At 40.1% G+C, this 288,358-nt stretch overlaps 4 protein-coding genes and 1 long non-coding RNA gene across 10 annotated transcripts; 3 read left to right on the top strand and 2 right to left on the bottom strand.

The window, feature by feature from the left end:
• Nucleotides 1–1,085: 1,085 nt before the first annotated feature.
• On the bottom strand, nucleotides 1,086–5,441 carry pex10 (peroxisomal biogenesis factor 10). Its single transcript, XM_046398011.1, has 6 exons — nucleotides 4,955–5,441; nucleotides 4,529–4,609; nucleotides 4,013–4,425; nucleotides 3,380–3,546; nucleotides 3,010–3,145; nucleotides 1,086–2,254 (listed from the first exon to the last, which is right to left on the bottom strand). Exons 1-6 carry the CDS (start codon nucleotides 5,064–5,066, stop codon nucleotides 2,186–2,188), a joined length of 978 nt encoding a protein of 325 aa, XP_046253967.1. The 5' UTR covers nucleotides 5,067–5,441; the 3' UTR covers nucleotides 1,086–2,185.
• Nucleotides 5,442–8,998: 3,557 nt separating this feature from the next.
• Nucleotides 8,999–194,656, top strand: plch2a (phospholipase C, eta 2a). Of its 6 annotated transcripts, none has more exons than XM_046397958.1 (23): nucleotides 8,999–9,219; nucleotides 25,160–25,930; nucleotides 141,112–141,258; nucleotides 145,730–145,973; nucleotides 146,215–146,344; nucleotides 152,673–152,843; nucleotides 157,205–157,298; nucleotides 157,962–158,165; nucleotides 160,026–160,146; nucleotides 162,947–163,118; nucleotides 165,562–165,669; nucleotides 169,392–169,547; nucleotides 172,332–172,430; nucleotides 173,012–173,112; nucleotides 173,438–173,526; nucleotides 173,868–174,050; nucleotides 174,281–174,388; nucleotides 175,013–175,137; nucleotides 176,305–176,389; nucleotides 181,838–181,984; nucleotides 182,988–183,067; nucleotides 186,918–187,293; nucleotides 191,838–194,656. In XM_046397958.1, the coding sequence occupies exons 2-23, from the start codon at nucleotides 25,777–25,779 to the stop codon at nucleotides 193,505–193,507; spliced, it is 4,764 nt and encodes a 1,587-aa protein (XP_046253914.1). In that variant the 5' UTR covers nucleotides 8,999–9,219; nucleotides 25,160–25,776; the 3' UTR covers nucleotides 193,508–194,656. The 6 variants fall into 6 exon arrangements, with proteins under 6 accessions (XP_046253914.1, XP_046253915.1, XP_046253917.1 ...); XM_046397959.1 differs by lacking the exon at nucleotides 8,999–9,219 and adding an exon at nucleotides 20,798–20,897; XM_046397962.1 differs by lacking the exons at nucleotides 8,999–9,219; nucleotides 25,160–25,930 and adding exons at nucleotides 128,723–129,207; nucleotides 189,829–189,852 and having other exon boundaries at nucleotides 191,838–191,973.
• On the bottom strand, nucleotides 32,262–35,388 carry LOC124063894 (serine/threonine-protein kinase pim-2-like). Its single transcript, XM_046398002.1, has 8 exons — nucleotides 35,044–35,388; nucleotides 34,479–34,634; nucleotides 33,956–34,050; nucleotides 33,768–33,812; nucleotides 33,423–33,641; nucleotides 32,765–32,945; nucleotides 32,479–32,652; nucleotides 32,262–32,369 (listed from the first exon to the last, which is right to left on the bottom strand). The coding sequence occupies exons 1-8, from the start codon at nucleotides 35,213–35,215 to the stop codon at nucleotides 32,278–32,280; spliced, it is 1,134 nt and encodes a 377-aa protein (XP_046253958.1). The 5' UTR covers nucleotides 35,216–35,388; the 3' UTR covers nucleotides 32,262–32,277.
• Nucleotides 194,657–196,070: 1,414 nt separating the features above from the next.
• si:ch211-251b21.1 (uncharacterized protein LOC571720 homolog) lies at nucleotides 196,071–207,183 on the top strand. Its single transcript, XM_046397987.1, has 10 exons — nucleotides 196,071–196,222; nucleotides 196,434–196,509; nucleotides 199,975–200,006; nucleotides 201,979–202,158; nucleotides 202,780–203,003; nucleotides 203,625–203,722; nucleotides 204,318–204,535; nucleotides 204,687–204,906; nucleotides 205,374–205,624; nucleotides 205,815–207,183. Exons 2-10 carry the CDS (start codon nucleotides 196,446–196,448, stop codon nucleotides 205,911–205,913), a joined length of 1,386 nt encoding a protein of 461 aa, XP_046253943.1. The 5' UTR covers nucleotides 196,071–196,222; nucleotides 196,434–196,445; the 3' UTR covers nucleotides 205,914–207,183.
• Nucleotides 207,184–227,447: 20,264 nt separating this feature from the next.
• Nucleotides 227,448–245,565, top strand: LOC124063926. The gene is made up of 3 exons (XR_006844178.1): nucleotides 227,448–227,819; nucleotides 239,412–239,488; nucleotides 245,317–245,565. It is a non-coding gene; the product is annotated as an uncharacterized LOC124063926 (long non-coding RNA).
• The last annotated feature ends 42,793 nt before the right edge of the window (nucleotides 245,566–288,358 follow it).

Consider the following 288,358-nt stretch of genomic DNA (forward strand, 5'->3'; position numbering starts at 1 on the left):
TGATAAATGCAGCAACACAGTTTGAAAAGAATCACATGTAACATCTTATCAATTTAATTATGAAATTAATTTGAATGGGTGCATTTATACTGTGCAATTATCCAGTTTTTTTTCCCAATTTGCCTCTCATACAAAGTACTCATCTGATTCATTTTTGTTTCGTTTTTGTTTCTTTGCTTACAAACAACTCAGGTATAACTTAGGAGTGTTTTACAGTCTGCATTCTCTATCTGCCCACTAAGTGGAGCTCTTTCTACAGTTGACAACATTCATTGTTCCCCTCTGTTGCCTTCCCACAGACACTGTTAAGAAAAGAGAGACAATGGTCATATGTTCAAATAATGCTCTTTACTTGGTGTAATTAAAGATATTACAGAGCCAAGAGCCAAGCTGTGATGATCAGGAGAGAGAAGAGGAAGAGCAGCAGACATCCATCATTGCAGTGACATAATTGAGCTCAGTGATCAGTACTAGCTAGGCAGCATGTGCTTCTTCTATCAGCCACACTCTCCATGGAGAGGAAAACCTCCATGACAGTGGTGTAAGCGAACTGGTGATGGCAGATGGTGATGCCATGAGAAAACTCTAGAAAGTCATCAACAAGTTTGGTATGCTTATAATGTTTCTGTGTGCTGATGACACATGGCTGACTTTAACAAAGCCTGATCTTTGGCTGCATTCATGTCTGCTCCTCTCAAGGCTAGGCTAGGTTTCAGGAAAGAATGTGGTGATTGTAAAAACACACTTAAAATTTGGTAGACTGTCTAGTCATCCATCCAACGTGGCATCCTGATAGCAGTGGCAGCAGGCTAAGGAAAGCCACCCCCCGTATTTCTCCCTTCAGGGTATTCTTTGTTTGCTCTAGGGTCAAGCCCACTGCTTAAAAGATCAGTTACTCAGTTAAGGTTAGTTAAAGATGTGGTCATGGTAAAAAAAAAAAAAAAAAGACGTGTGGAAGAAGAACTCAGTGGCAATATCATAGTGTCAAAATTAGGGTTGAGTGAGCAGTCAACTGAAACAAGTTTCTGGTATTAATAACATACTTTTTACGGGTATCACCTGATTAAAATATGTCAATATCTGTACTTGTGATGAAGGATCCTCATACCAAATCATCATATGATCCTCAGTCGATCACCAACACTGACAACAAACACAGGTTGAAACATCTCTGCTCACTTCCCATTCTATATAAGACGGCTATTGTGCCTACTGTGAAGCCGTGCTGAGTTTAAAAGCCTATGATCATAGAGCCTGCTACTTTCTTGACATCACCTTAAATCACCAGAGAGCAGCCTCAACAAATATCTATTAAAAGTGCCTGACTCGCAGTCTAGTTCATCCCAAAGGTGTTGGATGGGGTTGAGGTCAGGGCTCTGTGTGGGTCAATGCTATTATCTCTTGCCCAAGCCCTAGAAAACAGCCCCATAAAGAGGTGTGACTGGATACTTTTGTCTATGTAATATAGCTTCATTGCTGGCTAGCAGCCCAGTATATTCACACATCATGTCCAATACATAAACATTTTGCACCCACTGGTTTACATCCAGAGGTAGTACAGTGATGGAATGGCTACCACTGGAAGTGGAGATATCGATATAAACTCAACATCTCTTACCAGAAATCATGACCTGGTTACTCAAGAAAATCAACAGGCTTTGCTGTGTGCAGTTGTATGTAAGAGTTATTTTCTTTCTACCAACTGCACCACATCACCACATGGAAGAATTGGTGCATCTACTTCTGGATGAGGGGCTCATGCTTGTGACAGAACAGGATGTGAACATTGATGCTGTCCTCTTCATCTGAGGTGACTCATTAGTTAGCTGGCCTCTCCACCAACAGTAGATGCACTTAGAAATTGGTCATAGTCAACTATGTACATAAATTAAATTAAAACAGACCAATTTTTCAAAATTACTCATTTAGATCTGTTAAAGTTTTAATTAAATTACAAGTGATATTTACATATTTCAAATAATACAATCCAATACAGAATTCTCAAACAAAAGGCAATCACTCTGAAAAAAGAATTAAAGAAAATAAAGGTTTCTGTTTATTCCTGAAGAACCTGCAGCATATCGGCACAAAGGTCCGTCTGACAGCTGGTAAGCACTGTGTGTTGCATGCAAGCCTGCATGCACCGCTCTTAAAAAGCACCAGCAGTATGTGTCTGTGTGTGGTTCTAGCTGAAGTTCCGCAGGTACACCAGTCTGTGAGGCAGGAACTTCTCCCTGCACAGGGGGCACTCTGCCTGTGAGAACAAAAACAAACACAACAACACTGTGACTAAATGGGCAATGTTCTGCTGTGACTGTAAAGGTCTGGTAGGCTGAAAATGTTTACTGTTTCAAGAGCTATAATCCTGTTTTTTCAGTGTTTTGGAATACTACCTGCTTTCAGATTTGCAAATGAAATTAGTTTAGGAATACGCAACATACAATAGTAAGAAATCAGTCTATTTTTCAGTATTCAGCCATTATAGAATTGAAAACGTGGTTTTCCAGGCTGGTGCTATTTCATCTTTAATTGTGCTTTTGTGAGTTTATCTAACAAGCACACACTACTTTATTCAATGTCAATCCCCTTACCACACCAACAATGAGAAATCTTTTTGGAAATACTTGACTAAATACTAAAAATAAAGCTAAAACACTGAGGTTTGTTTTTTTAATAATGAACATAAAGGATAACGTTTAATGAGGTATCCATTATCGAGAATTATCATTACAGAGACCTTCTTGAGTATTATCCCGCTTATACCACTGTGAACAAATGAACAAACAAAATTATTGTTGCCAAATTAAACTCAAGGTTTTCACCAACAAACGATAATGCAGCCAGTGCATTAATGAACAGAATATGCAGAGAAACAACACTATTAAAGATAAAATGTTAAAACCTCTGCATGGATTGTAATAAAAATTCTTGTGGTGGGAGTGTATTCTAGAATTTATTTATTTATTTATTTTTAGAATTAAAATGAAGTATTTTAATTGAAACTCTGACCTTGGTGTTGCACCACTCTGTGATGCACTCCCAGCAGAAGAGGTGTCCACAGGGAGTGGACGTGGCGTGTCTCCTCTCCTCCAGGCAGAGAATACAGCGGGCGACTCTGGGGCCAGAGCTCTGGGTACGCTGAGGACTGCAGACAAACAAAGAGTTCAGCACTGAACTCAAGCCACGGATTTCATGTAGGTCTTATGCAGGCACAAAAACTCTGTTCACTTCACACTGAAATATTTAAGTGCAAAAGAGAGATTAATTGTTTTAATATGCAATTTCGCCCTGACATTGAGCCCAGATGGAAATAGGGTGTATGTGGACAGCCTACAAATCATCCATAACTGCGTTGTTTTGTTCGCTGCTGGTCCTGCACCTGAGGTTCCGGTAGAGTTTCCACTCCTGCCTGGCTCTCTGTCTCTGTCTGAAGTTGTTGAGCTGCAGGGAAACAGTGATGAGCAGCTGGAGTAGGGACACGGCACCCAGCAGCCTGTAGGTGCTTCTGATGGTCCCATCATTGCTGGTTGGACCCATCACACGCAGCTACATGCACACACACACACACACACACACATCACTTAGCAGTTACATGTGCTCCAAGGCACCAATTGCCTTGTGACAGCAAAGTGGCAAAAACAGTGATTATATGTTCTGTAAATTACAGACAGACAGTTTGAGATCTGTATAGATATAGAGAGAATTTGCAAACAAATATTGGAAGATCACTTGGGAAATGTTGGGATTATTTAAAAATATTAATTGTACTCAAATCAAATGCAGTGTCTTTTTCCAAGATAAAACTGCACATTTTGGAGAGTGGAAATAGAGACAAAAGCCTAATTCAGTTCATGAAAAATGGGAGAGTTGTGTTGATAGCTGCGTAGAATGTATGTCAATGTATGGCTGGCCCTACTATATCTGTCATTATATTTAGATATATTATATAATATTTTTTTCTGTTCCAAATGTGTGATACATCTTAAGTATTTAAAGGAGGGAGATCACCTACATAGCTGATACCAGACGACCTCTTTGACAGGTGATAGAACGAGCCGCTGACGTAGAAAAGAGCTACGTGGAGTCGGTGCAGGAGGGTCAGACCCTGCTGGAGGACAACCACGACGGGCAGGCATGCCTTCCTTCGGGGCTCCGACAACAGTCCCACTGCCCGGTGCACCCATCTCCTCAGCCAAGACTCCAGGCTCCACAGGCCGCTCGCTGTCTGCCGCCGACTGGCGCTACTGCGGCTCTCCTGCCCGCCGTCCAGCTCGTTCTCCAGACACACCAGGACCTTGTCCAGGAGGTAAGGAAAGAAGACATGACAGAGGACAAAGAAGCCTCGTCTGGCCCAAGATGGGATCTGACGTTTACTGGGATCCACCTGGATGATGTTGACATATTCTTCGCCCAGGGTTTGGTAACCTGTGCAGAAGATTGACAAAAATCTCAATATTTAATCATAAAACAACTAGTAGAACATACATAAAGTGGGGTTAGATTTCATGCTGGTTTGGTCATTAACTACCTGAGAATGTTGTTAAGCCATAGTATGCAAGGTCTGACAGCAGCTCGATCTCTCTCCTCCAGGCCAGCCATAATTTGGATCCTACAGAAAGAGAGAGAAAAAAATTCAACAAACTTTTTGAGGTGAATTTGTTCGATATCTGATCAAACAGTTGCTTTCTGTTATCAATACATAAACTTTTCTTAAGTAATTAATGGCTTATATTCCTCTACTCTGCATTACCCCAACAGACAGAACAGCATTTCAGCAGGATTTAGTTTTGTTCAAGTTTGTTCAGGTTCAGGTTCAAGTTTCTCACTGACTAACGTTACATGTAAATGTATGCAGTGCACCTAATTAGCTGCAGAGAAACATGTAAAAATAAAGCAGAATTGTTAAAGAAGACGAACAGTAATTAACCAGTGTGTTTAGTGTGAGCAAACTTACCAGCAAGCGTTTGAAAAGCTTCGTTGGCGTTGTTTCTCAGGAACGTTTGATAGTATTCGTCCTTTTGACTGGACCGAATCAACTGGGCCTGGTTTGCAGGAGCCAGGGGCATTGTAAGCTAAATTAGACTGCCAATTTCAGATGCTACCGTTAACGAACCAAGTGACAGTTCATGGCGAAATGTTTATGTCCACTGGCCGAAAACTCCGGTCTTCACGTCCGTGCAGTAGCAGGTTATCAATCCAATGGAACATTAGCGTGTAGCCTGCAAACTAGCAAACATTCAAGATGCCACTGGACTACTAACAAGCCGTGCTAACATAATTAACTACTATCTTGTGTTTGTGGTGCAATACTCGGTCCATGATTTCTGCATAGTCAAAATATACAATAATATTCCTTATATTAATAATCATAAAAAAAAATCCTCTTCTTCTTCTTCTTCTTCGCTTGGACTACGAACTCTTCTTCTTCCTTTAGTTTAATGGTGGGCTGCAGCCGTTACTAAAAAGATGCATACCGCCACCTCTTGTCCCGGAGTATGTAGCGTGAGCTACTACAATACTACTTTACATAATTAACTATAAATAAATGACAAAAAATATATAAATAAAGTGATAATAAAACAGTAGCATTACAATAACCAAAAACAAATAAACTAACTAAACAATCAAAGAACAAAACCAAAAAACTTTATTCCATGATATTAACTGCCTTCCTAATCCATCTCCATGTTGTTCGCCCTTTCTTTTCTTGCCTCACCAATATTCTGAGACAGTTTTATCCTTTTTTACTGTATGCTTTTGACAGTTCATGAACATATGTTATGCATTCTCTGTAACTTTTCATTCAGAGCACTAATGTGATATACTTTATTAAGTCTTGTGTGGTCAAAACTTAGCCTAATTAAAAGAGTCTCCTCTCTTCTGTTTCTTCTCAACACCCCCTCTGTATTTATAGTTTTCTGTGTGCTATAATATTTTCTACTCTCTCCACTGTTATCCCTGTCTTGTTTGTTCTGCCATTTCTTCATCATTTCTTTCTCAAGCATCACCTTAGCTTCTCCTTTACCAAAAGGTATATCCATGACATCTTTCATCCTGGTTGCTTTTGTGGTTATTTTATCCTGCGTTTTCTTTTATGCAGACATGAGCAGGCACCCATCAGATCTTCATTTCTTCCCCTAGGCTATGCAAAGTGAATAAGTGAAAATCTCTCTCTTGGATTTCTGCCTCTGAATCAACACAGCCACCATCATTTCTGCTGTATGAAATCACAGCTGATCGGATCTTCTTTTTCCTGTGTGAGCCTGTCATTCACTGAGGATGTGTATTCCAGTGCCTGCATTATACACAATTCTAACTAACTAATATTTGCTTCTCAAATAATGGCTTGGACAATGTTGCAAATGTAAAATGATCCAAAGTCTGACTGCAGACTTTGCATTAATTTAGTTTAGTGCGTCCCAGTCTAATCCTCCTGATCAGGCCTTCTCTTTTGTACTTTTCCCCATTGACCTTCCCAAACCAGCTTCTTGTAGGATCTGATACACACTCCTTCCTTTAGTATCTAAATGCAATAACATCTGCCACTGCATCTGAGGTTTGTTCTGCCATGCTTATATCATCAACTCTATTTGATTTTTGGTTGATCCACGGTTTCATTCCTTTGGATGCTTACACGAGCTGGCACCCATAAAAAATGTATGTCAGTTTCTAATAATTAATAAAAAAAAATGAGGAGGAATGTTTGAGACTGGCCATGGTTACGCTTAAGTCTCATCATAGTAGTATTCGCAGTGGTTTGACTTCCTCTGTGCGCTGTATGTTGTGTGTCAATAAAACTGACATCATTCCAAGTGAATATACTAATACATGATCTCTTGTTGTCTTTTTCACTTTATGTTTTAGCTGTGGCACATAAAATGCAGCTTTTGGTTTTCCATTTTAAAGGGTTTTTAGTCCCATCAGTAAATATATGTATATAATGCTCATACCTCTAATACAGTGTAGCGGTCACATAACCCTGCAAGCTGAATTGAATTCTGCTTGTTCCAGTTGCAAGCAATCTATTATTGGTTGAGGCAGTGACTGAGGTGGAACAGTTTAACTGTTGATCTAGTCCTTGACCTCTCCTTTTTGATTTTGTTGCGTTCCTAACACACATTTATGCACACTTTCTCATGCAGAATGTCTTTGCTATCCTCAGCGTCATCCTTTTTCTTACAGACTGGTGGTGGCTCCCTCACTTGTGAATTTAGTCTTTTTCTTCTCCTTTGTTTTCTGGCATCCTGATTTATGCGCAAGTCCTGACAAAAACAAAAAGACACAACACATTTACCTCCCGATAAGACCTGAAAGCTGGGTGTTGAATCGTAAAGTGGTAAATGTCCAGAAAGAAAGACTAGCACAGCACTCCAGTTTTACTATTTAATGTTGCAACATGGATGTTTGGGCAAAAGGCCCTTCTTCAGCATGTATTAAGGTGTTATTAGGTGATCTCAACCAGCACAACAAGTAACCTCGCCAGCAGAGGGAGCCACAACCTTTACAAACACGTCTTACTGGTGTGTGATTCTGAAACATGTAACACCAAAGGAAGACGATCCATCATATGTTCACATCACAGATCTCACCAGACTTGTAATGGGTGAACTGTGTACTCTTAATCACTGTATAACAGTGTACACAAGCAAACAAGCAAAATTACCACTAAGGATCTGAGACAAAAATATAAATGGATCTACTTCGCCAATTAAGTTGAAAGACCTCTCTTAAAAATATCAAAGATGAGCTCAAAATTCACTTTTTAGCAATTTGAGGATCACTTTCCAGTATGTGCAAGTGTCTACTGTCCACCTGTTTGACTGACTGACCGACTATAGGTAGATATGAATGTAAGACCTTGGGAAGAGGTATTCACTATAGGCCTGTGCACTGAAGTGGTTAAGGGCAGAATCACATGGAGCACCAAATATGTGGTTTACCAGTTCAAATGTGCATGTAATTTAGATTATGCTGGGGAAACAAAATGTGTGTTTAAAACCAGAATCTGTGAACACCAGTGCTCTCTTTGTAGCTGGGCCACAGTCTGAGTGAACTACATTACAGGGGCACTTGCTGTGCTGATTGAGGTCACCTATAGTGACAACTTAATGCATAAGAAGGCCGTCTTGCCCTAACATCCATGTGGTAACATTAAGTAGTCTGTTCTTTTGAACAGGAGAATAGCAAGGGAATTCAGTCCAACAATAGCCAGTAGTTGGTTTAAATTACTACATTTCTCAGGTTATGTGGCGAGTCACCGGTGGGTCACTTGTGATGGTACGCTTTGACTCACACCATTTTCAGGAATGGGGCTTTCATTATGAAGCAGGGTGCATTTCATTTTTGTTTTTTTAATAACTAATGGCCAGTATTTGCTAAATGGTGAGTAACATTTAAAAGGCAGTTTTAGTTGGGTCTGTTGTCTCTGTTTGTCTGGGAAATGTCATGAGCTCACTTTTCTTGTGATTTGGCACTATATAAATAAAAAGGGAATTGAACGGGAGCTTTTGGGGCAAAATAAAATTAGTTTATAACTGCTTATATTTAGGATGAACATGATTCCTGCCCAGAAGGCTTTTCCCCTTTTCCTCCCATATGAGCAGTCCTGTATGCTTATACATATTTGTGATAAATTAATACTGGAAAGTATACTGACCTGGACCTACACATAATACTACAGTACAACCAAATACATCTCCTAACATCAGACCACTAAAATAAAACAGCTCTAATTAAGTTACACAAACTGCACATACTGTAATGTTGCAATTGCCACACAGCAGCTACTGCACAAGTTGCTACAAGGCAGGTTCCTGTGTGAGTAAGTGCATTCATTCATTTACTCGTTCAAAGCTCTGGCAGCTCTGTGCTGATGTGCCTGAAAAGTTGCTGAACCAGTTTCTTTGTCTCCTCAGTGCTGCTCCCTGAGCCAGCCCGGTGTACTATAACTACTATGGGGAACATCCCATTGTAAGTCCACTCCGATCCTTTTACGTCGACTTTTCAACACTCAACACACATCAACCCTTGGACGGTCTGTCCCACCATCCTGCATACCAGGAAGTTGGACTTTGCTCTCAGTGAGGGGCGGAGCTGGGTTTTTCCTTTCCCTCCTCCTTGTAACTCAGGAGCTACTTGTTGCAGAAAGTGGATGGTGTGGGAAACACTTCGCTGCTCGGACTTGACGAGAACACGGGCAGATTTTTGGATTTTTGACAGGTAAGACTCGAACTTGAGCAGATGCGTGCACCTTGTGTTCATCTACCTGCAGTTTCACATGTTTGACATCAAACCGGAGCTGAACTGGTTTCAAGGCATCAATCCAGACATGATTTGGAAGGCTGATAACAAATCTAGTGATCACAGGTGCTGTGATTAATAGGTTTATATTGGATCTTTTGTTGTGACAAAAAAGTCTGTACATCCAGAACATGTCCCTAAAGTTGACTCGTATTAAAACAAGAGAAATTTAAACAACTTCCAGCCAGTTCAGGTAAAGGTTTTGCACTGTTGTATCAGTGGAATATACATTAAATGATCAGATGACGGTAGAAGACAGATAACATCGCCATGTATCCATGTGTACATGAAAACACAGTTACCACTTCCAGTACACAACTGATGTGATACTTACTGTATCACTTCAGTGTCACAGGGAAAGCCCATGATGAATGAATGAATGACTGCTGACGTTAATACTATATCAGCTGGTCTATATCTATCTATAACATATCTATCTATAACATATATATATCTAGATAAGATAGGCCTTTATTATTCTTGTACTGGGGAAATTCACACACACACACACACACATACATATACTGTATATATCACAGGTTCTAATTAATGTACGCTGACCTCTGAACTGGGACACCGTCACACCTCTGCAGTTTACAGGAGCTGCTGTAGAGTGTGTGTGGGTGGCAGGTTGTTTGTAAAGGAACATCCTGAAAAGACCCCACAGGCACAAACCAACACACACACATACACACACACACACAGAGAGAGTGAGAGAGGGAGAGAGAGAGGGAGGTGGAAGGAAACAGGGGAACTGAGGTAACACCTGCTGAGAAGACACAGGCAGGAAGTTATGTCAATAATAACTTCAGAGAACATCTGTTTCACCTATAGTGTCAAACACATGTCATGTCTGGGATTTACACTGAGCCACACACACATGCACACACACACTTCTTCCAAACAAAGAGCCTGTGATATCCTGAATGTTGGATGTCTTAGATGCATTCACGGCCCATGGACCTTCAAGAACACCTTTAGAGGTTCAGCTAATGTCTGAGGTGCTTTCAGGGCCTTCTACAGAAATCGAATCATATAATTCTTAACTTTTATTTCTAATTATTAAAATTAAATTTAATTACACAGTAAAGACTAAATCACTATTTCCCTTTCTAAAAAAAATGGAAAAGACAACATTTGTAGGCTACTATCATTTGTGCTGTCTGGAATTACAAAGCAACAGGCCAGTTTATGTTGGTCCAGGTCTGCACAGCTATGTCACGGTACGGAGGATGATCAGCACGAGGTGATGGCCCAGAAAACTTCTATTCAATAGTGTTTGCTACAACTAATTTTATTATTGCCATGGCACAAGAGGGATCGAGCTATAAATACCCTCCAAGAGGCATCAGCTGTGTATTTGCTTCTATCAGCAGTTTACCATACTGATGCAGTCACTGTCTAGTTTGAGAGCTGCAAATGCATTTCCTATTGAGATCAGAGGAATATAGAAATCAGTGTTGGCAAGACAGGAGCTCTTGTTGTATTGTCTCTGTGTTGCCTTGGGCATGTGCACAAGCTAAGACAGCCTAGTGCTCCTCTCTCTCTCTTTCTCGTTAAAAAATTCAGAGGCAATTTTGAGTCATTTTTTTTAAATACCTTAAAATGTTTTACTGACAAATTATGACTCTTGTTGTCTGTTAGGAGCAAAAATAAGATCAGTCTGATGATTATGCAGCGGCGCAACTTTATCAGGAGGAGGTCAGGTTGGATAAATGGAATGATAAAGCATGTGACTGCCACTTCCTGTTTCCTTCCAACAGTAAAATCCTGTCTCAGGGTATGATAAAACTCTGTGTAGTGATTTGGTTCTGAGAGACGTTCAAGTTAATGCATCCTGGACTGTATTTAATGTCTCAGCAGTACCTGAAACAGTCCAGCCCACCAGCACAGGGCCTTGCACTGTGTTCGGACTGATTTCAGTCTGAACGCTCTCTTAATCCAAGCAAACCTTAACCACAGAGCTGGCAGATTGGAAACTGAGAATGAATTTTTTGTAATGGTTGGAGGGCACAGAAAAATGATACCAGTTTGGATGGTACAGTTGCAATAGAGACAGAGCTGTACATCACCAAACAACATCCTGCACAAGTAGTTCACTTCACAGCATGCACTGAGATAGTGTCAGTTACAGATCAGTACAATACAGACTGAAAATTATGAGAAGAGCCCTGCCACACTCTCCATGCAGACAGTTTGAGGTAGTGTAGAGGACAGAGAAGAGGTATTGTACCATATGACTTTTTATGAGGCCATAGGGCAAAACAAACAGCGGTTTGTTTGGTGCTGATAGGACTGTGCATACTCAAAGTGACTGTATGAGCTGTATGGCACATAGTCAGTGACAGACAAAACACTGCAGGTTAAAAAGAAATCTTTCACTCATCTTTATTAAGAAATAGAGCATTTTATATATTTTGAATTTGATTATTTATTCAAGCAGCTTTTTTCACATTTTAATATATTACTTAAGCCACAACAGATAGAATGTGAGTCCATAAACTTTAAAAAGAAACTTGCAGGAAAGGTCTAATAAAGTACTCTACTGAGCTGCATTGTGGGAAGTGTAGGATCCGTGGATTTAGGAAGATGGCCTCTTCTAAATACATAAACATGTGGTCTATGGACCGAGGCAAAACAACCTACAATGTGTATGTTCATGGTAACGGTAATGGATGACCATATCACCAAGTGCAACAATGTGGCTCACTGATGTGTTTTAAACAGTTGGATAAGAAGAACTCTATGACAGAGAAGTAAGACATAGGAGTTGTAGATACACACACAGTACTTGTCAATGGGATACATTTGTTGTCTTTGTTGGGTTTTTCCCAGGTTTGTTGACATGTATCACCACAGTGATAGAAGGGAGCTTTAACAATTCCATTTCAAAGAGGATTTATTGGAAACAGTATTTCAGTATTAGTGCCCTCTGGCTGTGTGAGAGTCCTCGTTCCCTTTCAGTTGTTTTTTTTCAAATTGATTTTATCAAATAAGAATACGTTTCATTTGTTTCTCAGTGGATTAAATTTCAGCTGTTGATTCACAACTGTCTTTTGTAAACATTTTAGGATTATATGTATTGTTTACATGTGCAATACATATGACATATGAAATACTGCTTAACCGTTTTGTTTTTACTTGGTCTTCATTTTAGCTAGTAGCATATTTTGCAATTTCTTTCATTGCTAACTTGTTTATAATTTTAAATGAACTAAAATCTATACACTAAGAGAGATTTGCCTCTGTGTACAACAAATCTAGAGTCAGGTTAGCTTAGCAGTTAGCATTAAGTTTTTTTTTTAAGACTTCAACTGCATCAACATCTCATTCACAGCTCACTAGTTAACATGTTATATTTTATATTATTATTATTATTATTATTCTTGTTACTACTATTACTACTAATAATAACAATAATAATTATGATCTACACACAAACAGAAATGTAAAAATGACAATTTGTGATTTTAGTCATTTAGATGCCATAACGATTTCTTCATGAACGTGTTGCTGACTCTAAATAATGATGTATGAATTAAACAACAATTAAACAACAAAGATAGGTCACTATTTTACACACATCTAGTTTATTTAATCAATACACATTCATCAAGAAATAGCTCCAGGACATCACAAAAACCACAAGCTGTCATTTTTATATTTCTGTTTGTGTACGGCTTAAACAAACGAGATATTAATGTTAATGATTAGTGAGCTTTAGACGTGTTGATACAGAAGATTTTTTTTTTTCTTTTTAAATGTTGAGAGAGCTGGGCTTCCCATTTACTAACTGAGGTATTTCTCAAAATAATGAACTTATCATCTGTGAAATTTTGTGTGTGTTTCTGTGTGTATGTATGCTTGTGTGTGATGTGTGAAAAAAAAAAAAAAAGCCAACAACCTGTAAATACTCTTAATCATTAACATTATGACTTGTTATTCTGCCAGCTCATTGGCAAACAAGTGGCAGCATGTGAGCATGTGTGTCTGTAAGTACTGTGTAGTGACACCACCCAGCAGTCATTACATTAGAAAATCAAGTACGGCTTAAACACTGAGCAGTGGAAACACTAATCAATGTGCTTGAAGTGTGTAATTACCACTGCAGCACATCTATATGAAAGTGACAGCAGGTTCAAACATGAGAAAATGACATTTACATTTTGAGATGTAGAGACCACACTTTATGTTCTGTCTTTGAATATGTCATGCAGGTAATATCACAACCTATGCCCAAAAAATTCCCCCAAAAAACAATATCTCAGTGTAATGTCTGTTCAAGTTTGGAACACACTTCCTGACCTTTTCAGGGCAGCAAATAATTTCCTACTTTTCATCTTGTGCATGTGGTTGCGAGTCACTATGACCTTTTCAGATATGCTGTCCACGTGCCAACTGTTTTGGACTGTCGGGGTGACCATATAGAATGAGCAACTATATCTGACTTGGAAATGAGCTGTGAGATAACTTGCCTTTTGACTATCAAATGTCTGACAGTGGAGTAAAGCTGTGGATCTGAGGAGAAGATTGTTTTTGTTCTTGCCCTTTAGAACCAAAGCAGCTTTGCTGAGCAGTCTGTTAATTCGGACATTGGACTTTACTTTAGTTTCAGTCTGAGGGTTTTTTTTTTATTATCATTAGAAGTATTATTTTACAAAATTTAGTAATTTAGATTGAGTTAGGGGTAATGACGTCCTTTGATATGTCTGTGTGGGTTTTGTTAATGAAATTTTACTTGCTTCCAGCATGCATTTAATGCCCTCTGAGGATTTTGAAGTCACAGCCCTAAGCCTATCCTCTGTTTACAGTTGTTGTGTTACCCTGCCTTTTGAAAAGACATTGACATGCTGGCCCTCTGTATGTTTTTATGATTTGACCCAGCTCTTCTGTTGTTGCTCCTTAACCAGTTTCAGAGACGTAGGCCTGAAATCCAAGATGCTGCAACAAGTCAAGCAACAAAAACAAGTTTCACAAGTTTCACTGGGGAAAAATGATGAAATATTTTTGTCATATATTGATGGGCTGTGTAATAAATGCTGCTTCATACTCATGTACAAATATAGAACTCTAAGGTTATTAAATGCACTCTTCAGTGCTGTGCTGAATATCCTCTATGTTAGATGATGATTTAAAATTTTAAAATCTAAGTCTCTGTCAAATATCAAAAAGACAGCTATCCCTGCTAATCATTGTCTGAGATGAGTCTCACCAAAGTCTGGAATTTAAGGAGGCAATGCTGACAAAAACATGCCCTTACTTTAGGGCGTAAATTTTGCACATGCATACTAAGCCCTAACATGCCCGGAATCAGTTTGCTACAACAGTGTAAGTCTGTCGTTACATGTTCACACTTTGACACACACATTGACGCATTAGGCGGAGACACCTGTAACCTGAGATGTCCAGAGAGTTTGTGAAGTTTGCCCTAAAATATCTGTGCTTGCTGAACAGTAGAAGTATATAAAATCACTGAAGTGACCTGATCTGAAAATGAAAACTGTGCTCCACTTTCTTCTACAAACGAAGTCCAAAATAAGTCACAGCTCTGTGGTTGCCTGCCTAAATATATACACAAAATGTAATGTATGTCTTATTTAGGTATAAAATTATATAAATGTGGCTGCTGCAATTGGGCAAGTTAGGTCCATAACTGACTCCATAACTACAGCAAATTTAGTCTTCACAGTAAGGGATTTGATGTCACAAGGCGGTGTTGTCGCTGACACAGAGAGAGCTGAACCCAGATGCAGAGTCAAAAAAGGGTGGCAGGCCGAGATCCAGAAACAATATTCTTTATTTTAACTAAGAAACTCAAAAAACAGGCACACACATACTGTGGCGAGGATCAACAAAAAGTACAAAAAAAGCTGTGGCTGAACTTGGCAAGATAAGACAAGAGTTTCCTGTCATGAAAAGCATGGAGACAATACAAATCCTGGCATGGAACAAAAGACAATGTAACGCACTGACACAGGTGACTGGGAAGACAAGGACTAAATAGACAAGACAACGAGACACAGGTGAAACATGTTAGGAAGGAGAAAGCAATCAGGATACCCAAAAGCAAAGCTACAAGAAACAAAGACACACAGGGGAAGTGACACTTTCAAAATAAAACAGGACATGACAAAAACCTTGAACATAACACATGGAAATACAAGACACACATGAAACATGACACATGGACTCAAAAACCAAATGACTCAAACCCAACATTTGAGGTGAACAGTGACTGACTTTATCCCTGTTTTATCTCTGTAAACTGGATGAAAATTGGTGGAGAACTGGCCCAGGGCTAGTTTTATCTCGATCCACAGATGTAACATGAAGACTGCTTTCCACAAAAGGGCCTTAAGCTCAGTAAGATAAAGTAATGTTTTGAGCTAAATGCTGATGCTCTGTGGACAGTTTTCACCATCTCATTTTAGTTAACATGTTGTTGTTCTCTAGTTAGCACTAAAGACAAAGTACAGCCAAGGCTCATGGGAATATCATTAGTTTTGTAGGTATTTGGACATAAAATCCCAAATGTTGGACAAATTTCCCCCTTTGGGGAAAAAGGAAAAGGCTTTCTTGGGCTCAGCCTCCAGAGAAACCCATGAAGGCCGACAATAATAATATTCATCCTACTGTAAGATGCTATAAAATGTTATCTTGCTAATCTAAACTAACCACTAACTTGGTGGCCCCTGACAGACTGAAGAGGTGAGTGATAGCAAGGTGGAAGAGGAAAATGGCAACAAAAGCAAAGACTTGTTGCATGTGTTGATGTAGGAGGGAAGGCACACGTTTGGTATGAGCAAAGGGCCCATTCACTAAACCTTTTCACAGATCAGCTCTGTCAAGCTTTGTCACAGCTTACATTGGATTACATTGCGGCATTGGTTCTACCGCGTTGGAGTGTGTAACAGGATTTTAACTTCCACTGTTTTTCTTTGTCTGTCACTTGTTTATTCTGTCTCGTCTCAGTAAGGAAGGAGAAAACCTTCTCGCCCCTTGCTTGGCTTCGTGACAGAGAAACACAAGGTTGGCACACATTCTGAAATATTTATTTTTATTTCTTAGTCAGATGAACTTTACAAGAAGTGCAACGACAGTGTGTGTGTGTGTGGCTTGACTTTCCTGTGATGAACAGACCTATACACTCAGTGACATGCTGCTGGCCAACTGCTTCGCCCTGCCTTGGCAGCCGTGAACATGTGCGCGGTTGATGGGAAAAAACAGTTCTTTATCCTTTTGTGGAAGCTTGTTTTTCAGGAGGGTGTTGGTTTTCAGCCTCTTTCAGCTAAGTCATGGGGGATTTAACAGCATCGAAACCCAGCACCTCACCTGGGATAAAGACCTGAGAGAGAGAGAGAGAGAGAGAGAGAGAGAGAGAGAGAGTGAAAACAATCCAGCCTCTCAGGGAAAGTGTGTTGCTGTTGGTGTTGTTGCTGTGTGTGGGTGTACATTTATTCATGTAACAGACTGAAATAAAAGGTTGCTTTGAGTGTAGGGTATAAGACTGAAAATATTGAGTTTCAGCTACAGATACAGATTAGAACTGAGCATCACAGAAAACAAATGGTTTATACTTGGAAAAAAAGATAAAAAAAACCCAATAATATTGTTGTTTTGTGATATTAGAGAATTCTAAAAAGGAATGGAAGAGCAAACTGAGAAAATGAACAAAGTAAATTTCTTTAACAGTGGTGTAAGTTCAGCAATCACAAAAACACTACAAGATTCATCCATAATGACCTGTGATTATCCATAGCACATTTCATGGTAATCCAACCACTAGTTTTTAATACACTATATAGACAAAAGTATTGGGATGCCCTTTTTCAGTGTTGGGCTTGGCCCTTTACTTCAAGTGAAGGGAAATCGTAATGTTTCAGCATACCAAGACATTTTGTGGCTTTGTGGCAACAGTTTGTTGAAGGACCTTGTCTACTTCAGCATGACTGTGCCCCAGTGCACAAAGCATATCCATAAAGACATGGCTGGATGAGTTTGACGTGGCAGAGCTTGACTGGCCCACACAGAACCCTGAACTCAACCCCATCCAGAACCTTTGGGATGAACTGGAACAGAGATTGTGAGTGTAGGCCTTTTGGTCCAACATCAGTGCCTGACCTCACTATGCTGTACTGCACAAATGGGCAAAAACTCTTGCAGAAAAACCTTCCCAGAAGAGTGGAAGCTGTTATAGCTGCAAAGAAGTATTTAGAATGCAGTGCCATTAAAGTCCCTGTTGGTTTCATGATCAGGAGTCCAAATATTTTTGTCTATATAGTGTATGCAGTAGACTAAAGATTTTTTTTTTTCCTGATCTTGGTTTAAGTAGAATGCTCATATTAAATGGGCAAATACAGTAAGCCATATATGGGGTCACCATTTGAATAAACTTGGGAATAACCAAAGCAGGTTTAATTGAAATCCACCCAAAGGGAGGGATGGATGGATGGATGGATGGATGGATGGATGGATGGATGGGTGGGTGGGTGGGTGGGTGGGAAAGTGTGATGCTGCCTTGCTTTTGCCCTAGCAGAGCATAAATCATTTGTGTGATCTGCAGGGTTGGATGATATGGCTATTAAAATCTATCCTTGTACTATTTTTATTTATCTTTTTATTCTTGTTACTTGTGTTATTATTATTAAGTGACTGAGCATCTTGGGCGGCACAGTGGTGCAGTGGTTAGCACTGTCGCCTCATAGCAAGAGGGTTCCAGGTTCGAATCCCGGTCTGGGCCCTTCTATGTGGAGTTTGCATGTTCTCCCTGTGCCTGCGTGGGTTTTCTCCGGGTTCTCCGGCTTCCTCCCACAATACCAAAAACATGCACATTAGGTTAACTGGCTACTCTAAATTGCCCCTAGGTGTGAGTGTGAGAGTGTGTGGTTGTCTGCCTTTGTGTGTCAGCCCTGTGACTGACTGGCGACCAGTCCAGGGTGAACCCCGCCTCTCGCCCGTAGTCAGCTGGGATAGGCTCCAGCTCCCCCGCGACCCTGACGGATAAGCGGTATAGAAAATGGATGGATGGACTAAGCTTCTTCATTTTCTAAACGGGGTTTAATTAGACCTTCCTGACTAATGGTTCTGTCCTGCACAGTGCTTTGTCACATGACCACCACAATGACCAATAAACAATAAATTGAAGTATTTAGTCACAGTGAGCCATATGGAATACCTATTGGAAGTAGAATAAGCTGTTAGTTTGTTGACTGCAATGCTAAAAATTGTTTGGCATGTGATTAAACCAATGACTATGAAATTACAGAGACAGTTCACTCCAAAATAAAGAAAATGCATACACACATAGGATCACACATTTCTAGAAGAAAAAAAAACAGCTGAAAAACTGAAAAACTCATGCACATTTCCTTGGATGAATTTTCTTTTGAATTTATGTGTACTGAATGGATCCCATTGTGTGTCCATGTGTTGTGTGGAGGGAGCAGTCAGGTGGAGACTGTGGAAGTGACTGTGTTAGCTTGCCTTTGCCTGTTGGCCTGTCATAACCAGCTACAGGAGAAGATAGTATTAGTACACATGCTAAATCATTATATACTACATAGTACCTATGTAGACTATATATTGAAAATGCTCATCCCTATATCTGATCACCTCCTAACTTGAGTGATAATAGTATAAAAATCCATTGTGTGCTTATGTATAAGTCCTCCTCTCACTAACATGAGGAATGTAACTAGCTAGTCACAACAATGCCTAGCAGTAAAAACCACAAGGAGAGCTGAAGCAGGCTGACTCACCTTTTGACAACACTCTTTGGATTATTCAAGCTGCCATTGTGGCCACATGGATTTTCATCCTAAGAGCTGTCTTGTCCTATCACACTTCAGTGACAGCCACTGAGATTGGATTTATGTCACACCTTTTATCTGCAGGCTATACAGCACACATACTGTATGATTGCATGGCTCAACAAGAAAGCTTTCTTTAGTTTTAGTCGGACTTGGTGTTGTGAAACAGAGGTTAAGTGCATGACTGTGCTCGAGCTTGTCTTGAACTAGCTGTACTTAGCAACAAAAGGCGTGTTGACCTACAGTTTAATGTTACTGCCTCCAGGAACTTTTCTGTTCCATTTCACAGTCATTACTCTTCATAATAGCCTTGCTCAACATGTGGGACTACATGTGGGAAGGCACATTATTACATGGTAGAAAGTTTTGATGAGAAAAATGTCGAGTTAATTTTTTGATTCCTTTAATGAGTACGACTTAATTTACTTTACATGAGACTAAAGGCGATACTTACAATATCATTACTACCAATACTAATTGCTAGCATAAATTGTATCAAATAATAGAGAAACTGTTTGTGGAAAACAACATCTTCTGACAAGAAAAGTTACCATTCTGGGTGACTTGAGCACACTTATTGAAGTGTCAGTATTTCCCATCAGCTTTACAGAGCTTTCATATTCGTTGTTATATGTTTCAGCTTGTTGCTTTGGTTTTCTTTTCTGCAGCAAGCAGAGATAAAAAAGCAAACAGCAGACAGAGTCGGTTAACGACTAGCTGGTGAAAATGTTGGCACATTTGGCAGCCAAAAAGACAGATATTTCCCTTTAGGAGTTGGTGGAGTCCAAATAGAGAGCTAAAAAGTGGGTAAATTTTGGATTACATTCCAAATACATGCTAATGTATGTATGCTGCACTCAAACCCCACAGCTATTTGATCATTCACTTCAAATGATCATAAATATTATCATTAATGAATTCAAGGATGTGTTTCCTGTTTTGGTGAGATGTGTGTAGTCTCACCTCCAAATTATTTAAAGTCAACCAACAGAAACAGCAGCTACGTAAAATTGCTCTCATAGACTATGATCACACTGATCAATGTTTATTACTCACGTGGAAGTGTGACAGTGATGGCAGGTCCTTCTGAATGTACCTTTGACAGAAAATGGAAGAACATGTACTTCACATGAAAGTACATTCAGAGATTTTGAACATAGTAAATGTCGGTGATTCTGGCCCTGGAACTGGAAGACCCGAGTGGGTCACTGGGTCACCGAGTGGGCATGCGGTGTGTCACCATCACAGGATAAAAATTAGTATTTTGATGCATATAGGGAGAAAAAGGTGAAGTGCTGTTCATCTGCAGCAGCTTGTTAACTGAAGTGTCATGCTGCTCCCAGTGTTTATGTTCTCCCTCTGTTTGGGTCTGTTTGAAGTACCCACTTTTTGCATCAGATCTAACTATCCTCTGAGGTATTCAATCTTACTGTCTTTGGGTGTGTCATGTCTTGTGTTTAGGTTATGTTATGTCTTTTGATTTTTGAGTCCATGTTTCATGTGTGTCATGTGTTTCCATGTTTTATGTTCAAGGTTTTTGTCATGTCCTGTTTTATTTTGAAAGCGTTACTTCCTTTTGTGTCCTGTTTTCATGTGGCTTTGCTTTTGGTTATCTTGATTGCTTTCTCCCTCCTGATGTGTGTCACCTGTGTCTCATTGTCTTGTCTATTTAGTCCTTGTCTTCCCAGTGCGTGTGTGTGTGTTGTATTGTCTCCATGCTTTCCATGCCAGGAAACGCTTGCCTTGTCTTGCCACAGCTTTTTGTACCTTGTGTTGATCCTCGCCACAGTAAGTGTGTACCTTTTTTTTTTTTTTGAGTTCTTAGTTACAAATAAAGATTATTGTTTTCTGGATCTCGGCCTGCCTGCCCTTTTTGACTGCATTGGGGTTCAGCTCTCTGTGTCAGCCAAGATGCCCATTTTTGACAGGGTGCCTTTCACTTTATGCCCATTTTAAAGTGTTAACATTACATATCCCAAAGGTCGGCTTTGCTGTGACATCATTTATTATTTTTTTTTTAATATTCAGCAGCATAAATCATTTACAGAAGGGCAGGTTGTGACCATATTTCACATTTGGTCAGATACTGAATTGATGACGCTAATCTTGTGTTTCCACCTTGAAACTGTGCTGGTTGTACAGATCCACTATGTGGTGGAGCTTTCTTTCAGTCATTATATATTATATGAGTGTGGACAGACATTGATGTAAACTGCAACTTGACTGGAAGTAACTCTGGCCAGGATTCTAGATTGTTTAGTTTGTCTAGATTTATTCATGCACATTGGGTTTGACTTGGTTTTCTACAGACCAAGTTTAGGATTTCTGAGCCTGGTATTACTTTGTATTGGTTCAAAATCAAATTCTGAGGTTCAAATATCTCTAATTTAATGATTCAATCCCTTGGGATCTTGGTAAAGAATATTATTTATTGTATAATTTTAACTGTGAATACTTGAAAGAACACTGAGAAATAAATAGGCTTTGTTGGTGTGACGACGACAACAACAGCAGCAATGATAACTCTTGATCAATCATATGATCTGGAGAAGTCAGAAATAGAATGAATAGAACAGCCCACTGGTGGATCATAATCTCTTTTGGTATGGTCATAGGCTGCCATGTGTTTTGAATGGTCATGAAAGGATCCTTTTTGATGTGCTGACATCCATAGGAACACCGTATTAACATGCAACGGTAAATAGTCCATTCAATACTCCTAATTTCATCATGTCTAATGATTCTACTTGTGTGATGACCTCATTACAAGCTTGGACAAACAGAGCAATGTGTCCTGAGCAGGAAGTCAGCAGATGTACATGTCAGGACAGGTCAGAGAGAAATGGAAAGACTAGATGCTTATCTTTAACATTTCAACCCTAAAGCTTTAGTTCCTGTTATCTTTTTCTGTCCTTTGATAATTTAAATACCTCCTGCATTCATGAACTAAGTCACCTCCAACATATTAACTATAACATTCATTTATTCTCACTTTGATTGGGTTAACAAACCTGCACACTTTTATTCGTAGTATGATCAGGGGTCACAGTAAGGATCACACATTCATCTCCAATGCTGAGCTCAGCAGGCTGCTTTCCCCTTCAGTACACAACACAAGATTCATCATTAGCTGCTTAATGCTCCACTATGTTAACCAGCTAGTCCCTAATAGTGTGAGATGTTTGGCTTTGAGCAGATAATGTAGCAGTGGGTTTACCAGAGCAGCTACCTGCTATATTTGAAATCAGAGCAAAACAGTAAAGCAGTTCAAAACAAAAGACTCTACAGATCTCTGTAAAACTGGGGTTGTGATGATTTTCTGTTGATGTGTCACTGTTCACATAGTTTACCTACTCACAGCGGTCAGGATCTCCTGTGGTACAGCAACAGCACTTGGACAAACCACGCACAGAACTGCAGTAGCGTAAACTGTAATACCAGAGTCAGGGAGTAATATTATTGTGTAGCATAGCAGTTGCGTTATTTATATTTAAATTTTATGTCAATATTAAGGGAAATATTTGAGCATGCCTGGCATGTAATGACTACCTTACATAATTACTGCCTTGCACCACAGAAAGAGTTGCTCTCTCTGTAACTCTCTTCTTTCTCTGCTTTTCTCTCTTTCATCTGCTGCCTCACAAAATGACAAGTGACAACTTGTGACTAATATGTAACTAATATTGATTAAGGCTATATCACCATTGACACAGTAAGTTAGCTCATTAGTCCCACATGAAAGTCGACATTAAATTCCAGGAGTAATTGTAGGAAATTGTCTACCTTAATACTGAACATAACAACGCAAACGTATCCAGTAAGCGTCACACTTTGTGACAAACAGTCAATGATGTGGTGTTTGCATCGGATGTCCCCACAGTCACATTAGTGACACCAGGTTGCATTAAGCTTTTAAAGTGTCTTAAAACATTTTTTCAACAGTATCAGGGTAGACAACATCCTGTTGCTCATTAAGCCTGAATGAATACACTTATGTATCAGATCTCAGTGACTCTAAAACGTTGAATATGAAGGTTTATTTATATTTTTTTTACTATAGATGTATTAGTTTTCACAAGCAGGAGCAAACAGGTTTGAAAAACTGTTTCAGAATGGGGTGTATTCAAGGAATTAGTCACAAAATTCATCTGAATTTCACATTATCTCATGTCGAAATCCTTGAGCTAGCTGACGCAGTGACTGAAAAAAACACTTCCGACAGCATGTTGGCATTGGAATTACCACTTTCCACCACATTCCATCTATAGCCAAACACACACACACACACACCTATAAGTGTGTTTGATGAACAGGAACGTGCCCAGACCTGCGGCTCAGGCAGTCTGACCGCCAGCCTTTTAAAGACAGTTCTCAACATGTCCTCCAGCCGACCCACCATGTCTAACTAGCCCTGACTGCCTTCCACACGACACACACACATTGTTCAGTCCCTGCTAGTGGATTGCATATACAACATTAAAACTCCCGACTTTAAAAGCTGATTTAAAGGAATCTTGAAACTGAAAGGTAACTGTATTCTTGTCTATTTAATCTTTATGTGTGTGTGTGGGGGGGGGTGGGGTTCTGTGAGTGATGGGTGGTGGAGATGGTTATGCTAGGTAACCAGAAGAGGTTTAAGTAGGAGAGCTGAGGTGAGTATGTCAGCAGATGTCATGTTATCTTGTATGTAGACTCAAATTTTGTCTCAATCCAGACCAAATGAATATTTTAAATTCCTTTCAAAGCTTTGCGTGATTGTTTTCTTCTTTTCTACATTCTAAACCCTTAATTTAATTTGATGCTTCATGACTTCTCTCCATGTTCTATCTGTTCTTTCTTTGTATACAGTCTGTCTCGTGTCAGTTTGCTGCTTGCTTCCAGTTTCATTTTTAAACGGATATTTGAATCACTTAATATGTGCGATTTGTACTGTGATCTAAATATATCAGCATTGTTAATGGAATCTGAGGTCAACTGAAGTTGGAGCGAGCCCAAAGGGCATTTGGATTGACCCACAATAACCCCTGACAGTCTGCAGTCATCAGCTAGAGCTGGTCATATGTATGCATGCATACTGAGAGAGATGTAACAAACTAGGATCAGGGTTTTTTTTATTTTTATTATTATCAAGTTGCCAGTCGAGAACTGTCAGGAAATGAGGGAGCAGTGATGAGGGACGATTGTCGCCTGTTGTCAGCTGGGATAAGCTTCAGCCTCCCTGTGACCCTGTATGGATAAGAGTTATAGAAAATGGATCAATACATAGTTTAGGTCAAACCGCAACCACCACTGCTGAGAGAATTCAGTATTGAGCTGCTTTATGCTGCAGTCTCTCTAACGGCCACCAGATGCTGACACCATACAAACTCTGACTGTATTGATGTCCATTCATGAAGTTCCAGCTTCTGTTATGTAATGGGGCAGGTTAAAGCAGGGCTGGACTACACCCAGATGAAGTAGCTTGAAGTGCACAGGTAAAATAATAAGGGCATGGGATTCAGTTCCCTTCAAGGGTTAGGTGTCTGTTTTGTACTGATTTTAATGCTAACCACAATGTTTATCATTTGCTAACGTACGGCGGCATGGTGTCACCTCATAGCAAGAGGGTTCCAGGCTCAAATCCCGGTCTGGGTCTGCACATTAGGTTAACTGGCTACTCTAAATTGCCCCTAGGTGTGAGTGTGTGGTTGTTTGTCTTTGTGTGTCGGCCCTGTGATTGACTGGTGACCAGTCCATGGTGAACCCTCTCGCCTGTAGTCAGCTGGGATAGGCTCCAGCCCCTGATAAGCGGTATAGAAAATAGATGGATGGATGGATTTACTAAAGTAAAAAAACAAACTCTTAAACTCAGCACAGGTACAAAACAAACAAAAAAACCCCAATAACAATAAGTTGGTATTTGCATTTGTTCATATGAATAAACACAACTGTGTTCCTGTGTTCATGTGTTTGTTGTCATAAGCCATGTGAGGTCTCATGTTTCTCTCATGTGTGTCATGTATCCCCTCCCTCCTCTTTATGTGTATGTCCGTCTGTCTCCTCTGCTGTAGTTGGTTTTAGCAGCTTGGCTTGATTACGATTTGGACCAGGAGGACCTTTTTCGGGTGATGGCTTCTGACAGATGTCCGCCATAATCTGCTCTTCACAGAGGAATGCTCCTTTGGCCCCTGCAGCTTCTCAGCACTAATAAAACATGGAATTTTGAGGATCTTGTCAAGCATCTTTGTCAAGCATCTCTGGAATGTGTCTGGGAAATTTTTTCAAAGACTTCCTTCCGTGATGTCACTTCTGAATATTGGATGTGACTGGAGTTTTTAAATCTGTTGCTTTGCCAATACTTGATTTGGGATTGGTCTGACAGCTTGACAGCTTTAGTTATTCACTGTAATTCACATTTTTACTACTACTGAACTTTTACTACTGAACAATTTGAGAACCCTCTTTGACTTTATTTGCTTCTTCATCCCAGGTTCTCTTCTACCAGTGATTATATGGAATATTCTTGGCAATACAATATTTCTTGAGCTCCACCTTTGTTTACTTTTACTTGGATTTCAGCTTGTAAAAGCACTGACCTTTTGGGGTGTAAAGTCAGCGACGTGATACACCTTGAAAGTCTGATAACACTGTGTGATCACCTGGACCAGTCCTTCATCCATCAGCAGTCATGGATTCTGTGGCAGCCAGAATGGCCATGGTGACTGACTCCCCCAATCCGTCTCTGAGGTCGAAGACCACTGTGACGACAGATGGCGACTCTTTTGTGAGCACTGCCAGCCTTCCATGCAGCCACTTCCTGTCCTCCAATGTCATCAATGTTGGTAAGTGATTTCCTCTGTGACCTGTACAAAGTTTATGCATGGTGCTAAGTGCTTGTTTCATTAAGAGACATTGACATTGTGCTAGGAATGTGTCAGCTCTGCTGTTGTCTCTGGTCTGTCTGGTGCTGTTCAACTGCGCGCATTTTGCTGGTCTGCTGAAAAGGAATCCAGTTTTGCTCTCATTAAGTTATGGTTGGTTGAAGATCCGATTATTTAGTTGATTAACATGAAACAGACTCGCAATGTGACATCAGTGTCTGGAGTCTGATGGTGATGTTACAGAGTGATGAGCTGCAGACTCAAGGTTCAAGGAAGAGGTGATTGTGTTCAAGAATGGTGGACATGTTATTGGATGAGTCATTGCCGCTTCAGGTGTGCATGCAACTGTCTCTGCAGTGCTTAGTCTTTTGTGTTTAACACATGTGATCTATATCACTAACTAATCACTAACAGGATATTTATTCCGTTATAGTGGCAGTTGAACGGACAGTGACATTAGTCACCATTTTTCCTGTCAGATAAACAAACAGGAAGAAGTGTCATAACATATTGGAGTGGAATTGTATACAGTTTATCTGATGCCAGATCAGTTCAAATACTGAATAAAAGCAGCATGAAGGTGAAGCCTGTCTCCCTCATCAGTGTGAGTCATCAGTCAGTGCAACAGTGTATATTTATGTTAGCTGATAATACCAGGTTCTGAAAGCCATATGATTGTAGACTCATTCACCACAATTATTTCTTCCCACGTAAAAGTACTGAGGAATGCAAGTCATATTTTCATTCTGCCATATTGCATGGTTTTCTTTAACAACTGGAGGTTTTGTATATAATGGGAGGAGGGCATGTTTTGATTGCAAATTTTGTCTGAAGCATCTATGATGAAACATGAGAAAGCTAATGAAAAAAATGACTATAATGGGCCTTATTGCATAATTTAAAAACAAAAAGGAGATGCATGCAATATTACATCAGGGGGCTGAGGGGGAGGGAGGTTGCTTAGGATGCTGCACTGCCTCCTGCTGGCCAGACTAAAACACAGAGGAAACATCATTAAACATTAAAGTCTTCTTCTTCTGTGTAGATGCATTATTTTGTTCTGTTCGAGTATGAAAAATATGAAAGAATCAAAGTATAAGCATACAGTATGTGATATATTGAAATAAATGACATTACTCAATATAACTGGCTACTGCAAATGAATTCCACACAATTCGACATTGAAGCCTAATTAAGCAAAAATATATTTTTGTTCAACAGACTTGAGTACTGCATAAATTCTGAAATAATTGCAAAATGGGAAGAGGTGGGAGCACGATCACAATTTTGCAGAGCCAGAGAGAGCTGCTGCAATGCCTTGGATTCATTTTTCTGCATGGCTGAAAAGGATACATATATAAGCAGGGGGTTTCTGCTGCACGAACACAAGAGAAAAGAGACTTAACCTTTATGATTACATATCAGATATGGCACTCTGTAAGTTAAGATTATGTGCACAAATACTGGAGTCAACAGTGCTCCAAAAGGAATTATTAAAATTAGAAAATTTCATGGTAATACATTTTTTTTTTTCATTATTTAGTATTCACTGTTTTCAATAATGTTCTAAAATAGTAAAGTACAAAGACCCAAATTAAAACAAGATTTGTTTCTTTAATTAGGATATTACACCAACGCATTGAAATAAAATATGCAGAACATAAAACAAAAAAAGAAACAAGTTAACTGGGATTTCTGAAGCTTTCTCCTAAACCACAATAACTGCCTGCAAAAAATAAGAAACAAAATAGAAATAAATGAACACAGAAGCACAGAAATAAATTCAGATATCACCCATTCGGGTTTATTTCTTAATGGATACGTTGTGAGTTGAAACAAAGCAGCTTATTTAATCTTGAGCACCTGCTTTTCTTTTCTGCCCCTGAGAGATCAGAGGATCAGTTGATGCAGAAAACTGGCAGAGCTGCTAACAGGGGCTGATACCTTCTTGCATGCTACATAAAGATGAAAGCTTAAAAAGCTGAGCTATTCACAGATGACAATATACTCAAGATACAGACATATTTTTCCCAGCTGGATTCAGTGTGACTCTTCATTATCCATGTTTTCTACTACATTCTACTGACCCGTCACTGTGCTACAGACCTGCATTTATTCCTCCGGCTATGTGCTCTTGCAGTGTGTATGGTGGTGCAGTTTGGTGATTTCCCCCTAATGCTGGGAGAATAATAAGACCTTGCTGCAGGGAGAGATTTGATTGGCCCCGTGAAAGCTCAAAATACATTCACTGTGGAGGTTAGCAGTTGTTGTTGTTGTGATGTGATGTTCCAACAGGAATGTTGTGGTTTGGTCCTAATCATTGTTGCCAAAGATGGATAGGAGAGCACAACTGATCAATAATCAGTCAGTTCTTTGTTTTCTCACAGTGGTTAACACAATTACCTCAAATAGGTATTGATGGGGCCCGATACACACCAGTAAAGCAACAACTGATGGAATTCAGAAGAAATCAAAAGGTCTGGACTGAGGATTGCATGTTAGGCATCATTCTGTCTTATTTGAATTAATAGGTTGAGCTCTAAAATTACTTACCCTTGCATTCATGATTTGAGGTAGAGGTGGCTTTAAGGCTGAAATGATTTTGTGACCAGAAGGTTGAAAAAGACAGCACTGCTATAATTGAAAATCTTCAGAATAAGTAAAGTTGAAAAAAAAAAAAAAATGAACAAACAAACAAAAATAATTGTACTGGACCTCACCTGTTGCTAATTAACCTTCTAATATTTAACATTACCATTACCGTTGTTTAGTGGCAGAAATGACATACTGTGCATTAAACGTAAGCTGATAATTAATGCCCACAAATTATTTTAGTTGTTGTGATGCATGAATTAGAAATATTAGCAATTGTAGCAATCAGCAGATGTGTTTTGGTTTCTAAACACTGGATTGATTTTTTTTTATATATTAATAGACATAAATTGGGTTACTTTATTTATTCCATTTGTCATGATCCTCCTTACGCTCTATTAAAACAGGAGTGATGCTCTGTTGGCATTTGTCTCAGCAATACTGACCTCCCTTAGCTGCTTTTACACAGGTGCCCACATGTCACTGTGTAGTGTGACAAATGAAACACAAGGCCCTTTCACACAGAGCCCGCAACAAACATCCTTCATTACCCTGGTCGCGTTTTGACACTGAACCGAACAACGTGGCCTAATGTGTGGGGCAATGTTTCCCAAAATAAGACATAGCAATCATTTATTGTCACTGTTATATGGCAGTTGATCTCGTCCTCTGCCCAGCGGACGAGGAGCTCCAAGACCTTGTGTTGCCTCCCCAGTTTGCAGACATTGTCAGCTGGTGTTTTTCTGCTGCTAACTGCTTTTTAAATCTCCCAGTGGCGGGTAACACACATAATACGTTATCAACACGTCACATAATTGTCTCATCCTGCCAGCTTGCCAGCTTGCCGGCTTGCTCTTTTACACAGGTGTCAATTGTGTGCAGATACAACCTCTGCTGTCGGTGGTGGAACAACAATGGCCCCTCCATTACGCTTTAATACAGAGGGGCAGAATAGCAGTGCAAAGCTCGCCACACACAGGCCCTGTCAAAGGTGCTAGAAAATTTAGTCTTTGTGAGCATATTTTTTGATAACAAATCGAGACTTATGGACAAAAGATAACCAGAGAGCTTCTGTTAAATATTTTGATAATTAAACTTGAAACTGGCTGTTTGCAATACTGAGTTTCGAGTTCAAGGACTGACAGGGCCAGTGCTTTGGCTCATTGTACATTCCCAGAGGGCTGAGTGGACACTACATGTGGCCCCTGCTTAGCTGGTGACCTATTTTCACAGAGCTGCCAGGGTCAGCTGCTGTGCAAAGAAAAGCCATCCTGTGATTCATCGGGTTCTCTGCTGTTTTTATCACCTTTAATCACCAAGATGTGCACTTGCTGATGCAGGCTGATGTTTTGCATGTTTGACCTTAAAGCCTTTACACATCAGACCCAAACTGGAACTCTGATGTCAAAAACGGAAACAGTTATCTTTCTCTTCTTCTGTATCCTTGCACACCCCTGCTTTTTGAGTTTCTAGGCCATGTCTGGATCCAGAATGACACAGGCTCTGAAATGGTTTACATTTTCCTCACACTAGATGCCTCCCGTGTGACCCAAAGGGCATTTTTATATTTCACAGTTGCAAAATGCAAGTATGCAACCTATACTATCTGGCAGGTTGAGGATACGACAACAGGAGAAGGACCCAAAAGTTGATAGTAGAGGCAGACATGGAATTTGAGATGCAAATAAACTTACAGGCAGACACAGGTAAAACCTGATGGGTAAATTAAACTCAAAATGTTTGAGGAAATCAATTGCCTTAAACCAATTAAATTTATTAACTCAAAGAATTTAAGCATGAGAAATTCTTTAATTTGTGTACCAGTAACTCAAGTATTTATTAAGGTAACATGGATTGATTAAGTTAATAGTACAAATTCCATCAGATCCACTGAATTTTAAACTAATTAAGTATTTCACGCTCATATGTAGCATCTTTTGCAGCTTATTAAAATGTGTTGTAGAGTGCATCCGAATTAAGTAACGCTAATTTAAATGGAGCCTCTTTACACATTTGTAACCACTTAAATTTGACATCAGTTTGTTTTCCACTGCAGCAAATTTGAACATTTTACTCAATTCGTCTGAGGAAACTGATTGGCTAAGTTGAATTAACACAATATAAACACACATGTACAAAACAAATTAAACTGTTTATTTGAATGCCACTCCACAGAATGAAAATCATTTCATTATGAAACATTTAAAAGTTCACAGCCATCAAACAACAGTTTACTCCTTTTCCCTTACTTGTTTTACTTAAACCTATTTCTGGAAAATAAAAAGCCACTTTTACGAGTGATAACTCAAAAACTGAAACTACCAATAAAAGGTTTTTGCCTTTCAAGCCAAACAACAATTTTTAAACACTGCTGACATTAAGCAGCATAACCTGTTGACAATTTCACTCCAGCTAGACTGGGAACTAGTGAGCAAGCCTGTGCTGATCAGATAATCACGACACCAAAGAATCCGAGAAGCAGTGTGTTTTGCAATGGCAAAACCAGCAGATGTATTACTGCTTGCTAACTTTATAAAAGGCTGCTCACCAACAAACTCTGAGCATATAACAAGTTCACGGCACAAGTGAGGCTGGAGAGGCATCAAGTGAGCAGAACAATGTAATCAGGTCTGACATGGTGTGATATCAAATCACACAGTGCAGTTGTCTGACACTGCAAGGGAAAATATAAAGGCAATACTGGTAATGAACATTACTGGCCATATATGACCATGACAGTCAAAGCAAATCAATGTAATGCATTATAAATGTTTTTACCTGAGCCTCATATCCCATCAAAACATCTTCCATCTTCTCACCAAAATGTCTAAACTGAAAATTTTAAGGCACTCAAAACAACTGAGCTATTACAACAACAATTCATTTTTGAGTGAGATTATATTCATGAGTCCAACTTTTTTTCCAAGTTGAACTTGTCTTACTTCTTTATCAAGATTTACTGTTAGGTTTGATAGTGAAACAGGTCAGGAAAAGGAGTAAATTACATCCATCTTGGATTGAAGAGAATGCGTATGAAAATGCTGAAAGTTACTTTTCATGTAGATACCATATTTGTTAAAAAGTTTGCAGTGAGCACCAGCAGAAAAATAGTCACAAATAAGTATTAAAATTTGTAATTATGTAATGATTACTTAAAATCCCTAAACAGCCTTGTTACTGCCCATAAAAAGCCTCTAATCACTTTTCCTTTTCAAGCATGAGTGACTGGGCCCTTGTTGTGGAGGCATCATTAAATGAAAGCTGTGAACAGCTGCTTTCCTTTGCACCAAGTAATTTTCTTTTGCTTGTGTATTTCGACTTGTGCAAGACAGGGATTGGCAGAAAACGGAGAACTCATCCAAGTCATGAGAGAAAGACACCTCAGGATTGAAGGCTGTTCTCAGCAGCGTCTGCATGTATTAGCTTCAGCATTTTGCATGTAATGGTGCAGTGTGGTTGGCCCATGGATTTCCCTGCTATATATGGACATTTTATAGAAGACAGAAATATACTGTACTTCATCAGACTGCTCACTTTCAACGGCTGCAGGGTGGTCTTTAAAGAACACAATGTCAGCTGTCTTATATACCATTGGTATGCAGGGTCTGTGATAGCAATTTGGAAATAGGAAGAAAGTAAGTAAATATGATGCTGTGGGTTTTAAAAAACATTTTAAAAACATTTATTCATCATGCCAACATGAGTGTATTGTTGGTTTATCTGAGCCATGGGTGAAGCTGGAGCTCCTTCAGGGAAGGTCGCAGTACATGGGACGTGTTCAAACACTTCTGTAAGAAATCCTGGCAATCTGGAGGGAAAGAAAGATGAGAAAGTTGGAGCTGACAGCCACAGTGATTCCTCAGAAGGTGAATTGAAATGAACAGCTCTGTGTTTGCATATGAGTGCGTTTTTCTTACCTCTGGACAGCTCATCGCTGATCGGCAGCTCATGTCTGAGGAAACTTGCGGTATCGAATCGGACTGTTCTGTGGAGCAGCTCATATAAGACCACTCCCATCTGCCACACTGTGGTGGGGCCGGGCCTGTAGGCATAATGACTGTACCACTCCGGAGGGACGTGTTGGGGGGTACCTACAATACACACAAGTGATAATAATTGAGGATGAAAAGTGGCTTTCTTTAAACATTAAAGTCACAGGCAGGTAAATTAGTGAGAGGCAGAAGAAAAAGCCAGATGGCTTACCATAGAAGACACGGTAAACTGATTTTTTCTTGAAGAAACAGCTCAGTCCAAAGTCAATGACGCGAACACGCGGCACATCTGAGCTGGTCTCAATCAGGATGTTTTCCGGCTTGATATCCCGATGAAAGATGCGCTTATCCTCCAGTTCTTTTGCTGCATCAACCAACTGTTTAAGTATGATCTGGAAGAGAGGGACACGAATAGAAAAGTGAGGGATCGGAGTGGGGAGACGGACTGTGAGGAGGTTCAACAGTTTGTGTCATGGCTGTGGGGTTTGGGTTAACTTTGGCTTAACTGCTGTGATTCAAAGCTGACAACAACAGCAGGACAAAACTTTTCATCAGCCATATTTCAAACCCACAGACACCCAAAAAATGTTCATCAGAGACGGTCATAATTTTTAATTATGGAATGTTTTCTATAGACATGATGGAAAAGGTGACATGCTTTTAGATAGCAAGACAAATGGGCAGCACAGTCCACTTGTGGCACAGAGAACTATGATGAAAGAGGTGCTAATAAGAAACATAAGGAGAACCTGTGGCAATAGCTATATGTTACAGTATGTTACAGGTAAGTCACAAGTCATTATGTTCCTGTTTGAAACACACACACACACACACACACACACACACACATACCCGCTCGTGCAGCTTACCTTTGCCTTGTCCTCCTGTAAGCGGCCTTTGCTGATCGTGACGTAATTGTGAAGGTCCATACAGGGCATTGGTCTCTCCAGCACCAGGATCAGCTCCTGGTCCAGATCGTACCAGTCCAGGAGGGACACGGGTGCTGATTCCCCCATTAATCCAGTTCTTCCAGCTTGGAGTTTTAACATCACAGCCACCTCAGCTGAGAGTTCTTTCCCATTTCGTCCCTGAAACATTGAAGCAAAAACAGTGTAAGAGAAGGAGAAGCTCCACAGGTTTACAGAAAAACGTGATTCATCAAACACACATTCACTTGGCTGAGTGCAGCGTCCTGTTTGGTGCTGCTCACTTACCTCTTTGCACAACACTTTGTCTTTTGTTATGTGTTTGATGGCAACCTACAAGACACAAATAGCATTTTGGTTAGCACTTCCTGACCAGATTGTGTGTGTGTACATATGAGTGAGTGTGTGTATGAGTGAGTGTGTGTATGAGTGAATGTGTGTAAGTGTATGTTTCACAATGTGTGTATCATACTCACAGGTAAATGATCTTCTTTGCGGTAGCCGGCAAACACACATCCACAGCCTCCTTCACCGAGATGATTCTCCTGCTGGTATTTGGCCTCAAATTCAGCTAAACAGACAAACACGTGTTTTGTTTAAGCGCAGTTGCCAGGAGCATCAATTACACATTAAAAAAGCTCTAAAATCAATCCTTTCTACCCTGATTCTGAAAAAGATGGGCCGCTGTGTGGAACAAAGGAAACTAAATGTGACAACCTGCTCATCCTTTCTGGCATATACTCCACTGAAAACAGTTTGAAAACTATATATTTATGAGCAGTGACTTTTGTACATGCATGTTTATAATGAATTTGATGCCAGGAGCACAGTTCAAACATGCTGGTATAGGGGCTACAAAAGGCTGGGGCAAAAACTCAAAAACACCTGTACATAACATTACACTCTGTTTCCAAATCAGGGCATCAGTGTGACCATTAATGTGACTGTTTTGTGTTGCACATTAACATGAAGTCAAAGCCCGTGTTAATTACTACTTACCTCTTCGGGCATTGATCAAATCCTTCACGGCTGGCCGCCCCTTCCATCTCTTCGTGCAGGGTTCTTCTTCATCAGCGGCAGCCTTCCTCTTTCCAGTCCTCTTGCTCACATCCTCCACTGTTGTACTGCACCTATTGGACTGTGTGCTGCTGCTCTCTTCAAATGACAAGAGAAAAAGAGGACCACCAGGTTAATGACCATCCACTGATGGAGAAAATAAGTCCATCTTTGTCATTCAGTGACTTCCAAAATAACAAACTAATTTTCTCCTCTACCATCTTTTAGTTAAAGAAATATTTCATCATTTCAGGAAATACACATCCCAACGCATGCTTGAGCTGTTGTTAGGTTAGCATAAAGACTCCTGAGGCAAAGGCAAAACAGTTGGCCTGCTCCCTTCCAAACTGAAAATAGCCACATCAAAACCCTCTAAAGCTGAGACATTAAAAATCATTTTTCACTCTGGTCTCATGGTCTTTCTCTGTGAATGTAGGTTTTGTTTTGTTTGTTCAGGTTTGACATTTAACTTATGATGTTGAATACTAACTTCACATGATTCGCTTACCATTGCCAGTGTCCGCAGATGAGGATGCTAATTCCTTCTCAGTCTGGTTGTAGTTAAGTCTTCTCCTCTTTGTCTTTGAAGGTTCATCTCCACCTTCTCTGACTTTTCTCTTCAAGTTTTCCATGAGCGATTCGTTCTTAGTGCCGTTTAAGGGTTTAGACTTGCTAGCCATGATGATATTTCAGAGATTTCAAATCTGATGACGTCAAGTAACAAGTGGATGTTGCTCCAACAAGCGTGTCTGACTTCTGCCAGGGCTCAAAGGCACGTGTTCTGACAAACAGAACCCGGAATGTCCTTTGATGAAAAGAACTGGCTGGTGTTCCAATACGCATGTTAGAATGTAGAGTCCCTTGTATGTGTGATGTCAATGATTTCATCAAGTCACCTTGTTTTTTTGTAAATTATCAGTATTATTATTTTAAGCTTTATTTTTACAGGAAAAAAAACTCCTGAGATTAAAAATCTGTTTTACAAGATTGGCCAAGACAGGCATGAGAGAATTCTGAAACATAAAACTTTCGGTGTGCTTCAGTGTTGTAATCAAGCCCACCTAAACCGAGACCAAGTCCTAACCAAGACCATTGTGTAAGACTTTGTTGAGACCCAGCCAAATCCAGGAACCAAGGCAGGGTGGCACAGAGTCAAGAGCAGGACCAGACCAGTACACGTCCCCCATTGCAGGACAGAGTTAGGATAAAATGTGGAACATGCAAACCACTGGCCCTCCTCAAAGATTCACATTCATGTAAAACCACACGCACAGAAGACAAATGAAGATTTCTTGTGCGTCACCTCTTTTATTGCCAAATAAATAGTGTATGTGCTTATATATAAATGTAAAGAGAAATCATTATCTTGATAATGATCAAATAATGATCCAAAGCCAATGGAGAGAACTTTCATTTTTTTATTTATTTATTTTTGTTTTTTGAGGAAACAAATATAAGGCACTAAGGGGATGAAATCAACTCTTTTTTTCAGTACAAGCATCATGTTTGGGTGACTCTTGTTTGGTCTTCCTCTAGTAACCATCATATATCCTGCTGGTGTGGTCTTGACTGATCTTGATATGAAATGCTGAGTCCTCTTGGGTTGAGACAGAGGCAACAGTAAAAGACGATAAAGACAAGATTACATGCGTCAGTCAGGGTTCACTTCGGAAGCTTAATGCAGTTTGCATTAAGAAAAGCAAGAACAACCTGATCTCGACCATGATAAGGTGGGACAGAACTGAGGGAAACTGTTGTGCAATGATTTCAGTACAAAATAAGACGACGGTAAATATATTTCATGTAAATAGAAAATAAAGTAAATGTTAAGAACAGGCAAGTGTATATAACTAATGTAGTGATTATACTTGACTCTTCCTGTTGCTTTGTATATGAGTTGTAATTTCTGTAATCTAGTAATTCAATAATTCACAGTAATAAACTGCAATTCAGAGAGAATAAAGGAAATTTAAATGGACAGAGCTTATCATGTTGATCACCCAAACATCCAGATGAGCTGTTCAAGCTGTCAAGCTCGGCTTTGGGCCCATCAGTAGCTCATACATTACCAAAAGCAATAGGACATGTCCAAACCATGGAAATCCTAAAGCTGAGGAAATCTGCTTAGAAACATGAAGGGAATGAATACTTGTGAATGAATGTATGTGAACGTGGCTGCAGGTGTTTGACGAGGGCTGGAACAGTTGCTGCGTTTACATGAAGCCCAAACGCTCCACTTTAGTCACAGCTGTAGACTGAGGCTGACACAATTAGAAACCATCTGCTGAGTCCCAGGGAGGATGGAAGGCTGTCAGTCATACTGCTGTGTGTGTGTGTGTGTGTGTGTGTGTGTGTGTGTGTGTGTGTGTGTGTGTGTGTGTGTGTGTGAGTGTGTGTGTGTGTGTGTGTGCGCGCAGTCACACTGGCAGTCTGGCACCATTTCTGTCTTCTTTCATGTCTTCATTATGGTATCAATCAATGAATAAACTCATGCTTAGAAATGTTCTTATTTTACTTCAAAACATGTACAAATTCAACTTGAGAGGAGTAACATAATGTGATGCACTGAGAACATATTCAGCATATTCATAACTCAAAAAAAAGCCTTCATATTTTTAAGCTGCCATGTCTTAAAGATGAAATTGAAAATGTGACCAAGAATTACCTGACAATGTAACCATAATCTAATTACACCTACACATTTTTTTCAAATATAATTTGAGCTGATTACACATTTTGTGTAATCTGATTATATAAAGTCTTCCTACCAATATTTATCAAACTAATGCAGTCACACAAAAACAGGGACCGTGTGACTGTGTTCACTCGGTGGTCACTTTATGATCATTAACCGGAGTGAGATAACACTGTCGGTCATTTGTGATGTCATCAGTGGATGTAGAACATGATGCATGAAAACAGAAGACTTCATTAGCACGGTCGTCTGTTTTAATGCTTGTTGTGCTTCTAATTAACATAGCAAATATGATGGAAGATGTAATTCTTAATGATGCTCTGTATTTTCTGCTTGCTGTTATTTTTGCTGAAAGTGATGTTATGACCAAATGAAAGATATGATACATTTGGATGTAATCTGAGGGCTGTGTCTTCTTCCTCTGTGCCACAGAGCTCTAAAAGAAAATACATCAATGAGCCGCACTGTTGCACACACTGTTAGACACACACTGGATTATCTATTTATTTATTATTTTGATTCAGTCCCACATACATCGTCCCGCTGCCCATAAAAACTACAGCGAGCAGCTGCTTTAGGCAATTATTGAACCTGACATATTTTTGTCAGTATTTTTTAAAAATCTACATCTTCAATAGGAATCAGTGAGCCAGAAATAGAGTAGGGACATCAGTAAGTATTGTGACACATACTTATTGATGATTTATGACTTTTAATTCAATTGCTGTTTTATTCTTCAATGAAGCAGACATGACTTGACTGGGGTCACTGGTCTGAATCATTCAACCGACTGCAGCTCAGTAGTCAATGGTGAGAGCAGTGTGGTTTTAGTTCCAGTTTCAATTTGTATGAATCAACCACAAACACGTTCAAGACTGCAAAAGTAACAAGTGGAGAGAAAGCTCATGCTGTGAACACGCTCTGGTCAGTTCAGCTGCCCAGAGGGGACTTCGGAGAAGACTTTGTGGAGCAGCAGTGTCTTTTCCTGGAGCAGTTTGGAGGGGAAGTTCAGGGCGTATTTTCACCCAGATCAGATACTTATTTACCTGCTGGACGACCACAGAGGACTGGTACCAGTTGTTTTATTTATGTTGGAATGTTGCAATACCGGGCGGCACGATGGTGCAGTGGTTAGCACTGTCGCCTCATAGCAAGAGGGTTCCAGGTTCGAATCCCGGTCTGGGCCCTTCTATGTGGAGTTTGCATGTTCTCCCTGTGCCTGTGTGGGTTTTCTCTGGGTTCTCCGGCTTCCTCCCACAATACCAAAAACATGCACATTAGGTTAATTGGCTACTCTAAATTGCCCCTAGGTGTGAGTGTGAGAGTGTGTGGTTGTTTGTCTTTGTGTGTTGGCCCTGCGATTGACTGGCGACCAGCCCAGGGTGTACCCCGCCTCTCGCCCGTAGTCAGCTGGGATAGGCTCCAACTCCCCCGCGAGCCTGACGGATAAGCGGTATAGAAAATGGATGGATGGATGGATGTTGCAATACCAGCGCCAGGCAGTGAGGTGATTCGTTCATTCTGAGTAGGTTTTTGGTAGATCTATTTTTTACATACCAGGGTGGTGTGTAGTTAAGTGACAAATACATTTATATGATGATTTGGGTCAATACTTTGTTCTGATTAGCTGGAACTGTTATTTTAGTTATTGTAATTATTATTTCTAACATTATTTCTCAAGCCTGTGAGGCAGCTGTTCTTACACAATATCAAGGGTGAAATCCTGATTCAGAAACTGAGTGGGGAGCAGCCCAAGTCATTTGATATCAACATTATTCCACATTTTGAAATGTTAGATACTGGCCTTACAACAATGGGAGTGTGTATCATTAAGATTCAGTCGCTATACTGTAGTAAGGCAGTAAGTAAAGTGTGTTATGTACCGTGAGGAAGGACAGTGCAGCTCCCTCCTTTTTAAACCCACTTTCTCAGCCAGACAATCTGCTTTACTCAGAGCCACTCAATAGTTTTCCACAAAAGACAGATGGAGCCTCATTTAATTCATTGCCTTGGCATCAGACTCTTCGTAATGAAGAGCTAATTTTTTCTTCTATTTCTTCCATTTATCTCTCTGTGTTTCCTCTGTTTAGTAAACGTGAAGAAGTCTAGGGTTAATGAGCTCATTTCCTCTCTGTGTGACCTGTGCTGTGAAGGGGAGAGGGTTTCTAGACACCATTTCACATCTGATTGACTTCCTTACACTGGAATATGGGATTGTGTTCAGATGTGTAGATCTAAACTTACAAGCATAGAAAGGACGATGTATGTTTTTCACAAAGTTAAATTTGGATTTTTTTCAAAACACATTGACTTCTAAGTGCACATAACAGTACAAATGTGAGTTTAAAATGAAATTACTTGTCAGTGTGATGGTTGTCTGCACATGTTTTATAGTGTGGTAATGACGCTTGTCCAGGATGTACACCTCCTCTTTTCCAATGCATGCTGGGATATAGCCTCCTGTCTCCAGTGAGCCTGTATAGAATAAGAATTTAGAGTTTACAGTGCTTCACCATGAATACTCACACCCTTTGCTCAAACTTTGACAGCTCACGGCCACCCTGAAGGCTTCATATGAGGACCTGTGTCATTCTGAAATATTTACAGGGCTGTTTCCCTTGAATTTTTAAACATATTTGTCTAATCCATTTAAAACCTTCCTTCCAACAGAAACTTTAATCAACCAATCAGATTGTTAAAGCAATTCTGTGTAAAGAATTTGGTCTAAACCTGCTCTAATTGGAAAGTGTCATGAGATAACTTTTGTTGTGAATTTGCACTATATAAATAAAATGAAAACTGAATTGTACAGTTATAGTTTATTTATTTAAAAGCTGTGCCTACTCAGTTGGTATACAGTGAAAGGAATGGGGAGGTAGTAAAGGTCCAGCAGCTCATTTTTTGCCCATGGTTTAATTTGACCATATTGGCAGACACTGCCATTTTAAGTGAGCATAACAGGTCTGGAGGATAGACAAATGACTAGATCAAGTGAGTACAGACTGCACTTTGATGTCTAAAATGCTTTCTGAAGTTAATTGACTTAAAGTTATTACGTGAAGCGATTTACACGTGTTAGTCACTTGTGATTGCTGATATTGTGAACGGATATTAATGTAACTTAAAAAAATGAGACCTTGCCTGACTTTTCGCTTGCCTTTAACAGCCTGTGGATGAATTTCTACGTGAAAGATGCCAAAAAAGTGCAACATTACCCAACATTAGCTTAGAAATGGATTCTGCTGACATCAAAAGTATGCCAAGGCACACACACACACACACACACACACACAATTATTGAGTAAAACAGGGATGTTACTGTTGTTGGGAAAATACCACATGATGCGTTCAGTCTCCTTTATGACACGCCACTGTTTTGGCTGATGCACAAGATGCTTTTTCATGTCTGCTGAGTGTGAACATGAGCTACAGGATGCTGGCTATAGCTCACTTAACATCCCTTGTCACACCTTGTCATTAACAAGGATTTACTGAAAATTACCACATAGTAATTTTAATGTTTCCCAAAAATAAACATCCTGGTGTCCTGACAGTATCATAACATTTATCCACCACATGAAGTGAGTTGTTTTTGTGCAGAGGTATGCAAATGTGTGCTCTTTCCGCATATGTTTGTAATGGATCAGTAGTCAACTTGCATGGCTTCATAAAATGTTCCCCCACATGCCCTTATGTATTGGTGTATGTGTGTGAGTGTACATACACTTAAATACACCCCACCCCCGGAGGATGGCTCTCCTTCCACATCAACTCATTTACTTCATTTATGTATCCAAAGCAATTAGCAGCAATAGCACCTCTGGCTTGCTCACTGCCATTTACCAACTGCCACACACCAGGCTAATGAATAATATAGCACTCTGTAATGGTAAAAATATTCTTATGTGTATAACATGGAGCTGGCGGTGGTGAGGAGTGAGCTGATACTGAGACAGTAGGGAGGGTTAATGAATGAATGGTCTCACCTACATGCAACATCAAAGGCTCCGGGGAAATTTTTACCAGATGAGCATGTTACTTTGCGTTTGTGTATTATGTGAGAGTATTAAATGCTGAAATGTGTAAAGCAGTAATTATAAGGATTCGACTGAGATTAAGGCAAGCAAGAGCTATTATTTATTGGATTTAAAGGGGAACTCCAGTGATTTCACACATGAAGATCAGTGCACTCATCAGAGGGAGTTTGGTCAAATATGAGGAAATAACCCTGAAGGTGTCATTAGACTGAGGTACCCTAACTACTGTGATTAATCAGGTAATTTCACCGGTGATGTCAATTTCAAATGAAATGTTACTTATGCTACTAGTTATGTACTGTTACTTATATTATTATAATTATTATAAATTGTTATTATAATAAATAGCATTTTAATGCAAAAAAAAGTGTATGTTTTGAGTAGCAAAAATTATAATGTATACAGAATAATTATTATGAGATATTTTTAATGATTGTTTGGACCCAGAAGTTAACTAAGTTTGGCATTTAAATAGTGGAGCAGTCTTGTTTTATTTCAGCTTTATTGGATGAGCATGGTTAGAATACAGCTGCACGTAGCAGAGCTGCACATCAGGATATCTTGGCCTCTGCTGCTTTGAACTCGTTTTTCAAAATTTGTCTTTGCATTTCATCATCTCTTGTTTCCTGTTATCAACGAATTAAATTCATCCATCCATTTTCTATCCATGTTCTATTTTGTTGTCCTGCACAAAAAAAAACATATAAAGTTGGTGTTTGTAGCAGAAAGGTGTTTTTCAATTAGATTTTGATAGACAAATGTCACTGTGACCTCACAAAGCATGCTTCAGCCATGTCTCAAAAATCCACGCACTAACTATGACAGAACTTACACAGATTGTATAGATCTCCTGTGCTGCTGGGTTGAACATGTGTGATAAGCATCCATGTTTTAGAAGTTCTTCTTCTTTGCTTCTGTGAACATTGACATTTAAAGCATTTTAGTCGACCACAAGTTCACTGGTTGTGATTACACTGAATTTTAAGTGATTGTTGTTTCACCGTGTGATGAATCTCTCTGTCAGTCCCTACATGTATTATGAGTCTAGGCAGACAATTTGACTGGAGTACATACATACAACTAATAATTCTACTCAGAAATAACATCAGAATTCTTTCTTTATATGGTTTATCACACTCCTGTAAATCTTATAATAAATAATTAAACTTTTGCATGTTACACTGCAGATTTATTAGCTTTCACTTACTGTAGCTTTTAATGACTGACAGCCCTGAAGCCATTTAGCTCAGTAAAATATCCCCTCACATTGTACGTGGATGGTTTAATAAAAGACCCATGTCATCCTCGAATATTAGTAAAGTAGTCCCTGTGTATTGGCATTTCAGAATTCTTTTCATCAGAAGGGAAATTTGAATATACCTTTTTCCCATGGGTGACATATGATTAATCATCCTTCTGAGTGAAATGCATAATTTATCCTAGCAAAGCAGTGTGTGCAGTGGACCAGATCAGTGCTCATTTCTGCCTTCAGAATCCTCCTTTACTAACGCTCTGGTGTCAGTTCACCCCGCTCTTTTTTTTTTATTATTTCACCATTTCTACCATTCCTGTCAGCCAGACTTTGATTGTCATGTTATTAAAAAATTTTATGTTAAACCTCGACCCATTTAAGCAGGCTCATTGCAATCTTAAATTGAGTGCAGGATATCAAACAACGGCTCGCCTTGTATTAATGTCACCATCAATGACAAATGGAAGAGGGAGTTAAGTGGATTGACTGAACACACACACACACACACACACACACACGCACACACACACCACTGCAAAATGCAGTGATACAAAGGACATAAATCTCATGTTGGAGAAACTTTATGGGGGCATCACAAGTCTCATAGCAACATATGAATCAGCAAACATATATAAGATACATGTAATGACAGAGCAGTCAGTGTAGGCAGCTTTAGCTTTAGACAGATAACCTTACGCTGTGGTGATGCAGGGCCAGACTGAATGGAGCAGCAAAAGCTCAGTCTGATTTACCAGCTCTGGTGCACTTGTTGAGTCCAGTGCCAGGGAATATTCAGTGGATACCGAATTTTCTTAGCCAGCAACATTCTTGCGACTTGTTCACATCACATTAGTGAACATCTGAACTTCACCTTAGTTCCATGTATCTGAGAACTGTGAGGGAACCCAGGTCAGTTGGGGTTCAAATTACAGTCACTCTAAGTGGGTCAAGACTTTATCAGATGAGCAAACAGTTGCCTACTTACACATCGATTAGAGCAACAACATCCTGCATTCATTTGGAGAAATTTTTGTGACACATCTCTTAGCTCTGTTTTGTTCTCCACCTTTTAAGATGCTAAATGCTCCATTATATTTACCAGCTGGTTTCTGACTGTATCTTTCTCGTGCTGGAACTGAGCACATAGAATAAAATGGGATTTTTGATTTTTTTCACTGACAACAGCTTCCAGATGCTGCTGGACACCTGAATGATAAGGGCAGAGAACCTGCCTTGGGAAGCTAAAAGAAGCTAAAATTTGAGTGGGTGCACAAGCTTTAATGCATGTACATGTGCTGCTGGCTGAGATGTGATGCAAGGAGTGAGGACGAGTGACCATAATGAAAAAGAACACAGGACATGGTTGTAAATTTTGACTGCATATACTGAGCAGTACACAGGCTAGCAAGGAAGTGGTACTCAAAGTTACCCACACATTCAGTTAGAAAATAACAAAACAACTTACTACTAAAATTTGGCCATTTTTGCAAAAATGTAGTCTACCGATTCATTCAATTTATTTTCACATTTACGGCGATGCAGCAGCAGCTCGGTAATAATAAGCTGCTGTTCAAACGTCATCACGTGGTTGAAAATGCCTGTGGTACACTGATTTGTAGAGGAGTGATAAATGACCGGGAACACATTAAAATTAAATAAAGACTAATTCAAAGGTACAGAGAAATAATAACAATGACAACCCCAAGGGAATGGAAGAGGACGTACGACCAAGAGAGTAGTAGTTTGTAAGACAGTCAGGGAGAGGTGGAGAGAAGATGTCTGCAGTGTTCTTTGTAGGGCTGGAGGGGATGTGCAGCATCTGTAACTGGGGCACAGCAAAGAGGTTTGTCCTCAGCTGCACTGTCGCCTTTATGAGCCCAGTTACCGCAAGCTTTGGATAGGTTCCTAACCCTCCCAGTGTGCCTGTGAATGAATATGTACACACTATGCACAAGGCAATAGAGTACATTACATTTGCTTGCAGCACAATATTATTTTGAGTGTGTGCTTTAAAACTGGAGAAGCAAGGGTAGAACAGGAGTCTCACTGTGTTGTTTTATCACTACAACATTATTACATTCACTTTGAGACTTTCAAACATTACATATCAACAAATTAGTCTACTGCTGAGAAAACTGGCAGCCTTCTCTGCCTTCTCAGATTAGATTAAATAATATTCCATTGGGAATTTGTCAAAAACACAAATGAGGCCAAAAATGAGGCTTCATTTCTGATAATGCAGTTCACAGTGTCCGGTAAAGGCAGAGGTAGAGAAAGGTGGAAAAAATAATTCAAATCTGTGAGGATTTCCACTAACTCTACAGTTACCCCCAGCTCAGTGGAGCGTTTTGGCATCTTTTAGCTGGTTGTTTAGTTTGACGGGCCGCTGGCTCACATCCATCTGATTTCCAGCAACAGCACGTAGCTGCTTTCATCTGTTCAAGCCACCATCTGCCCTGCACCAAACAGAAGACACATATTCAGAGAGGCCGGTGAACACAGTAAAGCATTTAGCATGTGATTTGGATGTACAGGAAACGATGAAGTCAGGTGACGTTGGGTGCCAGGTGATGTAGTCATGATAACACCAATAGTGACAGTTTGTGAAATGGTCACAGTTTGGTTTGATATTAATACTACTTGGTTAGAATTAGGAAAAGTTTGGTTTAAAATAACTTAAAATACCTTATTTACACTTCCTTTACATATGTGGCATGATGCAAGTGAATTTATGGATGTAACATAAAATATGTCAGCTTTGACTTTTGGCTTCAACAGGACATGAACACCAGTCCCCTGCATGAAAGTTCTGTGTTTTTCTGATCCATCCATCCACCCACCCAAACCTCCTGCATGTGTGGAAATTGTTCGTACTACGTGTACATTCTTCAGACCAGGCAGCAGTTCAAGGTATTCTTCTCAGGAGTTGGTAGACACCAACAATAGATCTAAAAGGAGATTAAATATTGGACTTATTTTCATCAGACCTGACTCCAAATGAATTCTAATGTGGCTGTGGCAAGCTTACAAGTGATGTGTTAGAAAACAAGTAAACAAACAAATACCTTTTACCTTTTATAAAAGAATTTCATATTTTCTTGCACAGTGTTGCGGGTTAAGAAAGGAGAGTTTCATGATGATCTTGGAAAACTGTCTGACTGCCTTAGCAAAACAAGTGAAGCAAACCTAAGAAAATTATAAGTAAAAGAAAAGAAGAGAAACTAGACAGCGGACTGTGTGAAGATGACTAAAACTGACTGATAATTAACTAAATTAGATTGAAACTTGATAAGTGGAGCTAAAAATGAATTTGGAGCCTCCAACCTGGGCTGAAAAGCCTCACTCAGATGAATAAATCAATGCCTTAATGCTGTTCTCCTCCCTCCTCACTCATGTTACATCTGGCTTCTCAATCAGAGCTGAAGATAACTAAGAACTAATCTTTGTCCCCCTTGGATCACTGAACTGCATCAAAGTTCATTTAAGAGATACATGAAGGGCAGCTCAAAGAGCCTGCAAAACAAGAATGACTTGATCACATCAAAAAACGTAAAAGAAATGAAAAACATCCGCCATGATCCTATGGAAATTTATTCATATTGTTGATTTCAGGAAAGAGTCAAACTTTCTGTATGAAAGAGGATGAATATGAACACAGTGCAACAAAATGCTCTCATAGGAGAAGCTGCCCTACATACAGAAATACCTCAGTGATCAAAAGTAGATCTCTGCAGTCACACACTGGGGCCAATGAACAGGGACGATGCACCTGTTTGAGTCAGCCTGTTGTGAGGAAGATGATTGATTCTAATCAATTTGTAGAAGCCGTACATAACATCTACGCACTTCATGACTTGTTTGCGTGGACGGTAGTTTTAAAGTATGTTTAAACTATTCAAAAAAAAAAATAGAAAATATATCTTTTTAGTGCCTTGATCAAAATAAGCAAAATGTTCTTTAGTTGCATTATGTTCAAGAGAAGGCACATATCTACAGCTGATATCTCCAAAACTCTGCAAGGCAATCTAGAGGGAGAAATAGGAATACAGGTGAGAGGGAAAAGGTGATATATGTGTGTAGTTGACTGCCCCTTCAATAATTTTGCTTTGTTTTCAGTGAAAACTCTCCTCTTGTCACATGTTGTTACGTTCTTTCAATTCCTCACTGAACTCACTTGTGTGTGTTGTTTGCAATATTAATCCAGTGGTCATCTATCAATCAGTCTGCTCTGATGCTCTGGTGCTGGTGGTTCGGTGTTATTGACTGAAAGCAGTGGTGGGTCATTGACTTCTTAACAGCCCATGAGGAGTGCAGACTGGCTTCATTAGCCTCTGCCTGGTGTTTTGACTGCTCAAGTGAAGAGTTTTTCATCTGGGATCACACACATACTTACCCACCCCACCCCCCCAAACAAACAAACAAACAAACAAACAAAAAACTGATACCTTTTTTCCATTGATTAACTTTAAAAATGTGCTCAAACCCTCATGCTAATTACATAATCCACAATCCAATCATCCACATTAAGATCTCACCAAGCAGACCAGCTGGAAAGGCCTTCGAAGGATTGGCAAGTGAGCAAATGATTCTTAACTGAGCATCGTCACTGACCAACTTAGCCAAGAAGCGCTACAGACGCTTAAACAAATTAGCGTAACTTTAACCAACAGATGGCGATCAGCCTAATTAGTGAAATGATCTGCATTTGTGTTTGGCAGACGTAAATATTGGCTCAAGTTGAAGTTGCACTGCCAAAGTGGTCAAATGACAGAGAAAGGATTACAACCGGGCTACATAAGCTTCATGAGCAGAGCACGGCGGCTCGGTCACTGAACTGCTACGGCTCGCATGCATGTGTCCACGCAGGCAGCGTTAGTGCTGTGGCACTGCGACTGCCAGCTCTACCTTTCCACATGGAGTTTGCCTTTGCTGAGGTTGAATAATGATACTTTTTAATAGTACTTTTGACTGTACTTTTCTTGTGCCTGTGTGATGTGTCCAATGTGCACTAAAGGCAATGCATTTCACTGATTACATGTGAAAAAAATTTGATTTACCGATAAATGATGCAATGTTTCGCACAGTGAAAACAACAAATTGATCATAATTCTCCTCTGAGTGGAGAATTATGATCAATTTGTTGTTCATTCTGCATTGCACTTTTATATTGTGGACTATAATGAACATTACAGCCTCTAGTGGCTGTTAGCTGGCCTTTATTAGTCTTCTCTTAGCCAAAGTAGTCCCATCTCTTCCTTTTTTGCCATCTGTCTCACTTAGCTCTTTCTTTTCACTCCGTCTTGGTCTTTCACATATGCATACATGGGAACAGGCTGACGTATAAAGTATGTTCTTTGCACTGTTGCATTTTCTGGCACAGTGTTATAGATGGTAACTCGAACTTAATGTGGAACTACATACTGTTTCCATAATTGCCCAATAATTGCTCCAGCCTCCTGTGGGAAGTGAACATGGTGGCCTCACTGGTCAGTCTTCTCATCCTTCCATCTGTCCTGAGCAGTTTGGGACCATCTTGCTTCCTTGACTGGGGGTTGAAATTAAATGGAGTGTGATTGTGCTGCTTCTTTCTCTATTTAGAAGCTCGGCTCAAAGAACAAGCTTAGAAACTACTTATGGCAATCTAATCTGACAACATTTGCAGAACAACAACCACATTATTCTAGATTATATAAGGTCCACAGCAAAGACCAGTGACAGACTGGCACTGATGCTTTTATCCAGTCAGGCCTGCATCATCCAAAATGACTTAAACTTCCCTTTTGAACTCTGGCTGAAATTAAAAGTGAAGTGAATGCTTGCTATCAACTTTGTTATGTTTAAAAGATTATTCTGGTTGGTACTACTTTGGTTTTGATTTTGCAGTTTTGGCCATCATTCCTTCCTATCAGACATTCTGTAAAGAAACTTCATGGTTACTCAAACACAGATTTGCAAAAGAAGAACAAAGGCAAAGAATAAAATTATTCCCAAGTGGATCCAAGCAGCCTCTCTCTCTGTGTCATCATCATCTTCATCACAGGTAAACAAGACACTTCAAGATTGAGACTGTAAAATTAAATCTCAATATCACTATCAAATCATTCTAACTGAGGTAGATGGTGGAGTCATGATGGTGACAGTTGTGAACAGTATTACTGGGATTTGATGATCTGATGATTTGATGAACAATAGAAAAAGTTTGACACATCACAGTTTGACAAGCTGGGGGTGAGAATAGGCTGATATTTCACTCAAAACAACAAATATTAAATCAGAGGAACTAAAGTCAGTAACAGTCATTCTCAGGGGAACCTAAATATCCACCTAAAATTTCATCACAGTGCATCCTGTAGGATTTTCACTATATTGCTGTCATGACAAAAGTGGTGGAGCAGCACTGACAGACATACAGCACGTTTTTTTTTTTTTTTTAATATATTGTTTTAAAATTCAAGAAAAATCAGTTCCTTTAACCAGGCTGCTCATTTATTGGCAGAATATCATTTTAACTGAGTTCTGTATCACCCGATTATTCTTAGGTATAACTGTTCTATAGGCCTAATTAGATGATACTTCTTTGCTACTGCATTGTAGTAATGTCTCCAAGTTCCCAAATCCTTATGAAATTAGAACTGATGGACAAAACTATGAAAGCAGGACCCAAGTTGTTATAAACCAGAGCTATTTCTTATGTAACTAGCAATGGTGAGCTGTTTAGTGTTTCTGAATTAAGACTTGGACATCCTATAACGTACCAACAGGATCTACCATCTGCACAGTTTTATGCTGCTAAACTTCAGAAAAAATTATGACTCTTGTCAATGTTAATCATGCACATTATGTTCTACTGATACACCTGATGGACAAGAATATCTGAGGATACTCCAGTGAACCCATAATCTGTCTACCACTACTTTTAACACATGTAGTAAGTCGGCTTTACACACGGCTGGTGTGCATGGCAACCAAGGCTGCTATAGGGGGCAGAAACAAAGAGCAGAGGCAGAGTGAGGTGTGAGGAGACGAAGAGTCATTACAGGGAGAGGTGGAAAATGAGAAAAGGCAAAAAAAGAGAAAAAAGAGGTTAGCATCATCACAGCAGGGAGACATCCACACAGACAGAGGAGACAGACAGGAGACAGAGAGAGGGAGAAATAGAGCAAGGGGGGGAGAAAGAGAGAGAGACAGAGAGAAAGAGAGGGAAAGAGAGAGAGAGAGAGAGAGAGAGAGAGAGAGTTGGCAGCGCAGTACTCCCTGCTCTCTGTCTCTTTGGTGTCAGTTGCTTTAGCGACTTAGCAGCAAGCAGCATGGAGCTGGAGCCTCAGAGATTCAGTACGTAACTCATTACTCCTCTTTTACTTCTACTACTGCCTTTTGTCTGCCGCTGGGTATTTTCATTCCATATCAAACTGTCAAATATCATTTCTATTTCAGTTGAAGTGCTTGCATTAGAAAGGTTTCCTTGTGGTTATGGTTTTATTGTTTTGCTGAGATTGTGTGTTTCATGAAAAGTTAGATTATTAGTGTGCTATGATGGATATGGTGTGTGATTATTATAGAGTTTGACAACATCAATTAGCCTGAGATGATTGTGATTAGGCATTGTGAAAACACTTTTTTGCACAGAATATGGGAAAAATTGGAGATAATAAAATTACATTTTTTTCTTACAGTCTTCAATTTCAAAAAATGAGCTCTGAAAGATATTCATGGAACTTGACCTGTTGAATGAAACATCCTCGTTAGGGCTTATCTATCACCCTGCAGGGCTTCATTTCTGTCATGATCTATCTCCTCCATTGTTTCTTACAGCATGAGGCTTTCAATCTGCTTATCAGTTTGGGTGTGTGAGGGTTTTTTTGCCAGTTGCAATGAATGGTGTGTTTGCCCTCCCTGAATGGCACCTTTGTATCTAATTCAGACATGCCGCATTTGAGCAATGAAGTCAAATTGTCACAGTCTGAAAGAAAAAATAGCAACAGTTTTTATGTGCATTTAGGAGTGTAATGCAGCTGAATGACTAGCAGGGTAGGCAGAGAAGAAGGCTCCGTACGTGCAAGTCCAATGTAAGCATGCAGTAAAAAGATTTGCATCTTTCAAATGTTTGTCTACAGCATAAAGTAATGCAAAAGTAATCATGGGAAATGCATTTCATCATATTTGTAATTCTCAAAATCTAAATACAAGTGAAACAAATAAAAATAAATGTAAATACCAGAAACGGGGAAGGGCAAATCAATATGCTGTACCTACATTCCTCCTTGTAATACACTCACATCTGCAGCATCTTATCAAAACCCACGTTCACAAGATGTAACATGCATATGTAAAGTTCTTCTTGACATAATCTTTTTGGATGTGCTCTCCTCCTGGTAGTTGTGCACTCTCAGTATCCTGAAATAGTTTCAGAACGAGCCTTTGAAACAGGGACATCAAGATCATAACATCTGACAGAACCTTTAAGTCAAGAGTTTCTGTTTTAAGCTGTGTGTGGCTTTATACACACACACCTTGGCTACGCTCAACATCATTCACTTTTTAAGTAATTTATTTACTCTGCAGTTTTTTTAGCCACACTATGGTGGTGTTGCCATAGGGATGGCAGTTTCAGCCACTCCACCACTTTGGATAGCCCCGAACGAAACATTCTAGCAACTGTTGGATGGATTGCTATGAAAATTTGTTCAGATATTTACGAGAATGACTGCACAAAATGAACTGAAACACCTTGGTTATCCTCTGACTTTTCCTGCAGCACCATATTGAGGCTGGCTTTGTGTTTTAATGGAAATTTATGTTACAAAATTTGTCCCTGTTATTGATTTCAAATTCCCAATTGTCTAATTTTAATTTTCCTTTACTACCACCATCAGGTCAAATATTTAATTCATTTAATACTTTGGTTTACAACCAAACTGCAATGTACACATTACAAATGCCTAACATCAGCAAGTCAACACTGTGAGCACATTAGCATGCTGATATTAGCATTTAACTCAAAACACCGCTGTGGCTGATGCTGTATTTAGGGTGTGATAATGAAACACATTATTCATAAATGGTAACTTGATTGCTAACCTTTTACCCACGACAATGGCTGTAAATAAAGATTGATGACATGAGAGGTCCCCGAAAGGAAGCCAAAGCATGTTGACTGCCCCCTGGTGGCTGGCTGCAGTAAGGTCATAATCCCCTCCTCCTCCAGGTTAGCAAAGGGGACAAAGACCAAACGAAAAACTCTATACATCCAATACATTTTTCCCAGAGATGGCTTCTGTCATTTTAGGTAGTTCTTATCACTCTGATGCTTGTTCAAATATTAGTTTTTTTTTGTTTGGTTTGAAAGGTCATCACTGAAAGTCAAGACTGCGAGTGCTGCCCCAAACTCGATCCCATCGATTGTTAGTGTACAGTAGTAATCGGGCATTTTGACATGTTATCTTTACTTTTGTGCAGTGGACAGAAGTGGAGATGCGTCATCCGTCTTTATATACGGTGATGCTCACAATGTAGACTATAAATAGCCTAAAAAACTACTTTTATTATATTACATATTTGTAACCATTCTTTAAACACTGAAACCAGATACAAATAAAGTGTTTAGCTCCTAAATTGAATCAGAGCAATATTAAATTTAACTCAATGTAACTGCCAGGGGCTATGTAAAAGCCACTGGCTTTGCAGATTTTTTGTTTTTCCTTTCTTTCTCCCAGAGAAATACACACATCCCAGGCTTAGAATTATTTTTCTGCAAATAAATTATAATAGGCCCCTCATAATTACGGCCTGAATATGATATGAATACAGCACAAATGGACTGCAGCCTTGCGAAACTGCTAGGACATTATGTTTCAGAATTCAGACTAAAGTGTGTTTAGACAGAAAGATAAACGAATGTCCACTTCACATCCTTCAAATGTGTAAAGTATAAAAGGCCTCTTCCATACAAGTATATGACGATAATTCCTAACTGAAGAAAATCTCAAGTTACTGCTCATTATAGTCTATTGAATGTTTATTATGTGTTTGTGGTAAACACAGACTGGAAAATATCGGGCTTTTCTAAATGAACGTATTGCACATTTGATACATTTGATAAAAAGAAACACTTAAAAAAGTATTATAGTATAAGTAAGTATTATAAGTATTATTTTGTTTAATGTTTAGATTCAGTTTTTTTCTTATTAATATTCAGTGCCTTGACTTTAAAACAATTCAACAATGTAAATATCCCGATATTCCCTACACCAGCTAGTCTCTACTGTGCCGTGTGCAGTGAGTTTACCAGAGCCGCCTGCTCCAGGTGTAAACCAAGCTGATAACAAAGGGCTAAAAGATGCTAAAGCGTCCTGTGGAGGTGAGGGGATCGGCGGTGTTGCTGATAATTCCCTGAGCCTCCAATATAAAAACTGTGAATTAGCCCAGCCTGAACAAACTTGCATCAAATGTTCAAATGTTCAAAACAAAACTCAAGTGATCTTCTGTAAAATCATGTGATGATCAAATCAAACTCCAATCAAGTGCAGCTCTAGTCAGCGCTGATCCTCACTTAAGATGTGATGTTGCCTCGGCGTTCGTGTCCATGTGAGGGGGAGAAACGCATCGCTGTTCAGTTTCATACCGTTCTGACAATTCTCGTTTCCAAAGCAAACATACTACCACTCACAGTGCAGACGTTTGAAGAAAGAAACATAAGTCACATTTAGAGTTTTGCCTTGAAAAAGGCACATTTTTATCTCAAGTGGCTCTGATGAAGTTTTGGATGTGGCTGTTTGAGGCGGTGGAGAAGATGTGGAGAGCGAGTGCTAATGTTTGGCTTGAAGCTTTATGAGATGCCACGTGAGAGAGCTTTGATATTAGATCAGACTAAAGCTCTCTGATGATATGATGAGGGGAACAGAGCGAGGGAGAAATGGATAAAGGTTAGCCTGTAGAAATTGAGCAAGCAGAGAGAAATTCTAATAATGGATTGATGAAAGGATAAGGTAAGCAAATGAGAAAATGTATGCATTCATCAAAAAATGATTTGGATGAACTAATGCTGAGATATAGAACATTGGCAGCATCGCCATCAGAAGTGGGGGGGGGGGGCATGAAATGGCAGCATGTGTTGCCTGTGTGTCACTTTCCCCAGTGACAGCAGCCTTGCTGTAGGAATCCAGCAAATTCTGCTCTTCCTCACTTTATATCCAGTATCCAGACATTTGTTGTTTTTTACATGCAAACAATCTGGAGAGTGAATGCTGAAGACGTTTTGATTAGTAAGGACTATGAAGACTAATACTGATCTAAACTGCTGATATTTTGTAAATATGTTTAGCATCTTGTTGTAAAATATTATCCACCATTAAAAATTTCTTTTGTTGCACTATATAGACAGAAGTATTGGGATGAGGTTGTTTCTCAGGGTTGGACTAGGCCCCTTACTTCCATTGTGGAAGAACTTGATTGACCAGCCCAGAGCTCTGACTTCCACCCCATCAAACACCTTTGGGAACTGTAACAGGGATCCTGAGCCAGACCTTTTCATCCAACATCAGTGCCTGACCTCACAAATGCTCTAATGCATGAATGGCCACAATTTTCCACAGAAACACTTAAAAATGTTGTGGAAAGCCTTCCCAGAAGAGTGGAAGTTGTGATAGCAGCAAAGCTGTTTATGTATTTTAGAATGCGACATAATTAAAATACTTGTTGGTGTAATGATGAGATGTCCCAATACTTTTGGCCATACAGCGCATATGCAGTGACAGCATGACAATCTGACAAGGTGGGCAAATGCCACAGGGGCCGACTCAAAAAATCATCCTGAAGCCAGATTCAGGCAATATGATCGACAGACTTGTAGGTAAAAAGCTGGGATGGGATGTTGATGAAATATTTGAAAATGTGAATTACAGTGTGTACTCAACTGCAGTCTACCTCTGACCTTACTGTGTCCCTAGTTATTCTTTCTATTAAGCTGTCTTGTTTAGTTTACTTTCCTGTTCCCAGAATGCCTTAATACTCCCAGAGAAATTTTTTTTGTAACTTTGTGAAAAATTCTTGGCTCTATACCTAAAACTCCTACACCATATTTCACTGAAATCTTGCTTAGGGACATGCTGTTTACAACCATAAAAACAGTCAGAACACATAATCTCTTTAACATATCTTATATTAATATTAAAATATTCATGAATACTTTTCTGCAATATGATAAGAGCTTCCCATAGACATTCATTATAGAACTGACTTGCCCTTCAGTCAGAATGTGTCATAACCTTCAGGTCAACATGTCCCACACTGGCTCCATGTGTGAAGGTTGCATTAGTGTGAACTTTGTTATTGTCCCTACTAACAGAATGATGTGCACTTCAGTTCTTCATCATCCTCAGCTGCTCTGAGGTCTTGACCATGACTCCACCTCTCTTTACATGATATAAATTGTAAACATATAAAGTTTTCCAGCTGTGTGTTTGCTGAGTGCTATTGGATGGTACTAGTCTTGCAGTAGTTGCAGCAATAATCCCGCTTCCCTGCTGGTCCGTGTGAAGTTGGATTCAGTTGGTTGGTTGGTTGCAGTCTTTGTGCTGAGGTGGCTTGTGTTGTGGAACCTTACTGCACCACTTGGTGACTGCTTGTATCAGTAACATTAGACCGCAGCTCACTTTTTAACGCTTCGTGTTCGTCTGAACAGAAACTGATCTGCTCTGCTGATTAGCATTTATAGAGGTCATTAGAATGAATAATGACTGATAAGTAACAAGAAATGACAGTTTTACTTAATATACATTTACATTAGCATTGTAAAATGTAAATAAAACTGAATGTGATCATTTTCTAATCCTTTTTGCCATATGTTCAGATGTGGCCATTTATCTCCTTAAAGACTGTCCTGTCCTGTCCAAAACAGATGAAGATGTTTATTTTGAAACGTAAAGGAAAAATGTCAAGTTGGCATTTTTCCAAACTGATATGTGTATTACTGAAGCATTACTATTTCTCATGATGTGTATTCTCTTATTGAATGGAACATACATAGATTAATTATCCATAATTTGGCAAAATAAAATGGCAATTTTTCGAAGAAAAGAAAATTGGGCATGTTAGAAACAAACATTTATATGGTATGCAGCACAACAGCTGTTAGAGTTTCAGTACCACAGTTAGTGGACAGCTCCTCAGTCTGTTGTGTGGGCACACAGGCACACACACACACACACACACACACACACACACACACACACACACACACACACACACTTTGTACGCAGACCTTCACAGTATAATCTATTCTACACAGAACCAAAAACAATGGACACACAGCTCAAAGCTTCTTTCAGTGTCTCTCTCTCTCTCCCTGACCTGAGTGGTGTTTCAGGCAGTTGTACAGAAAGGGTGATAGATCTGCTTTCTCCTTCTGTCATCAGTGAAATCACTGCAGGGCATGCTGGTCGGCTCCTTTTGTTGGCAGGGAAGTCAGAGACCAGGTCCCACTTCCTGGGCAATATTGGTTTGATTTGATTTTGGACATCCAGCTTTCAGGACCTGATATACAGCAATACAGTGGCCATATTAGAAACACTGTGGCTCATAGTATCCTGAATTCTCACACATGTCTGGTATGGAAAAAAATGTAATTACTAAAAGCATTTTTTTTCCCCACAAAATTGGCAATAGGGAGCATCTAGTAGAAGACCACAAGGTGGAGTTATCTGAGTCTGTCATCCAGGACAAAGAAATCTATAGCTGATGGAAGTGGTTTTAAGAGCTCCAAATGAGTCAAATTAAATAACAAGATCAGGGATGAAACTGAAAAAACAAGCTTTATTTAATGGTGAGAAAACATTTGGTGTAAGTCATGTTTCACACAAGCCATCGTTTCAAAGTGCACCAGAATCAGATCTTTATCATTAAGGCTGCTGGTGATTTGATATTTACAAAACAACAACAACTCTGAATTGTGTCGAGGCTGCAGCTTTCAGTAGCCGTCCAATCTGTAAGGTCAGCACTAGATGATGCATTAAATGTAAAAGGATTTTTGTGGTCTGTGCACATAATGGTACGAGGATACAACGCTGATCACCTTAGATGTTTTGTTTTTTTTATCAAGTGCTTTGTGGAACAGAGACCTTGTGAGTAATACAGATGGATAGGTTTTCATTGTTGCACCCCCCCCCCCCCCCCCAAAATCCGGTGATTGTTTCAAAAATACAAAATAGCAGAAGAGATAAGATTAAAGCAGAGCAATTTGCGAAAGAGTGAACAGCAATATGGAAGCAGGTTCACAGCGTTTAAACAGTAGAAGAAAGGCTTTGCACTTCAGTGAATGCTCTTTGTTGCACTTCTAGCACTGGCAAAAGATTATTTGAGCTCCGTGGTGGACTTCCCCTGATCGTACCTTACAGTATCCACCTCAGCCTCTGTGCATTTTGTTGTGTGCAAAGCCTTACAGCAGCATTCATAACCTTCTGTTATTTGCAGTAAAACGTAACTTCATGCTGCAGTAAAGAAGCCCCTGCGCTCCGTGTTAACGATGGGAAAAACACACACAAACATCCAAGCGTTGCCTTCATCTTCTGCGGGGCGTTGTATTTTTTTTTCCCACTGAATTTGGGTTTAAATTTGGCTCAGTGCAGCACGTCTCACTTGGCAGCAGTGTCTGTTCCCATAGCCAGCTTTCACTGCGACTCCTGAGAAAAGTTAGCAAATAGAGATGGAGGTTGCGTGTGCTGTCTGTAAGCTTCCACTAAAGTCAGAGATCTGGCTGTGTGCAGCAGATCTGTTGACACACCAACAAAAATGTTGACAGGTGGCACGCTGCATTCGCTTCGTACAACAGACTATCAGACAGCTTGCTCAGCCTCCAAGACAAGCTTTTCAAGCATCTAAAAATCCTTAAATGAGAAATAAATCCTGTCAGAGGCAGATGGAGACTAAGGGTTGCGCAATATTGTGATGGATGGGAAACAAATGACACCTTCTTATAAGAGCTAAATGCCGCATGGGAAGGAGACGCCACATGGTTTGAAAGCTGTGTGTTTCCTTTCAGGTTGTGACTGGAGGGATGGCTGCAGGGATGTTTGTGAAGGCACAACCTGTGTGTTTTGGGACAGAGGCAGAGTTAGCACTGAGATTCATTAGAGATTCATTTATTCTGCAGTTAGGGGAGGAAAAAAAGCCTCCAATAGAGACTAAAACTCCATGAAAGACCATCAGTTTCCCTCTGCTCCCTGCAGAGAGCTTTAGAGAGCTAACACTGAAGCTTCAGAAGTTCTCTGAAAGGCCATGGGTAATTTTTTTCTCTCCCTCTCAGCCATAAGACAGTGGAGAAAACAGATGCTAAGCTCAGGCGCTTTGTTTGAAAATTAGCTATTCCTTTAGTTTACTTTTTTAGCTTCAACATTCTAATTAAGTGGAAAAGGAGATTCTCCTACTGTGTACAACACTGATGGAAAAATCTGCTTCTGCACTTCTTGTTTAATTTTAAATGTATTCATTCGTGTAGCCATTTTTCTTTCCGCCTTTCTTTTTGCTCTGGATGAATGCTATAAAATAGCTGTGTCCTCACTACAATGGAAAAAGTTGAACGAAAGTGTTGCAGTTCATTTCACTCATTAAAATGCCTCAGTTATTCTCGATGTGTTGTACTCAGGGAAAGAGACAGTATGTGGAGACAAAACATTACACAGGAAACAGGAAAACAGTGAAAACTGTGAAGTGCTGGGGGCGGTGAAGCAGTCACTTACACAGCAGTGACACAGCAGGGAGGGAGTTGTGGTTACAGGCGAAAAAGCAATCCATCTCTTCCTTCATCACAGCACATTTCAGCATGACACTGCTGGCCAGTCAGTGTTGCATATGTCACCTCATCCTGACCCATAATGCTTCTTTGTGGTACATCAGATGTGACAACGGTGAGCTGCATTATTCCCCCCAATTTTCATCAAAATGCCACCCAGTGGTGTCTCATACAGAATCCCTCTCTGTCCTTCCATATTCCTCTTCAAAGGACGATCTAAAAACATTTTTAGAACTGGACCAACATACCATTGGCTACTTTTACCAATGAACATTTCACTTGAAAAATCATTGATGATGTTGATGAAAAGTACAGTTAGGGATAACATTCTTAAAACATATTGAGAGCTTGTCACATTGATCAGTCACTGATATCTACAATCTAGAAAGACAACCAAAACTGTAAATCTTTACATAACACAATATGGTCCAATCTCCATCATAACACGGCTTCCCTAACTGGAAGTAATGTGAACGAGAGAGAGAGATCATCAGATTGCTTCAGTTTTTCCCAATGAAGATATCCTAAACTGCTCCACTAGGGCTCACTTACTCGCTGCATGTTAGGAAGAGTTGTAAGGAGCTGACATTGTCAAGCCATTTGTTGTTAACAAGATGATTTCCATTCTTTATTTATTACCATCTATCTTTTGGAGGGTCGCAGGGGGCAATCACTGGGTGAGAGGCAGGTTGCCTCTTCTTTACAGGGACAAACAACCGTTCATACTCACATTCAACCCACTGGCAAATTAAACCCACCAGTCAGCTGACTAACTTGCATGTCTTTGGGGAAGAATGTGCCACTGTGTTGGGCACAGCGACCAGTGAGTCTCAACCCTGGTGGGTCTCTGAGGGGCCATTCACATCACAGAGTAGAATTAAAAAAAACAAAATGTCTGAAAATGTTAAGAAACCATTTAAATATGAACTGTATACACTGGCAAACTGTACCATGAAGATCAAAGGTGGTGTACACATTTATATCATTGATCAACCCGGTCCTGAGCAGAGAGAGAGCAGAACATTTTGTTCTCAAAGGGTGAAAATAAAACAAAACCCATGAGTGCACTCAAGTCCACTGCTACATTATCCAGTATTAGCCAGTGTCATTTAGAAAATGTTACAACTTTATACAAGATAGTGATGTTTTTACTGAAATCAAATGGGAAACAAGGGCTGAGCTCAAGCACTCAAGCAGATGCTTCTAAAGACAAAAATGAAAACAAAAATCTGATGAAAAATCTGGTTAGCAAAAATGATCTGCCAGATCAGTGGGATTATTTGGCTAAAAATATACTGTAATGAGCTTAGTATGAGATACAAAACAAAAATTCCTCACCAAGTCTGTTATCTTATTGCAGTGCTTTTTCTCTCTTTGCTCCTTAATTGCCAACTTGTGATATGTGACCTGCGGTGTGTGCAATGATCCAAAAATCACTGCAAATTGACGAGACAGAATTCATGGTGGGCTCGGTCCACACTCTGCGTCACAGCCTTAATTGCTGAGGGCTTGGCAGGGCGGTGCGCCGCCAGAGTTTTATTAATAAGCAGACAGGCCTCTCTACCAACATCACGCCTCCTTCTCCACACCCCACCCTGTCCCTCCCGTCATCCTCCACCCTTCCACTGCCCTAGAGGATGACTTGCTAAGGCCCAAAATGAATTCAGGCTAGGATCTGCTTCTCAGAGAAGTCTGGCTGTCCCCAGGCAACGAGGAGGAAAGCTTAATTGGGAAGACTGTCTGCAAGAGTCCAGGACATTCAGCGTTGATTCAGAGCCAACAAACCAAAAGTTTCTGCACACAGATGACCTCCATAAAGTTATATAACGACCTCAGTACATTATTTAACTACTTCGCTCTTCTGCAGCTGTGCATCATCACAGCAGTGTACTCCTCTTTAAGTTGTATGCCATCAGTCAAAGTCATACAAGACATAACAAGACCTACAGTCTAAGCAAGTAGGGAGCACTGTCCATTACATACTAAGAAGAAAAATGTTAAACGGGCAAAAATCTGATGCTGAAGAAAGCTTTAATTCCTAAAATAAAATTTAAATTTTATTTTTTCTTCATCAGGGATTGCAGTATTGGTTGCTGGTGGTGGCACTTGATGAAAGTGAAGGGGACAGGGCCAGAGTAAGCAGCTAGCCAAAAAGATTCTCTAGAGACCATGAGTATTCAAACAAGTATTACAATTTGTGCCCCAATCATTATAAGCCCAATATTCACTCCTCTTGTAGTTCTGGCATGTTTTTTCAGAAGCTGTGTCTGTTTGGTGCAGCAGTTACTAAAAAAACCAGGCTTATCAGAGCTTCATTCACCACCAATAGACCATCACTCTACCCCGCCTCATTCTTATCTGAACTAAATCTGGGCAACGAAAGTTAGACATGAGACCACCTCCGCCACCACCACCAGCAGCACCCCACCACCATCCCATCTACATAATCACTACTCCCCACCCTGCCTGGACTTCCTCTATTGGGAGGTAGTGGTGGTGGTGGGGTGGTCTTTCTCTCCCGCCTTTGTAGGTGAGCTGACCCCCCTGTTACCCCCCTGAACCAGGAAAAGGTCAGGCCAGCGTTGGTGGCATAAAATGTCACTATGTCCTTTGAGAACAGCTAAATGAAATCAAATCAGCCAGTGGTTCCTGTGATGTAGGTTGAGCTTAAAGGGCAACTTTGCACTTTATGGATACATGGGAGAGACAGAAACATAAGAGACAGTGATGTGCATGTAAGCAACGTAGAAATCAGTCTCTCTGAGAATTCTATCCAGAGTTCTGCACAGGACGTAAAAGTAATACCCTAACCTCTGAGCTCTGGACCCTATGCTGCTGTAGAACATTTTAATTTAAAACAATGTCTGATGTCAAAGAGGCAATGGTTAGTTTAATGCCATTAACAGCACACTTTCTAACAGTTTCACCTTGATTCATTTGTACATACAAAAAGTGATGAAACAAAAAAGCTTGTGGGAGAAATTCAAACAGCTCAGCTCTGTATACTTGGCCAGTCACTGCAAGAAATGAACGTTGTAGCCAATTATCTAAAAACCTGATGTTTTCAGACACAGCCAAAAGCATGTTGAGAGCCTTAATAAGCCCTTTGAAATGACAAAAACTCTGTACAGAGGTTTAGAATACTCTGAGAAAGGACTTTACAACTCTGAAAAGTTGTAATAGAGGCTCTTGTCTTTTTTTGCAGTAATCAGGAGTAAAAAGGAGAAATATGTCATTTATGTTATAAACACCTTGCTAAAACTGTCAGGAAATTTGTAAAATTGAGTCAGGGTAAATTTTTTTCCCAGACCACTGTGCATTTTTGGCCTCATTCAAGTGAATCATAGGTTTCGTGCAAGATTGAAATCAGTTTAAACGTGGCCTCAGAGAAAGAGGACAAAATGTTCGGGGTAGAGACACCACCCCTTTGTACTGAAAGGAGGAAGCTGATGCTCTACAGTATGAGCATTTTTAGATGCCTCCGAGACGCTTCCCCATGGGCGCATCCATTTTCGAGTTTTAAGCCTTTCTTCTTATATGCAGCAGGACAGCAAGGGCACAGTAGGTTGGAATACATGTTGAATAGTTGATATTGGAGTTAAGTTGTTGAGTGTGTTGGAAAGCGGAAACCAGTGTAGTCTAGGAAGATGCAAACAACACGAGTAAAGTAGCAACTCTCAACATCAGTTTAACGAACAGTAAAATGATTGATATATTGATTGATATATTTGTGTTCACTGCAGAATGTGGGAAGTTTGCTGCTGGAGCAGGACACATTTGATGTTAGGCACTGCCACACTGAGCTACAGCACACCTCACACTATCACCACCTTTTTTGACTTCCAGTCTCAGCCGGTACACTCTTGCCCCTCTCCTGGAAGCACGATTCTCTCCCCTCCCTAGTTGTTATGGTTACCTTACACGGTCCTCAGTTTGCTCCAGTTGCTGTGATCAGAGAGTGTCCCTTTTCCACCAGTGTTTCATCTGTCAGCCTGCACAGCAGGAAGAGGACGACACGTGTTGTGGGAGTGGGAAAGGTGGTGTACAAACCTCACATTACACCGCATCACTGAAAGTGTCACATAGCATGGTGCAGGCTTTTGTTGTAACAGTGTCATGGCACATTTTGATCTATATCAGTGCTGAGAATGGGTGAAAGTCTCACAAAGAAGAAAAAAGAACAAATTACACTGTTAATTATTCCCTTGTTTCAAAATCTGGATTTTTTTTGTTCAAGAAAGAGTTCATATAAATACATGCATCCTATAAGCATGGATAAAATTGACATAAACCATGCACAACATACACAATAACTTTCACATTAAACAAAATAATTACAAAACACTCAAAATTACAATGTTTAAACATCCTCAAGAAAAAAAGTATCAGGACACCTGACCATTGTAGAGACTTTCATGACATTACATTCTAAATACATAAACAGCTTTGCAGCTGTAACATCTTCCACTCTTCTGCAGTAGAGCATTTGTGAGGTCAGGCGCTGATGTTGGACCAAAAGCCCTGACTCACGGTCTCCATTCCAGTTCATCCCAAAGGTGTTGGATGGGGTAGAGTCCAGGGTTCTGTGTGGGCCAGTCAAGTTCTTTCACATCAAACTCATCCAGCCATGTCTTTATGGAGCTTTGCTTTGAGCACTGGGGCACAGTCATGCTGGAATAGAAAAGGGCCTTCAACAAACTGTTGCCACAAGGTTGTAGGCATAGCCTCAACCCAATACCTTTGTCTATATAGTATAGTGTAATAACTATACTATAAGTACTGAATTTATAGCACTTTAAAAACTTACACAGACATAAAACCCAAAGTAACGCGATAATAACGCGTTACCTTGCCCAGCCCTAAATATATTTATAACTCATTATGTATGTTGCAGGGACAGTGGCGCCTCTAGAAATTTTTCATAGGGGAGGCCAGCTGGGGCCACTGAAAATCTTGGGGTGGCACACAAAAACCTAAAGCTGTGCTGAATTTCAGGAATTCTGTCATGTAGTATACAGGTTAGCTGAAAACTAGACTTACAATTAGACTTACAATTACATTGTACAATTAACATTTTGAGTTCCACAACAATCTTGTTTTAATGTGTTACATATATGTGTAATTCAATTAATTGATTTGTTAGGAAATAAGCCTACCCAAAATCACCACACTAGTCTCCAAATATGGTCAATACAGCTTTGATTTATTTGACTGTTGCTGCTAAGTATGTTACATATATTATCCCCAAAAATTTGTTAATCTTATTATTATTTCCCACTGGTGAACAAACTGAGACGAGACAAGTACAGAAATACTTATATCCCTGTGCCTGTTGCTGTATATTTTTGTAAACAAAAACATGTTTGGTATATTACAACCAAAAATGAAAAAATAAAATAAAGAGACATAGCCATAGCAAATGTTCATTTGCATATCTTACTGTTATGGCCCACTGGCATAAAAACCTAAAATACAGTAATGATTTTAATCAACTTTATTACAGAAAAACTATGCTCACATGATGCAGTGCTCACTGGTAGTGCAAGTGCAATTTTGCACAGTTTACAGATCTCATGGAAGACCTCCCTATATGGCTCCAGGAAGACAGTGAGCTTTATTAATGTTTTGCATGACCTACAAATCCACCATCTTTGTAGGTTGACTTCTTCCAATTTTTGAACGTCTCCTGTCCCCTTGATAGGTTCGAGGGAAGTTTTTGAGTTGTGGCTGCATGGGTTGCTCTGCTTTTGACTAGGAGATATTTATGATGAAACAATAGGCAAAATCAATCATTATTATGTAAGTAACAATAACGACAACAATATTAATATTAGTAATAATTATGTCAATAATAATCACAATCATAATCATAATCATAATCACAACAATAATAATAATAATGATAATAATAATAGAGTAGCTGTCCCCATAGTAATTAATAATTGTAGCTATAATAGCCTATACACAAATCTATTAAAACTAATCAAACTCAACTATCAATAAACAAATCAGAGAACATCATGACTTGTAACTTAATGGAGAACACACTCTAACCATATATTTATCCAAATTATGTTACAGCCGATATTACTATCTGGCCTAGTGATCCATTTCATTACGGTCATCACTTCACCTGTTGGTCCAGGAATAGGTCCAACACCTGCTGAGTCCTGCCTTGCCTCTGAAACCACAGCTGCTGCCTGTTCCTGGTCTGCTGCTCTCTGAGGTTCTTCATCTTCACTGTGCTCTCTTACTGATGCCGTCTGTGCCTTAGTATCTTCATGCTCTGCCCCTGCTTGTTCCTCTGCATCCTCTAAGAAGAGATGTCTGACTGTCTGACTTTCTCTTCACTGTCTGACATAACATACAGATCAGCACCGGTATGAATGTTGAATAGATCGTGTCAAAAAGCAAGTTAAATAGGTAGGTAGCTAGGTAATTAAATTCGGCACTTAAAAACTCCACAACTGTGCCGGGCTGTGTGTGGCAGTCACGAACGCCTTGCTGACTGCGTATTTGTTAAAAAGCATAATTGAAAACAGAAGCATATCATGCGTATGAGACCGCCGACCAATGAGGAGGTGGCCAGTGGGAGGACCAGCAAATTCATCAGGGTGGTTGCGGCCCCCGCCACTGTGCAGGGGACCAAACAGAAGACCAAGAATAGAGTCTTGTGAAACACCTGCTAAGCTCATTTAAGCACCACTGGAAGCTATTTCTTCATTCTCCCACCGAGAAGACTCTTTAATGGATCTTTCATGTAGTACTTACAAATTCTGAAGACAGGTCTATAAAGGTGTGGAATGCTGTCCATTGCATTACCAATATCAAAGGTTTAACAAAACTTTCAAGATTAATCAGTATAATCTGCTGATATTGGCTCTCCTAATGATCTGTCTCTCGTTTTTTCCCCCTTGTACACACCTGAAATGTCCACAGCTGTCTACACTCTATTCAAACTAATTTGCCATTCATTTTGTGAGAGGAGTAAATAAATTTCTCATTATTTCTACTGATCTCTGTTCAAGATTAATGAGTCAGTAATTACAATAATGACCCAATTTATTGTCAAGCGATAATGAAGATTGCTTTTTTTTTCTCTCTCTCTCAGAAAATCATTCCAGTATATTGCTGGTTTTGCTAAATGAGGAGTCTCATCTTCTTCACCTTTCACATGCAGTTTCAGCTGAAACTCACCATCATATACCACAGCGCTGTGTTTGGCTTAAACAGCAATGTTTTATTACTGCATTCTCTGCAGCCTGACCTAACCACCAGAAAAGAGGTAGAGCAGGTAGAATGAATTCGCTTTGAATTCTATACTATGCTTGCTTTGAACCTTTTTTTTAATATATTTTTGTTTTGGTTTGGTGGTGGTGGTGGTGTGGGGGACAATAGGTTTAGATTACCTTTGAGTAGATGTTACTGAGAAAATTAAAAACACAGCAATCATATAAAATTGTATTCTGTGTTGTTTGTACTCCATACTGTGATTACAATGCTATGTGGAAATCTGCAAATTCAAAACCTGAAAAATGTTTCTCTCAAAAGAGGTCCTAAATCCTAAAATCTTTTGTCAAACCCTTGTGGCTGTTAGAAACGGTTGGAAAAGAGCTAAAGATAGAAGCCTCTGCAGCCAGTCAATAGCTGTTTTACTTGGTGCTGTGTTATTAGGCTTAATGTGAAATGTTGCTTACTGCAAGTCTTCATGAATTCTTTAGTGCTCTGTGAGATAACCTTATTAATGTATATCAGCTTGTGCATATGCATCAAGTGGTTAGAAGTGATATATTTCATCTTTCAGAAGATGTAAGGGCACAGTTTCATGACACTGGCCAAGTACATGCAAGAGATAAATCCTTTCGAGTGGCCTGTTAATCACGCTGCCCCTCGTTTTTAATTTGTTTTTCAGTCTGATTGCTTTCTGCTGTAAATCAGGGTTGGTGTAGGATTTGGAGATATTTTTCCTCAATCAGTTGTAAGAGATATATTTATACTTGAATGCTAGCACATCCTGCTGCTACAAAAAAAACTGAACACAACTGCAATTCACTTTACTGTTAGAAACTGATTCTCAAACGATCATGTCTTCAGTAAACTTAGCAAATTAATACATAATAAATGTACAAACAAGAGAAACCAAAGTAAACACTGATTTGTCAAATTTTACAACATGGAAAGACCAGCAGAATTACACTTTACAGATCAGTCTATTCTCTGTTCTGTCTTTAAACTATTTGTTTTTCAATAAAACTTGTTGATTATAACATAAAAAGGCTTACAATTTAAAGCCCCAATCCATGATTTTACTGCCCTTTATCTATATCCAAACCTTACACGATGCTTGAGTGATTCAGACATTTACTTCTATCCTCTCATCTTTAGAGCAATTTGTGATTCATGTGTTTTTTTGCTTTAATCCCCCAGGAAAAGAAATAATTAGTCCCTCTGCTCTATGAAGCAAATGGTTTGCTTTATAACAAATACAAATACCCTGCATGCTGCAAACAAACCTTATTCTCATTTGTATGGACTTTTTGAGATAGTGTACATGTACCTTTTTTCAGCAGAATACCACTAAATTCTAGTATTTCGCAAAAACCTGCAGATGCCAAAACAATATGGATCCGTTTTTATCCATTCATTACAGGTATGGAAGAAAAACCATGCAATACAATTACACACTGAGGCTAATTTTCCACTTGGCTGACTGTATGAGAATATGTGCTGTGGATCCTTTGATGCCACTATGTTAATGACCAGCACACCAGATATAACCCAGTTAGAATATAATTAAATTAACACCACATGCAAAGTGAAAAATGAGCTGCTTCCTATTTGAGAGCAGATTTTCTCATCACCAAGCTTTTGTGTGTCTCAGTGGTCGCCAGCATACAAAACATGATTCAGTATGAGTAAAACTTTCAATACAGATGTGTAATAGTGTTTAATTGTTTTTGTTTTTACATTGTGTTTTGATACCAAACATAATAAAAAAAGATGATATTATGGAAACTGAGATAAGATTCATCCTCTATTTATAGTTTATAGTATACCTGTAGCATAGACACCTGTACATACCCTGTACATACTGTAAATTATTGTATACCTGGCACTTACTGCTTATTGCACTTCTGGTTAGATGCCAAACTGAGTTTCGTTGCATTGTACTTGTACATGTGTAATGACAATAAAGTTGAATCTAATCTAATCTATGGACCATGAATATTCACAGTAAATATAGTGGAACTTCAGCTGCTAATTTTCAGCTCATTGTGTACAATGTTGACATTTTGACCTGAAAGGTCAGGGTTCAACGGGGTTACTGTAATCAATTTGGAGACAACCTATCAAAATGACTTTGCCTTCCAAAATGACCCATGTGAGCACAAGAAGCCAAGAACGTTCAGGAGCATTTTCTTTTCAGATCGTGGTCATGCTTCTAATAGCAAACAGGCGTTATTTGTACCTCCACTACTACAGTAAATGATAACGAATACATTTGTATCGCACTTTTGTTAATCGTGCTTCATGAGGTTTATGCTGCACTCACTCACTCACTAATGGCACTGAGCTGCGATGAAGGAAATTACTCCCAATGCAACACAGTGCTCCCTGACCATCTGGAACAAGACACCGAATCCCAGATTGCTTCCAATGGTCGCAGGGAGCAGTCTGCAGTTAAGTGCCTTGACTTAATTTGCCCAAGGACACTTCAGCATGTGGACACACAAGCACCCTGGAAAACATAACCACAATGCTAGCTTTTTTTTTTCTGGTGGGGACCATCACCTTGAATATCCACAGTGAATTTTCAACTGCTCCTTTGGATTTGAGATTCTCATCAAGAGGTCATGAGGGAGTCTAAGGTGTGTTGCTCTAATTATACTGCTACTAAGATGTAATGTAATGTAATGATTCTCTGAATAACAAAAACTACATTTTTTGACTAACATTTCCACCCCAGCTGTAATAAAATAATTGTAACAACATACAATAAGTTGCAGTTTCAGTTATAAATTCATTCATGAGCTCATTAATGATTTAGAGTGATATTTTTGTGCTTTTGTAGCTTTGGTTTTCATTATGTGGCTGCTCCTTTATCAGATGACAGTACTGTCACGTGGAAAGTAAGAAAAGAAAGAGGGGGAGACACAAAAGGAATGATGTGGAGAAAAGAGAGGACTTAGGAGAAGAAGATGATAAAGGCAGGGAGGTGAGAAAGAAAAGGGGGGAAATGGAAAACAGGTGGGAAAAAGACAGAAGGTTTCCGTCATGGTTTGCTGTGGGATTCTCCACCCAATGGGCTCGATTATCAAAATTTAATGAGGAACTGTCAGGAGGAACAGTGGTGCCAGTCTGTGTGTATGTGTGTGTGTGTGTGTTTGCGTGCAGTGGTGGGGATCACCATGAATAATATAAAGACTGCTTGATCCTGCCGAGTTCTTCAGCAGGTTAAGGTGCATCATGAAGCCACTCCTCAGCTTAGGACAGCCTCGCTCAGCAGAACGTATGGCTGATAGCTCATAGATGGACAGATACAGAGGAAGAGACTAAGACATAAAAGAAGGAAAAAGTCACAGTGCACAGTGAAGGAAGAGGGAAAGAAACATAACTGATCTGCAGGGCGTGTAAGTGTGTGTGTGTGTGTGTGTGTGTGTGTAAGAGAGAGTAGTTTCTCCCCATGTCATCATATACTTTCTGTCTCTTCTTACACATCATCTTCCTCGCCCTCTACAACTGGGAACATGAAGTATGAAGTCTTGCCACGGGTGAAATTCACAATTTTTGAATGTTTCTATTTTAAAGGCAAAAATTCAAATATTTTGAATTTCCTGTCTTGAAGACTGACAAAAAAAAAAAAGAAAAAAAATTGATACTGTTGCATTTTTTAACTACAGGTCTTTAATACCCAGCAAAAAAGTACGGGACTTGATTATAACCAGACTGTAATGGTCTGACAAATGACTGAGAAAAGCTAAAACACCTTAAAGGCCAAGACAAGTCCAGTGTGTGTGTAAAACAGGAAAGACCGAGTCAAAATAATGATGGAGTATATGTCCAATGTCCAAGTCAAAACATCCTTTACAATGAAAAAAGTCAAAGTCGAAACACTGATGAGGCACAGAGCATTGTACCTGTCATGGGCGGCACGGTGGTGCAGTGGTTAGCACTGTCGCCTCATAGCAAGAGGGTTCCAGGTTCGAATCCCGGTCTGGGCCCTTCTATGTGGAGTTTGCATGTTCTCCCTGTGCCTGCATGGGTTTTCTCCGGGTACTCCGGCTCCCTCCCACAATACCAAAAACATGCACATTAGGTTAATTGGCTACTCTACATTGCCCCTAGGTGTGAGTGTGAGAGTGTGTGGTTGTCTGTCTTTGTGCGTTGACCCTGCGATTGACTGGCGACCAGTCTCTCGACCACTTCTCGCCCGTAGTCAGCTGGGATAGGCTCCAGCTCCCCCGCGACCCTGACGGATAAGTGGCATAGAAAATGGATGGATGGATGTACCAGTCATATAATTCATTTTAAGCTTTTTTGCATGTCATCAAACTCTGTCCACATTTTATGAGTTTTGGAGGATACTTTGGTCATGTGACCTTTGTTGAGATAGCTGGGAGACCTTGGTGACACATGGTTATGTAACAGTTTGATTATGTGTACATATTAAAACTATTTGGTTTAGGACTGCTTTGCTTTGGTTCTGGAAAAAATTATCATGGTTTGGGATAAATGAAGTTTAATTTGTTATGTTAAGAACATGAGCTAAATACGTTACGTAAGTTCAATAGTCAACAGTGGTCTCCTGGAAAAAGCCAAACAAGGTCCAGCATCTTTGACCAATCCACCTCTCCAACCTCCTCCATGTGCAGACTTGCTCTTCATCACTCTTTATCTTTTTTCTCTCGACATTCGGACCTGAACTGACATGAGAAAAGCTTAAAGCGGGTCAAAACAACTTGAGACATAGGTCTATTATTCATAGACCAGAGCAGACTGCAATGAGACCAAGGCAAGTCCAAGGCAAAACGGGACTCGAGCATTATCACCTTGATGTGCAGCTTACAGATGCTCTCCAGCTGTCTCTGTAGTTCTGGCTGTTCTAATGTAATGTGCTGTCTCAGCTGGCAGCATGCAGCCATGCCTCACATTTAAAAGCCTCATGGGATATTACTTTCCATGCTCTTTGCTTTATGGGTCGCTCAAACTGACAAGCTGGCACTGGTCTTACATAACAATGCTCTTCATTACAAACACTATAAATTATGCAAAAATTTCTACATGGGCACTATGTGTGTGAGTATATAACACCAGGGATGGAAAGTACTCTGAGCACTCGAATGTGTCCTCTGAGTTTATGTTATTGCATTACATTTTTAAAAGGGTTGTGGTAAACGATGGTGCTAATTTTACATAATATAAATTGAACGTGGAGAAAATCGTGCCATCCCCACCTTTCAACTGCTCCACAGACAACCAAATCAGCAACACTTTCCTTATTATATTTACAGCTTGTGCGTATAACGGATTATACGTTAGAAGTATACAACAACCTTCCTCTAGCCTCACTACAATTAAGGAGAATAGAAAAAAAAAAACCTCAGACTTAAAAAGTGTCATGGATGTAGTAGTTGCAACAAGCAATATAAGACAATATAAGGCTACAGAAATTAAACAACTGCCACCTTAACAGCAGAGTAAAGCATCACCAAGGCAACCGTCGTGGAGATGAATAAACCATTAAAACTCCACAGCAGCTGCAGCTGCAGCCAACAACAGCGCAAAGAGTCTGCGCATAATTTTACACGCCAAACAGTGCAGAAACACACTTTCACCACTGTGGACATCCTCATCTGGACAGAGTTTCAATGATCAGGGAGTTTGTAGGATTTAAGGACACTCTGGGCTTAGCCTGGACCTCTGCAAGGGGGGTCTGGGGTGATCCTTCCCCAGAAAAAAAAAAAACAAAAAAACAAAACAAAACAAAATAAAAAAAACAGGGAAATCTATCCATCTTGTAGTGCTGCTCAGACCATCAATGGTTTATAAAGGGTTCCCCAAAGAGTTCCCCAAAAGTGGCTGGCTCCAGTACAGGCCATGTTCGAGATGTGACATGGACCAAACTGAAAACTCAAAGTACATGGCAAGTAATTTTATTTTCCCAAAGATGGTTTCTGTCATTTTAGATAGTTCTTATCACACAGATGTATGTCTAGGTGTTCATTCGCTGTCTGTTGAGTCGAGTTGCAACTCAGCTGTCATGATTGACAGTTGAGTTGCTCAGCTTGAACTTGCGGCTCCATTCGGTGAGTTTTGTGCATCACAGATACGCTCAACTTCTTTGCTCAGTCCTTCTTAACGTATAACATAGCTAGTCCACTCAACTTGGTGTTGCAGTCCCCAAATTAGAAAAATGATGAGATGAATGAGAATTCGGCAGTCACTGTTAGCAGAAAGGGTAGTTCCTAAGCAAAGCTAGAGGTTTCAGCTGAAGGATCCACCATAAACATGTTAGTGTTTGAGATTCTAGCTAGACCCGACATAACTTATGTTTGATTTGGGTCATTTAGGAACTTACGTGGCTGAGGGGTGGAGAATTAAATCAGTGATGTACCGTTCACAAACCGCTAGTGCTGACACTCTGCCAGAGAACATGCACCTTCAACATGTATCTTCCTATCAGCAAAGCGTCACTCCTCTGGATGCAGAGATGTACTTTCGTGTGGCTGCAGATACACTTGGCTTCTTTATTTGGTTGGCTTCACAAGACTTTTTGTTTTTCTTCTCTATATTCAGTTGTGACTTGAATCTAATGAAGTAAAATATGTGAAGGGAAAAATAGCTAAACCCGCTTTTGGCTTCCCCTCCTTGCAGTGAGAATAATTACACGAACATTGATGTCCGTATAACGCCATGGCATCTGACACTCTCCTGTTTGCTGTAGCCTACTCTTTCACTCTGTAAAAGGTACCTCTGCTCTCTCTGGTGTGCCATTGTGTAAAAATCACCACACACTCCAAAATTAAAAACTCTGGTACTGAAAATATGGACACATTTATTTTGACCAGCATTGCTTGAACTTACCTGGTAAGGGACTGAATGTAACAGACATTTGCTCATATGTAAGCCCCACAGTCCCAAAGTAAAATTAACAATTCAGAAGTTGGTGATGATGCAGTTATAAATGATGATTTTTAGTTTTTTAAATTAAATCCCAGACTCAGTTTAACACTAAATGATATTGTAACATGAGCTGTGTCTCTGACAGTGGCATGACTGAACCATGCTGCCACTGAAATGACCCTTTATTTCTCAGCTTCCTCTCAGTGATTTGTCTTGTCCAGGCTCTGAGGCGCCAGGCTTTACTTAAAACAACCCCAAGGGACAGACTGCAGTCCATTAAACTGGCAATGAGAAATAAGTCTCTGTTTGAGCTCTGCCGTCCTGTGATGAACCTTACTGTACAGCAGCCTTTCAGAGAGCCTCATGGAGGAACAAACTGATTGTGAAACATAAACATCTAGTGATCTAGTGAGTCACATTTCAGCAGTCCACAACCATTCAAATGCACTAATTGAATTCCTGAAATGTAGCTAAACAAAAGATGAAGTAGTCTGTATTTCCATCAATTACTTTAAAGGGGAAAGTTTCAAGTTTCAGATTCAAGAAGAAGATACAACAAGACTAAGTAATTAATCGACAAGACTCTGATATATCAGTGTATTATAGTGCTGTTTCCCACTTAAGGTAAATAGAAAAGACTTGATTGATTGATTTCCTGCGTGATTTCCACAGTGGGTAACTGTGGTGGGGACACAAACTATTTTAAACTGCTATTTTAAACTTTAAAGTTCTCTTTTACACACACACACACACACACCCCTACACCTCAGCTAGACACATTCAGTTTCTCCGTGTCTGTTTCTTCACCACTTGCCTTGTCAGCATTATGTTTTCGGCAGCGGACCAAAAAATATGTTTTGAACTGTTTTATCAATCGATGTCTCAACAAGAGTTGGTCACTGTGTGGAGGACCCTTGTTGTTAAATGAAAAGCTTACTGAAGTGGCCAAAACCAACATGGTATCAAACAGAGATGTTCACAAGTTAAGCCTAATGATATAATAGTGATTCTGTAATCTGCAGCATCCAACCCTCAGTCAGCCCATTTTTCTTGCTTTGTCTCGGATGTCATTGAAGGGTTGATGCTGAGAGCCGCTTCCTGTCTCACAGTGTTGCTGTAAAGAGTGTGATTTGTGGAGCAGGAAAATAAACAACAGAGCCTTATATGAAACAACACATATTCCTCTACCGTCAAATGATTGATATCGTAATATTGCACAGCACTACTCAATATACCTACTGCTTTTATTGCTCTGTTTGGTGGAGTGGAGGTACAGTATTTCTATCATTTCCGTTCATAAGGAAAAAAAAACAAGCATACATAAACATGCCTGGTTGATGACAGTCTTGGTACTAATGACTGCTGGGCTCACGCTGCTTACCCTAGTTAAGGCACAGCAATGTGTAAGCTAATATACAACGTTAATTAAAAACTCTGATGTAGGCAGGAGTCATCAGTGTGTATGTGTGTGTGTGTTCAGAGGTGTTGTGAGATCTTCATCATCATCAAACTCTTTTGACTTTTGATGCTTGTCTTAACAACCGCAGGTGCATGAAGTGCTGAAATATTTACATTATAATGACAAAAGCTAGGAAATCACAACCCTGTCTAATTCTGTGTATATACAACTGATGTGCAGCAGCCAAAGAAAACGACATCACTGCCTTGATTAGGTTCAGAGATAACGTTTGTCAGAATGAATGAAACATTAGATTTATATGACGCGCTGGAGGACTGCAGGACTCTAGTTAAGGTTGTGAAAAGATCATATTTTTGGCTAAACGTTCATTCATTGTGTCAGTGAATATTTTCATGTTCTGTATTAATATTTGTTGTATGTAAAGAGAAAATGTAACTGATCAATATAAACACATTTTCTGTATAAAACATAATAAAAATAATATTTAAAAATAATCATCACTTGGTGTTTTTCAGAGTAATGATCAAGCTCGGGTGGCTGAATGCTAGTCATTTTTCCTGCCATCCTTGTGTGTCTGACATCTCTTTTCCAGTCGCTCTGTAAAGTCATGAACAGCCCTTCCATGTCCTACAGTGCTAATCAGATCCTGATGACATTTTGCTGGAGTGATTTGAACAGGGCAGTAGCTGCAGGTAAACTGTTATTAAACACTCTCTAAATTGACCTGAATTGAGCCCATCTATTCCCGAAGTGGTACATCAGGACCTCTATCAAACTGAGCACTGATTTGATTTCACTCTCATTTTGTTTTGAGTGAACAGGAATCTTCAGCCAATGCAGCGTGATGTGACTGCATTCTTAGGAAATGGATGCGACATTTGGAAATGATGCTTATATTAAAGAGCTTCTGTGCTGATTTTACATGTTGCAGTCCGTTTACTTGTCATGCAGAGTACTTCTCAGCCAAGTGAGTCCTCTGGTCCCCGGGGAGCTTCGTTAAACAAATTTAGTCAGAAAGTGACATCACAGAGGTATCCCACTTTGAACTTGTATCACTACATTTTTATCTATTTTGAATCAAACCCAACCCTTTCATAAAAGATAGAATTTCTTTTATCCTTTTATAATTTCCACAACCTTTTGAAAGCGCAACACTAACATCTACATCATTTAAGATTTGGATACTAAACTATTGTGAAAATGAATTCAACTGTCAGGAAATTTAAATGCAAGTCAATAGGTGTCATTAACCAAAATAAAGACCTCTTTTTAGTGCTATTAGTATAATGATAATAATATAGTAACTGAGAGACATTACTCATTCCAGCTTCAGGGAATTCATTATCTATTTGTCTTGTCATTGTTGTTACCGGAAAGTGAACTGTGACATTATGTGAAAGTCCACCTTGGCGAGGCCTGAGTCAAACATTTTCGTGGTTGTTTGCTTGGCTCGGGGGACTTGGACTGCACTGCAAAAGCTACCTCTAATATCCAGGATATAAAAGATCAGCTGAGCGTTTTCATAAGCTAAACATCAGTGTGTGTATTTTTCACCAGGATGGGCAGACTCCCACAGATTACCAGCAGTAGAAGGGCTTGTGCAGCGAGCTCTCCAGGGTTTCAGCTTCATGAATGAAACCTTCACTGTGCAGTCGGACATCGATCTCATACATAATGTAGCTGCATTGAGTGAGGCCAAATAAAGTCGATACTGCATGCACTAACCTTGAAAGCCGGATTAATAACACATTAATGCTGGTAGTAATATTGTCTCTTAAAAGATTGCAGAGAGCAGCTTTGTCTAGATATTCTGCTCGTCATCTTTCTGTTGTTACAATTTGCAAATCATGAAGCTGGAGAATTGAACTTCTTCTGAGGTGAATTAATGAAGTACGTCTTCCTTATACTTTACAGCCATTTTCCATAAGAGTACTGTATGTTTTGTCTTATATTCTTGATTTCATTTCATTTTTGAACTGAAAATTGAGAGGTACAACAGCTGGCATGTAGTCTTGTGTGCTTCTAGTCAAAGTTACATTGTCATTGTGTCATTGCATTGGTGAACTGACACTGTTTTGAAGAACCTGGTTTCCTAGTTGTGAATTGAAGTTGTGAAATGAAGGACTCGCTGACATTTTAGAATTGAGCTATGAGGGTTTTTTTTTTAATAAAAGGGCGCTGTTTGGTAACAGACCTTGAAAAGCTTGAAAAGCGGCAGCGGTGACAAAAGACTTAAATTCACATTTTATTCCATGGCAAATTCTGCTTAATAAAATACCCAAAATAAAATACCCAACTTCAGTGCCAAACATGTATAGATTTGGGATATTTTAAACTGCACCAGTATCAGAAACGTTACACATTTTTGGATAATGTTAAACGGTGCTGCTCAGTCACCATGCAAATTGATTCTTCTGTCACCTGTCAACTCGTGATGCACAGGTCAAAGCATAACTTGCGGGTAGGGAGGGATCAGATCAGCTTAGAATCAAATATCACAGGGTTGGTCGGGTGGACTATTGTGTGTAATAGTCAATGTTCCACCGTCTTTTCCCCTGTCATTGTCTCTCAAACAAAAACGTGGTTTGTTTGTATGTGTGTGTGAGAGAGAGAGAAAGAGACACGGAGTTCATGTCTTTTATGAAAAGTCGCTTGTATTGCTGCTATTCAACAATAAATAACACAGTTTGGACTAAATCCCATTACTGTGGGTGCGGTGAAACGAGAAGGAGCTGCTCCCAGCAGCAGAATCGACACCTGGGGAGATCTGCAGTGCTCAGTCTTGTTCTCAGTCCTCAGTCCTCAGTGCTAATATAATGCATAAAGTTGCAGGTTTATGGGCCAGTGCTGCACTGCTGCACTAAGTTTAAAAAATTGTGTCGTTCCTTAGAACCACCTGATCATTATGCTCACCTGAAACAACGGTAGAGGATACAACACAATGCATCTCCACTTCGTCCCACTGTACAAAAGTGAAGTCAAAATGTCCATGATATGAGGGCTGCCATCTTGAGCTGATGACTTCATTTGGAGCCAGAGTCTGTGCAGCAGTCACTGGGTTGAGCCGCAGCATCTAGTTCACTCCTGCCAGACCCAATAGTGAGCAGCGCTCAGCTGTCACTCATGATGTTTAAGCCCTGTTTTATTATCAACTAATTAAAAACAAACTTATCAGAAAAAATAACTCTTGAACATACAACAGTGTGATAAGAACTACCTAAAATAACAGAAACAATCTCTGGGGAAAATCTATGGAGGGGGAGTGATTTATGACCCATACTGCAACCTGCCACTAGGGGTCAATCGAGATGTCTCATAACAGGTCCGATGGATGCTTGTATTAAAAAGTCCCGGACTTGCACATCCTTATATGTATCACTCTTGTTAAATAATGTTGGACTGAAGATCTCGTCAGAATGCTTAAGGGCATCCTCTTGAATATTGCAGTGATTTTGCTAAACCCCTGATCAGATTCTTCAGTTTCCTTAAACTTGATCTTAATGTTTAGATCCAGTGTTGTATGCACTTTGAATGTTGCACTCCCTTGCTGCCTGTTCAGACAGCCTCAGAGCGGATGAGAGAATGTTCAGCAGACTTGAAGCCTGCGGCAGCAGAAACAGCCACAACCTGACGCAATGTTTAGTCACTGGTTAAGAGGCTAGCACATGCACAGATAAAGTTTGACTTTTCTCAGCCTTTCTGGTGTTAATTCACTCAGTCTCTTTTGCTTAACAGCAGTTCCTCCTTATTCTATGGGTCATTGTGCGTATTGTAAAGGCCATAAATGAGCATAAGTGATATCAACCTCAAAAATGGAGTATAACAGGTAGTCGTGATGTAGCAGTGAGTGCATGAAGAGAAAGGATTAGTGCTTGCAGAGAGCAGAGGTGGGTGAGTGACAGGTGAAACCCCTGGGGGGCGAGGGCTTCAGATATGCATGTCAATCATTCAAGAAATGAGTTCCACACATATATTCTTTCTTAAAAAGACAGTAAATCTGTAGGTTGGTACACCTCAAGGTGTTACATCTGTACACCTGTGTGCCCTTGTCTGTGTGCACAAGATACAAGCACTGCAGGGACCCAGCAAAACATTGCTCCATAGCTCTAACAGAGGTCAAAAGCTCCTGTAAAGGCTCTGGACATGTTTTCAAGTCTTTAACCTCAAATATTAGCATTAGGGAAAGTTGTGGCTGCACGTCAAAGTGTCTTGGCCAAGATCCATCCATCCATCCATTTTCTATATCGCTTGTCTGTCAGGGTCACTGATGGGCTGGAGCCTATCTGACTACGGGTGAGAGGCGGGGTTCACCCTGGACTGGTCGCCAGTCAATTACAGGGCTGACACACAAAGACAGACAACCACGCACTCTCACACTCACACCTAGGGGCAATGTAGAGTAGCCAATTAACCTAATGTGCATGTTTTTGGTATTGTGGGAGGAAGCCGGAGTACCAGGAGAAAACCAACGCAGGGACAGGGAGAACATGCAAACTTGACACAGGCGGGGCCCTGATTAGAACCTGGAAACCTCTTGCTATGATTCGACAGCTAACCACTGCACCTTGGGCAAGATCCCCAACCCCAAATTGCTCCTTCCATCAGTGTGAGTGTTTCAGTGCATGGTAATAGCAACTTACATGCTAGCCTCTGCCACCAGTTTATGATGTGCATGAATGCTGAACCATGTTGTAAAGTTCTTTGAGTTTTTGGGAAGAAAAGAAAAGAAAAGAAAAGTGCAGTCCATTCAGATTGCAAGAACAAAGGGTTTTAGCTCATTTTACTTGAGAGATTTCACTGTCGCTTTAAGGCAGCAGAGCAAGTTCAAAACACAATAATATCACCTTATGTTCTTTTAGTAAAAAGGTTAGCAGACACTTGTGTATTTGCACATCCAGCAGATACAGTGCAACAGGAATTGGAATATGGAAATCTTATCACTCAATAAGCTAATACAAGCTCTTGGTGCACTGTAGTATTTTGGACAGTGTAAAGAAGTAGAGCACCAACTGGATGAATGGGTGTCAGAGTGTGTGTATCATAATATAAAGCTGGACGAGACTGATTTACATTTGCATGACTTCAAAGTCCCCTGCTGCAGGAGTAGTAGATAGGGCTGAAATGACGAGCTCAAAACATGTTCAGAAGAACTGAGCAGAGCCTCAACCAAAGTCAGACTGTAGAAGTTTTTGCATACATTACAATAGACATTATAATACTTGTAACCTCAGACTCAGCTTGAATATCATCTTCCGTGTGCAGAGCAGCGGAAACAGTGCAAATGACAGAGCCTGGGATTAGCCTTTAATTTCATTAGCATAAAATAATTGTCTGCTGACAGCAAAAGTGTATGTGCCATGAAGTTTAACCAATACTGTTTGCTGCTGAAGTATATTTCTGTGTTATATGAAGTCATTCCAGGTTGTTCTGCTGGATATCTCAGGATGTTTTACATGTCTCAGGCTAGACTCCAGAAGCAGCCCAGGCATCAAAAATGAAAAGAATCAATGGGATCTGCTGCTCTGGTTCTATGTTTGAACTGTGGTCCTGGAACACAGCCAGATGAAGCCCATCACCTAAAGGCTGTTCTCTCCCTCTGACTTGATCTGTAGCAAGAAAAATGAATCAAAGCTGAATTACAATTCCATTGGTATGTTTCTGTAATGTTCTTAAAGGAAATTCGAATTTTTACCTCCAAATCCTTGCAACATTTACCGATGACCACTTTTAAAGCATGTTGTAATATCTAAGATCTTTGAATTTATTTTTCAATCCTCCAGGCTGCCACAATTTCACAGTAATATGAAAGTTGAAAGTTTAAAAACATTGCTATTATGATCCAACATCGTAATGTTGAATTTAGATAAAAAGAAGTATGTACTCTGGAAGGATCAAGTTTTAAATCACTAGTTGTGCTCTTTTGGAAACCAGCTTGGGGTCATTGAATTACTACATCAAAAGGTTCTGGGGGAAAATAAAAATTGATGAAAATGTGGAAGCACTTTCATTATATTTCTCAGCAATTCAATTAGTTCTGCTGCTATATTCATTGATTTCTGTTTCATTTGGTTAGAGAAACAGTTAACCAATCAGAGCTTTGTAGGTGGGATTAAAAATGGGGACGTGGGTCTGGCAGAGTGGCCAGACATGCAGGCTGTTAAATTATATCTGAGCGTTGTTAACTTTTGTGGGAGTTGCCAGCTCTCACCTTCAGGTTCATCATACAAATCCACATGCACTAAAACCTGAAGTTACACCTCGCCTTGTCTCACTACTGAAGATTAGACTACTGCTTGACAATCACTGTGTTTACATTCTCTTATTCATGGTGCTCATGGGAAGTAACAAAATCTGAATGATCTCAAAAACACAGTATGAAGTACTGCGTGTTACAGGGACTGTGATAAACACAAATGCAGATCACATCATTTTGTTTGCACAACAAAGTAAACACTTTTTTTTTAGATTTTATCCATATGGTGGTGTGTTCTTTATACTATAACAGTTTTCCCAAAATTAGATTTAAAAAAATCACCAGATACTCTCCAACACACAACCTCAGTGAAAAAGCAGAGGTTTAGAGTGCAGATGTGTGAGGATTGCGGATTACTGAAACTTTTTTTTGTTTTTAATCTTCCTTAATTTTGTTATCTGAAACTTGTTATCGAAACTGCCACATTCAGGTTATGTGGTCACATGTTTAACTGCCATCCAGCTACAGTATAGCTAAGCTCTACAGCTGTGTCATAATCTGCTTGAGTTGTACTAAAAGGAGCTAAAACATGCAAAACTACGTCTTTTAGGTTTCAGCATGTTTAAAGATTTTAATCATTAAGCTCGCACAAAAAATAAATCAGTAGAAAATATGTTTTTCACATTGTTTAACGTTCCCACTGAAACACACTGTGCAGCAAACCAGAAGAAATCTGAAAATGCCCAAAGTTGAGAAGAAAGGCACATCAGTGCTGTGTGACATATTGGGTGAGATAAATGTACATCATCTTCAGAGGGAAAGAAAATTCTAAATTTATAAGATCATTCAATAGTGTTGAGGTGTTCTCCCCCAGGATTGATGGACCAACTGTTTAATCAAGAGTCTCCTGTCAATCCACTTCATCACTGAGTGATCCGGTGACCAGGATTTATTGAATGACACCACCCTTCAAATAATTTTTTCCGTTTCATAGGAGGATTGAAATGCATTGCCTCAATCTATATTGTGCAAAGGAAGAATGATGCATTTGTCAATGTCACAGCTTGCAGAGAAACCACAACAGCAGCCAAAATCGAAATGAGGCGAGGCTTCTCGGTGTCGACAGTAATCAATCCCATTTCAGCAAGCTTTTGATGCTGACACAGGTACTGTGCTGTTATTAACGATTAGCAGGAACAGGGGGCTCTATTTTCTGCTCCAATTGAAAGTGACACACTGACAGTTGGATTTAGGCTCTTCATAGCAACACAGGCTGTGATTAGCAGTAACACTAGCTGATCACGAGAGGATATAATTAAGTTTTAACATCATAAAATAGCAAAATAAGTGCTTCACCACGAACAGGTTAATACTTATTAAACCTATGTGGTGCTTAAAACACTGTAGCTGTCATGAGCACATATGATGTTAAAGAAAGATAAATAGTTTTATACTGACAACTTATGATGTGACTAAATCTAATGTGAGAGGTGTCACTTCCTGTGACAAATCCACTGAAAGTTAGGGCCCTGACAGACCAGAGTGATGGTTGGCTGAGGGTCAACGTCAGGCTTTTGGTGAACATCTGTGGTTTTTGCGGGTTGTCCCACATCACTGGCATCAGTCAGCCCTTGTCGGCACCTTTCTGGCTGACCGAGCACGTTGAATGACTGGCAGAGCCTGGCAGTGAGAGAAATCAAGAAGTGTATAGTGGGTTTATCAGAGCTGCCTGCTGCTGTTGATTGATGAGAGTGCTGAGACTGAACGTACACAGCAAATGTATGAAAACAATGAGCTCAATAGAGCTGACAAAACACAACTTGGTAACTCTCTTTGGGTTTGTCACAACAAGCAACCCCTTCCACATTACACACAGCCCCTTAACCTATTATTAATATTGAAAAGCTTTAAACACAAAAAAGGTGGACACAATAAAAGCATCCTGGTACAGTGAGCTGCACTTGAATACAACAGTAATAAGATAAGATAAGATAATCCTTTATTAGTTCCCAACTGGAAAATTACAGTGTTACAGCAGCAAACAGGAGGGCGCAAAGCATGCAAGGATAAGAGCAGGATGTGCATTCAGAAAGAATAAATACACAGGAAACAAGTACCTGCAGCTGTACACAGTACAGAAAAGAAAAAGACTATTTACACTAGAGTCCCTCAAGTTATGATTAGTGGATGGATTAATTATTGCACAGATCTGTTTCAGGGACTAAGTATGTAGGTAATGTAACATTTATTAACTCTGTAGCGATGGTGTTGTTTCAGTGCAATGGCAGTTTTGAGGCCTGGAATTGTGGTGTTTTATCAGTTTGCTTGATATTGTTAAGGGCTCCAGTTATTGCATGTTACATACAAAAGCGTGCATCTTCCAAGGACAAACTAAATCTTTGAAACACAATGAAAAATTCTGAAAGAGTAAACATCCTAGGACACATACTTAACAATTACGAATGCCAAGGACAAAGAAAGTCGTCATTGTGGACACATCTAGCAGTCTGAATAGAATCAGCCCTACCAAGTCAAGCAAGAGCCATGGAAACATACATTCAAATATTTTTTGATGGTAATAGAGGTGTAAATGTGTTTTCAAGGTTTCGTACCAAAGTGTTTATCCGACTGGCATTGCTTGTGAACTCTGAAAACTCTTCATTTTGATGGAAAAAGCAGAGTTAAAAAGTAGTAACTGATCAAGATCATATAAATATAATCTTTAAAACAACAAAGTACCCAAAAGTCACACTTGCGTGAAAGTAAAGACGCAAAAATACTTCTTTGGTAAAAATTCAATTCACTTTATATAGCGCTAATTCACAACAAAAGTTAGCTCATGACACTTTCTAATTAGAGCAGGACTAGACCAAACTCTTTAATTAAATTGTAATATAGAGAACCCAACATTCCCCCTTGAGCAAGCACTTGGCAACAGTGGCGAGGAAAAACCTCGGAGCAGACCCCGGCTCAAGATGGGCGGCCATCTGCCTTTCTATAGCACAGGCAGTATTGGGCAATAGAAACAAGCAAATACTATTGTATGACATTTCTTAGTAAGGTGGCTGTGGTGTCAAATAGCTTTTCAGAAGAGTCGCGCAGTGGCGTCCACTCAAGCCACACATTTCCCAAGTATTCTGGAAGATAAACATAGCAGAGCTGTGTAAAATAAATGCGCTAAGGATCAGTAAGTGACACCACCACCATACACAGACCTGTATAGCCAGCATCAGTTCAGTTCAGTTCAGTTTATTTATATAGCGCCAAATCACAACAGCAGTTGTTTCATGACGCTTTCCAATCAGAGCAGGTCTAGACCAAACTCCTTCATTTGATTTTCAGAGTACTGTAGTGTCTCTGCTGCAGGGGGAGTACATACATGCTAAGACATTTTCATGCACACAAAAGACTTATTGCTTTCAGATTTAAAGCACAAATTTGTAAAAATTTGTGTTAATGGGAATTGAGCTATGCCAATATAATTCTAGATTATTGCACAGGTGACATTAAACGACCAAAGATGTAGTTTTCTTTTTCCACTCCCAGGACTTGTGTACAGATTCTCGCGACGTGGGGCCATTCATTGTCATGCTGCCACGTGAGGTGTTGGCTGCGGATGAATGGTGCTACAATGGGCGAGAACACGATTTCACACATTGACCATCGTAGCCATATTCTTGGCTGTGACCTTGTCTTGTTAAACCTGAAGTGTGAAACTGACCTGAGATTTAAAAGGTGATGGGTCAGCAACTTGTGAGAAGTGAGATGTCACTTTAAGTCTCTCTTTGCTGCTTCTCTCTTCCTGCTGAGTAATGTGGCCCGTCTCAGGGCTTTTGATGATGGTATCAGCTTAACGCACATGGCAGCAGAGAGCCAATTAATAGAACCCCTGTGTGGCTGCTAGGACAGGGAGCTTACAATGAGGAATGTACATGCAATCTAGCCCGTGTTTGGAAAGGATTTTCAGCATTTGAGGGCCCCAAATTTGCCTAGGTGTGACAGAGAAGTCATTAAGACAATATATTATATTCTGGTGTAGCAATAAGGGCAACGGGTCTACTTAGTCAGTGTTTTAGAGCAGTTGGAGTGTGCTGGAGCATAGCAAAGGCTGATAAATGTGACATTTCCAAAGTTGCTCTTGAGTCCCTGCGATAGAGGCAGCAGGCTCACGGGATACAGTTGGCAATGTGAATAAAAATGCAGCACTTCATTCATTCAGCTCTTTCTCTGTGCTCCTGCTGTGAATGGCATGAGTGGAGAGTGAAACAAATTACCTCTGAGCCTGCTGAGATTTGTTTAATTACTTCAAAGCCCAGGACAAATAAACAGCACTGGCAGACACACGTCCTTCGCCCGCAGGAGATTTGAACAACAAATACGAGATCAGCTGATGGCTCCCGCAGTTTGTGGATGTCAGGCGACTCAGTGCAGAGCAGTTGGGTGGATGAGTTGCTGTGTGACGCTTGAAATATGAAGTGTGCCTGGAGACATCTGACACCTCAGCAACATAGCGAGCACGGATGTGTTGACACTACCATTTCTCAGTTTATATCTGTTGACTGTTTAAATTCTTGCAATGAGTGAAATTCACTGTTTCTGGGCAAAAAGTAAAAATTTTTGTTCATCAATAGACACAATATATTGGATTGTATTGGGCATGGGACATTGGAGTCACATGATAATAGATTATTTTGTCACACATACTGTTCCAAAGGCCAGAAATCATGGTGTATTTTTTTACTGTATTTTTTATATACTGCACTGTAGCTGTTGGTTGTAGTGTGTACTTCCACAACTACAAGCCTAATTCATAAAAAACTGGGCGCTGTGTAAAACAAATAAAACAAAATATGCTAATTCTTTCTGGCACTTTTTCAGAAAATTGAACTCTTCCCTTGTTTTTTGTAGCTGTGTGGCTACTGGCCAATATCTGCATATGACCAATATTAGGTTGATTTATTGCCAAAGTGACACATAATGGCTGTCAGCTGAAAGAGTTAACCGTAAATAATGAAAGCATTAATCAGACTTGTATTGTAATCACCCAGCAAGTCTCTTCATCATTGCGACGTGTTTTTTTTCACTGCACACATCTGCTGGTAAATTATGTAAATCACGTAGTCAGTGCAGAAGTACCAAAAATGTCTTGAATGGCCACTTGGTGCTGGCACCAAAAGGGAGTCAGTCTCCATACAGTTCGCCTACAGGGAGAACCGTTCTACGGAGGATGCCGTCTCGACAGCACTTCACACGGCACTGACTCACCTGGAGCATCCTAACACCTACGTCAGGATGCTATTTGTGGACTTCAGCTCGGCTTTTAACACTGTCCCCCCGGACATGTTGGCCCTGAAACTCCACAACCTGGGTTTGTCAGACTCACTCTGCTCCTGGATCAGGGACTTCCTCACCAACAGGCCCCAGGTGGTGAGGATAGGGGAGTCTACATCAGCCCCACTGATCCTCAACACTGGCACGCCGCAGGGTTGTGTACTCAGCCCTGCCTTATTCACACTGTACACACACGACTGCTCTGCTATCCACCCCACAAACATGGTCGTCAAGTTCGCGGACGACACCACTGTGGTGGGTCTCATATCTAACAATGATGAGACCCACTACAGAGATGAGGTCCAGAACTTGACACAGTGGTGTTCCAGGAACAACCTCATCCTGAACATCAGCAAAACCAAGGAGGTCATAGTAGACTACAGGAGATCCAGGAAAACTGATCACGCTCCCGTCTGTATACTTGGGGAGGCGGTTGAGCGGGTGGACAGCATCAAGTTCCTGGGCATCCACATCTCCTCTGACCTCTCCTGGTCAGTGAACACCTCACACCTGGTGAAAAAGGCCCAACAGCGGCTTTTCTTTCTCAGGAAGTTGAAACGGACTGGACTGTCAACTCAGCTGCTCGTGAACTTTTACAGAGCCACGATCGAAAGCATCCTGTGTCTCAGTGTGACTGTGTGGTATGGCAGTTGCACAGCACAGGACAGGAAAGATTTAGCCCGGGTGGTGAGGACAGCACAGGGGATTGTGGGCTGCAGTCTACCAGATCTGGACTCAGTTTACACTGCCCGAGTCCAGAAGAAGGCAAGACGCATTGCCACAGACCCCACCCACCCGGGCAACAAACTGTTTGTACCGCTTCCATCAGGAAAGCGGTACAGGAACATTAAAACCAGCACCAACAGACTCAGGGACAGCTTCTTCCCCAGAGCTGTTAAAGCAATAACCCCCCTACAGTGAAACACTCATACACATAGTCTGGCACTAGTGCACTTTGTTTTATCTACCTCACTCTGTATTCTGCATTTTGTACTTTGTATTTTATATTTTTATATTTTCTTCTAAGGTGTGCAATTTTTTATTTTCCTATTTATAAGTGTGTTTTGAAGCTGAGAATCTGCACAAATTTTCGTTATGCTTGCATAATGACAATAAAGACTCTTGAATCTTGAATCTTGAATCTTGAATACACCCTCATGCTAACATACCCAACTCGCTTTGCCCATTTTGGATTAGGTGGAGACAGGCGCTCCAAGATGGTGCGCAGTGGCTCTTCAGAAAGCAGTGGGTGATGTCTTGGAGACTGTGACTGTTTTATACAGTCTCTGCTTCCACCTCACAAACAGGGGGAAAAGATGCTGCAGCATTTGTCTGCTGTTCAGACATCTGTAATGTCTCCATCTGAGAGCCTTGAGATCTGATGCACAGCAATAAATGAATTAATAATGTAACACTTCCAGGAATTGTACGCACGTATCACAATAACAGCGTACAGAGTTATAAAATGATAAACATACCATTAGACTTCACTGGGCAAAGTGTGCAGAAATCGAGTTGTTCAAATATTTAACAGCACAGGGACAGGACAAATTTACATAAAGTGCTCAGCTGAATATTACCGCACAATGAGGCAGTCAGTGCAAAGAATATAAGAAACTAATTGAGAGGAAACACACTTTACAATAACTGTTATGTATTTAATCTATACTTTAGAGGGCAAAAGATCTAATCTTTTGTTTTCTGGCGTTTGTGGCATTTACAAAGGCCAGGCCTGCCGCAGTCAATACAGTTGTTCACAGATTGTGTGATCCTCATTCTGTCACTTGCTGTCATCATCCTTCAGCCACGAGCCAAGTCACGATTCACACACAACTTTACTGCCAGCAACATTCAGCAAACACTGGAACTTATGCACAAACATTTTTACATCCTTATTCCAAACCGCTTTTGCTTTTTCTGTGTTTGCTGTAAGTTGTTTGTTTCCTCTTGATGAATACCATCTGATCATGTGTATATAACTGTGTATATATATAATATAACTGTGACTAGACAAACAGGACCAACCAGTTTTAAAATCTCCCTTAAATCAAAATGTGTCCTGCTCATTTGATTCTTACTTTGATCTTCTCTGTGAAGAATGATGCATGTGCAGAGTCTGAAAGTAGAGAGTAGTTTTCCCTTTTTTATATTTTTTTTGCTGAGGATGGCAAGTTTCTCTGTGCTAACCTTAAATCACAGTGGCACAAAAGTAGCTGTGTACATGTTCCTCCTCAGCCCCACCAAGCCTTCTGTCTCTTCCAATGGATTGCCACAAAAGTTTTCTTGCTCCAGTAACCAAAGAAACCTGGCAAAGGGCTCCAAAGCCAAACTCTAACTCTGGGAGGGACTCAGATCCCCCACCCCCAAATGATTCCTTATGGGCTGGGCAACAGAAAAAACTTTTTATTTGGCCCTGTATAGTGAACAATCCCTTTAGTAAATCAGTGCAGCTTGAGTCATGTTCCATTAAAATCAAGTTAGTCAATAGATGAATAAAGAAATAAAGAATGTTACAAACTTCAGTTCAGATTGCCCAAACAGTAGTTAATGTTGGAGTCCAAAAAATAAAAACTGTTTGTGCATCTTTGAAACAGAGCTTTCCCTGTACTACTTGAGCAATGGAGAGCTCCTCTACTGCAGTTCCTTTGGGTGTGTTTGATTGCTCAGTGAGTCAGTAGCCTCGGGTAAGACCGGAGAGTATTAACTCTTGTGATTCACAGACAACTGCAAGGATCCATTAGTCTTTGACTACAGGCCTAATATAGCCAATTACTCTTGTTGACCCCACTCTTTAGCTGTGTTCAAATGTCAGCCCACACATGCAGTGGTATCCTCAAATCCCCAATTTTCTTCCTGGATCATTGTTCTGACATTCAGTGCAGTTCACAGCTTGGAGAAAAGTTAGGGCTTTGTTTATGTTAATGAGGTCTATAACAAGTATGTCCATTTTATAATCCTTTAAAAAAAAATTACTTTTCATTCATATTTCGAGTCATTAAAGCCTATGTAGCACACTAGCAAGTATGGATGTAGCAACCACTGAGAACATCAAGGTGATATCTGCTGTGGTTTTTTTAATGTCTGATAATACAGTAACAATTTCAGGCCAAGAAATGAGGAAATGTGCAATTAAAAATGATTGTTTTTAATTTCCCGTATTTTTGGTGGCGTATAGAACACTCAATTTTGTATTTGTCTCAATCAAATTAGAAATGTGAAAGAGACAGTAATGTGGCAAATTCAGTTGTATAATGTGAGATCAGTGAAGTGCCATGCATTATATTGTATATTGTACACCTGACATGATCACCTTAGGAAGTTTATATGACTTATGTGTTTGTTAACATTTATACATTTAAGATCTGCTCTCAAAGTGTTTAAATATTCCAAACACTTGGCTGGATTTATTTTTGCAATTCAATAACTTTTGACCATGAGATGAGCCATGTCCCTCGAGAAGAACAGAAGAAATCAGTAGCTGAAGGTCAAGCACATGCAATTCTACAGCTGCAATCGAGGCAGAATATTGAGGTCAGGAGGTCAGTGTTATTCACTGCTCTTTCTGCCTGTGTAATAGGCTGTTCCTCCTCATGGCTGCTGCAGACTATGTCCCTTTCAGTTTTCAATGGGAGAAAAAGACACTGATAAATAGATGCAGAGAAAAAGAAATCTCGTTAACTGCACAACACACACAGTATCACCTCGGTGGAGTGCGTACACTCTCCCGCTATGACAGCACTGTGCAAAAGTTTTAGGCAGGTGTGAAAAAATTCTGTAAAGTAAGAATGTGGTAAAAAAATCAAATCAATATTTGGTGTTACTAACCTTTGCCTTCAAACCAGCATCATTTCTTATAGGTACTCTTGCACAAAATCATGGATTTTGTAGGATCATGTATGATCAACCAATTACACCAAACAGGTGCTAATGATCATCAATTTCACATGTAGATTGAAACTCAGTCATTAACTGAAACAGAAACAGCTGTGTAGGAGGCTTAAAACTTGGTGACTACCAAGGTGAGGTTGTGGAAGACAGTTTCACGTCACAGGTCATACAGCGTGGCAAGACAGCACTGCAACAAGAAGCAAGGTAATTATACTGCATCAGCAAGGTCTCTCTCAGACAAAGGTTTCAAAGCAGACTGAGGTTTCGAGATGTGCTGTTCAAGCTCTTTTGAAAAAGCACAAAGAAACAGGCAACGTTGAGGATCGTAGACGCAGTAGTCGGCCAAGGAAACTTAGTGCAGCAGAGGAAAAACACATCAAGGTTATTTCCCTTTGAAATCTGAAGATGTCAAGCAGTGCCATCAGCTCAGAACTAGCGGAAACCAGTGGGATCCAGGTACACTCATTCACTGTGTCTGGAAGTCTGGCCAGAAATTGTCTTTATGGAAGAGTCGCAGCCAAAAAGCTCTGACGTGCAAACAAGGCCAAGCAACTCAACAAAAACATAGGAACTGGGGTGCAGAAAAATGGAAGCAGGCGTTTTTGACTGATCAGTCAAAATTTGAAATATTTGGCTTTAGTTGAAGGTAGTTTGTTTGCTGAAGGGCTGGAAAGCGGTACAATAATGAGTGTCTGCAGGCAACAGTGAAGCATGGTGGAGGTTCCTTGTAAGTTTGGGGCTGCATTTCTGCAAATGGAGTTGGAGATTTGTTCAGGATTAATGGTGTCCTCAATGCTGGGAAATACAGGCAGATACTTATCCATCATGCAATACCATCAGGGAAACGTATGATTGGCACCAAATTTCTTAGCAGATCAACGACACCAAACATACAGTCAATATCATTAAGAACTATCATCAGCATAAAGAAGAACAAGAAGTCCTGAAAGTGATTGTGGCTCTGATTGTGGACCTGACCACAGATCTTGTGGTTAGGTCTCCAATATGTTTGGAACAACCTACCAGCTGAGTTCCTTCAAAAGCTGTGTACAAAATATCTACAAGAACTGATGCTGTTCTGAAGGCAAAGAGTGGTCACACCAAATATTGATTTGATTTTAAATTTCTCTTCTTTTCATTCACTGCATCTTGTTAACTGATTAAAATAAACTATTAACACTTCCATTTTTGAAAGCATTTTTAGTTTACAGCATTTTTTCACACCTGCCTAAAACTTTTGCACAGTACTGTGTGCTCACATGCAGTATATTGTATGTTATGCATAGACTATGTCAAAGAAACTCAGGCTTTGGTTCCCTTCAAAAGCAGGTATCAATAGAGCAGTATGTGGGCTTTGAGGGTTCAGAAGCGAGAGTCCTTACAGAGAATGCAGCCTGAATATTTTTCTCAGGCTGGTGTGACCTTTAGCTTGTGATGTACCATTAGTACTCAGCGGTGGGGACAGATGCTGTGTAGAGTGGTCGACAATGGTGACTGAGAAATACTTTTGTTGTTGGGTGATGCTGACGAGAGTCTGACTGTAATCATTGAGTCTGTTCACAGGTGTTGAGGAGTACAGCACGTCAAACAAATTGTATGAGGCCTTTAGCGTCTCCAGGGGGAGCTGTGTTAAGGCCTCAGGTCGCTTGAGTCAGCGTTGCTTGAGGCTGAAGACTGCAAAACTGAAAATGAAAAAAATCTGGATTCTGGGGAGTTAGAAAAAAGCAAGCTTACCAGACCTCTGTAGCTGCTGCTCATCTCTGCTGTAGGTGAGCTACCTGAGGCTACTTTAGCCACCACACAAGTCATTGTAACACGAATCTCCGACTTAAATTTTGATGGTCGAGTTTTGTGGTAGTTTGGATGATCTTTGATCGATAACTTCGGCTCCACAGCCAATACAACATGCCTTCATAAAAACTTTTTAAAATCTAAGGTAGATCAATATTAATTAGTTAACTTGCAAAAAAATTACAGTTATTGATAGAGTCAGGTAAGCCTAGCTGGACTCAGTTTTCTGATTTGTTTTTAATTTTGCATATGCGTGTTTTGCCAAAGGAAGAAGAATGTGTGGCGTATAGAAGACATTACCTTCCACTGCGTTCATTTTGATTTGTCTGCTTAGACTATTTATTGTGAGTCTGACTTGTTGGAGGAATGAAATGCTACATCAGTGGGTTACTTTTGTATGGGAATTGGAGGTACTGAGTAATAATGCTGCCTTCCATTCAACTTGGAAAATGGGGGCTGGAGATGACCTCATTCCAATTCAAGGTGGATTGCAATAACCATTTTAGAACCACTGTATTTTGCACATACCAGCACCATAGCAACATGTACACAGATTTAAGTTGAAAAGTACCGTGTGTATGTCTGATTTGTGCAGCTTTCTGTGCTGTTGGTGAAAGGCTCGGTAAGGTTCTCCTAACTAAGTGTGAAATCCAACCTCAGGCGACCTTCCAATAAAAATTTCATGCTCTGAACTCAAATTCAGATCTTTCTTGCTTCTACTGCTCATACATACTTTTAATAAGATATCTGTATTATAATAATATAGTGACTCTACGGTATAACCTTTAAAAGAGCTGACCTGACTTTAATGCCAGATTTATCTTTTTATTTACTCCATATTCCAGTTTTTGTTTTTTATTTATACTGTACATTTGCAATTATTCTTGGATCTACATTTTCTGTGTGGCTGAAATTCTCCTGCAGACTCTCCTGCAGACTTTAGTTGTGGTGATTAGTTTGGATATACATCATTTTGCAGGCAAACTGTAACATGAACGTGAATGTATACCTGAAATTCACATTACTGTGACACAATACAACTGCTCAGCTGTTCCTATTGAACAAAGCTCCACGTTGTTTTATCCCCTTCTTTTACCCTAATTGAATTTCTTGCAACATTTAACACGCACAGCACAAACACACATCTAGTCACTTGACTTTTTACTTGGAGACACACACACACACACATATAAATATTTTTGTTATGATACTGCATTGACCTTCATTCAGTGTAGATGGTCTAACCCATACCCTACCGTTAAGCAGGACCTTTTGCCTCATTGCCTCATTTATACCAGAAAACAGGTAACAGAAATGCACATACCCACACACACACACAAACAGACACATCCATAAATACACTAATGCTGTCTACCATAATTAATGATTAGCAAGGCATGTCTGCAGCCCGTAGTGGGATCAGCTCCTAATCTGTTCCCATTGACTGAACTGAGAAAGCAAATTAAGCAGCTAATGAGCACCGTGACATCATTCAAATGGCCGTGATCAATCTCCACAGTACAAGCAGAACCAGCATGCTGTCCATTTATGCACACACAAACACACACTTTCCACAAAAACCAAAGTGTATTATCAGGCATAACATAAAATGCATGCTTTTTCATAGATTAATCTTGAATGACGTCTCTACCCTGTAACTGCCACAGACAGGGAAGTTCCTGCTAAACACATCATCCCATGACACCGACATTGTGTTACCGGGGATTCAGACCCAGAACATCCTTTTTGTTAAAACTTCTAACAAATATGCAGTTTGATTTCTAAAAAGGTCAGCTGAAGTTACTCCAGCAACACTGGATGCTGCTCCTCAGTCCATGGTTTATTGAATTAAACACGTCTGCACTGCAGGAGGAAAGTTTCAGAAAGCCATAGAGAGGTACATATAGAGCGAGTGTGTACTGACAGGCCCAGGGCCGAGAACCATTCTCATACATCACTTACTGCTCGACAAAGGGCTTGGCTATTATCATTAATAGGTTTCTGTGTGTTAGCCTGGGGGAGAAGTCCACCTCCTAAAGCAGCTAGGGCAGCACTAACTCAACACGATGACACAAAGTGGCTCCAACAAGTATGAAAAACACATTAGATTGGAGCGCCATAATAATTATTGACCATAAGGTCATACAGTATCTCGTAGCATAATTGTGGGCAAGTTTGCCATTGATTCACTGTAAATCATTTAAACAGGGTCCTTGTTTTCCAATGCAGCAGAGGTTAAAATCTATTTTAGATGCACTTGACTTGCAGTGAATTACCTGTGACAGGTATTAGCATTTTGAAGGCAGCTGTCTGTAACATGATCTTATATGAGTGCTTCTTGCTGTAGAAGCAATAATATGACCCCTATTACAGCAATAAGCAAGTACAAGTAAATCTCATGTTGTGTTGATTTTGGCAGCCCCTGTGGAAAAAAAGCGAAAGCATTTCTCATGTTGCAAAGACTAATCTAGTGGGTGCTTACATTTGTTTTTGAAGGGAGCGAAGAAAGACTCAACTCAGTTGTATTTGTCTTTTTAAAGCTGTTTGGAGGATGCATGGTGATGAGGTAAGGTACCTATTTGTGGCTATGTTAGATTGATAACTGTAATATGATGCTGGTGAAAGTAAACTTTTTTCCAATGCTTTTCATACACCCAGTTTGCATATAAGCCTACAGCTAAAAGATTTGGTTGTTCAGGAATAATAATTTTGTTGAGAAAGCTAATGTAATCACCATTCCCTAAATTCATATATTGATGTAAAACCAAGTCTCACAATGTATTTCATCAATAAAAGACCAATTCAGAATTGGTTTTGAAACCCCACGGTTCTTCTCCTTGATAGTCAAAAATGAAATTCTCTTAGCAGAAATCTGCCTCTGCTTTCTTTTAACTGGCTAATGTGTTACCCCCTGTCAAACTTTGCCTGGAAAAACGTAAACATACTAATGTTGTTACTGAGCCCCCTCACACACACACACAGTCGTGTTTCCATCACTCCTGTGGACATTACATAGACTTACATTAATTTCCTGGAGGCTTAACCACCACCTAACCATAACAATAAACATTACCTGCCTAATCCTAACCCTCACCTTAATCTGACCCTAACATCACCCTAACATCACCCCAATATTTAATCATTTACAGATACAGATTTTTGTTCCCACCACTATTAGAATATGTGTACACACACACAGACACATAACACACACTCAAAACTGACACATTCAATGACACTGGGTGAGCTGATGGGATCCGCACTAAGAAAGCATCCATGTCTGCAGAATTTATTTCAGTGCAATAGAGGGAGCACTTGGTTAACCAAGCATCAAAGGGAGTAATCATTGCCTGCACACACACACACACATACACCCACACACACACACGGAATTATTCAGTTCTTTCAATATCAGCTGACAGTATCTACCAGACCAGAAAAACGAAAAGGACTGAAAATAATCTTATTTTAGTAATCATATCTTCTTCCCTGTGCACATACAGACTTGAGACTGTGAATGTAAATTGCCCTTACCATGTCAAGCTGAGTGTGCAGCTGAGAGCTAATGTGTGGGTATTACAAATCCCTGCTGTTTGGGCTAATGTCATAATTACACAGCAGAGACTGCAGCCCCTGAAAGTGGGTCTGTGGGCCATGTGAGTCTAATGACTTCAGAGAGCTTCCATCAGTCCAGTAAATCCCAGCACTGATGACATTTACATGTCAAAGCTGAATGGCCTTGAGTTAGCAGATATGAAGAGTGGAAAAGTCTCTGAAAATCCATCCATTCATCCAGATGTTCTATTTGGGAAAAGAGTCTGCTCTTATGTATGTGACGTCCTTCCTCCCTCCTATTTTTTCATATGTATATCCATCCAAAATATTACAGACTAAAGGCGTGGTAATCTAAAGTGCATTTAGTCATTTGAGGTGCACTTCATGATACAAATGCTGTTTGCATGTCTCTGTTAGTCCTAAAAGTATGAAAACACATAAAATCCAAACCATCCTCCACTTAATAAGAAAAGGACATGAACAAGCAGAACTCTGTCCCTGTAGTCCCTGTAGCTTGTTACTGGTCTGTGTCTTCACTACACTACAGCTGGGATTATTCTTAACACAGCTCAAGCATGAAGCAAAATGGAGTTGTTGCCAAGTCCAGTGAGCAAAGGTCCAGTTCCTTTTATACAAAGACAATGCTAGGTGGCAGTTGGAGCACAAAAAGTAAGAATCCTGCAATAAAAAGTGAAAAGACTTGAGTATTATCAGCAAACTCAAACAAAATGTTACTTTTATGTTAACTGACCTCAAGATCTAATATGAAAGCGAGACCTGTCTGCTGTTTATAACTTATTTTAGAGACAGATATATATTTGCTAGTCTTAATTTCATGTATGTGTGACGACGCCCTAAGCCAGAGTGGCTTTGATAGGAGAAAGTCGAAGGCGTGCGTCTCTCACCAAGCGTCGCTTTTGTTTTCATTCTGTACCAGTGTACGTGGAAGAAACATTAGAGTCGTTTTTCATCAGAACAAACAAACATACACATTTGCATAACATTGCAGAGCTCTGCACCAGTTTTAGAAGCTGTTTTGCAGTATAACTATGGTGACCTGGGGGGGGGGGACCTGAAATCAGCTATTAAGCAGTTTGAATTTCCAGTCTGTAGTTTGCCTGACAAACAGGAGACGTCAGTAATGTGAGGCCTTTCAGGGACAGTGTCAAATCTATCCCTGAAAAGAACATCTTGATTATTTCCTGCAGAATTACCTTTAGATTAAATCACATGCATGATCAAGGTTCCCTGTCACGCTCTGTTTGTGAGTGTATTTGTGAGTGTAACCGTGCTTTGAATTTCCCTGATGTAATGCAATGTTCTATATTAAGGCAGTGATGCAAGACTCATGTTTATACGTGTGCTGTATGGATGACACCAGAGAATGGATTCATGACTCATATACTCAATGAATGTGTGGATTTTTAAAAAACGGTCTGACATGAAAATAGTAATGTTTATATTTTTAGCCCTTCTTTCAGTTTTGCTCTGTCTGTTGGTCGATCTGCCAGTCTGTCTTCCATTTTTTGTTTTTTTCACACTCATGGTCCCAGGGAGATGTCTTCTAATGAATAGTGATCTCTCCTCTAATGCAGTTATTGTATTTTAAAACATAAAATTATGTTTTAGATTGCCATTGCTGTTTCTCAGGTTGACTGTCTTGTTGACTGACTTGTAACTGTTACACTGCAACTCAGCACAGCCCTGATTATACAAGGGATTTGGTACATAACGTGTGAACAAAGATGTGAATTAACATTTAATTATAGCATATATTTACATTAACATATATTAATAATTTTATGATTGTGAGCATCATTCACATCATGCGTTATCAATTGATTATTAAATACTGATTGTGCAGTTTTAAGGTTCATGGACTGGTTGTTCTGCATTGTTCTAAATGTTAAAGAGCCGTAAGGCAGTAAGCAGTTATTCTACTTCTGACAGTCTGATCCGTACACATGACATCCACTGCAAAGACCATCGATCGTGGGAGAGGGATCCCTCCTCTGTGGCTCTTCCTGGGGCTTCTTCCGTTTATTTATAGGAAGAAAATTGACTTGACTTGCAGTTTTCCTTTCATTTCAGTACAGCAGCCTTCTGACAGCTTCAGAGCTGTTGAAGGCAAACTGTCCATAGACATGATGGATAACACAGCACTGAACATAAAACACAGGCTGCACTTTGCCTTCATAGCATTGCATGGATGTGTGCTTGTGTGAACATGAGTTTTTCCACATGGAAAGTTATCGGATTAAAGGGTTGCTCCCAGGGAAAAAGGGTTAGAGAAGCGAGGCTATTCGGCTGCTCTCCAAGGTTAGATTTTCAGGCAGATAAAATGGGAGATGCAAATCCATCCGTAATTATGACTGAGGAAAGGGTTTATGGTGGTGATAATACTTAGAGTGCATTAACTACACTTCATAAGGAGTAGACCTCCGTTTTAACTGAATTAAGGCACCATTATCATGATATTCATTCTAAATAACTGAATCAAATAACTTCACAAACAGATAATGAAAGTTTACTTTAGATGCCTTTCTGAGGGACCACCACGGTTCAGGTTTTCAATATGTTTATGGGCAACAGCTGTGTTTTGAATTTTGACTTCTTTTTAAACATGATCTCCTCAACAAGAATAAGAAATAGCTGCATTTGTTACCTTATTTGCAACATATATTGCTCACAGTGAGGATTCTACATTAATTACTACACAGTAAATTTTAAAATTTTATATATTACATTTCAATTTAAAAAATTACTTAACTTACCTTTTCCTTATGCTTTTACATATTTGTCTTCTTGCTATTTCCAGCTTTTACATAGTAAATTGTAAATGTAGGAATTTGACAAGAGACAAGAACCATGACTGTGATCAAAAGTGTTTGGCTGTGCTGTTAGGGAATATAAGCTTTTAACAAGCCTTATAAAACAGTGAACCATGCAAACTGTTACTTGACATTGCATGGGTTGTAATAAACTCATCCTCTCTATTGACAGCTGGAGGCAGCTTTGTTCTCACTAGAGGGTGCTGTGTCACGCTGACAAAAGCTCATGTGTTCTGAAGACTGTCAAATACATTTACGTTCCATCAGTGATCACCTGAAATAGCTCTCCTTTAGAGCAGTGTCTTTGTTTTGGGGTTATTCACCTGTACGGTTTGATTGATACCAATAAGAAAATAAATATTAAAAGTATTTTTGTATTAACAGTATACTAAAATATACTGACCACTAAAAAAGGAAACTGATTTGGAACCTTCTACTGGAACGCTTCTACTGTATAATACGCGACATCTGTATCAATTCTTGCCATTACACCACTATCAATATGCAATGATTAAACAATATCTCATGCAATGTCAAGACACAGTTTTATGCAATACTACCTGTCACTTGTTTTACTCACTTACCTCATATTTAGCATTTTGTATTCCAACCATCTTATTATTTTTACGATTATCTTCTGTAATAAGTAGAATCAGTGCATGGCCCTGACTGTTAGCAATTTGTTTTGCAGTTTCATTTGTCTTTAACCTGTAAATAGTGTACTGTGATGTGCTCTTTTATGCAAACTCTTACACAAGAATTTCCTTCAGGATTAATAAAGTTATGTCTTATCTTTTCAAAAGAGCACGAATTGGTTGATCCACAAAAAATGTTGGTAAGATTACTTGCTTATGTCAATTTCCAATGAAAAAATCCCAGTGAGTTTTGCTTCTTTTTGTCTTAATATATAAATATTTAACTTATGAACAGTTAAAGGAACCACATGCAGCTTGGATAAAAACCAACAGAAAGCCTTAACGGTATCATGAGGAAACTGTTCACCTGGTGGCAAAAATGAGTCAGAGAGTAAATTTGAGAATGAAGACACAAAAGGATTTTTAATTTTCAAGAATCCACATGAGATCAAAAACGTAGAGGTGTTTGCTTGGTCAAGATCAAAAGTGGAATGGCTATCATCAAGTGTGTGCCAAAGCGATACAGAAAGAGAGCCCAAGACATCCAAGAGGTTCATGCATTTAATTGCAGCCGTGTGAACTCTTTTCCACTTGAATCATAAGGACAGAAGATGGGAGTAGTAAGTGGCCTGTCAGTGGAGGCTGATTGTAGGTGTATGTGAAGCTGGAATCCTTGCAAGATTCCAAGAAGGGGACAAGGGGACAGTCGTTCACTGTGTTTGACCTGTGAAGGGCCAGTGATGTGTGATGACAGAGCGTCTCTCTGTTCCAAGGACATGTTGCTGCAGTATGTGGTGGACTCAAAAGATGTGGAGCGCACAGGAAGGACAATTGTTATGGGTCAGGAGTGCAAAGAAGATGAAAAACAAGCATAACACTCACACCATGAGGGTAGTCATCATCAGTAAAGTGTCCTTCAAGAATTCGTGAAGTGAAGGTGAATAAGATCAGGAGTGTGACATACGCTGAAGCTGCAAAGAGTACGGAGAGAAATTACGAAGTGGTGACAGTACAAAAAATACTGGAGTAGAACCGAAAACAGATTTGAACAGAACATCTGTGTGGACAACAAACTCTTTGGTATTTAATGCCATGGTGCTGTTGAAATACACAAGATTTAAGGTGGTGCGGGACACTGCCAGGAGATTCCTGAACATGATGGCCATATCAGGAGAAGGTCTTGAGTGAAAGACTTATATAAACAACTGGGTCTGAGGTGTAGAACTGATAATGTAGTGAATGGGATCATTTTGGACGATGTAAGGTGGCGGTAATGCAATGCATATGGATGCCAACTGCCATAAAACTCCACAGATGAAGAACATGAACATCAGATGGAACAAGCAAGCTGAGGTGTCAGAAGTTGTGATGGGCATTAATTCATATTTTTGAACAGTTGATTGACCGAATGAAAGGTTGATCAAGACATAATCAATAGATTAATTGGAATGAAAATAATTATTACCTCTGATATCACAGATGATAAAGGGGCCAGCTTCCCATGCTTTCACCAGGCATGTTTTTTACAGGTTTACTCTGAGTGTGGTACTCTTGATGGGCTTTTAGTAAAATGAAAATACAGCAGATTGGTGCCCATTTTGGCTGTTCTTATGGTTGTTCCTCATTATGATGTCATGTTGATTTGTTTTCAGAGCTTTTCTTCATGTCTTTACTGACCATTTCCTTAACTGCTAGTCTGGGTTTGAAATGACATCCTACAATGGAGCTTGTCCAAGTCTTCAGGCTATTGTTCCTATGTATTAAAACTAACTGCTCCCCTTGGCTTTTGAATAGATTGTCTACACACCACGTATTAACTATCTACACTGATTAATAGGCCACATCAACCCTGAGGATTTACCCAGTCAACCAGCTGACCGCACAACTCTCTACAGTCTAATGAGTGATACTACTCCAACAATGACCAGACCAATTATCTGTTGTGAGTCAGGCGGCTGCAAACACTGCTGATGGTGCAGACTCATTTTCACTGAGAGAAGAATAATGAGGTGACTCTCAGCAGAGGTTAAAACGAGGTAATGGCTGCTCTCAAAATGACCAATCACAGCTGTTTTGATTGTAAAGAACTATAGACTGGATGTGTTAAAGCATTCTCTTAGGACAAGCTATTTACCCTTAGAGCCATTTATCCAAGTGTCTGTTAACTCTACACAGAGGGTTGCTATAATTACTGTTCAACTATCAATATGTCACCTTATGCTGCTGTGAGATTTTTAACTCTTCCTCAGTGCTCAGAGTGTCAAACAATGACTGCACAAAACTGAATTAAAAAAAACCCTTTTGGGGCACCAGGTAGCAGCCAAACATGGGCTTGAAAACCAGTCTCTCTATGTTCCAGGGCTCCTGCTGATCCCTGGACACCCAAACAAAGTTTTACCCTCATGTCCACAGACATCTATGTTTGGACAACTAAGGAGTGAATGTGTTTGTTTGACATCACCAGTAGCAATGATGGACTTTCCAGCTTGCCCTGGGTGTATATACTGCCTCGGCAATGATTTCCAAAGCACACTCCATTTTTAAAGCAAGTGTTTTATGGCTGGACCATATTTTTTTACTGTAAAAGCTAAATGTAACACAAACCTCAAACTTGTCAAACGATGATGACAAAGAAACAGCCTTTTCATGGTCAATGTCATAATGACAAGATTCACCCAGAACTCTTTTTGTGAAATCTGCAAAAGATAACCACATAAAATAAAAACAGACTGGCAGAAGTGCACCAATCATGTGTGCATGTGTTCAGTTGTTCACTTAGTCTGCTTATATACAGTATCTGTCTGAATAACAGGCAACATGCAACAACACTCCAGTCAAAATATGAACTGTTGTCCATCCCCCTTTGTTGACCAGTTCACTGCATGTAAACATAATCTTTAGGGAAATATGAGCACAATGTGCTGCAATTATCACTGCCATAAACTGACCAATTATGGTGGAGGAGCTGACAGTTAAAATCTGGTTCATGTTTTCTTTGTGTCGCTTTAAGCTCCTGTGAACTGACAACAAAAACAATAACAAAGAAGTTCAACTCATAATATAACAAAATATAAAATTGCTTCAAAAAATATCTGCTCTCTCTCAGCTGTCACTTTGACAAACACCAACCTAAAGACAACAATAGCCCACATATTCATAAATGTCCATCCAAGCTAATGGAAGTAGCTCAAGTAAACATGCTGTTGGGGGCACAGGAAGTTTAGCTAGCTGTCCAAACATATTAGAAAAAGAAAAGGCAGCTGTCAAATTTCTAGCAGAGCGTGCATGAAATGAATTTGACAGTTTTCCTTACCAGCCAGTTATCAGGCCTCAGTAACACACACACACACACACACACACCAGTGCTCAAACACTTAAAGTGGGAGGAATGGTTTGTTCTCCATGGCCCTGAGGTCATATTCCATCATATGACTGATTTTCCAGGGCGCTCATATAAGCACAGGCACAGTGTGATGTGGATTGGAGCACTACCAATAAATTGTGCCTATCCAGTAGCAATGGATAGACATAAAGAAAACATGTTACATTTAATAAACAAGAGTAACAAATGTAAGAGTTCATGTATCCACTGAGTCAATGAAAAATCCATGGTGTCTTCCTAGGGCGGAACCTAGAATTTGACTTTGTGAGAATAAAATGAAAATCACTGAAGGGTCATTTAAGCAAGTGTCCTAAATGTATGCTGCTACACTACATTGTACGTGCATACATACAAGGTTATTCTGTGGTTAGATGTACACACAAAACTATGTGCAGAAATGGAATATGTTATTCAGAATTTTCATTTTGTGTATAATCAGCTGAAACTAACAATCATTTTCATTATCTTAGAATGAGCCTCTTCCGAAGTCTGCCATGTTGTACCACCATGTTTCAGCAGTAGCCCAGGACAAACAAACCAATCACTGGCTCTAGAGAGGACCTCTAGTGGCATGAGGGGTGTTCAGTTGGTTGCAATTTGCAATCACACCACTAGAAGCCACTATAGCTTACAAACTGGACCTTGAAACATAGCTCATCTGAATATATCAAAGTGACTGCTTAAGCTGCCTGCACCATGAGGTAGGGTGCAGACGATAGGGCAGACGGCTGCAGAGGCAAAGCGCTTCTTACATTCTTCTCCTGCAAAAACAAATCAGAATTTCTATGTAACAACATGATAGAATTTACAGTTGCTAAGCTGACAACTTTTGCTCACAGACTGATAATCTACCTATGCTTGTGATACTTTATGATCATAGCCTCTAAAGCTAAAACAGCTAAAATAACTTCAGGATTAAGGATGAAGATTAAGGACTAACATTTATCTAAAGTTAAGTCTATAAACTACATGCCTAACACACATTCTCTACCTTACCTAATTGCATGTGTCTCATCTGGGTATGTTACAAATGGCCGTTACCTCTTTGGCTGTATCAAACTTGAAATAATTTGAACTTTGAAAGCACCTCTCAGTTGCAAGGGTAAGGACAGCACTTGTCCGTGTCAAGCATCGCTGCTCTCCCCACAGGAAATCAGGGGGGAAGCCTGCGTAGAGTGGTTTTACATCTGATCATGTGTGGGCATCTTTATGCTCTCAGTTGCAAACAAAACTATAACTTAAATATTTTTGTACCTTGTACTGCTGACTGTTGACAACGGTGCGTTTCTTCTGTGAAGCAGTTTATGTTCTGAGGGAGGAGGATTCTAGAAATGAATGGCGAGGTAGAAGTAACATGACAGTGTAGTTTCCTTCACTGTGGACTGTTCAGTTCTCCTTGCAGTTGTGCTGTTGCTACTTTTGTTTAATAAAAGAACAGCTTTTCCATCACTTCTTTATCCCGTTAATATTCTTATCCTGTCATCCATGCAGTAAGTATGGCTTACTCTGACACTTAGCCAAACAGAAGGTGACATTCTTTTTGATTTGTTCTTGGAGGGAATTCTTTGGTTCTTGCATCAGAATTCCCACCATCGTACAACACACTGATGTGACACCAAACAGTCGTGTCCAGCTTTATCTGAGATGTGATATCTTGTTGCTTGTCAATGTTTATATCTTTTCCAGCACAAATTGAATTCTCTGACATTATTTCCTCAATGAAAACATTCGTGTTTGAACCCTGCGACCTTCAATCCCACCTTAGATAACCTGGAAAAATATAATTTCCCTTTTTTCATTTGCTTCAGGCCACCTGCACTTGACACACAAACACACACACACACACACACACACACACTTAATAAGAAATCCACAGAGGGTGCAGCTGGCCCCTTCATTCATCCATCCGAGGTTACTAACTTCCACTCTGTACTACATCCACACTCATAAAACTTAAGAAACAGTTTGTGAACATGTGAAAGCCTTTTCTAAAGGAAAGACATTATCAGACCCTACAGAGCTGGGTCTTAATCCAAGAATGTTTTTTATAGAAAAACATTCTCTGAGATGATATAATCATTAATATTTCATTCTATTTGAAAACCCAGTTAAGTTTTATTTCAATGTTAAATGGAAACTTTCTGTCTCAGCTTTATTCTTCCAACCACTAAAGCATGACTTTTGCTAGTAAGTCAATCAGTCAATATTCTGATTGGTTTCACTTGTAGAAGCTGAAAAGGTGGTTTCTAAGGCTCAAATGTATTAGCAGGGACTTTTAGTATTTACTGGAAACCAGTAGCTGGCCAGCAGGATATTGATCATTGTCGTTTCCTCAGTTGTAGCTCCATAGTGATTTTATCAAACCTCAATGCTTTTACAAGAGATAACCTGCTTTCAGGTTAGATAATGGATATGGCAGCACAGGTGACCTAGAAGTGATACAAAGTATCACCATGAGGCCCACAGGGCCATATTGATTGGTTCTAACCTTTCTTGTTCCTGCACATGAACACACAGCCTTCAAATACCAACAGCAGCCTCCTGCTGCTGAAACATGATTCAAACTGAAATTTTCTACTGTAATGAAAATGTCTGGTGCTACTACCTTTGTGAAATTCTTGTAGAAAATATACAGGATTTAGAGATGAAAATGTGTCATTCACTGTTCACCTTATCAGAAACGCCAGATGGAAGTTCCATAACAAAAGGAATATAGTGTAACTGCTGGTTGTGTGCATATACAGTTGCTCTGCACCTTAAGAACCTGTAACATGATGTACAGATTTGATGGAGCTTTGATGGTGTGTTGTTTGTCTCTAACAAAACACATTAATATCCTACTTTTATCCAAAATACATTCTGAACGTAATATAATTGTTGTCCAAATTATGTCACTGGCATTTTTTTTCAGGATTTTGTTTTTGTTTTGTTTTTATGTTGTTCAGGATAGCTGACAATCCTCTAAGAGTAGCCATAAGGTGGACAGTTTGGTGTCTAAAGCTCAGGACTTGGACACCTGAGACTGAGTTTTGTGTCCTGTTTCAAATGTGTCACTATTAATAGGCTACTAAAACACATTATGTTTTGAGGAAAATTATGGTTTTGGTTTAGTGTTCAAAAAGACATTGGTTTTCAAGCCAACCTTGTTTTTCTTTGTTGTTTTTTGTTTGTGTGTTTTTTCAGTATCTAACCAATAATTTTGCCACTCTTGGTGTGCAAGGATAAGAAAATTGCCCCTCCTGCCTGACTTTACAATGCCAGTGAATCTCCATCTACAACGAGTAACTGACTTGCACAGTTGTTGTCCCATGCATGTTCAGGTCAGTGATTGATTATGCACAAAGTTTGTAGGTAACTTTTGTGGTATTTCTGTTTTGAGTGACTGAAAATTGCATGTCCGCACTGTCTGAGAAAATGGTCAAAATAAATAAAAAATAATGGCCCTTGTACAGTCATCCGCTACCTCAGTATCAAGGCCTAATGACCCAGAAGGTCCGCATAGGACATGGTGGCAGTATTACAGGAGGGTACCCCCTCTTACAGCATGGAGAGCAAGAAATGGTTTGCTAAATTCAAACATGACAGAGAGAGCTTGGTCATTCGCTGTCACCACAGAGGAAACAATTAAAAAGATCCATGACATGATCTGACATGACAGAAAAGCTATTACATCGCCAAGGAGCTGGGTATCTCCCAGGAATATGTCCGTGCAGTCATCCACAACAAATTCCAAATGACCAGGCTAATCTCTTGAGCTGAGAAGAGTGCTCTCACACCAGGACAATGCTCTACCCCACAAGTCCACAGTGGTGATGGCTGTTGTCCAGCAATGCAAGTTTAAACACATCCAGCCATATTTACCTAATCTGGCATTCTCAGATTAACTCCTCTTTCCCAAGATTAAGAATGAACTGGTTGCCATTTTGACAGCTACTGCTGTAGTCCACTTTCTGGGGGTCCAAGACGCTGACTTCTACAAAGAAGGGATATGTATGCTCCACAACTAAGTGCATAAAGGTGGGAGGGGACAAATTTAAAAAAGCAAAAAAACAAAATCTGGCATATTTGGCAAATCCTGATGCTTTTTGCTTCGTACCTTTGCCAAAAAGGTTGAATTTTAGACCCCGGGAATGAGACCTGGCTTTCACATTCCATTTTCTAGCAGACAATAGATTTCTTTGTACTGTTGTTGCCTAAACTTAAGTATACATTATTTATAGAGATGATATATCAATAAACAACAATCTGTCGTTTGTTTTGTTTATTGGTGGTCTGAGAACAAAATTTAAGCTTAAATCTGAGAAAATAGGTTACTTTGTGAAATATTTACTTTCATACTTTAAGTATATTTCAAATAGTATCAGGTATTTCAAGGATTTTTGTGAAACAGCAAAGATCGGAGTCAGCACTTGGCCGATGTGAGTCAAACCATGGGAATTAATAGATAATGTCAAACCCTCAGTCTCTCTTTGAACTAAATCCCAGTCATGTTAATTTAGAAACTAAACCAGTAACTGGGAAAAAAGCAAGAAAATAAATATATAAATACAGTTTTTGCTGTAAACTGAACTGAATCCAGTACTGTGACATATTTCCATATTACATTCATACAGTTCTGGTATTTTTACAGCACTAATGCAGGGAGACAGAAATGCAAAGATCATATGTAAGAAGTCATTAGCTGACTTCTTTGATGCCCACCAGCTGCTTCTGCTTCCACCTCATCTGTTTCCAGTTTTCAGGTGACTGGGCATGAATGTGTGTCTCTATGTGGGTATGAAAGAGACATTAATGGACAGAAAGGGTGATGGGAGACAGAAGGAGTATTAACATGATGGATTAAAAAAAGACACTTAGAGAAGATACTAAGCACAATTTCCTGTGCACAAGTGAAAATCTTTGCCTGAGAGGTCACCAAAAACATTAAAATTCAGCTGCTGGGCCTTTTGAATATACTCCGAAAATGGTATGTAAATCTATTCTATTAGATTATTGAATGTGGTAAAAAACTGGACCAGAAAGTGGTGCTAGGTACCTGATGAAGTGTACAAAATTGTGAGAGATCATTATGCCACGCCTACGCCTGTTACGCCTGCCACTCATCACCTATTTATGGCAGCGTTCTCTCCCCTTCCATACACTCACACCCATACATCAAATTCCCAGTTGCTACAAGAAACAACAAAAAACCCAGAGCTAGCAACCCACACTATCAAAATGGCGAGTTACCCTAACCTAATTTGTAACTAAGGCTACGAGCCTAAACAAGCTAGAAGCTGTTCCCATTTTCTTTGCAAGGAATTAGCTATTTCAGTGCCAGGGCACCACTTCAAATCAAATTCCTCACAACTTTATTTTACAGTGGCACTGTCACTGCAGCCTGGGATTAGAGCCACCCAAGAGGACTGTGATTGGTTTAAAGAAAAATATCAATTCTAATATTTGTATATTAGCTATTTAGTGTTAATTAGCAAATGTTCAACATGCAACCGTAGTAAATAAATATTACTTTCTACAAAACAACATGTTGCCATTGCCATTATTATGCTGACATGCTGAGCTGCTAGCACACCTTTTAGGCATGTTAAAGATTTCCTGTATGTCTTCAGCAGGAAGCAATGAACTTGGAGCTGACAGCAATACAGGGGGCTAGGAAGTTGGACAGTCTTAAGAGGAGGTTTAGGTATTTATGCTTGTTACAGTAAGAAGAATGTGACTTAGTTTTTAAAAATAAGGTGTTCAGGTGGGAGGAAAGAGCAGTCACCAACCTCCCTATCCTTGGGTATTTGAGAAAATATTACATATTGCGGTTTGCAATTAGTCAGACACTGATTTAATGGCTATACTGTAGCATGAATTGAGCAAAATGAAAGTGTGTGTACAATCAACATTCACGTTATAAATACATTTTGAGCAATGTTCCTCAAAATATTGATGCTGTGACAACATACACTTGCTTCTGTTCCACAGCCAATGTTATATTTTACATAATCTATCTGACCTACATATGTGATAGAGAGACACATGGTTCAGCGCCCAGCCCCCATGTACAGCCCTTTAACAACCCTCAGGGCCCTAATGCCCAGCCCCCACTACCAACCCAAACACATGCATACACACTTAAGAGGCCATTACACTAGTCCTTAGGGCCTGCTTCCATGCTCTTAGCTAACCGCTAGCTGTATCAGAAGCCTAAGGCTCTGATTCTGTGAAACAGGTCCAATACTATACTGTGACTTTGGACAGCTACTGTAGCATGCCCAAAGCTCATTCAAGCAGCGGGAGGTGTTACACGCTAATGTACAAAGAAGACACGGACAGATAAATGAAGCTTGACTTGTGGCTGAAGTGCAGGTTTGGGTGCAGCTCCCGGGGTGCTGCATTATGATTTTGTGGAGGCTGAACATCAGCGTAACCTTTGAAAATCCGTGTGCAAAAGGGCTTTTTTGTTCCTGTCTCATGAAACATGCATGAGGTGAGACAATTCACAATGTGTATTATTCATGCAATAGCTGAAAGTTGCTGAAAATACTATAAACTGTGGAGTGTATTTGATGGTAATCTACCATGACTCTAAATAGTTTCAGTGCCTCTCCAACATCCTTCCCAGTGACAATGTTCATTCATAAATTAAGTCACTAACTTTGGCAATAATGAAGCCCGTCATTACATCTCTACTTTATTAAGCAGCTATTGTATGTGTTGCCACATCACTATTATATGGTACAGCCACCATGGGTCTATGAAGACCAATACTAAGAGAATAGAATGAAGATGCTGATTTTTTATGAACTAAAATTATTCAGTATTTCCATGGGATGTGCATTTTTGTTATGACAGAAAAGCCTTTGAAATTGAATTTAATGTATGAAAAATCTGTACTATAGATGGCAAACTAGAGAAAGTAAAGGTTGCTTTGAAAGTAGAAAAAAAAACATCATTGTTTGACAATTATATTCTGTCTGTGTCTGTCCCAGCACTTAACTGAAGCTCTATGATTCTTGAATTATTTAAATTCAAGACAGACGGAAATATTCAACATGTTTTTAACACCCCGCGACCCTGATGGATAAGCGGTATAGAAAATGGATGGATGGATGTTTTTAACATCACTGTACTCTTGTTTTCATAAAATTCTCCCTGTTTCATAAAATTCCTCCTGGTTCATTTGTAAATCTTAACTTTGTGATATTTGACAATCTGCGTATTTAAGGAAGCTTGACCAGTATGCAATGATGTATCCACTGGTGTGAGCTGCTGAAATGAAGAGACTATAATCAAATTCAGTATGAGGGCCTCAGTGACCCCCAGTGCAGTGATTAAGTGTAGAGAGCTAGGCAGTGCGAAATTTACTTAAACTGATATTTTGAATCTGAAGAAAAAGAGTGAATACATACCTCTCCCAAAACCATTTTTACATTTCTCTTCATGTGTGGGCTTTAGAGCTGTTTGAACTTTGAGCAGAGTTCACTGTTTCCCTGTGCTTCCACTCTTTATACTAATACTAATCTAGACTAACCACATCCTGACTCCAGCTCTGTACTTAACATACGTTTGTAAAGTTTTGCATTAAAGGAACAGTTCACCCAAAAATGAAAATTTTGTCATTATCAAATAGATGATGACTGACTTTTATTTTTGAGTGAACTGTTCCTTAAAAAAATAATTTGTAGAAATTTGTTTAAATTCTGTTTATTGTGCAGTACAAATGAAAGAGACCTGGGAAGCGCTTGCATAGGTTTTAAAAAGAGTTCATTACCAAGTTAAATTTGGTGATTTCACCAAGCCTTACCCTATAGACAGACTCTCCGAGAAGTCTGTTGCAGGTCTATGCACACTTGTTCTACTGGGGGTTCAAGGCTGCAAGTTCTCCTCTTGATCTCTAATAATAATGGAGAGAAGTTAATCTTCTTCTTCTCTCCTTTCTGTTATTATACCCCCCATCTGTCCCTCCCTTTCTTGGCCAACTGCTGGGACAAACCCATCCATGCCTGGCTGGTCCTCTCTCTCTCAGCAGCTTCTTGTTGAATAAAACATGTGTGCCACACGCTGCTGCTCTTTGCTACTTGCAAATCACAGCCACCTTGCCTCTTTCGCGCCTCTCGCATCCCTCTCTTCTCTCGTCACTCTCCTCCCCTCTGTCTCAGCAAATGCATTTCACTCCATTTCTACTCTTCACTTTCTCCTCCTGCTCCTCCCCTCATTCAGTTTTCCCTCCCCCTTTCCTCTCTTCTTTTCTCATTTCTCCCTCCCTCACTCCTCCATCTAATAGCGCTCATTCTCCCAGGTGATCGGCTTTGAAGCGAGCGCTTCCCCCTCTCGTACAAGAGCCGTGAGTGGTTGACTGAACTGAGCACGCTCCCAAAGCTCTCCAGGCAACATCCCCCTCCCTCCAGTCTGTACAGTAGAGGCAGAAGAAGAAAAAGAAGTGTGCAAGACCACACTATTGTCTTTGCTGCTACCCACCACACTAGCACACAGAGACAGAGAGAATGGGCTTTAATGAAGACACAAGGCGAAGAGAGAGGACAGGCTGTACGAGAAAGGTAGATTAGAGAGGATAGGTAAGTTTCCCCAAAAGCATTTTCTGTCACACCTCTGATGATGACAGCCATGGGGCGAGGCATGCCTGTAACCGTCAGAGCCCTCCAGATGGTAGTTTGGGTGAAGCCAGCCCCTCCATCCCTGTCTTAGCAGCACATGGATCTCTGTCTCTTTTTGGGAATACGCCAATGGATGATCCCAGCAATATCCGCAACCTGAGCCCAGAGCAAGGTAAGATAAGCAAGCAGTCCAGAATTCACACTTTACTTGCATGCAGCTTTGGAGAAGTAGGCCAGCTCAGGATCAGGAGCTCCTTGTGAGCCTGTTACTTTGACTTCAGCTCTTTCTTTTGCGTCTGATCACTTGGTTTTGTCAGACCTGCACCATCACTGGCTGCACATGCTCATATGAATATTTATGTCTCTCTATGGTGCTGGTAGATAAATCTTTCATAAGAGGCTCAAAAGAGACTTGCAGGTGGCTCATATGTGAACTGAAGCTTGGAGTTCTGGACTAGATGTGACTCTTTTTGTTTTGCCTTCTTGGAGCTTGCTGTTAATGATCGATCCCTTTCAAAGAGATCAACCCTGTTTTAAAGGTGATCACCTGGGAGGCAGCGCGCTAACAAGCTCTTGCCAAAGTACAGTTGCTGAAGTCCCATTTTGGCTTTGTTCACCTCAGCGATAGAACTGGAGAGAGGATGAGCAGAGACAGCGAGGAGAGAGAACAGAGGGGAAATGAAAGGAAAAGCAAGCAAAATAAAGTCATCTACCTTTGACAACTCCCCATCAGGGCTTACCAACTCCTCCACCCCATCTCCCCCTCCTTTCCATTCTTGCCAGCATTTCCCCAAGCCTCAGTAACCATAGAGCAAGTCATTAGTGTTGGCTCACCCTGGCTCAGAGGAGCAGAGCAGCCAGGGAAGCAGTGCTGAGCGCTATGATCACACCTTAACAAGAGCATACTATAGAGCTCTCATAACTAACAATGCTGAGCTTATATTAACACTTTCAATAACCCTCAGAGGTACACCACTGCAGTTTTTCACCAAACTGGCCTCTAAACTGATAACAAATTGTAAAATTGATAAATACCTTTTCTCTGAGAAACCCTTGACATGAGATATGAACAGGAACTCTTATTATGAAAATGGACTTAATGACAAATAAATCCTTGGGGGTTATAAAATAATGCTGAGGCTTGCAATGTTCAGTGCGTTTTTACTTTCAAAAAATCCCACTCCAAAAATAAAAAAAGAGAATTTCATAAAACAGCTGGTCACTGCAGTTTTTAACAAACGTAACAAACAGGAGAATTTGATGTGAGCTAACAGTCTACATTTGGAGTCGAGTGAGTATTTGGCAGAGGAGGGCAGTGTGAGTTAAATCAAATTAAACTACACTGTGGTTGTTCATAATGAAGGAAGATGTCACTCAGTGCAAAAGAAAATGTGGCTCATTGATGTGTTTTTAACAATTTAGAGAATAATGAAGCTATGTGGAACAGAGGAAGACGATATGTTCAGCAGCTGATTGATTGCATTTTTAGACAGAAGAAAATTGAAGAATATCACCAGGCTTGTACTTTAGATGGCAGTAATTGTTGAATAAAGTACTGCTGTTGATGCAGTATTAGTGGAGCAACTTAGCCAGTATCATTATAGTAAAGAGCAGTTAGGGTGCTGGTGAGCCTAACCCCTCCCGTCTGATTTTATGACCCATTGACCAGCTCGCCTGCAGGAATATTGATCAGCTATCAGACTACCTGTGAAAATTAACTTCCTATATTCCCTCCATTCCCTTAATATAACCTTCAGTTCCATTACATTTATTGCAAACCCCCCTTAGCAGAGTATACAGCTATGGCCCAATCTGTGAACTGTGTTACAGATCATAAAGAAGATATTAAACGTTATATTGTATTGACAGACCACATGGAATACTGCTGGTGTTTGATGTGCAGCGTGCACATCATTGCCATTCGTCAGTCTGGAGCTATCCCCCCCTGGCATGAATGTAATTTTGCAGTCTCTACATTAAGGCACAGGTTGCAGGAGGAGGCTTTTTGACAGGAATAATAAGGACTTTTTGTACACATCAGAGGGATTTTGCCAAAGGGTAGGAGCTAAATCACCTGCCACTGTCAAGGAAATCTGTTGCCGTTTGATATGAAAGCTAGAGTAGAGGTAGCAGGTAAGAAAGTGTGTCATCTTGATATCAGTGGGAGCTGGTTGGAAAATATTCTGAGTCATGTTTCAATATTCTGAGTAAAAGTGTGAATGATGTTGGTTTCTGAAGGCCTTGGTTGCTATTTAACTTTGATCATTGCTCTGCTGAAAATATGGACCATTCCTGTCAGCTAAAAATACAAACGAACAAAAAACAAAGATTTAAGGCTGTCGATTTTGAGAAACTTTGTTTCCAAAATTGAATTTTTTACAGTAGGGTGGAGTTAAAAAAACATCTTAACTGAAGCTCCATTATGAAAGAGGTTCATCCAGTGAAATTAAATTAAAGTAAATTAAAGTTAAATTTGAGTCATTCTTTTAAACAGATTTTATCCTGATGGTGAAGCTGGTCAGATGGTTGCCCTTGGTCGAGACAAGTGCTTTGTTCTGTCAGCGGAGCTGCTGAAGAGAACAGGGCAGCCACCAGAATCATTAGGAATCAGAGCGAAAACCCATCCTACCCACCTGTCTTCATCGTGCTCTGTGCCAATATGGTGGAAGAGACCAGGCATGCATTTTGGTACTGATGGTAGGCTCATGTCCCATTTCAACTCGAAACAACATGCAGAATTGCCTTTTGTTTCCCACAAAAAATGGGCTATTATGATGAAGTGAGAATCCCATTGTCGGCAGGCTGCAGAACCGACAGCAATGGCGTCCCAGCAGTAATAAATGTATGGATCCTTTTGGGATTAAAAATGTCATTGTCATAACTGAAAACAAAAGTCAACTAATGTTATACTTAAATTTAGAGGAAGGGTATTGGCTAATTTGTGAATATTGCTCAGACATGTTAGGCAAAAATGCCCCCCAAATTATTGATCCTGCTCTAACCAAGTAAGAAATGAATAACACCCATGTCTGAAGTTCTTTTGGATGTTATCTCAGCACACTTTTTGCTTTTTTGCACACGAAGGTGTGAAACCACAATTATCCTTACTGAAAATTTTAAATTAATGAATCAAATTGTAAATTTGTAAAAAGGGATGTTATCAGTCCTGTCAGAGGTGGATTAACAACACAATCTATGAGACACAATATCAGCATATATCTTTATCTTTCTGTCTCTGCAGTTGTACCTAACTTTAGCACCATGCCAGAAAGAGAGAATACAAATGCAGGCAATCTCTAACTCAAAGCATCTCCATTATTTTTGAGATGGAGCGTAAAAGAATGATGTGTTCAGCACTGTCTCATCTTTCTTCTCCGCCTCTCTCAGTTGATGAGAGTGGTTTAGTTTGGGTCACTTATATTTCTTCCTGACTTAAGGTCCAATTTATTTAAAAGAACAGTTTGTACATCCGTCTGAATGCATCCTCGTGAAATATGAACCGGAGAATAATGATACACACTTAAAGTGTATGTTAGAAATAAGGTTTTACTTTCTGCTATATTCAGAGGATGTTTAAGTGGCAGAATTAACAAATGAGTTAACTAAAAAAAAATGAAATGAAATTTTCAGAATGTTATTTGTGATAAGAAATCTTTGTTTTTAATGCATATTTAGCAGCGTTGTCTCCTCTGGGAGCCGTAATATGACAGCCAGTTGTGTTTGACAACAGACTTTGCAAATCAAAATGACAAATGACACTTTCTTTTGTGATTCCAAACAAATAGCAGTTATCGTCTTTGCTGACTGTAATATCACAGGGATACAGTTCAGTCTGTTATACCAGTGATAAAAGCCAACATTTATATGCCATCCTTAAAATCCTATCATCTAAGAACTATAGATGGAGAGGTGGAGATGCTGGTTAGAATGTCCATCTGTTCAGTACTTGTTGATAGTAAGCAGTTAACTTCATGCTTTTCATGACGTTTAAATAAAGATTATGATTCTTAAATCTGCCTCCAAAGCTGATTAGTTGATTTCTTGTTCAACCAGTGTGATGGTAACAGTCATCACAACATTAAGTCTGAAATGCGGTCAGTATTTCACAGGAGTAGAAGGAGGCTAATTTCCTCGAGTGACGCTTTATGTTTAAAGCAGTATATCATCAGTATGTTATTTGTTTTGCACAAATAAAATGTCTATTGTGTTATGGAATGGATATTGCAATGATCATAAGTCGCTTGCTTTTGACAATTTCAAGATTCACAAAGTGCATTTGCTATGATTAACTGATTATGATCCATTCTGGTGAGTCAGTAATTTTGTAGTCCAACAGCAAGAAGTCCAGCTTATCATCTGTCTTGCAGTCTTTTGTTGTCTCTGCCAAAGGACACACTGAGATTTACTCTTGTCCGGCCTCTTGCTCTGTCACTCTCTCTTTGTCTCTCCTTAGCTTCTTCCATCAATGTCCTGTTCAGTCTGTTCACTTCTGTGGTCGTGCTGAGCCCAGTTCCGCTGCCTGGTAGCTCGGCTCCGCTTCTGTTGATCGCTTTGGTGACCCTTCAAGTAGCAATTATGTGCTTATATGAGTGTCTGCAAACAGCATTCATTCGGAGATCTAAAAAGTGACAGCATAAGCTGTTTGTTGACAGATCTAAAGGGGAATGAAACTGTGAACTTATGTCTGTCGGGAGCAAAGGTGAAAATAGTATTGAACAGTCTTAGTTTCAGTAAAACAAATGATTATCTCGTATTCATTTTTATTCTTTATATTATAAAAACTTAATGTTACATCCATGGTCAATAAACACAGTAATTATATACTTTCACAAGTGAATTTCACACTTCAGAGACATGAGCTGCTCCAGGAAAAATAGATCTGGCTTGTAACGGAAAAGAGAGGAATAGAACCAGGAGTGAAATACACACACACACACACACACACACACACACACACACACACACACAGAGTGGTGAAAATGCAGCGGATTCCACTTCACCAGCATGCCTTGTTCCTGGCCTGAAAACCTCCAGCTCTCAGTGCTCTAAAGCTCCCGTACTGGCAGTGAAACATCTGGTCCTCTGAGCTCCAGTCCAGTCCGAGCAGAGTCAGCTGGCTGCATGGCTAACTGAGCTAACAAGCCAACAACAGCTAGAGTTGCCGTGGTTTTAGCAACAAATAAAGCTAGCATTGTGAGTTCAAGCAGAGGAGCTGGAGGACATCAGACGGAAAACCAGAAAATGTTTCCTTCGTAAAATATGATTTAAGCCTCACCAATATAGTTGATGGTGTGCGATGCGTTGCCATACCCGCTTCTCCTGGGAGATTGTACCCTATTACAAGTCATTAAAATGCATGCGTCTTTGTCTGTGCATGTGTGTGTTTATGGCATATTGCCTTTGTGAAAATGTCACATTAGATTGTGGGTCAGAAAGCACTAGTGCCAGGGGGCAGCTCCCGACCAGAAGCAATGCAGTGTTTTATTGACGAACTTGTCTTTCAGTATTACATCTTGTTTTGCTCACTATTGCATTTGAAAAGGCACACACACACACATACACACAGTGTACTGTAAAGAGTGTGTTTGTCCCTTTTCACTGTTATGTATGAAAAGGCACAAACACACAGTTCACAGTGCACTGCCACTTTTATGGCTTGATACTGATATTAAGGAATAGAATTTTTGTAAATAAATTATTAAAAAATGATTTGACTAATCCCATGGTCCAAATCCTGAAAGAATTAAGTATATTTCTAAAATCTGCTGCAATATTTGTTATACCTCACGTTCTGAGTGTGTGAGGCACATAGACAGGTGTACATACTCTGGCCAAACGGATCACTTATCTAAACGTATCAGCATTGGCGTTAAAATCATTAAACTTAGCCTTAGGATGGTGCAAGAAAAAAATATAATTGGATCATTAAACTGTAATTTTGGTTTATTAGAACTCAAAATTAATAATTATTCCACGCTGCACACAACTACTGTGGGGAACCACACAATGTTAGTTTCAGTTGGAGCTGATGCAACTTAAACACAAACATTCCCTGAACAAAGTGTGCTGTTCATCACTGGAGCTTTCAGGGACATTTCTGCAGCTTCTTGTCACCTCCTACTTGCTGCGTCCTGTTAATCCGTCATCAGCCGAAGTCAAGTTGGTTCGCAGCCGCACCTCTGAACTCATACCTTACATGAATGCAGTGTGATTCCCGGGTGAAATAGCTTTGTAAGCTAACAGACCAGTGTTTCATTAACAGCTATGTGAAAAGAATGCTCCAGAAGAATATACTATGTCTTTCCTGGCCCTGGGCGCAGCCACCCTGAAACAGATGGTAACAAAGCATCAGCAGAACAGTTATGAAATCTTTCTCTCAGAGGGGACTTGTGTCAGGTCAGGATGAACAGCAGGGCAGCCATTCTTTTCTGTCTTCGATCAGAAATGTTGGCCCAGAGAAGAAACAGGGAAAAATCATCTACTGGTTTTACTGAAGGAACAAGAACAGTTCAGGATTAAAAAGGACCTGCTGAGAAAAAATATATTGCAAGGATTACAAGATGGCAATCAGCATTTGTTCAGGTACCAATTATGTGCTTATTTGAGTGTCTGTGAATAGCATTCAATTGGAGATTGAAAGTGATAGCATAAATTGTTCATTCACGGGCTAAAAAGTAATGAAATGGTGAACTGAATGTTTGTCAGACGCGAAGGTGAAAGCAGTGCTGAACACGTTCCGGCTGCACCCTGGCTCGGGCTTGGCTTCAGGGCCCACTGGTGATGTATCAGAAGCAGATCATCTGTTCTTCAAAAGTCACGTTCAAAATACAGTTTATAAGTATAAGTCAGGACGGCAGATCATTAACTTGTATTCATTTTATTTTTTTATATGATTAAAACTGTTACATCAATGGTCAATAAAAACATAAACAGCATTTTTATACTTTCACAAGTGAATTTCACACTTCAGAGACATGAGCTGCCCCAGGAAAATTAGACATGGCTTATTAAGAAAAAGAGAGCAAAAGAACCCAGAGTGAGACATACACACACACACGCACACACACACACACACACACATAGATTGGCAAGAAGGCAGTGGATTGTCGCGAGCAACCGCGATGGAATCAGTACAGCTGGATCTTGTGTGTGCTGGCTGTACAGACAGAAAACCTTATTGACAGGAGGTCAGGTTTAGACAGTTCTGACTGACCTTCACCATGAGTTTGCCCAAAAGGTATTAGTATGCTCCCAACAAAGGGTTTGAAACTCTTTTCTCCCCATACAGCCTCCAAAAAAGTTTATCACCTACACTTTTGTCTTTAAAAACACTTCAAACAAATTAGTTTATTTCAAGCATACACCCTCAGCCAAGTACGTTTTACTTTTTAATTGTGGTCCTCCAATAACGGTTTTGTCATATTTATATATGGTGTAAGACAAGACATAACCTAACAGCTACCTTGGGGAAACCTTGCCATGACACCAAGGGCTCTTTAACCTCAACCAACCATTATCTTTTGCAGACCTTATCCAAGTGGTTTTTAACTAATTCATGATCTTTCTCTTAACCTAGTAGTTTTTTTCTTCAATTCAATTCAATTCAATTCAATTTTATTTAAAGTGCCAAATCATAACACAGTTATCTCAAGACACTTTACAGGTGTGTAAACAACAACAACAACCAAAGAGAAGAGAATCAGAGAGAAACAGGTCCCAGGGCAAAACCCCACACTGAGTAAGCATCTGGCGACAGTGGCGAGGAAAAACTTCCTTTTAACAGGCAGAAACCTCGAGCAGAACCAGACTCAGTGTGGATGGCCTTCTGCTGCGACCGCCTGGGAGGGAGAGAAGAGAGACAGGGAGGACAGAGAGAACCTTGCAGAGCAGGAGCAGCAGGATCCAGGCAGGGCCATGGAGAGGGTTCTGGATCCAGCAGCACTAAACATTAACCATAAACAGATCATAACAGATCATTTGTAACATTTTTGGATGGCGCTGTCACACCAGAAACACTTACAAAGGTGGTCTTGGAATACAGTGATAGATTACAGATGATATTGTTTAGTTTGGAAGACTTATTCATTTGATGCAACTTGTACAATGTGTGATTTTACCAATTTTGCCACATATTACACAATCACAGAAGAGCATAATCACTCAAAACAAGTACTTTGCTGAAATTATTCTTTTTCCTTGGATGAAAAATTTGCTCAGAAATCCCTGAGGAGTTATCTCGAATTAGTTTTGAATTAAATTTTGAACATCATGCTCTTTCATAACCTCTACTTAACCCTGTAGCTTTGCTTAACTGTACAGCTGCTCCACTGCAGGACGCCTGTAAATGCTGATCAGCCACCCAGCAGGCACACAGAAGAATGATTAGAAAGTTCATTTTGAAAAGGCAGCATATGGATAATGTATTTTCAAATGGAACTCTTCATCTGGAACTTGTTTCTTGAGTCTTTGCTCCCCTTGGCAATATTATAATATTGCAGGATGATTATTTTCCTTGAGATGCTTCATGCTGCAGGTGAATACACGCACAAACAGCTCAAAATACATTTTTCACTCATCCAGAAATATGTCTTGCAGTGTCAAAGCCTTGATAAATTGCTGCTTAACAGCTGTGAGTCTGATGATGTGATGGGCTCTTGTCTTGGCATTTGCATAGGGGAGTTATCACCACTGGCTATAGGTTGTTGTAGAATTAATAGATTTAATGAGTGTTGCACTGATGATGGGGGAGCGCCTTGTCTAACAGATAAGGAGGCTTCATAAAGGCTGCCCACGCTCTCTCAATGTGGAGCACTGCTTTGACACAAAGGAATAAGAGCTTCTTCATGGCTGATATCCATTTATGTGGGAAATGCTGTCGTGTCTGAAATTGTTGAAAATGCACGTTTGTGTGTGAAGAGGGAGATCATTACTGCATGCATACACAGGTGTGTGTGTGTATGTTGGTTAGTGTGTGTGCACACGCATGTGTCTGTGTGTGTGGCTGGGAAAAGCAGAGAGCTTCAGAATTTAATCACTGTTCACAAAGCTCTTCTCCAAATGCACCTCATGGATTTTCTTTGTTTTGCTTGGGAGTCAATACAAGTTGTCGAGCACTAGTGGGAATTCCTACCAATACCCACAATGCTACATGGATTTGGCACTGTATCTATGCAGGGCGTCACTGTGAATGAGGAAAAAAAAAAGGTGATTTGTCAGTGTCTTTTTATAGATGCAGCTGTAACAGTAACAAAGAAGTGTCAACTAGTGGGCGTGTTCTTTTTGATTTCTTCAGAGAAATTAAAAAAAAGAAAAAAAGAAATCCCAGCCTCCACTTTCAAACATCACAAGGCCCCCGTGAAAGCTAATGTCAAAACATGGCAAACATACGTTTTGCCGTTCGGGGCTGCCTCCAATGCCTTAAGGCAGCAGGAAACAGTGCTCGCTGGTAAAGAAGTGCAAATTGATTGATGCATCGGAGAATTGAAATTGCCAAGGCTCGTCATTGGCCCTGCGAGCATATGAAAACTATCAGACCACAGGGACACTTCTCACAGATGACTGACTGCTCCCAGCTCCTCACACATCACTGCCAGACAATTCATCTCTCTCCCCCCTAATACCCTCTTGTTCGCTTCGCTACAGTTATTGCATTGCTGTATATATCAGCTGTATTTATACTGAATTGCACATTGTTTAGGAACAAGCTGAAATATATTCTTTGAATTTGTACAAGTTATGGTTTGTGATACCTAATAAGTGGTGAAAAGGAAAAGTCAAACTTTGGTACATGAACACACTCCTCTGTATTTCCTAGTAGGAGCCTCTCACGAGTCTTACCAGTCAACTCTTACCATTAGAGTGCTAGACCTGTTGAACTTTGGACGTTGGAACTGAGTGGTCTAAAGCTATAGCTTGCAGTTGAGCGGTAATTGAAGTCCATTGTCTGCTGAATTTCACGAATGTGCTACAGCTGTCAAAGGTTTAAGGAGACTGCTCGAACATAAAAGAAGAGTGTTTTTTCTGTGTCCTCTTCATAGACATTGGATGTCAGCTGCTGATGTTCTTTTGGCTTCCTGTTGCTCTCTGACAGAGGAACGATTCAGTTCTTGGAGAGGTTTTCCTATATGACAGTGACAAATGTTGCTTCAACAGACATAGTGGCCTCAGGGGAATATTTTGAGCTCTAAAAAAGTTTTTAGAGGAACTAAATTTATTGTTTGAAAGCTTTCAGGCTAAGAGTAAAAATAAGAGGATCCATATTTACACTTATACATTTTCATATAGTTTTTTTTATGAACCTTAATAAATAAACTATAATCAGCTCTCCAGTTATCCTTTCCTATCACAAGTACAGATTGATACTGATATTGCGTTTTTACTTACAGTATACACATCTTCTGCTTCTTCTGCTCGTTAAGGTTTTTCTGGGTCTTTAGATGACTTCTTTTGAGATATCTGTTGACCTAAAGGTAATTTTTTTAAATTAAATGTAATCTCCTTAGACATCCTCTAGGGTCATTAAACAGAGCGATCTAAGGTGCTTACCACATACACTATATAGACAAGCTCGTTCAGTAAAGCAACAGTGAGGTCCTACACTGATGTTGGGTGAAAAGCCCTGGCTTGCAATCTCCATTCCAGATCATCTTAAAGGTGCTGGATGAGGTTGAGCTCAGGGCTCAGTCAAGTTCTTCCACACCAAACTCATCCAGCCATGTCTTTATTGAGCTCTGCTTTGTGCACTGGGGCACATTCATGCTGGAATAGAAAAGAGCCTTCTCCAAACTGTTGCCACAAAGTGGTATGCTGAAACACTAAGATTTCCCTTCATTGGAAGTAAGGGGCCTAACCCAACCCCTAAAAAACAGCCTTTTCTATTGTATACTATAATTTCTCTGCAAACATGGCCAGAAAGTAATCTTAAAGAGACATCAGTAGATCTAAAGCTGTAGTCTCTTGGTTTTTACATAATATAATGCCTGTTGTGCCTCTTTATGCTTAGAAATGATCTGCACATCAGTCTTAATCTTGTTGACCTTAGGTGATTGTGACATCACATGGCTGATTTCCTGTATTCAAGCAGCAAAACCCTAAATAGCACACAAATGATGTTTTTTATCTTCATGCTCTGAATGCACAATGATGCCATCTCCATAGGATCAGTATGGTGTCACAGTCTAGTTGTGTGAAATGTGTTGCCTATTGGCATGCAAGCATTAAAAACCCCACTACTGTGCTGCAAACCACAGCTAAGACACCATTTGTCGACGCAAAAATATGAATGGAACTGTTATTTAGTCAGTTTCTCTGTAATGATAATGAGGCAGTCAGCAGCAGAAGTGAACTGTGCCTGGGCATTAGCTATGGTTTTTGTTTGAATTATAAACTGAATGGAGCCTAAAAATACCGGAAAACGAATGATCTCCCTTTGTTTTTCAGAGCAATTTAGTAATGTATTCAGTGCCTTTGGACTACAGCTATAATTGTCAACTGGAACTTGTGCTGTTCACTTTTGTTTTATCATTCTCTGAGAGTGAAGGTGATTTGAATACAGCAGTGACAGCTTTTGCAGGTGTGAGACAGGAGGGAGTAAAAACAAAAAGTTGATTGAAACTTCAAAGGAAAATGTGTGGGACTGCAGAGTTGTTTCTCCCAGCTTCGTCCACCAGCCTCTCTTCCTGAGAAAGTGATCTCTGGCTTTACTCAGTCCCTCCCCTGAGGAACCTGATAGATCTTTTAAATCCTCTCCTCTTTGATAACCCGACTGCTTTTAAAGTTCACCACCTGCTGGATGCTGCTTTCTTGGGTTTTATCTCTCTTTCCCTTTCACCTGTACACACACAGCGCTCTTGTATTCCTTACAAATTACATTCTGAAATATTGTTAAAGCTATCTTTAATCAAAAAGCACCAAAAGGAACCAGGGGAACAACTTTTTATACGTTTACAGTACTTACTCAGAGTAAATGGTTGTTAGGAGGGCTGCAAATGGTGTTTATTTTCAGAACTGAATTATGTGTTGATTATTTGTTGTCCATAAATATTAGAACCTGAATTACTTTAATAATTGTCTTATTTTGTCCCACCAACATTCTCTCAACATACTGATATAATGAAAGCAGCAGAAAAACATTCTTTGGTTCCAGTCTAATTAATTGATTACACAACTAATTATTTAGTTGTGGCCTACAGGTGATTCATCAAATTAGAGTTATTCACTTATGTTTTCTCTGTCAAAATACTTAACATTCGTGGCACAGATTTGCATAAACCTAGGTAGTTAAAGCTGTGAATCAAGAAATACTTAATGGCATGCATCTTTTTACCAGAGGTCTTTACTGCTCCATATTTTGGACCCAAACCAAACCCATGAAAAGTAACACATTTCCAATTCTCAAAAGAAAATGTGAATTAATATGCGTTTGCTTGTGCTATTGTTATGCGAATGTTGATCGATGGATTGAATTCTGTGGGTGCTGTAGGTGCCTTTACACCTCTGGACGAAATGAGATGATGTTATTCTAAGAGCTGCAAGCTGAAACGATGACATGTGAAAAACATAATGGAAATGTGGAAGAGTAATAGAAATTCCATTAAATGTGAGGAATTTAATAGACTCCTTATTACCACACATAGATCTAATATTGGTCTCTTCAGTGGAAGCTTGGCATTGGCATTTAAGTCACATGTTTCATGAATTTCAAGTGTTTCCACTTTGAAAATGTGCTCAAAAATAAGTGGACTGGATGCAATGAGATTCACCACCAATTCATGATCACTAGCCGAAAACACATTTCTCCTGTGATGATGATGATGATGATAATGATGCACCACTTGAGCAAAGGTAATAGAGTGTCCACTTTCAGAAATTAGGCATACAGACTCGCACACCTGAGACCTGAAGCAATCCAATGGCGGATACTGGTATTTTTAGAGTAAAGGTTCCACTGGAGCACGCAGTAGTTCTGGGACCTCATAAAAATGTTCTTAGACTTATACTTGAAAAGCTGTTCCTAAGAATCCCATTTGTAATTTACACACCTCTTACCTATAAATCTCACATCAACTTAAAGTAACATCTCCTGCCTTAAATAATGAACGTATAAATGAGGGTTTGGTCAGGACTATCCACGGAGCAAAAGAGAAAATCAGACTTTTTGAAAGATGAGATCACAGTGATGCGTGAGGAGATTGACGCCAGGCGAGACGTATTATTCAGCGGGCTAAATAGTGTGTTGTCAAGCTTTCTCAGATTTGTTCCAGAGCATCACACAAGCAGAGCCAAACTACAACGTGTGTTATTGCTGGAATAATATTTCGAAATCCTCAATGTAGGTTCATGGACTGAAGTGATATTATAGTTTGTTTACAAAGATTTGACTGATAGTAGCATTTAGTGTGTTATTAATATCATATTGCTGATATGTGTTGATATGTTTGTCACTTATTTGCAGTGAAGAGACGGATATGAACAACAGAAGCGAAGCAAAGCGAATGAGGATTAAGTGTTGGTTTCAGTGTGTGCGGTTGTCTGTACACTCCGCAGTAAAAGCATTTGCCAGACTGGGAACGGGATTTCAAAGAGAAACCGTGTGTGCACGAGCATGTGCAGGTCATGTGTGTTTGCATGCACATGAGAACGTTCCAAGAGATTTTGCTGCAGCTAATCTTCTGTATCGACTCCATCCTAACACACACTCACACACATGCTGTGATAGTTGTTGTGTCCCTGCAGAGCTAAGTAGCAGGCCTCAGCTTCCTCTGTGCCACTATGCCATCTGGCAGCTTCAGATGGTTTGGTAACTTCACACCAGGGTCCTGCTCTTTCATCCAGCGGGACCAAGTTGTCACTGGGATGCAAAGGGGGAAGGACCTAAATGTAGACTGTCGAGACAGCAGGAAGATTTCAGTGGTTTAATGATAAAAAGGACTTACAGGCGTGTATAGGTAGGCAAACTGGCTGGCAGGTTGACAGGTAACAACCAGGCAGGTAGGTGGGTGCAGATCCAGGTTAGCATTCAGAAAACTAAAGAATGAAACACAAAAGTACAAACAAGAAACAAACGCAGCAGCTGGGACAAACTAAGAAAGCATGAGTGAGAATGGTTAAAGTCTTGGCCACATGTACAAGAACATGTTGCAAAATAAATGTTTCCTCCAGGTTTTGGCGCCTCCACCACATGCAAACGGCGTTCCAAATCACTAGAACTTAGATTTTTGACAACGCCTTCGAGTTTTTCAAAACTATGGTTTCTGTGTGACATTACCACAGGTATGACATCACCACCTCAGTTTCCATTTTGATTTTGTTTAATGCGCCTGAAACAAAAACAACAACGGACAACTGATTTGTTTATGTTTGATTGGCCCCAGTCAACTTCTTTGTTAGCACTGCTAGGTTTAATTGTTAGTTTAAAGCTTAACGTAACAGTAACTGATCATTCATATTCTATTAATTATGTTTTCTGAACAAATATTTTAATTTGACTATATCTATTTCTCACAAATAAACAATATGTGTCAATATATAGCATAAATATTTGTAAATATATTGTGATAGCTATGAAAACATGTTGTGTCATGTGTGATTTTAATATCTTCGTACTTTATTATGAAAATATGGACATACATTAGGTAATATGTGAATTGTGTACATATGTGTACATACATTGACTTATATACTACAGTATACTGTATCAAATAATATCTTTGGTCATATATCAGATTTTTGTACGAGAACATCCAGATAAGAGCACTGTTTCTATTTTTAAAAGCACTTTCTAGCTTGAGCTATTTTAATCCTAAAAGACAAAACACAGAAAAGTGAAAAATAATTTTTTAAAACAAAGGCGTTTTGCTTTGTGGTGTTTGCTTGGCCATCTCTTTTCTCACTGTTTTTACTTCTATAAATGGATGGTAAATATGTTGTTTCTTCATTTGAATCTGGCAAACAGGAGAAGAAATAAAGGAAGAAGCAGAACTGAGATACTCTCTTTTCTTGTGAAAGTGTGGGAAGCAGAAGAAGTGTCCCCTCTTATTTTTGTCTAATGCAGGCTGGCACGAACAAGTCTTAATCCACATTGAGGGAACGTGGGTGGAATGCTTACACACGCACGCACATGCACGCGCACACACAAACACAAACATACATGAAAGAGGCCATATAAGGATTTTTGTTTTACAACTCTAAAACTGCGTGAAATGCTGTGATTATGCTCTGATTATTAACTGTAAACTTAACCAATGAAAACAGTCAAGCAAATATGATTGGAATATTGCGGAACATGAATGAGTGTGCTCGTCATTAACATGTCACGTGCCGCTATGGGCTATGAGGAAATGCATATAAAACGGTGCACTTTTATTTCTGTTATCTACACCAACTTAGTGCCTCGTGTTTGAATGTTTCACATAGCCTACAACAGGCAGACAAATGAAACAAAAGATTTAAATTAGCTTAGCTCAAATATCTCACTGAGAGAGCAGCTAGCAGGGCCGCAGACTCCAGGTGTGCTCAGAGTGCCTGGAATGTTTTTCTGGTCCGTGTCTAGTTGTCCCTGTGTGTGCATATTTTAGCAGTGGCCAGCTAGCAATGTACACCCTGAGCATGTGTGTACAGTGTGTGTCAGCTCAGACTCTGACTGACCCTTATTTTTCTCAGGAGGATCTCAGTTTCTGGATTGGTTCAGCCGCCCATCCAACATTTATGGCCTAGAGAAAGACATTTTAATAAAAATCTGCCATTTTGGTATGAAATGTTCATGGTTCCCAGAAGATGAGTCCTGATGACTCCCCACCCAGTCTTTTCTCTGCCAGTCTTTTACTGTCTATTACTGTCATCACTCTCATACACAGGGGTGTAGCCTCTTGGGCCTGCTTATAGGTTAGCTGACATTTATTGTTATTAAAACCATGGGCGCTATTTAAAAACAGTATTTATTTTAACAATATCATATACATTAAAAGGATCACACTTGCACACCTGGCGTGCAAATCGGACTGAGTTCTTACCATTATAAATGGTGAATGGCTGTCATTGTGCCTGCACTTTGAAACAGATCCACACTGTGACTGCTAAAACCTTTCGTACAATGAGTAGTAATAACAGTAAGTGCACAAGGGCATTATAAACTCCACAGACGGAGCTGGTCTGGCCTTAATATGTCCTGTACCCATGCAGGGGTTGATGTAATATCCTGTTCCTGTTATTTATAGCTGCCAAGAGGGAGTTGATTGCTCTCTCTCTCTCAAACACACACACACACACACACACACACACACACACACACACACAAAAACAAACAAAAAAAACTCTGTCTGCCTCTCGTTCCATCTTTCTCTTTTTGCTCCAGGAACATTAGAGACTGAGAATTTGTTGTTTTTTTTTCTTTAGAGCTAAACCTCATCTGACTATGGGTGCATCTTTCTCTGGGCAGGCTTTCACCTTGAATTTGAATCTCAGTACAAAGAGAGTTGCTCACCTGGTTCCACCCTCATTATATCTAGGGCAGTGCTTTCTGGAGTAATCCCTCACAGCAACTGTCAAAAAAATGTGGATTTCAGTCTGTGCTGTATCACTTTGGAATCAAAGACATGTTTCTGTGGCCCCTGCAAATGGTTTTCTACTATTACACTTCATTATTTCTTCTTCCTGCTGGTGTTGATAAATAACTTTCCAGTCCAGGAGAGATTTCATTGGTTAAAAAAAAAAAAATCCGACAAAATGACAGAAGAAAGCAAATCATCGCACAGGCATAAAATAAAGCATCATTAAGTGGATATATCTGTACTCTCACAGGTTCTGGTCCCTGAGGCTCGTTCATGAACATAGCAGTTCCATCATTTGCAGGAAACAAACCATACTGTCTTTATATACATTATTCTCTTGTTGCTCATTAGTGTTCCTATTTTGAGACCCTGCAAAGACATTTAAATACAGTTTCTTATTGAATATACCAGTTATTTTGCTTTGTGGGACATAACCATTTGATGATCTTACCCATTAAAAAAACAATTTATTTATTAACATGTTTGTGCATCACTTCTTTTAGGCAGTAACGACAAACACATTTTGTAACTGACCACACAATTTAAGCAAAACGCTGTTAAGTAAAACTATTCTTTCAAAAAGATCCATCCATCCATCCATTTTCTATACCACTTATCCATCAGGGTCGTGGGGGAGCTGGAGCCTATCCCAGCTGACTACGGGCGAGAGGTGGGGTTCACCCTGGACTGGTCGCCAGTCAATCACAGGGCCAACACACAAACACAGACAACCACACACTCTCACACTCACACCTAGGGGCAATTTAGAGTAGCCAATTAACCTAATGTGCATGTTTTTGGTATTGTGGGAGGAAGCCGGAGAACCCGGAGAAAACCCACGCAGGCACAGGGAGAACATGCAAACTCCACATAGAAGGGCCCAGACCGGGATTCGAACCTGGAACCCTCTTGCTATGAGGGTTCCAGGCTATGAATGAGTGCTAACCACTGAACCACTGAGGTTTTAATACATGGTTCTAACTTGTGTTTCAGAGGATATCATCAGTACAGCTATTTTTTTCAAAAAACAAAACAAAACTGAAGAACAGGAAAGAACGTGTTGATAAAAACTAAACTACACTTGACACGACAGATTTCACAGACTTTGTTTTTGCTCAGATCTTGAGGCCCAGCATCACCATGGCCTAATCACTATATCACTAATGCGCTCTCAGACACCAAGCTGTTGCACCATAAAGAACTGAAAGCACCTTTAAGGGCAGAGTCTCGCATATGCGTCAGCAAGGCTTGGTCCTGTTGGAGCATTTCAGCACCACGGCCAGTGCGCCTCCACCGAGAGCAGAGGGTCAAACAGCAGCAAACAGGATTCTCGCTGTACACGAAAAATCATTAAATGACACAATGCTGAGATCCCAGAACTCCAGAAGGAGCGTTTCCACTGCTTGTCAACAGTAATCAGACTTGAAGGTCACCCATGTGTCCACTTTAATGGTCAAGTGCTTGTGACCTCTCACTGATTGTCTTCCTCCAGAGGCAGTTATTACTATCACAAACAGACAGTGCAATGTAAGGAGACATTTCTGCCAGTAAAATTAGCCAGCAGGGATTTAGCTTACCTTCCGCTGACCCACTTATGCCTAATGGACATATGATTTTTTATTGTCTTGAGGTGCAAGATCAGTTCAAGAACTGTATACTGTACATGTCTTGTGCAGGTTGAGCTAGCACGCATTCTACCATTTCACATATTTGTTTTATTTCTTTTCAGAAAATTATGTTAGTCAAGACAATATTTTTGTATAATTAATGGGATAAATAAAATAAACCTAATCCAAATAAATACATACAATAATATATTTATATTTGGCTAAGTTTCTGTGTCTAAGCGTGGGAGTTGGGATCTGATGACCTCTATATCTAAAATCCTGGCAACAGCCCTGGGACGTGTTTATTTTCAGTTGTACTTATTGTACTTTTACACAGTTATGGTCACAGACTCTCACCTCCCACTAGTATTTTGAGTGTAATTCATTTGACAAAGACTTAGAACACACAGTAAACTAATTTACAGATGAATTTGACAAATTTATTTCTTTATTTCTTTTTTTGTTTGTTTTTATCGGTACCGCCCTAGTATTGTGTCTGAACTGTGTCTCGTAGTAGACTGGCATTCAACAGATGTTTTGTCGCAGTAGGCACATTTCCCATGCTCATTATGTGCCCGAATGCGACACAGGTGTGTGCGCCTGCGTGAACCACCTGACTAGCTTGATCCAGCAAAATGAGCCGTTGCGATTTGACTTAAGGCTGACGTTTGGATATTTATGAAAAAAAAATTGTGACTCCATTTAATTTTTAACACTTTCTTAACAGTTACAGTAAATAAGATATTTCCCCCCCTGAGCCCGTTTTACAGTGTTTTTAATGAGACTTCTGCGAGTTGAGTTGTTATGCGACAGATTGCGAGTTTCCACGACTCAGTTCATCTTTGGTATCTCAATGACAAGTCATCGAAAATTCATATTTATGCCACTTGGTCCAAGGTGCGAAAGCGACACAGTAAAGCCAACTTACTCTTTGAAAACAGCGTTTCGAAATGTGTGCTCAGCAAAAATGTCAAAAAGGCCAAGCCCCGAGGCCATGGTGAGTTAACAACATTGTTTTTCTCTCTCTTTTTGCTGTAATGTGATCGTATTTTTTCTTGTTTGGACTCTGGATGATATAGGCCTACATACACTCCTGACCAAACGCGTTTACGCCGGATATTTTCTGTCCTCTGCCGCTGATATTCCAAACTCCATTAAGATTTCTGTTATGTTTGTGATTCCCTGCTTATTTGCCTGTGCATCTGAGAGAACATGAAGTTATGGACCCGAATAGGTCATTCAGTAAATTCTGCACTGAAATATATGTTATACAGCGTTTTATTTAATTTAAATGGGAGATTTCTCCCCCATTCCAGCGCATTGTGATTTGCAGACAGGCGGGGCCCATGCGGCTCTGGTGTGGATCACTCCACTTAATTTTAGGTCAGGCACTCTGTTAAATTAAAGATAACGTAATGGGAAGGTAAAGCCAGAATGAACTGTTCTGCTGTGACCACGTCCTAAATTGGAAGCGTTTCAAGCCTCAGCAGTGGGCTGATCATATTTAAAGGCAACTTTCAGGATTATGTATGTGGTAGGGTGAAACAAAAGAAGAAAGACTTGTCATTACCCCCCAGTTTGTTGTGATACGTGGCGTACCTGTTGTATCTGCGTCATAAAGGGCAACCTGTTGGGTATGGCTGCCTCTATTAAAGTGAAATAATTTAATTCACTTGACATTTCCTGTGTGTGACTGATGTATAACAAAATGTGAATTATGCATTTATGATATTTGAGAATGAAATTACTACCAAAATTAATATGTAAGCTTAACTGACAATTTGTTGTCTGGACTTTTAAACATACACGCATGTATCCCTAATATCCCTAAAAGGCTGTATTTTTAATTATGGTGTTTACACACATTAACTTGTACACATTTCATTTCAACTTCATTAAATGCTACCATTTTATTGGCATCCAATGGCTTCCATAATAGAGCACTCATTAGTTGTTTGATGGAAGGGGGACATGTTTTAGTCAGTGTTTTTGATTGATCACACTATGATGGAATTTCACAGAATGATTTTCCTGTCATGTGGAGTAAATAGTATATCCTAGTCTTCCTCTGAAAGTCAGTGAGACAATTAATATAATTTGATCACATAAAAAAGTTCAGTTATCTTAAAATTTCAGATATAGCGTTAGATTCAGCCATCTGTACCCAGGAATGTTAGTCTTTTACCAGCCTTCATAAGTCCAGTGTTAGGCCTGCAGATTCAGTTTTTCACACCACCTGGGATGAAGCTGGCTCATGTCTTGTTCAGTCTGCAGACTCATTTCACAGAGATGATGCAGTTTCAGTAGAGCACAAATCCCACTGATTGTAATCGTGCATGCGTACGACTTCAGCTGCTACCTTTCTTTTAACTTTGGGTTTGTCATTGGCTGGATTTCTGTCCTTTTGACTCCTTCAACACACACAGAGTAAAGCTTTTAAGCACATGGTGATATCATTCACATCATATGTGGATTATCTGGACTAAATACTCATATGTGAAAAGCATCCTGCTGGAGCTAAAGTTACACTTGTGTCCATTTAGAGAATAAATCTGCTCACAGCTACTTTGTATTCAGTTTGTTGAACCCTGAAAAATACATACCCTGAATGCAGGATTTCAGAAAGATTCTGATTACGTTGCCACCATGTCATAGTGAAAGAACTAGGCAACATCCTTGGTCTTTGATGAAGAAGTCTTCTTGTGTTTACTTTGTGGAATCCTCAAGCTAAACATGATTTTTGAGGCCACTGTGAGTTCTCTCCCATTTTTGCTATTTTTGCTTCATTAGCTAAAACATACTAATCCTGCTTTGTAGTTTGTCACAAAGTAAAAGACAGCAAAACAAATTCTCACACGTGGCTGTGATTGTCAGAAGGAGACTGAAGACAGAAACGCAACAATGAGTTCTTTCCCTTCCCTCCCTGCCTCCTGGCATTTGCTCTTTGTGGTTTTGTAAATTACTGGCCTGCAAAATGTACATACTGACTATCCGCTGATAATGAAATTAGAGCCAATAATATGAAGCCAGATTACTTTTATATTCTGCATCTACAAAAGTTAGGTAAATTGGCAAGCTCCGGGGCTAATGCTAATGTGATTTTGAATGAGGTTATTTTTGGAGCACGACCTAGAAGATCTACTTTCACCGTGGACAGTTTTGCAGCTCTTCTGTACAGGCCTTTTTGTGTTGGCTCACTGTCAGATTTTGTCAGCTCTGTAAATGAAACTGTTCCATATGCATTACCTGGCACATGCTTGTCAAGTAGTCTGGCTGCGCAGAGATCCACGTCCGCAGGTCTGACACTGTTTGACACTGTTTGACACTGCTCAACGTGCTCAGACTGCTGCATCCCACTGTCTGGAGTCAGCCTGAAACTCTTTGAAGGTGCCATTGTCATGGACTTTTAGAAGCAAGAGAGAATTAGGTGAAAATATCAAAGGTTTGTGAAAATAATTTAATGCTTAAGTATGTGTAATTACATACACACAAGATTAATGCAGAGGCTCATTAAGGCAGCCAGAAAGATTGTGTGAGTGCAGAGTAACTGATAAAAGGTACTGTTAAACTGTTGTAAGAGTAACTGTTTCATGTGGAGCCTGTCTGGGGCTGTGGAATGTCTGCAGACAGGTGTGGGAGTATTAGAGCTCAGTCTGTCCAGAGCCCTCAGGGGATACACCTTCTGACATCAAACTTTTTAGCTGGTCCTGGTGCTTAAAAGTAGCTACATTTGTGTTAGGGGCCCAGCAGGTCCTACCCTTCTTCCTCTCAGCCTTTTCCTGTGGGTCACTGTGTTTCACCCCACACATTTAGCAAATCTCCTAGACCAGGATTACTGCTTCATAGGGATTTAGGATTTCTGCCCGCCCAACACATGTTGCACAGTTTGTCTGTTGTGCTTCCATGTCCTTTCTGCTTTCCATCGATGCAGCCACAGAGTCTCTTTCATAAGAAGCCAGTCATTTTCAGTGCTACTGTTGAATACAGGCTGAGGGAGGAAATAAAGAAATGATGGCACAGCATGAAGACAAATTGTAGCTTTGAAAACATATTGCTGCATCTTTTTGGTCTATGAGATGGGAGAATTTTGAAGATATGCAACAATAAACAGGTTTTCTTGGACAACAACATGACAAAATTATCTATGGACTGTTGACATCATTTGGAGAATGACAGGACTTTTTTCTACCAGCTTTTTCCTCCGGATTCTGCTTTGAACCTAAAAAGGAAACTGCGAGCAAGTGATACTTAACAGTACTATATCTGAGAGGTAATAAAAGAGAGAGAGAACATTTACTCAAAAGTACTTGAGGTAAATGTTTGTTTCGCTTACCAATTTATCCAACGCGGCAATCCCTGTAAAATTTTCTTGGGAACATCCCCTCGACTTTTAGACAGCAACTTGTAATCTCAGTTATTCCCAATGAACACATCCAAGAAGAACAGCTTTTTCCCCATCGGCCCAGTGTCTTCAGCCCTAATGCGTTCCACCACCATGGCTGCCACCGGAGACAAGCCTGCACCTCCGGCTAAAGGAGCTTTCTCCTCAGATGGGGACAAGGAGAAACAGAAGGAGTTGCCTGAGTGTAAGAGCCAACAGCAGGCCCCTATGTCCGGTGTGGTGGAGGAGTTCTTCTGGATAGGCAGCAGCATTGTGGCCTTCTCCAAATGGAGGCTTGGCTACATGGGTAAGCTTTGTAAGATGCAGAGAGTAGATTTAGCCTGCTTGGATATCATCCTTGGAATTGTCTAAAAACAATACCAAAAATTAAAGCAGCATGAGTTGAAACTGTTGCATACTGTGTCTGAAACAGAATTATACGTAACAAAAACACAGGTCTAAGAAACTCCAACCTGGTCAACAATAGAGACTTATTTGACCTGAGTGGCAATGTGTTTGAAGTGAGATCATAAATGGGTACATTTAATCTTATACAAGTGAAGAATTTTTTTCCTGTCATTTCACTTTTGTCTGATAGCTTTGTTTGTGATGGAGACCTCAGTCTATGCTGGTGACTCATTGATGATCATTCACTTAGAGAAGTAGCTAATTCCTCTGCCTTGCCTTGATCATTCACTGTGACATGGACTTTATTGGTCAAATCAAAAACCTTTTTCCATTGCACAAAAAAACAGCTGACACTGAAACTTTGGACTGCCTGCTTGCTTTCATGCAGTTTTGCTCCACCTCAGTTCAGCCTTAGAAAAACATAGAAAATGGAATCTTGTTTTATTTTGATTGTGTCCATTTCTGTAACGGCCTGCATGGAGACTGTACACATGTAAGGCTCTAGATAGATAGCAATGTAGGCACTGAGTGAGCAATTCAGACTCTGATATGTGCTTAATTCTAACTGTCTCAGTTTACGCTGTTATATTGAGCAGAAGAGTCAGAATTGCTATCTAACAATTTCATACTCTTGCATATAAATGCACCACTTCCAGTCTTTGCAGTATCATAAAACATAATATTACAATACTAGCACAATAGCATATTGATATCTTCTTGCACCCCTACCAATCAGCCTACTTGATTCCCAGGTTTGAGTGCCGAGTTATTTGGTAGATGTCTGCTCCTATGTAACCTACAATCAACCATGACACCTTTGATTGTTGGACGTCTAAAGATATAATACAGAAAACCATAACCACAGCTAAATGAGGACAGCACTGAAATGCTACTTGTTACATGCTTGGCAGAGGGGTGTAATCCAGTAAGACTGTAACTCAAGATGAGCTTTGCAGGTCACAAGGTGACTGACAGCTTCAAAACTTTTCTTAAGAACATTTCTAACCTTTATTTCCACTGAAAGAGCTCTGCAGTTATTTCTCTCATGCCCTCAGTGTGTACCCATGGGGGCAGTCAGAAGTTCCATATCTTGCTTAAGGGCATCTCAGCAGTACTTGTTGTGTGTTTAAGCTTTACACTACCACCATGTCAGTCATCGTTAGGTTTGCAGGTCAGCATCAGCAAAATGACCATCTGCACCATGGAATCACCTGTGTGTGTTCTTGTGTGCATGTGTGCGTAGCTGCAACATATGGCCTTCTGAGAATCCTCCTGGGCTTAACCTGATGTCCTGTCAGTATCTGACTCCGCCTGCTTGGCCTATATTGTGACTGTGGGCAGGACGGAAGGTCACTCTGCCACGTCACTGAAGCACTGAGGTGACGCCCTCTCGCCTTACCTGGCCTTAGGCTGAGCTGTGTTTTGGTGGGAAACTGCTACCTTGTCTGTTGCTTGTTTCCTTCTTCCTTCTTTAAGCCCATTAAGCTGTGCCTGTTAAACACAGGACTAATGATCTAGGTCACACTGTTACACATCAACAATGTCCTATCTGTGAGGTGTTTGTGTTTCCTCATGAGGCATATTTTCAGATGGTATTTGAACTTTAGAAGGCAGCACTTACAAATTTTCAAAGGTTTGATTTCTAAATTGTTTCCAAACCCGGTGTACAGAGTGAAAAGGTCAAAACACTGTAGTATGGTTGGTAAAGGTGTGCCAGAACAACATGCTGTCATGGAGTGGAACGTAAATAACACCCCACTGTTAAGGACATTTTGCGTAACACTGTCCACATTTCATTTCACAGGAAAAGACCAAGTCAGATGACTTTAGTTGTGTTATGTTCACTCACCTGGCCACAGTTTTTTAAACACAAAAACTGTTTGGTTAGGTTTGGGGAAAAAAGATAATGGTTTAGGTTAAAGTAAATAAATTGTTTTCTTGCATAAACCGTTACCTAAGTGGCCTAATTAAAAATGGGTCAGATTTTTTTTGTTTGACCCACCCCCCTTATCTTCCATGCTCTTTATATTGAGTCACCTGATATTTTTTTCTCAGTCATACCCTTGCCTGAAAAGACATAAGAACAGTTTAATAGAGATTTTGACAAATGCAAAAGGCAGAAAAATGTGTTGATAACTAAAGACGTTGACATTGTTATTTATAAACCATTTATTGAGACCAGATTGACCAGAAATTCCTCAGTTCTCAGCTCTGCCAAGTTGTATATACTGTATGATTTTATTAAACATATTATGAGAATATGATTATTCAGATGATTTACTGTTTTATTTAATTAATTTACTGTTAATTTTACAGTTAAATAATCCAACTTGCTTATCTTAACTGTAATTTATTTGCAGTAATTGTGATTGTTTACTAATCTTGAACATACTGTAGCTGCCATATACCGATATTGCATGAATCCAATATTTTTGAAAAGTTCTTATTGAATGTGGTCTTTGTCTTTTAGAATGATGATGTATGTACAGTAGATAGCACTTCAGTCATCGTCGCTGTTGACGAGGCTTCTTGCATGCTCTCATTAATCATGCTTGCAGATGGCATCTGAGCTTGTATTCTGCCATTTGAACAAGCAGTTGACATCCAGCATCCCTCCACAATGGGCGTCTTCTCCACATCCACACACTTTAAATCTGATGTTGTAACCATGGCAACGGGTTAGATCGCCACTACTAAAGAGTTTAGTGCCTTTCTCTGTGTGTGGTGCTCCACTTTTGTCTCTCCCTCTCTACAACGTGTTGTGCATATCTATGCTCCTAAAAATATGTAAGCATCTCTTTAATTTTTATTTCAGGTTATTTATATGGTATCAAATCACAACAGATGTGATCCCATGTCACTTTCAAAATAGACCAGGTCACACAGGACCCAACGTTCCCCCTCAAGCAAGCACTTTGCAACAGTGTCAAGGAAAAACTGCCTTTTAGAAGGCAGAAACCTCGGAGGAGACCCCGGTTCTAGGAGGACGGCATCTGCCTTGACCAGTTGGGTTGTGAGAGGAAGAGGGAGAGAGGGGCCACGCAGAGATGTGCAGCAATAGCAATAATCGTTGAGTATTGGAAGTATTGGAAATATTGAAAACAATAATAATATTAGTATTCGTAATAGTACTGTCAAGCAGGACCACAGCAGGAGGTCCAAACATGATCCATGGGAGCCTGCGAAACAAGAAAGCACAAAGATTCCGGGGAAGAAGTCAAGTTAGTGACATGCATTAATGAGACATGAATGGGTATAGAAGGAGAGTTAGAAGAGGAGAGAGAAGCTCTTCATGGGAGGTCCTCAGGCAGACTAAGCCTATAGCAGCATAACTCAGGGCCAGTCATAAGTACAGGCTTTATCACTAGTGAAAGTGTTAAATCTGCTCCTTAACTTTAGTTTTAATTTTTTGGGATTTTTTTTAAGCTGGGACATTCCAAAATCAATCACTTTCCGACCTCGTGCCTTTTTATTTCCACAGTTTTTATCCTATGTGCTAATCCAGGTGTTAGAATGAGATGTGACCCTTATACGACTCAGAGCCCACCAAAAGACAGATATTTTCATCAAAAATAAACATCTTAGTATTGTCTTCTGATTATCATTAACTTGGGTTTTCCACAGTTCTTTAGTTTGAAAATATATAAATATGTGAATTATGTGAGGATTTTTTACCCTTAAACCTTCATTTGGAAAAAAAAATATATACATTTTCTAAAATTGAAAATTGTTATAGGAAAGACACCTCTGAACATCTCAAATTCTGATGTTGTGCTCGCTATTGATTGAGCAATGGCAGGCTTCTGAGTATATGGTCTTTAAACTGTCAATAGCCAGTTTTTTTCTCAAACCTGGGAAAATGAAGGCTGGCTGGTAATTCAATTTCCATTAGCTTTCATGTCTCCATTATGGGTCAAATGAATGAATAAACACAACTTTGTCCTGTGTTGTTGTTAGCCGTTACTCTGAAGAAAATGGAAAGCGATCTATAGTTGTCTTGGCAGCAGCGTCACAATAATATTCTTTTGGAAATGCTTTCATATGACTTTCTGTTTAACCTGTAATATTATCTTAGTTTTTCAGTTTGTTTATGATCAAAAGACTGAAAAACACTAGATAAATGAACTGAACTTGTAAACAAGTTCTAGTACACAATCGCATCAGCATCAGCAGCGATGATAGAATTATGCAAGGCTTTGCGTTGCGTACATTTTTGACATAAGCTTTTTGACACTGTTCAATTAATTTTTCCTTCCTTCTCTCACACAACACAGTATAATACACAATGCAGAACTTGCTTTGTCATTCATGATGGTGTGACTGTCAGATTCTGCTCTGACCTTTGTACTTTTTGTCATGTTTTGTGTATTACCACCCTTGGGGCTTCATTGTTTCCACAGTCTTTTTAGTTGCATCTGACTGAAACGCCTGGACTTCTGTGAGAAAAGGCAAAATAATTCTTGGTTTTAGTTCTTACTTGATGTTTTGTGCAACTTCAAAAGATTTTCGCAGTACTTCACATGTAGATATGAAAGACACAACTCTATATATCGAGTTTGACGTTCCTTTTAATTGCTGTACAGACGATAAGAGCATCAGCACTGTGAATAGAAGGCCCAAAATCACTCAACTGTTGTTTAATTGATTACCCCAGCCTTTATTACCCAAGCTTAATCAGCCTTCCATAGGCTATGACTAACCTTTCCAATGTGCAGAAATGGGTCAAATGCATTTCTTCCCCCACTTACTGCTGAATGGGTGATGATCTGTGCTTATTGTTCTAAATGTGGAATCTCCTGTATTGAACATTTGATATTTTAAATCTTTTTTATGTGCAGTTAGAGTACACTGTAGCAGTCTTTATTTATTTAAATTCATCTTTAATCCAGTATATTTTTGAGTTGCTTTACATTGATTTCATTGGTCGGTTGATATGTAGCAGTGGGCGGTAGTGTTTGACAATTTCAGTGGCCCACAAACCATGCTACTTTTATCTGAGCACTCTTTCGAACAGCAGGAAGACTTTTCAAAGATTTAGTTGAGCACCCAAGGGGTTTCCCACGCATAGATGTTCTCCTTTTAGCAGACTGGCAGGGGAGTGTGAGGGAAACATGGCCTCCATTCCCACCTTCTCATCCGTGAGAAAATTGTGTTTAAGGCGACCACGAACTGGACTGTACTTCATGTTGAAAAAATGTTCATTATATTTTCATTAGATTTAACCTCTCTCTCACTGGTGATAGTTGGAGAAAAAGGGACTCATAACTGCCTAGCCGTTCATCTCTCAACTTATCTTAGTCTAGAGAATCCAGTCTCCCAACAGTTTCTGTTCATTGTCTGTAAAACCCACACACATAGTGAGTAGACAGTCTCAGGCAGCGATATCTGCGGATGTAAATGTTGGCCAAGAGACTGTGATGGCTCTTAGAGAGTGTGTAGCTCATCTTTGACAGGAGGAGGAGGATGAGCCGCTTAGGCCGGTGTCAGAAATGTTTTAGAGCAGTGTGCCGTCATGAACTGGGAGGTCTGCAGAGTCAGGGAGCTCTCATTTGAAGCAGACTTTGACGGCAACTCATTTCATGGCTTAGTGCCCCCTCTCCAACAGAAAGCGTGCAGACCCTTAGCTATGTTACAGCCTCTGGGCATCAGGCGCCGCAATCAGCCAGCAGCTACAGAAATACCTCTGCATTCAAAATCAATAAAAAGCTGCTCCACAGCCATGTTGCATTTGTGTTGCATGAAGTCCAAGCTGTAAAATCATTAAGGGCCAATTGGGTATGGATAATATGTTCCTTTATTCTTTCCATTTCACAGTACATTGAAAATCAACCACAAATAGCACTGATAATTGATTTGTTCAGGTGCGTATTGTGCAAGGGCTCCTGTTCACCCAATGATTTCACAGTACAGCTTCAATTTATGGTTACGAATGATATGTCGGTACATGACTATTCATTGCAAGATATTGTATCTGATCAGTGCTAATTATATGAAGGACTCAACGTCGTTTGAAATGTTTCAGTACCAGCACTGATACCACACCGGAGGTTCACTTCTAACATTATACTTTTTTTAGTACTTTGTTCTACAAAATATTTTTCTTTTTAACACAATTCTGAAATGTTGTCTACAACTTTGTCTGAATACATAGGTGGAAGAACGATTCAGATCTTTTACTCAAGTGAAAATAGCAATACTCTTCTAGATTGAAAATAAATATTCAGCTCCATGTAGAAGTCCCGTATTCACATTATTGAAGTATTATCAGCAATATGTACTTAATGTGTGAAAATGAAAAGTACTCATTGTGTGCTAAAATGCTCTCGGTCAGTGTTTTACTCTCACATCTGACTTTTGTGGAAGAAATGATACAATCAACATGTCATTGGTATAGCTGATAAAGGATTTAAGATTGAAATATCAGCATTGGCTTGAAATGAACATGTGTGCCGATATAACAGGCCAGTCAGCTGATGTGACATGACTAGCTAGCTTTCTTATTTTGTAAAGAAAAAGTGTACATTTTGAAACACATTCTATGTTTGCATCTCCCGGTGGGCCTTCACAATAAGAGTTGGAATGATAAGGAGACGGAGAGACTTGATGTTCTTTATATAATATATATTTACAAGTTTATAGCTTTTTAAATTTGTTTTAAAATGCTGTAGGCTGTACTACATATTGTTTTTATATGCATTATGTAAATCACTTTGTATCGCCTTTTAAAATTAGTCCTACAAATAAATTTGCCTTGCCTGGCAGTTTAAAATGTTTACAGTGGGTGTGTAGGTGTTTAGTCGTGATACCTTTTACACAATGTTTGCTCTGATTAGCCTGTTATGGCCAGAAGGACTGTTTGAATCTAAAGCTCCACACAGAGTACACTGTTATAAACTTGACTTGTTTTGGCATATTTTGTTAGGCTATCTTTGTGCAGTTGGTCACTCTGCTATTGAATTTCTGCTCAGGACTATATGAGCAGAGGTTAGGAGAAAAGGACTGAGCTACATTAACAATACCCTGGGGGTGGCCTCTCTGCAGTGAGACCACAGACAGACCAAATCAATGCTCAGTTAGAGCAATCCATCAGTGCTTTGCTGCATTACTTACTTACAGAGCAGATATTTTGGATGTATGATGCATTCAGGTCATATGTGTCAAAATGTGATCCAGGTTTAACCTCACTGGTTGGTGTTTTATGTTCCCTAATATCAAAGATGTCAGTGAACATAAACATTAAGCAATCATTGTTGGCAGCGGGAAAGCACAGTGTTCACATATATCCAGTTTTTTGATTTAGGTAAGCTCTGCAAACCGGTCAAGGGTCAAGGCAGATGGCTTATCTAAAAACACGTGTTTACTGATATGGCCCAATTGCCTGCATGTTGTGCGGAAATTGTTTTATAGGATTTAACAGACAATTGATAAAAATGCCACCTAGGGTGTAACCACAGCCCAGGGGCACAGGGATGTCCATGTCAGCCAGATCACAGCTGATTACCACACCATTAGCTTCCTGTGGAGGACCTGTCAAACTCTTTCCAAAAATAATGGCAAGGACACATGGAGGCTAGGCTGTTTTTTCAGAGCCACCATTCAGGATTTTGGAACACCTCATTAGAGTCAGTCCTATTTTCTAGATGTCACTTCTTTCCTAGAAGGTGTAGAGTGATTTCTGTTCAGCAGAGGCCATGATATGAATCCACAGACCAAGAAGGACCTCTTTTTTATATTGATTTTTCCTGAGGTTGTTCTGTCATAGTCTACAGTGTGAAATAGGGATGTTGTTAAAGGGCTTTTTGTGGAGAAATTGCCTCTCGCTGTTGTCTGTCTTCTCTCTCTTTCTCTTCCTCCGAGGAGTCAAACAAAACCCTGTCAGCTGTGACAGGCTTGTCCAGATGTTTTTGCTTTACATTGCTGTGTGTTCATGTGAGTCTATTGGTAAATAACTGTGTTTTGCATGAGAGCCCAGATTGAATTTTGTAGAAATGTGTACGCACACTCAGTCACACACTTTTTTTCAGTTGCTGTGCACATTCACTTTCCTTTTTGACAAGTTTCCATTCTCTTTTTTTGTTCTTTCTTCTATCTTGCTTGTTTTCTTGGCTTCAGTGGAGAAATGTATGAGCTCCATGCAGATGGGGACCCAGATGGTGAAGCTCCGCGGTGGCTCCAAGGGACTGGTGCGCTTCTTCTATCTGGACGAACACAAGTCCTGCATCCGCTGGAGGCCTTCGCGCAAGAATGAAAAGGCTAAGAGTGAGTATCTTCTTTTTTCTCATTTGTGCCATATTTTATGTTGACTTCACTCTTGGAGAACTCTCATGTTGTCCTTCTTTATATATAGTCAGTGACTGCAGTGTAGCTCCATCACATCATATCATACCATCACATGTTGTTCAGTGCAGTACTGCAAAACTGTTAGCAGAGGTGTTCGCTCTGGCACCTTGGTGTATGTGATAAACAGAAGAGGGGCACATTCACAGGAAAGTAGTTTCTTAGCTTTACTGGAGGTCAATGGAAAGGCTTTTATATTTGTATGGTGACCCTGAGAGCTCAATGGACTGCAGCTTAAGAGAGCATATGCAAATGAGATAAAACATGAAAGATAAAACACAAATTATCTTCAGTTTGAGAGTACATGCAGAGCGTTTAGAAAAAAGGGTGCAAATACAGAAAACTTAATACAGAAATGCTGCAAGAAGCACAGACAAGGACAGAAGCTGTTTCCAGGGGACACTAAAATTAGATGGCTGGGCATTGCAGAGACATGTTTATTTTGTCAAAAAAGGGACATTTTAGCTAATTTTTTTTTTTTAAACTTTTGGAACTTCTCACAGATAGTGGATGGATTGCAGATGGGTAAAAGAGGATAAAACGTCTTCCCATTAAGAGCCATGTGTATTTATGCATGAGGCACAGCACCTTAACTTCACTGATTATTTAAATCTCCTGACATGCTGACAGGATCAGTCAGGATCTAATGTTAATTAGTGTCATATGTTGTTGCACACATTGAAAAGACCACACACAGTCCACGTTCATACAGTGAAATTCTTCAGAGCAAAGCAGCCATCCTCCTGATAAATCCTGAGCTCCATCTGAGCTGTCTTTATTATTTATTTCAGAAGCTTACATATATTTTAATTGTGTCGCTCAGTCAGTCAGTTTAATTACTACAGCTTGCTGCTTAAATGTTTCACAGTATGCAATCATTTAAATTAAGGAAACTCATTCATCAGTACAACACACAATAGAGAATCACCTGGAAAGCTAGTGCTGCGCAACATAATTTGAAAGTCAGTATAGCCTACAGGGACAGGTAGACGTGCAGTGATATATCATGCATCTTAATATTTAAATTAATTAACTAATATTAAGATGCGTATGTGGGGATTTGAATGAACTGAAATGACCTACACATGACTAGTTACAGCAGAGTTCATCACTTGTTGGTGTCTCCTGAACACAGGTTATGTTGTTGTTTGCATTACTTACAATATTTCTGTTTTTGTTTTCTGTTTTGCAGACTATTTGTTGTGTTTTCCTGCTTATTACCTGTTCTAAATGCTGCACCTGTTATGAAATTGGTGAACTCAGATTTTGTTTTAAGTTGCAATACACTGAGCTATTACAACTGCTACATTTTTGCCGCTGTGATGATCCAGGGCCTGTCTCCCAGCTGGCCTGTTAATCAAGTCAGGTTTGACAGGCTTTTATTTCTGCTAGATTAAATTCTTGCTCCTATACATTCCCTTAGGGCTGAAAGTGTTTTTGTTATTTATAACTGGACATTTACTTTGCCCTGAACGGTATGTACGACAAGCACAAAAAACAATTTTAGAATAAAAGAAGGCAAACAGACTTCTTACCAGTAGGTCCCAGTCTGACTGGGTATCTCATGAGGGCTTAGGGGCTCAGCTTCCTGTTGCTCTCCCTCCTCTGTAGCCCTGGGTTTAATAAGCTTCTTAAGTTGACTTAATTATTCATCAGCTTTAATCTGCCCAAACAGTGTCTTATACACACATGCCACTGAATGAAAATCACACACACACACACACACATATATTGGCAGATCAGAACAGTTAAAGCTTTGTTTTGTGTTTCTTCTTTATATAAAGATAATTGAAAATTAAAAGGGGATTTTTAGAATGTATATTAAATCTTAAGCCTTTACGGGTGGACAAGTAAAAGAGACTATAAGCTACTTTCACACTTCAGAGTACATTCAGGTAGAAGAATCTAGACCTGTACGCCGTTGGTCAGGAATGACAGCGTCGTGCCTTCTATTCATTCCATGAATGCATGTTCCCCGCTTTTAGCTGCACCCCAGCTGACACAGCCTCGCCTTGTGGTTGTCCCTGCATCCCTCACCTGATAGGTCTCAGTCACCCGAGAAGGATGCGCTGTAGCCTGTTCTGTCAGCATGTTCCCTGGCACTCTGTGCGGTGTTCTATCGCAGAGCACCTGCTGGGACAGACTGACAGAGAGGAAACACTGCAGGCTTCTGGTCTGCTCACACACCGAATGGGCATCCTGTATTTCTAGCAGCCCTTTCTGGCAGGGAATGTACATTTTGACCAACAGAATCAACCAACAGTGAAAGCATAAAAGTACAGTCTTACAGTTATTTTAGTTTATGGTCATATTTATTAAACTTATTTCATTCAAGCTTTGATAGACATAAATTGGACATTTTCGTTTTGATGTTGTATTTTCAAGCCTTTCAGTCAAACTCAAGCAAACTTTATCCAGGTTAGAGTGCTGCTGCTGCTGCTTCACTGTTCTTTACTGGGATACACAGGAGGCGGAAGTGCTGCAAAGTTCCATGATGGGTCAATGCACACCTGAGCAATAGTTTGGCTGCTGACTTTTCTCTGTGCTGGTTTTCTGTTCTTTTACTCTTTTCTAGTCACTCACACAACTGATTTTTATAATAAGCTGATGAACTGACTGAATTTGCTTATTCTGCAATACTTAAGTCAAAAGGATCATTGCCTAAACTTTAGGCAATGATCCTTTTTTTAAAAAGACCCGCTGATTATCACTTTAGGCCCTAAAGTGATAATCAGCGGGTCTTTTTTTCTCCTAGTTGCGGCCTGTGTATCTGTCTGTTTGTGCCTGCTCATCACCATCTCTGTTGGGACACACTTGACGATTAAGTGTGAAATAGGCATATAAAGTGACAAGCGGCTGAGCTGATAGATTATCAGTGTGCTTTCTGCCTGGATCTGTTTTATTTGCTTTGAGTACCAAGTAGCTCATGGTGCATGGTAAACAAAACAGATGCTAAAACTGTAGATGTGAACTCCCAATTCCTTTTTTATAAGGTAGTTGAAGCATGATAAACCTCTTCCTTCGACCGATGAACATCCTCAAACTTCTGCGAGTAATTCATCAGATATTCCAGATAGTAGTAGTAGAAGTAGTAGTTGTTATCCTTCACTACCAGATACCTGGTGTATACTTTTGCATAATTCATCAGGAAGAGCACATACATCCATAGTATCTCCTGCTGCAGACTGGAGACTCCCACATGGGAGCACACACAACACAGCAGGAGCATGTCAAGAGTCATCCAGCAGAATATGTACATGCATGCTGTGGGTACAATACTCTACTGTACAGCCTTTTGGAACCTTGCAGGGTGTGTGTGTGTGTGTGTGTGTGTGTGCGTGTGTGTGTGCGTGGCCATGAGTGTACAGCTGTATCACTGCATTATGAATGAGTTTATATGTAAATAATGTTTTATCCATGTTGTATATTGTATGACTGAAAATCAGAGAGAGACGAGGACAGAAAAAGAAAAATCTCTCCAGGAATGGATGGTTTTCGGTGTAATGACCAAGAAACAGAGTTACTCATCGTTCTTTCTGTGATTTGGAAAACTAATGAATGACTCAAGGCAGTGTCTTCTGGTAAAATCTCATTACCATCTCATAAATGTTGTATCTTAATAAACAGAGCTCTCAGGACACTGCTCATTGAGTATTTTGATCCTCTCTGTTATAAAGCCTGAAATGAGATACTCAGAATCAATAGAAGGCTAAAGACTGCATGATGAGGATGAGAAGGATTAAGTTTAAGTTTAATAAACTGAGATTTGCGTTGTTTTCAAAATAGGTTTCATCTTATTTTAATTTATTATCAGCTGTTGATAGTCCACAAAGCTCCAAACCAGGATGTCTGCTTAGTCCACTAGTGGAAAAGAATTGAGAAATTTTACTTAAGTAAAAGTACAATAACAGCATTTAAAAGTACCCTGTTACAACTGATTACTTGTAAAACACTATAGTGGCTGAACAGCCCCTGTAAGTTAGTTAAAGTTAAAATTAGATGTTGAACAATTGATTGATTTTCAAAAGCCAATATAATTACAATAGTTCGGAACAGAAAAAATCTGACTAAGCTACCAACCAACACTGAACTTAAGAGTTAGTAAAAATATTATAGTAAAAAAACCTAAATTAATCAATCTGGAATTAAACATCCAAACAAAGTTTTGCATATTAAGACTCACTGTGCAGAGTAACTAGTAACACTGTCACATAAAAGCAGTGTTCTAGAAAGTACACTTTTTCCAACTGAAATGTAGTGCAGGAGAAGCATACAGTAGCCTAACACAGAAGACCTCATAGACAGTGACATTTGACTTCTAGACTTTAGGTTCAGTACTTAAATAAATGTACTTAGTTGCATTCCACCACTGACTTTGTGTTTGTTCCACCAGTCTCCATTGACTCCATCCGGGAGGTGTGTGAGGGTAAGCAGTCTGAGATCTTCCAGCGCTACGCAGAGGGCAGCTTCGACCCCAACTGCTGCTTCAGTCTGTACTACGGCGAGCACATGGAGTCCCTGGACCTTGTGTCTGGCACTGGAGAGGAGGCACGAACCTGGATCACGGGCCTCAAATATCTGATGGCTGGCATCAGTGATGAGGACAGCTTGGCTAAGAGGCAGCGCACCCGAGACCAATATCCTTCAGTTATACAGCAGGGGGGACCCTGTTGGCAGCAGTAACAGCTATCTGTACAGAATGACTGTCATATTACTCATGACTTATTTACGGTATCGAAGCAGAGGTTCAGTTTCAGAGTTTGTCTTCTGTACTTTATTTGCTCTAATTTTATATTCTGCACTGAATGCAGCAAGGATACTAAAGAGTAAATGTTCCGAATCTTTATGATGACTTTCCTTAACCCAGTGCGGTATCACATGGCTGAAGCAGACCTTCACGGAGGCTGATAAGAATGGTGATGGAAGCTTAAGCATCAGTGAGGTCCTCCAGCTCCTGCACAAACTCAACGTCAACCTGCCCCGACAGAAGGTCAAACAAATGTTCAAGGTACAAAAACACCAGTGTGACTCAGTGCTTTAAAAGCAGCAATATAATAGTGTTTTCAGCCCAGTGATTTCCTGTGCTATAGCATTTTCTCATTATGCTCTTCTCTAAATAAAGTCCACTTTGTTCTGTGTTTGCAAATCCTAAAATTGCCTTTCCTATAGCTTTCCTATATAAACTCAGTGGACAGAATAAGCTAAATTCTTATTCATTATTAATTTCTGAGGTAGATTTATCACACTTACAAACACTGCTGCAAAGGTGCTAGGTTGAATTACAGCCAGTGACATTTATCAGATATGAAATAGGTCAAGTTCATTTTATTTCCATTGTCCCCAAATTGAAGTCGTGTCTAAAGTGTGAGCTCTGGTATAAAACTTTTGAAATCACCCAAAACTCAGCAAAGTATCAGGTTTCGATTTGGGTTCAAGAAATTCTGTTGTGTAACTGTTTCAGGCTTAGCTCTTTTGGTTACTTTCAAAGCCTTATCACACAGTAAAGTTTCTGTCTCTCTCTCTCACTGTGCCAGTCATCTGCGTCTAGGTGTTTAGTTTTTTGCGTGTAGATCCTTAATGTATTGCATTACTATGGAAAGCTAACAGTCAGAATTGATTCAGATGAGGTAAGGGGTGTCTGTTCTGTCTCATACCTTTGACAGTACTGTACAGTGTTGGGTTCAGGCACATTGGGTATTGGAGACGCAAGTACATCAGTTAAAAAGAAAATCATTGAATATGTCAAAGGGGACAATGAGGAACTCATGAAATTATAAGCTTAAGCTAATGAATATGACAGACCCACAGTCAATGATCGACTGCTTGTAGGCCCCAACCCTCCCAGGTAATGTCATTTGTGTCTGTCACTACAGACTCCATTAAGCTCCATTTTGTGTGAAGATGTCTTGCATGCGCACTAGCATTTGCAGGTAGTTTATGTGCAGACGTCTGTCCATGTCAGGAAATGTCTACATCATCTCGTCTTCATTGTCCTCTTTTCTGTTTACAAACAACAAACCTGTAGCACAACCAGTATCTGATAAGGAGTAGGACAGACAACCCAGTTAGGATCACTGGGTTTTTTTTTTAAATCTAACTTTGCTGGTACATCTTTAAATTAGGAGAAAACTACATACTGTGTGTTTAAGATTTAAACTAATTTTTTGGGGAGAGAAAAACTCTGCAAAGTTAAGTGGATTTAATTTTTGGATATGAAACTGCTGATTACATTTCTCTATACTATTTAGATTTAAGACTTGAAATGTGAAATGTATACATTAAAAAGAAAAGACATCAAAATTAGTCCAGCTCATTAAGACTGAATGAGCAGTAAAGACACTCTGACTGATCGCTACTGCTACAGATGTTGGCTAACACATGGCTCAGCCACTAACTCTTGTTAGAGGATTAGCATCCTGCCAGCTTAAGCATGTTGTTTGTTTTAGCCTTCCTCCTACAGAGTAGCTAGCCAGGTGCCATCACTGTGTCCAGTGGCCTGTTGGCAGTCACCCATATGGTGCTGCTGGGACACAGATGGCCTCCAGTGTAATGCTAGGTAGAGACCAGAGACCGATCTGGCCCTGTGTGCGTGTGTGTGTGTGGACAGTCGTGAAGATTCGTGTGTTGACAATCTCTTGGCTTGTTTTTTGGCTTAACCTACTTAGAGTGGAGAGGGAAAACCTGTGGACTTGACCTCTTTTGCAACTTGAAGACGTTAACCGACGATTCTGTACCAGTGCTATGAATAATCTGAACACATTTCTGAGTACATTGCTGCATATGTTTGCATAATTATGAGGATAATTGCCCTGTCTTTATGCTGTTAATGCTTTTTTTAATCTTAAAAAAAGAGATCTTTTATACATGATGATAATAATAATAAAATTTAATAATAAAAAAATCTGTCTGTTAGTAACTATGCACAATCACAAATACTGTATTGAGATTTTGCTGAAGGTTTTCCACATAAGACAAGAAAAAATAATGAGCAAAACATGGCAAAAGATGAACATCTCGCATGTTATACTAGCTAGACAGAAAGATGGAGTGGCTGATTAATCCCAAAGGGAAATTGCACTGTCGCACAAGCCAAATCACATAAATCATCAAAACAAGCTAGGAAGAAAGATGAGTAATAAAAAATAATATAGAAACAAAAGCTGCGGACTGGAATTCAAAGTAGGACTCTAACCTTTAATTCCGTTATGTAGGCTATAACCTATATATATGTCCAATATGTATACATATATTTGTATAAATAAACCATTAAAACCATCATGAAAATGGCAGAAACCAGACCTCTGATCAGTAATGAGCAACTGGAGGGAACAACCAACTCAGCCTCTATACATCCATCCAGAACTTATACTGTAGAATACTGTGCATCATAGCAGATTTATAGATGCATTAAGGCTGTACCTAATGATCATTTTCATTACCAGTTAATATGATGGTTATTTTAATGGTTAATTGATTTGTTTAGTCTATGAAATGTGAAAAAGAGCCCAGAGTGACATCTTGATTTTGCTTCTTTTGCCCAACCAACAGTACAAAACTTCTTCATTTACTTCTTTCATTTAAACAGCAAATCCTGAACTGGGACCAAAAAACATTTTATATTTTTGTTTGAGAAATGGCAGAAATGATTAATCGATTATCAAAATTATTGGCAACTAATTTTGTTTTGATTAGTCTACTAATCGTTGCAGCTCTAGATGGTATTCATCATCAGTCTTTGCCAAGTCTGGAGTTTCTGAAAACCCTGCAGGACCTGCACCTTCATTATTCTATCTATTTCACTCCGACTGACTTCCACTAACTTGTATCTATAGCTATTGAAAGGATACAGTCGATGTTCATTCTTAGGTCAAATGATCTGCAGTCTGTGTATTCATCGATTCTGATCAGCTGTGATGGAAATGTTACCTTTGGGTGAATACGAAAGACTGAGACTATTATGGTGTGATGCTATGATGCTCATTGAAGTTTAATTTAATTTAATTTTTTAATTTTATTTACTTTATTACTTCTCTGCATGTTGCATATGTGTGCATTTCACTGACTGAAATGCACACATATGCAACATGCAGTGAAACACACAGGAGCAGTGGGCAGCATCAAGCGCCCGGGGAGCAAGTTGGAGGTTAAGTGCCTTGCTCAAGGGCGCATCAGCCGGCTAATGGGGGCATTATTAATCATTCCACCACACCCAAATTTTTCCTGTCCGGTGGGGGAATTGAACTGGCGACCTTCGGATCACAAGTCGCTTCTCCAACCTCTAGACCATGGCTGTGTTAAGGTTTTGGTGTTTTAGAAGCATCTTTTGTTATATTTGTTAAAAATCCAATTCCTAGAGCTTTTGTTGTGTGTTTTGTGTCTTTTTTGCAATTGATTTACGCTCAACTACATTTACACTTAATGAATAGTGAAAAGGCAACCACGTGAACTGATTAACAGAAGAGCCACAAGGGCTAACATCTGCACTGGATTGTTTACACCATATTATCATGTGTGTATTATTAACATTATGTCCAAGCCTGTTAACTCCGTGCTGTGACCTGAAGACCTTTCCTTAGTTTTGTGTTGACAGAGCAGAGGTCTGGTGTGTTGTTGGAGCACAAGTCACAGGAATCTGGTTGGATGTAGTGGCTGAAGTTGTAGATGAGAGCAACGGCTTCTCAAGTCGTGACTTTGCTCAATGATTTATCACAGTGGAGACTTGAGGATGTACATGTGGAGGAAAGGTTTGGTGGGAAGAGGAGGCTGCTGTTTGAACTTATGAATTAATCTATATTAGTTGATGAGCTAAAACATAGAAAACTAGCTTGCTAGCAACTTAAGTGCGTGGGTTCATGCATAATGAATGGGAATGAATAAGGCCAGACTGATCTTTTCTGTCCAACAAAAATACTCAGCTGTACGTCCACTACTTTGTTATCCTCCTGGGGCTAAGATGTGTCCTGAATCAGAGGATTGCTTCTGAAAAGTATTCCTTCACCTCATAATGAATAATCATGCACAATAAGTGGTGATGAGTTTTGTCTTTGCTGGTTTTTGTCGATATGAAAGACAAGAGCAAAATGAATCTGTATCACAGCAAACTTACCACAACACATTTCTCTCATCAGAACTGAGTTCTCTGGCTAATAACTCCTGCCATATGAGTAATACTGTGTATGCATCTGTGCCTGTCTCTCCTGTGTCACTCGGTCACAACTGAGTGGCAACTAAGTGATATACATGCAAAACCAACAGCTGAGTCTGGTGATGTGAAGTGTTTGTCTTGTGTCTCTGATTCATTTGGCTTCCTGTGTATCAGCTCTGTCAGGCAGAGAACATGATGGTGACAGTTGGGAGGCTAAATGTCTTTGTGTAGCAAGTTTTAGCAAGCTATAGCTTAGAGGACTGACACCAATACTATTACCCAATCAGTGGAGAGGACTAATGTCATCAGTGTGCCTGACTGCACACCTTCTTTTCTGATGCAACTACTGATGTGTGCATTCTGCTACAACCTCATTGTTACAGGAGTTTTCGAGGTTGCGTTATGATACTGAAGTTTGGATTGTCGACAAATCTAGAGCTAGTGGATAATAAAGGGCAGTGTAAATGTGTGTAAACCTGTGGATTCCCTTCTTGAAATGTATCCAATCCATTGGATTGGTTTGGGGGCATTGGTTTGTCCTTCTTAATTTCCAGCTTGTTCAGTCTTGGCGTGGGTGACCTAGCAATTTTAGATTGTGATCGATGTTGAAGGCATCCACAGTCTGCTTTTCAGGCGATTTGTAGAGGTTGAAGTGTCATCTGACTTCTTTTTCCAAACTTCACTTTACTTGATTGACTTACCAATAGACTCATATAGCCAACTAGATGGCTATGTTGGTTGGATGAATTACTTTGTGTGGTCTTCTTTGGGTAATTGTAAATAATGTAATGTGAATTAAAGTTAGCAATATGGTGGATTAGGAGCTTTAACGTATCCTAATAATCTTTAATGAAATATTGTCGTTTAATGGTGAAAATGGCAAAATTCATGTACTGTTTAAAGTCTGACTATGGTTTACTGAGCATTTCAAAAAAGCAAGAAGATTCATTCAAGCCTATAATATTGACATTCTTCAGATTTGGGATGATGAGCAGCTGGGGGGGAATAAGTGAAACATTTGTTCAAACTGTGTCTTGTCACAAAACTATGATGGATTAATATTCAATTTTTAGTCCAATTTTTAAGTCCTCGATTTTTATGGGTAATTCTTTGTTAAAATATTTTTATAGCAGACACCACAGACATTTTTTGTACAGCTAAACGTGATGAAGAAAAATAAAAACCTGGTAGAATCATGTTCATTTGCTGTTGAAGCAGAAATGCACTCCCTGTATCTCTCTCTATTATACTGTTCTCAGCCCCATGTGTTTACTATACCAAGCTGCTCAGAGGCCAAGCTCCAGCTAGCAAAGACGTCATTGCCCTGCAGTGAGTGGCTGCCCTCAGTGCTGCTTGGCATACGGAGCTGGTCATGGACTGCCTCAGTAAAGGGAGGAAAGGATTACACGGGTCATGGTGTGACCCACTGCAGTGCTCTCTTTAACCTTGTTCTTGTACACAAACAACCGTAGCCTCTTAAAGACTGACTCATTGTCTCTCCAGCTCCAAAAACCAAAACCCAACCGTAATGCGAGCTTTATAATATTGTTCAAGTATTGTAATGGTTATGTAAGATTTGCAGGATTTTAACAAATCGATACTGTCATCACTACAATTTGTGGAATGAAATACCATTGATGGATGTTTTTTAGTCTTGAGTGTTGAATGTCTTGAGCCTGTTACCATTGTTTAATTACATTCATCTATACTCTTTGAATGGTTGTGGTTCAGATATGAAATTGTTCAGTTCTTTCAGACTGAAATCTGTCTTGTGCCTTTTAGGCTTTTAACCCAGCTTAACAAAAACTACCAAGCTCCCAACAATTTTTTTGTCATCTAAAACAACAGTAAAATTTTAACTATTTTCTTTGACTAAGCCAAGATTAAAATGTCCGGCAAATAAAATAAAAACTGACTTTAAACAGGAAGGTTGAATTTGACAAAAACTGACATGGAGACATGCTCTCATAATTGAAAATAGCTGTCATCATGAAACAAAATCCAATCATACTTTGACATTCGACACCACAGGACAGCATACCGATTATGCCTGCAGGAAAACTGCCTCTCTTGATCTAAATCTAAATTGCATCTCGTTGAGAGTTTATCAAAGAATCTCAGGATTTTAAATTCATGCTGAGTCGGGGAAAAACAAATTAAACTAAAGCTATTCATTGTACCTATTGCACAGGAGGCAGATACAGATGACAACCAGGGGACGCTGGGCTTTGAGGAGTTCTGCTCCTTCTACAAGATGATGTCGACCCGCAGGGATCTGTACCTCCTCATGCTCACCTACAGTAACCTTAAAGACCATCTCGACACAAACGACCTGACCCGCTTCCTGGAGACTGAGCAAAAGGTAAGCACTGTGTCTGCATTTTAACTTAACTAACTGAAAAGTTACTCCACTGATTTAGCTTTGCAGCACCATCACAATGAATAGTTTAAATAAAAACGGATGCAGCAAAACCAGAGATGTTAAATGCTTTTATACCACTGATTTCCTCTTGTTGCCTCCATTGTGGGCCTCCATTACACTCAGTGCAGCTGGACCGCCAACAGCTTCATCCATAGATATGTGTTATGCTAATAGCAGCTAATGTAGCGTACAGTCAAGATGAGAAGCAGCTACAGAGGTCTGGTTAGCTCACTTTCCAACTCCACACCGGTAGATTTTTATTTTCTTTCATTTTAAGCATTGTATTGACTCAAGTGGCAATGCTTGAGGACATTTATCAGACTTCACACAGCTCCATCTGGAGCCACAACTGTTTTCACATACTATACAGTAGTACATCTGAAGACACTTTGATGTATAAAACTGATGGAGTTCTCCTGTAAGTGCTTGACTATGAGGGAATAATTTTTGGCGTAGCACCTTGTGCCATTATTTGCTGCTTTCACAGAAACCATTTGATTTGTATACTTTATGTTGTTTTTTTTTTGTTTGTTTGTTTTTTTTACATTTCCATCTTCTTACCTTTCCCTCTTTTTATAGCCAAAAAGCTAAATGTTTTTGTTTACATTTTTCAGCTTTGTTTTCCTTGTTCTTGACTGTATGGCTATTTCTGTTTTCCTGAATTGAGAGCAATGAAAAACTGGAGTATGTGTACACATACTTGGCCAATAAAACTGATTATAATTCAGATTCTGAAACCATGATATCAACTTTGCACATTGACACATTTTTGACACATAATTTTAGAGCTAATGTATGGTTTGTTGAGATCAGTGGTCTAGTGTGCTGCTAAAAATCAATAGTCTCTTGCCTGGAGTTCTTTCAAAACCCAGTCACTAATGGAATATTGCACTGGCACAGTCTGAATGAATGAATGAAATCCTCTTTTGTCTCGCTGGGATTTTGCTTTGCACAAAGAGCATAAAAGAATCTCAAAAATCTTGCAGTGATAATAATAGCAATAATTAACTTGGGAAGCAAACATCAAGTACAAGTTCAGATTATGTGATCGGAGCTTGTCAAGCAGATGAATTGTGCATGGGACAAAAGATGTAATGACTCGCCACCTGGGGATGCTATACCTTTGTTCTGTAGATACAAGTACATATCATAGCAGATCCACGGGACCATACAGGTTCCGTGGATCTGCTATGATCTTGAGAGCTAAATTCATACCAGTCTGTAAACCATACATTTATTGTCCAGTTATTTTGCCACACCAAACTTGTCCAGCTTGTTCTTGTTTTGTACAGACAATGCTTCTCCCAGCACTCATTACAAAAGATCAGTGTTTTTTTTTTTTTGTTCTTTGTGTGATGGTCTTGTAAAACAGTGTCAGCATAGTTCTGTCAGCTAAGTTTCCTTTAAAATTAGAGATGTTGTCGGGCCTTTGAAAACCTAGAACTGCTGCTAGAATTCAGTGTTGGTTTACTATCAGTAATAGGGTGCAGGTACTTGTAGTCCTGTACCAGTCATGCAGAATTACAGTGGAGACAGAGAGTTTGAATGGGGAGCAGCAGGTTAGGTGCCAAATTTGCTGAAAATTATTACCTATTTCTGGTTGGGGAACGCAACCTGCACACCACACCAGCATTCTTAACATTCGTATTAATGACTATATTAATACGAATGTTAAGAATGCTGATGGTAGCCACAACTGGGAATAAAACTCTATAATTACCTCACCGACTGGGCTGTTGTGTCCTCTTTCTGTGTTTTCTTGAGGACATTACTCAGAAGTTTATTTTTTTTGTGATCTGGCTTTTCTTTTGATTTTAACTTCTCCGAGGTGGGAGGTGAAAAGCTTAACTGAGCAGCCAATCGGTTCCTGAAGTGGTGCTTAATGGAGACAGTGAGAGTCAGGGATATTAGTACCATCACAGCACTTGAGATGCAGTTGTAAAAGTTTTTGGATAAAGTACACTTTCTTGCTAATGATACCGTTGCCTGAAAAGAAACGTTATCGAACAATCATCTTTTTTTTCTAGGTGGCTTTTATTTATTTATTTATTTATTTTTAAACTTTGAAAGATTCCTGTTTGAAAGCAGAACGTTCTGTTTGGATGGCTACATGTCAGCTCCACTCAGACAGGCTTTTTTCTTCTCCAGTCATACTTTGTGTTTAGTTCTAGCAGTGCGAATAAGATGCCTTTCCTTCCCCTGTTATTGGAAAGTAGTGGAAGTTAGTATCATTAACTACAGATGTTACTGGTGTCTTTCTGACTCAAATAAGAAATAAGAGGATGTGAAAACCTTCAGTTTGTGGATTCACATGTTTGTTTGACTGTTGTCGTTAACTCTCTGTGTTACTGTATTTCTGACACAGACTGAAATGTGTTAATGACAAAGAATATATCTGTTCCAGTCCAAACTAAATGATGTTCCCAAGGCTAAAGGTTTGATTTTAGAAGTGAAGATCGTTCGTTATTAGTAAACAAGTAACATATGAGCAAACATATTGATTATTAATGAAAAAATCTTCAATATAAATATGTTAAATGTCATTGCCATACATCTGCTATTACACTTACGTAGGCTTATAGATGCTTAGAATCATGCTAGTGGCTCTGGGGACACTTTGGTGCATCCATCCATCCATTTTCTATACCGCTTATCCGTCAGGGTCGCGGGGGAGCTGGAGCCTATCCCAGCTGACTACGGGCGAGAGGCGGGGTACACCCTGGACTGGTCGCCAGTCAATCGCAGGGCCAACACACAAAGACAGACAACCACACACTCTCACACTCACACCTAGGGGCAATGTAGAGTAGCCAATTAACCTAATGTGCATGTTTTTGGTATTGTGGGAGGAAGCCGGAGTACCCGGAGAAAACCCACGCAGGCACAGGGAGAACATGCAAACTCCACATAGAAGGGCCCAGACCGGGATTCGAACCTGGAACCCTCCTGCTATGAGGCGACAGTGCTAACCACTGCACCACCGTGCTGCCCACTTTGGTGCAGACTGTCTTAACAACAATTAGATGGATTGCAGTGACATTTTGGTTCATTGATGGTTCCCAGAGGATGAATCCTACTGACTTGATTCCCGGACTTTTCATCTTGTGCTGCTAGTGTTCACATGTGTGGCATAGACAAAAATGTGTCACCAGCTATTGGATTTTGGTGTTCCCCTCAGGTCATTTGTAATATCTTTGGTGATCCTCTGACCTTTGATGTAGCGCCACCATTCAGTGCTTTTGTATATGACCAAATCCTTTCAAAACTAATGATATTCCACTCCTCAGCTGTGAGTGCTGATTGGTATTAGCATGCTCACATGTAAATTCACTGTACTTACACTGAAGAAACTGGGAAATTAGTAAAATACAAACCAAAGAAATAAGCAAAAAGCAAAATTGGTTTTTCAACTTCAGTCACAAAAAACAGCATACAATACCATATATACTACATATGCTGCTGTGTCATTATGTATGTTAAGAGCAATTGTTTCAGTGCATCAGCATTCATGTTCAATTATTATATTATCTTAAAAAAAAGGTAAAATTATTGTTCAAATTATGTTTAAAATGCTAAAGAGATATGGTTTTACATAACTCTGCAAAGAAGAAAATAATAATAATATGATGTCTGTTAATCTCTCCCATGTTTGTTCAAAATGGGAAAAGCTCTTGGAGCACTCTTTGTGTTAAGTGTGCCAGTGTTCAGACTGTGAGCTCTCTGCTGCTCACAAAGCTTTGTGGTGTCAGTGCGCAGTAACAGTGGGTCCAGGCTAACCTCTGTGCGTGTCTGGCTGTGCTCTCCACGCAACTTTCTGTCATCTGGATTATGATGACATGGGTAGCAAGTGTTCCCCACTGAACTTAGTTTTCACCCTGCTTAGTACTTTAGAAGCAGGATGAAAGGCATTTTCTAAAATGGAAATAACCCTGTGGAAATAATACCCCACCAGGTTACCATGCTAATGCCTCTCCTCTCGCAAGGTTTTAACTCTCACAGATTTGCTGACACAGTATGAGAGAGTCCTACCTGGTGCTGCCCCACCCTCTTTAATTGATTAACAGAGATGGGATCTGACTGACCAGTCAGGGGGCTTTAAAGAAAACAGTTCGCAGACAAACAGCTGGAGTCTGCAGCCAGGATGGACAGAGAAATGACATGTAGGGAGCTCTTTTAACCGGATTAACCTGTACTTATCCTCAGAAATTCTCCCTGGTGTTATTTTTTTTTCATTAAGTATGTGCTTAAGTATTAGCATTTACATAGTGTTATTATTTATTATGTATTTCTGTAATTTATAGATGACCAAGGTGACCAAGGACCATTGCCTGGAGATTATCAACAAATTTGAGCCTTGCTCTGAAAACCAGAAGCAAGGAGTTTTGGGAATTGATGGTAAGTCCATTTTAACTTCAGAAAATCCCACAAGAGGGCTCTGTTGTTTTTAGAACTAAACTTAACACTGTTACTTTTTTCTAGGTGAGTGGTTTGTTGTGAAAATTTCTCTGCATGGTCCAAATATTGCAAATGGAATTTATTTTTAGCCCTTGGTCTGCTGTGTATATGTCCAGTGTGTCATTTGGCTTTAACCAAACTGATTAATTATGCTCTTAAGAATTTTTTTTGTAACATTTTTTGTTTTATATTTGAATATTTCATTTCATTCGTCTGGAAGATGCTTTTGTCCAAAGTGAATCAATAATTTGATCTGTGCTGCAATACAAGTTTGAATATTTCTGTTTTTTATAAAGTGAGATGTCACTGACAGTAATACAGTATGTGCAATGTGGAGCACATAAGAAAAGTCTTTTTCTTATGTGTTGACTGTTTGTAAATTACAACAAAATTTCAGTATATGTTTACCCATTGTAGAAAAGTCATAATATACCACCCATGCACTAGTTCATTGATAATATGATAATGATAACGCTTACAGTTTACATCTCAGTAAGAGAGGAAAATGTGTCCTTGTCAAGCAACACTTGAGATTAAATTAAAAGTAAAAAAAAAAAAAGTTTCATAAACCTTGTTGTAACAAGCTATTTGCTTAACTTGCAGGTTTTACAAATTACATGCGCAGTCCAGCTGGGGACATTTTCAATCCAGAACACTACAACGTGAACCAGGATATGAACCAGCCGCTGTGCCACTACTTCATCGCGTCCTCACACAACACCTACCTTATGGGTGACCAGCTGATGTCGCAGTCGAGGGTGGACATGTATGCCTGGGTGCTGCAAGCTGGCTGTCGCTGCGTAGAAGGTCAGCATGCATACGCTGAAGTGCACAGTGGTACTTCAGACATGGTATAGGCCCAGTTTAAGGGTTAAAAAAATAGTTTTGATAGCAGTAATAATAGCACTGCATTTATCCATCCATCCATTTTCTATACCGCTTATCCGTCAGGGTCGCGGGGGAGCTGGAGCCTATCCCAGCTGACTACGGGCGAGAGGCAGGGTTCACCCTGGACTGGTCGCCAGTCAATCGCAGGGCCCACTGCATTTATAATTATTATTAATTATTATTTTCATATGCGTGTAGCTCACTGTGCACAAAAGGTGAGGAGTTAAGTAAGGAATTCTAAAAGACAGCAGCTTTATTGAGGATTGGCTTTTGTAGCATTTTCTCGAATCTGAGTGCAGTTCTGAATCCCTTCTCATATCTTAGATTTAAATTAAAAAATAAAATCTATATTATATCACCACTCTTTTACTTTGTAGATTGGAGTGTCAGAAAGAGGAAAAAGGGACAACCTAAGAGAAACTGTGAATGAAAGACTCATTGCTGTGGAACTTTAAATAAAGTAAATTTGGGGATATTATTTAAGTCATCCATCATACCAAAAAGGAGAACCCAGAGATATTTTGTATTTTAAGCAGATTTGTACGTTTTATAGTTGTATCCACATATGTAGAGTTGAGAAGGATTCTGAGAGCTGGTTCTTCTTTGGATCCACTTTCAAGCTGGTAAAATACATTGTGTTTGTCTGACTGTCTCATTGTTTTTTTTTAGGAAAATCAGTGTAGCTTAACATGGGTACACTAATTTAGATCAACAAACAAGATAATGCACACCTGCATGCACCTGTGGCATGCTGCAGTGACTTTGCTACAGTGTTCCTATATAGCTTATGTTTGTAGAAATTATCCATGCAGCTCCAGGAAAAAATAACAATAATCTTCCAAAATAAATGTCTGGTGGGGAGATTAAAGAAACAGTTTAGCCTATGTGTGTTTTTTGTTGTGCATAAGTATATTGTTTAGGAAGACATGGCTTCCATCAGACTAAAATATGAAGATAGTGGATCTGTGGAAACAAAGCTGCCAAAGTTTGAAACACAGCGAGTGGATCAGATCAGATACATGATAACCTCTGTCCAGTGGACATCAGAGGTAATTACAGTCGCTGTATAAGTCTGCCTCTAAGTGCTATGCACTTTAAAAAAATGTGGACTAAGGGCCATTCAAGTATCTTGTAAACATACAAGCACACTGGGATAAAGATCAACGACACTGAAAGAAGGATGAAGCTCCACACTTGTACCTTGCGGTGCATTCAAAACTAGGCATCAGAAAGTACTCATTAAAACATCCTTGTGTTAAATCATAATATATCTGGAGTATACCTGGATATACTCGTATAGACTGGGACATGGACAACAGGCTAGACGTGCATGGTTTTATATATTCAGTGTGTCTACATGTATCCCACGCTTGTAAAGTTGGTGTGCTTGTAGATACATACTCTCCGTGTAATTGTAACAGCACAAGAAGATCCACACACACCGAAAGGTTTGAGAGGGTCTTGTGGATATACACTTCTCTCCCATGGCTGTGGTTCTCAGCTTCAAGCACGTAGGTTTCCAACTGAACATGTAAATCTTTCAAAATGAATCAGAAAAATATAATTTGATTTTGTTTTGGACAACAGTGGCACTCAGTGGCACAGAGGGAGAAGATCTGTCAGACTTTGATACACACCTGTTAGTAGGAGGATTTCATTTGATGGTTTGAGTCTGCACATGAATTTATATTTAGGACAGTTTTAACATTATTAATTATTAGTTAGTCGTTATTAATATTATTGTTCTTTTCCCTCTTCTTTTTCCTCTCCTGTCAACAGTGGACTGTTGGGATGGTCAGGATGGTGAGCCCATCGTTCACCATGGCTACACCCTCACCTCCAAGATCCTCTTCAAAGACGTCATCGAGACCATCAACAAGTACGCCTTTATCAAGAACGAGTACGTTTGTACACACTCGCATGCACTCTTTCTCACTGTTTTAATATTTTCTCACACCAGCTTTTTTTCCTCTGGCTCACACATTCAGTCACTGAGAACCAGACTCCTTTGATGTTACCCTCTGTTAATGACAACTGACAAATCATAAAGCGTGTGTGTACAGCCTTAATAAGCATGTGGAAAATAACCCCAGCAGTACACGGCTGTATATGCTGTCAGTGCACATTACAGTGTTGCATTACACAGACTGTTGGATTGAAAAACCATGTAGAAAAATGGGGTAAATGAGGCTTGGAATGCAACTTCAGGCTTGGGTGGGTTTAATACGTTTGAAGGCCTCTTTATAGCTGAAACGTATTATAATGCGCTGGGTCTGGTTGTAAAGGCTTTTCCTAATATATGGTGATGTTGGATGTAGTCACTGTCAGGTGATGGCATCTGAGGACTGAAAAAGTGAGTGAGGTTTGTCTTTTGTATTTACGATTCAAACCTTTTGTGATATACTTTTTTTTACTTTTTGCATTTTATTGACAGGAAATGTGGGGAGAGGAAACTGGGGGTGTTGAGATTATATGGCATGAGTCTCACAGAAATAAAAAGTTTTTAGGTGGCTGTGACTCAGGAGGTTGGATCATTCATTCATCACATGGTTGCTCAATCGCCACCTCCTCCTGGCCACCTGCCGAAGTGTCCTTGGGCAAGACACTGAACCCCAAACTACCATCAAGCTAGCATCCTGTGTGGTACCTTGCTGCCATTGGTGTGTGAGTGTGCGCGTGAATAAGTGAATGAGGGCAAAAATAAATTATAGTCCTAGCACACCATACACAAATAATGTCCATACCTGAAACATAAAATCTTACCCACAAAGGTGCAGGTACAGAGAGAGCACACACACACAACTGAGAGTGCGCACACACAGATCTTTATCACAGAATGTGCATCAGAAGGTGATAATCGCATCGACATGCACACAGTCTGGAGGAAGCGGAGAGGAAGCTCTATTTTTAGATGCTGTCTCTTCAAGTAAAATGAAGGAGAAGCGCTTGCTTTGTGCGCACGGCCCCCCCTCACTGTGTGTTTTTGAAAACATAATTGTGGACACCATATTCCACAGATAACTGACTAAAAAGGAGGAGGGTGAACGACTTCGTTCAACATCAAAGAGCGATTTTCCAGGACGCTAAATAAAAACAGGTTCCGCAGAGGGCTGACGGGGACAAAACTGGGACGAAAGCATCCATTCTGGGAGTCGTCACAGCCAATATGTTAATAAGGAGTCTTCTCTGGAATGAAGCTCTTTTTACACCAAACCTCAGCCTAAGAGAAAATCTAGATCCAGTTTATAATTTAAAGAGCAAAGAATATTGAAGTCTTTATGCAAGTGATACCACAACATTATATGACCAGTATCTTACGCTGGACATTTCAGGTGTTACTGCCGAGGTTGCCAGTTCAGTGTCTTACTAAGTGACTGAGACTGTTAGATCCACTTTTGTGAACCACAATGATGCTCAAATCTGCTTGTGTAAAAACGTTAAAGAGATAGCTCACCAAAAATCAGAAACAGAAATTGTGACGCGGTTACTCATGATAATTTACAGAGCTGTTTCTCAGCAGCTTCATGTGCGATCTATTTTGTTTCTACCACACTATAATTTTTTTCAAAATTTTTGCCTGTATTTGGTCATAAAGCAATGTGTCACTGTAAAAATATCAAAATAAAAAATAAAAATGTTTTTGCTAGAGGCCAGGCCAGAGAGTCACCAAAGTCATAAATTATTTTCGAAAATCTGTCATAAATTTAATAGCAATCTGTGTAATAATTTCACTCAGGGCTACTGCCATGTGACAAAAACGGCACACACGCATATATCACCTGGAGAATTTTCTTGTTGCAGACGGCATCACATTCTGTCACGCTGTGTCATTGAGCAGTGTTTCCATCATCTCCAATGAGATGGAAGTTTTCAGTCCACACCGGCTCCCTCAGTGGCCAAAGAAGCAGCTCTCCGTCTGTCAGCAACTGTGGAGTGGAGAGGACAAGCTGCCTGCAGCAGACTGAACCAAAATATTTTTCATGTCAGCTCCATGAGAAGAACAGTGTTTTTATTGGTTTTTGTTTTATTTGCCAGTCCAAGATAGTGCGTGAGAGAAATCTGCTCCCCGTAGACAGAACAGGAGCTGATCAGTCAATGTAGATTCAGCTTGTAAGTTAAATACATGTATACGGCTGTCTGTGCAGATTATGTGTCACTGGTTACCATGGAGATGACTTAAAAGCCTTTCACAGGAGCATAAATTGAAAACATACAACACAACACAATACGTGACTGTTTAATTTCTTTCACTCATCAAAAGTGTCAAGCGCCCTAACATAAATCAGGCTTCAGATTCTCATAGTTTTTGTCTATGTGTAATTCAAAAAGCGTTTTAGCAAAGACCCAGAGCACTCCAAAATCACGATTGTGCAATGACTTCAACTGTCTTCATCAGTCGCCAGGTTAAAAACTCATTGGACACCAGTTGTTTTAATGGTTCTTTAAGTGTTCACTAAATCACCAACTGCAGTGAGTAAACACATGGCGCTGGCACAGCAGTTGGGAACAGTGGCTGGGAATCACTGCATTATAGGAACACTGCAGTTCATGTTGAGGTGTACAGTGTACAATTTGTGTTAATAAAAATCAGAATCTTGACTTGCACTGATCCTGATTCTCAGGGAAAGGAAGCTGTGGGTCCTCTTGCTTCCACCTGTCAGCACTCTAACTCCAACCTGTTGTGTGTGATTATTTCTCAGCTATCCAGTCATCCTGTCCATAGAGAACCACTGCAGTGTTCCTCAACAAAAGAAGATGGCTCAGTACCTGATTGAGATCCTTGGGGACAAACTGGACCTGTCCAAAATCAAAGCAGATGCGTCTGGACATTTGCCGTCACCAGAAACTCTCAAGGGCAAGATCCTTGTCAAGGTACGGGCAGAGGATGTTTGGATGTTTAAAAAGTGACTGATTGTTCTCGGTGAGAAGAGTCAGTCCTCAGGCCATTGTGTCAGTTCACAATTTTATTATCTGAGGTTCATCCTTACGGTGCAGGTTTTAGGGGTCTTGTGAATCAGACAAGAAAATGGAAAAACACAGTCTTTCTCTTGCAAGGAATGAAAAGCTTTCATTGTTTTTGGGCTGGCGTAGTAACTGTACACTACAGGTTGGCTCATTATCTGGGCATGCTGGTCTGTATCATTATCAACAAACTGTATCCGAAGTCCGGCTAACCGCAAGTAGTTGGTTTAATGTGTTGATGATTAGGGATTAGGAGCAGTTCTGGAAAGTCAGCCTTGCTTCACAGCCCAGAGGAGCATCTCATCTATGTCAAACTTATCTACATCACCCTCAGCTGATACCTCACATCTACAGCGACCTTTGTGAGCTGTGGCAAGTCCCCAGATTGCCCTGGGGCTTGTCATAACCCAAACATTTAAGGACTTAGAGAAGCTTTTGGAACAGGTTCCTGTCCTATAATGTACTGTCAACTTTCCTCACACTGGTTGGCTATGACCAATGTTTTGGTCCATCTTTTGGTTTTTTACTACAAAGTCTGTACTACAATTTTTTGAGATATATGTATCTATCTGTCTATCTATATATAGGTAGATAGATATAAATAATATTCTATTTATTTGTAATTGTATAAAAGAAGCCTCAGCTTTTGTTGTGATCCCCTGCAACTTCAGTTAGTCTCAGTGGAGTTGTAGCGATCATTAACTGCATAGCATTGCCTTTCCTTTCATGATCCAACAAATGTAACTTCAAATTCATGCTGTCATATCAATGCTGTCATTTTGAAAACTCAAAGCTCGTGTAAGTTGTCTGTCTGGGTTGGCACTATAGCAGAGTTTGTAATGTAAGCCATTAATGCAAAGTTAGCTTCACACATGGCGTTAACCAACAGAGGCAGGGGAATACGATGACAAGCAGCAGCAGAGGCAGCACTCTGTTAACAGGGGAGAGAGCAGTATTCAGGTTAATGGGGCTTTATTGACACCAGATGCTTTTGCTAAAGAGAGGGCATCTTTCCAATACCTGGCACTCAAAGGACTGCTCTGCCAGCTGTTACAGCAGCAGCACTGCCTCTGTGAACAATCAGCACTGTAAGGAATACTGATATGCGGCACTTAGGCTTTCCCACTTCCCTGCAACGCTTGTGCTGTGGGTCACCGTGGTCACAGTGCTGCTGCAGGCCACCACCTACATGACACTGTGATTGAGAATGATTGCTAACCACAGGACAGACTACCTCATTTGTTAATGAAAAATCCATGGCTCAGGCAGTGAAAGTGGGTCCATCTCTTACCAAAGTATTGACAACTGAGCCCGTGCATCGTTCCCTGTTGCATCTCTTCCTCATATCTCCTTAATACATACATATCAGCTAATACATCGGCTGCAAGGCTTTGTCAGTCTGGTTTTCAGCAGGGGTTGCTCACCAACGTAACAACAAGCATAACAAGAACAAGATTATAGGCTAGGTAACAAGGACTGGGTAGATGAAAACCATTGACCATTTCTGTCAAGGTTACATTGCTTGACAACCAGTCATATCACAGAAATGAAGCCGCTTCTAATCAGTCATATTGCCATCCTTTTGATTAGGTAGCCCACTGTTCACAATGGGCAGAGTAGAGTTGGTATCTAAACACATCACATGCACATAATTTGTTTCGATATCAAAGGTCAGATGATTGCTCCTGTAGTGCACAGGAAAGAACAGATCAACGGTCTTGGTAAATATTAAAATTAAAAATTGAGTCGTAAAGTAAGCAGCGTAGAAGTTCCAGTCCAGTTACCCCAACTTAAGATGACCTGGATGACTGAGAATCTACACAGTCTGTAAACTGCCTCAGTATTTGGTACAAAGCCATCTAGCTCATGTTGTTAGCTAACATTAACCACCATACTTGTCATACCAGACCAAGAAAGTGTATTGAATTTAGCGAGTGTATTTTATTACCCATAAGTAAAATTTAATTCTGTATTATCTGTCATATTTTTCCATTCTTAATCTTCTACTGGGTAATTTCTGGCTTGAGGAAATGTGTCAGCCCAGTAAAAATAAATTTTTAGCCACATCCATCAGTCCTGGTGTTAACATTTGATGTACATTTTGATAACTTGTTAAAAAAAGCACAAGGAAGTTCCTGATGTCTGCCCTCTTCAGATCTGTTGCTCTGTTCATTATCAGGCTACAGTCTCCTAATCTTACCTCTTGTCTATTTGGAGAACATATTACCTTGGCCTTTTCCCTGGCTGCACTTAAATTGGGGGTGTTGTAGTTATCTTACATAGTGAGCATCTTAAACTCTCTTTTTTGTTGTTGTAATGCAAAACTCTACTGTCTTGTCCTGTTTTCCACCAGGGGAAGAAACTACCTCCCAACATTGATGAGAATGCAGAAGAGGGAGACGTGTCGGACGAGGACAGCGCTGATGAAATGGAGGACGACTGCAAGCTGATGAACGGAGATGTATGTACCTTGTGTGGTCTTGTCCTCCTCTTCACCATGTTTATTCATCCCATCTACCAGAGGCAGGCTTTGTTTCCTTGTACTTAGCAGGTGAAATGTGAACTGTGCATCCTGTTCTTGACGGTCGTTTAAATTAAGCAGGGGTGATTGAATGTTCTTCTCTAATGTCAAGCATTTGTTCCTTATGTTTAGCTCTTATGCTGCTGTCTCTGTTGTGTGCTTCTGTCTTTCTGTGAAGCTATTTGTTCTCATTCCCTCCTCTTCTCTCTTCCTGTTTTGTCCCCTGTTTTTCCCTTCAACTGTCGCTTGCTTCTTTCAAAGTGGAAGGTACTGTATAAAACGATCATTCTCAACCACTTCAGAAATCTCAACCAGTCATGTGGTTTACTTTCTCATCCTAATTGTCAAAGTTGAAAGTGCAATATTGCATCTTCAGGGTTCTCTATTAAACTTTATGTGTAAGGACTCTCCATCTGGAACCAAATGTATGTCTTGTAGGCCTTCAGTCAACAATATTCAGTACTGTTGGTCAGAGTTCTTATTCAACTATAATTTAACTTCAGGGTGGATAATGTTTCAAGCTGCTTAGTCTGGGAATACTTATTACTAATTGACTTATTGACTTATTGTCCTAACGAATATGGTAAGGCTTCATTTATTGTCTGAATTTTACTCCAAACCATTACAAAAGAATCTCTAGTATCCAATATCCGCTCAAAATCTATTTCTGTCAAGATGGAAAAGCCTCTGAAACAACCAGGCTTCTTATTTGAAAAATGAGAATTGTATTAGACAGTATATTACGGCTTAAGTTTAGCATTTATCAGTTCACAATAAATATGTAATCCCCAGGTTCACATCCATCATATCGGATGGACGACACTGATTGGACATATCCTTCATGAACAAATAGATTCAGTTCTGACTTGTCTGCACAGAGAAGTGAAACTCTTTGTGGAGCATGCTGCTGTTGCTTGTGGTCTGATTACACACTCAAGTAGTTTATGGATACATTCTGCCACCATCTGGCCGAACTGAGCATGTGCATAATATTCTATCGAGCCAGTGAGTGGTGATCTTTCAGTGACATTTTTCATTTGTTACACTTCATCTTGGAAAATGATCCTCCGAGATCATTCTCTGACATGTGGAAATGCTTGCATTACCAAAAGGTCCATTCATCGACCAGAGTGGGAGAATCTGCATTATGTGACATAATGTATTGCTTCATCTTTGCTCCTTGTAAGATGTGAGTTCTTTTAGGATTTTGAGTAATGCCGCCTTCTTTTTAGCTTACTCAGACCAGTCTAAGAGATATAGCATTCAGCCAAAATTTCTTCTATAGTAGGACCTCAGAAAAAGCCAGTGACTTAAATCTAGATGATAAAAGTATATTTTTTTACTTTTTTATTTGTCCACCCCAGTAAACTTCTTTCCAAAAATACTGGAAAATCCTGTTACGCTACGGTACTTCATTATATGACATAATGTATTACTTCATCATCATGTCATGAAACCTGAGTTCTGGTAGGATCCCGCATGGTTCATGTTTTTTTTTCTTTTTATCTGCTTAGATCAGAATCCAAATCAAATTTATTGCCAAGAAGGTTTTCATATATGAGGGGAATTTGCTGTTTTTCAACTGAAATAATAGTACTGCAAGCCAAGAAGCATGAATAGAAAATAGAAAATGAGCAGTTCAGTGTGAAAAATATGATAAAAATATATGTATAATATACTTTATGTTTTTAAATGAAAGAGATCTATTTCTTTGTGCAGGAATGTGTAAAAGTTCACAGCAGGCAGTATAAGATAAATATGAAAGATAGTTGTGCATTAATGGTAAACAGTGAATCAGATGTGTATAATATATGTCAGTGTAATGTGTAATGTGAGGGGAGAGACTCTTTGTGTCCAGGGTGGACGGAGTCAGCCTCAATCTCATCGGTCCACTCATGTCAGTCTAGAACTGAACCTACACTACCTTGCCAGTTTAGTCAGGGAGCTGGTGTTCAGCCTCTTGCCAGTCGGTTAGGGAGTTGATGCTTCTCCCTAAGTCAGTGACGTACCTGCAGATGGAGTTAGGCACATTGAGCTGACAGCTTGTCATGCAACAGAGCATGGTAATTTTGAAAGCAGTGCTGAAATCCACAAAGTGGTTCCTGGCATATGTTTCTCGGGATTCCACTTGTTGGAGGATGGCGGGCCATGTTAGGTAAACTGCAGGGGATCCAGGACTGATGGATTTGAGGATGGACAACACAAGGCTGCAAGTTGGTATTCATCAAGTGCTGTGGTGGTCGTTTTTTGGGGGTCTGGGATGACTGTGGAGGTCCTGAAGCAGACTGGTACAGACATGTCTGTGAACACCCCAGACAGCTTATTAGCACAGTGCCTCAGGGTGGAAGGAGAGTGTCAGAACTATCCCGTTGTCTAATATTAACTCATTCGGTTCACCTTGGCCAGACCAGAATAAACACAAATAGACAGACCTTCCAAAGTATCTTTTACAGGAGACAAAGCATCAGACCAAAACCCTGACTTACTTGGAGGGAAGTTTGCCAGCACTGTGGTCTCTCTAAGTGGAGTTGAAATGACACTGTGAAAAGAACATCAGTGGCTCTTTTCATGCCTCTACACTGTTGATGACTGTCGTGATATCTCAGGAACACTTTGAGAGAAGTTTGTCTCAAATGACCATTTGGACTCAAGGATGAACTGATTAGATTCTGGTGCTCGAAAGGTCACCATTTTTAGATATAAAGAATTCATGCACTAATTATGTCAAAATTTTACATAAATGTGTAATAGGATGTAGCAAAATGAAGTGATGGCGTCAAAGTCAACTTCAGTGTGGCATCAAAATGTTTTCTGTCCATCATTCAGCACCATTGTGACTACATTTCAGACACTAATCTTGGATGTCCATTTTGAAACCATGCTGACTGCATACATCTTCTGTTCTGCGTGGTTAAAGATGTGTGTAAAACATCTGTTTTTCAAAATTTGCAAGTCAGATTTTACTGTCCATCACAAGCTCGTTGGTTTTGATGATAGTGAGCTTCAGGTCATCATTCTTGCACCATGTGATGAAGCTCTCTATCAGTCAGATGAACTGCAACCTGCACAAGGCTGAATGGCTGAGGTTCTGCTAGTGCTTCTGATGTGATTCTGCTTCATTAATGTCATTTGACTGAGAATTTTGCACATTTCCTGTTTTCCTTATTGTCCAAGTTTTTAGCCATTATTACTCGGTCTGTGTCTGTCACACTGTCATGCACACTACGACTTTTATTACTTAGTTTCATTATCTATTAATGTGTGTGTTTTTTTCCAATTAATTGTTAAACCTGTAATAAAATGTCATAAAATTTTAAATAAAAACTTCCAGAGTCTCAGGTAACATTGTTATTAAGTCAAGTACCTAGCATACAGTACTGTGTGTGAAAAGACAAAGATCCAGAAAGCCGAGGTAGATAGAAGCCTCCTTACTCCCTTGCCTATGTCCTACGTAACTGATTTCGAACTGTACAAACTTGTGACCTTATATTAGCATTATTAGAATATTGTGTTAAGCACAGTTACCCGCTAATTTAAAAATTCTCAACTTGTAGAGCACTCATTCATGATATGTCACATTGCAACATGGCAAATGTAACCTCACCTCTTGTATCAAGTGTGATGGACATCGTTCTCTGTGTAACTGTTCCTTATTTTTCCAGACGTCGGCCAACAGGAAGCAGGTGGAGAACATGGCCAAGAAAAAACTGGACAACCTTATGAAAGAGTCCAAGATCAGAGACAGAGAAGACCCGGACAGCTTTACCATCGCAGCCCTGCCACCTGCTGGGAACCCCACTGAGAAAGCAGGCTCTAAGGTAAACACAGACCCCATCCAGGAGGCTAGGGCCTCATTCAGACCAAATCGGGTGTTCTGGTGCGTAGCGCAGGGTTGTGTGGCAGTATGCAAGGACCCAACATTGGGGAGATTATCACTGTTATGTCGCTGAACTCAGCCTGGTTGGCACTCCTGCCACAACAAGTTTGCCCTGGTACCACAATATTGTTTGAGGCACCAAGAAACAAAAGATCAGTGTATTTGCCATAACGCCTGATTTGGTCTGAAGAAAGATCAAGGGAGGACTATATGATTTCTGTAACGGTATTATCCTGCTCTGTGCAAGGAGGCAGAAAATGCAGTGATATCTGCCTGTTTGCCACGTACATGTGACATGTCCACAGGGAAACCAAAATGGCACTCGGGGTACATGTCTGCAGATCCATTTTTGGAACTTCTTCTTTGGAACTAAAGTTTTAAAAAATTCTGCTAGTTATTTTAGATAAAAAAGATTGCCAAGGGTGTGTTCTCAATGGTCAGCATTTTTCTGCTTATTGACATCAGTTTTTTGTTTAAATTAATTTAAAAATGCACTAGTTTGGCTCCACTACAGCATTTTCTGTCTGTATCACTCTTTCACCTTTTCCATTGAAGGTTTATCTTCAACAAATGACGCTCTGCAGCTCCTCCCCTGAAAATCTCACTCTGCTGTTTCTGCTTCTACTCTTCTTCCCTACAGTGTTATTGAAGAAACCAGTGCACTGCTCATTTTGTGTTAAACACATCTAATATCTACAGATTTTTCACAATAAAAGTCCCTCAGAGTGTGTGAGATTGTGTGATTGTCTGTTGACCCTGCAATTGACTGACCACCAGTTCAGCGTGTATCCTGCAACCCTGACTGAAAAAGCAGTATAGAAGATGGATGGATGAAAAGATGAATCCATCCATCATTTTCTATACCGCTTATCCGTCAGGGTCGCGGGGTAGCTGGAGCCTATCCCAGCTGACTACGGGCGAGAGGCGGGGTTCACCCTGGACTGGTCGCCAGTCAATCGCAGGGCCAACACGCAAACACAGACAACCACACACTCTCACACTCACACCTGGGGGAAATGTAGAGTAGCCAAGTAATCTAATGTGCATGTTTTTGGTATTGTGGGAGGAAGCCGGAGAACCCAGAGAAAACCCACGCAGGCACAGGGAGAACATGCAAACTCCACATAGAAGGGCCCAGACCGGGATTCGAACCTGGGACCCTCTTGCTATGAGGCGACAGTGCTAACCACTGCACCGCTGTGCCGCCCCGAAAAGATGGATATCCCTCGTTATTTTGTTATCTAGAGGCTATTATTGTGAAGCAACAAAATCAGGAAATGTTGGCCTTTTTCAAACACTAAAAAAAAAGCTTAAAATCTCCTGCAGCTGAAAGTGAACATGATTAAACAGTAACATAAAACAGATGTATGAAAGAATGAACAGTGACACAGGAGAGAAACTGAGCTTTAAACCACAGAGATTCAGCTGAACACACAGAGACTTTGAAAAACTTCTCTTTTGTGTCCTAAACACGAGTTGAGCCTTTCAACACATGCTTTGCTTGGAGGCAGGCCAGGCTGCCCCATTTAGGATACAGTCTATCACTCAACATCCTGCCCACAGCACTGGTTTAGGTTAAATGTCATGAGAAATGTCAAATGTAGTCCGTAAAAAGTATAATATATTTCTCCCAGATGTAGCGGAGGGGAAATATAAAGTATAAGAAAATTAAAATGTTCAAGTATAAGTATCTAAAAATTGTAGGCTTCCTCACGTATATCAGTTCCAACTATTGATTATCGGTCTCCTTAATTACAAACAATTGGCCCTGAGGAAACATATCAGATGATCCTGTATTATTTGATGTATTTTTGATGTCTGAATACAGAGTAGGGATAGTTTTTATGTTGCTTTACAGTATTGTTTGTGGTGTGAATGTGTGAGAGAGTGGTTTCAAACTGGTGTCTGGGAATAATTAAAAAAAAAGGGGAATTATTTCCATCCTTAAGTATCACAATGACGTGCTAACATCTGCTGTATTGCTATTTTGTTCATAGTTTTCATACACTTTCTGTAATAAAACAAATCAAATGGGGACAGGCCCTGGAAAGCTACTCAAACAGTGGTCTATGGAGTAATTTGTGTCAGTTTAGGGGTCCTCCATGTGAAAGGGTTTGGCAGCCACTGACATAGCGCACCACTGGGAAAGTGTGTGGTTGTTGATTTCCCTTCAATAAATGCAAGTATTTCTCTTCCAATCAGATCTCCCAGTCTGCTTTCAGTACTCAGCCTCTTAGCACAGAAATAACTTAATCACTTTATGCATCTTTCCACAACTACATAAGCCCTTTATATTGAACATGTATTCATTTATTGTCTCAGTGTGTTTTGAAAGTCTGTTGATAAAATCATGCTTTTGGTAACTCCTCCGTGTTGTCTTTGTATTTATGTTGCATGGTGATATAATGGCTTCCAAATTTAATTTAATTTAATTTATTTAATTTAATTTAGAATCTTACTGTGGGTCAGAGAAAACTGATATGGTGAGGTGATTACGGTAATCTTAAAGAAATCAGTTAGAATTTAATTGTTTACGTTATCCCAAACAAATCCAGAAATGAACAACTACATCCAAGAAATGACAGAAATGTGGCAAGAACATGAGATGCTGGAGTCACAAGAGAAGAGCTGTTTTCTTGTTTGTTTCTTTTTCTCATTTTTATTCACAAATCTTGAAAAAAGATATTTCTTAACCAGGCATGCTAAGTTTCTCCTTTGCTCTCAGGGTAAAAGTGAGGATGGGGCAGACACGGCGGACGAGGCTAATCCCAGCAGCAACAAGCGCACAGGCCGCTCCTTCATGGGTAGCTTCTCCAAACGCAAGGTTGGCCTTTTTTCTCCTTTCTTGGCTTTGCTGTTGGTTTTTAAAGTCAGTTTAGCGTATTTTCTTCTGCCTGTACATCTGTCCGCTCTTCTATTTTCTGTGATGACAACATAAACAGAATAAAGGTTACCAGCACACAGACAGCGGCGATGTATTTATGGTGAAACAGTTATAAAACCTGGTTAAGATTAAAATTGTTTTATCATGTGACTCAGATGTTCTAACAACTGCTTTACATTGCTGCTGTACTTTACTGCCTTTTAAATTGGTGAAATTGGTCTTTAGGTGTGGTGGTATAATGTGCCCCCTCTACTTTTTGATCAAGAGACATAATTGATACTCTATTCTTGGTGAACAGATTGAGCAAAAAAATACACCTTAACCTGGACAGTTTGCGTAGTTTTTATTTAACCAATTAAAAATTCCAAGAAGAAAATCTTTGGTCAGATTATACATCTTACATCAGATTACACAGCATCCAGGGTACTTTGACATGTCTTGAAGCCTGTTGCACTTGAAAGGGCCTGACCACTATATATTTTGGATCCTCACCTTTTCTTTTTAAACTTTTTCTTCTGCAGAAAAAGACAGGCAAGCTGAAGAAGACGTCGAGCTTTGAAGACACAGATACAGACCAAGAGAGTACAAGTAGTGCCTCCCGTGCCCCCTTGCACCACAGCAAGTATGCTACACACACACACACACACACACACACACATACTGTCGACATGAGACACATGAGGGTGTTGACCTCACCTGTAGAAGCGATGTTAACATAGGACACTGGTTGATCATATTATGGATAGGTGTTAATTCATTCAAGCATCTAAGGATTAGAATCCAACAAACATATGACATTATTGCTAAGTTAATAACTAAGTAACATCAGTTTTGTATTAAATCATTAGTCATGGTTCTTAATCTGTGTATGTATATACGGTATAAGGGTCATCACATGTACATGTGTGTGTGCACATGTGTAACCTCCAACCATGTTGACCTTACAGAAAGAAGAAGACCATGAAGTTATCCAGAGCTCTGTCTGATCTGGTCAAGTACACGTGCTCTGTGGGCCTCTATGATATTGAGGCACAAGGTGAGCAGTCAGCAGCTTTACAAATAAATGCTAACCTTATGTTAACTACGTACTAGGGACAGTGCAGTATCTGGGTTTGCTGGTAACTTTAGTGAGGAGTTGTTCTTTGATGTCGAATCCACTCTAATATTGCAGGTAAAATATGAATATTCAAACTAGTTACCATCAAATACTTGTGTACTTATTCCTTGATTCAGATACTTCATTATACCTTTGAACAGATCAAAAAGAGCAACCAAAATATTTATCAGCTGTTTAAATCTTGAACCCTGCTTAATAACTTTTGAAAGGAAGAGAGGTTTATGAAGAGAACAAAGAGGTTTTTGTGTTATTCCTGGCAGCTAACTGCAGCTGGCAGGTGTCGTCACTCAGTGAGACCAAAGCCCACCAGGTGATGCAGCAAAAAGCTACTGCCTTCATCCAGTTCAACCAGCAACAGCTCTCCCGCATCTACCCTTCCTCCTACCGCGTGGACTCCTCCAACTTCAACCCCCAGCCCTTCTGGAATTCTGGCTGCCAGCTTGGTATGATCATAACTTAGCATAACTTAACCCGCTGTGCGCTTCAGGGTCACGGTGTTGGAAACGATCAGACTTTCACTGCAGCCGATCTGTGCTGCTGCTACCTCTATTAATAATTCTGCCAATTTGTCAAGGCTTTGGCGGTAAAGGTCCCACTGTAGCTGTTCTCCAGCACATTAAAGTAAAGACATTCAGCCTGCTGATGATAATGAAATGAACTGCATTGATTTCAGTTGCACTCAACTACCAGTCAGAGGGCCGGGTTCTTCAGCTCAACAGAGCCAAATTCTACAGCAATGGCAACTGTGGCTACATCCTCAAGCCTGCCTGCATGTGCGAAGGTCAGCATGTAAAGAAAGATTTATTCATATCATGTCAGCATTAAACATAGAGTTCATTTTTTTACATTGACATCATTTTGTAATTCCAGTTTTTCAGGCATGAAGTCCTGTGTGTTGTCTTGCTTATTTTGCTGATGTGTGAGCTTTAGTATAGTTATAACGTAGTTATTTGCTAACATGTGTCAAAAATATTTGCATCTTTTCAATAAGATATCAGTATCAGTGTTGCCTCATTATTCATTAATGTTCTAATATTAATTTCAACCATGTCACTACTAGATCGTATTTTGTATTTGCAGCTAAATAATTTGTTAGTGTTAGATCTTAGATAAATGAAAGACTCCCATTAATTTAAAGATGTTTGAATGTATTTTAATTGTCCTTTATATAAATGATTTGTTGTTTGTTTTATCTTATATCTTCTTTGATCAATTACTTTTTAATCTCATTTCAAAGGCGAGATTCCAGAGAAACATAGAAAACTGGTCCCCATTAAAGTCTGAATGTAATGATTACTACTGTCTATGGTTATGGTGGAGACGGTTATTTTTGGAAATGACAATTTAATTTTGAAAGTGAAGAATCACAAATAAGCAGTGCACTTCCTTTTTTGGCCTTTGCCAGGTGCCTTCAACCCTTACCTGGAGGACCCGATGCCAGGTCAGATGAAAAAACAGCTGGTGCTGAAGATCATCAGTGGACAACAGCTGCCCAAACCCAAAGACTCTATGCTAGGAGACAGAGGAGAGGTAGGACATGCACACATTTTTATTGTTGAGAGAAGTATTATAATGCATAAAGCACAATGTGTTGTAGAAAGCTATCGTCCACGTTACTCCTCTCACCACTCATGGAATTCCTGGCAAATGACGGAAACTTAAGCACACAGGAAAAAGCAAGAGAATTTAAAGTTCATACATGTCAAAAACATTGCAGAAATGCTTTTGTGTTACCAGAGGGAGTTTGAAAATGACCATCTGTTTAGTGCTAGAGGTTGCAGGTTTGATTAGTCACTGCTGGTGTTATATACTGTCAAATCTCTGTACAAACTGTTGATGTTCAGTTGCTTTGTGGGTAATGTAAGCCCCCTGGAATTTGGCAAGAATGAGTGAAATATAAGAGAAAATATCTCTGGTTCCGTTCCATCGATTTCATTTGTGTTATGCAACCCTATTTTCAAAGAATTTTGGGCTCTGTGTAAAGCATAAGTAAAAACAAACAAACCGGATTTACAGACAGCAGTTTTATGAAGTGTTCCTGAGTCCCTGTAGTAATATACTCTGTACAATCATTGACAAAGTGGTGAATCTCACTCCATCCTTGTTTGTGAATGGCTGAGCCTTTTGAGGAGGCTGCTTTCATTCCCAATCATGATACCATCACCTGTTACCAATGTACCAGTCTTTTGTTGTCCCTGTCCCAAGTGTTTGAAAACATGTTGCCAGCCTCAAATTCAGAATATGCATGTATTTACAAAAATCAGTAAGGTTGATATTAAAAATGTTGTCTTTGTACTGTTTCAACTGGGTGTTATGTTAGAAAGGATTACCAGATTATCAAATTCTGTTTGCTTTATATTTTACACAGGGTCCCAGATTTTTTGTAATCAGTTATGTGGGATTGTAATGTTATTTCAGTGGGGTACATTTAAAACAAGGGAAAGGGTAAGCAGTAAAATGGAGTTTCATTACTTTTTCTTTACAACATATCAGAGTGTCAACCTCACAGCTTCACGGAATAGTGGTGGTGATTTTCAGTCAAACTATAGCGTGTTATAAATTTGTAAAATTTCAAAAAGCTGCCAAAGTATAGTAGTAGGAGGAATTAGCTGTGATAAGTGAAAGGTCGTGGGGTTTTATCTGAGCATTGTTAAGCATGAAACAACACCTTAACTGAGTGTAACATCTCTCTATCAGATCATCGATCCTTTCGTGGAGGTGGAGATCATCGGCCTTCCAGTGGACTGCTGCAAGGAGCAGACCAGAGTTGTGGATGATAATGGTGAGTTGATGGAAAGGTGAATTACTCGGGTTGGTCTGTCTTCATAAACAGTTGTCACTATGTCAGGGCTATTCAATTAATTTGGGTCTGGGGCCAGTTCATCAAACTGAAGCAAAACAAGGGGCCGGAGAATATGACTAACCGTAGTAACAAATAAAGTAATTAACACAACAATTGGTAACTGAATACAACTTTTTCCTTCGAATAAATAAAACAGACTTCCCCATGAATTCACAGTGCTGTTCTCACATTTGTCTTTATTAATAGACACCAGCAATATCACTATCACTATCAAATTGCACTCATTTGAGTGACATGAAATAACAAAAAATAAAACCAAAGTGCATGTGTAGGCCTATGTTGCAAATTACATCACTCAGGTTAGGTGAACAGTATTACAATTACATTCATAGGCTATAACTGAGAAATTGCCTCAACACCCAACAAAAAGAAAAAGTGCAAGCCCCCTTGAGTGTGGAAATTTGTCTTGGCTGACTAACTAAATGGGGAAATTTTCAAAAACTGCCTGCTTCAATGAGTTCTAGACCCCTCATTCAAAGTCTGTCTCAACATAACACAGAAAGGGTCCTTCACAAATCTCATCACTTCACTGGAGATGCTGAAATTACCAAACCTGATGGTAGAGTTTTTTTTTTCAATGAATAGGCCTAATATCGGACATTTAAGATTGCACTCATTTCAGTGACATGAAACAACAAAAAATAAAACCAGTGCATGTATGCTGCAAATTGTACATAGGTGAGCAATATTAGAATTACATCCATAGTCTATAACTGAGAAACTGCCTCAACAAAAAGAACAATAAAACCAGCAAACAAACTGGCATATTATGCCTCTGTTTATATTAAACAAAATAACAGTTTGTTGCATGTAGTTTGCCAACAGTGTGCTATTTAATGAGAGAAATGGCATGTTTTTGACTGAGCGAGAGCAGTGAAGTCAGGTGTATATGTTGTCAGGGCAATACGCATGCAGTGATGCAGATGCTGGTCAGTGAGTGATATGCGATTGTGAGTTTTAATTGCATTCATGTGTGAGAATGATGACTCACATGTGTATGTTGAGCCAAACATTGTCAGAAGAAAAAGTGCAAGACCCCTTAAGTGTGGAAATTTGTCATGGCTGACTAAATGGGTCCAGAATTTTTCAAAACCTGCCTGCTGAAATGACTGTCGCAAGTCATCTGATGACTGCATGTCAATGAGTTCTAGCTGCAAAGACCCCTCATCCAGAGATGATACCACCTCCTTTCCTTTCAATGCAAAGTCTGTCTCAACATTAACACAGAAAGGGTCCTTCACAAATCTCATCACTTCACTGGAGATGCTGAAATTACCAAACCTGGTGGCAAAGTTTTTTTTCAACGAGTCAATAAAGTTTGGCATCAGCTCAGCAATTTGCAGGCCAGATTGCCTCAGTGTGGGGAAGTGGAGCATCTTTCCAGAACAAAGATCAGCAGAGAACAGTGAGAGCTTTCTTTGAAAAGCGTGAAGTTTCTCCACAAGTTCCGCGGCTGTTTTACCTCTGCCCTGCAACTCCATGTTGAGTTGGTTCAAATGATGGAAAACGTCACTCAAAAAGCAAACAGTAGCATTAAACTCATCATTTTCCATTAGTGCCAGAAACTTGCCAGCTTTTTTCAATTTCGAAGCCTTGAGAAACTGCACAATCTCCTCTCTTAGTTCACTAAACCGTTTCAATGCGTTGCCTTTGCTAAGCCATCTAATGTCATTGTGAATGAGCAAATCTTTATATTCAGCAGCTGTGTCCTTCAAAAGCTTACGGAAAAGGCGGTGCTGTAAACTGGAGGTGCACCGGATAAAGTTTATAATTGCCATGACAGAGTCCATGGTCTGTTTTAACTCACCACTGAGCTTGGCACACAAGAGGCTTTGGTGAATGAGGCAATGTAGCGATCTCAACTGAGGAGCCACGGCAGCCATCCTCGCAGCGAGCCCCTGATCCCTGCCCGCCATGGAAGGGGCACCGTCTGTCACCAGCATATTGATGTGCGCTAAATCCAGGTTGTTTTCCTCAAAGAACGAAGTAATTTTGGTGAATAGAATTTCACCAGTAGTGTGCCCCTCCATGGGAATTAGTCCAAGCAAATCCTCGCGAAAACATTCACCATCAAAAAATCGCACATAGAGGCACAACTGTGCAATATCGCTGTTATCTGTCGACTCATCCACAGCCAAAGACATCACCTCGGCCTTCCTCAGTTTGTCCAAAAGCGTCTCGAAAACGTCCGATGCAAGGCACTCGACTCGCCTCATATTTGTAGTGTCAGATAATGGAATTTGCTTGATCAATTCGACTATGCTTTTTCTGGTTTTCTCATCTGCTACAATCTCCTCAATGGATGCCAGCATACACTCCTTGACTGTCTCAGAGTCTGTAAACGGCCTTTTCTTTTTGCCCAATATCCATGCCACTCGCAAAGATGCTGCCGTTGTCCTCTCTTGATCCGTCCAGGCCCGAAACAGTATGCGACGTCTTTGCTCATAACCAGATGTAAGCCCCAATATCCTCTGCCTCCGGGCAACGGAGCCCGGTGGGAAAGTAGTGTCAAAGTTAGCATGCTTTGTCTTAAAATGCCTTCTCAAATTAAACTCTTTTGACACGGCGAGGCACTCGTTGCAGATTAGGCACACAGGTTTCACATTGACCTCAATAAACGCATATTTCTCTGTCCATTCTTTGTTGAACTGCCTATTCTCTGAGTCAACTTTCCTTTTTTTTAAGGTAGATAGAGACATTTTGTCTTGTTGCTGGCCTAGAAAGTGTCAAAGTGACAAGTTTGAGCGGTCCGTCAAAATATATTTCCGACCAAAACAGGTAACGTTAGGACTACGAGTAGATATTTAATTGTAATGTAGGCCTACTGGCCACCATGGTTAAATTTTTAAACGGACTCCACTGTCCATGAGATAAATAGGCCTATCATTTGGAGTGGCAAGTAGGCTATATTGTGCAAAAAGAAAAAATGGATGAGTTGACAGATAACATTTATGGTGCACAGTTGTGTCTTTGTGCCATTTCTTTGTGGGGAATATTTTCGCATTTCATGCACCAAAGAGGCGGCAGTGTTTTAGAACAACCTGGATTTGGCGAACGTCAGTAACGTTATGATGTGCACGAACCAAGGTACACACCTAACATCCACAGAACATAATTTAAAGGCGCCACCTATAGGCAAATGTAGGTACAACACAGAAAAAAATCTATCCGCTCGTTATCACTTTCCCCGCTGACTGTTTACAGACGTATCTGCCGGATTTGCTCATGTAATAAATTACACTTCGAGGGCCACTGCGGGGCATCTCGCGGGCCGCATCCGGCCCGGGGGCCGCCATTTGAAGAGCCCTGCACTATGTGATCAACCAGATGAGCTTGTGTGGAAATAAAGCTAAGGTTCCTGCTTTTATTGGATTGTTGACGTTAAAAGCTTTTGGCTTTTTACTGTATTTGTACCCATGCCACACTAATGAATGAACCTGTATAACTGAAAGCAAACAGAGGCAGTGTGCTGTATGATATTAGACTTGGTTTAATGATGAATATTCATTAAGGCTGATGAGGTTAAAAGCTGTCAACAAACTTTTAACTGGACCTTTGAGTTTTTAGCAAAGGGCATCAAAGTCTTGACTGTGCAAGTGGCCAGTGCAGCATACTCTGTGCACAGTCCAATCCAGAAATCTGGCTTATGGCTTTTCATTGATACAACTTAATTGAATATACGAGTTAATTGAAGCTCTCCTGTTCAGATGCCAAGAAGACAGCAGGCACAACCCAAAAGGAATAAAGAATCCCAATTGTCTGACTTATCAGTTTTGAAGAAGTAGACTACCTGTGCAGTTGTGCAACCAGCTCACTGAGGTTTTTATTTTGTGTTTGAAACATTCACAGAGACACTATTAGCACAGAGGAAATCATACAGTGATGAGGAAACCTCTGTTTTGTTGTTCATACACTCTAAACCAGGGCTTCAGCTTCTTTGTCATAGCCTTGATTTTCATTGAGCTGTACTGCTACTAGCATCTCTCGTAGGCTTGGAAGAGTAAACTGGTTCGCTGTCACCAGCAGATATGTCCTTGATAGTTGGCCCTCTGCTGGTGGTACCTGTTAATGTCTCTGTGAGCAGCAGATCACTTATTTTTAGCCATTTATCTATTTTTAGCAGCAACAGAATGAGTGCTGCTCCTCTACACCGCCATGCAAATATTTTCCTGAATTCTGTATGGTATATATGAATTTAATTTTGGCACTGTGACTGTGTTATTCAGTCTATTTATAGATCAGTTTGAAAATATAATTAGACTGTTTGAATAGAAATTAAATGTAAATGCAAATCACATTTTTTTCTGGTACTCCATACATCACTTTGCATACCCCTGGAGGCGCATATATCCCAGTTTTTCTCTCTGACTTTGTTATATAACTCTTCAAAAGTTGATTTCTGCAAGGAGATATCTTGAATTATAATTCCAATTGTCAGTCTGCAGTTATTCCCAGTTAAAATGCATTTGTAATTAGAGATAGTCAAGTAAAACCTAATGTTAAAACAACACATTTCTGATCCTGCTAGTCAGAAGTTAAACAGGCTTGGAACATTCAACCAAAAAGGGAGGCAAGCGCCGCTTTTCAGCCTGGTGTGAATTTTTGAGCACAATTGGTGTCAAAGGAATTAAGGTTATCAATGGAAGTCTATAAGCTGTGTTTTTATATGACCGTCCTAATGTGTTAGCAGTTATCTTACCATCAGTAGTTTGTCGACTAGCCCTACGAGTGTCCCTGCAGTGTCCCTGTCCTTTTTCATGAAGACACAAGATCAATTTGACTGAGTCACTGTAGTTTAAGATAAGTCATCAACTACTTGCCAGTTTCCTGTGGACTCTCGTGGTCCCAGACTGCTCCTCAGTGCTGTTTTCTGTAAACTTATGTTGTTCTGATGGTTGCATGAGCAGAGCTGAAGTTTGTTGCGGTTTGCCTTTGACAGTATATGTGCTGATTAAAGCAATGCATTGGTTGAATGTGACTCTTTACTTCTGTGCATGTCCACTCGTGTGTGTGTGTGCGCGTGTGTGTGTGTGTGAGCTGTCTGTATTTTTCTGATCTATAATTGATGAGCTAAGCACGAGGAGACGCGCACAGGCAGCACCTCTCAGTCTGCTTACACACCCTGAATAATTGATGAATGCTGAGCTCACTCTCTCAACTCTCTCCTGGACCGTCCACTCTCTCTGTCTTCTGTCTCTATCACTCTTTCTCTTCCCTCTGTTTATCTGCGTAACTTATCCTCTCCTCTCATTATTTGTCACACACTCTTTCTCCTGCTGCCTTGTTCAACTTTTTTTCTATCTTTTCCCTTTGCGTCCTCTGTTGTCCCTCTTCCCTCTCCCTCTCCCTCTCGGGACGGTCCCATAGGGTTCAACCCGATGTGGGAGGAGACTCTTGTGTTCACGGTCCACCTGCCAGAGCTAGCCCTAGTGCGTTTCCTTGTGTGGGACCATGACCCCATTGGCCAGGACTTCATCGGCCAGCGCACCATCGCTTTCAACAGCATGATGCCAGGTAAGAGATTGTAAAAACACCTGCTTTCAGATGGAACTTTATCCATGGCACACCTTCGGCAGATCATGTTTCTGTGGTGACCTCTAGGCTTTGTTTTAGCATTTTGTTTTTGCGTTCCATGATGTTATTTTCATCAGCAAGGAAATTCAATTTGCTGACAAATACAGAGTGTGTAAGACAAAGACGAGCAAAAGCGAAACTTTAGTGATGGAATAAGTAAAATTTTCAGGTATGTGTACTTAAGTATTTTTAATTTTCTGATACTTTTTCCAGTACATTTTAGCCAGCAAATGTTGTACTTCTTATTCCACTACATTTATTTGATAATGTTAGGTACTTGATATTGTGCAGATCGCATGATGTATCACAGACAAAATAGTGTATTTATAAATTAATATATCAGCAATTGAAAAAAAAAATCAAAGAACATTGATTCCAACCCTTGTAAAAATGCTGACTACTGGATCTGGTAATTGTCCAGGCCAACGGTTGATTGACCTCTAGTATACAGTGTACATATAGATTTTTACTTGATTTGTACTTTTGATACCTAAGACACATGACAGTGGCATCTGTGGGATTTATGCCACCTCCTTATGTTTTAAAGTAAATCAAATCATGAAAACTTAGCATTTGATTTTCATTTCTTTTCAAGAGAACGTTGTTTATATAGCTGGGAGACAGTTGGAAACCTTATTAAGATTAAAGAATATAGAGAGCAGCGTGTCATCTGTGTAGAATCAGAAATGTATGCTTAGTTTGAAAATTTTACTACCAAGCAGAAGCACATATATGCACATATACACATATATATATATATATATATATATGTTATGTTATGGAATGCCTAAATAGTTTTAATTTTAGGTCATCCAGTAAAATAATCTGATTGATGGCGCTGGTAAGGAGCTGGAGTCGGTGGCTGGCAGGTATTCAGCCATTTCTGTCTTCCCTGCTTGCGTGTGACTTTGACTGTGATATTGTTGCTGTCTCTGTGATGCAGGTTATCGCCATGTATACTTGGAAGGTATGGAGGAGGCGTCCATCTTTGTTCATGTAGCTGTGAATGACATCACTGGTAAGGTAGGTATTACTGAGAAAACAAGCAGAAATGTTGAAAATCTTCAGTTGAAAATTTAAGATAGCTTTGCACATTTACAGTTTTGATGAACAATTAACCTATCTTCTTTGTGTGAGACAGAATGTGTCATATGATTATGATTAATTAAAAGAATGAAAAGAGTATGTGTTAATCACAACCCTGATTCCAAAAAAGTGTTGCATAAAATGTAAATAAAAGCAGAATGCAAAAGTATTTTTTTCAACCTACGTTGAACAGTAGAAAGACAAAATATTTAATGTTCAAACTAATGTTCAAATGACTTTTTTGGATATTTATTGAAAATTTGATGCCTTCAGCTGATTTCAAAAATGTTACTAAATGGCCTTAAATGTATCCTCGCCAATACATTCTATCTGTAGTATCAGCTCGGCCACTTTATCACTTGGACTGTAAATGTTAAAACGCATTCAGTGCCAGCTTTCAGTACTCGGCGGTTTTGTGATTATTGGTTCTGTGGTCACATTTCTGTCGGTACCAAAGTAGAGGTTTGATACACAGCCCTAGGATTGCTATCCTAGCTTTTCATGAAAACAAAACATGAAAGGGTAGATATTAAGGTTAGCCATTGCTGTCTACTGATATTTGTTTAACTGATTACATTTTTATTCTCAAAATCAAATCAGTGTTGAGTGCAGGCAGAAAACTAAACAAAAGCACTAACTTACATTAGAAACAATGTAACACATAACCCATGCGTGGTAATGGAGTTGTATGAACATATAATACATATGCATATATAATGATAAGTTGCCATAAGGTTTGGTTTGAGCCCTCGGTATAATTTTCCTGAAACTGAGCACAGCAGGAAGAGTGACACTTTGCACAGGAGGGTAGTGAATTAAGGGAACCTGACATCCTATACCATTTTCCAACAGAGCACAATATATTTTTGCTTGGCCCTCCAAGGGAAAGATTTGGGCCACCCCTGTTTTAAACAATAGTTTGCTTACACCTTTGTGTAAATGGTTTGGTTTCCCATATCGACGTGATGGTGCCCTTGTGCGTGAAGACAGCTCCGAAGAATGGTTTTCCCACTGTGGTTTCAAAGAACTTGAATGACCTGCACAGAGCTCTGACCTCAACCCTATCCAACACCTTGGGGATGACCTTGACTCAACTCTTAGTCAGAGCTTACAACCCAGCATTTGGCTATTGGCTGTTGGATATTTTTATATACAGATATATTATATACAGTCTACAACATATTCATGCTGAATGCCCAAACCTTTATTGGAAAATAGACATCACTTTTATCCAATTAAGCACAAATTTCAGATGAAACGATTGATCAGCGACATAAAAATATTGTAATATTGACTGTGTGTATTACTGCTGTTACTTATGTTTCAAAAAGTTATTTTTGGGCCATGAATAATGCAAAAGTTGCTATCACACTGCTTTTGTTTTTATTTTTTTCCTCTGACCCTTTAGATTCAATGCACTCTGCTGTCTTCATATTGTAAATGACCGCTCTGTTGTTCACATTGTCCTTACTTTGAACTCCGTCTTTCTCAGCTGTTGCTGTGTGCTTCCTGTTGTGATTTCTCTCCCCCCTACCCCACCCATTCTTTTCTCTCTTTCATCCTTTACCTCTCTGATGTCCACTCTCTTCCTGTGTCTGTTTGTGATTTCAGTGGACCTCTGTTTTTCCAAACGCTCCATTTAGAGGCAGGAAATTTTTAGGAGCCCTGAAGCTGCCACTCAAAACTCAGGTGTAGTGGGACCCAGTCGGCATCTTGCATGAGCCACATGCTCCACCCTTTTTGCCACCTAAGTGACCCCCACCTCCCCTGCACACCCCCTTCTTGTCAGCCAACCGCAAGCATTAAAATTTGTAAGGCCAACTCATGCCTTACATGAGTTATGAAGGCTTGATGTGCCTGCTTCCTCATTGACGCCCCCCTCCCTCCCGCCCCCCCACAAGTAGATCCAAGCTACACAGTTGAAGAGCTGGATAGAGAACAGAGAGATGTGAGTCAGGAAATCTGCAATGACTTCTCTCTGGTGTTTTTTGCTGAGAGCATTTTTTTCCTCTTAACTCAGAAGTTTTTTTGTGTACTGCACTGCAGGTATATTCAGTTTCAGTGCCTTTGAGGACATTTCTTTCTATTTTTGTCTCTACCCATGTTTTTTTCTGATCATTCTGTCTCTATATTTTTCTCCCCTTTGAAAACACGGACATTTTCATGAGAGGTGTTAAATATCAGATTTTCCCATACTCTAGATCTTTGTCTTGCTTTTGTGATCATTTTATTCCAGGATAAGTGGGCAGAGTCTCATGAACATTAAAGGGAACAGTCTGACATCATGGAAAGTATGCATCTGCTGTGTTCCCTCTGTCTGGACTTGCAGAGACAGGCAGTAGCCAGTCACTTTGTTGTCTTGACATATCCAATTTAAAATTTTGATTTGGATCGTCACTGTATCCACGAACTTTAAGTCAAGTTCTTTTGTATTTGAATGAATGAATTTTTACGTGAAATCGCTGCATTATTTACCTACCATTTGGCACAAATTTTCTTCTCAAAGCATACTAGGTTGCTATTTTTATGAGCTAAATCGGGCAACATCCACTGTAGTTGGAAATGTAGCACTGGTTAGATGATGGGTATTTGCTAGGACATGGATCAGAAGCTAAAATGTCTTGTGTTCCTCGTTTTATCTCAAGCAGTGTGGTTCTAGATACAGTATAAATATCAATCAATAATAATCATATCAATTAATCAATCTGACACATAAATCCAGAAACAAATATTTTGACAACCGTTTTAAAGGTGAAGGATTTTGCAGGCCAAAGGCACCTCAGGCAGCATAACATTTCCTGGTTGCAAAGTAATTGTCATGTTCACTTTCCGGCTTTCCCTTTTCTTCACTCAGCCAAATAATTCTTTTCTGTATAGACCTATCTTTTTGTCTGGAGTCTCCCAGACATTCAGTGTGGAACTGACCAGAATTTTCAACAGTAAAACTATTTGGATCTACTTCTTTCACATTGTTTCGGACTTTTGATAACAAGTTATTGCAAGGATTTTAGGTGATATGTTGTGTCCCACTAAACTTCATGCTTGGTTTGGTGTTACTGTGGACTAGTATAATGCCATTTTTGTCAAAGTGAATTTCACACTACCATCATCTAAATGTCTTCATCATTGTCATCATTTTTTGTCTCAGTATTTGTGACTTCTGACACTCATCATGCAGCACCTAGACACTGGAAACATTAACACAGTGTTACATGTGTATTCTGAATATTAAACAAGTGCAACAAATAGACGACAGTTTGAGGGTCAGCTTTATTGCTCATTTTCCAGTTGTCTCTTTATATTGATAATACACATTGCAGAGAATGAAGCCATTATTTATATTGTAACATCTTCAGTATTCTCATTAGGTTTTGTAGCCAAGGTAGAAAAATAGTAAGTCAACCTACATGAAGATTTGTGCACTCTGAATTTTATTCATTCTTTCATTGTTCTAGCTGTTCTAGGAAGTGACAAAATTGGAATTGTTCTATTTCTACTCACAGTAGTCCTTGTACTCATTGTATTTAGTTTTAGAGGCAATCTTCATGTTTTTAACTTTGACCAGTAGCTTCAAGCATGTCATTTCCTAACTAATAATTTACCACCAGGACTGCAGCTGCTGTGTACAGATGAATAGGTGCTCAAAAAGTATTTTTGTATTATATAGTGTTTTGCAATACTCCGTGTGGACGAGTACCATCTGCATTATGGAAACATTGGTTGTGTATGTCTTCTAACTTTTTGGATTTGTGTGTTTGACAGTGATGTTTTATTGTGTGTTTGTCAGGCCAGAACAACCAGCGGCATAAAAGGGCTGTTTCACAGAAACCCAAAGCAGGCTTCCCTGGACAGCCATGCTGCTGTACAGCACAGTCGTAAGCACCCGTTTGGTGCCCACCTCCTGCGCCGCACTGCCAGTGCACCCACCAAAGGCCAGCCCAAAATCAAGAAGGGCTTTCCAGAGATCGCCATCGACACCAAAGACTACAGCTCAGAGGGTGCTAGTGAGGAGCGAGAGTCTGAGGACAAGGCCTCTGCTGCTGCCTCTCACCAGTCCACAACACCATTACACCGTAACGGGGACTCACTGACATCACACCAAGCCAAGGGCCCCAGGGACCATCCAGACACCAATGGGGCTTTTAACTCTGAGGAGGGTAAAGGTAAGACCCCACTTTTCGCTCAGCGACGACCCATGAGTGAGCCTCTGAAACGGGCCAGTCGGCTCCGCTTTCATGATCCGTTGGACATGAAACCAGGGGTGTTCGCCCGCGTGGCACTTAACAGCTCAGGCAGGGTGGGGATGTCTTCCAACTGTATAACATGTGTGATGGGCTCCAAGGAAAGTCCAGAGACTGAAAGAAAGGGTGTGATTAAGGAAAGGCAGGGATGTAAGTCCAAAATGGCACATCAGGAGAGACAAGAGAGAAGTAACCACACCAAAAGACAAGTTCAACCAGAGCCTGTAGCCAAGCCCCTGCCCCTTGCTGTCAAGACAGAGTCACAGCAGTCACCTCACCTTCCCAAATCATGTGTGGAGTCCCAGTTTCAGTATTCACCTCAGGCTCTTCTCAGACCTATCCCCTTACACAGGTCAAAAGCCAGGCAAACTCTGGCTTCCCAGCACATTCGACGTCAGCCTAACACCTCACATAGGAATGCCCGGTCCAGCAGCGTTCCCCGAAGATGCTCCGCCAATACAGTAATGCCAGCACCAAGTCTCGCAGCAGATTGTATTACCAACCTCCATTGGCAGCAGGCAACGCTCCCCAACTATGGAGCAATTGGTGCCCCATTCACAAAGGGTAACGCAAATGAAGGTCTCTTGCTCAGTGACAGTAGCAGCTGTGACAGCTTTGGCAGTTTGAGCAGCTTGGAGTCACCTCCTATGCTGCCTCCATGTTCCGTCCTCGACAGCCGGAAAAGAGCTGTAGGCACCCTGCAGCGCGAGATGAACGCTCTGTTTGCTCAGAAAATGGAAGAGTTGCGCCATAAGTCCCCCATGTTCTTCGCTGGTAAGATGTATGCAAGGCAGTAGTAGTAGCAATAACTCAGTAGCTGCTGCAGTGTGGCGATAGTAGACCTTTTATGTACAGTAGATTGTAGACAGCCTCCATAAATGCCAAGACTAGAGTGTTTGGTACCATAAGACTCTCAGAATCATCCCTCTGCTGTGTACGTGAAAGAAACACACCTTGTCATCCCATGTGCCCCTGACAGTTTGAGGACAAGTCTAAAATCCTACACATTTCATTCTGTGGTTACCAGCTTTACTAGCTTTGACTAGCTTTGGAACTTTCACCCAAGTCTTGCACAAGATCCTTATTTCAATCAAGTGATTCCAATTGTCCTCTCTATGCCTTAAAATACCATACCTGATGCAACTTCCATGGTTGACAGATGAGAGAAGTGGTAAGTTTTAACCTAAAATGAATAGAAGTAGTGAAATAACTTAGAAGTAAATAATTTGCACTAGTAATTTTAATATATATGGTCTAAATCAACATTCGGTTCTAGTACAATTCAAAGCACACCCTCACGTGACATGCTTCCCCAGCTGGTGGTCACTGCTAGGGATGCAACAGTGTTACTACATTGGCTACAGGCTGTTTAATTGGTGTTGAGGTTGTAATAAGAAAATAACTAACTAAATAACTAAGCTAAAGACATATGTGTTTGCTGTCATTTGTTTTTATTTGACCAAATGTTAATTAAATCAACTTAATCATAAATGAGTTAATCTAATCATACTTAATATTTTCCATCAGTCCTTCATTCTGGCATTATTTTTTCTTCTTTCTTCTGTTTTCTCTGTCTCAAGACCTCCTTCTCAAGTCATAATTTTAAAATAAAGTAATTTTCCATTTTTTTCTCAAAACATTCCAACTTTAACACTGGATGTAATAATCTGTTGAAATATTCACCATAACATTGCAGTTCAGACCTGACAAAAGTCAGATACTGGTCAGAATGTCTCATCACTGCTTTATTGGACTACATTGTACTTAAATTGATTACATTTTACTTCGTACTTTACTCAATATCATGAAGTCCATTCCACCATCAGAGATGGTTTCAAACAAACTAAGCCACATTGGTATGTATAAGTGTAGAAGTTTTATATTCAGATCAAGTATTGAAATGTACCTTTTTTTCATGACCTACAACAACTGACTGAGCACTGGAAGTCTCTAACATCTGTGCTCTGTCCATTTGAGAACAGCCTGTTTCTCCTTCACATGACATATTGCAGAGAGTCCAGTATGTGCTGAACACCAGGTGTTCTACCACCACCCCTTCTGTTTATGTCTCTCTCACTTTATCATGTGATGACCATCACTGTTTAAGCTATTAAACTGAATCTTGTGGGGAAAACCAAGCATGTTTACGGAGATGAATTGAAAAGATTTCTGGCCTTGTTACAACAGCTTGTGTGTGCTGACATCTGTTAAGTCATATGATGCTGGACTTGTTAGTAAGTCATATGATGAATCTCTATCTTAGCAGCTTTACTTCTTGTTTTTGTTTCTGTGTAAAACAAATGCTGTGATGTTTGTTCTCATGTTGATTAGCAGTAATTCACCTCTTGTTAAGATGCTTTCTCTGCCCTTGCATTCATTTTCCCTCTTTTTTCCAGTTTTGCTAAACTCCCTTTTCCTCTCTGTCCCTTTTGCACGCCTTCTCTGTTCCTAGTGCAGAATTGAGGGGATGACCAGAGCCAGGTAAACTGCTGAATGCATGCATCCTGTAAATACATCCTGTGCACCTTCACTTCTCCCATCAGTCTCTCTGTCTCACCAAGGTGCTCTCTCATGGACCATGTGTTGCACCTGTTGGGCTCGCTGGGCTTTGAAATTCATATTCCTCTCCATTTTGCATTTTCTTTAAACTGCACTGAAGTGAAATTACATTTGTGTGAGAGATGTGAGAGCTCCATGTCTGTTTTATCTGTTTACATCTTTCCCAATTGTCCAGACAGGGATCCTCACTGTGGGCAACCCAAGTCATGTAACTTAGACTGTCAGTGTTCACTATGTTATGGCCTGTACAATGTTTTGAGCCTCGTAACATTCAATTAACTTAACTTAAAACATTCAAAAAATGAACTAATATTATCAACAGGCTGTGAAATGCAACAGTGTTGACGTTACATCAAAGATGTCTACATATTGTGCTGTGGAGATATAAGTTAGCATGCTGGGAGATGCGTACAAGCAGCGTTTCACGACAACGTTTCACAAGCTCTGTCAGATTTAAGTCTAATAAGTAAACAAAACAAACTCACATGTCAAGACTGTAAACATTCTGTATTTCATTCAATCTAAACATTCTATTTTTCTGACTGAATGTAAAAAATTCAACCAAACACCTTCTATATTCAGATTTTTCTCTTTAACTAAGACTAATTTAATTTACTTTAACACATCGTAAAAGGCACTTCACCCTACACAAACAAAATAATACTGACTAAAACATCTTGGTTTGTCTTCCACAATCACCTCTGGTCTAGTCAAAATAAACCCTCAATTCATCAAGTAATATCTGAAAATATTTCATCCCAGAGCCAATGTGAATTACCTCCTTACTGTATTCCCTGCTGTCAAACTGGCTTTCATCAGTCTCGGGCCCCATTACCTGCAGTGACTCATCTTGTGTTCCCAGGTTGCTGTACTGGCAGACTCCAGGCGGCTGAGCCACTGCCTCCATGATTAATTGAGCTAGTAGTAGATACAGCCACAGCCAGAGCTACAGCAAATAAGATGTCACCAGCAGTTCACAGTTACTCTGGTGACAGGCTGTTTTGGAGATACTTGAATTGTGGCTGTATTTTCTGTCCCTGTATTTATTTTGCTCCTTTAAGTCTTATTTCCATAGTTTTGGCCATAATTCCAACCAAAGAAAATGTTAATGTACTCTCCATGTTAGTTTCTGAGATCTGGGGACACAGTAACAATATCAACAAAAAGAAGTCTGATAAGTAAAGACACAACACACATTGACACAGGTTTAAATTTACTTTTTGGAAGAGAAAACAAAGGTGAATCGTAAAGAAGCTTCATTGTAATTTACATACAGCAACAAGACAATGTGGTCACACAATGCTGCCAAAAATAAGACTTCAATTGTAAAAAATATCTTTCTTGATGTTAGAAATAGTGTTTTGACAAAATAATTTGAAGTCAGATCCACCTATTAGCTTTTCCTTGAGTTTTGCTGTTTCACAGCCTTCATCAGCGAATGGAGTAAAATAGACAGAGCCATCTTGAGGATAATTCCACACACTCAATTTGCTGATGAAGGTCATTAGATGCTTTTGAAAGCTCAGGTAATGTCAGTAATCAAGCCTCGAGTTAAGGTAATGTTGTGAAGTTTTGGCTGCTAATAGTATATATTTCTACTGATACTTCAACTAAAATATATATTGTGTCTGTGCAAATACTCACACCCACATTGTACAAAAAAAAGTGCCAATGTCAACAACAGATTTGCAGACCCTCCACTTTCATCACATTAATTATATTTACCAGATACCTGCTTAATATGATCACTATCCGAGTTGAACTAGTGAATCAGATCAGTACATCCCCAGTCTTCATAGAGATAGTCTTCAGACAGAGTTGTCACTTTAACAGCCAAAAGACTTTCAGTGACCATATTGGGGTATTTATTACAGTTTTAAATGTCTTTGTTGTCTTTCTTTCCACAGAGTATTCCACAGTGCAGAGACCAGCTCCTCCTCCTCCATTCCTTGCACTAACCTCTGAAGACACCAGGAACACACGTTTCATCTGCTCTGTCTCCACTTCAGAAGAGCGCCCGTCTTCACATCACTCCTCATCTACACCACTGCACTCACCATCCACAGCAATAAATGCAGACTCCCTATTGACCGTTCCTTCAAATGGGGCCTTGGACAGTCCTATAAAGGTGAGCGGAGACCCTAAGAAACCACCTACTCTTTCCAGAACTGCATCACTTTATCTGACGAACCTTGCTGAGAAAACTCTACCGTCACAGTGTAGTGAATATACCCAGAACAACAAAAGCCCTCATTCATTCATGGAGCACACACCAAACAAGATGGAAAACACAGAAACTCTGTCAGAAAAGAAAAGTGATACAGTCCCCCAAGTCCAACAGTTAACGTCCCTCCACAAAACAGAGCCTCCTGCTGCAGCTGCCAGGACCCCCGCACTCCCTGGAGCTCAGATAGCCCAGGCCAGGAGAGCACTTTTTAGTAATTTGCCATCACACACACCAGTAAGAAGAACAAAAAGTGAGGGCCATGTTCGGGTGGCTGTAGGCTCAGCCAGCCAGGCACAGTCAGCAGTACCAGAGGTCTGCACAGATGCTACCTTGAATGACCGCCTTTGGAGCAAGTTGGAACCAGGCAGCCATCGCGACAGCATGTCCTCCTCTTCTAGCATCTCTTCCAGTGACACCGTCATTGACCTGTCCCTGCCTAATCTGGCCAGGAAGAGCCTCACCAGCCTGTCCACAGCTGGCAGCACCTGCGATCCTCCCTGGGTCAACTGTCGTCACTCTACATTAGTCTCCTATGACGCCCTACGAGTCAGCAAAAGCAAGTCAAACCCCAATCTTCAGCAAAGTCAATGCCCCACTGATGAGCTCAAGCCCCGTCCCTTGCAGCCCTCACAGGAATCTTCTATAGACTCCCCCAACAGGTTGACTCAGAGGAGGCACACATGGAGCCGACTTTACATGGAAGGGCTCAAGCAGTCATCAGCCAGGAGGCTTTCACCTGCAGCTACATCAACAGCAGCTACAGCTTCCATGTCCAAAAGCCTTGGTGATCTGACCTCTGATGATATTTCTTGTAATTTTGACAGCAAGTACCGAAGCATCAGCCGCAGCTTCATTGTTAGGCCAACTAGGGACCAGCTCCACAAGGGCAGCCTACGGAAGTCTCGACCACCCAGTGATCTCACAGAGCAACTGCGGAAGCTAACCAATGTGGAGCCCTTGACTGCTAGTGACTTTGCCCCAGAAAACAGGCCTAGAGAGTCAAATGAGGAGTCTATGGATGAGACTCTAGTGCGAAGGACCTCCTCTAGGAGCCAAAGCAGGGTTCGGTATATTGCAAACAGGGCGAAGAAGGCCCAAGAAAGGCAGAGGCTCCAGGGCCTGGTCCAGGGCAGAAGTGCAAGCTTTAGCCATACTGATAGCAGTGGAAGTAGTGCTAGCCCCATTGAGGAGCGGGGGAACCCTGAAGGTGCGTGTTGCGTGGCCCGTAGTCCATGCACCAGTCTGGACCTGCTGAGTCAGCTCACCCCCTTAGGAACCCCCTCCCCTAGACAGTCCCAGTCCTCTTCCGACCCTGAAAACAGTGAAGTCTTTTTCATGCTCAAACTCTGAGAACTGGCTGACTTGGAACTGAGTGTGTGAGACACAGCTAGAAACTTTGGAATACAGTCCAGTTTTTTTTAGAAACAGCTACATATCTTGCATAATATCTCAGAAAACTGGCTCACAATGCAGATTTCAGTGTCTAACAGAAAACTCTTCCCCTGAGTTAGAAGTCCAGTCTGTACAATCTATGTCTTGTGCAAGATCCTGTTTTTTAAACTTATGCATTCAGAAAACATTATCCTGAAACTACAGGAGAGCAGTTCAAAGCAACTACTACAGTTCTGTAATCTGTTTGCACCAAATGTTAGTTGCCAGAATGTATTTAGTGAAAAATACCTGGAGTTTTTATATGGCTGTTTTTGTTGACTGTGACTACTCTCATGTTTGAGTATTTTTTGTAACATTACATGAGGATACAGTAGCAATAGATCACTACTAGTGGATGGGATTTTAAATGATCCATTTTTATTTACTTGAACTGTAATGGAATACTTTAGCTGAGTTGAAAATTAGATTTTCAGTCCATCCATCCACTAGCAATATTTTGAAAATGATGGCATGGTATCATATTGAATATAATGTACAGTTTGATGCTAAAAACTGAGGCTTGTCTCATGTCTTGCTGAAAAAATGGCAAGTAATTATTCCTACATTTCAGGTCAAAAGATCTTCATTTTTAGTATTCCTTGTGTGGTGGTTACATTGTAATTGGACCAAACCACCAATATTTTGCTGACTTTCCTAATCTGTGGCATGTCACAGCACTGATAACCTGTATGTTAAAACAGCGGTGTATTACTCCATACCAAGTTTAGCTCTTTTTAGTTGACTGCATGTCTTTTATGCACTGTGATGTTTATCCTAAGGCTGTGCTTTATTTTACACAGACTTGTTATGTTAATATTTGTTAATGTTCCAAAATTGCTTTTGGGATTGTCTGACAATGTTCAGAAGAGCATCTTGCCTAAAACCCTGTTTTCTCATTGGTCCATGGTACTAATACAAGATGGAAATGATCTGTATCAAAGCACGTTTATTTGTCGGCCTGCTGTATTGTTTGCACTGCCATGCCAGTTCTTTGTGCAAAATTTTAGGGACAATATTTAATTCAAACGATGTGTAATTATGACCTGAATAAATCTCAAATGAATATTATTGAAAGTTTCACAGCACATTCATTTCATTTACGCTCAATCTATCCACAGCTGTTTTGTCTCGGAGACAAAGAGGAGTTGTTAACAAAAAAGTTAAACTGAGCCTTACACAAGCTGACATGTAAAAGCCTTTGGCCTTGGTTTTGGCAGGGTGTGCTTTCTGTTCTAATTATGGACTCTTTGGGTCTGTGTTTACCAGCCATTACCTCTCTCAACTGTTCTGGCAAATCACCTCCCCCAGACCCCCTGCAGAAAGGGAGAATGTTGCAGAACAAAGGCTTGAAGCTGCACAAGAGACGACAAGCTCGACCTGTTATTAAAGGAGAGAAAAACATCTTAGCATTGTTACTTGCCACCCAAGATCAAGACTTTTTAGGTTGTTTTTGTCATACTAAGGCAGGTTTGGTAAAATGTGCTTAAGTATTTAATAATTTCTTTTGAAGCAAGACCTTTAAAATAACATATACACTAAGAGATACATATTATCCATTGAAATCTGATATGATAATAAAAACTATGCATACCATTGAGGAAGCTGAAACACTGATCAGTTCTGTAAGAAGTCAATTTAACTTAAAAAATGTAAATTTAAAAAGCCCTTTAACTGTAACCCTGAAGTCCCTGAAACCATAAGTATTCACATCTACTAACCAGTGCAGCCCCTTCATGCTTTCTCAGGACACTGATTTGTCAGTCAAAGGTTTGTCTATTGTCAAGTCTGTGGTTTCCAAAGCTGACAGCCGCCTCTGGTGAACTGTCACACTCTGCCAGGCCTTTTCCTCAGCTCTGTGAGACTTTGTGCGCGACATGCTCATTTCTGCACCACAGACTCCGCTCTGGCCAGCACACAAACACAAAAGACAGCTTCATTAGGATTCCAAGAAAACCACAGTGTTCCTCTTAAAGCTGTATTTATCTGGACAGCTTGGCACAGCTTGGCCTCTCAACTGCAACCTCCGAGCCCTGTCTAGCACTTGAAGCCTGAGAGAATGTTTTTGTTTTAGGGTGAATGCAGTCTCTCCTTTCATGATGAAATCACTGATGGTTTTCAAAAGTTCTGTGCTAATGACTCAATTTGTTTTTTAGCCTTGTGATAAAACCTGTAGGATTTTTTTAAAGACAGAGAGGACAAATTTTTGAATCATTGTAGATTACATAATGTAGAACTTTGTTGGGTTCACAGTGTCTTAACAGCATCCAGATGTTGAATTATGAATTGCCTAGAGGATATTATTGTTCTTATGGTTATGTGAAGGAGTCCATATTATATACACACACAATAAACACTTTCCCCAACCCCCAGCCACCTCCACCTCCCTCATATTACATAACTGACAAAACACTGACAAAACAAGTGTGGTAACACTTAGGATCAGATTATCCTCCCTCTGAGGTCTTATCTCCTCCCTCCCTGGTCACCCCCATAAAAACCCCGACTACATTATTCTGCACAAAACCCTTCCCACTGCCCACTTGCAAGACTTCTGAATTTCTTTCACGTTTTCCTGGAGTTGTCTCTTGCACATAACTCAAGGTTTAAATTTCCACTGCACCTGAAGTAATTGAGGTAAGGGAACTTTTGTCGCCTAGCACTATGTGAAAATGTTATCGTGCAATTATTTTTGTGTTATCGGCAAAGCATTTCAGTCAGGAAAATATATATAACACAATCAAGCATCCTTGAAATATTGTAAGTGCTGTATGGCCTTTGTTGGATGATGTGAAACTGGGGGTGATGGTCATGTTGAAAGGAATGTAGTAATCAGTGTCATTTTCAGGGTTGTGGTAACATGAAAGGCTGGATGGCTTTGGTCTTCTGTGTGGTAGCCCTGGCTGCATGTGTAATAACTACAGGTAAGAATAATACACACAACCCAGCGCTGCAGCACATGGGGAAACAAGGTTCATTATAAGCCAATCCTTTTTGACATATGCTTAATTGAAAAGACTGATAATATAGAAGCCAATATATTTAACGTTTTACCTCATCAACTTCATTGATTTTTGTAAACTGTATTAAGGTGAGTGATTCCTACAGTCACACCGACACTGGTGTAAACTTTTCTTGGAAGTAGAACTGCTGCACTGTCAGAAATAATCTCAGTTAATACAAGCTCAGTGAGCAAAGCCGAAGAACAATGTTCCCCTTTTCCATACTGTACACTATCCACTTTGTGTAATAGAAATATTAACCAGTGAGTTTGAGTTGTTAGGAAATTACAGACACCTTCCTTTAACATTGTTTGGACACTGTTTGGACAAATGTTTTGGGACAGACCGCTTCATTATTGAATTCAGGTACGTTATGGAGCTGTTATCAGGGGTTGTGCTCAGCCCCTTACTTCCAGTGAAGGGAAATCTTAATACTTCAGCATACCAAGATATTTTGGACAATGCTGTGCTTCAACTGTGTGGCAACAGTTTGGGGAAGGTCCTCTTGTTATCCAGCATGACTGTGTCCCAGTGCACAAAGCAAAGTTCATAAAGACACGGTTGGATGAGTTTGGTGTGGAAGAACTTGACTGGAACACACAGAGCCCTGACCTCAACCCCTCTGAACAGCTTTGGGATGAACTGAAACAGATTGCGATCCAAGCCTTTTCATCCAAAAGCAGTGCCTGACCTCACAAACGCTTTACTGCACGAATGGGCAAAAAATCCCAGAGAAAAACTCCAGAGTTTTGTGGAAAGCCTTCCCCAGAAAGTGCAAACTGTTATAACCATGTGATGGAAATTTTGTATGCTTTGTAGTAATAATGACATAATGTTTACTTTTACTTCATACTTAATGTAGTTAATCTGTAGCTTTAGTTGGGTAGTGTTATAGTGACCGAGTAATGACCTGGTGACTGTTACAGCCCCGTTATAAATAACATCCTGGGTAAAGCAGAGGACAGGAAGAGATCTTCATCTCACAAGAGATAAACCTGAACTGGGGTACTAACAGTTACTGCATCCTGTCTGTTTTTCCTTCAACCTGTGAAGGAATGGCTTTGAAACTCCAAACAAAGAACCAGAGACACATCAGAAAGTATAAAATGAGATGAAGTCTTCAACCAGTGGGGCAGCTGCTGTGTGGTTCTGTGTGTTGCCTCCTCTCTGTAGAGATTAAAACATTTTGGTGCATGCTATCTTCCGGATTTGTTGTGTTTTCCTTTGCTTAACACACTACAGGCAGAAATGAAATTGCCATAACAGCCGCAAAGCTGCGTATGTAATTAAAGTGCAATGTCATTAAGATCCATGTTGGTTTGATGGTCAGGTGCTCCAGATGTCGGTCAATCCCCAGGACTCTGGCAAAGGACTAGAGATGAAAATGAATCACTCCCAATTAGTTTAACAAAAAAAATACCAAAAAAACCATCCAATTCAAACAATAAAGGAGAAAAAAATAACTGTCATGGGCGCAACTGCTGGGGGGCCGATGGAGGTTAGCAACAATTGAGAAGAAGCAGTTCTAACCATATTTTATTCTGAATCAAAATACATACTAGATTGCACTGCTGGCAACCCTGCTATAGGACTTGAGAAATGTATTCATCTAAACAAACCAGACGGAAATAATGATAAACTTTTTTCAGTCACCTCAGAAAGCTACTCCAAGCCAGGCTGAACTGGGCCAACAACAGCCAGGAGATAACTTTACACACCAAACCAGCTGCAGTAAAGGAGTGACCGCTATCTGTAAGAAAGAGGATGATGTTGAGAATAACAAAGACGGTTCCGCATGTATTTATGTCAGAGAGAGAGAGCGTGTGCATGCTTTAATATAAGTAGAGAACATGTGGGAAAGGCTCCTACACTGGACCTTTTCGTAAGCCCAAACATTTCTGTCATGCATTGCACTTCTGTGCTTTCCATCTGTGACTATTTGTCCTTTGGTTGGCCACTTGCAGACATTACAAAGGAGAAGAATTTCTTAAACATTTGCATTAAATGTCAAAAAGTATTGTCATTGGTATATGGGGTTTCACAGAATTGTCCAACGTCAACATTTTTGTCTGACAAATGATTTAGTGTTTATTTGTCAAAACAGTATATTTTTGAGAAGAAAAGAGATATTCGTACAGCTTATCAACCCTGAAGTTTCAATCCTGTACGGTTCCACTTTGCATTTTCATTTTAGTTAATATTTTGATCACATTTTGTTGTGTTTGTTTCTGTCAAACAGTTAACCATCTTACAGTCTGATAAGCCCTAAAACTCTATGATTCTGTCCATTATGGTTTCACTCAGCCAGTGAGATCAGTTCCTCCTCCAGAGCAGCTCTGCCTCTCTACACTGTCTGCAGACTTAAAGCTCAGCTGTGTGCCAGCAGACTCTGGCTGACCTACGAGATGGGGTTATGCTCCCAAATCATTCCTCACATTTGACTCTTTCCCTGCTGTCCCTGCTGGATTGCTGGAGTCTTATTAAAGCACAGAGGGGCTGCCATCCACTGTGGCAGAATCCCATTTATCACCAGTGGAGGGGCTACCGCCTTGCTGTTGTCCAGAAAGCACTGTGATAAATCAATTAACCATGTGTGGGGGGGGCTCTGCAGGCAGGGAGGGGGGACTCTGCAGGCAGGCGGTGAGCTGACAGGCATCTCCGCAGATCGCCATCTTCTCTAGAGGAGGTTGATGGGGTGTCATGGGCTTTGTATTACCCCAACGGGCCCACTTTTGTTATTGCATGTCATGATAAAGAATTTGCACCCCTGGTACCTCCGTTTCTCCCCCCTCCCTTCTCTGACCAACCCTGGCAGGGCATGTTAGGGCCTGCTGGACATGCTGAGAATGCCGTTGGTCACAGTTATGGCAAAAAGAAAACAAGTCTGAGTGTCACTGGTAATGTCAGAGGATTGGGGGGTGAGGGGGGGGGGGGTTAGCTCATGCACTGGTTGCATGGAAGATGGAGTTTTAAGTACACCGCCAAAGCACATTCTTAAGTACAGGTTCCCACTTTGATCTTCCCAGAGGGGCCAAGTTTCCCCCTATTATTGAATGTCGCAACTGCCCCCAGCCATGGAGCCCTTTTCCCTGGGTCTCCTGAAAAACAACCGACAACAACACTGTCATTGTCCCGCAGTAGCTGTTTGGCTTATTTATTGTTGTGGCTGAGAGAAAAAATTCATGAAGGCAACTCAAACAACAATATGCTTCATTAGACTTTCAGATGCCACTCTGCACATAAGCAGACCAAAGCACTAATCAGCTAAAGAACTGGCTTAAACTAAATCCTCTCATCTTTGTGCAGATATCCATGCTTGATTACATTGACTCGCTTCATTACAAGAATGCAGAATTTATTGTGGTCTTTGTTTTTTTCCCATTCTAGATGCCAAGGAGTTATCCATCACCACTATAAAGGTATTCTTTCTTTGTGCCTTTTCTTTAGACTAGCATGCCAAAGTGGCAGTGGCCTTGTGCAGCTGCAAAACAGTCGTCTTGGCTCAACCAGCACCTTGGCAAACAATAGCTCTGTTTCAGAAGGGCCTTATGTTTTATTTCTTTAGTCATCATTTGAATCAGTAAAAATAAAATTGTTCTGACCAAATTAATTGCTAAGATCATACAAAGCGGTGGCATAACAAACAATACAAAGGCTGACTGTCTCACTGCTAATGTTTCTTGAGTCAGTCACCCTGATGGATGTTTTTTTTAATCCTTCTTGTAAAAAACAGAAAGCATTCACAGTTTAGAATGCAAACAAAACTACACACACATCACAGATTCTTGTCTATACACGTTTGTTAAAGGCAAGTATATCATCAGCTTTCCACTCTGATTTCTTACTCCATCTTTCTTATTGTACTGATGTGCATACATGTGTTTGTGTTCTCATAAGCCGTCTCACAGTCTCCCCCCACTGGCTTCTGTGACACGCTGAGCAGGACTAATGCAGGAAGTACGGAATCAGTTGGGTCTCTGTTAATGAATGTGCACTGGATTCACCTGTGCATTTAGAGATTTATATGTCAATTACTCCACAAAAATATTTTATGTATAGAAAGAAAATCACGTAAACAAAAGAAGGTTAAGAAATGCATTTGTGATGTGCACACCAATATTTCTTGTTTTAAATAAAAGTAAAAGCATTTGATCAAAACATGTTTGGATGTTGTTACATTTCTGTACACACTGCTGAATATGCTTGTGTTTTGATTGCTTGTTAAGTTAGTGATGTGGCCATTAACACTAATGTTAGCTAAGAAGTTAAGCTAAGTGATATAATGTTGATAGACAACTTTCATAACTCATGTAAAGGATAATGCCTGATGAGATGTTCTTTAATTCCTGATAACGTCGTTGAGCATCATCCAGCTTATGCAATAGTCAGTTATGAAAGAAAAAAAAAGTTTATTTATTTATTTATATTTTTATTAATTTTCATGTGTTTTGCAACCAAAATTTAGAGTTTTTGAAAATCCTTTTCCCTAGTAACACCTAATACCTGGAATAATCATCTCATTCCATAGGGTTCCTATGCAATGGAAGCATTGATCACTATTCCAATAAATAGGACAAACCTTGGATATGACTTGGCAACATGAGATATTTCTTGTCTGCTTTACATCTGCTTTACCATCTGTGAACCAGAAAGCTAATGTTATGCTAGCAAGATTCAAAGTCAGTAACTGTAAACAGTAAATGTAATCTGACAGTAAGTTTAACAACAAGACTGTCTAACTATCCAGCAGCCTGAAGAGTTGAATAGTGTGATGCGATAAGTGATAGTTTTAATTAAGGACATCAAGACTACCCCAAGTAATTCTATGGCACAGATTGACAGTTTTTGCCAGTTTGTTCCTGTTTTTAAGATTAAGACACACCAAGAAATCATAGAAAAAAGAAAGGCCATATTCACTCAAAGAACAAACATTTCATCAGAGTCATGTTTACATTAAAACTTTACAACTTCCTTAAAAAGAACAGTCATTAAGGACAGAGCTCAGGTACTTATATTGTTTATATTTACACTGTCTAATGATTGAGATCCTTCCAGAAATCTATCTGAATTTTACTACATTTCTGAAACAAGGTGATTTGGGTCAGGGACAAATATTTGTACTGCACTGCACTTTATGGACTCAAATGACTTAATAAGAAGATGGTGTGGAAAGGTTTTTCTTCTTTAAGTATCTCTACATATAATATGCACATCCTGAGATCTTCCCATTCTTAACTCAAAGCATTGCTTAAAGTTAAAACTTTTTAAAAGCACATATCCTCTTCATCGTCAAAGGATGGTATCACCTTGTCTGCTGCTTCAGTTCTCACAGTTCCGCCACAATGATCCTTCTTTCCTCTTTACAATGTTCTGTTTGTTCTGTTTCCTCAGGAGGACCCATACGCCATGAGCAGAGGCTCTGAGTTGGAGGGCTACTGCGTTGATTTAATCTCTCAGCTCTCTAAAAAGCTGGGATTCAAGTACAAACTGCAGCTAGTGAAGGACAACCGATATGGCGCCATGGACTCCAGCGGCAACTGGAACGGTATGATTGGTGAGGTCATCAGAGGGGTAAGTCAATGACTTGGAGCTGTACTGGTCTTACTTAAAATGTGATACAGTCAAGAAGCAGGAGACGGTAGAGTGTGTGGTGTGATGCATTGAATAGGTTTGTTTTCTACTTGTTAGCATTTCCTCAAACATGAGTTAGAAAGTTGATAAGTTGTCATGTAAATGTGACTGCCTCTGTAAATATAAAAGGTTCATGCTAAGGTAACGAGATTCATATTTTCAGGTAATTCTACACTAATTAAAACATATTTATGAATACTATATTCCAGTTCTGTTAAGATTGCCCTGAATTCTACACACTGGACCTTCAAATTACTTTAGCATTAACTATATTTTATATATTACACTTTAACCATTATTTATTCAAAACTCATTTATTCATGTAATATTGAGCATTTTTGTTTGCATGTATTTTGAAATTCCATTTTTTTTTTTTGGGGGGGGGGGTAATGTGACAATAATCTACCTTATTTTCCTTACCTCAGGATAAAATTTCATTTATACTGTATAAAACTGTGTCCTGTATTTGGTATGCAAATGTTAAATCATAAAGAAACCAAAATGGCAGTGCATCAGCTTCTAACAAATTCTAAGTGATGTGAATCGTTTCCCATCCATCAGGAGGCTGACCTGGCTGTTGCCCCGCTGACCCTCACTGCAGTCAGGGAGCAGTTTGTGGATATGACCACCCCCTTCATGCAAACAGGAATCGGCTTCATCCTGCGCAAAGACCTGGCCTCTGAGGAGAGCACCTTTGGCCTGTTGTCACCCTTCTCCACCGACATGTGGGTCGGTATCCTCATCGCGTTCCTGCTAACAGGTCTCTGCATATTCCTGGTAGGCAGGTAAGTTTAAGCTTCAAAATGTCACCACAGACTGGTGGCTGCATCTATTTTTTTCCACAGTCTATAGTAGAAAGAGGGCATGTCCTCACTACTGTCTAGTATAAAGCATGAGGAAGAGCTTACATTCTATAGTTACAGGGTACTTAGTCTTATAAAACTTTTGTCTTTTTGGGGGATTTAAATATGATATATTCATGTTTTAGCTTGGTTAGCTGTTAGCTGTGATTGGTTTTGCTAAACTGCTAAACAATCAGAAGTTATTGTTATTCTGGTATTTCTGTCAGTGACCAAACAAGTTCAGGGACATTACTTCTGATCTGACAAAACAGAAATGGAAGCATGTATAAGAGTGCATGAAATCTCATCTGGATTTTATCTGGATACAAGACACTTTGACACCAAATGGTCATAAGTTTAAATGTGTTATTGTTTGTCTTTTTCAGTCTGGAGGTCTTGCAGTTTTGTGGGAGGGTTGGGAGGTTTTAAGGTGTAAAAGGGCACACATCCATGTTCCCACAGTCTAATATATGTTACACAAGTCCTAACCTATAGCAACAGATGTAGAAGATTATGTGGAGCTCCTTATTTGTGCTGGTTTTGAGGCCTTTTCTTTTTCTGCAGGATCAGTCCCACCGAATGGGCTGAGCCAGACACAGAGAAGCAAAGCTTCACCTTACTGCACAGCTTCTGGTACATCACAGGAGCTCTCACCTTGCAAGGTAACACAGCAGTCTGCTAAACTGAACTCAGGCACCTTATCATTATGCAGCATGTTGCAATGTTTTTGACACAACACAAGCTTACTCAAAAGTCAAACTGGAACATTAAATTCTTGTGAACAAAATATGCAACTAATCAATATATTCAGCGTGGCTGCTCGAGGCGTTTTGAATAAAACAACAAAAAGTGTTTGCAGAATAGAAAATGTAAGCACAGTAACAATCATCATATTATTCTCTGTGTATAGGAATTTCAAAGGAACTGTTGCTTTACATTACGTCAAATACCTGCAATTTATGAATTTGTTTTGCTATTTTATTGCTAGTTGTATAATGTGAGTTTTTGACAGTATTATCAATTAGAAACATTTTATTTTAAATTGCAACAATAATTACCTCCGTCAATCCACCTGTTTTCATTTTATATTCTGTTTGGCCTTGTTTGCCCTTTTTGGCATTTTATGATTTTGTGTGTAAGGTTCTGCATTTAGTTATGAAAACTGAGTCAGAGCAATCATAAACAGATTCATAAAAAATTGAAAATGCAGCCCATTGTTCTTCAGCTGCAGCCGCGTGACTGCTGTCATCCTTTCAGGTGCTGGTCCTCACCCTAAAGCCTTGTCTGGGCGGCTAATCAGCGCCATCTGGTGGCTGTTTGCGATACTGCTGCTCGCTTGTTACTTTGGCAACTTGAACTCCCTGTTGCACTCAAACAACAAACGCGTATCCATTAAGAGCTTTGAAGACCTGGCTAACCAGGATGTGATTGATTATGGGACTGTCGAGGCTGGATCCACCATGATGTTCTTTAAGGTACGTTCACAGCTGGTTCATAACCTCTGAGATTGCTTCATTTCACTCACTGGAAGACACCGTGTGCTCCACATTATCTTTCATAGACAGAATACAGTGCTGAGCACATGAGAAAATTGAATGTTTTATTTCTCTTTCTTGTCTTCCCCAGAATTCCAACAACCCTGTGTACCGGCGTATCTACCAGCACATGGAGCGTAAGAAGAGCTTTGTGTCCAGCACCGAGGAGGGAGTCCGCCGTACCCAGGAGGGAAACTTTGCCTTCATCGGAGAAGCAGTATCCTTGGACTTGGTAGTGGCTCGCTACTGTAAACTGACTCGTTCACAGGAGGTTGTCGCCATGAGGGCCTATTCCATCGCAGCACAACAGGGTAAGTCATTTGGGCCTGTCAGAAGGTCTTGTGTTGTCTGGGAAGGTTTGTTGTCTTTTCATGGCACTTGGCACAAATCACTCATCATTAAAACTATGACATGTTTTGCACAGATCAGTTGAGGCTCCTTTGTTTAGAATGTTGAAGTGATTATTGTATCTTTCAAATAGGTCTGATGGCACGTGAGGAATCTGATGGAAAGTCCTGGTGAAATGATTCGCAAAATTTACTGCTTTATCTCAGTGTCCACAGGTTGGAACTGTGTTGCACCTACCACTGAGTGACACAAGACGTTTCTGTGAGGGTTTCCATTAGAACAACTCAACACATATGTGACTAGTGCTCAGTAAAAAAAAAAAATCTGATGGAGAACCTTAAGTCAAAAGAGTGCAAAAGAAGGCTGATGGTTTTGAACAGGGATTTTCAACAGCCTCTTTCTTCTATCACACCTCTCTTTGCTTCATTAGGCTCCCCGCTGGTCAAAAACCTAACCATTGCCATCCTCCAGCTCAGTGAATCTGGCGAGTTAACATACCTGCGCGACAAGTGGTGGGCCAGCAGCTGTGTGGGTGCTGACAGGCCCCACACCTCCGAGGCACTGCAACCCCACGACCTGCGAGGCCTCTTCCTCCTCCTGGGAATGGGACTGGGTGTTGGCCTCCTGCTGGCCCTGCTAGAGCTCCTGTCCAGGGCCCGCAACCAAGCGAAGGATGGCAAGGTAGGGAAGAGCATTCGTATCAGAAACTGTTGTTTAGCCACGCTAGCAGCTAACATGAGAAGAAGAATCTCCTAAAAGATTTTTTTCATCTCGTATAGCGTAGTGCTAAGCCTAAGCATGTTAAAATAACAACATTAATATTTAGCACGGCTATAGAATTTAACAAGTCCTGTTTTCTTTTCTTTCGCAGAAATCGTGCTGCTCTGTGTTGACATCAGAGCTGAACAGGCGATTTGGCAGTGGAGGAGAGAAGGCAGAGCAAGACAGCTCAGACAAAAGCAAAGCCTAAAAAAAGTGCACATGTTTACAAGTTTACAAGTTAATGATATAGTGCCATAGATGAGCATATGCTTAAGATGAGCCTCTGTCCTCCAGAAAAGCTTGCAGACCACATTGAACACACCAGCTAGCATATTTAGCAACAAAGCAAGGAACTTAGAGTTTCACATCGCAAATACTAATCACTCTGATTTGTTTAATGTTCAGTGTTATGATATCAGATGTCCACCGCCACCCTCCGCCTCACCCCCACCCTCACTAATGTAGGTATATTTCTTTTTGAACTATAACACTTTTATAGCAGTTTTATATGTTTCTATTTTTTCGTATCTTCCAAATAAATCCCCCAGTATCCCAAATGCACTCTTGTTTGTTTTCTTGCTTGTTGTTAGAGTTTGGTAGAGACCTGCTCTGTTGGAAAAGTGTCACGCTGACAGGCTTTCTCCAACAAAGTGTCAGCACAATAGAACCATGACGAGTCTGTTGATCCTGGGAGAGTGGGAATTCCTCTACTGCTTCTTCCCAAATTCCACTATCAGCTCTTAAGTCTTGCTGTCATTCACAGAGAGGTTTTTTATCCTCCAGGTGAGCTACCTCCTCTAGGTAGGCCTTCTCGTCATTATCTCATGATCTCCTGTAAGGAAGAAATGACCTACCTGAAAACAACTCTATATAGGACAACAAACAAGCCTTACTGATGGGGTGTCTCCAGAAGTTTTTTTTTAATACTAATAATGTATCAAATGACCATGTCTAATGGGAAAGGTGTCACTTAATCCCATAGATATTACCACCAACTCTGCAGTTCCCTTCAAAGCTTTTTAGCATCTTGTAGCTCACTGTTTTAGTTTTGCAGACCATAAAACAAGGCACAGAGACCATAAAACTGTGATAAGCTCTGATAAACCAATTGTACACAACTTACCCAGTACCAAAGAACAGACACAGTTAGATTTTACTGACAAAAAAAAAGAAATATATGAGTGAAAGCTGCATTGGGCCATGTATGATTTTCTTTAAAATATGGATATGAAAGTTCATGTGAAGTGTATGTGATTAGAAAATAATGGATCCCTGTTGTATAATGTTTAAATACAAAGGTGATTGTGCATTGGGAGGAGGTTCAGATTCACGTGTCGTTTTAAATGTCTGTTAAAAAGGAGCAAGCTGTTGACAGGTCTGAAAAACCTTCAGCTTTGTTTTCGTTAACACCACTCCCTCTCTTCACTCTCTAGCTTATGGGCCCCAAATAAAAGTCATATATTCAATGTTTCCACCAAGCAGTCATGTTCAGTCATTGCACATTTTTCATATTCTTTTTTTTTTGACAAAAATTGGTACCAGTAGAACCACTCCATAATGTTTGCAGTGGGTAGTTGAGTGAGACTGCAAATGAGAAAGAGAGGAACTGAAAAGTGAAAATTGATGGGCAGAGGAAATGGCGAAGTAAACTGGCAATCTGGCAGTAAATATACAGTATTGGTTACAGTGTGGCAGTTAATAACTGCTGCAGCTTCTCTAGATCAGGAAAAGTCTTGTATTTTGTTTCCCAACTGGAAAGGTGCCCTGCAGCCCTCATAAGAACCCCACCTAAGCAGGTGAAGTAGTCTGTGGAGGAAACGTAATAGATCTAGAGTCACTTTTCTGCTGTGCATCAAACTCAAGAGAATGGTTTTGTTGAAACATGGCTTCATACTCTCTGTCTTTAATTAGCCATATGTGAACAAACCAAACAGTGTCTGCAATGTACTGATGATACAGATGGATGGCAGAGAGGGTTCAGGTGCAGTTTCACACTGATTGTGAACACAGTGGAAAGGCTCTGCAGCCATACTGGATCGAAAAACATGACGCATCACTTCTGAAACACATAACTTCACATTTAAGTGAGCAACAAAGATGTTATTATTGTTTGTTAGGCGCTAGTTCAGTTGACTGTATTGTTTATGTTAGCTACTGTACAGACACAGAGGTGCTCTTATGGGGAGCTATGAACAGACATATGAGGATAAAAGTTCTTTACTTAATTTAAAGAAGTGTGGCTTCCTGCTGAACCCTGTAGAATACTTACTTTCTGCATCATCCAGTGATAAGGTCTGTATGAAGGAGTTGGAAGTCGAAGCAAGGCGGTGCTGTGTATGAGATGATAACAGAATTACCCCCTATTCCTGTATGAATACACACTCAGTGTATTGTTCCTGTATAAGAGTTGCTGATTAACACAGTTTCCGTACAGTTAGTGTGGAAACTGATTCACTATTTAAGCCCTGTACACCTCACCCTTCAATTCACAGCTTGTCATGTACCTTTTTGACCAGATGGAGGTGCTATTAGATTATGTATTGGTTGGAAGTTCAGTGCGGTTTGATTCATGTCATTATGGAAAATAATTGTTTACCTTAGAGCAAAGAAGCGCAATAACACACACATCCTTCTCAGAATGCATCATGTGCACTCATAGCAGCCTTACTGCCGTCAACTTGGTAAACATTTAGACACATTACATTAGTAAAAGGATGTTACATCATACTTGTAGCAGCAGTTGATAGAATTCAAGTAGCTGTAGGCACCAGTGATGCTGTGGAAAATAAAATTAAAGTCTGAAGTAGAAGTAACAACCAAGAAAGGCTATTCAACTACCCATAGTCCTACCATCATGGGTCCCAAAGACCCCATGTAATCATTTCAAAATTTAAAATCGGTAAGATCAAACAAATTCACAATAACTAGACTATTGTGATGTACACATAAAATAACGAGAAATACCATCATTCAAATTCATCTTTAACTTTCATTGTGTGTGTTTATTATCTCTTTTTTGGCAAATGAATTACACTCAAAATACGAGTGTGGGCATGTGAAGAGAAAGTCTAGAAGTCTAGAACATAACTGTACAAAAAGTACAATTACTTTTAATGAACTGTGAAATCCCTGCCAGATGAACTGAAAAACAATTGGTCCAACAGCCTAACATCTACACTGGATTATTTACACCATATTATCATATATGTATTAACATGATATGAGTATTTCATTTTTAAATACAACTCTTATTGTCAGTACCTGTAGCTGGGACAGTAAGGGAGGTCCTGCATTGTTTCCTGTCCTCCTCAGTTAAAATTTGCATTTTCACCCACAAAAACATGGACTGGAGAGATGTATCACTGGTGTCCTGATTTAAAGAGTTCTCTTAAGTATTGTCTACACCAAGAGTCATTTCTTGATGTGTACATTAATTTACGTGTTGGAGTCTGACCACACCTTTCTGCATTTCCTCCAGCTTACCTGACTGAAGGATCAAAGGCCATGCTGAGATAGCAGTTGAAATGAGACCGTGTTTTGTAAACAGCAGCTTTTCCAGCAGCTGTGTCAAAACCAAGAACTGTAAAATAAAAAAAAAAAAGTAAAATAAAAATCTTTGCCTTTGCCAGATCTTTGCCGCTCTCTCTCTCCAACCTTATAATAAAGTAGTCAATATATTGCTTATACCATAGCTACTTTTCCTGAAATGTACTTTAAAAAAAATTTCTTAAGGCAACTGTGTCCAGTGCCATAATATATGTAAAACTAAACAAAGCACACAAGTATTTGATCCTAAAGAATTGGAATACTGCTTAGCACATAAAAAGGTGAGCAAAATGTATTGCAATCAGCATAAAGCAACCACATTCCTTGAATCCTTCAGATATGAACAATATTGTTGCACTTGCAGTGTGTCATCTCAGGATCTCTGTGTATGTCCATTGGTAAAAATGTCTTCAGGCTGTGTGAAATGACCTGCACTTGAACCTGCTAATCAGCTTCAGGACTCATTGATTTAATGCTGGCAGAAGAAGCTGACGGCTGAGGCTGAGGAGGCAGGGGGTAGAGGCATGAGAGACACACAGAGAGGTAGAAAGAAGACCAGTATTGATTTGGTGGCAGGCAGCTCCTGACAGCTGCACTAAGCTAGCACGTACTTCTCTCAGCCACAGTCTGCAGCTCGGCCGACAGGGAAGTGCCTAAGAAGATTAAACTGTAAATCCCACAGATTTCCTGCCCCACACTCCCACCTCCCCACCATCACATCTCCCCACCAGCAAACACACGCTCTCTCTTCCGCAATTAAAAGCTTATTGATGTGTATGAATGTAAATATGAAAATGTGGATTGAATTCATCAAGTTGATATTGAAGTCTTAACCCTGAAGGCATGTGATTTTTTTTAATGAGGTGGTCAACATGGTTCTTTATCTAAGCATTGCCTGCCATGTAAGTTACAAAGATGTGTCCAGGGGCACATTCAGCTGCAAATAAAAATATTTGCTCCTGGATCTTTTCTCCCCTAAATTAACAAAGGGAATCCCATAATTCCTTTAAAAAGCTATTAAATTTGGTTAAAGAACCAGATGAACTCCTTGTATTTGACAAATTTAATCACTAGGGAGTGTACTGACGGAAAGTAAACGTGCTATTATGGATCTGAATGCACCCCTACTACAGTCACCTGTGTGATAATAATGAAGGACATACAGGAAAAGACTCACAACAAAAGTGATGTGGTATTTTTTTCTGTTGAGTCTATTATTTTTTTTACATCAGGACATCCTGAAGTGCACTGTTACTATGGTTACCTAACATACACTACTTTCCTACTGTGCCTTGTGATACAGCAGTGGCTGTTAACCTCAGCAATGTCTGAGATGTGCTAATGAGTGATGAGTTTTTCTTATAGTTTGTGGCCTCTGTATATGGAACAAAAGTATTCTTTTATATGCCTTACATGCCTAGACTGGGCTGCCCACACCAACGCTGAGCCTTTGCCTTACTTTTATCTTTGTATCTGGAAATGATTTCGAGATTATTATTAAATCATTTCTGAAGCTTCTTGTTTTCTTTAGTTATGTGTTGTTTGCACCTTTGCTGAATGTCACTTGTATTGATAGTACAAGCACTGAAACTGATTGATTAAAGTACAACATAGGTATTTCATTTCATATTTGGGGGACACACTTTGAGAATTTAGAGAATCAGATTTAGAAGTATGCAGACACCAAGTCATTTTCTAGCATGAACTATCAAGACTTTGAAAATCAGCATGAATATCACTATAAAAGTTGAGCACCTCCTTTTGGTTAAGCGTAAGGTGATGAGTACAAAAGAGAGGGAGTGATTCACAAGTCTTATTTACTTCAACAGGTTAAATGTAAAGCTGAATATTTACTTCTCAGCAGCTAGGATAGTGGCATCATACATTCAATAGTAGCCATCTTGACTCTCTAGCTCTCAACACACAGTGTCTCATACATAGACTGTATAGTAAAGAGTGGACGATGTCACTCATTGGTTTGTGGTGAAGTAGGGGAGGTTATACATTGCTACACCTCTGTTCTGATTGGATCTGACTAAGAACAAACTACACACTGTGCTAGCCCAAAAACATACCCTGCTTTATTACCTGTTTTCCTCTAAATATGACTTTAATTTAGAAAATGAACATCATGCTGTATCATAGAAGACTTGAAACCAGTGACTGAGACCGTAAACCCATTAAGAAACTGTTTGCTGAAGTAATAAATCATTTTCTCATAAGCTATCTGCGTTCTCAACTAGTATCTGCTTTACTACAGTGCCTCCTAGTGGTAAAGCAGCAGACATATTAATTATAGATACAACATCTAGAGTATGTTGTTTGTAAAGATGCGAATGAATAAATGATGTACACGTATGGAGAGGGAGTATCTCTTCCTCTCAAATAACATTTCAACTTGAACTTTTTTTGGACTCATCTGAAGACAATACACTAGTAATGAAGAAATAAAAATGAAGGCTACACAGAAGCAGTGGCCTAGATTCCTCTCAGCCACTCCTCTGCTAGTGTCGTAGCCATAGGCCTGTCGATGTGATCAGAATTAGAAATTCTAATGGACGTGTCACCACTTTGAACTGTGGACTTGAAGAGCTTTGAGTCTGGCGTTCCCTTGGATATGCCAGGCGAAGTCTACACATTGATCCCTCTGAATTCATTTGACATTGACAGTCTCTTTCTTTTTACTCTCCCCTTCACTCTCTCCCCTCGCTCCATTAATTTTCTCACTGTTTGGCTCATTCTCTTTCTACTTCTGGTCCTTCTTGTTTTCACTGTCTCTGTTTAACACTGGAGCAGGCAAAAATGTGAATACACACACACACACACACACACCCAAAACACTCACATACCGTACAAGTAATGTGCAGACTTCACCAGTTTTACTGAAGTACAGCTCTCATTTAGTCACTCACAGAGGGTGCTTCCTGCTTTTCAGTGGACTCTCTTTCATCCCAAAAACTTCTCCTCTCCTTTCTCTCTATATATGGACATATTTAAGATTCAGATATTAGTCTCACATATATATTTAAAGTGCTATGTGCAAACACGCAGCAAAAATGTTCTCTCTAGGTCAGATATATGTGCATGTTGTAGATCCCCCCCATATGGAATGCTTAAAGTGTGAATATGCAGAAGACATATTTGTTCTGCACACATGGTTGTAAACATACATTCATTTAAATCTATGTTTAAAATTAAGCTCTACAATATATAGCAAACTATTTAATTCAAAATTATCTTATAATTTCTTATCTTACTATGAATTTTAGCCATCTATCCATTTTCTATACCACTTTATATGTCAGGGTCACAGGGGGTCTGGGGCCTACAAACACTCACAGCTAGGGGCAATGTAGAGTAGCCAATTAATCTAATGTGCATCTTTTTGGGATTGTGGAAGGAAGCCAAAGTACCCAGAGAAGTTATTCTGCTGTCTAGGACATGTAACCTAAGCAAAATTGTTTTTTTCCGCAGCAGTGAACACTGTAAAAACTCAAAGATCCCAGCTTCTATCTGGAAACTTCTACCCATGCTTATGTTCCTCAAAAAAACAAAACAAAACAAAACAAAAACACATTTTTAGAGTTAAGTTACTTGAAAAGATGCAGTGGCAGCCTATTTGCGAGGTGATAGCAACAACAAGAACAACAACAACAAAAGACAATCACTGGGTGTTCGTGTTCCACTCTGTGAGTAACTGGCTTGATTTGGCACTTTAAAATGCCTGCCAAGTGAATTTGGTTGGAAGTAACATATAACATCACTAAAATACTGGTGATCCACTGTGACTTGTTTTGTTGATGAGACCCAACTGCTTCAATATTTCATTATTTTATTTGGTAATTTTTGATTTTATATCATAAAAGAACTGCTACTAGTTACTGCAGGGTTTGGCAAATCCTTCATTGCCAAAGAAAATTCATGGACATTTTTTACGAATGCCACTTGTTAAACTTACTTAAAAATGATTAAAAAAGGAAAGCAAAAGTACTTGAAGTTTAAAATTGTATTTGAACAATAAATACATTACCCATCAGATGTATTATTGAAGGACATTGTTTTCCAAGTCATCTTTACATTGTGATAATTTTGTGGACCAGATTATTTGGTCTACTGCTGCTGCTATTGGCTTGTGTTACTGATTTAGCCTATTGGTGCTATGGACATGTTGGTTATGAACAGAACCAGTGCAGTAGCAGCAGTAGCGCTTCCTCCTCTGTCCCTGTGTGTCTCAAGACCAGACAGTTCTAGAACAACAACAATAACTTGTTCAGGGACAAGACAGATGATCCAGTGCACTGTCATCAAGCCCATGGATGATCAGTCAGTGTTTGTATGAGAGTATGTTTATTACTCTTCCTGTAGTTTTTACTACAACTACTGTTGCCATGACAACTACTGCCATCAAAATAACTACTACTGTTCGTCCTGCAAGCAGAGCTTTCTGACCAGTAATTATAGTTATTTAACAGGGAGTGTTGAGTTACAGTACAAGGTCAGAGCTCCCCCCACCCCCCAACTATTTTCTACTGTACATTTTCACAATTCCCATTTACAGTGGCTCCGCTGTTATCTAAGCATGGACTCATCAAATAGTTTTGATTTCCCGTAGAGATGATTCACAGTATCTGCCAAATACACTGTATAATAAATAGTGGGTGGAGCCACTGTGACATCACCCATTGGTTTGTGGACTACTATTCTGAATCTTTGAATTTTGGAAGCGACCATATTGGGATGAGAGAGTGGACCCAGGAAGGATATGCATTGCCATGCCTCTGTCCTGAGTGAATCTGACTGAGAAACAGAGGTCATACTGTGGTAGCAACAGCCTAAAGCATAGCCCTTTATATTGGCCATTTTCCTCTAAAATAATTTACGAAATGAAAATCGTGCTGTATTGAAGAAGATTTGAAACTACTGATTGAAAGCATAAATTAATTAGGAGACTGTTTACTGAGGGTTCATAGCAAGAGGGTTCCAGGTTCGAATCCCAGTCTGGGCCCTTCTATGTGGAGTTTGCATGTTCTCCCTGTGCCTGCATGGGTTTTCTCCGGGTTCTCCGGGTTCCTCCCACAATACCAAAAACATGCACATTAGGTTAATTGGCTACTCTAAATTGCCCCTAGGTGTGAGTGTGAGAGTGTGTGGTTGTCTGTCTTTGTGTGTTGGCCCTGCGATTGACTGGTGACCAGTCCAGGGTGAACCCCGCCTCTCGCCCGTAGTCAGCTGGGATAGGCTCCAGCTCCCCCGCGACCCTGACGGATAAGCGGTATAGAAAATGGATGGATGGATGTATCTTTTACATGAAAACTATTTTAACTAAAATAAACTGCATTTAGGCTCCTACATTACCTTACAAAGAATTAATGGCCTTCGCATCATCCATTAATTCCTGGTAATGGACATTATCCTGCTTAGATCATTAATTTATATATTTATAAATTTTCATATGTTTTGCAATCAAAAATGTTTATGTTTTTCAAGCGCTGTTTCCAGGGAATAATCATTCCCATCCTGTAAGGTGTCCCCAAATCAATCTCAAAGTTTTCACCAAGAGATGACAATCCATGTGTTCTGTCAGCAGCCGCCTGAAGCAGAGAGCTGATTAGTGAATGAGGTGTGAGATGACTGGTTAGGTTGTAGTCACCATCCTGTGGTGAGGATGTTCAGGTGCTTTTTCATGTCATTTATTTCTAACTTTGAGGTGTTGGCAGCCAGCAGATTAATTTAGAACAGTGAGCAGACAGTTTTGTTTATTTTTATGCACTATTTTATTCCCCTCCATTCTTGACCTTTGAAATGACAGTTAATGTAACAGACTCAGCTAAAGGGTCACATGCTCATTTAAACCATAGTTTTTGAATGTATCACATCACACGCTTTGCTCATAATCATCATTATCACCACAGAACTGCAGACATTCAAACTCCTCATTGTTCTCAGCACCTCTTGGGTATCATTACCCTGTTGCCTTAAAAGCTGAGCTTGAACATCATCATCTGCTGATGACATACTCAAAACAACCGTGTAAACCTTGTCTTGAGATTGTTTTGTTAAATTGTGAGTTTTTGCAGTTTAGGATCAAGCTCTTCCACTGATTATCACAAACAATCTGTTCAATCAATCTGTTTTGAATTTTTGTCCAATTTATAGATGTTATGAATGGCGAGGCACGAAGAACAGGACCCAAAAGCACAACCCAGGACCAAGGGTTCAGAATCACTCATGGGGTTTAATGGAAAAACAGCCACACAGAGAAAAATACTGAAGCATATGACTCACAGACGTATAGCAAACTGACAACCAACCCAAGGAGAGCACAGTTATATATAAACAGTAGATGGCATATGGCAATATAATGAGAGTTGAGCTAGCAGTCATGATGGCTGGCTGAAAGACAGGAAGTGCAAAGCAAAAAGAATACAGCAAATGACAAGAAACAGGAAACACAGAATCAAACTAGACAGACTGACTGAAAGATGTGTCAGTTGATCCATGAAGAAAAAGTTTCAACTTTTCTCTTTATAATGAAACGGCAGGAAACACTCAGCTCTGTTCTAGGATGTAGCCTCCATGCACAAGTTTCTATATGCTCTTTGGCCTCTCTCCTGTTAATACACGTGTCCTGGAGAGGCCTCTTGCTCTTGTTTTCAACCGCCAACAGTCTGACTGACAGCCATGGTAGAACAATGATGAGGCGGTGCTGTTTGTTGTCAGAGTCTCTTGTGAAAGGCTGTGACAGTCTTGGGGGGGTTCTGCTGACACCAGGGGCACCCCTGGAACCCCCTCAACCCCCTGCCTTACTTATTGATGTCTGCAGATGTGCCTGCCTGCATGATAATGGCCTCCACTGGAGGAGCTCCTTACACTGCCCTTTTATAAATCACACAGGGGACACAGAACGAACCGAACCTTCTATGTGTGTACTTTCAAGACTGGGTTTGGCCTTGTCTGTGTGTCTTCATATGCTTTGTGTGTGTATATATGCTTCTTGAGGAGCTCCATGTTGCATTATTGATGGCCCTTAGGGAGGGATGAAAGTGTAAACAGTGGCAGCAGAGGGAGGGGGGACAGCAGAGGGGAGTAGGGGGTGGGAGCAGCTGGAGACAGATATCAGAGTGCACGGATGCATTTGGCAGGCATGTTATGCACTGACATTCACATTCAGGGACAGCTATAGGTTTCTATAGAATTCAGTGCTGACAGGTGAGGCCCCTGGAGGACAGCGGGGCAGCAGGTTAAACAGGAGAAGTACGGAGCAGGGCTCTGGGACGTATGCTGATGTGACATTTGCTTGGCAGGTTGTGAAGGAACTGGTGGTGATGGAATAGGGTTAGACTGAGGGAAGAAATATCATACTTTCTTCTATTAATCATATGATCCACACTAATCATGGTTCCAGACTAACCAAAGACAGGTGACAAATGAAAAGAAAAATTTTACTGAATTGTTCAGATAGAAACATAAATGTAAATTCATCCTTATATGCACAAATGGTTTTCTAAGTACGAAAATTATGTAAATCACATTCTATGACAGTCACCAAAGTATACTTACCAAAATAAAAGTACTCATTTTGCAGAACAGCCAATTTCTTACTTATGTATATTATTGTATTATGATTAATGATACATTTATGTGTACATCATTCTAATACTGCAGCTGGTAAATGAGAGGCCAATATCAATTTAGTCAAGTATGTTTTTAATATAAATTATTTTATATACTCTGCGATGGTTTGTGAATTTCTCCTTGAGGATAAAGTCTTACTTATATATCTTAATTTATTTGTTGATTTTTTTTGTGTATTGTACTTATTTGAATTTGAAAAGTAATTAATAACTTAAGTTATCAAAGAAATGCAGTGGAATCATAAGAACAATATTTCCTTTTAAATTGTAGTGGAGTAAATGATAAAGTAGAAAATTACTTACGGTATCTGTGTAAATGTACTGAGTTCCTTGCCACTACTGTCCCAGCTAATATGTACACTGTTGGTACGTCGGCTTTTGGAGGTTAATTAAGACTGTGGTCCACTTCTCAAGTGCAGGACACAGGACTCCTTTGTGTCCTGCACAAGTTGAATAAGTATTGAGTATTGAGTAAGTAGTTGCACAAGTATTAATCCAAGTATTAAAGCTTTCATTGACATTTAATTTTTTTTAATTCCTTCCAGTTTAATAGTTTGTCCCACCACTGTAACAAAGTGATTTCAAACAAAAATACAATTTTTTGTTTCCAAAATAATTTCTGGCTTCGTCTCATCTCGTCTCGTCTTCTTCCGCTTATCCGGATCCTGGTCGCAGCATGGAAGCCCAGACTGTCCTCTCCCACGCTATTTTCACCAGCTCGTCTGAGGGAGCACCGAGGTGTTCCCAGGCCAGACGAGAGACATAGTCCCTCCCACTGTGTCCTGGGCCTGCTCCAGGGCCTCCTCCCAGATGGACATGCCCAAAAACCCCCTAGGGAGACATTCGGGAGGCATCCTAACTAGATGTCTGAACCACCTTAACTGGGACCTGACACCTCTCAGTCTGGAGGAGCAGAAGCTCTACTTTGAGCTCCTCCCAGATGTCTGAGCTCCTGACCCTATCTCTAAGGCTGAGACCAGCCACTCTGAAGAGGAAACTCATTTCAGCTGCTTGTATTTGTGATCTTGTTCTTTCGATCGCTAGCCATAGCCCATGACAATAGGTGAGGGTTCAAACATAGATTGACTGCTAAATTGAGAGCCTTGCCTTTTGACTCAGCTCCCTCTTCACCACAACAGAGCGGCAGAGTGTCTACATCTCAGCGGACGCTGCCCTGATCCGTTTGTCAATTTCCTGCTCCATTTGATCCATTTGCTCTCCACTGGAGAGTCCTTAGAGACTTATTGGGGCAACTTGATAAAAGGGAGTTACAATAATCCAGTCTGGAAGTAACAAATGCATGGACCCTTATGTTCGAACATAGTGTTAGCTGTGGACAAACTGTGTCCATAACTGAAGTCCAGACAGACTGTTCCTCCCAGTTACACCCCTCCAGGTCACACTGTCATTTAATATGTGAGCACTGAAGTCTCCCAGCACAGCAATGGAGTCCCCAGTAGGGGCATCTTCCAGCACCTGTCACAAGGACTCCAAAGAGTCTGAACTGTTGTTTGGTGCATATGCACATATGGGCCCACTGGAGGACAGACACATGTCCCTGCTTCGCTCATGGGGCCCAGCCACCAGGCGCTTGCCGATGGGCCCCTTCCTCAGGCCTGGCTCCAGAGTGGTGGCCTTGGGAACCCTCGAGGCAGGATACACTTGCCCTTGTTTTTACACTTTATGTGGTCTTCTTCAACCACTCTTTGTCTGCCCCCCCCGCAATTAACCTCGAGAGACCCTACCAGGGCAAACAGCCCCTGACAACATAGCTTCTAGGGCGATCATTAGGGTGCTCAAACCTCTCTATCACAATCAGGGGGCAGTTCATGGAGGGGTAATTTCTTGGTTAAGTGATTTTTTTGCCGTAAAATATTGTTGCCTGCCTTCAAAACTGCACTTCAAAAAGTGTAATGATTGTGTGTTTTCCCTGTAACAGAGTGTCCAGGGTGTGCCTCATGCATTTAAAGATAAGCCCCCTCCACACACACATAAATGAACCAGTTTTAAAGTAGTGCTGATATGTGCTATCATCATGAGAATGGTGTCTGTGTGTATTGTGAGAATGCATGCATGTGCTGTATGCCCATATGGACGATACAGCATAACAGCATCCAGCATTGGTCTGAGTGACTGAGTGAGTGCTTTTTTTTAATGTAGAGTATATTTCTCTGTGTGCATGGACGTGTATACGCTACACTGTGCTGTTTTGGCCACATGTGCACAGAGAGGTGTCAGGTGGGTACCTCTGCACCACCCGATTCTTTGGAACCTGCATGGACCTGACAGGGGTGTAAATTGCCCAGATTAGGCTTCCGGCAGCCATGGCTTCTGTTGGTAATGACTGCTGTCAGCAAGGAGACCCCCTCCCCTCACATCCCCTCCTCTGCCATGATTATTGATTTTCCCTCTTCTTCTGTCCCCCATTGTTTTACAGTCTCCTTGCCCTTCCACAGGCTGCTCATCACTGCTTGTTGTAAGTACTAATGTCTGCTGCATCTTTTTAAGCAGCTATCAATTCTTTTACTTTACAAAAACCTTTCAAGACTGCTTTAGGGACCTCAGGTGTGTAAAGCCAACCTATGGGTTTGTTTTGAACAGGATCAGATTAACATGCCAGTGGGTTCTTGGGCAAAAATGTGCTGCTGGGTTCCAAACCCCAACATTTCTCTCCTTCTCTGTAGAATGAGTGCACTTTTTATGCCTCCCAACAAGCAATATGGCAGCATTATGTTTTCAGGTTGTCCACCTATATGTCCTTCTCTCCAGTTCTTTCAAATGTTAGGACTTGAGGAAACTTCTTCATCAAATATGGAGCTGTCTTGACTTAAGGATGAATTAATTAGATTTTGATTTTGAATTAGCCAAAGATAAAAGGTCAAGGTCCCAATCAACATCTTGTATACTTTGTAGTGGGTTACTTCCAAACACCAAATGTGACATTACAGAACATCATATGTCATATAGTTTAATTCATGGTAATGTCAGTTTTCTATAACTCATCAAACATAATGTTACCAAATCCTTCAATGAGAGGAGTGGGCTCCTGATATTGATTTTTGGCAGCTTTGATCCAATAACATCCTTTGTAGACTTCAATAAAAGTAAGTTCATGCCACTTTGATTTATAGACAATTTATAAACTGATGGAAAAGATTTGGGTTTTCAGGTTTCCTTTCAGCTTTATCGTGTTCACAACTGCTGAAAAAAGTCTAAAAATTTATTCTCCATGACACAGAGTGACACTACAGAGATTGTGATTCCAACTGACGGCAACACAATGTATCATGATGTGATAACTTCATACAGCAGCATGACATGACATGACACAACATGACTCCTTTTGTCAGGCAGGTAAGTGGCACACATACTAATAACACTTGTACAGTGTATGCATGAGCTGGGACCTCAGCAGCCACCTGGATGCCTCTGAATACCCACATCTGATGTTATATGTTAATCTGCTAACCCTGAGGGCACCCAGACTGAAAACCAGCAAGAGAGAGAGCAAGAAGGAGCTATCTTCTTTGCTCAAAATGCTTTGACCCAATCCACTGATTTTCCAGCTTGCACTCAAGGGCTGTTAATGAGTGTGTGTAATTCTGTGAAAATTCACAGTTGGTATAGAAAAGGGGATTTGAATCTGTGGTTTTTCAGCATGAGGCATGGGGGAGAATGTGAATAGTCTTGATTAGACATTGAAATTTGTTTGCATATGACAGGTGGCGCATCAAAAATGGTGGATGGAGGTCACATCTTGGAGGTTGTCCAGGATTCTTCATATTGTGCTGAAGCACAACCGTAGTCAGTGGAAGGGAAGAAGACAACAGGTGACAGACAAAAGAGAAGCCCATTAGCAGAATGAAGTGGAAACAAATGAAGAAGCACATAACAAGCCGGTAACTTTTGCACACAAAAGGCAGTGATTTGTTGGTTTAAAGGCTCTGAAAAGAGTGAAAGAGTATCAGAATAAAAATTCACACTTACTGTAGCTATTACAATTTCTGAAGACCTTTTCCTTCAAAATATTAATTGTACTATTCAAAAGCCTGAATGTGAACAATATAGGAAAAAAGGGAAAGAAATCCATTAACATTTCATATAATTAACTGAGGTTTTACAAAAAAGATGCAACTTATTTAAATGTCTTAACCAGACCTTCTGGGGGCAGTTCTGGAACAACTTGCCAGCTCTCAGTGGCTGAACAGCATCTGTGAGCCTTTGCTTCACCCAATTGTCACGAAATTTTTCATTTGTGCAATTTTGACTGCAGGTTTATTCACCCTAAACTGCCCGAATACCTGACATTAGCCGCAATCTAGCAAGCAACAGCAGACATCCACAGTATTTGTGTCTGAGTTCATAATAGCCTCTAACTATTCTCAGCACTCACCAGAGACTCTGGTACTTTCTCTTATTATCCAGTATCTTTCTTTTTCCTCATCTCTTCTTTGTGTGTTCATGAAATAAAGTACATTTCCCCTCCATTCAGCAGCCAAATAAGAGAGAATTACAATACATTATAGTGGATTTTGGCAGCTCCCCGCTTTGGCAGCTCCATGCCTGCTTATTAAAAGCTACTGCTTGCAGAGGTTGAGAAGCAAGAGTTAAAATAAATTTACTTTCTAATCCCAAAAGTTGAAAAAAATAATTTTGTGCTCTCCTAGATGGTCCACATCTCTGTCCTCCAGAGCAAGTGTCTGCCAGTTAACAGGGTTAAACTAAAACACGGCATCTGGCCCTCCACTCCACAAGGTTTTGCAGTACAATTAATTGCACAACAATCCATAGTAGTTGTTTGAGATTTGCATGAAAATTCTCAAGGCACCAACACCACGAACATGACTCAAAGGTCAGGTTCAGTGACTCAAATTAGCTGAGTGAAACCTAGCAACCTGCCTAGCTGTGACTCAAAGAGGAGTGGTGTCCAAATTAGAAAACAGGAAACTGCTGCTTAAACAGTCAGTTATATTGCAGTATTACAGTCAATCAACTAACTGATTGTGATTGGCTGAAAGGTACTGGCATGCATTGTTACAGCTGCATTTCCCGAGGAATTGTGCAAAGTAGCTTTATACTTACTCACACAGACTATATTGAACGTGTCAGTTATGTGACAAATGAAAACTAAGCTTATCTGTTACATTCAAAATTTTTCAACATTGTTGTTGCTAACACTTACAGAACCTGTTAAATTTATGTCAATTGTGTTACATAATTGAATACAGTATGAAAAAAAAAACATGCATTTGACTGTCATGTGATAACAGATATATGACATGGGCCCACAGCTGCACAAAATAGACAATGCTACAGAAAACATCACTGTGATATACACCACCCCTTTTTTTGGCTTAAATACATGAATTTGAATTATGACCTCTTAAACATTTAAGTATTTTATGTTCTATTGTTTACATGTAAAGAAGTCTGTGAGGTAACCTAACACATGACCTAATGCTTTGAGTCATCTCTTAAGCACCGACTCCAGGAAACAGAAATCTCTTTTTTCATACCTTAAAAAGAGTCCGTCTTTGTTTAAATTTAAACTGATGAAGTGTTGATCAAAATACATTGATATGCATTCAATTACAATACATAAGATAATTCATTACCAGTGTCCATTCCCAGTCTGCCCCAAGGCCTTACCTCCAGTTTGGGAGTACTCTCTACCTTGTAGTGGCACTTCTTTATCCATAAATAGGACACCACTCATTATGTATCAGAAGCCCACAATTAACACACCACTGTGTACTTGTAGTACTATTACCATAAATTTCTTATTAAAGCCTGTTGCTGACTAATATTGTAAACTGTGTTAAACCCTGTCATTGGCAAGTGCACAAAATTTGCTGTTGGATTATTTCTTTCAGCTTCAAATAGCCCAAGGGACATTAAAACAATTGTTACATTACTCAAATCATTGTTTACATGAAGTCGACAGGACACAGTGAAAGTGATTTTTTCTGAGATTCTTGTCATATAGATCCAGTGAGATATTCCTTTGCATCCATGTTAAACTAAGATATGTCAACACTAAATTTTACAGTTATTCGGGAGCAAACCAAGGGCCATATTTTATGTTGCACTGCCTCAGTTCACAAGGACTTCTAGGAACTTTTTTTTCAGCCACTCAGGTTTGAGTCTGCATCTGAAAATACTTAATTTGGAGAGAAAGATGACCACTATCCCCCTGATTCCCAAAAGAAACCGTACCCTAGGCGGCCAAAACACAAGGGTAGGACCAAAGGGAGGAATTGGGTTTTGACCTAAATACTTCATTAAGGCTCAGCTTTCTCTGTGCTGTCAATGTTAACACAAAATTACTGACACACCAGTGAAGTTTAGTTTTCTCCCGATGCCAAAGACCACATGATAATTTTAAATTCAACAGCACTTTCTCACTAACTTTCACATTTCAGTGGCTTTAATGCAAGGATCTTTGCCACATTGCTATATGTTTTACTCATGTACAGCCTGTGAGAAATTGGGGAAAAATTACTCTACAGGTGACAGTGAAACATAACATGATTCTGAAAACAGGTGAATATTGTTTAAATAGCAAAAATAAATGTAATGTGGATGAACTGCATACTGTATATTAATATTCCAATTACATGCTTTAATGTTCAAAAAACACATCATTTTTGTACTGTCTGTTGCTGCTGAACTGAAACGTTTCGATTTAGCCCAGTCCTCCTTATGTCTCCACCCCTGGAAAACCTGTTCTGCTGTTATTGATCAGCCTCACAGGTCAGAGCCACCACCATTCACATGTCTCCAGTTAGCTCTGTTTTTAACTTCCAGTTAGCTGCACTTCTGCCATGCATTTCCCCACAAGAACCCTTTCTAAACCAAAACCTCACCACTGGACGTGTTAAAGAATAAACATGATCTCTGAACATGGCCACCAAAGTTTAAAAAGTAAAACTAAGTCTAAACTAAGTCTTTAGCACTGCATGCACTGATCAGCCATAACATTATAACAACCTGCCTAATTTTGAGAAAGCCCCTCTTTTGCCACCAAAACAGCCTTGACCCATTTAGGCATGGACTCAGTAGCAGATCCTTTAAGCCTTGTAAATTGCGAGGTGGGGCCTCCATGGATCGGACTTGTGTTTCCAGCACAACCCACAAGTGCTCCATTAGATTGAGATCTGGAGATTTTGGAGGCTGAGTCAACACCTCCAACTCGTCGTGCTCCTCAAACCATTCTTGAACCATTTTTGCAGTGTGTCAGGGTGCATTAGCCTGCTAAAAGAGGCCAGTGCCATCAGGAAGTACCATATCCATTCTACATTTTTCTGTAAAAATATAGAATGAAATATACAAAAAAAAAAAAAATATGCACAGATATCCATTGTATTTCAAGTGCTAGAAATAGACCAGACTAAATATACTGGGCTCCACATTGGACATATCTGTCACCAATGATTGACACAGTGAGGAAAATAAATGAGTGTAATAAATGCTTCAGGTTATGACAAATATTAAGTTAAAGGGTGGCTCCTTTTTATGCTTGCAGTACTTTTATGTCATTTCTGTAGAATAAAATAGAGCAAGGGAGCGACATGACAAAATACAGCCTTTAAATCAATTTTTGTTGTCGTTTGTTGCTGTCTTTTGAAGAGAGATAGTGTAGTCTCAGCTATCTAAAATCAAGCGACTACTGATGACTGAGAACACCATTATCTGTATCTAAATCTTTTCAACTAAGTTACTAGAAATGGGCAAGACTTAAACTGAAAGTGGATTGTGCTTTACCAAGGAACTGAGAGGGACTAAATGAAAGTCTTTAATTTGAGCCTGAAATAGATATGGATGGATTAGAATTTAGAATTTGTTATATTTTTTTATTTAGTGGCCTTCATTCCTATTGGTAGTAAAGGAAAAGTTACCATCCAAACAATGAACATCCATCACAGTTAACACATTTATTTCCTGATTCAGCTTTGACCTTGCATGCAGAGGTCCTTGTATTTTGATGTTGAATGATGTGGTTTTTGATTTCCTGAGGTAAAAGCAGCAGGATTCTGATTCCAGATTTCAGATGACATCCAAATGTCTGATTTCTCCAAAATTGTCTGCCAGCTTGCTGAACATGGCCAAGCACATGAAAGAAACTGCCATCCAGACACCCTGGTAGGTAATACTATTCCCAGCCAGCTTTGGATTTACACCCCAAAATGACAACCATCTGAACTGGTATCCTGACAAAATCCTTTCATCGTGGAATTTGAAAAAAAAAAAAAAAATCATTGGAATGGTGCATTCCTCCTTGCCCACACTCAAACTGATTCAATGCTTCTAAATCCATGAGAGGTGGTGAACAAATGTATATGTCAGGAGAGAATGGACCCTGCTTTGATTATCTGCCAACCAGTGAGGTCCTAAGCTCTAGTCATGTTTGTTGGCGACTAAAAGGCAGCGACAATATCTCTTTGTGAAACACCACTCATGCCAGTATGTCTGTAATGCCATTTTCTTTTAGCTGTTCAGACATGGCTGCTATGGCGGACTGACTCTAATCCTTTTTTTGACCCCATTCTGTTCTGAAGACATCTCATGGAGCAGGATGTACCCAGACTAAAATGCTATTGTCTGTGCTTCTCTTGTCAAGTGGGAGGGAGGGATTTCAACACAATCTAGACAGAAGCTATTTCTGGCTATGTCTGTAGGAGTTACGTAGCTAGAATTGGACAGATATATTGCATTTTCTGTCCACACTTCAAATACATTATAAACTATTCATTGGAATGACTGACAATTGAAGGTAACTGTTGAAGTTACTGTACAAACTATTGACTGTAAAAATAAAGATGGATGACATGAGAATTCCACAGTGAAACCAAAACATCTTGATCACCACCCTGGTGGCTGACTGCAGTACATACTGTAAACAATTCCCCCTCCATATCAAAAAGTAATTAAAACCCTAATCATCTTTTTCTGTTGAAAATCCATTTATATTACATTTTAGTGTAAAGTGTTTGAATTCTACATTTTGTGTTATAAATATGCATAGCAACTGCCCTCTATAGGTTGAAACCTGGCTATTGCAATTGAATTTTCTGTGTAGCTGATCTGGGTGCAGGTGACATATTTGGAGGCAGGGCTGGTCACAAGTGAGTCCGGTGTCTGGGCAGGAACTAAATACCATGTTCTCCTCCACCCAATAACTACTGCACAGACTATGGCTCCAAATGATATTGCCAGAACAAGATGGCAGCATTTTTGTCTGGGATATTTTGTTTTCACTTTAGTACAGTTAGAGGAAGTGGAGTCTATCTGTCACTAGTTCAGCTTTCACTTAAGGAGTCAATATGTGCAGAACAAAGTAGTTTGTATGACGTATTGTCAGCCCGTGATTATCTGTTTTGAATGATCACACTCAAAGGCAGAGTGAAAGCTCTCCACAAGGCCAGGAGTGTGGCCTCAAATTGGCAGAGATTTTATTCTTAGTGGGCCAGTGCACTAGAATGGGGCTGAATGCAAAGCCGTAGGCCCCATTCCAGTGCATAATCCCACCATTACTATTGCTTATACTTCTTCTTATTATTCTCCTTCTTTGGCATGTAACTAGTCCCACAGCTTTTACGTGAGCATCCTAAAACTTTTACCAGTGTGTTCTGAGGTTTGGTAGAAATTAGATAAACGGTATTTGAAAAATCCCTGAGAAACTAAAATCAACCTTCCTCATATTAAACATAGGAAAAACGGCCACATGAGTCTGAAAAGACAGCTAACTTTGGAGAATTAGCATTTGGATATGCTTTCAGAAAGAACCTTCATTCAAAATGTAAAATGGACATAAACAATAGAATTTTCACATATTGAGTCCCCATGTTCTTGACAGAGCAGCAGGTGAAGTTGCCTTAATCCTCCTCATAGAATTATCAATGTTAAGTTGGTAAAATGCCAGAGAAAACCCTGCCAACTTTGTAGGCCTAACACTCTGATATGTTCTGACACACATTCCTCTTTCTTCAACTCATAAAGAGTTGGACTCTATTATATTGAGTCATATTCAGTCATGTTGATATCTGCCATGTTTCCCAGCTTCACTTATAGGCTGTTGTGGTAGCCTCCTGGTATTTAGGATTTCTCAATTTTAAATGAATGGAGAGGTTTAACCTGCTGTATAAACTGTACAATCAAAAACACTGTAAATCATGAAATGGAATCAGTCCCATTATTACAAGATAGTCATGGTTTTCCTTAAAGATTTTGGATTAACATGCCTAAAACATAGACAGATAGATAGATAGATACTTTATTGATATCCCGAGGGAAAACCATCACCCTTATGAACTCACACATATACTGAATGAATTACATTATCTGCAGTTTACATCTACATACAATGTTTTAATTGATATATTATTTAGTTATTTTGATGAATAGGACTCCAATGAGTTGCTCCTCCTACGTCATTGTAACACATTGTATAATGACAATAAAGATATTCTATTCTAATCAACAGGGCCACTCCCATTAGGACATTAACGTGTAATGCGTAGGCCCTTTAAATGATCTATACGGCGCCATCTGCCCCCGCCCAGCGTAATGTATTTAGGTGAGTGCGGAAGTGGGCGGAGGAGAGACGGTGACCAGGAAGTGTTCGAATGTGTGGCGCCAAGGGAGGCCATGGGCTGCAGGCTGCTGTGACCTCCTCTGTTCGGGTCTGTAACGGTATAAGGAGACGTAATGCAGATTGACAGAGGAGAGCTGTCGGGACCGAAAAGATCTCTGAGGTCGGCCATCACAAAGGTGCATTACCGCCGAAGAGGACGCACATTGGAGGAGCCGATACCTCGTTACCACAAGCCTGGGCGCGTGGCGCGGTTGACCCGCTAGCGTAGCGGTTAGTGATTCCGCCTGCAACACCGAAGACTGGGGTTCGAATCCCAGACGGTCCGACGTTTGATAGTCTGGTGAGTTTGTTCTCTTTTTGATTTATTTCAGTTTTGAAATGAAAAGCTCATGTGTATCAAAAGATGTGCGCAGGCAGGGCCCTGGCAATAGAGTCCCGGTGAGCGACATCGGCCCACTCAAAGTTTCTTGTGAAATTTTCTAGTTATTATTGTTATTACTATTATTTTTTAACTATGCCAGGGTCTCAAAAGGGCTGAATCAGAACAACACAAGGGTGTGTGTCCATACAGTACTTACTAATCAGAGTAGTACCCTAAAAGTTTAGCACCAGCAGAGCACAAAATATGTTTGAATTGATAATAGATTTTTGAATTCATTCATAAATACTTTGTCAAAATAAGCAGGGGAAGGCATGTAGAAACCACTGTTGGCGGCTTGTCCCTCTCTCTTTCTCTCTCTCACTCCTTCTTTCTCCATCCATCTCTCTGAAATGGCAAAACAATCATTGAGTAGCCTCTGAAAAGGTATCAAAATTGACTATTGTGATTTCACTCCAGAAATAATGTGAACAAGTTCACTCAAATGTTTGTAGAGAAAATTGTGTCCTCCCAAAATATGGTGAGGAGATGTCCCTAAATTCCACATGCGTCCTCCTCCCTATACGACACAATAACTGTTCTAATGGGAATGTCGATGCCAGTGTTTCCTTGAAATTATTCATTGCCCTTGGTTAAGCACATGGAATGTGACCGACACATGACAGGGAGCCTGACAGACATGGACAAAGTCTGCATCCTTTCTCATTTCTATACAGTTAGCCTAGCACTGTATGAAGTGAGCATAACTATCAGATTGCAGATTTCAGAAAACTGCAGAAATTGGTGATGACAGTCTCCCAAGTCCTCGTGATCCATCAGAACTGAAACTGACTCCGAGTCAAACCCTTTCCCTGCCTGCATGTTTTTTCCTTAATTCTAATAACTAAACCAGTCCTGTTTGCCTGTTTTAATTGCAACTGGATTCTTCCCCTGCTGCCTCACACTCACCTGCTGTACCATGTTGAATACTAGAGTAACTTACCACAAAATACACTTTTCTGGGTTAGAAAATAAAATGAAGCTGGACCTAGACATGCAGACTGCTTCTACAAACATTTGTGAAAGAATGGGCCGCTCTCAGGAGCTCAGTGAATTCCAGCGTGGTACCGTGACAGGATGCCACCTGTGCAAAAAGTCCAGTCGTGAAAATTCTAAATATTCCACAGTCAACTGTCAGTGGTATTATAACAAAGTGGAAGTGATTGGGAACAACAGCAACTCAGCCACAAAGTGGTAGGCCATGTGAAATGCAGATGCTGAGGCGCATAGTGCGCAGAGGCAACTTTCTGCAGAGTCAATCGCTACAGACCTCCAAACTTCATGTGGCCTTCAGATTAGCTCAAGAACAGTGCGTAGAGAGCTTCATGGAATGGGTTTCCATGGCTGAGCAGCTGCATCCAAGCCATACATCACCAAGTGTAAGTCAAAGCGTCGGATGCAGTGGTGTAAAGCACGCCACCACTGGATTTTAGAGCAGTGAAGACGTGTTTGTGTCTCCATCTGGCAATCTGATGAACGAGTCTGGGCTTGGTGGTTGCCAGGAGAACGGTACTTGTCTGACTGCATTGTGCCAAGTGTGAAGTTTAGTGGAGGGGGATTATGGTGTGGGGTTGTTTATCAGGAGCTGGGCTTGGCCCCTCAGTTCCAGTGAAAGGAACTCTGAATGCTTCAGCATACCGAGAGATTCCATGTTCCCAACTTTGTGGGAACAGTTTGGGGATGGCCCCTTCCTGTTCCAACATGACTGTGCACCAGTACACAAAGCGAGGTCCATTAAGACATGGATGAGTGAGTTTGGTGTGGAAGAACTTGACTGGCCTGCACAGAGTCCTGACCTCAACCCGATAGAATACCTTTGGGATGAATTAGAGCGAAGGCTGTGAGCCAAGCCTTCTTGTCCAACATCAGTGTCTGACCTCACAGATGTGCTTCTGGAAGAATGGTCACAAATTCCAATAAACACACTCCTAAACCTTGTTGAAAGCCTTCCCAGAGGAGTTGAAGCTGTTATAGCTGCAAAGGGTGGGTCGACATATTAAACCCTATGGATTGAGAATGGGATGTCACTTAAATTCATATGTGTGTAAAGGCAGATGAGCAAATACTTTTGGCAATATAGTGTATTTTTAGTGTATTTGATAGAAGCAGGTTTGCCTGATGTTTTTCTGCCCTCCAATAAGAATCAAAGTTGTTGAACCATGGATATGTACAGTTCATTTTTGTGAAATTTCAAAATGTGGGTCATCATAAACTATCATACTGCCTTAGAATATCTTATTTAGGCTGAAAAAATCTATTCTGGTCTTGAAGTGATTCACAAACTGTGAACACTGTGACTATGATGTATTTCTCGCAAAGACAAAACAGTAGAATTTACAAAACACAACATATTAAAACATGAATTATAAGCTTTACTGCATTTTTGCAGCATTCTTGTATTAGTTAAACTTTTAAACTTTTGTTCTCATATTGTCATTGTCTTTGTCTCTCTCTCCCACTTTTCCCCCTAGTCTCTTGTCCTCCACATTTCCATCTTCCTCTTGACCGACAATACATACTCTCCTCTCCCACAACACATCCTCACTGCCTCCACTTAATGGCTTTCAGGTTGTCATCCAGCCTTTGAAATATCCAAAGGACCGTCAGCTCTCTCCCACCATATTAGCTGCAGCTAAATCAGGCTTGGTGGCAGAGGCTGACTTGTCGCTCCTGGAGGGCGAGTGGGTGTCTGGAAGCTGATCAGACGGCCCAGCACTCGGGGGTGGAGGAGCTGCCACCCCCAGCTACCTGGATGCTGAGGGGAGATAGTGGCGCATATGGCAGCGAGCCCTTTAGTCACACCCACACCGACACACACATACAGGCAACTGGATTCAATTACTGTCTGTTATTAACGTCATTCTGTCTTCGTCTTGTTTTCTTTTTTCATTTCCTATTTTTAAAACCTTTATTTTGCTAATGGAATCAAAGATAACATTTTTTACCTGGTTTACCTGGATTAAGGGTTCTGTTATCCCTTCTTGTACACTAGAGTATCCAGACAGCCCTCTTTCTGAGGATGTTTTTCGGAGGTTAGTCTAGGCCCCTTACTTCCATGACACAGACAGAGCAGAAGACAGAGACAGAGACGTAACCTAGTTATTAACCTGTAGTCCAACCTCAGACCCTTTGTACTTTTGCTGACTGTGGGCTGCAAGCCCAATACCCAAAGTCTGATGCCCGGAAAGACAGAACCACATTTTGACATAATGCTAATACTTTTGGAAATTACAATTTTCATATCATAGAAGAGTGGACTATTGGCATTGGTGGAGGTATGAGCCCTCTGAGTGCACTTCTAGTTGTATATTACATCATAGTATGTTTAACTGTAGAGCAGAGCAGCTCATAGGGGTGGACAACATGCCTTGCAACTAGCACAAATGATTTGAAGGACAACTTTGCTAAGCTATATGTGTGTGTATAATAGCTATGTCTTGTTAGCTTAGTCTTCATTGTCTCTCCCCTACTCTCTGCCTTCGTTGCTTTGCTCCCTGAAGGGCTTATTTTAGCGATGCCAGAGATTTTTTACACAGCCTGTTGCCGTGAGTGCCTGCGGCTGGCTGCTATGAAAATCAAAAAATGCCTAGAGTGCCACTGCCTCTGTTAGTCTCAAACTTAAAAGGCTGCTTGGTTACTGTAATACACTTATAGGATTTCCCTCAAGGGTCCCATGAGTTCTGTGGAAAGATGTGACTCTATCTGGATTTGCAGACATCTCAATTATTTGAAGAGGGAAGGCCTCACAGCACTGCAATCCCACCACTCCTTGTGAAGTTCAGAGAGAGGAGGCTGGTTTGTATACAGGAAGTAGGAGATGAGCCCATTCAAACAGCATAAAGTTATTTTAGGAACAAATACTAAGCTACTGGAAAAGCACATTAACTCAAACTTATTTGGTGCTTTGTTATCATGATGACCAACATGGGTTTTCCTGTCCAAACTGGGACATTTACAACACAATATGTCACCCCAGCCTTTATCCAATTCACCTGGCACTTTCTTTTCTAATACTGTTAACATGGGAACACAACACTCAGACCATTAACTTTGTAACTTGAGGGTCAACATTTTATTATTTGTGTGATTCAAGACACTCTTTAGCTTAGCATAAAGAGTGGAAGCAGGGGAAAACAGTTCAAGATTACATCTACCAACACTTCTAAGACTCATTGATTAATGTGTTATATCTTATTTGACTAATCTGTGCACAAAAAAAAACAAAAACAAGGGGAAGTTGGATGTATGTCCATTATTTTTATTTAAATAAGATAGAAAAATAGAACAGAGTACTACAGTGATTTCTACATAATAATATGTCACTGTTGGAATAAGAGATGCAAGTGTAGAAGCAGCTTCTTGGTGGATTGTCATCATTTCACTTTTGTCTGAAATGTGTGTAACTCTGTCAGTGCTAAGAGTCACTTGTAGGTGACAGCCACACTTGTGAAGAAGATTCAGGTTTGAAGCTTCAGATAAGCAACAAACTAAAACTGACTTTGAAAATGTCATTGGGGTTGAGCCTCTACACACAAACTGTACATGATGCTGAGGGTATATGCTTTGAAAACACACTGTGGACACCAATTTGTTCCTAACATGCAAGCACTGCTCTTTAAATGTACCGCAGGACAGAGCAGCGTCAACTATGTCAAGATAGGATCATTCTTGAAAAGACTGTTAAGAATATACACTATATAGACAAAAGCAGTGACGTGCGGTGAGGTTCATGGCTGGTGAGGCACTGACTTCATCACAAACCCTACAGAGTAGCTTATTCACCATTTGATTGGCAGCATTTAGCGGGTTATGTTTAAAGTCTCATATCAGCAACCGGAAGCAAACCCTTTAGCTCCGGCGTTGGTCTTCCTTTAATTATTACCTCCTGCTTCGATTGAAAATCCAGTTTAGAAAACTGCTTGAGTTTAGATATGTAATCCTCCATTTTGAAAGTAAGGCCAGATGAGAGGAAAAAATAAACAGATGACCGCATTTGACTTGCTAACTCGAGATTGTGTCTTGCTGTCACTTGCAGTCGTGGATCAGCGGTTAGGGTGTCGGACCCGTAACCGGTGGATCGCTGGTTCGATTCCCCGTCCCGGTGTCCATGGCTGAGGTACCCTTGAGCAAGGTACCTAACCCCCACTGCTCCCCGGGCGCTGCACGCGGTCGCCCACTGCCCCGGGTTTGCTGTGTGTGTGTGCACGTCACTTGGGTGGGTTAAATGCAGAGAACAAATTTCATTGGAGTGAGTTCCCTCCAATGACAAGATATGTCACTTTAATCTTAATCTTAATCTTATTCTGCAGTCGAGGAGTCACAAGAAGAATCCCTGGGATCATGAGTGCCCCCTACCATGAGGCAGCAGAACTGCGTGCCTCACCTCGTGCCTTTTCACGTCCGTTTTATGATTGCTCAGTACAAGAAACATGTTACACACATACAGTTGTTGACAAAAAACACTGTACATTATATACGTTGGCTAAACTATGGAAATTTAGTTCATATAGCAAAAGCGTTTGAACATTTTAATAGCGACATACAGAGTCAGCAATGCGGTCTCACTGCCTAGCATGTCAGCACAGTTAGCCGAGTCATTGCGCATTGTGGTGAGGCTCCACAGGCTGCTGCCTCACCGCACGTCTCTTCTCAGTATTTGAACGGTAAATGTGACAATTCAGCGATTTTTAATTCAATTCAGCGTCTCGTGCCTCCCCTGACTGCACGTCACTGGACAAAATTAACGGGGTGGATTGTTTTGCAGGGGTTGGGTTAGTCCGTGGCCTAGAGGTTGGAGATCTTGTGATCGGAGGGTCACCGGTTCGATTCCCCCACCGGACGGGCAGGAAAAATTTGGGTGTGGTGGAGTGATTAATGCGAAAAATGTCCCCACCCCTCCATTAGCCGGCTGATGTGCCCTTGAGCAAAGCACTTAACCCCCTAATATGCTCCCCGGGCGCTTGATGCTGCCCACTGCTCCTGAGTGTGTTTCACTGCATGTAATTTGCTGGGTGTTGCATGTGTGTGTTCAACTAAGGATGGGCCAAATGCAGAAGATGAATTCAGTGTGTGTATGTAAAAATATATATACTGTCAATAAAGCTGATTCTTCTTATTCTTCTTAATTCCAATGAAGAGAAATCTTAATGCTTCAGCATAGCAAGACATTTTGAACAATGCTATGCTTCCAGCTTGCATGCCACAGCATGACTGTGAACAAAGCTATGTCCATAAAGACATTGTTGGATGAGTTTGATGTGGAAGAACTGGCCCTCGCAGAGCCCTGACCTCAACCCAGCTGAACATGTTTGGGATGAACTGGAATTCAAATTGTGAGCCAGGCCTTTTCGTCCAAAATCGGTGCCTGACCTCACAAATGATCTGTTGCATGAATGGGCAAAAATTCCTGCAGAAACACTCCAAAACCTTCCCAGAATAGTAGAAGCTGTTATAGCTGCAAAGCTGTCTGTGTATTTAGAATGCAATGTCATTACAGTCTCTGTTGGTGAAATAGTCGGGTGCCCCAGTACTTTTGTCTATATTCAGTTGAATTCAATTCAGTTCAGTTTATTTATGTAACACTAAATCACACCCAGTAAGTTGTCTCATGATACTTTCTTATTAGAGCAGGTCTAGACCAAACTCTTTAATTTAATTTTTGGTACGGAGAGGCACAACAAAACCCCATGAGGAAGCAAAACCTCACAGGCAAACACTTGGCGACAGGGGGGAGGAAAATCTTTATACGCTGTACCATTGTCACTGGAGGCCAGTGTTGTTTTTGACAGTTATTTTATTTCGACCAATTAAATATCTTTTCACAAGGGTTTTCCTAAATAAATAAATTCACTGAAAAGGCTAGAAAGTCATGAATATCTGATACATTCTTCTTGTTCCCATGGTCTTAAAATGACAAACACTGAAATACAAGGACATGATTCATAGTTCAAGTGTATGTTTGTTCATGTTGTGTTGACTGAATGACCTCATTCAGATTTCACATATTTTCTGTCCATGTTCATTGTCTTTGCTCAGATTTTGTATAGTCCATCAAAGTATGTACTATGAAAAAACAGGACAAATGACAACAGGTCATGAAAGGACAGGTAACTGTAATCATCCTGCTGTAAGCCTTACCAAATTTTCTATAAATAAAATGCCAATGTCTTATGTCATTTTACATTTTGCTTATGTTGTCAGAACATCCTCTTTGCATTTTAGGTTTCATTTAATGTCATCCACATTAAGCTTTTCTGATGTCATTTTAGACGTGAATGATCTATAGTGAAAATATGTAATATGAAGAGAGATCCACACATAACCAAAGTCACCTGACTTCTTCCTTTTGTTGTCTAAAAGTCACAAATGCAGCAATGAAATGGCATAACAGTGCTGCTTACTTGAAAGTGGTATGTCATTTAGATTACGTCTCATAACATCACATTGCTCCTGTTCTCACTGGTTCAGTTTTATATAAACTAAGATTAATACCATTATAGTAATTTCAAAGATGCTTTGTAGTCATGTTAAAGTTCTACACGAAGTGGCTTTGCTGCAAATTATATTTTTAAAAATGTAAGTAAAATTTAGTCTGATTTTAAACTCAGATAAAAGCTTTTCACCAGCACTTTCTCACTACAAGCCAAAGACATACAGTATGACTTCAAAACAATTTGAGAGATGCAAACATGGAAGAATAAAACCATCCAACAACAATGAGTAGCACAACTTAAATATTCAAAGCACTAACAAATTCCCACATTATTTTTTGAAGAACAAACCTGAAAATGAGATCTATCCATATACATGTTAAAATGAGTGATTGAGTGACTTTTACTTTGTTTTTTCTGAGTACTGAAGGAAGAGCAGCAGCACACTTACTGCAGAAGATTCCCCCCGCAGAGAAGAGCAGCAGCATCATGCTGAGAGCTTACAAGCCGTTTAATCAGTTTCATTAAACGTCTTTTAAATGGTACTGTACATATGGGCTGGCAGGTTAATGATATTTTAACCTCAACATTCCCAGTCCTCCTACTCAGCCTCCTCTTCCTCCTCCTCCTCCTCCTCGCCGTCAGCACACCTCAGACAGTTGCTGCACTCACGATCACAGCCTGTTCAATATTTCATATAGAGGCCCATTAAAGACACAAGAGGCTTCTTCTCTCTCTCATGCTTCAAGTTCAAAAAGTCTCAACCGCCTGCTGTAAAGAATATTAATGATTATACCAGTAGCAGTGTGTGTGTGTGTGTGTGTGTGTGAGAGAGAGAGTGTGTTTTTATGATAACAGATACAGACGTAGCATGCAAAAACGTTGGTGTCGCTGCTGTTTTTTAATCACATAATAATAATAACTTGATTTTAATCTATAAAAAATATCAGTAAAATTGAAACACACACATACACATATTTACATAGTTGAGGAAGAATGGAGAACATACAATGAAATAAAAAATAACAATAAAATCGTTATTTGCCGGGTTGAAAGCACCAAACTATGTGATACACACATGCTTCCAATCCTCATTAGTGTTTCACAAATGCACCCACACAAATAACGCTTACAATGTGCTCACAATGGCACCAACCCACCTACCCACCCACATGCACACACACACACACACACACACACACACATACAGTCAATAGACACAATAAAAGAAAAGATAATCATTAACATTCTCAACAGCGGGAGGTTTAGCCTTTTTGAACTATCTGCATAGAAAGAGAAGGAGCCTCTTGTGCCTTTTAATGGACCACTATTTGGTAAGACAAGTAGAGGCTAATGAATTACGCAAAACCTAAAATATAAAATAGATTTTTTTTTTTTTTTTTTAGCTTAAGTGTAAGCCACTGACTTTCAATTTGTGTCAAAATGTTAAACTTGCCTTAGAACCTTGGTTTGTCAAGGAAGTTATATATATATAATTTATAAAAAAAAAATTATATACAATTTTTGGTATTTTCAAAAGTCTTCATAGTTTTGCCTGTGAAACAGGGTCCCATTGGCTTAGTATAGCAAGTACTGTCCCGCGATCATCTAATCATTAAATACTGAATCCAGATAGTCCCTGCAGTACAGCATTCCTCCACAACATGGCTGCAGCTCTTCACCGAGCCTGTGCAGATGTGACATACTAAGGCCGGTTAAAGTCAGTGACCTCCCATTTCAAATCAGTAAACCTGCTGTAACATCCCAGACTCAGCAGCAGTGATTCTTCTTCTATTTGCACTGGTCCAGACTGCCAGGCTGATCCTGACAGGCTGATCTCAACGGCATGTATACACAGCAGGGTTTCAAAAACTCACACATGCTTGTCAGTGGCAAGATACATATGAATAAAGTTGCAGTGAGCCATGACAGAAATAGCAAAAAAATATAATTAAGATGTTATACTGGTGTTTAATGGTGGCTTAATGGAATATATAATTTTCATTTTTAGACTGGTACAAATAGATAAGCCAATTAATGAAATAACATACATAAGATAAGGAAGTGGATGTCTTTTGTTTTACTCTAATACATAGAAGCAAGGGCTTCTTCTCAAATTTCTGAAATTTAAACGGCCGCTTTACAAATAAACAGTGTAAGTGATGAGGTTGTAACAGCTGAGGAAATTAAAAATAAAATCCGAAACTGGGGCAATGCATTTTCTGGTATTAGTTTCCATATAGATTTCTGTTTGACAGAACAGTGGACACAGATTTGCACATGCACTTCTGGGTTTCGCCCACGTCCCCTGCAGTTTAATTTATCTTTACTGTCTTGTGGTGTAAATCTGTATGGCCTCCTGCTTTTATTACAAGTCTAAGCAAATCTCATAGTAGTTCTGCTCTACTTCTATGAGGTCAGCTGTCACTACTACTACTGTCTACTGTAAATGAAGTGCTGAGTTGTTTCTGGAAATATTCCTTTCTTTCCTGAAAAGCAGAGATGAAATTGAGTAAATGTCTGCAGCATCTCCCATTTCACTTTCATCAAACTTCTAAGATGTACTGCCTCCAAAGCAGAGGCCTTCATCTTGTTTGTCTCCTGCCTAACTCCCTGAGCTTTGTTTCCCTCCACTTATTTCTCTTTGCTCTATCTCTGACATCACCCTGTTTGCAGCTCACCCCATATGTCTGAGCCACTCGTGCTTCATGAACAGCTTGGTAGTGAGAAGAGGCTTCCCATCAGTGAAAGTTCAAAAGCAGCCCACTCCCTGTCAAGTGGAAATCCACTGGAGGGATAATCCTTTCCTTCTCCATGCTGACTGAAACCGACAGAAAGAGAGGAGAAGAGGACTGACAGAACAGAGAGGAGAGTATTAGCCATCCACCAGACAGGAAGAGAAGAAACAACACTGATTCAAAGTGTTGCTACTTTTAAATAGTAACTTAACACCAATACTCAGGGCGGCACGGTGGTGCAGTGGTTGGCACTGTCACCTCACAGCAAGAGGGTCCCAGGTCTGAATCCCGGTCTGGGCCCTTCTTTGCGTAGTTTGCATGTTCTCCCTGTGCCTGCGTGGGTTTTCTCCGGGTACTCCGGCTTCCTCCCACAATCCCAAAAACATCCACAACCCCTGTCCCACCCTGACAAAAAAGAAATGGAAAATCCTGCTAGACACTCTGACATCACTGTAGTTACAGCTGCAACACCTTAAACCATACCCCCACAACCCTCAGTTGAAACAGTATGGATGATCTGAATAAAAGCACTACATAACTGCAGTCGCTTACCGTTTGCTCTTGAAAGTCAAACGGCGATCTGATCAGCTTGGAGTAATGTCAACAGTCACATGGTGCTTTCGGTTTAGTGAACAGGCAGACAGAAAACAATGATGCTACTTGATGCACAATGGTGATGTAAATCTATGCCACACTCTGGTATCAGCGCTGACACTATCGATCACAGGATCAGATTGGGCTCAAAAGCTGGATCATGTTTTGCTATCACCAGCATCTCTGATCATTTCTTTGCTGATGAGACATTGCTATGCAGATAAACACAATCTTAAAACTGCCTTGGTGCAATGAAAGAATGGCTGTCTCATCTGGCACCAGGGATGGGTCAGATTACTTTGTAATTTAAATACAGATTATAATAGATAGCGCACCATGCTAACTCTAGATACGACTTACTTATCAACTTAATTTAAACATTTGTAAATCATTTAACACTGCACATTGTGAGTGACTGTTTACTTACCCTTGTTTTCTCCTTATGAGACGAAATAGTGCAAGATGAGTGCAAGTCTGAATCAGTTGAAGTGCAACCAGAGCAAAGAGTTGTGGTATCCTGCATATTTTTGAATGTCGACTCAGACAAGCCTATTGGCAGCTCTGGTAGGGGTGGCCAGGCAGGGTGGCCGATCAAATACCAGGGGTAGCCGGTGCCACGGTGGCCTGTAAAAATGTAATGTGAATGCTTCAAAATCAAACATTAAAATATTGCACTTTATATTAAAATGGAAGCAGACACAAAAACATGAGTTCTGTAAATGTAATTTTTCTTAATTTTTCTTTCTTTTTAGTCACCACAAACACGGCTACAAAGTTAGTTGCAGTGGTCTTGAACAGTGGACTCTTGCTTTCCTGACGTCATTCCCAGGTGACACGCTGCCACTGAGCCCTTCAAATCCAGAGCAGTTCTCTCATATACATGCAATATAGAAGAGATAAGACCTGTGTCATGGAAGTTGTGATGAGATATGTCTGAAATGTCCATAAGTAACATTCGTGGTTACATTTTATTCTGGTGACTGGGTTCCTAGTTTAAGATGCTCAAGACAAAAACACCTTTGCACCTTAAAATCACATAATATCAACACAAACGATCAGCAGTCAAAGAATACTGATGCCACAATTAAAATCCTGCTGGTTGAATTTCCCTCTTTGTTTTTCACTTGCTTCTCTTTCCCTCTCTTGCTCCTTCATTTGTAGAGAAACACACACACACAGACACTTGCATATCCCCCATCTGTTTGTGTGTGTGTGTGTGTGTTTGTGTGTTTCCTCAGTTTCACAGCCAGGGCCTGGTCCCGCAGGAGTGCTGCTTCATCAAGTCTGGTAGTGGGGTAGCAAAGGGCATCATCATTAGATTAGTCTCTGATCACTCTCCCTAAGTAATTATCCTCCTGCCCAGGCTCCTGCAGCATGCAGACTTAATTGATTTAATGGAGTGTGTTCTCTCTCTCTCCACGTCTCTGTCTCACGTCTCCTTTTTTTCCCTTCTGGTTCAAGAGCACATTTCCTCCCATCAGAGTTTAGGATTCAATTTCAGAGTGAATGAGGTGATAGGGCCCTGAACTCGAAAATGGATTCCAAGATGAATTCTTTTGGCTTTTGTTGTTTTTTTTTTCTTGTATTAATGCAGTCACATCCCATCACCCTTTTAATTTTTGGTAGTATACATAAGCACACATTAACATGTCAAGGACAACCACCCAGGCTGAGTGATTTCATAACAGAAGTGGATCGGGTTTTGTTCTTCTTTTCAGTTCAAAGCAAATAAGCTTATTTAAAATAAATACAAATTTAAAAAGACTATAATGGCATTATATATATTCAAAGGCTTTTTGGGGAGATTATTCTAAAACTTAACTAAACCAGTTGTGTGTGTAACATCTCGATCAATATGCTTAGTAGGACTCGAAAGCAGAAATGGACACAACAGTGATGATGAATGACAGCCAGAAAAACAAGAAACAACAAGCCTTTACCTGCCTGTTTATGTAGAGACAGTAGAGCTGAGGATGTTAACGATGAGGAGCATGAACCACCTGACATAACCTGATCCTTCTCTGATTAGTCATATTAGGTTGGGACCTCTGTTTATTTATAGGAAAAATAGAAGATCAGTATCATATTTTTAGTAAAGCAGTATGATCACATCAGATGAGTAGATCCCATGGTTCATTGTGTCGCAGTGTATCACTATGAATACACAAAACACACAGTGGATGACAGTATTTATTTCTCCTAAGAGATGGGATGAGGAGCTCCAAAGGAAACTCAGAGCAGACCCAATGCTCTTTCATGTTGGAAGGAGGCAGTCTGATATGGAAGCCTCCTGAGTGCCTTCCTTGGGAGGTTTTCCAGGCATGTTCAGCTGTCTTGTCTGGAGCTGGATAATGTTGCGGGGCCGATGGATAGAGCTATGTACATTCAAGAATCTGGCAATATAAAATGTATTACGATATTGAGGCTACAGTTCAAAATACTGTGATATATTGTGATACTGTAAACAAACAATGTACTATTTTTATAGATCTGTGTTCTTTGTCTTAACACTAACCATATATTCTTCTCTCAGAGTTTTTCCAGATCAAAATGTGTTAATGCTGATGTTATGTTAAGCCCTTTGAGACAAACTGCTTGTAAAAATGGGATATACAAATAAAGTTGACTTGACTTGACTTAAAATATGTTAAGTAATATTTAAGTTTATTTTAGTAATACATATTTTGGTAAAAATTTTTAATAAACCATTAATTTGCTATTATAATTTATTACCAAAACCAAACAGGCAAATGCATGCAGTCCACCATAGTGGTCTCAATAACGTCTTGCAAAAATATACCAAAAAATTTTTGATGTCTTTAAGAAGAGTGAATGCGCACATAGAAAAAAAATCAGACTCCGCAGGTAGGGGACAATAACTCACACAGTGACATTAAATGTATATGGTTTCATGGGGGTTACATGTCTTTGGTGAGGAAGTTCCTGTACAATCAATGAGCACAAGTTTTGGTGTAAATCTCAGCTCTGGACCATGACAATAAGACTCCTGTGTCCCAGCTGCTGTTGACCAACTTCATCTAAAACCACAAATGATTGTCTTTAAATTCCTGCTGTTCATATGTGTATTTTTCAATTTTAGACAAAGTCAGGCTTAAAATTAAGACTACGAAGCATAAAGTATTCTCAGTATTATCAACAAAAGAAAGAGTGGGTTTATAGTAATGCTCAAATAGATCAATAATGGTTTATTAATTATAAAAACTCTACAGGGACATGGCCTTGGATTATGAGGTTAGTGAGATACAGGGTGGAGATGTGAAGACTGGAGAAATCAAAGTCAGTCTGGTTCGCCTTTAGACGTATGTATGTATGTATACCATCTAACCCTGTACTCTCATCATTCATCTAGCCTTCTTTTTTTTCTCGAGCTGCTCTTCTCATGATTTAATGATGACATGTGGTCTGATCTTCATCTGGCATTTTCTACAGACATAGCAGGCTGCCCTGTAGGAGTGCTTTAAACCTACATGTGGATAATGTAAGACCGACATTTACCCATAGTAACCTTTGGACTGGCCTGTGTGTGTAAGGCCCACACAGAATCATGTATTGTGCCAGTCTGCTGTCAAACAATGATTCTAGTGCTATGTGATTATCTTTAGCATATTGATTTGGCTTGTTTAAAGACTGACTCTGCCATGACCAGAAGAAGCAGATGATAGGCTAAGTGGTATAAGCAGCCATGAATATCATATGGCTAGGCACTAATGCTTGACCTTATTGCTGCTTAATGAACCGCCAAGAGACAATCAGTGCCATTTGCTCACCTCCTTGCATCCAGAATGAATCATAAGCATGCTGCTGCCAGCCAGTTTGTATTCAGTGCTGCAAAATAACTCAGTTTTTATTGGACTGGAGGTCAGATTACTTCTTGCGAAACTGTACTCCCTGCAGAGCAGTTGCAGTTACTTTACCAGCCAATGTAATTAAATGTACAGCATAAGCAAAAACAAGCACGAACACTGACGTGCAATACACAGCTTTTTGCACAAGCATTTGCTTAGCTAGCTGAGATAATGAGGCCACAGTGCAATTACTGAAATCGGAGAGGCAGGTTTGGGCATATTCAGCCCCGCATGGTGCATGCTTGCTAACATTGCATGCTAATTGGCTGGAGCACCAGGACACACAGAGACAAAAGCAGCCTGAGGGAGAAGACTGAGACAACCCCTCAAGGGTTGGACACATAAAGACATGCAGCAGTAACCTCCACGTCAATCCCTTTATGACTAAGGACAAAATGGGTGCCGGCAGGCAGTAGTTAATTTGAAAATTAATGGGCCATGGGATTTTTCTCTCTCACTTAAGACACTTTGCAGCCCCAGAGTGGTTCCGTTCATCCTGCCCTCTCCTCTGCCTGAGTTTTACGACTCTTCATATGGCCGAGGATCGGTACTGCATACGCTGCAGTAAATTCATGGCTAATTTGATTAAATGCTGGTGCGTCCTTGTTGGTGGTCAGACAGAGAGGTGCCCACGCACATCCTGGATGAGCTGTGGACCCTGAACGTTTCATCATATAGTCCCCCATGTCAGATTAAAGAAACAATCTGTGATCCAAATGTAAACAAAAGGTAACGGTGATTTCTCTGACAAAGTATAAATGAAAAAAGGTTTAAGATAGTGTTACAGTGTTTTGTTCCTTTGTGAACATAAATTATTATTTAATTATTATTTTACTATTTTCATGGTCATGATCATGGTTCTATAGTATGTCTATTGTGGTATGTTGAGAGTAGGGAAACACTGTGATAAAGGTTAAAAATCCTCTGCTGATAGTCTATATTTTTCTTATAAAAACAATTCAAATACACTATTTCCTCCAAATAAAATGTGGCTGTTTCTTTACATGCCACTTTCTACGTCTCCAGCATTGTGTAAAACATAAATAAAACAGAATAAGATCATTTGGTACTCCTTCCAGACATATCCATTTGAAAACACTACAAAGACAATATGTGTAATGTTGTATCTTGTCAACTGATTTTTGTAATTGTATGCTTATTCTGAATTTGAGACCAGCAACACATTTCAAACAAATTGGAACAGAGACAACGGGTAAACAGGTTCACTGGCAACAGGAAATTTTGTTATGATCACATATGAAAGGGGAATCCTCGAAAGACTCAGTCATTCACGAGAAGGATGGGGGTCCACTACTTTGTGGGACCGATGACTGTATAAAGAATATTGCTATGTGGGCTCAGGAACACTTCATAAAATTGTTGTCTGTTAATACAACTTGTTTGCAAATGACTGAATTATGTTTTTATTTAGGCAGCACGATGGTGTAGTGGTTAGCACTGTCGCCACATAGCAAGAGAGTTAGAGTTTGCATGTTCTCCCTGTGCCTGCGTGAGTTTTTCCTGGTACTCCGGCTTCCTCCCACAATACCAAAAACATGCACATTAGGTTAACTGGCTACTCCACATTGCCCCTAGGTGTGAGTGTGAGAGTGTGTGGTTGTCTGTCTTTGTGTGTCAGCTTGCGATTGACTGGCGACCAGTCCAGGGTGAACCCCGCCTCTCGCCCATAGTCAGCTGGGATAGACTCCAGCCCCTGATGGATAAGCGGTATAGAAAATGAATGAATGAATGTTTTTATTTACTTTTTACACAGCATACCAACTTTTTTAGAATTGCAGTTGTATGAGTTCACATATTTCTCTTAGTGTCAGGATTATGCCTCTTCATGGTATTTTTCCACTCTCCTCCTCCTTGCCCTGTTCTCTGTGTATGTGCGTGTGGTTACCCTTCACCAATCCAGAGTGAATCTGGGTGGTTACCTGCTGTGCACCTGAGTTCTCTCCAATCAACTCCACCCTAAGCTCATCCTTCTTAAGACTGGCTTTCACCTGCCTTCATTGCCAGATTGTTCCTGCCCTGGTGCTGTACAGCAGCGGTCTCCAACCTTTTTAGTGCCACGGACCGATTTAATATCAGACTGTATTTTCACAGACCAGCCTTTACGGTGTGGTGGAAATAAATACAACAAAATAAAATAAGACCATCATAAAAACTGTATTTTTTAAAGATAACAATAAATGTGAATCTAATGTGTACTCGCAAATTTATTAGCAGCGTCTTCGTAACATCGCGCCAACAACATAACATTAGTAACATCCTCTCTGCCCTCAATGCTCTCTGGTTGCTATGGTAACATTAAACATGCCTTCAAAATAAGATACACTGCAACAACAAAAAAAGTGCATGAAAAATGCAACTCACCATAACGCTGAATCAGTGGGAGCCTGAGCCTGTTTCTTTGTAATGAGAAGGTCCCATCTAGGGCCTTTCCCCTTTCCAGAGACGTTTGTTTTTTACTCATTTTGCAAGCTTGGGTTTATTTTTTGCAGTAACATATCACGTGAACAAGACAAGACATGCGTCAAGAGTGAGTCACAGACGGATGTAACGTAGTGAATCCAGTCATTTTTCAAAATAAAACATTGTTCAGACTCTGATAATCAATAAAACGGAAATAATGTAAGTTACTTATTCTTTCTGTGCGACCCGGTACCAAATGACCCATGGACCAGTGTCGGGGACCCCTGCTGTACAGTATCGGCTCCATTTAGTCTCTGGATCTCTGTCTCATGATTTTGGAAAACTTACCTTCGGTGTTTTTTGTGCTGAGGCTCACCAGTTCGTGTCTGCCAGTCTGTTCAGCTTAGTCTCAGCCCTTGTCTGCGCAGCCTTTGTTTCCGATCAACCAGTCTTCAGCTCTGGATGAAAGATTCCTTTCATTTATATTAGACCACGTGCACTCTCCTGCCACTCCATCGACTTGGACTAAAATAGATGAACTCTTATTTGTTAGTCTAAAGACTCAGTTTTTGTGGAATCATTCTTGCACAAGCCTAAGTAAAAACTTTTATTTTACTTTGACCTTGGTGTCGAGCATCTGCTTTTGGGGTCTCATTTTGAAAAAACATGACACAGTAACCTTAGTAAGGGTAAACCAATAGCAAAGCCTTTTGATGGTATGTTTTGATGGAGTTTTTTTTTTAATTCCAAAAAGGTAATGACTCTTTGGGTTCTGAATACGCTGCCATGGTAAGAGCAGGAAAATAGGGTAACTGCAGATATAATTACACACTTTGGCAAGCTGACATTGGAATTGAGAAATTATGTAACATTTGCCCTTTTCAGAAAAAGGGGCATACAGCAGGAATTTGGAGTTGGACTTCAGTGAAAGATATCTATCTATGTATATATATATATATATATATATAGATAGATATCTAACTCAGAGTAACAAACAAATAGAAATGTTCAGAGACATTTTCATGTCCGGTCAAGAGGTGTTATGAATAATTCTCAGCTGAAGGCACAAACACAGAACTTCAACGGAACATTCACCTGCAAAGATGGGCAGCAGCTTTTCTTCATGCTGCAGACAGAAATCATTTAAAAAGTGAACAGACAGAATGTTTTTGCTCGCCAAACTTGATCAAAGAACTGCAAGTATGACATCCGAAAACTGGTGGTGGGCGAGTGTTCTCATGTTGGTTTTTTCCCTTCCCCCCAGCTTAATGTGTTGTCTTTGGATGGTTTTATTATGAGTGGGTGACATGCAGACATGAGTACCATTGGATTGTAAAAGATTTTTCTAATTATTTAATCCTGCTTTCTGGGTCAATAAAGCCAATCAGTTTCCGTCACGAGCACACCCCCTCATGAGATAATGAGTCACTTGTGAAATGGTGCATAATCAAAGCTAATATTCTAAAATTTGAGCTCAGAATGAAGCGTCATATTACACGAGCAGTGAACTACACAGTTAGTCTTGATCTACTACACTGAATTTGCAAATGCTAAGCTGTTTACATGGTCCAGCTCTTCAGGCTGTCTACATCAACATGATGTGACCATTACAGGCCTTTGTGTTACAAAAATGTGTGTACTTCATGCAGGAATCATGCAGGAATACCAATAAGGAAGTAACACAAACACTCTATCTATATAGATATACAGTATATAGGTATATGTGTGTCTGTATATGTATAGACACATATATATTAATGCTGTACAAAGAATGTATCACACAGTTGAACTGTCTATGCATGTGTTTTGCTATTATTTTAAAGGTTGTTGCTATAAATGTTGTGATACATTGCATTAGATAATTGTTGTGCAGCTATCTCCATATACTATATATCCATCCATCCATCTATTTTCTTCTGCTGTATCCGAGACTCCTTTGTGTCCTGCACAAGTTGAGTAAGTATTAATCCAAGTATTAAAGCTTTCATTGACGTTTAATTTTTTTTTTAATTGAGTGTTTTCCTTCCAGTTTAATAACTTATCCCACCAATGTAATAAGGTGATTTCAAACCAGACAAAAATACAATTTTATGGGTCCAAAATGCCATGATTTGGGCAAATAATTTCTTGGTTCGTCTCATCTTCTTTCGCTTATCCGGATCCTGGTCGCGGGGGCAGCAGCTTGAGCAGGGATGCCCAGACTTCCCTCTCCCCAGACACCTCCTCCAGCTCTTCCAGGTGAACCCCAAGGCATTCCCAGGCCAACCGAGTGACATAGTCCCTACAGCGTGTCCTAGGTCTTCCTCAGGGCCTCCTCCCGAAACAACTCCCCAGGGAGGCATCGAGGAGGCATCCAACACAACTGGCTCCTCTTGATTTGGAGGAGCAGCGGCTCTACTCTGAGCTCCTCCCGGGTGACAGAGCTCATCACCCTGTCTCTAAGGGAGCGCCGAAGCTCATTTCGGCCGCTTGTATCTGGGATCTCGTTCTTTCGGTCATGAAGTTCATGACCGTAGGTGAGGGTAGGAGCATAGACTGACTGGTAAATCGAGATCTTCGCCCTTTTGGCTCAGCTCCTTCTTCACCATGACAGACTTGATACATCGACAGCATTACTGCTTTTGCTGCACCAATCTGTCTGTCAATCTCACGTTCCCATCTTCCCTCATTCGTGAACAAGACATCAAGATACTTGAACTCATCCACTTGAGACAGGAGCTCTCCTCCGACCTGGAGGGGACGAACCACCTTTTTCCGGTTTAGAACCATGGTCTCGGATTTGGAGGTGCTGATTCTCATCCCAGCCGCTTCACACTCCGCTGCAACCCCCCAGTTCACACTGAAGGTCCTGGCTCGGAGAAGCCAACAGGACAACATCATCCGCAAAAAGCAGAGATGAGATCAGCCTGTGGTTTCCGAACCGGACACCCTCCGTCCCCTGGCTGTGCCTAGAAATCCTGTCCATGAAAATAATGAACGGGACCGGTGACAAAGGGCAGCCCTGCAGGAGGCCAACATGCACTGGGAACAGGTCTGACTTACTGCCAGCAATGTGAACCAAATTCCTGTCCCGGGCATACAGAGACCACATGGCTCTTGGCAAAGAGCCCCAGCCCCCATACTCCTGGAGCACCTCCCAGAGAATGCCGTGGGGAACACGGTCAAATGCCTTCTCCAAGTCCTCAAAACACATGTGGACTGGTTGGGCAAACTCCCATGAACCCTCAAGTACCCTGCAGAGGGTATAGAGCTGGTCTAGTGTTCCACAACCAGGCGAAAACCGCACTGTTCCTCCAGAATCTGGCAAGCCCACACCATGGGCAACTCTAAAGGAGAAGAGATTCTAGTCTCTCTCAAGGAGTTGGGTTCCAGAGCCCAGGCTGTGCGTGGAAGTGAGCCCGACTATCTGTAGCTGGTACCGCTCAACTTCCCACACTAGCTCAGGTTCTTTCCCCCCCAGTGAAGTGACATTCCATGTTCCTATAGCCAGAGTGTTTGTCCTGGGTGTTTGGGTCACCAGGGCCCCTGCCCACAGCTGTCCCCCAAAACACATTGCATCGACCCCTTCTGAATCCTCCTGTGGGTGGTGGGCCTATCATTCATTTGAGGCTTTTGAACCACTCTTAGTCAGATCTGTCACCTAGGACCTGTTTGCCTTGAGAGACCCTACCAGGGGCATTAAGCCCCCGACAACATAGCTCCTAGGATCATTCGGGTACTCAAACCCCTCCACCACGTTACGGTGGCGGTTCAAGGAGGGGTATACTATATATGTCCTCATAAATTAACATTAAATTAAATGAAATCTTTCCATAAATACAAAGTATATTATGTCCTTGTTCTTTTACACCATGGTATGTCTGACCACATCCATCCATCCATCCATTTTCTATACCGCTTATCCGTCAGGGTCGCGGGGGAGCTGGAGCCTATCCCAGCTGACTACGAGCGAGAGGTGGGGTTCACCCTGGACTGGTCGCCAGTCAGTCGCAGGGCCAACACACAAAGACAGACAACCACACACTCTCACACTCACACCTAGCAATGTAGAGTAGCCAATTAATCTAACGTGCATGTCTTTGGGATTGTGGGAGGAAGCCGGAGTACCAGGAGAAAACTCACACAGGCACAGGGAGAACATGCAAACTCCACATAGAAGGGCCCAGACCGGGATTCGAACCTGGAACCCTCTTGCTATGAGGCGACAGTGCTAACCGTGCCACCCTGTCTGACCACATGTTCATTCTAATCTGTTTTCTCTTTTTTTTCCATGCCATTATATTCCCCTTCCTACTTTGTTCTTTCCTCATATTTTTTCCACACCTTCAAACATCACTTGTTTTTCCAAGCCATTTTCTTCAAGATACAAGATACAAGATAGGTTTATTTGTCACATACACAATCATCACTCTTCCACATCATTTTCCCTGTTCCTCATCTCCTTAGTGCTTTTTATTCTTACATCTTCTGCCTTCCACTTCTGCCTGACACTCCTCTGTACTTGCTCTTTTCCTCGTCTTTGTTATGAATTCTTAGCTGATTTGAGTAAAAATCATTTAAGAAGTGGCTAAGTCGCTAGAATGGTCCTTTGTGAATGTTACACCATATGTGGCTTACATATCTTGTGTTGTCTGTAGTTTTGCAAGAATTGAAAATGAATTTTCTCCATTTATCAGAAAAGAAAAAAATGCTATCATTCTGACTCCTTGAAAATTAGACTTTGTGATGTAGCGTGGAATTCAAGTGTACCACTACACAGGCACATGCAGTCTTTTTGAAATGCTTTTGGCATGATCCTACACTTTCCATAATGTAACTTGGTAACATCTTTGGTGAAACTCTCCCTGCCTGGAATAAGCTTACTTCCTTCAAACTCTGTGATCCTTATTTGCAACACAAACCTCCTGGCAACAACTGTTGTCTCGAAGCCCAGGCTGACACAAGTGAGGTTTAGCGCAAGAGAAAATGCTGTAGCAGTCACAAATGCATAAATGCACTGTGGGTGTTCTACACTTTAATTCACCCTTAGATACACACTCATGTGTATAAGAGTATGGTCAAAATTCTGTGTCATCACTCCATAAGATTAAGTTCAAGTAATGGCTTGTTGCAGGGAGATTCAAAGAGGACTAAGAGAATGGTGCTTATTAGCTTCTGGCAGCCCATGCTGGGAGGTCAAAGTCAAAGTCAGAAGGATGTCATGCTTCACTATAGCTGTTGTCATTGCCTCCAACCGCTTGTCTGTCTACTCATCATACCGAGTATTAATGTGTGCCCCTGAAGGATCAGGAGACCTTCTTTCTTGTCTGCAGTCTTTTCTGGCTTTCCCATGATAAATAGCACAGCTGACACTCCCCCACAGATACACACATACACACATACTGGACGCAGTCAGGTCAGCTACAACATAGGTACCACACAGAAACATTTACAAAGGGCCATGAATGCTCTTCTGACTGTCAAAGCTCCAGTGGACTCTGTGAGTTTCCAGCATGAACACACAGACAGCAGCTGCTCATGGCTGGTTAGCTCTGAATGCCAGCTGACTGTTTCTGCCACATTGAGCACTGGTCAGTTTGGTGCAGTGTCGGTCTTTCCTTACTATCCCGTCGCCTTCTCCCAGAACTACACTGCTTATGATTAAGTGACAAGGCCCTCTAGGGGCTGTAGGAATTATGACTCTTCTCTGTCTGGAGCAAATAAAGTAGTGTAAGGAGGTAGTGCAGCACTGATCTGCAAATGAGAATATCAGGGTGAATGGAATGGGTAAACAAAACATCAGAAGATTAAAGAATCATGAACTTTGTTTCAACTAATAATTTAATAAAAAAAAAAAAAAACTATCCCATTTAGAGGGCTGCAGGAGATGACTTGGACCTCCGTATTTCAAAAGATCTCTCTACTACATTTGTTTGGCTGACCAAACAAAAGTTATAGATATAATCATACCCTTAAACTTTTCATTACAATCCTAGAAAGAAATGTTGATTGATAAGTCATTCAGACATGCATAGACAATTAACACAGTGAGCACATAATGGAACAAATTGCTTTATATCCATCTTGGTGGATGATATTGACACATTAATTTAGAGCTTGTATGCGGCTGTGAATGCATTTTACTGTATAGTGCTCAACATGTACAGTATGTCAATCAATGACATTGGACACTAAACTCCTATTCAGCTACTTTTTTTGAGACAGCTAGAAGCAAGACTTTATTTCTTATGTAGTAACCTTCTTTTAAGGCACCCTACAGAGGTCATTAGAGCAATTTCCAAATTTTACCCAGGGTCTGATTCATGTCATTTCCTGACTTATTACAGAGTCCACATCTACAATACAGTGCCTGCAATACAGTTAGATAATGTAATCACATTTTCCAAGGGTGTGCATTAAGTAAATGAGGTTCTAGACTTGGTAAGTGAGCCCTGTGTGCCATAGAAATATGCCTGCAAACAACATTGAGCTAAAATGATGAGGCATCTCTGCCTTGTGCCTAAATGAACTGTTTTAAACCAGCAAAAAGGAAGGTTTAGCTAGCTGGTCAATGTTTGGCAGAGGGAGATAGCCATCAGTGTGAATGTACAAAATACAACATAGACTTAGTGAGTTATGCATTTATACAGTTGTGACTCATGCTATAGAAAACATTAAATATTTTTACATATGTACTAGTGTACAGGTCAAAAAAAAACAGCAAACGGAGAAATAAATCTTCTGGCACAAGCATTATCATGCTTTCTACTCCTCCCAAAGAGCTCAGGTGGACTGCTGGCAGGGTGACAGGCTTTCAGTTGTCAAAACTCAAAACACCATCAGTGAGAAGAGAGACATTTCTATGGCATGTTATTTGCAACAAAGCTGCTTGATTACTCCTCCTGCACTTTCCATTTTGTGTAATGAAACAATTAGTTGCGCTGTACGCTGCTTGTTTATCCGCCCACTCAACCCAAAATGGCAAAGACGGGAGTAATTGTACACACTCACCTGCAGCCACTTAGGCAGACGCCACAGGGACATATGAGGGGTGAGAGGCTGCACTCATTATTAGATAAATCCTGTGTTTTCCTCTGGATTTCACTACAGCAGTTCTTGTATTAAAATACTTCAATGTCCTTGCAATCATATGTTAAAGTCTGTGGAATGGTAATATATGCAAATACACCATATGGGCACATGTGATATATTATAGCAGTTCAACATGCAACAAGCAGACACACAAAACAGGTCTGTACATCACTTTGAAAACAAAATGTTTGATATCCTCACAAGGCAGAAAACCAAAGGCTAAGTTAAAAATTTGTTCAGACTACAGACATTTTAACTCTCTCCAAGAAACCTGACCTCCTTCGCTCCCAGTCTTCACAGTCTCATAAGTACTTTACCCTATGCATACATAGTTTTTAGCATACCTTCACAAAACTGACAAACTGTTCCATTACAGACACTGTGCATGCTACATTGGACAGTCTTATTATATATACATAGTTCTATATTAAGGAACATACACTGATGTTTGAATGTGTCAACCTGTTGTATTGAGATTCTAAACTTGAGTTCATTTACCTGTACTGTGACAGCTATTGTAAAAAGAAGTCGAGTTGATTGGCTTTCTAAGTGGGTATTTCAAAGTTATATCTGCTCTGAATGCCATGATGAAACAGAGCTTATAAAATAATTAAATCTGAATTAATTGGACCACAAGGATTACTTTGGAGTTTGTTTTTTTCCTGAGCTGTCAGCTGAATGTCATGGTCAAGACCATTTGATATGTGTGTATATCTATATCTATGTGTATAGTACATAGTATGGTATGGGGCTGTTTTTGAGGGGTTGGGCTAAGCCCCTTACTTCCAGTGAAGGGAAATCTTAATGCTTCAGCATACCAAGACATTTTGGACCATACCATGCCTTAACTTTGTGGCAACAGTTTGGGGAAGGACCTTTTCTAATCCAGCATGACTGTGCTCCAACGCACAAAGCAAAGTCCATAAAGACATGGCTGGATGACTCTGGTGCAGAAGAACTTGACTGGCCCTCACAGAGCCCTGACCTCAACCCCATTAAACATCTTTGGGATGAACTGGAGCAGAGATTGCGAGTCAGGTCTTTTCATCCAACATCAGAGCCTGACCTCACAAGTTCAAACATACCCACAGAAACACTCAAAAATGTTGTGGAAATCCTCCCCAGAAGAGTAGAAACTATTATAGCTGAAAAATCGGGACCATCTCCATATTAATGTCTCTGTATTTATAATGTGGTGTACTGGTCAGGTGTCTCAATACTTTCATCTATATTATTATTATTATTATATTTCAGTCTGGGTCAAAGTGGTGGATTCTGACATTACCATACCTTGAAACACACCGCCAGCTGTTGGCAACAAATTCAAATATATCTAGTATGTAAAATAAAAATAATTAACAACAGACCTACACATGATTTCAAAATGGAAGCAGTGGACAGCAGAGCATGGTAATCACTATGGATTCCATTGCTAATACTAATTGTAGAAATCCCTAAAAGTGAATGAGACTATTATTTATTGATTTAAAAAAATATACATGGTATCGTCAAAAGATACTGTGACATCAATATTCTGTCCATTCTCACAGAAGTGTTAAAAAGAAGCAAGAACACAAAATAATTACTTATTTATTACAGATATTCAAAACATACAAGGATATTTTGATCATAACATAACGTGAATGTGAAGCTCTGCCAATGAAAAGGACAAAGGAATAATATCAAATCTAATTTCCCATCATTCACATTCACAGAGTCACATGCACCATCACTTCATCATGCAGTGTATGCATTTCTTCCTTCCCATCAGTACCACCTGCATCCATGTGAGCACCATGTCATCTCAGTCCTGATTTCTTTTTGAATGATCTGAAGACATCTCCCTCAAGGCTTAACGCCAGATGATTTATTCATGTCCAGACACACGATTTATTAAAACACATGCAAGTCAGTCTAGTCAGTTCGTATGAGTCTCTGCCCCTGTGAGGAATTCAACTTTGACACCTAATTAGCAAGGCCGATCAAATAAGGCAGCCAGGAATTACAGAGAGAATGCTCCATCTGTGATTCTACGCTCCACCATTCTGTACACAGCTGTGTAACTTTACAACAGCTAATTATGGGCTTATCCTAATTATTATGGATTTTGTCTATTCACAACAACCACTCACAGAGTGCACATTTTATGAACCATTGGGAATATGACCAATTAGGCAAAAAGGTTAAGTCAACCCAAGTTTAACAAAGAAGTGCATAGTTACATTCTAACAAGTGTCAGAATACCTTTTCTTGCAGAGTTTATTGCGTCCCCCCCCTACAGTGTATGGCAGTTTGAAACCTAACGTAGCACGTAGCGCAGCCCTGTGTTTCGCTTGTGTGCCCAATAGAGAATAGTGCATAGAGACGCCAGGTGTGTGCTGCAGAAAATAAAAAAAGATAAAATGACATCAGTTTAATCAGCTCCTGCCATTTCAAAAACCCAGGAGGTAAAATCATAAAGACCTGCAGGGTGGTTGAGTAACTTGTTTGGACCTGGAAACTTTTATTTGACACAAGTTAATTAGACATGTTCATGTCTTTCATCGAGGCCACCTTTCTCAGCTTAGGTTCCATAACTCTATCCAGCATAATGGCGACACACAGGCATTTTGGCACCGGTGTCAATCAATGACACTGTTCTGTGTTAACTTATTTCTTTTGTTGCACATTTTTATTCAGTGTCCTTCATTCATGTAAAGAAGCACAGAAAGGTTTCCCAAACTAATTGGATCAACGATTAAGTGGGAGGCATCCCGCCCCACTGAGCAGAGACAATGGCAGAAGAAAGGGTCAACGCAGGCGCTGGCTGAAAACTGACACTTGAATTAGATAATGAAGAATAGAGGGCAGAAAAAAGGGAAAGAGGCCTATCGGTGTGAGGTCTTCAAGGAGGTCCAGAATTTAACTCGCCCAGTGTGGCCAGAGAGACAGTTTTGATTGACTCATGTTGCTTGGCAATATAGATTAGCAAAGAGAAGCAACATTCTTTGCTTGGTATTATCCTCTTAAAGGCAGTGAAAAACATTTTTTTTCTTTTCCTTATGTGACTGGAGTTTCTAATAGGGTCCAAGACACAGCTTGCACAGCACTAGTAGGAAAAACCATTGGTATTAAATGTTAGTGGGTGTCCTTGTGACAGTGAAATGTAAAGAAATAGAGAATTTAGCTACTCTTTTTTTGTCACTGACAAAACAGTCAGAATAAAGTAAGATTATAAGGCTTTCTCAGTGTGTCTTCTTGCTTGCACTTGTGTTCTCAAGGACTACACAGTTTGAATGGTGAATGCCTGTAAGTGTTTTTGCTCTGGTCATTTCTTTGAGGATACTATGTGAGCTCACTTGTGTAAATTCAGGCTAGACAAGTATCCCATTTCAACATTCATTTTAAATCCATGACCTTTGCTTTAATAGATATAAGTCAGATTCATAGCTAAATGTAATTTCTGTATGTTATTGTGTCACCGAATGCAGTTTTAATACATTTTGCACCTTTACTGGGAAATTAATTAATTTCACTCCATGAAACTATAAATGCTCACAGCTTTTTCCTTGCCTCCAAGGATACAGTTTTGGTGGAAATACTTCTCCTGGTGGAAAAGAGCAGAACCTAAAAATATTGGTATTTTTTTATTTATTTATTTATTTTTGCTAGGTTTTTTTGTTTGTGTTTTCACTATAGAAAATAATCCTGGCATGAATATGACTGGATGTTACTAGTTAGCTGGTAACCAGCCTGACCCAGCAGCTGATGAATCAACCATTGAAGCGTGAAGTGTGAACCAGACTTCAGTGCCCTTCCTGGTTTACTGCTATCCTCCATTAACTGAAATAATATTTAAAGCAGCGATCATCAACTGGTGGCTTGTGGGCCACCAAAATTTTTCACCCCACATTTTGTGGGGTGAAAAATTCAGAAATGAATTCAGAAAATGCGCACATCTAATGTTACCCATAAATGAGCATCAGTTAGCTAGGCAGGACTGCAGGAGCCAACTTGGGAGTTGTTGGAGAATTATTAAGCTTGTCTGTTAGACACAAAAGGTGTCACTTTGGTTTATTTTTGATGGCCAGATGTTGTAGTGAGTTTTTGTTGAGATGAGGACTCAGTCATTCAATGAACTGTGGGTTTTATATTCAGCACTGACTGCCTCCTTGGTGGAGATCTGACAGCATTTTATAGCTGAGTATCTTGCTATCATTATGGATTTTCTATGCTTATTCAGAATCTGTTCATTCTTACATAGGCTGATAGAAATAACATTATTTTGTAAGACAGTGAAACTATTCAATAAGATTAGGCTAATTTAACCTAAATATAAAAGCATGTTTAGCTCAGACACTGTCTACTTAGGAAAATTCTGGCCCTTGGAGTTGTAGTTGATGGTCTCTGATTTAAAGGAGTACTGCTTTAAATGCTTTGTGAAAATTGCAAAAATTGTCTGATATATTAATACACAATAAAGAGTTGACAGTTTTTATTGCTGCAGGATATCAATAATAAATCAGCTTTTGGCTTTTTCCTGCTCCAAAATATCATTATATTATATAACGACCTATAGAAATCCACATAGTCAACTACCAATTAGCCATGTGTTTGTGTATTGTCAGCATCAAATTGATAGATCATAGTATGTTGACCTCTCTCAGCCACTGCAATAAGAAAATGTTTGTCATTTTGCTTAAAAAATTTGCCAATTTATCGAGTGTTCCACCATAACAACAGTTATGTTGCTTGTGCCATGATGAAACTGAAAATACTATCTACTGCCGTCTAATACCATGGTACTTGTGATGAGATGAGTCAGATGCCTTTTCTCCCTACTGTAAAGACAACACTTCTGAGGATGATAACATGACAGCCACTACAGTGCAGCCACAGGTAGATTAATGAGCAGTCAGAGTATATGTGCACACACTGTTGTTTTCTTTGCATTCTCAGGGTCTTCATGGATGCCTTTGCTCCTCTAGGTGGTCTCAGTGAAGCAAAGACAGCTTTTGCATTGAGGTGATATATCTGAGCCATGAGGTAAACCAGTGAGCAAAGATTCCACTGCGAAGCTGTTTTTCCAATGCGATATGTACTGAATAGCAAGTTTGAAAAGCTCAGACTCTGCTTCCCAGTGGGGAACACAGGAGGTGGGGGGTGGGTAATAACTAGAAGCAGGTGCATGGATGAGAAGGGGGAGTGAAAGTATCTGGATATGAAGCCAAAAATGTGCAGAGGTTTTACTGGAGAAGTTTCAACTCTCTCCACTTCCTAATCCCCATCAGTCCAACTGGAATACCTCCACCATGACGTAATGGGTGGGATTGTGTGTGTGTTTGCGCATGCAATGCTGTTGAAGGAGGCTCACATTCAGACATATGGAGGGGATTGTATAGCTCTGCAAGGAGACTTGGACCATTCAGACAATAAAAAGGGCTCTTGTATAGGTTGGTTGATTGTGTGTGAGGGTCCTCCAGGCATAAAAGAGTGTACTTGAAATGATGTGTGCTTGAGCACATGCAAACACACATACAAACACATATAACATGTAGACCTGTACCTTAAGAACTTTTCTTCATTTGCCGAATTTAACCGCAAATGACACGCGAGTGAATGGCGTTCCTGGTAGAAGAAGAATGTTATAGAAGAATGTCGTGTCTCAGGAACAACTTGAGTGAATTTCTTTAAATCTGGCAAATGTTAGACTCACGGATGAACTGATTAGAATATGGTGGTCAAAAGTCACTGAATTTGTGTAATAATTATGATAACATTTCACACAAATGAACAACACAAATAAACAAACAATGATATTTCTTTATCTGAAAGGTCAAAGGTTAGCTTCACTGTGACATAATAATGATTTGTGTCTGTTAGTCAAGCCTCCATCTTCTCAGGGTCCATTCTCACTTTTCAATGACGAAACCCAGGAAACTAACAGTTCAGACTTAACAGTTTAGTTTCCTAGAGTCTCTGTAGTACTGTAGTACTAGTATTCTGTAGTAGAAATCATGAAGCACATCATTTACTAATGACTGAAAAACTGCTGGGATGTTAGTCAAACCAAAGGGCAGTGTTCAAAATGCCCCATACGGGTGCTGAAGACAGTTTTCCACTCACCTTCCATTATACGAACCAGATGATATGCATTGCATAGATTCAACTTGGAAAAAACATTGGCTTCCTGCAACAACTCAGAAGCTGAACTCAACAATGGTAAGGGATACTTGTTTTTAACAATTATATTGTTAAGTCCTCAATAGTACACAATAGTATACAAGGCCTTAGAGACTAGCTTGCTCCATAGCTTAGAGGACAGTTTAATGATTCCAGCTACTAGGGAGTCTTTAATATACTGCTCCAAGTTGTATAAGTGTCTGGTAGGCAAAAGAGTGCCAGGTAACAAGTCAACAGATCAATGATAAGGGCAGTGAGGAGGGAGGATACAGGATGCTACATGGTGCTACATAAAGGAGAACACATTGTTGAGTATAAATAAATGAATATTAAAAAATAAGTGAAAAATAAAAAAGCAAAGTAAAGTAAAGTGACAGAATACCTAAATAAAGTGACAGTGTGGTTAATAAGGTGACAGTATAAATATTAAGGTGACAGTATGGGAGTTCAATTGAGTATTGCTGCTTGTAAGTTTTTGATTGTGTGCATGTATGTGTGAGTATGGAAAGTGTGTGAGCGTATGTGTGTATTTGTGCCAGTCCTGTCCTTGGCAGTTGAAGAGTGTGATAGTATGGTGGGGTGTAAATGTCAGTCAGGGAGGGGAGAGAGACTCTGCTGATCTTCGCTGAGAAAGGAGGAGAGATGCTGTTTCCTGCTGATGGAACTGGCGTTGAGGGACCAGGTGAGGTTCTCCTCCGGATGTACACCAAGGAAGTTGGTGCTCTTGAAAAATAACCCATCCTTATTTCTGATGAAGCCCACCATGGTCGTGTCATCAGCAAACTTGAGGTAGTCATTGAGGCAGGACACGGGGGATGATGGTAGTGAACTTCTTTGGGATGGGGATGATGGCAGTGGTTTTGAAGCATGTGGGAATGCTGGCACTGCTCAGGGAGATGTTGAAGATCTCAGTGGAGACATCTGCTAGCTGGCTCTGCGCATCCCCTAAGCACTCTACCACAAATGTTGTCTGGTCCAGCAGCCTTCTGGAAGTTAAGTTTGCATAGTGTTCTTCTCACATCAGCTGTGAGAAGATGGAGCACTTGGTTGCTGGGGGGAGGGGTGGTCTTCCTTGCTGCCATGTCATTCTGTGCCTCAAACTGTGCATAGAAGTGGTTCAGCACATCCAGAAGGGAGACATCGCTGTCACAGGCAGGAGGAGCCATCTTGTAGTTAGTGAGGGCCTGAATGCCCTGCAACATGTGGTGAGTGTCACTGCTGTCCTGGAAGTGGCTGTGGATTCCCTTGGCATATGTGCACTTTGCCACTCAGATGACCCAGGACAGTTTGGCTATTCTAAGGGCTGTCTTGTCGCCATCTCTGAAGGATCAGTTTCTGATCTGAAGTCACGCACACACTTCCACAGCCATCCACAGGTTCTGGTTGGGGCATGTGGTGATGAACTTGGAGACAGTAACGTCATCAATGCATTTGGTGAATTAACTGGTCACTGATGGCTCTTTCAGTACATAACAAGGTCTGCCTCTGACAGTGATAAACTCCAGCAGTGACGAGCAGAAGTTAGAAACAAGCACAGAATGCTTGCACCATTCCATGTTGATGTAAACACACAAGCCATCACCATGAGCCTTACCACACAGAGCAGCCTTTCTGTCAGCATGGAACGAGGTGAGCCCGTCCAGCTGAATGGCGGTGTCCAGAACACTGTCGTTGAGCCCCATATCCATGAAAACAAAGACACAGCAGTCTCTAAACTCCTGCCATGCAGCGGAGTCGGATGAGGTCCAGTTTGTTGTCCATGGAGCACACATTGGAGAGCAAGATGGATGGGAGAGTCGGTCTTCTATGGTTTGTTTTTAGCTTAGCTGCCCCTTTGCACACTGCTTTGGATGTCCCCTATCCTGACCACCGGCATCTGGAAATGCTGAGGTTTGGCAGCCTGGTTGTTCCAGCAAGGTTGCATTTAGCATGATGTCTGTAGTGTATCTGTGTCTGGCACTTGCAGACACGGACACCAGCGCCGCTGACATCCATGCGGCATGAGGAAGTCGTCATGAGACAACAACAGCACCATTTCATGTCCAGAGTGGCTGTGGTGTGTTACCGCCGTGCCACAATCTTGGAACAGTCCACCATTACAGAGACTGGGCCTTGTTCTTGCTAAATACAAGATGCATGCAATAGTAGATAACTGTATAGGGTCTGGTTTACTCTCAGTTCACTCTAGGGGCAACCTCTGAAGGGGACTGAGCAGATTTCAAACAAGAAGCAGAGGAGTCTTGGGGCAGTTATGAGGTGAAATTTCTTCGAAGATTGCTGGACAAAATTAAGGAAACAGGCACGATTATGTTTGTTATATTAACTCACAGTTTATAATCTTGAGTGTCTGTAGTGAGAGAAATCAATTCAGTACCGACCGATTGTGATTCAGGAAATGGTCCTGAGCACTACAGTCAATGAGAGCCGTGGAGTTGATTGGTTGCAGGAATTTGCAGATTGGGGTGGATTTGGGACATGATGTGGCTTTGTTCATCAGCACCCCCACTTTTACTGGTGAGCCCTGCCTTTTGGCCACTTGGGACCAGGCTCAGCTAGGGAAAGTGGGAGCAACATAAATTGTTGATAAAGTTGTTTTATTTAGCAGAAATTGAAATTGTTTTACAATCAAAGGAGAAATCAGGAAAACTACAAAGGAAAGGACTCATGGGTGCTGTTCAACTTACCAAAACAATAAAACCACAAGAGGACTATCTAAAGCTAGAGCTAACTAACAACCCAAAAGAAAAAAGAAAATAAAACTTCACTACTTCAATAATTCAAGAAAACAAAATACATAGGAACAGCACCTCTAAACCTAGTGTGCCTATATCTAAGATTTCTTACTTATAGCAATATCAGTTTTTGAAGCTGGACCCTGACCCAGTCCTTGCAGAGTTGCTTGAGTGCCTTGTAGCAATCAGTAAACTAAGTTACACAGGTCTAGAGACACAGTGAATGTCAGCCATCAGCTGGCAGTTGATGCTGTCTTTTACGGTCATGCTCATCAAGAGCATGTAGACGAAGTTCCTTCAGGTTCATTCGAAAAAATAGTCTCAGCCCAATCTAGAGCTCAGCCCTGTAGTTATCCAAAAATGTAGTTTACCTTGAAGGTAGTTGCGGGAAAGGTTAGTAGCCGCTGTCTGAAAACCATAGCACATTACAGGAGAAATCTAATTATGTGATTCCATGTAGGTGGCACAGTCCAAGACTGGATGAGCATACTTGGATACAGAGACTAAGGTACCGATTGCTGACTGTGAGCCTGCGAGAGAAGAGAACTGTCAAGACAAAACAGAAATCTGAGCTGCCCAAGCCTGGTTAGTCTACATGATGGTTTGAATTAACTTATGGTGCTGGTCTAACATGGCTCCCTTATTAGACACAGCTTGCAGGATTCGAGCAGGCTCAGGTGTGGCGTCTGCAGGATTCATATTTGTGGTTACATTGTACTGTTATGTTTTCACACAGAGTAAATTTGAACCCCAGAGCAGAACACACACATACAGAGGCAGGAATAAAAGTTCACAAGACTTTATTGTAACCAAAAGTGTCAATGGCAGGTGAAGTCTGGTTTCTGCACAGCATCCAGAGCAGAGCAGCTAGGGTGGGAGCTTGTGAGGGATCTGAGGTTTAAGGGAGGGAGGTGAACTGAAGGTCTTTCGGGAGTCTAGAGCTTTCAAATGGCTGAACAAAAGCATAAAGATGGCCAGGTCAAGACAGGGACTGGCAAGGCTGGAGCTGAGCATAGTCAGGGGGAGCAGAGAAGCTGAGGCCGATCCTAGGCACACAGAGAGCAAGGTTAGCAAGAGGTCTATTTCACTGGCAAAATCTACACAAGGCCTGAGTCAAGAGCCCAGGTAGGGTACTGAACAGTCTGGCAGAGAGTAGATGAATGAGCCAGCCTTCATGTACTGCAGTCTTGGGTTGGAGCTGATTGAGACAATGGGATTTAGCTGTGCAGATGACCTGGTGGGGAAGCAACCAGAAGACTATGCCCCACTCCGGACTGCTATGTAAAATTGTTTCACCTCAAAAATACAGTTTTTGGGCTTTTTTTCCCCTGTTTTCTGCAATGGCAGATTTGTGGCATAGCTAGACTCCTTTTCTAGAAATGTCTTCTAATGTTGTATTACCTGAACAGCACAGCCCTAACCCTAACAACATTCTTAACATATTAATCCCTTATATTTATGCCATATTATGCCTTTGAACCAACACTTGTTATGAAATATTTAGATGTAGGCTTTCTTTTTTTCTTTTCTCTTTTTTGAAGCTTTCATCCTTGCTCATTTCTCTGTCTTTACAACTGCTAACACAATTATTCACAGAGTCAAATTGAGGCCTTTAAGCCAATCTAAATGTGAATAGTGCCCAATGTTGGAATCAAATCAAAGAGCAATACAAATTCATTGTAGTTATTGGCGAATGGACTGGACTCATCAGTCTATAGTATGGTATAATATGGCTGTATAGTCAATGTATTATACGAGCTCAGTCACTTATGACACTGGCTCAAATGAGAAACTGTTTTGCTAAGTTGTCAAGCAACAGAATGTTAAACCATGAATCTTCTTTCTTTCTTTTTTCTTTTTTTTTCTTCTTTCTTTCTTGTCTTTGTTGCTTTTTTGGATTTGGGGTTGTTGGCCATACAAAACTAGCCATATCTACACTATATAGACAGAAGTATTGTTTGTATTATTGAAATCAGGTGTGATATAAGGCTGTTTTTCAGGGTTTGAGCTTGGCCCCTTACTTCCAGTGAAGGGAAATCTTTTTTCATTTTTGACAATGCTATGCTTTCAATATTGTGGCAACAGTTTGGGGAAGGACCTTTTCTATTCCAGTGCCGTACCTCACAAACTGCATGAATGGGCAAATATTCCCATAAAAACACTCAAAAATCTTGTGGAAGGTGTCCTGACTGCAAAGAGGGGACCATCTCCATATTAATGTCTATTAAAGTCATTTGTCATTAGATGTCATTGAAGTCCGTGTTGGTGTAATGGTCACTTTACTTTTGTCCATATTATGTATTTCAAGTCACCACAAAAGCTAAAAACAAAAATGGAGAGAAAGTAGTATTGCAATAAAGTATAAACTGTGGGGACTCTAAATTAACAGACTCCAAATTTCTCCAAAACACATTTTCCTTATTGATGCATTCCTATTGTGAATCCTGTTCATTCGTGTTGCTTCTAGGACTGATTTCAAGCACACTACATGAATTCTTCATTCAATCTTGTATTCTAAACTACCTACATTAATAATATATACAATACAGAACTCTCAAGAGATGATGATGTTTGATGAGAGGGCAGCCTTTTTTCAGTCATACTGTGCAGTAAACACTGCACAGTGTAGCAGCCAAGGCTGTTTGACTGTCCCCTTTTGTCTTGTGTATTTGTGTGACATGGTTGGTGCAAGTTAAAGCCAGTATGATCAGTGACATACAATATTTACAATATCCCCCCCCAACCAGCTCACCCTTGTCTAATCAGTCTGAAGCCCCTTCTCCTGTATCCTGTTAATATGCAGCCTCTCAGCACTTTGGCAGCCATTGTTTCTTTCTCCCTATCTTGTTTCAGTCAGAGCACTGTTTTGTTTCTCTGTGTTTATGGAGCTGCCTTCACAATGTCCTCCAGGCCTGCATGTCCAACAGACCGGTGAAGACGAGAGGAGTGCTCCTTCAAGGCCCTCCAGGAGCTGTTTCAGATGCAGAGGCCATGAATGTTGTCTTGTGTATTCAGTGAAAAGAGAAGGGCCAGTGGGGGGTTGACTGTATCTCCTGGGCCTTTCTTAATAAAACCCCTCTCTCTCTTTCTTCCACCCCTCACTCCTTCATTTTCATGATCCTTGGAATGCACTCTAAGGCTGCAAGAGCTCTAGGTGGCTGACGGGGGGCGCTCCTAATACCTCCTTTCTCTTTCTTTCCAAGTCCTTTTTTTTCTTTTCTCCCCAAGTCAGGTCTAAGGGGTACGTTTCTTCAGAAAGAAGCTTGTGCTGTGCTGTATTTGTTCACACTCAGGCCGCGTCCCTCTTGTAAGTTTGGAAAGACCATGCAGGTTCAAATGCTCCGTCCACCCCCTGCATTGCTTCGATTTCTTTAAAGAAAAGGCTCTCCAGCAGTGCCGTAGCTCTTTGAAAAGATGGTGCCTCTGAGAAAGAGACAGAGAGAGAGAGAGAGAGAGAGATGTGGCAGCATCGAAAAGCTTACCGTTGTGTATAGGCTGTAGCCCCAAGAACATTGTGGGAGAAGCAAATTAATGGCAGCAGACAGCCTTGTGACAGGAAACCCCGTTATGTGACAGCTGCACAAAGCCTCTGAGGCTGGGTTTCAAAGGGAAAAAGTTACATATATAAAAAAAACACCCCCTGTGCTTCCAATCCTGTATATCCCTCCTTCAAAAAGTAGGCCTCTCTCCAGCACTTTTGGTAACCCACGTAATCCACAATTCCATAATCGGCTCCTTCTATTTTCTTTGCTTTTCACAAGAACTGGGGTAAGATGAGATTTTAACATTTCATTGATTAATTGTTTAACAAAGGGAGAGACATCTCCACGGTATTGCATCTTGTAAGTACTATAGGAGGTTGGTTCACATAAAATTTATACTTTCGAGTGTCAGTTTTAAGTAGAATGCCTTGCAAAGAAATTGTCAGTATCGGTACAAAAATGGAAAAGAAAAAAAGTGCAACCATAGATGTGCTTCCCAGAATGGTATTATTTACACAAGACAAATCAAATACAGAATGTACAAATAAGTGAGTAAGAGTAAGCTATGGCAATGACAGTGGGTCAGTTGGTCCACATCATCACATCAGCTATTGGATGGACTGCCATGAAATGTGATACAAAATATTGTAGTTTTCACAAATTTTGGTATCTACTTGATATATCAGCAAAAAAAAAAAAAAATGACCAAGACAAGTTCAAGCTCATTGACAAATACTTGTTATCTTATATCTAAATGACAAATTTTATTATAAGAGATTTACAGTAAGAGGTGTGCATTATACATGCCCTCACACTCAAAGTTTTTAGGGGGACTGGAGTGACATGGCAAAAAACAAAATAAAAGTCAGTCACTCGTCTTGGTTTGTCTTCTCATTGTTACAACAATCAACACTGGTCAAAACAAACCCCTAAACCTTTACAGTAAATCTGCTGAGTTCAAGTCCATGCACACACAAATCAGCTAATAGGGCCACTAGGTGCGCGGATAGCTAACTAGCTCAGCCATACAGCAAAGATTATAGTGAATAACAGCTAGCAGTTACTCCTGGTGATAGGCTGTCCTGTCTGTGGAGTGACTTTTGTCAGGTGGTCAGTTTTTATTACCCCTTTAAATGTCAACATTAGTGGAACGCAACACCATAAATGGCAGTTTGCAGCCTGTACATGAAAGTGATTCCAAATTTACAAAAACATTCTTCAGTGCAACAAAAGAGAATGAAGAAATAGGCTAAATTCAAAGAATTAAACAAAACTGACTATGGACACCATTATTAAGTTACATAAAATAAAATGGCCTGATAATTCTTATAGAATGCTTAGTAGACACATATATTAAAGCAATGGAAAGACTACAGTTTTTACCCACCACATAGCACACACAAACACAGGTAACAATATGGTTATGGCAGTGCAGAGGTCGTTGACACCCTCCTCTAAAGAGACAGAGTTATAAGGAAGCCTGTTCTCACCTGTCTGAACATCCTTCTGTGAGTCTTGTGTAAACCAAAGTCTTCCTCTAGATGCAACTTGTACATTTTAAATGTATTGTATAACCAGTCCACTTAGCCTCTCTGTTCCACTGAACTCCTCAGTTCTTTAATACTTACAGCTGAATGAGGCTCTGCAATCTTATCTGGGAATTATATTCAAAAACTGCAGAAAGTCCTCAGAAGGTAGAAGTTCCTAAGAAACTGCTGGGGGGGTCCACCTAGACTATTTTAGCATTTAGCCTGACCCTACATGTGGCTGACATGCAATATTACAATAATATTGGTGTCCTTAAGGTAACTTACCCCTTGAGCTGTTAGTGTTGTGCTTGTGACAACAATGTTCACGTCACACTGAAACATCTGTCTATACTGGTTCCATCTTCATCATCTCTTCCCCAATTTTCAAAACATCAGTAGCAAAAGACATCTACTTTGTGTGCAGAATGCAGTTTTCTTTTGAATAGATAGTGGATGGAGCCACCATGATGTCAGCCTTAGGTTTCTAAATCCAAAAATGACAGACAGGTGGAGCATGGGTGGCAAGCAGGCTACTGAAACTCCACCATCTAGCTAGTTTCATACAGAAACTAAACAAACAAACAAAAAAAATGAAAAAAAAATCCCACAACTTTAACAGTAAACTCTGTTCTTTTAATTATCTGGTAGGTCATTGCCCACAGTTCTGTCCTATAGACTTCTTGAGTTTACAGCAACTGAGTGCCAGTTAACAAGGTCTCTGATTATTCTGAACACTGCAGTCTGTTCCTCTGCTCAGATCCCTTAGTACAATTTAACTGAAAGCCATATTATTTGTCCAATATTTGAATTCAAATTCTCCAAAAGACGATAGAAGAAAGAAATATAAAAATTCACAGACAATACAGTTGTCATGAAAATGGAAATTAGCTAAAGAGACAAAAAAAAATGTTGCGCTGAGCTGTGAAAATGTTTATTTCTGCTGCAATGTGGGCCATTTTAACATGGGATCTTACGGGTATTGACATGCTTTTGGAGCCAGCCTCAAGTTGTTCATCACCTGAAGTGCTTATTTTAAAGCATAAATAAGCACTTCAGGTCAGTCAGACAGAAGAACAGAGACAGCAGCAACTTTAGACAGACAAACAACCGAACAGAGAAATCAGCTGCAGTTGCTTTGTTGTCTTTCTTTAGTCCCTTTAAGTTTATTAAGTATTTATGTGACTTTTGTTTTACTAGCTAATGTAACTATAGATCTTGAAATATGTAAAATAATACTTAAATCCCCAAAATTAAAATTGTCTAATTTTAGAAATACTCAAATTATAAATAAAGTTATGATAGCAAGTGTATTTTGTTATTTCCACCCTGATATGTAATGGGACCTGTAAGAGTAACCCTTTGTGTGATTTCTTCTTTTTGACTGTCATGGCTTTGTAGATTTAAATTTGGGTGCTGAAGGTTTTAGTTTTCCAGAATTATTAATTATTAATAGATTTGATCAACATGACTGGTTATTACCAAAATCCCTCGTTTTGAGTCAGCTTCAATGATGTAGATGATGGGACCAGGTGTCACAAGAAGGCTACTTTGCCAAACAAAATACACAAAAGGGGAAAAGGGGAAGATCGAGAAGCAAATCATGCCGGCATGTGTTGACTCAGCAGTAACAATAAATGAAAACAATGAAATTAAAGGAGAATAAATGTTTGAAGCGACACAAACAATGTTCATATAATCTGTGACACAGCAGAGCGGACAGCATCATCATTCACAGAACACTTTTTTTTTTCAACAGCTTCTTCTCTGCCACAGTCAGACTAGCGGCAAAACAAAAAACACTGAACATGTGCGATAGTAACCCCACACTACCTCACTTCACCTGGCATGTACAATGAGGTACATTGCCACCTGTGAAACAGATTTTCTTTTATGTGCAATAACTCTCAACCATGCAATACTGTGCAATTCCTGCAATACGATTTGCCCTTATTATATCTATTTAAAATTGTGTACATATTTCTCCTTTCTGCATACTGCTTTTATATTTTTATACCTTTTGTACATTTTTTATGTTTCTATACTGTCTTATTTTTATTACATTGTTCTCCTTTTTCTTAAAAATGTCTCTGCACAAGAATTCCAATGTGTCTGGACTGTAAGTTTATGCACAAATGGCCAATAAAATAACCTTGAAACCTTGAAAGCAAGACTAAAAGCAAGAGACATTTACTGCATTATACTCCATTATATTTTAAATAGCACCAAAGTTTTGTGTTCTTTTACTTAAATGAGACACTATGAATTAATGCAGAAAAAAAAAACCTGTTTGGCTTTCAAATATTTTACACATTCTCTACACGTACATTCTTCAAATGTCTTGCCCAACATTGTTCATTGTTCAGGTAGTGTTCCCTGAAGCCCTTTAGGTTGAGGACAAAAAAGTCCGTAAAGAGGTAAAGAAAAAGAAGTGTGACACCCACAGTGCAGATCCTTTGGTAAAAAGAGTGAAAAATTAGAACATGAGATGATGTCATTATTGGCAATGAGTGTAAACCCACGCCTGTTTTCCTCTGTCTGTACAAAGAATTCACCTCCCGAAGTAAAGCAGTTTGCTGGAGTGCACTCATTCCTCACACACGTCATTCTATGGTGTCTTTCTCAAAAAAAAAAAAAAAAAAAGTGGATTTTGAAAATGGGCCAGACCCAGATACCATTTATTCGCGTGATGCTATTGGCCTTGATGCATTTCCTCAAAAGTAAAGCTGACATTTCATTTAGTTGTGCAAATGGTTTAGGCAAACAGAGTGTACAAATTACTGCATTTTCTCCCATCCTGAGAGAACTAAACATGTGTGAAATGCGTTATGGTCAAAGTTTAGCAGCTTTCCTGTTTGGCTGAGATTGGTGTGGACTGCTATCTGTTTTGTTTGTTGAGAATAATGGCAAAGATGAGTCTTCACGAGATCAAAAAAATGCTGTTTCCACCGTGCACTCAAAAGAGCATGCTTGTGAGAGATAATTCTGAGCTCTTTAGAAATTATTTGTGACTGTCTTTTGATGCCCTTTAGGCTGCATCTTTGTTGAGACATTTCAGTATCCTTTTAGCATAACAAGGAGCGTGCATATGATAGCATGAACAGTGGGGCAAAAAGGATGGCTGTTGCTTTTCACTCCCCAGCAGGATTAGGAGACAGTTTACTGATAAGATTGCGGAAGACATCAGAATCATAATCCTGTCTTCTGGTCGATTCAAAATCTTTGATCCTTTTTTAAATTCATATGCATGAATGTAGAGAAAGAGTAAGAGATAACAGGATTGCAATGCCCTGAAAACTAGATTTGTATATAGTGTTTTAACTTTAATCAGGCATGTATTGATTAGTCCCAAAACATGAAACATATAGTTGATATGCCACACTGGCCAATGTTCAAAGATTTTCATAAAATATGGAAGTTCAATTAAAAGATGAGAGTACACAGGGATGGTTTAATGAGTTGGTTTATTAGATGGTGACTAGTGGCTGCAGGATCAACTTTGTCAATCACTAACCCACTCTGTCACACCCTTTATGTTTCACACCATCTTTGTCTGAGTAACACTCTTCTACAGATTGACTGACACGTCTGGCTTCCTACCAAAACAAAGTAAGAACTTAAAGTAATTCTCATGATGCCAGAAGAGAAGTTCTATAGAGAGCCTTTCAGTCTATACACAGGACCTCCAAACTCTTTCTATCAAGTATACAACTGACATCATAAGCTCCTTTCACACATGCATCACTACCATGAAATTGTCTAGACATTACTCGTAATAGCTGTAAGTGTGAATGCCAATGTCTGATTTAGTTGGCTAGGACATCAAACAGACTCTACCCTGCCATCTCGATAGTAAAAAGTCCTTGCAATGTCCGACTGAGCCCATGTGTGACGAGCACATGTCAATGAAATAGCATGTTGACGTTGCATGGACTGTAGTTTCCTCATACCTTTTGCTTGCCTTTATGCTGTATTGCTTTTAATCTTTTCTTTATGTGCAGATACGTCCAAATACAAACAAACAAAAAAAGCAAAACAAAAAGTCATAAATCCTGCTCCTCCTGCAATATGCAATATCTCCATTTGGTGAGAATGTATCTGACAAAACCTCATCTTGTGTGAGGCAACTCCAAACAATTTCTGAACCTAATCTGGAGGTCATATGAGAAAATGACTACTGACTTTGGAAATCAACACAAATAGTTTTTTTCTTTCCCCGTTGGTTGCAGTCACAGACAATACAACACTGACATTTAAAAAATGGCCCCTTCGTGATTTAGTTTGAAGTTTCTCTCTAGGGCCGGCGTTAGCTAATAAAGCTCCAATTGAGGAAGGACTATGTGCTGCAACATCATGATTTTCACAAAAACAAGACTCAACAGCGCCATTGAGCTAAGGGGAGTGCTAATTCCTCAGGACAGAGAGAATAGCTGATGACTCCAATAGGAAGAGAAAAACGATGTAAGACTGATTGTTGTGAACAAAGCATTGCCAGAGACAGACCACACAGACTGGAATGTATGCCACTCAGACCACCCTTGACTCCCACCTGGACACTGATTCCTCTTCCGTTGTGGATTATGCAAATGGTAAAATCAGCAGTGTCACCACCCAAATGGGTTACAACGTTCCTGAGTCAGAAGTCGTGACTGACGAGAGTTCTTGTCTCCTCATATTCTGGTGAACTTCTGCCACCCCACCATCTAGAGTATCCTTAGCACCTGTATATCAATATGGCAGCTGCTTTGTCTTTGGCTTCAGGAGGCACTGCAGAGAGTGGTGAAAACTGCCTCCCATTATTAAGGCTATCCCAGAGTGTCTGTCCCCTCAGTTGTCACCATGCCAACCCATCCTTTGGATATGACAACCTGCTCCATTTAATACCTCTCACACACCTTACTTCCGTGCTCCATTATCCAATCCACTCCAATTTTACTATGCATTTTACTGCTTTTTGTACTTCTGTTATTATCTCAGTACTTGTGCTGGGCAGTGACAAGCTAAATGCAAGTTGAATCTAATCTGCCTGCTAGTGGCAGAAAGGTTTTGGAATATGGTGTTTCAGATGCTGTTTGTCAATCTTCCAAGAACCTGATACCTTAATCTTTCGTTTACTCAAAAATGTTGTGTTCCACCAGCTTTGGCAATATAGATGCAATGTATTGTCACATGCATGATTAAATGATACTTTTGTCTCCCTTTGTAATTCCCTAAAAATGCCTCCCTGCGCACACAGTATTTCTCCATGCTCTTTCTTACACCCATTTTCTCACACCTCTTTGCTTTTCAGGCCAAGCATGGGGTCCCTTTTGACTGGCAACCCAATGAAAATGGCCATGGAGGGTAGGAGCGTGAGACCAGGTACTGTTTCCCCAAAGCATAATATCCATAATTTCTCCCAGCATTCTTCTACACCCTCGAGAGCAATGTCTTACATCCAACAAAAATGAAATCAGTCCACACTGATTCCTGGTAGAAAAAGACAGTGAAATCACATACTGTAGATATATGCTTCTCCCCAGCTGAACCTGGGAGGGGGGACATTTCAACAGAGAGAGCTAGAATAACAGAGAGAACCATCCAACAACAATTCATACTCTGTCTTTCCTTTGACTGTGTCCAGAACATAACAAGCAGACTAATTTTACATATAGGAACTGAGTAAAATAATTGTCGGGAACTGCGTTACCTGACAGTCCACAGAAGAAATAGACCCTATCTTCTGAAGCGGTGAATTTTACCATTATTTTTAGACGTGTGCCTGCAGCCCTTTCAGATGAGCTGAAGTATGTCTTTATAAACACCACATATCACTTCTAAATGTGTTTGCAACATTAGTAACAGTATCAAGGTTAGTCTAAGTAGTAACACTGTATTAATGTTACTTAATGGTACTTGTTGCAACCATTTTATGGATCTGTTTAACTATTTATTCATCACTTTCACTTAAGTGTTAAGGCTGGCTTAATCATAACATTTAGTTTTCAAGTGCTTTGTTGATGTAGATGTTTATTTTTTTATTATCAAATTATAATTTTTATAATAGTAGTGCTAGGATTGTGCATTTTTCCCTGTTGTTCTTTCCCTGTGCTCCTCTCCTTCCTTCCCTCTCCCCTACCTGCCCTTTAGTGTTGTTGTTGTCCGTCTTACTTGAACCAATCCAATGCAGTGCTTGGCAGGCCTGAACTACCTTTTAGTGATCCTCTCTCCTGCACACCTGTTCTGCATCTCTGGCAATCGTCTCCACCCTCTCATCTCACTACTTACAGACCAGCTCTCTCACTCCACCTTTGCCACACTGTACTGTCAGCTAAGTGGTGTGCATTTCAGGTGTGCTTTCTGCTCTTGGTCTAGCTTGTTCCTTGGTTTTTGAATTAACTTTTGTCACTATAGTGTTCATGTTTATTGCCTTGCCTCTACATGCCCTGCACAGTTTTTGCTCTTATATTGTTCCTCATGTCTCTAGTCTGAAGAACAACCCATTTGGATTTTGTGGATTTTGTACTTAGCTGTTTTTGATCATGTGAACTCACCTGCCATCCGGTTCCTGTGTTGGATCTATTCCCAAGAGAATTTGTATCTTTATACTTCATTCATCGAATTTTGTAAATAGTGCTTACATTTGTGATTTAAGCCTTTTTTCAACTACTTTCTCTGTTGAGAGTGTCTGCTCACCTTTCCACATACACACTATAGCAAAAGTGCCCTTTGCTTTGTAATTACTGCTATCAGCCATACTGTATATGGCTTCCTTGTCTAGAGCTTTCTCTCTGGATGCTTTTCCTTCCCACAATGCACTAGGCCATAGAGTGGTTGGCAGAGAGAGTGCTCTATAATTTAACAGCCCTGCTGCTGGAAGAAGAAACAAAGCATGGAAGGAAGATTTTTTTTTCCCTCCTTGGAACCTATATTTCCAGACCTGGCCTAATGATACATAATCCAACATGTTGAGAATCAAACATAAAATTAAAATTTTGCTTGATGTATTTGTCCCTGTGTGCATTTCAGCTTCAACATGGCAATGAATAACCTCTTCCTTGAATAATATTAATGTAAGGCAAACTGTATGGGATCCTTACAAACAGTCATAGTGCAAATGCAGGTGTGTAATTGTTGGGTACAGTGATTCCCTAAAACAAAAATGCATAGATTCATACAAAGTCCATTTGTCCCTCTCAGTCATCACTTTTGGTCCCCTAGAAGTGCATAGTGGTGTCTGCATCTGCAGAGATCCTGCCTTCTGCCTGCGTTTTGTTATTTTATTAGAATTTTTCTGTGTTCTGGACATTTCTGGGGGTCAGCCTTTGAGCAGTGGGTTTAAAGCCACCAGCCGATAAGAGCATGAAGCATGTGAGGTCGACACTATGAAAACATACAAGACATGTTTCTCCTCTGCTCGCTGTCTGTCACGACAGCGGTTTGTATGTCTGTTTGAATGAGGGCAAGGCTGAACATAACACAGATACAGAGTACAGTGATAAACGGCAGACAAATTGTATCATAATGTTCATGCTGTGTGAACTGTTCAGTGCATCACTCAATGAAAATGAATGGAAACTCTCTATTATGCAAAGAAGTCAAGAATCTTCCTTCTAATACTGACACAGACATGTTTCCATTTGAGATACATTATAACTGCATGCTTTGCATCCAGAGGCTCAAGGGTGCCTTCTGTGTGTGGATGAGACACCAAGGGACATGCCAAAACTGCAGCATTTGGCAAATGTTGCCTGACAGAGAAGGTTAAAAAGAGCTTTTTTATATAGTAGAGTTTGAGTATGGCCCGGAATATTACAAAAATGACAACAAAAGTCTAATGTGGATGCACTTTATCTTGAAACCTAAGCAGCACTTTCAGATTTGTCATTTTTGCAGTTTGACAGTAAAAAGCACTGGAATTGAACAAATCAATGCCCACAACTGCAGAAGTAGAAGAAGAGAGCTTTTATTGACATTGTATTGCACAAAATACAACGAAATTAGTGCTACGCCATATGATGCACATAGACCCGCGCGCGCACACACACACACACACACACACACACATACATACATATACTAGCGAAGGGCAAAGAGCTGCTGCACTCATGCGTGCAACCATATTGGAATTGTAGTATTTTTCAAGCTCTGAGCAACTTTCTACTTTTTCCAAATTACATACTGTTTGTGTTTCTAATCTTGAAGACAAAATTTGCACCTAAATGGGATCCCTGAAATTACAATGAGCATGGAAAACACAAAGACTAAACTGTATCATTTACAATTACACTTTCTTTTGGCAGTTTTTCAGCAAATAAGCTTATGGGTGAATTTGGCCCTTAGTCACATCGTGTTAAAATTTTCACCCTTCACTTGTGTCACCTAGAAAATGAATTGGGGAGAACTTCTCCATGTGCCACACCCCCTTTAGCGGACTTAGTTTCCATAGTTACTGGAGCAGAGCAAACACTTAGTTGTCCCTAAGTATCAAAGAAAAACAGGAATGTGACATGACACTGACATATCCACTGAACTACAGAGATCCATTCATATTCAATATTCATGCACTCCACGTGACTAAAAGTGAGTTCATTAAATGTTATATATACATATAGGCAGTGTTATGCAGTCTAACTTAAACACACACACACACACACACACACACACACACACACACACACACACACACACACACACACACACATCTCACTCTCTCCTTAGTATGTGAGCCAGGAAAAGTGATATTGCATATGTCAGTGGGGACAGGTGTGGTGGCCACATACCCAGGAAGAAGGGCTTAGGTTCGGGGAAGCTGCTTGCCATGGATACCCCAGAAACCTCTAACCCTGCAAAGCTTATGGGGCTAAATCCTGCCACCCCATACTCATTTTCACACACAAGCACCCACATAGTAACACAATATCCAACTGCTGCAGTCACGCAGCAGCAAGACTGTTTTTTGGCTCAGGAAAAACAGCTGAGGAAGATGGACTGTGTCCATAATGTATGAAAGTGTGCATGTGTGTGTGTGTGTGTGTGTGTGCATACGTACAGGATGGCTACAGTGTCATGGCAGATATTCACAAGCTGTCAGCTGTGATCATTTTTCTGTGTGTCAATTGATCCCTGCAGACTTGTCATGCATGTGAAAATTGAAATACTCTGTACGTTCATCACCGACTAATCAGGAATGTAAGGAAAAATCAACCTAATGTTCCCAAGTAAAAAAAAAATGTGATGTCTTTTGTGATTGCACTTCCCTGAGACTGCACTTTGAAAGCCTGTGGCTATACAACATGCTTTTTTATCATTAATTTTGCCACATGTACCTGTAAACCATCAGTGCATGTATTATATCATCATCAAGCATCAGAGTAGTACAGTAGATAGAGCATATTGTAATGTAAATACACGTATCCTTGATTGCTGTTGTACTTAAAAAAAATGGACAATAAGTGAAACTAACTAAAAACCTAAACAGACTTTTATTACTATGTTCCATCTCTTATCCTATCTTGTTTCTATCTTGGTCTTTACATCTCATTCTCAAAGAGAAAGCAAATGGCACTATTTCTGAGCAAATATTGTGTTCAAGCTTTCCATAAAAATATAGTGTAGCATGTGTGCAATGTACAAATACAACTAGTTTTGTTTGTTTCGTACAAGCAACCTCCACCCAAAAATTAAATCCTGGAGCTCTTAAGGGGAATTGGACTGCACATGATCCACATCCTAATTATGGTCAGTGCACATAGTTTACATTTGAATGTTGACCATGTGGATAAGAATAAAAAACTTAATGGTGGTGGCCAAACAAGGCCCAACAGTCATGTACAGGGAGTACAGCAGGAGGCTCAGGACTCATCTATGGGCGCTGCTGTATTGATGGTGAGGAGAAATGAGGAGTGGCTGACTCACAACACCTGGGGTCTTCCCATTAGGAAGCTGAAGTTGAAGAGTTCAGGGTGGCGTTAAGTCTTCAGTTTTAAAGCTATGTGATAAGTCTGGAGGGGATGATAGCGTTTGAAACTGAGCTGTAGTTCACAAGCAGCACATTAACATAATTCCCCCTGCAGATGTCCAGGTGGGACAGGGAAGTGTGGATGAGATGGGTTATGGTGCCATCTGTGGATCTGTTGGAACAGCTCACAAACTGCAGTGGGTCAAGGGTCCAAGGTGGTGAAGAGGTAATGACAGCCATGATGAGCCTCTCAAAGTATTTCTCAAAGGTCAGATGCCCCCACGCTTGTTGCTGTGTGCATAAAAACTGTTCACCTCTTCAGCCAAAGGGTTACTTTGTAGTACAGTTCGGTAAAGCATGGAATCAGACTGTTGCAGTTGTGATTCAGGTTTCTTTATGTGTTGTCATTCTTCGCTGTATGAGCCTGCTTTGTATTTCTCCATATTCCCAGTTGCAAGCCCTGTGGAGTGTGCCTCTGTGACCTTGAGAGTGTCAAATGTCTGGTGTAAAAACCATAACGAATTTACTATGCCAAGACTTGGAAATATCTTCAGAAAATCACAATACTCCAGGCAAAGATTTTTGCTTTGGTAGCTGAAAAAGGACGTAATGAGAGACTCCCAAGCACACCCAGTAGGAGGAAGTCTACTACAACGAATAAAAACAATGTTAACCATGATGCTACTGCCGATAACCTAAATCTGGATGATACAGTGTCTTTCCCGAAACTTGTGAAAGCGGGTCTCAAACATACTGATGCCATCTGGCATACACTTAGTGCTGAGCCAAAACGGCACAAGATGAGAAAAATGAATGCTGGTGTCACAGGAACAAGTGCAGAATCGCCCAGCATATAACTCAAAAACAGATATCAACCACTGTCTGAGGTAAATGTAAATGCCTCCCAAAATGCTGCTGTGAATAAGAAACGGGGAATAAATCATGATAATCTCATTCAGCGGAAACATGCAAGTTACACTGGCACACAGAAGAAGCACCAGACACAAAGAATCCATGCCAGAGGTGAAGGACAGAGATATCCTGCCGCTTGGAAATGGCACAATGACAGGATCCATTTATCGAAGAGCCATGGTCACCGCACTGCTCCCCCTGGTCATGTCAAACCACTCAGGAGTCAAACAAATTATTTTGCATTTGGCTGCTATTGACACCAGGAAGGGGAAATGAGAATGAGAAAAATCTGTAAACTTTTAGAGATACTTGACTAACTGGAAATGCAATTGTCATCACCAGCCTTGATAACTGCTGTCTTCAAGCCTCTGCTAAAGAAGAGCAATTTTGATGCTACAGTACTGAACCACTATCGGTTCTGACTCAGGCGAAAGTCTTGGTATTGTTGGATGTAAGTGCTGCTTTTGAGACAGTGGACCACATGATCTCATTAAAAGACTGGAAGACTGGATGGGAATCTCTGGAACTCTCCTCAAGTCGTTCTAGTAATATCTGCAAGACAGGAAGTACTTTTTTTTGATTCGTAGCTGTCTATCAGACCAAACGGCCGTGACATGTGAGGTTCCACCGGGGTCCGTCTTGGGACCCCTTGTTCAATCTTTATATCCTTCCATTAGGCCAGATGACACACAATTATACATATCACTTACACCAGATGAATATGGACCTATTGATTCACTGTGTCACTGTATCAAGCAAATGAATGACTGGATACAATTTCACTTTCATTTACAATTTTCTCCAACTAAATAGAGACATGACTGATTTAATTATCTTTGGGCCACAAAAACAGTGTCAGCTTCCATATTGACTGCCTTTCTCTATTAACCAAGAGTTAAATGGGAAATCGTAGTGTCATTATGGACTCAGACTTAAATCATCATCAAATTCATAACATTGTCGACTTTTTACCATCTAAAAGTCATTGCCAGAGTCAAAGGAATAATGTTAATGCAGGAAGTAGAAGGACTCCTCCACACATTTATTCCTAGCAGAACAGACTACTGCAGTGCTTCCCAACCTTTTTTGAGCACATATTTTACATTAGAAAAATCATGCAGCGTACCACCAAACAAAAATGTTCGGATCAGTTAATTGTTGTGACTACACGCCGCTCACTTAGAGTCCTGATCAGGTGAAATTGGTCCGTGGCACAACTGACGCCTAAGTTAAAGTGACATATTTTGTCATTGGAGGGAACTCACTCCAACGAAATTTGTTCTCTGCATTTAACCCACCCAAGTGACGTGCACACACACACAGCAAACCCGGGGCAGTGGGCGACCACGTGCAGCGCCCGGGGAGCAGTGGGGGTTAGGTACCTTGCTCAAGGGTACCTCAGCCATGGACACCGGGACGGGGAATCGAACCAGTGATCCACCGGTTACGGGTCCGACACCCTAACCGCTGATCCACGACTGCCTATATGCCGCGACACAGCAAATGGAAATCACTGGACTACTGTAATGATCTACTCACTGGGCTCTTGAATCAAGCTGTACAACAGTTTCAGTATATTCAGAATGCAGCGCCTCGGGTGCAGACTAAAACCAGGAAGTATGACCACATTAATCCAGATCTAAAATCTCCACACCAGCTGCGCGTCACTGAGAGAACCGAATATAAAAACATTGCTGCCTGTGTAAAAATCTCAAATACATCTCTGGCATGCTTGTGCCATATGAATCTTCTCGGACTCCAGGGATATCTAGTACAGGCCTGCTGGTCGTCCCATGAGTCAAAGCTAAACATGGTGAAACAGTGTTTCATTTTCATGCAGTAAAAACCTGGAATAACATCCCAGATGATGTTAGACAAGCCCCAACTCTGGCAGTGTTTAAGTCTAAATTAAACAGTTTCCCTTTTCACAGTGCCTACAGACTACTGTAAAATTTTGTTCTAATGAAAAATTTTAATTTTTATTTATTATTTTCTTTTATGCTTCTTTGAATTGTAAATCTTGGTCTGTTATTATGTCTCCTTCAATTCTGTAAAGCACTTTGAATTGCCCTGTGTATGAACTGTGCCATACAAATAAAGTTACCTTGCCTTGCACGACAACACATTTTCATCAGTGAGAGTGAAATAAAGAGAGTGGAAAAGAAAGTGTACACAGAAATAAACAAAAACAATCTAGCTGAAGCAGGCTGCATGGTTGCTATCTACAGTATATTGCTTGTGTGGTTCAGCAGGGCTTTTTGTCTGTTCAGAAAAGAACTAACAGTCCAAAATTAATTACTTTGCTGATATTGGTTCTGATAGTAGTAGTAAGCTTGCTCTGGTTGCACACAGTTTTGCTAATTACTGGAGTACTTAATCAAGTAATCAGCTGGTCTCTTGAAGCTCATGAGCTGGAAGATCAATGAGCTCTGGCATTAGACTCCATTTAGAGTCCACTTTGAATGTTGTTCCATACTGATCAGGTGGAGTCTGTGCTAATGAATACAAATAGGACTAGACTTTAACCTGTTGTGCCTTCAGTGGAGTGTGTTTTGAAGGTAGCCAGCATTACAAAATCCTAAAAGCATTGCTTTTACATACAGTACATAACACATATCTTGTCTGACAGAAATACAAGTGGCAGTGTCAGGTTCAGACTCATGCGGGACTCAGACGCAGAGCAGGTAATGATAAACACAGACGTTACTTATTGAAGCCTGGACTACCCCAAGGCAGAGCGAAATAGATACGAAGGCTATGAAAAAACTCCTAAAGAGTGTCTCCTCTACTGAGAGACTCTCGGCTATGAAACATTAATTATCTCAAAGGAGATAAAAACAAAAGACTATGAAAATTACTAATGATAACAGCAACTATTCTAAAGAACTAAAAATCACTCTAGAAGAGGACAATCTATCTGATAATGTATATAATCTAAAGGTAACCAAAAATCGCTCCTACGGAGGAAAAAGAAACAAAAGACTAACTCGAAATCCTGAACTATGACTAACCTATACTATGAAAGTTACAACAAAAAAATCACTCTGAAAGAGGGAAAAACGGGAACAGAAAACGAGGCAATGTGGCACAAAGACAAAACACACTGGCACAAGACAAGGAGGACACAGGCCATTTGACCACATGGAGGTAAAGGGGAACAGGTGGACACAATCGGGGAGACAATCAGACTGGAGACACATGAGGAAAGGCAAGAGGAGAGTTACTTTTCAAAATAAAACAGGAAATGACGCGGTGTGACAGGCAAGTTAGTAGACACTGTGTTGTATGAAGAGTTGAATATCCTTCCCATTAAATCTATGTCGTGCTGGGAAAACTGGATACTGTACATGTGACAAGAATTTATTTATACACGTTAACCTTTATTCCAAATAGGGTGTTAATAAAAACTGAGACATAGCTGGCAGGCCTGGGCAGATGGTAGTTAACAGAGTCTTAATCAGAGACAGATCAAAATGCAGCAAGACTAAAGGCAGTATACCTCATTAGATGTGCTTGTTGGAAGGGTCAGCAGCAGTGGGTGAGGGGGTCTGACAGTCTGTGTTGAGGTGAGAAAACAGCCAGGGATTTGATAAGCTCTTTTTTTGTTCTTGACACAGCTATTTCTGTCACTTTCAGTGTGTACATATGACTGTTATGTACATCTAACAGGACAGACTGCCAGAAAGCATGTGCTGTTAGCGCTTCCCCCCTCTCTCTGTCATCATCAGCTTCTCAGTCTGCCGACTGCTGGTGTTCAAAGAATGTCAACATGCTGTTGAGAATATGGTGTAATTCATATTGTGATCTGTCAAGAGAGTAATAAAGTTTGAATGTGAAATACAAAAATGTGCTTCTTGTACAAGTGTTTAACATTTTCATAGTCAAAATGCCTCTTTTTTTTACCTTTCTATATTATTTAAATCAAATTTCATATCAATAGTAATCAAATCCCCTTCTGTGTATGGACTGTATGTACACAAGCAGAAATATTCTTGTGGGTCACTCAGTATACTAATCAAAGTTATTCATCATTTGACTTAGTATCACCAACAACCTTCCAGTGAAACCCAAATCCAAAGTCCTCTTGGGTGATGCCAGTCTGCACAATTAATGGTGCAGGCAATATCCCCATGACCATAAACCACATGACAAATGGTGTTTCAGTACTCACTAAAGATTGGAGCAGAGTATAGTACTATAGTGTGTTACTATAGAATGTTTGCTTCCAACATAACACCAATGATTGACATTAGCTATAAGTTAGATTGCTATTGCTATGTGGTGTCATGTTTTTGGGATATATAAAGTTAATAGGGGTAATAAATAAGCATAATGTAATGTAACATTACTGCTAACAACCCATGTCAATTCAAACTTTAAATTGTGCCATTTATAATACCTACTCCATTCGTTCTAAGTAGTTGTTTGCGAGAAACTGTTGCAACAAAGGACTCATAGCACCAAACTGAGAGGGATCCGAGATCCACAGGACTCGTGATTGTTACCGAGTCAATGTAAAATCTCTGTGGCAAATGCATGCACCACAATAGGAGAAATTTAGAGAAAGTTAAAAAAAAAAAAAAAAAAGTTCCAGCAGTGTAGAAGCTTGTGTAGAAGCAACAGCACAAATGACTGACATGAAGATCTCTCTGAATAACTATACAGCAAAACTGATTTTTGTGAAGTTTTAAAGTATTGGCAGCAGTCTTTGAGTATATAGTGTATGTAAACCTGCATAAAATTGTCTCATTTTTTATGTTATATTTCTCTGAGGAAAGACCTCCCCAGACACACATGCTTTAATTTGTGGGTGTCTAGACACACATTTGAACAGTGAATACTGCAAAATATTTGATCTTTAAGTCCAAAGCTTGAGGGTAACTTTTTTGAAGTAATCTTGTCACTCTTGGCCCCAACATTTTAGTGTGCCAGAACACTGAGCTTGGAGGTATCTAAGAACCTGACTGGGCTGCACAGAGGCCTTTGGGATGAACTGGAACAGAGATTAGGAGCCAGACCTTTCCGTTCAACATCAGTGTCTGACCTCACAAATGCTCTGTTGCATGAACTGGCAAAAATTCCCACAGAGACACTCATCACTCATCTTGTGGAAAGCCATCCCAGAAGACTGGAAGCTGTAATAGCTGCAAAGCTGTGTGGCAATGTGATGCCATTAAAATCCCTGTTGGTGTAATGGTCAGGTGCCCCAGTGCTTTTGTATATGCAGTGCAGTTTTGACTCCTGGAATGAAAAAGAACCAGCCAAAATTACTTTTCCCTTCCAAAACTGAAATCCTGGCAGCGTACCTAGTTTGACCTCAGTAAAACAGCTGCTCAGTGGTGTTTAATCATTTCATCATCGAGGGCAAGAATTTTGCCAAAGATGCAATGAAACTATTTAAGGCTTTTCTACACATAGTAGAGAGATATATTTCTGTGTCTATTTTTTATTTCTTATAGGTGCTATAGTGTCAAAGCAGTGTGCTTTTGAGAGGTGCATACAACAGCCCTAGAGGTGACGTGTATCAGCTCCACCAAGACTCCGTGGCTTCTTCCTTTCAACATGGTATTAATCATCATAATTCAGGATGTCACTCTTGTTGAAGTCCCTGCCCCCTCAGATCCTGCTGTATGTGTTTCCATGGTTCAACTCATTGCCTTCTACCACGAGACCATGAGCTCAGAGGACCACGCCCAGTCACAACTTTAGCAGACAAATGCGTCACAACCATAGAGTCAAGCTTCATCTGTTAACACCCTCAGTAATGGGTATTGACCTTCACTGACTCAGGACACATATGTTTTCCACTCACAGACCCTAAGTCAGTGATCTTCAAATGGTGGCACATAGACCACATCCAGCCTACCAGAGCTTTAGCTCCGACTGGGAGAATATTAATGAAAACAGAAAATGCATACATCTAACATTACTCACCAGTGGAAGAGACCCAGTCTGTCCTGCTAGTGACTGTCAGTTAGCTTCTCAGCCCCTAAAATGCAAATTCTTTGCATCAAAGCATTCTAACTATATACAGTATACGTTGTTTTACGTAAAAGAATTTTGCTGACGCATAGCAAGAAGTGATGAGATGGACAGCAAAATGTAGAAGGAGAGAGAAAATAGCAAGGGAGGAAAATGAGAGGCATGCCAGAAAAAATGACAAAGTGTGCAATGCTCGGGATTAATTGAAACAAAATGAAAACTGTGTATGGTGTGGGTGTTAATTGATATAGCCTGCCACCATCGCACAATGTCGTGCTTTCAACCTCTCAGCAAAAAGCATGCAATCTAACATCTAGTCCACACAGAGTGGAACCAAACATTGAACATACCTGTAAATCAATATGATTTCTTGTTGAGATAATGTTCTATCTAATCTAAAATATCCATGAATTGTGGCTATAAGTAGTGACTAGAACACAAATCATTAAGTTGGCTAGGTGATGTCTGAGTTAGCTTACTTTTGCTCAAGAAGATAACCACAGAAAATGCTGCCATCAGTTTGTTAATACCTGAACTTTATTCATGTTAAGTTTATGTCTCTCTCTCTCTCTCTCTGTGTGTGTGTGTGTGTGTGTGTGTGTGTGTGTGTGTGTGTGTGTCTTAAATCATAAGTAAAAAAAATGTATATAATAAAATTATGACCAGGTCTGCATGAGGCAAATACTAAATGCACCACTTTAATGGTGGTGCTGACATTATCATCACCATCACTGACTGCTGCATTTCACTTTTAATGGAGCTAACTAGTGACGTTGAACAAAATATGAATAAGGAAACTGCTCAAACTCCCACCACTGGAATCTACTACAGAACCCAGTCATTTGAACTCAAAAACCATCATCAGTTTCCAAATCCCACACTTGACTTCTGCAAGTGTGATTCACAGTGTTTAACTGCCTGCTACACAGCAAGCTAGCTGACATTAGCAGCAACTCCAGTGCAGCAGCTTCTTCAGTTATTTGGACTGCTGCCTGCATCACCAAAACTAGGGGACCTGGTTTTTGGTCTTGGTTGGCCCCTTAGTTTGAGTGAAAAGAAATCTTAATGCTTTATCATACCAAGACATTTGGACAATGCTATACTTCTAACCTTGTGGCTACTACATTTACTTGAAAAACATTTACTGCACTCAGATGATCTCCATTTCACCAGTTGTGAGACTAGTGCCAATTTGCCAAGCGGGTGAATATTTATGCAATTACTTATATTGCATTATATATTTTAATTAATTGACATTACTTTATAGAAATCTGTTTTCACTTTGACATTAAAGAGTTTTGTTTTGGTACATTTTTACATCAAAAAAGACAAATTATGTTGACTATGCTTCTGTTTCTAAAACAATGAAAGGGGAAGAAATCCAAAGGGGTGAATACTTTTTATAGGTACTGTGCTTTTGTTATGATTTGAAGTTTCAGCTTAGTTAGTTTCCTGTTTTATTTTGTAGTTTTTCTTCTCTTGTGTCTTGGTTAGCTTTTCATTACCTATCTTTCCTGTTCCATGGTCTCCTTTAGGTATTTAAGCTGTGCAGTGTTTTCCCTTTGTGTCAGTTTGTCAGTATCCCCTGTGCTTGCTGTGTTTTCCTGTGTTTCCGGTGCAATTTAGATTATTCTTTATTTGGACCTTTTTTTCACTTAGACTCCAAGCTAAAAACCTAAACCTAAAACCTAAAAAGTGTGGTGTTGTTTAAGAAATTGCTGCCTGCATGACATAATTGGATGGTACCACGTTATTAAAGGGAAGATGCCACACCAAAAAGGAAAAACTAAACAACTCTAATCTACCAGGTTTTGAAAAAAGTGCAGCTCATAAAGTCAGAAGATAAAAAATTTGAAGTATTTCATTTCTATTTCAGTTCTTGCTGTTGAATCTTCTCCCCAAAAAGACAATACCCTGTTTTGAGATCTTTCCAGTGCAACTTACTCCTCAAACTGCTTATGACCTACAGTTCAGGTAGAGATTAGGTAGATGAGATAGTGGTCAGACTGTGGTCGGCATACATCATTTTGTTTACTGGTTATATGATACATCCTGTTGTTATTATGGGACTATCCAAGAGTTTGGCTGAATACTTAATGCTGATTAACTCAAGTGTGGAAATTAATTTTCAGTAAAGGGACACTTCCTGTGATATGGCCAAATTTAAAGAATGAGAAATGTACACTACCAAAGAGACAATGGACCATCTGATTACTCAATTGTTTGAATGATCAGTAGGATACCAAATGACTCAAATAATCAGCAGCTGGAGATACATATTACACAGTTTCCCCTGTGTTTCTCTGTCCCAACTTGTTTAAAACATGTTACTGGTATCAAATTCAGAAAGAGCATATATTTACAAAAATTAACTTAGGATAACATATTAAATACTATACTACTATATACTAAAAACTCTTTATTTTCCTTTATTTCATTCTATTTTATACATGTTTCCTGCATTTGCTGCATTATTTTATGTCTTTCTCTTAGATTCTCTTTCTCACTTCACGTTTTACTTGTTTATTTATGTTAGAGGACAAGAACAAAGAACAAGAATTTCATTTGCCAGTGCATGCTTCTTTGTTGTTGCACATATGACAAGTGAAACAAATGACTAGGCTGTGGTTCCAGTTCTTCAAGCAAGCATTTTTAAAGTAGATTTAGGCTGAGATCTATGAAGAGCAAGACAGATTTGTTTTTAAAGTTAGAAGTTTCTTGGTTGAATTCTTAGCATGAGTGATGGAAGGACCAGTTCATTTCTTATGGACAAAACCAGACTGGGTCCATCATTACATAGGACCGCATGTGAGTTTATCGGAAATTCTGATCGTATCCACTGATACACTGTTTCACTCTAACATAGTCCCCAAAACAACTGATTAAATTGGGACAAACCAGTTGACACAGTGTAAGACTGGTGCTCTCCAGGCCTTGTGGATCCAGGGCTCTGGAGCTGTTGTCCGCTTTATCCATTTGCTGCTGAAGACTGACATCTGTTAAGTGTATAGTAGCAGAAGTGTAAGAATGTTGTATTGAGGTTGCTTTCAGTCAGTGAGTATAAAACATTCTGTGAGTTTTCCCAAACATTCAATCCACTAGAGCACTGGGACAAATTGGAGAATTACTGGCTTCTTCAGCAATTCATTCTCTATTGAACTATAGACTGGAAACGCAGACACATTTAGTTTTGCTTTAGTTTGTCTCTTTCCAGGTTTTATGGGGAATAAATCCCCCCCAAATTTAAGGTCAGCTACTTCTCAGTTAAGCCAGTCACTCTTCAGGTAAAGTTAAAGTTGTTTTGTGCAGCTTAAATATGTTCCTTTACTGCAAATCTTCGGCCCCGAGTGAACATATTCTCATAAAAATAGCTTGCAAGTCTAATTTCAACCTAATTTTGCTGTCAATTTTGTATTGCATGTAGTTCGGCATTATTGAGACATCTCTTAGGGGAGCAGTTGAGTTCCACAGTATTTTTATTTTCTCTTGTCTCCTGCCCTTCTGTTACACTATGGCCTTACCTCCCTTCAGCTGACCTTCCCACCCCTCCAGCCCTTTATCCTGCAGATGTTGACTTGGCTTTGTGGCTTGTCATTTCAGCACAAAGGCAGCCCTGTTGATGAGGCCCTGGCATCAGCCTGGGCGCCTGCCAATGTAATCTGTCCTAGACAGCCGCTCACAGAGCCAGGGGGAGGGTGGGTATGATACATGTAGGAGGGGGGGGGTGGGGATTGGGGGTGGGGTTGGGTCTCCAAGGCAGAAATGGAGGCACAGCTGTGAGAAAAGGCTTACACTACACCCCTCAACATCCCCTTCTCCATCCCAATGCCGTTACCTCCTCCTTTAAAGGGGACTGGGCTACTGAGTCACTTCTCCAGAATGTGGTTTTAGTACCTTTCTTACTCTTGCCTCTTCTCTTCTGCACAAGTCTTCTGATTTTTACCAAAGACTGAAAGGAACAGAACCAACTTTAAGCTCTTTTGAAAGGCTTTCCCTCGATTTCCCTGCACGTGATTTGTCCGCACTTGGTGTCCTTTGAGGAATACACATCATCTGTTGTTTGTGTGCAAATGAAACAATAAATTCTTGGAAAAGTATGACTTGATGTCTGCCAGTGTTGAAAGGCAAAAGTGTTTATAGTTCATCTGAAAGGCAGTATGCACAGGAAGACAGAGAACAGCATATGTTTTCAGACCTCTTCCATGGAATTCATACATAATGTTGGTGCACATGGAAATCCGGGTTCAATCTGAAACAGGGTGCATGAATGTTGGATTGGCAAAGAAAGTGACATTTGTGATTTACGACACATGCCGCATTTACCCATTCACACCCGCATTCACCAATAGAGGGGCTGCCATGTAATGTATCACCTGCAGTACAGCTCATCCTGTCAGAAGATCATTTCAGACAATTCTGATGAAGCATATCGGCACCTTTGTAGCGCAAATACCAGCAGAGACCCCAATGAAAAACCACAGATTAATATGAAGTTAAAGCTTAACACAACTACAGTCTTATATTAATAGGATGGCGCTCACAAGTCAAAGTAGAAGTACCACACTGGCAGATCTGAGGGGCCAGTACAGTAAGAAATCAAGAGTTCAGTTATGCACTCCAGTGCCAGATCATGTAACTCTTGGTATGTGATTAATGATACTGAGGCTGGAAACCAGCACAGTAAAGCCAAGATTGGTGTGATGTGCTGTTCTGGTCAGGAGTCAGGCTGGTAAATTTTGAAACAATTTAGAACTGTTATAGTTCATAAAGACAAATAAACCAGCCATTGCAGCAATGGAGGTGGGAGGATATAGAAACATGTATCATTTTCTCTGTGTCATTAAAAGACGATACTAATCTAACTTTGAAGACATTCCTCAGTTGATAAAGGCATAGTCCAAGATAGCATCAAGATTTTTGTAGCTGACCTCATGTGGGCAAGGAGTAACTGTATTTCTTTTGAGATGTTTTCAGGGCCATTTATCAGAACTTGTGTCTAAACAGCACTAAATTTTAAAAAGTTATTGGACATCCAGGCTATTGTCATCTAAGCCCAAAGGTGCTGTGGAAACTTTAAGGTTGGGAGCTAAAGGAAAATATATTGTTTAGAACAGGCTTTGTTTGTTTGCTTTTGTTTGAAAATTAATAATCAAGGTGCCAGCAGGTTCATTTTTATAATTCCTTTTTATTTCCACTGATATTCCCAATGAGTGACAGAATATTGCAAGAATTGCCATAGACCAAACTCGCAGAAAACCCAAATAAACCATATAACTGGTAAATGTGTTTATGCATTTTATTTTTATTGCTGTTGGCATAAAGGTAAAGATATTTTCTTCATTTGCTTGTGTTAGGTCCATGTGTGGAACGGTCTGCTACTACATTTCCGAGATTAAGATTAATGTGTTTTCATTAACCTATTGCTTGTCCTTGAAGGGCCACTGGCTACTATATTACTACACAGACCGTAATATAAAATATGTTAAATTATGAGTAGAATAAACAAATTATAAAATAGTAACTCATAATCTTGGCCTTGGATGGCTATTTGTGCTAAGGATTAAGGTGCTAAGGTTTGTATACAATGATTCTGACTTGATTCTAT

The sequence above is a fragment of the Scatophagus argus genome, chromosome 8 (genome assembly GCF_020382885.2).
Source record: "Scatophagus argus isolate fScaArg1 chromosome 8, fScaArg1.pri, whole genome shotgun sequence".
NCBI lineage: Eukaryota > Metazoa > Chordata > Actinopteri > Scatophagidae > Scatophagus > Scatophagus argus.

What these genes read in the sequence shown, in the direction of transcription:
- pex10 (XM_046398011.1), bottom strand. Translation starts at nt 5,066, where the DNA reads ATGCCCCTGGCTCCTGCAAACCAGGCCCAGTTGATTCGGTCCAGTCAA. An exon ending in TGGCTTAACAACATTCTCAG is followed by an intron (nt 4,426 to 4,528) that starts GTAGTTAATGAC and finishes TCTTCTGCACAG; the next exon opens with GTTACCAAACCCTGGGCGAA. An exon ending in AAACTCTACCGGAACCTCAG is followed by an intron (nt 3,146 to 3,379) that starts GTGCAGGACCAG and finishes GTTTGTCTGCAG; the next exon opens with TCCTCAGCGTACCCAGAGCT.
- LOC124063894 (XM_046398002.1), bottom strand. Translation starts at nt 35,215, where the DNA reads ATGGCTAGCAAGTCTAAACCCTTAAACGGCACTAAGAACGAATCGCTC. An exon ending in ATCTGCGGACACTGGCAATG is followed by an intron (nt 34,635 to 35,043) that starts GTAAGCGAATCA and finishes TGTCATTTGAAG; the next exon opens with AGAGCAGCAGCACACAGTCC. An exon ending in GCAAAGAAGATCATTTACCT is followed by an intron (nt 33,813 to 33,955) that starts GTGAGTATGATA and finishes TGTGTCTTGTAG; the next exon opens with GTTGCCATCAAACACATAAC.
- plch2a (XM_046397957.1), top strand. Translation starts at nt 129,015, where the DNA reads ATGCGACAGATTGCGAGTTTCCACGACTCAGTTCATCTTTGGTATCTC. An exon ending in AGGCAGCGCACCCGAGACCA is followed by an intron (nt 145,974 to 146,214) that starts ATATCCTTCAGT and finishes GTGCGGTATCAC; the next exon opens with ATGGCTGAAGCAGACCTTCA. An exon ending in CTATGATATTGAGGCACAAG is followed by an intron (nt 173,527 to 173,867) that starts GTGAGCAGTCAG and finishes TATTCCTGGCAG; the next exon opens with CTAACTGCAGCTGGCAGGTG.
- si:ch211-251b21.1 (XM_046397987.1), top strand. Translation starts at nt 196,446, where the DNA reads ATGAAAGGCTGGATGGCTTTGGTCTTCTGTGTGGTAGCCCTGGCTGCA. An exon ending in TTGGTGAGGTCATCAGAGGG is followed by an intron (nt 202,159 to 202,779) that starts GTAAGTCAATGA and finishes CCCATCCATCAG; the next exon opens with GAGGCTGACCTGGCTGTTGC. An exon ending in TTCCATCGCAGCACAACAGG is followed by an intron (nt 204,907 to 205,373) that starts GTAAGTCATTTG and finishes TTGCTTCATTAG; the next exon opens with GCTCCCCGCTGGTCAAAAAC.